Source organism: Onychostruthus taczanowskii, unplaced genomic scaffold (assembly GCF_017590055.1).
Source record: "Onychostruthus taczanowskii isolate IOZ18803 unplaced genomic scaffold, ASM1759005v1 scaffold72, whole genome shotgun sequence".
In the NCBI taxonomy this organism is placed as follows: Eukaryota; Metazoa; Chordata; class Aves; order Passeriformes; family Passeridae; genus Onychostruthus; species Onychostruthus taczanowskii.
Window position 1 is genome coordinate 1,660,790 of NW_024505008.1, and position 288,358 is coordinate 1,949,147.

Below are 288,358 nucleotides of genomic sequence, written 5' to 3' on the forward strand. Positions count from 1 at the left end.
TCTGTAAGCAAGAGTAAGAGAAGATGTGCTTCAGCTTTGTATATTGCAGTACTTGCCATGTCCTTCAAAATGCAATGGCAGGGCAAAATGACTTAAGTAAATGAGACACAATGAATGAACCTTTTAACTTGTTAATTTCCTGTGGTGATCAGAGCCCTTTGTCCTGTACATACATGTGTTTTGGCCAAGGATGTGAGGGAGAGACAGCCTTCAGAGCCTTCAGCCATATAGATGTGTCTAGGTCCTACATTAACCATATCATCACTGGAGGGCAGAAGTAAGGGATACTCACTTTTGAGAAAAAGGGGGTATGACTTTGGGTGGAGAAAAAAAAGGGGTTCAAAAGGGATCTGTGGGTATTTTACCCTTTTCTGGGGGACAGAATGGCAAATGGAACAGTTTGTCCCATCTTGTTTTTCATTGTCCGAGATTGGAAGGGAACCAACATGCATGTGGAAGGGGTGGGGGCCATTTTGTTCTTTGTCTCAGAGGGACACCTGCCACCAGACCAGGTCAGATGGTTTGGTGAGCATTTTTTGTACGTAAATCATTCTCTTTTTTACTTTTATTATTAATTTCTGTTACTTTGGGTTTTTGTCTTATTGCTATTTGCAGTAAATGGTTCTTATCTCTGGATCTCTGCCTTTTGTCTCTTCCACTGGACTGGGTGGGGTAGCTAAGCAGTTCCATGGGGCTTAGTTTCCATCTGGGCTTAAACCATGACAACAGTTTACATTTGTCTGTTAGACTTGATTGGAGGTAGTTGTAGCTGATTCTCTGCCTAGTTCTCGACTGCATAAGAAATGTTGCATAGAAATGAACATTGGTATATCTGCCTTCAGACAAAAAAATAACCTATTGTTTAAAGTGAGGCTGTATGTTTGATTACTTTGCATGTCAGCCACTTATTTAATTGCTGACAATGTATCAGTTAATACCAATCTTTTAGACAAACAGCAGTCCGTGTTCTGTAGCTGGATGTCACCTGTAAAGTATGAAGTAAAAAGCTTTGGCTAAAGTGCTCTCTGTATTTGTTTTAAAGCAGAAAAACTTATTCAACAAGTAAGATAACAGAAAGAAAACTGAAGTTATTGCTCTACCAGTTGAATATATCTGAGCACCATGGAATATTAAATAATTTTAAAATCATATCCAGAATTAAACAGTTACACTATTTTATGAGAATTTAAACCTCAATAACTACAATTTTACAGTAAATAACTCTCTTGCAGGGTACTTCTTCTTTCAGGGACACTTCAAAGCAGGAGACTAACCTGGTCACTCCAGGTAGTTTCCCTGAAGAAAGTCTTTTATCCCTTCAACACAGTGGAAGAGAAAGAGGAGGAAAATTGACACTTGTAGGTTCATGTTAGTCTTAACTACCCTTAAAGCTTCAAAAGATTTGCCTCTAAGACATGTCTAAGTAAGGTAGTTTTACGTGAAAGAAATAGTGAGTAAATAAACTGGGAAAATATTTTCTGTTATAAATGTGGTCAAAGAGACAACCAGAAAGACTGGTGAGATGAAAGCAGAAATTAAAACTGTTACTTATCTAGAGGAAGGATCCCTTCAGAGAAAAGAGCTTCAGAATACAAGAAGTATTCAATAACATAGATGCTTTCAAGCAGTATTGTTACCTAGCTGCGGAGCAATTGATTTCACCCAAACATGTTCCTGGCACCTAGAAGTCACTTAAGAAAGACATGTCAACAGCTCCTTCTCCACCTGAGATGTTTCTCATCGGAGAGTTCAGGAATTTTCAATTTATGGTTTCAAGCCCTTTTTAAAATACTTTCCCAAATGGTCCAGTTTCAATTTTCTAATTGAGTTTTTAATTTATAGACTGGGCTTTTTTCATTTTAATGAGCTTGACCTGTAAAGACTACAAACCAGGCAAATACTAGGATGAATATTTTGAAATGGCTTGGAGGACTTCTTTTCCCTCATTTAACTTCTTTTCTTAAGCAAGGTTTTAAGTCAATATTTAGCCATAAATCAAATGCTTGGTGGAACTATCAGCACAATATATCACTGAGTCCATTAGGAACTGATGAGATTTATTGAAAGTGTGACAGAATAAGTTCAGACTTACTTGCTGAGTTTTGGTCATGGTCATTTCTGATCTCAGATCTCTGGCAAAAAGAAATGTCTCTCCTAAGCTAAACTGGCAAAAAAAAAATGCAGGCTGCTAACACTTTGAAAACTTTGTTGCTTCAGCAGAAACACCAAAAACGTCCTCTCTGGATTAAAACAATGTTGAATATTGGTATTTGATTTGATGACATAGAATTAGTACAGTAAATGTATATATACAGACGTGTACTTTTGTCACTAGGGAATAGAGTGCATTAGACTTGCCTTTTCAGCATTGTAATGTAATGCTGTCAAATAGTCAAAAACACTGGCAACATTATGTTACATAAAACTGAGGTTCTTTAAGACTGGGCAAATAGCATGATCAGGTAAGAAGATGGTTATGTGCATTCCTCCTGTTATTTCTTTGTACAAACATTTATCACATGTCAGTTAATTCAACAGCCAATAGATAAAATAGGCTTGAAATTCACTTGAAGAGTAATGGTTCTTTTTTTTCTTTCTTTCTCTAAAGCCATTGACTCCCTGACTTCAGCTATGTGACCAAACAGATTTGAGAGAGCCATGCACATGAGAGAAATGTTTATTTCCTTTACTATACATCAGAAGAGAAGGTTGATGATGATTCCTTAAGAACTGAAGCATGTAAACATCAAACAGGATAGACAGTCAAGTTAGTTAGACAGTCAACTTAGGTTAAAAAGCCAATTGTTGTTTCATTGACATTTGGAACTGTATCAGACCAAAAGCAGTTATAAAATGGTTCCTAATCTATGCTATAAAAGTGGGCAATAAAATAGGTCATATAGTTTTCATTCATTTTCTTTTCCTGGGTAAGACATGAGATGTTCAGTGCTTATCAGGTTTCCGCACATCCATCAGTTCTCTTACCTTTTTGCTCTACTGTGTAATTTCAGTCAAACTTCACTGGTGTCAATGACAATTAATTTTCTCTGAATACAGACAAAATCACTGATTGGTTAAAAAGTTACACCCCTAGCTGAGGATAAGTTGGGTGAAAATCAGATATTGCATTCCCAATTTTCACCTTACTTTCTGGCTAGCCAGCCAAAACAAATATAGCACTGGCAATTCACCCAGCATGGCTAGTCACCTTGGTCATTGGCACTGTCAGAAAAGATAGGAGGTTGCTAAGAATTTAAATACTGTGATAGAGAAAGGGATATAAGGGTAAAAGGACACAAAATATGTGAAAGTTTAATTAACTAATGTTCTTTACTATGTGTCTTGGGTACAGAGACAAGGGCATTGAGGGTTTATGTGCTGTCTATTCAAGTACCATTCACGTTACAGCTGTTGTTGTTGTTCTGGCAGGGAAAAAGCCATGACCACAACTGGAAAGGGGTCCATTTGTTCTGGCTCACTGAAGTGAAGGGCAGACCCTGGCACCACACAACCAGCAGGTCTTTTCCCATTTCCAAGCCTTTCCAGGACACATCTGCAGGACAAGTCAGTGAGGAGAGGCAGCATGGCCATTCCCAAGCCAAACAGTGCTGAAGTGACAGCTTCGGAACTGCAGCTGGGACTATTGGGCAAGAGGCACTGGTCTTTGGTGACCAGTGAGTCCATTTCCTTCAGCCCCCTCAGACTCCTGGCAGTGGCCCAAGACTGCACTGACACCAACTGAGACCAGTGGGTGGCAGGAGGAGACAGCAAGCAGCAGCGCTGACCACACACACATAGATAATCACACACATGCCACCACGGCTGCTGAAAGGAAGAAGGACTGACAAAAATAAGGGCAGTAGAACTAGAACAGAACAGCAGAAATATTCTATTTTGGAGAAACAGATGAAATATGTAGCTCAGACAAATATGAGTGAGGTAAAATGCAAACAGGATGCCAGTTTAGCTCCACAAGCCTGACAAAACAGAAGTTATGCAAAACAATGATATTGCACTTACTCACAAGACGTAGTCAAGGAACAGCCACTTAAAAAGGACACCCAACACTGAAGATCCCAAAGAAATACATAAGGACTTTGATAAGCCATGTGACTATGTACAAAAAAGTAATACATATACATCAAGTAAGTGGGGATAGCTGATGAGTACCTAATCACTGTTTATGATAAAAGCTCAGTTTACCTCATGCTTGGAGTCCTCAATTAGAGGAAGGATCCTCTGAGTGATGAGTGTGCTTCAATAAAGAATGTTTGATTTCTAATACTCAAAACTGTGTTAGAAACTTTTTGTCTGGCAGATTTTTGTGCCAACATGGCAGGGCCAAAACTTCCCAGGTAATGACAGCAATTCCCATTTGCTCCCTGAAGACCTTTTTAAGCCACTGCCCTCCAGAATTTTTATTCCTGGGAAATGTTGAGCCAGGAGATGCTTCTCCACCATATTGTCTTTGTCTTTTGGTCTACATGGTCTGACAAGGTGGCCACCATCTTGGGGGAAGGGTCATCTGCTCCATCTTGTTTTCTTATTTCCCAGGGAACCAGGTGAGTGGGCACCTTTATATCTAGTGGCTAAAACTAAAGGGGACATATGAGACGTCTTTGCCTCTCATAGTTGTCTTAATCTAGACTAAGACACATGTAACACATTATTAAACTCCTATGGTAAGGAACAAGAGTTTAACTGATAACTAAAGCAGGATATCTTCATTTTACTTTTCTTGGATTGAAAAGAAGGAGGAAAGAAAGAAAATAAAACCAAGAAGTTGAGACACTTATTCCCATGGACCAATATTTTTAACTGCTTGGGATGGCTTCTTTTAATACTTTCAGGGAGACTTCTGGAGTTACTATACCTCTGGCTAGTAGGGCTATACTTTAAAGTTTATACTTTCAGTAAGTGCCTGTGTGTTAAAGGAGCATAAATGTCAGAGACCATACATGAATGAAATCTAAGGTAAGTTTGCTGGGATGAAGATAGACCATTGAAAGATTCACCATTTTTTCTGTAAGGATACCTTCATTTCCTGTCTCTTCAAAGAAATGAACAAAAACATATTTACAATATCATCAGGAAACACAATGCTTAAAAGCAAGAGGATTTTGAATTTGTGTGAATCTGTAAATTATGGTTATGAAACAATTACACCCATGCAAAAAGATATATTGTGGACATAAGAAAGAAAGGGTTGCTCATACCAGGTTCAAAGAACTGTGTATCTGAGCCAAACAACTTAATACTCCAACCCAAGTTTTCTTGATTGTAAAGTTCAGTTTTGGTTATAGTGAAGGAAAATCTCTCTCATTACTTACAAAAACTGAATTATGTGTATTATAATGATTAACATTATCAAAAGGGAGTACTGCTCATTGTTAATGCAGCTATCATTGCTTTTCATGAGAGTAACGGTGCATCCTTAACATAATAGAAGTACTGAGCACTATTCATATTTAAATTATGTCTGTGTCATTGAACTTAAGATAGATCAATATATGCCATTGAAGTTATTTCCTCAATCTTCATAATCTCCTTGTAGAAGCAATTAGTTTTAAGTTCCTAGTTCATTAGACTGCTGCTGAAAGACCAGAATATACATGAAATTTGTGTTTATGATGATACATGTGCAGACAGAAGATGTAATTAACTTGGTTCCATATTTGGTTTAAGGAATTCAAAAAGGAAAGTTCTATTATGAAGACTGTTATGCCCTACTGTGGAGTAGCCCTCCACGTGAGACAACACTTGGAATATATTTAGCTCTGTCTCTGAAGAGTGACTAGAGACCTAACAGGTTAGGACAGAAGGGGGGACTAGTGACACTGTTGTGAGTGTGTGCTACAGGCTCCCTGATTAAGAGAAGGAAGTGGATGAAGCTTTTTACAGGCAGCTCAAAGCAGCCTCTAAGTCAGAGACACTGGTTCTTAACTACCCTTATATCAGCTGGACTTAAGGGTGCACTTGCAAAACACAAGCAATCCAGGAGGCTTCTGGAAAGTATTAATGGCAACTTCCAGTTTCAGGTAAGAGAGAATCCCACCAGCAATTACTTGCTGCTTGACCTCATGCTAACAAGAAGGAAGGCCTTGTTGGAGAATCAGAGATTATCCTGAGTTGGAAGGAACCCACAAGGATCACCAAGTTCTACTTTTAAGTAAATAGTCTGTACAGGGATTGAACATTGGTGTTGATTTGATTTTGGTTTGATTTGAGCTTTGGTGTAATTAGCACTGTGCTCTAACCAGCTGAACTCGTCTCAGTGTTTAGTGACGGCTGGGGACAGACTGTTTAGTGATGGCTGAAGGAACTGTGAGAATGTGGAGTTCAGTATCAGATGAGAAGGAAGCAGGGCAGCAAGTAAGATTGTAACCATGGACCACAGGAGAGCTAACCTCTTCAGGAACCTTCTTGGAAGAATCCTGTGGACAGAGCAACCTGCAGCTGACTGGGGTCCATAAGAGTTGGTTGATATTCAAGGATCACTTCCTGCAGGCTCAAGAAAGATGTATCCTGATCGAACAAAGGGGCAAGAGACCTGTGTGGATGAACCCAGAACTGATATCATTACTCAAGCACAAAGAGAAAACACAGAAAATATGGAAGCAGGATCAGACCACTTGGCATTAATATAGAGGGGTTGTCAGAGTAAGTGGAAACTTGACAAGGAAGGTCAAGGCCCACCTGAAATTAAATCTAGCCAAGGATATCAAGGACAACAAGAAGTACTTTTGTACGGATGTACTTTTCCAAGTACATCAGTAATAAAAGGAAAACAAAGGATAATATGGGCACATTACTAGTGGAAGAAGCCTGGTAAGACAGGATGCAGAGAAGGCAGACTTACTGAATACTTTCTTTGCATCAACCTTCACTGACAAAATCATCCCTCAAAAAATTCTAACCCAGCAGACCAGGGTAAAGGAAACTTCTTGGAAGAGAGACAGACTCTTAACCCAATTCTCCTTAACTCATGGTGAAGGAGACTCAGGTTGGAATCATCTAGGCAAACTTGACATCCATGAGTCCACGAGCCCTGACAGGATGCATCCTTGAGTGCTGAGAGAGCTGATGGAAATCACAGCAAGCATGCTCACCATCATCTTTAAAATGTCATGGAGTTCAGGAGATGTGCCTGAGGACTGGAAGAAAGGAAATGTCACTGGTCTTCAAAAAGAGCAAGAAGGACTGCACAGAGAACAATCAGCCATCTCAGTTCCTGGAAAGGTGATGGAAAAACTCATTCTGGAGGCCATCTCTATCCATGTGGACAGGAGGTGATGGGGACCAGAATGGAGTCACAAAAGATAAATCATGCTTGACCAATCTGATAGCTACAACAACTACCTGTATGATGAGGAAACATCAATTGTCCACCTTTAGAAAAGATATTGTCTACAGGATATTGTTTACATTTCGAAAGGCTTTCAGCACTGTCTCTCACAAAATCCTCACAGACAAATTCAGGGCATGTGAATTGGATGAGTGGGCAGTGGAGGGAGAACTGGCAGGGTGTCAAATTCTGTAGTTTCCAAATCATTGTCACAGGGTCTATTTGGGAACTTGTCACTAGAGGTGTCCTTCAAGGTTCATACTGGGCCCAGTATTGTTTAACTTATTTGTTATTCACTTCAATGAAGGGTGTCATGGATAGGAGCACAGTGCCAGTGCTCCTATGAAAGGTGTATCTCCTAAAATGGTTGCTGTGAGATGTGACCCAGGAACAGAACAAAGCAGGCTTTAACTTGGGAATGGAGGGAAAAGACAACACTTTATTAATCTACACAGACACAAAAAGAAAGGGGAAAACTACACACACACAACAATCTACAATAGAACACTTTCAAAACACTCCTCCTCCCCTCCCTAGTCTTCTAACATTCAAATCTTCTCTAACACATTAATTCTCAACTCAATACCCTCCTTTTACGCAAGCACCTTCCAGTCCACTAGGAGAGAGGAGCTTCCCTCCTGCACCATGGGCCTCCCCAGGAAACACAGTAGAACTCCCACTCCAATCATCTCTTCTATCTCGGGTGCTCTATCTGCTGGCATTCTTTCACTTACTCAAACCTTCTTCATCTTTCCCATCCTCTATCCCTTCTCAATTTCCAGCTGAGGAGGATTAGTGTTTTTACAGCTTCTATTGTTTCAACACTAAAAGGGTTAAAAGCACAGCCTGTCTTGGCAGCAGCTGGGCACCTTGCCCACCCCTTCTCCTCCTGACTGTTTTATCCTTCTCTCCAGGGGGGCTGCCCAAACCATCCCAGAAACTCCTCCACCCCTGCATCTAGCAAGCGGCTCCGGCTTCCCTTTCTCAAGCTGCATGGCCTTCCCCCCTTCCCCACCCAGACACAGCTGGGGCGGGGGAGAAGATCCGATCTGCTCACCTGCTGGACTCCAAAGAAGAAGTCTCTCTCGGAGTGCTCTGCTTTTAACCCCTGTGTATTCTCAGAGGCGTATCCAAGTCCCCAGTGGCCACACCAGGTGCCAATCTAAAATTTGGCCACTGATTGGTTTGACCATAACTTCCTAAAATCTCACTTCCAGGTCAAATCATGACAAAGGGGGAGATGCCTTCTCAGCAAGTTCACTGATGATACAAAGCTGGGAGGACTGGTTGATACAAGAGTGTTGTGCAGCCCTTCAGAAGGACCTCAACAGATTGGAGAAATGGCAGAGAAGAACTCCCTGATGTTCTACAAAGGCAAATGTAGGCGCCTACAGCTGGGGAGGATAACCATAGGCACTACTATCAACGGGGGGCTGACCTGCTGGAGAGGAGCTCTGCAGAGAATGACCTGGGGGTCCTGGTGGACAACAAACTGTCCATGACAACTGTCCCTGCCCAGCAATGGGCCCCTGTGGCCAAGAAGGCCAGTGATATCCTGGGGTGCACTAGGAAGAGTATTGCCAGCAGGTTGAGGAAGGTAATCCTGCCCCTCTAGTCAACCTAGTAGAAGGGATTCTCCAGAAGTCACATCTGGAGTGCTGTGTCCAGTTCTGGGCTCTTCAGTACAAGAGAGACAGGGAGCTCCTTGAGGTCTAAAGGAGCGCTACAAAGATGATTAAGGGACTGGATCATCTCTCTTATGAAGAAAAGTTGAGAAAGTTTGGCTTATTCAGTGTCAAGAAGAGACGACTGAGAGGGGATCTCATCAAAGTAAGCATCTGAGGGGAGGATGCCAAGAAGATGGAGCCAGGCTCTGCTCAGTAGTGCCAAGCAATAGGATGAGAGGCAATGGGCAGAAAATTATGCTCAGGAAGTCCCATCTGAATATGAGGACAAACTTTTTCACTGTGCAGGTGGCTGTACACTGGAACAGATTGTCCAAAGAGAGTGTGGAGTCTTCCTCACTGGCAGCATTCAAGAGCCTGCTGTACACAATTTAATGCAATGTCCTCTAGGATGACCTTGCTTGAACAGGGAGGTTAGAGACAATGACTCTCTATGGCCCCTACCAACCTTACCCTTTCTGTGACACTATGATTCTGTGAAATGCTTAGTGTGATAAATATCTTGTACACAGCTGGAATTAGCAAGGATAACTCTATAAAAATTTTAGTAAAGGAACACAATCCTCCCCTGTGATATTCCTTTTTTTTAGAATCATCTCCAATTAACCACGGGATTCTTCTTCAAGATTAACTCTTCAAATTTTTTTAATTAAACATTTTACTTTGTTTAAATCACCTATACAGTAATGATGAAAGATAGTGAAGTTTGGTAGAATAATATGTGTTGAATGGGAAGGTCTAGAACTGTAGAAAGAACACAGTTAACTAGAAATCTAAAGCAAAAAGATGACTAGTAGGCCTGTAATTCAACAAAGAAAAATAAAAGTACCAAAAAAATAAGAACCAATACTGCTAATGAAGATTAGGAAGTGGGTAAGAGGAAAACCAGAACATTTATATAAAATATTCATACAGCAACATTCATATGAAACAGTAGCGAACACATATTTGAAGGGCCACTTATGTTTAGGAAGTTTTTGGTATAAAGTAGATAGCATGTACAGGTCCCTGAGGAGTCCATACTGTTCAGCTTAGACATAAGCCTTTTTAAAGTCAGACAAACAAACATAAGCAATTAAATTAAAATTTTGGTAGAAAAGCAGGCAGGACACAAGGCATGAATTTTTAAAAGCACTTTAGTAAAGGCTGAGTTTCAAGTCTGCTTATAATACCCTGATTTCAGCTTCCTTGAAAATAATATTTTTTCTCCATTTCAAAATCATAAACCTTCAATCACAAATGATCCTTTTTGTAAAGTTTGTTCAGATATTTTAGATGCAAGCATAAAAAATGCCTGTGAATATTCAGAATGCTTTTACAGTCTTCAGCATACAAAAAAACTCGTGCAAAAATGTTTTCCCAAAAGGTAAGGACTTTGAATATTACAGCTATAATTGCTGATTATGTTATTCAGAGAAAGAATGTTGTAGAAAATTGTTATTTTATGGCTGGAATAAGCAATGAAATAAAATACACCAAAATGTTTCCAAAAATCATATGATGGTGTGCTGGTTATAAATCCTGTTTAGAACATTAAACCCTCTCAAGCTGCTCCCTTCTTGCCCCTGCACCTTTTGAAAATGGAGCAACACTGGGAGAGATTATAAATTGGAGTGCCAGTTTACTGAAAATCACAATTATAATATTAATGATAAAAAGTGTATAAAATAGACAGGGTGTTTAACTTACACAAAAAAAAAAAAAAATCCCCACCAAACAAACAAAAGTTTAATGTCTCCTCACCCACCCCAGTGCAAAAACAGCAATGTCAAGCTAAGGCAAACAAAGCCTCTTGGAAGCTAGATCACCTGTGCTGCCCTCTCCGACTGCTCCATTTCAGTGGTTTAACTCCACACGGAGCTCCGTAGCATTAGTGCCACTCCACTCAGCTCTCCTGGGGCCTGGGCACGCACTGCTCTGCCCTCCCTGCTGCTGCCACTCTTGCTCCCTTTTCTTTTCCTCAGAGTGGTATCTTAGGCTCACCTAAGATACTGTCTTTCAGCTCACCTTTCAGCAATGTCTTAGGCTCACCTAAGATCACAGTCTTTCAGCCCCAAACCACAAAAACTGCAACTCAGAGGAATGGGAGAAGGAGCAGTTGGTGGCAGCAGTGGGATTAGCTCTGTCAGGCTGACCTGGACCTTCTTCCTGAAGAGCGACAGGTAAAAATGGCAAACTTTCTGTTTTCAGTGCCAGCTTTTTTCCTGCTGAAATCACACGCCCCGGCTCCTTGCCGTGATGTGAGTGGTGTTGAAAAAACAGCACTAAAAGCTTCACCACCTTGTCTCTGTACCCAGGAAACACAGGTACAAAAATAGGTAGAATATACATCAAATTATAAAAGACAGTGATTAAAATTTTAAAAATATAGGATCCAGAATATTGTACATGGCTTTGTGAACAACTGTGGCTATGGCTTTTAGTGGCAAATTTCAGAGTTTGAATTCCTTTAGGTTTCAGTTTGGTCAGAAATACTTCTTCATTTGGACCTGAAGCACATCTTTTTCTCTCTAAATATCAAGCAGCAAGGTTTGCGGTGTAGCTTAAGAGATGCAACAAGCAGGACTGATATTCCTAAAATCCCCATTTATGAGCCAAATTGCTTCCAGATCCCTGATGCACGATTACTTAAGAAACAATTAATGTGGTGGATGCTCTTGTGCTCTGGGTGTGTAGAGGTGGATGCTGCAATTCTGATGAGGTCACATGCAAATTGACTGCGTGGGCTTTATATTTCCATTAATGTACTTGAGTTGGTTTCCTTAAATCAAACCTGAAACTGGATGATTTTGTCCTGAAGTGAGTTAGGACAGAGAAATGGAAGCTGCTTGTTGTCTTACTTCAGCTGAACACTAAATATTCCTGCTACAATTACTGCATGTATTTTCATTGTCTTCTGGCATGAAAGCAATGAATCTCATATCTATCCTCCAGAGTGGGACAAGGTTTCTACACTTTCTTCTCTCCCATCATCTGTATTTCTGTATTCCAAGCACTGGCAAGTCCACACCAAAAAAAGGATCAAATCAAATGAGAATCAGCAACATGTAAATATTGCCTCCTAATTACTGCTTGTCTTCATTTTGTTTTAGGAAGGCAAGACAAATTTTTCCTTTAGAAGAATTTTCATGCTCCTATTGCAGTGTAAAATAAAGCATGCAGAGAACTAAGATCAAAGTAGACAAAATAAATTTAGATGACATGAAATTAAATACCTTTTTAGCAATTAATGTTTACCGTCTTTAGTTTTGACATGTAATACATATCAACAGTGTCAGAGGAATTAAGCTGGCATCAGTGAGAGCTAGGGAAATGTATTTCACTTCAAACTTACAGTTATGCTGTTTGAAGCTGGGTTAGGGAAGAAAGATCGTAAACAACAGGCCATGTTGATGGCTGGTATAAACCAGATCTTTTGAAGCCTGTTGAGAATGCTGATTTCAAATTTTTGGTGATTCTGCCACAATATTCCTAAACCGCAGTTTATATATTGCTTCAGATGGGAATGTATTTGTTCAATGTGGCAAAAAATTCAAAACTTCTTAATAATTTTCTTAGCATGTTGTGCATCCTCTCTTATTTGTGCTTTTCTGTTTCTTTTTCTTTAATATATCTTCTTTTTCATTAGGTGATGCAAATAACAATTACTTGCATTTTGTGATTGTTCATATGCCAACTACACCTGTTCTTTCCCTTGTATAGTCTGTTCCCTCATGGATTTTGTCCTGGTTCTAGCCAGGACAGGGTTAACTCTTGCAGTATCTAGAAGGGACCATGGTTAGAATCCAGACGTTATTCTATACCATCTCATATCATTGCTGGGGGTACAGGGAAGGGACTCTCTTCTGGGGAGAAAGGATTCCAGTCTGATCAAGTAAACATGACAGAGGAAGTTGTCTCGTATGTCAACAGGTTCCAAGTGAATCTTTTCTTTCTTGTATCCTCTGTCAGTAGTATTGGTGCTGTTACTGTTTGTTTTCCTATCTCATTGCTGTTTGGCAGTAAGGGGGAACAGGGACAGGCAAACAGAAGAGTGAGAGAGAAAGAGAGAGAATAACATGGTTTGGGGGGAACCATTCCTAAACCATGACACATTTCTTCTGTGATATGAAGATACATCTTAGTTAAGATGTTTGGTGAAAGAGTTGAATATGGTCCCCAGCTCTGCAAGGAAGGTGATTTAGCTGCAAAATTTTACACCGCTACCTAAGCACAGCGAACTCTGTTGAACTTCTAATTGGTGGAATTTTACATGCAGAGGTGTCAGTAACTTGGGGGCTTTGACAAGTCTCTGATTCTCTATACTCCATGTATAGTGTATTAATTATGTCATTTTTATTCTAAGGGAAAGCAAAGTCCTATGGATCTCAGAGAGATATCTTCCTTGAATGGCTACCTCCTAATATCTGCAGACAGACTCCAGAAATTCTCTGAAAGTGTGTAAAATCCTAGAAGTAATATCTCAGGTTCTCAGTCTTGCTGAACTGCTAAGTCTCAGATCACAAGTCTGCCAAGAAGATATATTATGTCAGGAAATTTTAAGGAAGCTGAATAAATTGAATCTTTACCATTTTTATGGTAAGGATTCTATTTATTTTGACCGTGTAAAGAAGTGGCAAATTAATTTCAATCTTCTCAACCAGTGAATGAATTTTCTGTGTTGTCTTCTTTGACAAAGTCAGTTGTGAAAGAAGAAAACACTAGAAGTCTGAGAACAGGAATAAGAAAAAAATTATTAATAATATATGTGCAAATAATAATGGTGTGTACACACCCATTATTATATACCCAGGTGTACACACACACACAGAAATACACAGAAACACATGTGAAAAAAAATAGTATATTCTTGTTTTGAATATTTGGTCTACATGGCACCAGTTGGTTATTTTTCCAAAGTTAGTCACTCCAACACTAAAAAGAGAAATCTTACAAGCTATGAAAAAATGTTATAACAAGAGAAGTAGAAATGTTACTCATACAATATGAAACAGAACTAGAAATGTGATATATATGATACATAGAAAAATCAGAATGCAGTTAGCATTTTCAGTAGGTTCAATCATACAAAACCCCAAAGACGATAAAATAATGAATAAAATGCCACCAGAGTTATTCATTGCACTGTGTCCTGAATTAAATGCAAAGGGTGTTTTCTGTTGAAATGATATCAGAGATTGGAAGAGGGTAATTTTCATTTTAAAGTCCTCCCTGCCTGCATGCAGTTAGAACCTCCACTAGAGCTTAATCTCTTCTATAATAGTATTAATTTCTTAATAAAGGGTGCACAATAGAATAGAGTACACATGTTTTTTATTTGCAAAAGTTATTAAAAATAGTATGTTATTATTACAAGGAGATAAATCAATTTTGTGTCTTGCATTTAGGACTACTATTCATTCACATTTGACTTTTCATATTTAATTATATATTTCTTAACTCATTAGCTAATAGCTAATTATGTTGAAACATAAGGGTCAAAGAACAAGATTCCAGGAGGGAATCTTGCCTGTTTTATAATCAGTCAATCTAATAAACTAAAAATCTTGGAGCTAGGACTTCAAGATGAGGCAGGTAAAAATCTCATGTCTTTTTAGAATACGCTGTGTGGCTGCAAATTTCAGGTCTTTGTGAATCTTGGATTTTCAAAAGAAGATCACTTCACAGTTCCTATTATTAATAATAGTTAATGATAACAATTTGAAGTTACAGGAGGAAAAGGAGACATGCATTTATAGCATATGAGACAGGTTTGAACCCATGCTGTCCCACAGAGCCATAACAATTTAGGTTTAGATTTTTAATCGGTGTAAAACTTAACTTTTGAGATGCTTTGAAGACTTGCCTTGTTGTCAGCTGATAATAATAAGATCAGGCTTGCAATCCAGATGCAAGACACAGTAAGGAATTTTCATGGCTCTTCATTTGTTAGATTGTTATTATTTCTTTTGTTTCTCTTGTGTTTTTCACTTGTCCAGTAAGCATATACTGACAATTCACAAGAGAAAAATGAAGTATCTGTCATTGCATGTTTGTGTGCCTCTGTCTACAGCTCTGATCTTCCCATGATTATTAATGATTTCTCTTTGAATGTATTTCTCTAGCATCCAAACTGGGTTAAATGCCATATGAAACAGGAGAAGGGCACTCTTCCAACCCTGCCTACTTCTAAAAAGAAATAAAATTATAAGTGATTCATGATAGAATCATCACTAAATATCAACAGCGCAAGCAAGAGTTTGGTCATACAAAGAACTTTTAAAATGTCTCTTTGGATGTTTTGGATATTTTTCTAGGAAATTTCCTTCTGTAATGTATAAATGCTGATAAAGTTAATGTTTGTGAAGTTATCAAAGGAAATTGAAGAGACCATTTCAATGGTTCTTTTAAACTATATAAACTGCTCAGTTTTTTTAGAGAAAAATGTATGTTCCCTGAGGAAATATGAGGCAATATAATGAATGAGTTGTTAAGAAGAAAATACACATTTATTTCATTAAAGAAAAAAATAATTCATGAGTAATTATAAAAGACATTATGGATCTCTGAATTCAGAATATCTGGCTTTTTTTGTAGCCGGGGGAAAAAAAGAGACAAAAACATGAAAGCCATCCTTTTTTTAAAAAAGTCTTTTTTTTTTCTTTTACCAGTAAATAATCATTTTTCTTCCCACTTTATAAAGATTCTGGTTTTATACTGTTTTATACTTTATACTTTTTTACTTTATAAGACCTCATATCAGCGATTAATGCTAGATCTTGCACTTGCAATCAAATTCAAGTGAAATACCCAACCTTAAGTTACAGAATAAGCATAACATACATACATTTTTCCTTTCACATTCTTCTCTGAGTAATATCTACCAAAAGCCTAATACTTAATATTTTGTTTGAATACAGTTTGCTATTCTAAAAAGCTACATTTTCATCTGGCAGATGCATTGGCAGATGCAAAGCTGAACCACATTTAAAATTATATTCTACTGTCTTAATTTGATTTTATTTGATTTAGGCACCTTTGAAATGTAACCAACAGGTGCTTAAAATAAAAACAAGAACAAAAACCAGCCAATCACAGCCCTTCACAGCTTATAGAATGGCTTGGGTTGGAAGGGGCCTTAAAGATCATCTGCTGCCAACCACCCACTGTCACGTGCTGGGACACCTTTCACTTGACAAGGGTACCCAAAGCCTGTCCAAGCTGGCCTTGAACACTTCCAGGCATGAGGTACCCAGAACACCTCGGAGCAGCCTGTTTTGGTGCCTTGCTATTTTCACAGTTAATGTCTGCAATAAAGGAAAATAATGCAAGGAAGACCAAGAGTAGCAAACCTAGGGTTGCCTTTGTCTTTTTAAAGAAACTTAGCCTATAATTTGAACATTTTCCCTAAATTGATAGTCCCCACGGAAAAGGTTTTATCGTTTATCTTTTGGTGGGTTTTGCTTCAGATGAATAGCTAAGTATGAGAAATACAGGTCAGCTCATCTTAGTCTATTATTGCACTGGGTTTGGCTGGGATGAAGTTAATTTTCTTCATAATTAAGCTATGTATAGTATAGTGCTATGTTAAAGACTGGTGGTCAAAACACTGGTGGATAGGATATCAACACTTCATTCAATGGATCCATGATGCATGAGGAGGGATTGCAGCACTGTGTTTGTAGGGTGAATATGACCAATTGAGATTGTTGCACAAGTTATCCTGGAATGCAAAACATGCCAGAATCCAAAGACCCAAACAGGCAAAGCTTGGCTTTCTGGCACAGAGAAAGGTGGCTGAGATACTAACATGGGGAGGCCTCCATTACCAGGAACATGCCACGATTATTGCCACTTGCTTACAATGATGGAAACTATTACCAGATGGTAATAACATGATGGTAATAAACATGTTTATGATGGTAATAAACATGAGATGTGACCAACTCCACTGCCAAAACAACCATCCTGAACCTTGGAAAATAAGCCTCAAGGCAAAAAAGCACTCCAGTATAAATCAAATCAGGCTATTGTACTCATAGACACCTTGACATCTCACACACCAAATTTTAGTTGAACAGTTGAAAACTATACTTAGAGTGATGGGCGCTGGGACCTTCAATCATGTGGGATACAAATCCAGCAGAGGTCACTAGGATGATTAAAACTAGAGGGTTTGCTAAACAGCCTGGTTCTGCCCAAATAAAATCCCTAGATATTGTAGAAGGACATACAATTACTATAGTGCACATTAGTGACTCTGAGAAAGTATGGATTAGGAAAAGGCAAACCCATTCACAAGATACACTTTGCTCAAGGACTTGGTGGATAACAAAAAACAATGAAGAAATCCAGTGTTACCCTGAGGAGGTTTTACTTTGGGTGAAAATCTTCTGTGGTCTGTTGTATGTTGTCATTGCTGTGTGATGTCGTAGTTCTAGGTCAGAAGTACCAAAGCAAGAGTCATGCAAAAAATTGAGATAGAACCTAATAAGGAATTGGGCAAATGCAGCAAGGACCTAACACAGCATCTCTCCTGTCCTGAATGACCATCAAAATTTGAGAAACCAAGTCAAGGACTAAATTACTGAACGGACATTTGAAATGGTATTTGAATGAGGGTGGTCCATGAAATGAATGAAGGGAATTATATCTGTAAATATGTCAAAAGGTAGGGCAGAGTATGGTGGTGTCTTAGGAAAATTGATTAAATAATGTAGTACCTGAGCACAATACAAATGGTATGGAATAAGATAAAATTGTAGTTGCTTGGAGTTCATTTTCTTCACAGTATCCCATGTGGTGCTGTGGCTTATGTGACAGAAACTGTGTTTATACTCACAGATGTTTTAGTTATTGATGTTTTAGCTATTGCTAAACAGTATCTACACAGCATCATGACCATCTCTAGTTACCTCTTTTTTCCCTCAGTGAGAACTGGGAGAAAGGCTGGCTAGAACAGGACACAGCCAAGGCAGCTGAACTGCCTTAATCAGAGATCTGCCCCATTCCCTAGAATGTCATGTTCAGCAATAAAGAATGGAGAGGTGTGGAAATTCTTCCAAAGTCTCTTTTGCATGGGAACTGGATGGGCATTGATATTCTGGTGGTGAGAGGTTGGGTTTTTGCAAAATTTGGAGGGGATTTTCCTCTTTTTTTCCTTCTTTAAGTGGCTTTACCCCAACCCACAAGCATTCTCGTTTTTGCCCTATGGACTCTCTCCCACATGCCACCAGCGGTAGAGTTAGTGAGTGTGCAGCTGTGTGGTCCTTTAGCAGTTTGTGACTGAAGGCACACATGTGAAGGAAGACTTGGACTCTCACTCCTTTTTGGCTTATTTTATGAAAGGATTTATGTTGGAAACTTATATCCTGTGGAGAAAGCTTGCATGCTCTGTGTAGCCATCTATGCATTGCTCAACACCTAATAGGATCTCCTTCATTGGAGAAGGTACAGAGTAGTGGGTTCTGTCACCTCAAGAGAGGAATTTTCAGCAATGAGATTTTTTAATTGTTCTCCTTTCTTGTAGTCCAACAAAAACCTAAACTTTTCATAAAAAGTAGAAGTTTTAGAAAGTTATTTATTGTTAGAAATACAACAAATCAGGTTCAAATCTTTGCCTTGGCAGAAGGGCTAAAATTTGTGTTCTGAACGTATTTTTTGTTAGGGCTGCAGGATTAATGTGTTGGGAGTTAGGTACAATAATAACAGTGGAAACATCTTCTCTTTACTTATGAAATGCTTTTTCCTTTACATTTGTGGGAATAATTCAGTTTTCACTTTAAAAAATTTTTAACTGTCAAAATAACAACTAATACAACAATAGAAGGTGCTGGTTAGGCATTAAGACAACTAATACAGCAACAACAGAAGGTGTTGGTTAGGCATTAAACCAAAAAGTCCACTATTTATGAAGTTTTCTTTTTGAAAGGAAAGGACTCAAAAAAAGAACTCTGTAATAAAGAAATTGTCTTTACTGGATAAAATAATGGCAAAATTATGGGAAGATAATAATTTATAGTGTGAGAAGTTAAAATTATATAGGAAATTGTTAAATAAAGACAATATTAAAAATCATATCACTCTTTAAAGGTAAATTAACACACAAAGACATATATGTATATGTTCATTTATACAAATTCAATTAAGACTGAAAATTCTCGCAAAGATATGCTGAGCTTGCAGTACTAGGGGTCATTTAAACCAACTTTTCTACCAAATACAGGTACAGATCAGACTGCTGGTATGAATAAATTAGCTAAATTAAAATCAATAGCTAAATGACTGCTGTCTCACTCTCTACATACACTGAAACTAATAGACAGCTCCTGAGAACCCAATATAGTGTTTGGGCTAACTAACAGCTATCTCAAATAAACAATTACCTCCATTTTTTGTATGCTGTGTAGCAACTGGAAAGGAAAATGAAAAACCCACCCTCTTCTCTAAAAAAGAGAAGCTGCTTATTCTTTTTGAGACTCCCATTTAAAACAGTTCCCACTTGAATTCTCAGCATAAATAAGTGTAGAAACAGCAAATTTCTTTACCTTCAAATCTGAAACTGGAAAATAACAGAGATTGTCTCTCAAAGACACTTCACTTGTGGGTTTTAAATACAAGAAGTGCAAAATTTATTTTTTAAAGATCAACTAGTGCAGCAATTATATTTGGTTATGCTAATTATGAGAAACCTGTGAGGTAAAAATATTCAATTTTATCATGAAGAAGATGCACAGTTTTATCTCACTGATATACTGCAATTATGATCGTCATAATTTAGTATTTGTATTATGTTTTAAATATAACACTGTCACTTATTGTACTACACAAAGCAAGAGGGCTGGGTCTCTGTGAAGTGGGCAAAAGACTCCTAGTAGCCGTCTAGAAACAGAAGACCAGACAGCTACTATGTAAAAAGAGAATGAATGTATTATTTCATTCAGCAGTTTTAGAAATACTTTAATGGAAAATAAGATACTGGAGCAAGCAAGAACCAGAGGCCTGACTGCTTGCAAATCTCCAGAGCTATGGAGGGAGGACCATTCCTATACCTAGGAGATGCTAGAGAAAAGAATGCCACCTTGAAAACAGTGCCATTTGAAATATCTTCCAAATTTCAAATATAATGGAGTATAGTATTTTTCACAGAAACTGACTGCGTAACACAAATATTTTGGTAGGAAAACTGGAATGAAATTTTTTTTCTGGTAAAGTCGGTCTTGAATTTGAGTTGATATGAACTTGTCAGAGAAGCTAGTGGTGGCCAACTACTTGAACTTTGTCTCATCCTTTCCACAAGCAGCTGTTGAGATCAGTGGACAGGCAAAAGACACTCAAATTTATTCTTTTTTCCCAGCTCCAGGGAGCACAGCTGCAGGCTATTAATGTGTTCCCAGTAGCAGAAGAAGGTGCAGCAAGGAATGGCCTTTGCTCTCCATAATGGGCTTTTGTAGTGGTTTTGGGTTTTTTAGGAGCATGTAGCCAGAACAATGGGGGGAAGGTATTTCCAGCTTATAAGACCTCTATGATCTATGAGTATCACACTTTTGGAAGGCAATATGGATGCAGGAGCATTTCTGAGATATTGAAAGTGAATGATTTCAGTGCAACAGCAGAATGTAAAAAAAGGTGTAGTGGTCTGACCCACCATCTGCTCTCTAGTGATAACATGACTAACAAGAGCCACTTCCCTTGCCCAAACAATCTAACGTTTACACTTAAGTGTTAATTATTTTAATACTTTTTCTTCCTTTACCCTAAAACCCAAACACTTTCACTCATATAGGGAAGTTAGATTAAGAAGAGGCTTGTGTGATTTTAGACCAAGGATATATAGATGTAAGACATCCTATCCTCACATTAGCCAAAATAATCAATACTATCTTTAACTGTGAGTTTAAATCATATTCCATCATGGATTCACATGGTCAGTGGGAGTCAAGTCCTTTAAAACTGAAAAATAAAAAGCTCTGATTAACTAGCTCTACCAAAACCAAAACAAACCATAAAATACGCTGCAGCCAGTAAAATATGTGTATCTCTCTGATTATTCATTTGTAATGAATAATGAGAGGGAGGTTGTCTGGGTTTTCTTTCTGTTCTACCTTTAGCAGAACATATTTTTTTTTTTTTACCTGGGAGCCTTTGAAGGATCTTAACATCATTTATAACATCATTTTTCTCTGATGAAAAGACTTGATGCCTTCCTCACTGACCCCTGTACTCCCCAAACAATACTTGCTTAGAAGCTTTGATTCTGGTTTAACACAGTAAAGGGACATCTTACTCTTAACTGACCTAGGTGTGATATTTCCAGCCCATTTATCTATAAAAAGTGAAGAAAAAGGCACTGCTTAAAATGAAAGATACATATTATCACCTCTTACTTAAGTATGGATCACTGATTTAGCAGTCTTTTTCTCTTCTCTTCTCATTTTTTCATTTCACATTTTCTTCTCATTCTATTTTTTTGACATGTTATGAGCATGGTGCATTTTCAAAGTATATGTTGTTTATTTATTGTGCTGAAAACAGACAGGCAGAATTCTTGTGTAATACAATACGAGTGCTCCAAAGCAGACTACTTGCATATCAGCATATACAAGCATATCAGATAGTATCTGGTGTTATAAGAGTACTGTATAATAAGAAAAATGTGCCAATAGAAGCTGTTTTCTTTTGGATGTATATTTAAGGAATCATTATCAAAGTGACTGGAGTTATTTGACAACTTAGTCAGGCCTGTGTGAGAACTGAATGTGCCAGTACTTTAATTAAGCTTTTCCTTCTTAAGTCAAAATGGACTACATTTCCTTCTTGCTATATTTCATTCTGGCAATAAATCTGTCATTGTATGTGTGGAATATGGAAAGCTACAATGAGAATTAGACAAAACCAGATAGAACTCCTGTAAAAAATTGAAGCCTGGTTTTGGAATGTAGCCTGTTCAAGAAAGGAGAATCACATGGATTTCAGAATAACAGAAGTTCATTTTGTTGCATTCTTCACCTATTATTTTTGTTTATGGTGGTGTGTCTCACTCTGAATTTTGCAGTTATACTAATCCAAGCCAGTAGGGATCCTGTACCAGCAATTTTAAGAGCCTCCTTACTCATGTAAGCAAGACAATTATCTTCACAAGTCTATCCAGAGGTTTACCATAACCAATCAAATTAATATCTTAAGGAAGTTTTTCCTTTAGAGAGAATAACTGGACGAATCTGCATTCAAGTTTGGGGAATAATATTCTCAAAAATAGTCATATGGCTCAAATTCTATTAAACTCCTTCTGATATCTATGAATTCAGAATACTTTTTTCTGTGCTGCAGTTCAGTGTTAAAAGGTACTGATCTTTACATATGATACTTACAGAAGTCAAGTTTTAAAAGCATAGTGAATTCCAGCTGTCTAACAGCTGTCTAACAGCAGAGAGGCTCTAGGACCTTGGAGATAATGGTGTATCTTCCACTTTCACTCACATCAGAAAGCTGGTCCTTTCACCACCTTTGTGCACGCCCTGCCATTTGCATCATCACAGTTCACAAAACAATATTCAAAAGTTTGAAATTCTTAATCATCTACCTGGAGCATATATTTACCACAAGCTTAAATATCACAGGGATTTAAGAATATGTTCAGTTGTCAGTTACACTGACCTAAACCCAGAATCATTTCTGTGGTCTCTGAAACTAACCCAAAAGTAAGTATGTGACAGCAAAACATTTAATATCACATCTAGTCTGTTAAACACTATCCCTCCCAGCTTGGAATTTTTCAGGGCAAACTTTAATGGAACATGAAGATATTCAGTGTTGAGGTTGCACAATTTAATTACCTGCTGACAGGAAAAACTTATTCCAAAACTTTGTAAGGCTGGCCCAATGGTCTGTTTTGGGAATTTATGGTCTTCATGATCTAGAGAATTCCCTGTTCTGAATCAATCCCTTTATCTTCTTTAAGATCACAGTTTTTCAAAACCCATGCAGATACCACAGCTGGATGAACAAAACAAGGATATTGTTGGAGAGTTTAAAGGTGCACAGTTAAATTCAGCTCTGGTGTGCAAGGGCTTATGTAGCCCTAGCCACACCCTATTTCACCTTTTTCCCTTCTAGATGTGCTGTTGATAGTGTGAGCAATTATTTTGGTTATGTGATAAGTGGCATGATATAGTACTTCAGAAGTAATAATAATTTTTATATTTATTTCCTCTTTTCCTTGGGGAAAATAGTGATTTTTAGAGGTCTTTCAAAACCCACCTTTGGACAGAAAATTAGGACTGGATAAGAATGAAGGTTCTGCTGATCAAGCTAATTTTGCTTTTTAGCACCTCTTGCTGATTAGTGTTATGAGGGGTGTTATGGTGAGTTATAAAAGTGGCATTTTTATCACATGTTTATTCTAACTGGATGAAAGAAGATGAAGGCTCTAAATACCTTCATAAGTAAATGACATTGTGTTTATCCAGATTCCTTTTTAGAAATCCCAGCCTATATGGAAATAGTACAGAAGTCCAGCAGAAGATGCTAACTTTGAAAGTTACAGAATGAAATGTGAACAATAAGCCTAATTTTTTTTTTCTCTGTCACAGAGAATTTTTAAATTATAACAAATTGGTTTGCATTGAACAAGAAAAGCTTAAAGGGGGATCAGATTTACATTCAAGTCAAAAAACTGCTGTTAAAACATTTTTGAAGATCAAAATAAGATTATATCTACCATGACTGGTAGGTATCTGCTGACTGAATTACTAGTGTTCTTTCGAATAGCATGTTATATTCTCCCCTGAACTGACACACCAGAATATTTCGGTTTTAAATGGTTACCTGAAAAAGTAAAAATAAAGGCTACTAGAACAGTGAGAAGCTATTGTTCAATTATAGGATGGAGTTAAAATAACCCACATAGTAATGTTGAAATTCAGCAGGCATAGGCTATCAATTGTGTCTTTTTAATACAAAATATGCAGCATGATGGTAAGCACACTGTGCAGGCCTATGTGTTTGTCTGGAAAGACATCTAATGCTGCATGCTGTAATTGCAAAAATGCAGTATGCTCTTCAGTGAAATTGGCAAATAAAGGTGAAAATCAAATAGAATTTTCTTCCACTTCTCTGTCTGGATCTTCTGGAAATCATTGTAATATTTTAAGCATTCATGGAAATGTGTTTAAAAAAAACACTCAGAGCTGGAAATCAGTGTGCTAGAAATTTAAGACTTATTTATTTAAATATAAATACTAATATTATCTTTGCCTAACAAAAAATTCACCATCTGAGTGAAATTTGGGTTTTGTGTATAAAAGTCTCATTATCTTTCTTGGTGAAATAGGAACACTGTTGCCATCCAAGTGCAGTTTTTTGTGCCTAGAATATGGTGAGAATTTAGCTGCTGCTGGGAAAACAGCTTTTAAACAGCATACAAGGTATAAGGGAAGAATATCCTAATCATGAATATAACACTTTCCACAACATTTTTATTCAGAAACACAGAGCAGAGAGGAACAATAAACCTGAAATAAGAAAAAAAATCTCTTTCATCTGACTATATAAAATCTAAAGCGTTATTATCTGTCCATATGCTTCTGTGATATACATGCAGAAAAGCATGCAGACATATTCTTTATAGAGTATCTTCTGTGCATAATCTGTAAATCTCTACTTGTATATTTTGTGTGTTTCAACATAAGAAATCTTGCAAAGAAAATCCATTAAAAAGGACTGCATAAAAGCAATTTTAAAAAGTGTTCTTCAGAGAGGAGGGGAAAACGAGAAAAAGCGTAGGTCAGGACATGCAAGATTACATTTTACCACTGTTGAAATAAATGCCAATATTGGACCTCACCTCACAAGAGGTTAAAAAAGTCATGTTGCCAGTTAGCAGTCTGTTTAACTAGAAAATATTTACAAAATAAGCTTCCTCAATTTTGTAGCTCATAGCAATACACAATGATAGTGGTAAAATTAATGAGACTTAACAATAAAATGTGTAACTCTCATGAAGAGCATTTAATATAAAGTCTGTTAACACCATATCTTAAACTCTATGTATACTCTTATTAGATTGTTATATCCTAGCAATCAGAAAAAAATAGACATATTTACTGCATTTACTATGACCAATACTGACTGCCATATATTTTATATGAGTACTCATCAATGATTAAATTGTCACAGCGTCCTTACACCCTTTTCTTACTAAGTCTGGATTCTAGTTCATATTGAAATATTTGCCTATTTCCTAGTGAAAGTAGCAGAACTTGATCTGTCCTCATTAGTAATGGCTTTTGGGATGTTAACAATTTAGCAAAATACTATATTCTTTAGTAATTATGTTCACTGAGTTGCAGCTTTTTAAGGGGGAAAAATTCAGAAGCCTAGCCTGTGCTGGAATACTGCGTTGCAAGGGAGTAATGACAAACCTGCCTATGGTGACAGGGAGGTGGCACAAAGACAACTACCTCCACATTGCTGTGGACAGCTGGAATTCGTAGGACAAGCGCATGCTGATTGGTTTTCTGTGCCTCAGAGGGAACAGAAACAGGATGGTGCAGCTGAGGGAGGAGGAAAGCTTGGTGCAGGGTTGCAGACCTCAGACAGAGTTATTGGAAAGTGGTTGTGGCTGCATCAGAGAATGATGGTGTTGCCTGCAGAGGTTTGTGATGCTGTGAATGTGGTGGGAAGCCATGGGGCATTCAGCTGTACCCCATGCAGCGCCATTTTCTATAGTTAATCTTTGTGTGTCTTTCTCTTCTCCCATGCAAAAGCACAAAAAAAATTCAGATGCCATGCTGACTAACATCTTCTCAGTCTTTTGGGAAAAAGATGTGCTTTTAAAGCCTGTGATTTTCTTCTTTCCCTCCTTTTAACTCTTAGTCTTAGTTGGGAGCCTTGATTTATGATCCTTTGGGTTTATAAGCAGAGCGCAGCACATCACTTATTGGAACAAAATCCAAGGGGAAAAAATAAAAACAAAGAAAATTCACCCAGATTTCTAGCATCCCAGTATTGAAATATGCTTGTCCTATGTGTAACCTTTTTTTCCTTTTTTGGTTAAATGCAATAAAAAATGCATTTGCTGTTGTATGCAGCTATCTATCACTATTATCATTCTTGCTGTCTTAAAACTCTCACTCTTTTTTTTCTTTTAACTGTACTCTACCATTACTTGTTATGAGCATTTTGCAATAGTTATATTATTTAGGGAATGGTGACAACATTGTGTAAATTTGTTATAATAATTGCTGAAAATAGCCATCCACCACTGTTCACAAATAATCCCTGTTGAAGTACCTTTCTTCATTCTTTCCTGTGTTCATTCCCCTGGGAACTCCTATAGCCATAGCTCTCCTGAAGGCAAGAATCTGCTGCCTGTAGTGAAGAGGTGGCAGTTATTTTCTGAGCTGTTGTTCCCATAAGAGGCCAGCTCACCAATGCTATGGTTTGTTAGTCACTCAAATATCTAGCTCTTCCAAATCAGACTCAGATAAATACAATATAGGCACTCCCTGCAAGCTGAGTTCAGCTTTTGAAGAGTAAACAAACATTTCATTAAAATGGTCCCACTAAAGACGGGCAGAGAGATCTGAACTGAGCTGTCACCTTGTATTAGTCACACTCATAAATTCTGCCATGTTACAGTGCTCACTTGCAGTATCCCAGAGAGCTTGGAAGAGGCGATTCCCTCTCTTTGTTTTGGAGTTTTGTCTGGGGGGAAGTTATCATCCTGCAAGGTCCAGTATGTTTGCATCAGAAATGGTTCACCCACTTTGTGAACATGTGCTCAAATACTGATCCTGACAGCAATAATTTCCATTAGGCTACTGCAAATATATATTTCTCTTAGGAAGACTGATTTTTTTTTTCAGCTTCTCTCAGGTCTGAGACACAGCACTTCTGATGTTAATGGCTTTCTGGGTTTTTGGATTCTTTTTCCTTCAATAGCAGTGACAGTGAATTCAGTCCTCACATTCCCATTGACATTCTGACAACTGATATCGCTATGGTACAGCTAGGAGTGGTTTATTACTTTTAGTAGGGTTTATTTAATTCAGCTTCACAACCTAAAGGAATAGGGAAAAATATTTAACTCTATATTCTTGCTTTAGTCCTTTTAGTATAAAAAAAAATTTTTAAGATGAATATGGAGACTGGACAGAAAAGCAGAAAAGGTTGAAAATATATGTAATGGGAACATAGTTATTAAATACAATGAGTCATAGAATTGGGCTTAGTAAAAAATTATGAAGCAAAAAATTAGAGGAAAAAGAATAGCAACAGGCCTTGTAATATATATGATAAGAAATGAATGAAACCTCTATGTGCAATATTTAATTAGAATACTGGCTGGATGTTTTCTTTCAAAGTACAGCATTCTACTGTATTGAGAGAGTCTAGATGAATAATTCTGGAAAATTGTCTTTCCAATAAAAAATCTACTAGAAACAGCTTTTTTTATTCAATAAAAATTACAGTGATTTCCATGCAAATGCTCCGTTATTTTTAAAATTAATAAGGGAAAAAAAACCCTTGCTTAAAAAAAGAAAAAAAAAAAAAAGACATAAAAGTAGGGAAGGATTCAAATGAGTTTTGAGTAGCTTATGTCTGTGAACACTTGTTAAAGAAGATTGTGTAAACAGTGAAATTATGAGAGCTGTCTATTATATTCCAGTATTCCAGAATCAGTTACCACTGCAAACCCAGTACCCCTGACTGATCAGGAATTTTCCTCTCCATCCTGAACCATCATCCATTTCTTTCACACAAACTCAAGTCCCAAACAAGGAAATTCTTTGATTCTGATTTTCACTGGTCATAGTAAAATTAATTTATTCATGAAAACAGAACACAGGAAAAACAAATGAAATGGAAATAGTTGAACATAATCATGAAATATGCTAATCTCCCCCTTTTACATAATTAGCTTTGGAGGACTTATGTTCTGTGTTTCTTACAAAGATTTTGTTGAACTGGTGAACCTGTCATGTCATGATACCACAGACTATCAACCTTCTTTGATATTTCATTTTGTTTTGGGCACATGGACCATCCAATCTGCTAAGAAAGTAAGTACTGCTTAGTAAAAACCCAGAGCAACTTCCTAGCCCACTTGGAAGTAGAATGTTCTTTCCCTGCAGGGCTGAAGACTGCTTCACATCTACAGATAAGACTATCATGTTTATGAAGCTGGTGGTTTTTTCTATTAATAAGCAACTTGAAGAACACAGCAAATAGTTACCTAAATGGGATATCCAGCATCTCCTTGAAGGTCGAATGTGATGGCAAGCAAGAACATCAAATAATAATTGTTGTAAGAAAATATTACTCCCATGACTGTCAGTCAAGGATGCTGAAAAAAAAGAATATGGGATTGCCAAAATATAGTCATTTTGATATTGTGCTCTTTCCAGTTAATATCTGCGCTGAACTTACCATCAGTCAGTGAGGAGACAGCAGTGGCAGCAGCAACGACTGAGGGAAACCTGGATGTAACTGTGGGATTGCACTGTACAGGGCAGTTCCTGGGCTCAGGGACACACCATCAGCAGCTCAGAGCCCCATTCCACAGATGTGGAAGCCCTCATGAGGCAATCAGATGAGCCAATCAGGGGGAGCTGCCAGGAGCATCTGTGGGAGATTTAAACAGCTCCAGGGAGCACGTGAATAGGGTGTAGCACCTCAGACAGGGTGTGACAGGGCAGTTTGCAAAGCAGTTCATAAGGGTGGGACACAGTCTCCCCAGCTGTACCTGAGGAGAATTTAATTTAGGGAGTGAGTAATCACCCTACCAACTAGAAGAGAATTAACTGTTGCTGCCACTCAATTGAAAGCCACTGTCATAATGTGGTGGTCCAGAAGGACCTCACACTTCAACATGTAGTTTGTCCAGGTTGTCAGCTGCAATGAGTGCATGAGCTCGTTCCTGATGCTGGAGGGCAGCAGAAATAACACCTCTCTGCGGTGTTAACACGTGGATGATCTACTTACCGGCAGTGTTGAAAGAGGAATAGGAGAAGTCAGGAAGTATCAGGGAATGTGAGAGGGATAGTTCACTGAACTCTAACAGGTATGGCCTGATGGAGGACCTCCAGCAGCAGGTGGTCAAGTAGCAGGAGACAGTCAAAAGACTGAGGGATATCAGGAAAGCTCATAGGGAGCTGGACAGCTGATCCAAGCCCTGATGGTGGGAGAAAACACAGCCCACTAAGGAGAGGCCAAAAATTCATCCACTGGCACTCATGGGAGAGAGGGAAGGCATTAACATAAGAAATTGGGAAGTAGTGAAGGAAAAAAATCTCAAACAAAAACAAACCGAAGAGGAAAGGAATTAATAAAAGGAAGGGGCTTTCTTCAAAACCAGATATTCCCACCCAGCTGACATCACCACCCAGAACCACTTTATAATCTGCAGATTAATGAGGCAACACCCAGCATATGGGAAGAACAGCCAGAAATAACTGGAGCAGCCCACTCTTCTCCACAAATCAAGAAATTAACAGCTAGCTCACCCAAGAAAAGGTGGCAGGTGATAGTAGCAGGTGAGTCTACTTTAAGGAGCATAGAGGCACATCTGACCCATTTTCAAGCCTGAATCAGGGATGTTACTGAGAAGATGCCAAGCCTAGCTAAACCCAAAGATTATTATTCATTATTAGTATTACTTGTGGGCACAGATGACATAGCCAGCAGCTGGCTGGGAATCATTAAGACAGATTAGAGAGCCCTGGGATAGGTGGTAAAGGACCCTGGAGGTCAACATTTTTTTTCATCAATTCTCCAGATGAAAGGAGAGGTGCTTGAAATGGCCAGATGAACTTGGCAGGTCAATAAATGGTTAGAACAATAGTGCCATAGCTGGGTCACTCAGACCATGGGACTTGCTTTGGCAAGCCTGGTCTGCAGGGGGCTGATAGGGTCCATCTGACAAAGAAGGGGAAAAGCATCTTTGGTCAGGGATTTGCCACACTGGTAAAGGGGCTTTAAACCAGACTTGTTAAGGGATGTGGGGCACCTATCCACCCCAATCCTGCCATTTGGCTGCAAGTACCTGTAATGGATATCTGGAAGCATGCAAAGGCATTCCAGACACTCCAGTCTGTGAGCTGGCTTTATCTGGGGTCTTCATCTGGTTCAGATGCCTATACACAAAAACACATAATATGGGGAACCAGCAAGACAAACTAGAGACATGCACACCTGCATCAGTGTGATATTGGTGAGAGATGTGGTGGGATGGCTCCCATGACTGGAGCATTGGAATGGAAGGTTTTAGGTTTTTTAGGGAAGACAGGCTAAGGAGACAAAGGTGGGGCACAGCCCCTATGTCAATGACCAGCTGGAGTGTGTGAAACTGCTTGGGGAAGGATGCAGAGCCAACCAAGAGCTTGTGGGTCAATTAAAGGGAGGGCAGGGATGGGGGACACTGTAGTGGGGGGTCTGATACAGGCCACCCAGCCATAAGCATGGTGCTGATGAAGCCCTCTACAGGCACACGGGAGCTCTGGTCCTCAACTACTACGATATCTGTTGGAGGGACAACACAGTAAGGCACAAGTAATCCCAGAGGGTTCCTTGAATGTGTCAGTGACAGCTTCCTTACACAATCACAGAGGAGACAACAAGACAGGTTGCCATGCTAGATTTTGTGCTCACCAGCAGGGAGGAGCTGATGGGCATTGCAGTGACAGCCTTGGCTGCAGCGGCCACAAGACAGTGGTGAGGTCCTCATAGTAGCAGGAGGGCATGCAGCAAGATCACTGCCCTGTACTCAGGACAGCACATTTTGGCTCTTCATGGACATACCTGGGATAGAGCCCTGGAGGGCAGAGGGGCACAAGAATGCTGCCTGGTATTTGAGAACCACCCCCTCCAAGCTCAGGAGCAATGCATCCGAACAAGAAGGACATTGGGCAAAAATGTCAGGAAGCCTCCATGGATGAATAAGGAGCTGATGAGCAAACTTGGAGCAAAAACAAAGACACTTTCAGAAGGTAGAAATGAGGACAGGTGGCCTGGGACGAATACAGTGACATTGTACAGGATGCTAGGAATAAGGTTAAGAAAGCCAAAGGCCAGTTAGAATTGAGTCCACCCAGGGATAACAAGTATAACAGAAAGAGCTTCTATAGGTGTGTTGCAAACAAAAGAAAGTCTAGGGATAATGAAGGCCCTCTGCTGCAGGAAAAAAGGAGACCTGACTGCCCTGAACAAAGAGAAGGGTGAGGTTCCCAATGAGTTCTGTATCTCAGTCTTCAACAGGAAGTGCTCTAGCCACACTACCCAAATTGAGAATAAACTCAAATTGGAGAGACATGGATTTGACTCAGTGGAAAAAGAATTGGCTGGATGGCCACACACTGACTTGTGGTCAATGTCTCATTGTACTTCTGGAGACCAGCAATGAATGGTGTCCCTCAGGGATCAGTTTTGGCACCAATAATGTTCAATGTCTTTGTGACCAGTGTGGATAGTGGGATTCAGTGCAGTATCAGCAAATTCACTGACAACAGCACACTGCATGGTGAAGACGTCATACTGGAGGAAGGGATGCCAAAGAGACCATGCCATGCTTTGGCTCACACAAACTTCATGAACCTCAAAAAAGTGAAGTGCAAGGTCCTACTTTCCATGGTTTAGCCATGTTATTCTCCACCTTAGTCCTTCCACTGAAGCACTTCAAATTGTAAGCCACTCAAACACTCACACCTTGCTCTTCCTCCCCTGCAGAAAGATGGAGAGCAGAATTGGAGGCACAAAAGGTAAAGAACACACTTTGAGGTAAGAACAGTTTACCGAAAGCAGAAACAAGATAAGAAAATCAAGAGTAACAACAACAGAGTCTACAAGATAGATGAATGACCCACACGCAAGCTCACCATGCAGAACCTGGTGCTGTCCTGACCGCTTGCTTTGTCACTGGCCTGACTGAAGGGGAACCTTTTCCTCTCCACCATCTCCTGCACGTGAGGTGATGTAGTGTAGAACAACCTCAAAATCCTGGCTACAGCAAAAATTAAAGCTGTCCTGGATGGCACCAGGACATTTTACCTGAGCTGGGACAATCCAGGACCTATACAGGTTGGGTGGAGAGGTGATGGAGAGTAGTCCTATGGAGAATAACTTGGAAGGGATGGTTGATTAAAAACTCAATATGAGGTGGCAGTGTGCACTTGCAGCCTAGAAAGCCATCCTGAGCTGCATCAAAAGGAGTGTGGCCAGCGGGTTGACGGAGATGATTCTGCCCTCTACTCTGCTCTTGTGAGATCCTAACTGGAGTGCTGCACACAGTCCTGGTGCCCCCAAGGTAAGGACATGGAACTGTTAGGGCAAGTCCAGAGGAGGACCATAAGATTGGTAAGAGAACTGCAGTATGTGTCCTACAAAGACAGGCTGAGAAAGTTGGGACTGTGCAGCCTGGAGAAGAGTAGGTTACATGGAGACCTCAGAGCAACTTTCCAGTATCTGAAGGGGGGCTGTAGGGAAGCTGGGGAAGGATTTTTTATCAGGAACTATATTGATAGTAGAAGAAGTAATGGGTACAAACTGAAAGAGAGAAAATCTTGGCTAGATATTTGTGGGAGACTGAAATATTTAGTTAATTACTCAAAATATCATCTATTTGCAAAATGGCAGGGCACTTTGCTAAGGCCAGCTTTGTATTTCCCAACAAAAGGGGAGGAGAGGATGGATGTGTGGATTGGGTGTGTGGTGGTGAAATGTCTTATCTGCATAAGAACAGCCCAGGTGCAGAGGGAGTGAGTACCCACCACCAGAGGATAACAAACCAACATTTATTTAGAAAGGAGCTGTTTGTTGAAGCAGATAAAGGAAAAGGCTGGTAAGAAAGATCTTGTGGAGAGGTATAATGCTTTTTATCATGCCAATTTCCTCCCTTACACAATTGTCTTAGGCAAAAACCTCTCTCTTGAAGGAGGCATTGGGACATCACATAGGCCTGAATGTATTTATCCCCTCTGACACGTGTAAGTGGCTTAACCATGCTGATGAGAGAAAGAGAAGTCATGTCTTAAAAGGGCTACAAACAATCTAAGACCACTCCTGACTGACTTCTAGGGCCTTCCACCGCAGGACTCTGAGCAACTCAGTGTTGGAACAGACAGTGTAAAACTCCCCCATTTTGAGGGTGGTGAGACACTGGAATAGATTTCCCAGGCAGGCTGGGGATGCCCCAACCTTGGCAGTGTTCAAGGCCAAGTTGGATAAGGCCTTGGGAAAGCCTGGTCTAGTGGGGTGTGTCTCTGCTCATAGGTGCAGTTGGGACTAGATGGCTTTTAAGGTCCCTTCCAACCCTTAATATTCCATGATTGTATGAATCAGAATAAAGTAATAGATAAAATAATGTAAGGATGATGACATATTGTGAGATATACACTTCATTCAGCTCTCTTCTCCATTTTTTTGCTCACTTTTGGCCTTCAGTAACTATATGGCTGGCTACAAGGGAATGAAGCTTTGGAACAGGACTAGTTTTTATGCACAAATGCTGCTTGCAAAGTAGAGGGTCAACAGAACAAATGCTTTAATCTTCTGCTCCTGTCTTCTGTAACTTTCTTGCCATGTGTTAGGAGAACATTCATCTTTGAATAAATGATCATGTGAAAAGGCAAACTAATCAGATGTTTTAAAGCTGGTGTTATATATTTCTTCAGTACACTGTGAACTAATAATGTGACCAATAATAGTGAAAAGACCAAAAGAATGAAGTACATTTCTGCCCCAGAGAAAATGCAGGAGTCTTTATGTCCTTTAAAATACTTAAAATACTGAATGTGCAGAAGAAGAAAGACAACATTTTTAGTGTTATAAGTTTACAGAAGGAGCTTAAAGCAAGTTTTTAAACAGCTGCTGGTGAAGTGGCAATGACAATGTGAATACCAATGATCTGGCCATACATCCTGATTTTTCTGTGTTGAGCTGGATCTGCCAAGGACTCAAGTGCTTGAAGAACCCTCATGGTTGCCTTCTTTATGAGTGAAACTTTATCCTTCTGCCTCTCCCCTTGAAAAGAAAAAGACCTGATAATGATCAATAAATACATCCAACAAGGGAAGGGAAGTTCTGGGAAGGGAAGGGATATATTTAAATAAATAAATAAATAATATAGTGTTTAGGGCTTATACTTCTTTTCAGAAAAGTAGTTGGTCCTTTTAGGGGGTAGAATTCAGTCTGCAAAATATGATTCTGATGCTGTTTGATTCTTTGGTGTTATCAAAGTCATAGCATGTGCTTATGTAACTTCAGTGTACCAGAGGAAGAGTTAAAACAGGTAATTATTGGATTGTGTGAATTACTTCAGACCAAATTACTTTGTTTGCTACAGTAACAAATGAGAAACTTCAAAGACTACAATTTTTCAATGTATATAGTTTTCATTTAATTGCACACATTTTAGAATAAGTGGCCTTCTTTAGCTTAGCCGGCACTTGGAATCTGTGTCTTCCCAACCACAATAATTTTAAAATCTACTGCTAGTATCAATCTCACTTGACAGATAGTACTTGAAAGTGATGATGATTAAAGTTGGTAGATGAAAAAGCAAAGCAGGGTATGAGGCCTAACTGAGGAAGAGGTCTACAGGGCAAGTAGGTCATAAAATAGAAAAGACTTTTGACAAATAAATTACATTTATGAAAGTCAGACCTTAAAAGCCAGATTGACTCACCACAAGAAACAACTTGGTAAAATTCAGTCTCCAGGTCTCAGAAAAGTGCTTGCAATTTTTTGTTTGTTATGCAAAATTAATGGGAGACAGTGACATGCACCAAAAAGAGTGAACCTTCAGGCTTACTAAAATTGTGTTCTCTGTTATATAACCGGTGTCTTCAGAGAGGAGGAGAAAAGCAAAACACTACCTGAAAACATTTTCTACTTTCATTTCACAAACAATTGACAGCTTTTTACCAAATCTGGCACAATAATTAAAGTGCTTATTCTCTGAAAGTACATGCTGATAACATGATTCCTTAATTAAAGCATTATGAAATCAACTGTCTGATATTACACAATATAACTACTGGAGCATTAACACAGATGCCTTATTCAAGGCTGTAGAAGAGTTTCACTGGATCCATGTTTCACAAAATGGACTAAGAGCTGTGAAAAATCCACCACTTGGGCAAAGATATTTTGTGCTGAGTCACTAGGTAAAGACCTTAATCGCTATATTTTAAGTTGGAGAAAAGTCACATACACTGCAGTTAAATACTGTGGTGTTGAAAATGGTCCATGGAATATACTAAAAAGACAGGACTTCTAAAATTCAAAAACAATAGAACTATTACACTGCCTAATTACATCAACTTTTCCTCGTCTAAGGAGGCTATATGACATCAGGAGAATCATCACATAAGCCCATATCTAGTGCTGTTTCTTACCCACTCTTCTTTACAGCTGAGGTACACGTGAACAAACACATGATATAACTGCTTCTATACTCCAGTTGTGACTTAATATAACACAAATAACAAATAAAAGTTGTCACACACATTGGAAAAATTAGTTTTTTCTAAATGCGTAGGAAACTTGTCCAAATAGATTTTCAGTGTGATCAAGACATTAAATTATTGCACTGGAATTCAAGAACGATGAGACAGAAGTTTGTGTCCGTTTCAAAGACAGGTGTCTACTAGGGAAGGCAGGTGCCTCCTTTGGAATGGAGAATGTAAACGCCCTCCTCAGGAATTATTATAATTTTGAACCTAAGAGGCTCTCAAGCAAAGACATTGGGAATAGGAATAACAGTTCTTTATTAGTAGGTGAAATGAGGCAAACAACCACCCACGAGTCTGGCACAAACCCCAGCAGGGCCCAAACCCGTGACAGGGCCCAAACCCATGACAGGGCCCGTCTCGGCCGCGCTGCTTTCCCCTTGGTGCAGTTCCGGGCACAGCCGGCAGGGGCGCTGGCGGCTCCCACTGGGCAGGGCAGGTGCGGTGATTCCCCCGGGGCTGCAGGGGGCGCTGTGCGAGCTCAGGGAGCACACTGCAATGGCGGGTTGGCCCAGACGGGAAGGGATGGAAGAGAGGCTTCGCCTTGCAAAGCCCTTGGGCAGCCGATCCCGGTGCGCCCTCAAGACTCTCAGAAGCAGCAAGCTGGAACAGCAGGGATGAGCAGAAATCCCAGGGTGGTGTATGAGACATATCAAAAACTTTGCGGCAATGGCTGGAACTGTGGGGTGTCGAGGCAGGGCAGGGGTGCAGGACCCAGCATCAGAAGGAAGGAGGGCAGCTCCCAGCGGCGTTGTAGCAGTGGAAGCGAAATTCCTTTCCTCAAGTAGCAGCTCGACCATCCTCTGAAAACCAAGAGCAAATGAGAGTCCCCAGCTCCCAAGCCCTTGTATTTTTTTCCCTGCTTCTATTGTCCTCGTATCTCTGTTCCCTCACCCCCCTCTTAGAGAAACTCTCAAAAACCAGAGGAGTTCCCCCTCCCGCTGTCTCAAGCACCCAGCCATCAGCAACTCAATAGGAAAAAAATTCCACAAGTAACAAGGAAAGAAAAGGAAAGAAAAAAACCCCAAACCCCAACAAAGTTTTTCTCTGGCTCACAGGCCTCCTTGGCTAATCATGCATGCGGCACTTGGCACTCGGGTCAGTATTTTAAAGGACATAAAGACTCCTGCATTTTCTGTGAGGCAGAAATGTACTTCATTCAAGCTCCTGGATTATATTTCTGGACTATAAGTCTTTTTTTGTTTTGGGTTTGCTTATACTTCGTCTAGTGTTTGTAGGTTTCTTAGTTGTTTGACATCTATCCCATTCTCTTCTGTTCTGTTTTCTTAACTATTCCTTTTACCTCTCAAAAAACAAAGTCAAAGGATATTTTGACTAGTGGAAATCCTGAGTTTAATGGTTTTCATTAATTTTATAGTGTTGGATACTGTAAACAGTTGTTACTTTCATTTGTTGTGCCTTTGGCATAGCTTTCTTCTCCTCAGCAGAGCTCCCCAGACGAGTGTGCTGGCAATCCGATGGTGCCATGTTGCTTCAATGAGGGAGCAGGATGTGCCCAGAAGCTCACCATGCACCACATCTGCTGCAGAAGGCAAAAAGGTCATTATTGTATTGATTTTTAGAGAGTGAAATGCCTGAGTCCCTGGAATTATTTATTTGTACCAGAAAGTGCTATAATTTGAAAATTAATTTAATTTGAAGATTTTTATCTCAATCAGGAATTGTACTTTTGAATAAGAAAGTCAGCTGCCTGCTCTTTGACAGGGAAGGCCTCCATACAATTTTTAATATGACTCTAGGTCCTGAAATCAGTGTGGATTAGCATAGGTCTCCTTAATTAAAAACAGGGATCAATGGAATAATTTTCCTGGAGGTTGCAGATGTGAAGTGTAGCAAAGAGTGATCAAGCCACATCCTAAGGAGGCAGGTTTTGGAGATTTTATTTACTAAACTCTTGCAAATATTTACTTAGCCAGGTGATAACTTCCACTTCAGAAAGATTCATATCTTCACTTACTAAGAGGAATTTTTATGAAGATGGCAATTGTTAACCCTTGGGAGTTAAGAGCTCCATAGAATTCTGACTTTTCCTAATTCTGAGGTTTCTCTGTATCTGAAAGGAAAAAAAAGATTGGCCTCTGTGTAAAATTTATTATAGGACAACTGAAGAATACAAAATCCCCAAACATTTGGCTAATAAGAGACAAGATAATAAATTTGGGGCTGTATTTACTAATTTTTGTCAGAATTAAAGTGCCTTGTACTCACAGTCTCAGTGCAGGCCAAAACTGGAGAAAAAGTAATTTGATGGTTTTCAGCTATAAATTTCTCTCCCAAGCAAGATTTATCTTTTCTCCTGATAAATTTGTAAATTTGTCAAAAACTGTCATGTCTTTCCTACAGCTGTGAGTACTGAAGCCATTTAAGAGAGATGACTCAAGCTAACCTGAAAGGCAGTGGCAAAGAAAAGAGACTAATTCAAAGCTTTGTGATTTTCAGATCCTTCCTAATTCACTAAATTATGATATTATGAGACCTTCCAGATTTCTTCATCTGTTTTGGCATTAGGAATGATAATCAAAATTTTTCATATCTGATCTAGATTAAACCAATACCATACAGCTTTAAAGATGCACTTACAAAGAAAAATGAACTGTTAAGGATTATTTAAGGTGCTTGCTCATTTTTGGTATTTGCTTTTTTTTCACATAATTTTTTTTCTCCTTCTCACTGACATCCCAGCCTAAAGCAAGTATTCTTTGGCTAAATCTGGGACAAAATTTGGGCAATAATCTCATCTTCCTGAGAAGATAAAAATAGCCAAAATATACCAAAAAATAATTCCCCCTAAAGAGTAGAAACACCCAGGTTGAAATCAACTCTGGTACCCCATGCCAACAAAGCTATCTTATTTTTTTTAGAAGGAAAGGAATTTTTGTCTTATTTTTATTGACACCTCTAATTTTATTAACAAAACCAAAGTTTTAAATTTCTCTTTTATATGGCACTTCAAGACATTTTCCCAACATCTTTTATACAGATTAGCATATGGGATGCTATAAGGAGCTTTCTACAGTACCCTTCTGAATTCACATATAAATAATCTGATCCATCTCTAATGCGTAGTTGGCAACATCACCCTGCATAACTTCATCTCTATCTGTTTTTCCATAATGCAGTGTCGTATGTACTATCTGAAAAAATGTGAAACATGATTTAGGGTGTTCTCTTAGACAAGACTGTATTTTCTCTTTATTCTTTGGCTCAACAGCTAAATGGAATAAATCTGTTTAGATTTATTGTTTCCTAGTGCTTTTCACTAGGAAGCCCCCCCCCCCCCCCCCCCCCCCCAAATATAACTGAAAAACCCTTAAAATGAAACAAATACCAAGGTAGTTTTTAATTCAAATATTTAATTTCTAGTATGTGGGAGGGTCATCAAGCTGCAAAACAACATTTAGTAGTTATGTCATCCTGAGCAGTAAACTTCAGGTGCTGTTCCCCCAGCTTGCTTGTGTGCCACCACAGTGAATGAGGGAACAAGTGTGGCTGGAAAATAACCATTTAAATCATCACTCCACATCATTCTGTTTTCCTGAGAACCGAGGGGATTCAGAGTTTTCCGTCTTTCAGGAAGGTATATTAGCCCTTGAAGTTCTACTGTCTGTGATTTTAATCCCAGCAGGGCAATTAAATTCCAAACAAGCCACTCTCTCCCCCAGTCTCTTTTGGTAAGTAAGGGACAATAAATTAAAAATTATGAGTTGCAATAAAAATTTACTAAAACCACAATAACAGCAGCAGCTTTAATAACAAGAGTACAAAAAAGAGAAGGTGGGTATTCCCAGAAGGTATTCCAGAAGGTGGGAATACCCTTTTGTGGGTATTCACCATGGGAATAAAGGGGGAAAAAAAGTTTCCCAAAAGTCGTGCTCATACACCAGGTATTTGGGAAACGAAGGTGATGTGGTGAGATCTCCCGCAGCTTGACATTCCCCCTCTAGCCCCCAGCCCAAAAACAATGGAAAGCCAGGACAAACAAACCCTGGAAGTTAGTTCATGCAAGCAGGGATCGTGCAGCCACTGGTTGAGCTCAGCTCTGTGCAGTTGCTTGTGCTGCCACCTCCACATCTCCGCAACACGATGTGATGTGCTTGTGTCTCTGTGTCCGTGTGCCTGTGTGTCCGTGGGTCAGCACTCTGCCAGGCTGCTGACCCCTCTGGCTCAGGCGTGCCTCAGAGCTGTCCCTTTCAGCACTGCCCTGCTCCAGAGAGATGGGACACTGGGCAGATGGTGGGCTGCAGAAGCAACCAAGTTCACCAGGGTTTTAAGGCAAGTCCACTCTGCTGGAGCAAGCCTGGTAAGAACTTTTGGTTTCTGGTTTTTCTTGTCCAGCTGAACGCAGTGAAGACGTTGGTGGTATGGAATGAACACCGTGGTCACGCCCGCGCAACGCTAAAAACCTCCACCCCCATCTCTGCAACCAGGCCACCACCACATTCAGTTTCCTCTGGTAGAAAAAATACTGGATTTGTGTGCCATAAAGTGGATCTGGAACAACTAAGAGAGTCTAAAAGTATATGTGAGCACCCATTATATGTTACATCTGTATTGGCCAAGTTTTCTGAGGCACCTGGCAAAGCAAGAGAGCAACTTTTAAGTTTCCTTACTGGGGAAAAAAAAAAAAAAAAAAAAAAAAAAGAAGAAGAAGAAGAAGAAGTTTTGTATTATTAATTATTCTTGTTAAGAGCAGTTCATGCTTTTTTGTATACCCAACCCAGAACCTTGATTACAATGGATTAAAGTTCTGTGAATAAATAATCTTCACTGCTTTTACATCACCTTGATTTAGATGTGATTAAGCTTCTGAGCTTTTATCCTTTGCAGTATAAGGATTCTTCAAACTTCCATCGCATTTACCAGCATAGCAAAATTTTACTGAAAAAAAATTTACTGAAAAAAAATCACATAAATATGATAAATGCTAATAGTCTGAATGGTGTTTTAACAAAAACATAGCCCAGATAATTTTTCTAGATATTTTAATGCAGGCAGTTCAGATGCTAAAAGTATCCTTTCAAGAAGATATATAAAAACTGCCAATTTAAAAAGACCCTCTGAATTTGTTTGAAATGCAGCCTTGAGATCCACTGTCAGTCTGTTTTGGCTTCTTTTTTTTTGGCTTTTTTTTTTTCTTTTTTAAGAATGACAACTCAGGTAATAAAGTAAAAGGACTTTATAACTTTATTTCAAATAAAAATGGATGAATGAATATATATCACACACCATAAGTCACAAAAACTGTTGTGTTCCAGTCAGATTTTGCCATCATGTCCGCATGAATGTCAAGCCATTTAATCACTTTGACTTTTAGTGCTTTTACAAAAAGCAATTTTTTGTTCCATAACAAGACTCATTTCTCATTTCTCATTTTTGTTTCGAGGGGTGAACTGTGGGAGAGCACTTCATTGGGGAGTACAAAATCAAAAAGGATCTGGGTGTAGCTTGCAGTTACAGCTTGCAGCTCCTGGCTCTTAGACCCACTGTGTGTTGATTAATGTGCAAGGAGCACAGAAGCCTCTCCTTGCAGCACAACTTTAGGAGGAGCATGGCCTGGTGACAGGACAGGGAGACAGTAGAGATGCTTATTGTATAAAAATTTGAGACTGGCCACTGATAAATAGCAGTGAACCATGATTCCTCTAAGGTCACAAAGTAGGTGAAACTGGAGGTGGAAAAAAACTAACTATACCTCCAATACAAGGAGAAACATGAAGCAAATATTTAAGTCAAGATGCTTACAATTATTACATTATTGGTTGTCACATTTTATAATATAGATTTAATGGTGTCAACTAATTAGGTAAACCAGCAAAATATTTTATCAAGAATGAAAGCCTTTATGTTTTTTGGTTTTGTTTCTTTTTTTTTCTCTTAGAAGCACATCATATACATTCCATTTTAAAACAGAGCTTACATACAAGAAAATACCTCATATCTTTTTGGGAATTTCAATATTTTCATTAAAATGTTGGTTTGAAAAATATCTTTAGTGTTGTACCGCTAAACCCAGGCAAATGAAGATGATCTTCACTGAACAGTGTTTTCCACTGGGGACTCCACTGGCATTCAGTTGTCTCATTTAATTATCACTTTCCTGATTCAACCATTATTCATGAGCTTCCTTGTGTTCTTAAAAAGCTCTGAGCTGTGCTTGCCAATGTTATGGCACATTATGAAGCACAGTTATGCAGCAAGAGGGAGGGGGTGATAATGCATTGGTCTATACTGCTGGCATATTTTCTGTTTGATCTCTTCAGCTGCCAGTGGAATGCAGAGCTCTTTATTCAAAATATACTGCTGCTTCTTAAGCATTGTGCTGGTAGTACAATCCTTCACATTACCTCAGTAAAATAGAGCAATACTGAAACTGTATAAATTGTTTGCATGGAGTTTATACCAGTTTCCATTTGACTGCATTTCTCTTTTGTAATAGTGGTAAAAGAAAAGCATGGAGAGAAAAGTTCCTAGCAGATGCAGGGAAAATACTCCTGGGTAGGTTGGAGATGAATTTTAATTGCCATCAGTTCTACCCATATTGAAGCTGGAATATATGTCATTTCAGAACTTCGTGCCTTCTCTGCCTAATTTTAATGTTCAGATTTTTAACTTAATTTTCTACTTTAGGATTTACTAATGCTGCCAATTTACTAGTTTAGGATTTTTGCTGAAAATCCATAGTCCAAGGTAGTTAGACTAAAGATAAAGACTGAAAGTCTAAATTACAAACAGCTGTTCTTCCAAATATGCCTCAAATCATGCTACAGCTTATTTAAAGGAGGGCAGACCAACTGAAATTATGTAATTTCTGTTCTAAACCACTGAATTTGCTTTCTAATAGCAATCTTGAGGAAATCAGTCATTAATGAAGTTAATAGCCAGTTTGCTAGAGTGTTATCTGTCCTTGGCTTCACCCTAGAATGTTATGTCAAACTCCATAACTTTATAATAAAGATGAATTTTTAATTTTTTTTTTATTATGCCTAAATAATGAATTGGCACATATGTAAATTTCAGAATACAGTTAAGGTGGAATACTTATTTATTGAGAGTACAGGAACACTGCTATCATTTCTTATTTTCAGATATGGAAAGCAAAAACTGGAAAAAAATCTCAGCATGTTTCTTAGCAGTCTTTCGTCAAGTATATATGAGAATAAAAGCTGATTCTCCTAAACTCATGCTAGGGTGAAGGGAAATACCTACTAACACTTTCTAAACAGCCTGGCTGAAATATTTATTATTCCAAATTCCTCTCTGGAGAATGCAGAGCTTTAAATAAAGCTACGAGGCAGTTTGAAACAAGATGCAGTTCCAATAAATTCAGCACAGTTGCTCCTACTTCAGCCTTAAACAAGTTTCAGTTTGGTAGCAAATTATACACTGCCTAATATTTACAAAGTTCTGAAGTCTTCTCTTAGTCATATCTTCCCATAATTTCAGTAGGGACAGTAATATTACATGAGTGGGAAGTTGCTTGAATGAACATTAATTTAATACCCACAGACATTGACACCGGTATGAGCCACGAATGAATAAAACAGGCCAGCATCTATTCAGAGTTGTATCCTTGTAACTAGAACAGAACTTGGCTTTGCAGGCTTGGCTGGGGCTACACTTGCTATGACTAGTCTGTGAATCAGAAGAGCTGCTGCAACCAGGATGTGCCAACGGAGCCAGCGCTGGAGTTGCTGCACCACCTTTGTTCCAAAGATTTCTGGACTCACGGACAAAGCCACTTGCGCAAAACCTGTATTTCGCTGAGTGAGGGCTTCAGGACTAACTTCCCTGTTACAGATCATTTCCAGCTCTATAACCTGTTTTATAGAGCAAGATACTCAGCAAGTCACACTAAGAAGGAAAAACAGCAATGAAAAGGGTAAGTTTTAAAGATAAAGTACCAGTAAGTTCACATGGCATGGGTTGAGTTTGGAGAAATTATCTTAGATTTCTAATAATATAAGAAAAAAACCTGTTGCTATGGCTGATTTAGAAGGACAAAGTAAATTATTCACTGCTGACAAATTTCAAATTAGTCTTGCTTTGTCTAAAAATTATGCCTTAATTTAAACAAGTCCCTGTGGAAACCGTATGGATTTCATTATGAGTGCAATGATCCTTTCTTTCAGTATACTTAATAAATATGTTTTCCTGCAGATTTTTTCATCACATCTACTGAATGCTGATTCCATTTTTTTTTCCCTAATTTTTGAATAGAAAAATGTTGGTGTCTTTGGCTTTACTTTTGTTGTCAACTAGTCAAATGTGGCTGACTCAGTGATTTCTTTTTTATTAGTATTCTCATTTTGATATTTAAAAGCTTTTGTTAGTGTTTAATGTGACTTTAGGATCTGTATTATATTCAAAAGTTGATCTCTAGGATCAGATTTTTTTTTTTTTTTTTTTTTTTTTTTTTTTTTTTTTTTTTTTTTTTTTTTTGCAGGATATGCAGTTAAATATAACCAGTACATGGCATTGCTTAAATTCAGGTTTGATATGTAAAATAAATTTTAGCAAGTACACCAAACCCCTACATCTTCTGTTCTCTAATTTTCATTTGATCACACTTACCAGGCAATACAAAGTATGAATGGTGCAGAAGAATAGAAGAATTACAGAAATTTTACACAAGTAACAGTTTCATAAGCTGCAAGTACCAAGGAAGAGAGAGGACTTATTTCCAAATTGCACACAATATTCTTTCCTCTAGGCATTGTACTTTTTTTCACTTATGAGTTTATGTCTTTTACAGCTTTTCTTCCTAAGACATTACATTTGAATTATTAACTCTCAGTTTCACCAATAATATTTTTTTCTCTGGGACCTTTATTTAAAATGCCATCAGAAGAAAATCTGGGATGACAGCTGTGTAAATCCTTAAATCTCACAAAGGCAACAAAAATTTCACTTTTCTCCAATATTGGTAATTCACAGTTTTTCTCTGCCAAGTATCAATACAAGTTTACTACGCATGTCACTTAACTGAGTGTTTAGCTTTGCCAGGATTTGTATGGCTTGACCATATCACATACAGTTTAATTTCATCCTGTTGCTTCCTTTTTCTTTCCCTTTCCCTTTCCCTCTCCCGAACTTCCCTTCCCTGCCTGGAACTTCCCTTCCCTATCATTCTGTCACTTCCTTTCATTCTGTCAAAGAACCACTGCTACATGCAGATGTGTCTCAGTGACATCACAGTCAGACTCTGCAAACGGAGTATACTGACTCAAATTTTTATTTCTATAGCATGTATAAAGAAAATTATGCTTCCTGAAATACACAATTTCACAGTATTTACTATGTATTTAGAAAACAGTGTTTTTCAGATCCTATACAATGAGCTAGGTGATGGACAAAACAATATACTTTACAGTGTAAAGAAATGGGGAAGTGAAAGGGGGAGGAGAAGCTGAATATAATACAGGTACAGGCATAGAAAAATTGAAAATTCAGAAAATGCAGTTTTCAAAAGAAAGAATTCTTTATGGTCCTCATTGATAAAGAAATTAATTTCAAGCTCCAGACCAGTCCATAGTCTTCATCATATAAAGTCCTTCTATGTAAAAGAACACATGCATCATTCCACAAATTTAAGCAGTCTCCTCAGTATCTGGGATCACCTAAAATATAAGGAAAGAGTCATTGAATCAAATTAAAAATTCTACATGAAACCAGTGGAAAGTCCCTCTGTTTGTGGTACCTGTGCCACTTACATGTGCCACAGCTGGCTAAGCTGGAGTTCCTTACTCATCACTGGTTTTACATCCAGCTCTGTTTTAGGTTATATTTCAGTCACAGGAAGTCATTCTTCTGGCAGAGCTGGAAGGAATTTCCTAGCTATAAAGACATTATTGACTACTATTTTAATTGATAATTTTTGGCTCGAGTTTAGCATCAGCAAGAACCCATCAATAGCCATACACTGCACACAAACCAATGTTCACTTTCAGAACACTGTCGCAGGACTGTCCATGAGAAATAATTTTCTCTGCTATTTCCAGATAGTATTGGACTTTGACTGGTTTTGACCAGTTCATTCCTTCCTGGCCAGGCTGGAGGTCATAGTAAGATGTAGGACAGCTAGAGCTGAATATCACGTTGTCTGCTGCCAGCACTTAGGTACTCCTCTGGTGGTTTACACAAATTATGTAGGGAGCTGAAGAGAAATAAAACTGCTCCTTGTGCAGGTTAAGCTTATAAGTCAGGCATCAACTAACAGAGATGTAGCTTAACCAGCAAGACAAAGGCATGAATGAATAGCTCTAAAATGTTGCAGAAAAACCTAACAGATTGAAAGGAGATTTAGTGGAGCAAGAGGGTAACGTCCATGGACAAAACAGTATTTATCAATGTTGACTTCTGATCTTACTCTGAAACAAAATAGCTGAAGACTGAAACTGAAATCTGGCGCTTGGCTTTCTCTGCACCAGTACATTTTGGAATGAAAGGTTTGATTTGGCATAGAAACTGTTCCAACTGTGACATATAATCTGGCTGGCCAGGGGAATGTGCACAGAGGAGTGATTTGATTTGTTTCTTTGGTGTTTGACTCTCTGTATTTGGAAAAGTGGCTGCTTCCTTAAAGATGCCTATTTTAATAGCATGGGTTTGTAATTCTGGAATTTTTGTGTGTATTTTTCTTTGGTTCTTTTTGTTTTTGTTATAGATTTTTTTTCATTTGTTTGTTTGCTTGTTTGTTTTGAATGAAAGAAAAAGAAACATAAACCTACTATGACTTTGAGAATTTGCAAGGAACAACCTGACATGACTGCAATTTGTATAATGTTTCTACAGTTGTCATTTGAATATTGTTTTCTTCATTCTTTTGACACTTTCTGCAATTTTGAAGAGGTTTAGAAGTGCTTGACATTAATTTCTTTTATTTCTTGTTAGTGGACTCTCTTGTTTTAGTATCTTCGCAATCTAAAAGAAACATTGAATATGACAGTCTAAAAATGTCATGTAATGTATAACAGTTACATAACTGATGCTGACAATACACTACTAAACTTTCTAACATAACACTTTTCCCCTAAAGATAAAGCTTTTTGAAATTATTTTGGTATATACAAAGTCATACATGCATAGTACTTGTACATGCTATTGAGCCTTTAGAAGTATAGGAATTATCATACTTTATCATACAATGATCTAAGACAATAGTTATTCTCCAAAAATTGCAAATATTGTACATTTTATTTGCAAATAAATAAAAATTTCAACAGTTTACAGACTTCTTCAACAGCTGAAAGGAAAGGATTTAAGTTCTTTTCCCAAATTTAGCATTTATTAGCCTTCAAAAATCACTATTTCTGTGGATTCCAAGCATTTTCAGTCTGGTCATTGCACAGAGTAGAAAGAACTTGTGTAACATATGCAAGTTCTTCTAAAACCCAAAAGATTTGCAAGAATAATGTAGCCTCCTACCCCCTCCTACCCCCTCAGTATTCCCTCTCTCTACTCTTATCTCATAATGTGTGCAGTGTCCTGGGCAGAGTTACAGAAAACATGTTATACAAAACATGATGTAATAAAGTACCAAGTAAGGCACAAGGGATCGTACAGTGGTTTTAAGGATATTTCTTCATTTCATTTGTTTTTAATTTCTGCTCCTGTGTCTGTTAGTACTTATCTTCCTCATTATTCTCTACTGTTTTTCTTATAAATAAGTGATTTTAATACTTATAATAGATAGCAGTGTGAGTCTCTATCCCACATAAGGTAAATCACTTACTTTGTGTAGCTAAAATGGCTGCATTTATAAATTGGCAGACATTTGGAAAGATAACAGGAGAATAAACATTACATTAATTTCAATTTGTTGTGGCTAACAAGGCAATTATTTTTGTACTTTTCTGTTTCCCTATGTAATTCTAATCTTTGCTTAAAATCCTTAATTTGTGAATATAGGAGGTTAAACCTATCCTTTATTTTTTAATTTTCTTTATTGAAAATTGTGTCCCTGCTGTTGTTACATGAACATTTTCCATATGTTTTTATATCCTTTCTGTAAATGAACTTACTATCACACTTTCATACTGCTTAATCACCTAATACCTCTTTGTACAGTCATTCCTTGCCGGCTTGCCAAGAAAATTAACGCGTTCTGACACATCAGATATCTCCCTGCAATGCAGTAGCAACCTACCATGGGCCTGGGGAGCCCAGGATCTTGTCACTGGCATTAACAGCAAAGAGAGAGACATTTCCTGGTTTTTCATTGTGTCCTATTAGCAGCAGCAGTCTTGAAGTTGTTAATTTCATCTGAGAATCTTGCAGTAACTGTAGGTGTTTGGAGATTTACTCTTCATTTGCACACATGTCCCACTACAAGTAGTGTTCCTTTAGAAATGCCTCATATCTTTCATGTGAATGTGTTTTCTTTCTAGAGAGCATACATCTCAAGACCAGCCACATTTTACACAGAAAAGTTCTGAGAAAGGGGGAAGTGGTATAATGAATAGGCAGAAATTATTAGAATAAACTATGCATTTATAGTTTTATAGTGTATAATATACCTTTGGTTACATGTTTAACGTGTATTACATATATTCTTGTACAGTGTAGTTCTAGCCCAGTTAAGTGTTTTTTGTCAGGTGCCTCTGCTGTACTGGATATATTTTGCATGGCAGGTATTATGCAAAATATCACATAGCAGCCACCTCACAATAGCGTGAAGTGCAGAACAGGCTGCTAAACATGCCCATGCAGCAGAATATACTTCCTGCACAGAGTAAGCTTTCACAGCTTGACTGTTGCCAGTACCCAAAATACTTCATTTAAAACTGGCTTACGTCTTTATGCTACACTGTGTCCTAGTGGGCTTTTATATTTTCCTGTTCCAGGGATTTAAACTGAAGACACCAGTGGACGACATTTGCAGTTTGTCAGGTGCAAGTGGCCATCCTGGAGAACTGAGATTTAAAGGAATATTAGCTGCTTGGTCTTGCTTGTTTGTGTCCAGCCTGTGCATTTATCAGCCCATGAGCCAGCTGGAGGTCCCAACATCTTTAATAGTTGGAACACCTTTAATAGTTGAGTTATTTAAGTATTTGCTACTCTCACGCTGTAGTGACACACAGTAACAATATAATGGTATAGTGTATGTGCCAAGAACTCAATTTATACCAGCATTTATTAATTTTAAATATATCTTAGGGGAACTCATCTGTGTGCATCTGTTCACAAGTATGAGTGGTTCAGAGTTTTTATATCACTATATCTTGAAGTTTTCTCTTGCTCTTAGTCATAGTCATATCTTATCACAATAGGCATCACAAAAATAATTTTGGAAATAAGATATAAAATGTTTATTAGCTAACCTATATCTGTCATACAAATATTTATATATTCAATGTATCTACCATAAATGTATAAAACTAGCATTCAAAACAATGCCACATTCTGTATCAGGTCAGCAACACAAGAAGATTTTCTTAATACCAGAATTGTAGCTAAATAAGCAATCTGACACAGATTCTAATTTAAAAAAAGCACATAACCACATGTTTAATCCTAAGCATTTTCATTACTACTTTCTCAGATCAAGACTTGTTAAATCTGCCTGCTTTATATAAGGGGCCATTTTTTTCCCTCTTGGGATTGGCCTATGAACTGGATGGAAAAATTAACTGCATAAATTAAAGTGGTGCTAATAGCTTTATAAGAGAAACAGCTCTTCTAAATGAAAGGGGAGCATCAACTGTAATTTCTGCTTTTGGAGATTATTTTGTTTTCTGTGGTAACTATCTTGTTTGCTTTGCACTGGCCTGTAAATGTATCATGCCAAAAATAGAGGTGAGCAATCTGTAATCTCTTTTATTCTCTTCAAAATTATACTTTAAGATTTTAAAAAGTCTGCTTTTTAGTATGTATATTTCCAAAAACCTGATTCTGTTCTCATCTGTTTCATAAACTAGGCCAACAATAGCACTTTGAATATTCCTGGCCTGATTGTTTGTATTTAAGCATATTTTTTCCAACTATCTGAAAATAAATATACTTTGGGATATCAATTTTAAAGCTAGCTATGCTGAAAGCAAATTTATTTTTCTGTTATAAAAATAGGAGGTAATTGATATATAAAATTTTCAAAGTATTTGAAAATTGTTGTTCCCTATGATGTTCATATTAATTTAGTGTAGTTATTCTTTACAAACATAGCAGGGGAAAAAAAGAAAAACTGTTTACACTGATGTATATACTACTGTCATGGAGTAGGTGCACACTCTGAACATTCTGAAGGTGAAGATTATTTTTCAAGAGGGAAGAAGGAAGGAAGGAAGGAAGGAAGGAAGGAAGGAAGGAAGGAAGGGTTAGAAAAAGTGAAAAGACACTTTTGAAGAGAAGCCCTTAAGCATCCTCAACTTCAGCCATTGCTATGAGCTACAGCTAAAGCTATGGTCTGTAGCAGTGGACACATGAGGTAAGTCTAAAACAGTACACCAGATATGAATGCCCCAAAAGCTGAAAGAAGGCCAATGTATTGAAACCTAAATATTTCTCCGTTTAGTGAAAAGTAGAAATAAATACATATTTTTCAATATGTGGAATACTGCCATTTTAAAATTGCTTAGTCCAAATTAGCCTTTTACCACCAGCCTTGTTCTGCAGGTACTATTAACTTATTGTGACATAATAATAAACACCTGAATGATCAAGAGAAGGTTATGGATTACTCAGTCAATGTGCTTCATAGCTCCTATAAAGTCCAAAATGTTAGGCCCTCTAAATTTTTCTGTTTCATTTTCTTGTTCTCCATTATATCCAGTATTCCAGTTTCAGTGATACTCTGTTTTGAAATGAATAGACAATATTTCTGTTTGCCTTTATTTTACCTCTTTTAGAAGAGAATTACTAACATGCATATGCTTTTATATGCTACTCATAGCAAAGGATCAGTTTTTAAAAACTGTGTAAACAGCTCTGATATACTAAATACTATGATTTTCTAAGCAGATATTAGCTCAGAAATAATAGTGATTGATTTTGCACACAATGAAAAAGAATTTAGAATAAAGGTTTTTAAATTCTTTGATTTTATAATGTAAAACTGTAGTGCATAAGTAAGAATAGGAACACTGAGATTCCACCAGAAAATTAATTAATTTGCTGTTGAATAAAATAACTGTATTCTGGGTTTGCAATTTTCCAGTAAAATAGTATTGAAAATTTTGAAAAATCAGACTGTTTTCATGAGGCCAAAAGAATAGTTAGCTGGAGGGTCAGTATCCATTTAAAGGCATTTTTTTTTGCTTGTAATACATGCTCACATTTAAACTTTAAACTACTTAATGAGAGCAACATACATTTCTAGATACTCAGAGTCTTATTCCCAGGCTATAGTGTCTAGTGCCTCACAGGCTGCCAGGAGGATTTGAAGCACCGATCTGAAGGCAGGTCTTCTGCCTCATGCTTCTTTTCTACAGCACTTTCTTTTGCTCACATATTCCTTCCAACTCCTATCTTTCTATCTCCTTCATCAAATCCTGTTCTTAGTCTTGGATTGCCTCAAAACGACTTAGGAACCCTTGGACCTTCCAAGGATGGAGAACGTGGACGCAAATCCTGGAAGGTCACTGCCTCTTGGCAGGCTTTTTGCTGAAGGAAGACAGTCTTTCACTGCTGCCTCCTCTCTCATCAATGTTCAAATATGCTGTAGTTTCTCCAGAGCAAACTTCAGGTTACTTGGGCATATGGACTGCTGTCAAATTTAGCACCTTCCTTGGCTAGGTTTTAGAATACAAAATATAATTTCAAAGTTTTGGTATTCTAGGTTTAATGCAGCAGTTATATCCTTACCAGACAGTTTTTTCAGGTGCTAAACATTTTGTCAGGGGGTGAGGTGGATCTAGCACCTCAGTCAGTGTCCATTTCTGTTCCAAGATATGTTCAGTTGGGACTTTTAATAACATGATCAGTGATTGACACTGCATGTAAAGCAAGGGAAGTCACAATACAATTTCTGCCATTAAGGCAGGGAAGAAGATGAATGAACTAGATGTCATGAAGTATTTACAGGAGTTGAGCTTCCTTATTTGTGGCTAGGTATTGCTTTTCATTTCACAAGACAGAGGAAAAAGTGAAGCATTGTTTTTCACTTAATTTTTGCAAGTTTCTGGTCATCCTGTCATGCATAATACTTAGCTTCTAAAACCAAATTGGCATAAATCAAGATTTTTCAATTGCTAAATGTTGTTCCTTATTGTGTCAGGATTTTCTAGGGATGCTTTTAAAATAATTTTACTGGTTTGGAAGAAAATTCAGAGTTTTGAATTTAATAATATTTTGTGGAAATGGTTTGAAATTGCATAATGGTTATAAGTCTTTATAAGAGACAAAGACAATATAGCGCATGTGCATGTTTTCAGATTTCAGGCAGAATAATGAGATAGGAAGAATTTCAGAAAGTTAATCTAAAGTGAAGAATGCATGAGAGAAGCTCATACTCCTGAGTCCGCCAATAACTTTTTGCAAAAGTCATAAAATGAAAAACTGGAAAATATTTATTACTTATGTAAAGTTAGGAATGTCTGGCAATGAAGTTGTAGACAAATAAAATTAAGAAAATTGTGACCAATGCTACTCCTATTGAATCGAAGAAATAAATTTTGACTATGGGGTGCATCTGGCTTCCTTTCATGCCAACAGAAATTAGCCATTGATGCCCAGGGGAATTAAATGGAACCTGCCTGATACAGTTTGTTTTGACTATTCATTCAGTACTTTTTAATGAAGCAACTAAACTAGGCATAACTTGCTACAGTTCCAATGAACATATTGCAAATTATTAAAATGATAAAAGTATGTAGCCTTAAATGCTGTCTTAGAAGACTGTGATCCAAAGAGCCTTGGAAAGTCCTAATGCAAGTGAATATTCTGAAAAGCAATTCCTCGCTGTTATTTTGCAGGGAAAATATAATAGTAATAATATAGCTCTTTAGCCATAAAATATTAGTTTATATTTTGAAGTAAAACAAATTGTTTGTTGTATTTAAGCTATATTTGTCTGATGTTTCCTAAACGTCTCTGAATCACTCACTTGAAATGAGAAAAACCTGAAAAGGCTGTCTTTGAAACCTAGGATAACTAACATCTTTGAAGAACAGTGGGCTAAATTGTACTACTCAGTTTATTTAACTTTTATTTAACTATTGAAAATATGTGTTCAGTTTTCAAATATTCTCTAAATTTCTGTATGACTTCAGATCATGTGGCTTTCTTGTGTTTACCTGCTTCAACATATGACAGTTTCAAGCAGCCTTGTATTTTTAAATACAATATTTGTAATTTGTCTGGCTCTCACTGAAGTTCACACATGTTTATAACATTTCACTGTGTTTCTTTCACCACCATTACTAGTAACTAGTATACAATATTTAATCATAACTATTAAAAAAATTGAAATTTAACAACTTGCTCTAGCTAGTGAAGAAGTTATCTCAGACATCATTGTACATATACTATATTGGAACAAGAACAATGAATGAACTAAAAGTTTACCAAGGCTTCTGAAAATGGATAAATAAAAATTGCCACTCAATATAGTAGTGAGAAATGTAAAGGAATTCCAGGGGCCAAATTATGTGGATTTTGTAAGGAAAAAAAAAAAAAAAAGAAAAAGAAAAAGAAAAAAAGCTTTTTATCAAAATCAAGCTAAGAATGAATAATGAGATTTTTTTCCCCATTGTCAAAAGCACCACACAAATCCCATATAAAGATGACTCAGAATCCCCTGTAATAGTGTAAGGTATTTTGAATGCACAGTATAGCAAGTAGATAGCTTGTTGTTTACCTAATAAAGTTTTGATTGGTGTTAAGATGCAGCTTGAAAACAATTAAATCTAAAAATCATATTGGCAGAACCAAGAACAAGGTGTCTTGACAATATGAAAAGAGAGTGCATGCCTCCTCTTGAAATTCACCTGTTTTTTGTTCCTGCTGCTGGTGAATCTCCAGTAGAGATTCATCTAGCAGCAGGAACAAAAAACAGGTGAATTTCAAGAGAGTGCATGCACTCACATGCAAGAGTAGATGGAATCTGCTATCTCTCCTAGTTGCTTTTGTAAAAGCCATAAGCACTATTCACTAGATGCCATATTAGATAACAGGTAAATTATACCTATTATGAGATAAGATTTCCTAACATGCTTTGCAGTGATGCGTAAGAGTTGTTTTATTGCAATTACCTCAGAAACTTTTGAACGTGAGGAACAGATTGAAGAGATGGTTTGTGGGAAAATCCATAGAAGAGAATCGTGGAGGCAAGCCTAACTGCCACCAACCATATCTGCTAAAATCTCAATCAAAAAGAAAACATGCCACTGTAATTTCCATGTCTTGTGAAAAGATGGAGAGCATGTAACTGTTACTGAAAGGTGTGCTGATATTAGCAGACTAAAAGCCAAGTAATTGCTAAAAGTTTCTGGATGAGATCCTACATGAGTATTAACAACTTTGCATGCAGTATATAAATTGCATAAATACAATGGTCAGGAATACAAACACCACATAGTATCTTAGGAATTAAGAATTTTCCTTTTTTTAAAAAACTGACCCTGTCTTCACTACAGTGATGCAGTTAAAATTCACCATGGTCAAGTAAATCTAGACTTTTGCAATATTAGCAGAATTGATTCTTTCATGTCTGTCAGTTGCAATTCAAACAGGTGTTTGAAAGAGGCTAACCACAAGAACTTGATTCCTCTAAACCCTGGAACCTTGTTCCCCAAGAATAAAGCTTTGCCAGTTTGCACTAACAGCGGGCACTTCACTTGTATCTTTCCTACAATGAATGCAAAAGATATCATACTTATGATCTCAGACCTAATAGAACTTAGTCTAACAATTCATATAGTAACAAATAAAACTATTTTGGTATGTCCGTATTAAATTAAACAGTATGAACTATGTATCCCATTTTGATTTATGAGGTCGATATAGTAACTTTGTATGGATACCTTTTAGTTAAAAATCAGAGGCTTTTTTATCATTTTAGGCTTGGAGCTAGGAACTGCAACCCTTGATAACAGGGACTTGTTTCTAAGATCTCTTACTGAGCTCCGATTATGTTCCATGATCTATCATACAGGAAAAAAAGAAAACAAAACAGTCATTGAAAAGATCCCCTAGAAGTTTTGTTTGTTTGGGTGGTTTTTCTTGGGGTTTGTTTTTTTTTTTTTTGTTTTTTTTTGTTTCTTTTGTTTGTTTTGGGGGGGGGTTGCTTGTTTGGATTTTTGTTTCTTTGGGGACAAACATCAGTTTGTCTATCAGTTAATCAGGGGGAGAGTTGTGAGTCGTGAAATCCTGCTGGCCGCAGAACACACCGGTTTCTGTAGAACCTTCTCCTAGTCTCACACCGGAAAACAAATTGCTTCCGACGTCCAGATTCACTCTTTAATGAGAAAATGACTCACCACCAAACTTTCCCATTCCCGTCGGAAATGAAGTTTTGGGAGGATGGTCACACCGTGGTGACCGAGCGCCTTCGCCCTTCTCCCCGGAGACGCAGCCTCCTCACTAACAACGCCACACAGGGTGATTCTCTGCGCCCGCTGCCTTTCTCCACACGCTCCAGAGCTCTGCAAGCCGGTCCCATCCTTGCACCACCACGCCCAGCCTCGCCCGCCGGGCAGGACCCGCCGGCGATCGCAGGGCGAGCACAAGTTGCGGCGCGGAGCCCACGGAGGCAGCGCGGCCGGGCTGGGCCGGGCTGGGCCGGGCGGCGGCGGCACCCGGGGCCACCCGCGGCGGCGGAGCCGGGCGAGCCGCGGCGATTGGCGGCGGCGCTGACAGCGGGCGGGGCGGCGGCGGCGGCACCGCCCACCCCCCGCTATAAGCCTCTTTGCCGCTTTCTCACTGGGTCTCATTTTCGCTTCGTGCGTTGCTGTGGCTGCGCAGTGGAAATCCGCACCGGGGAGCTGCTGAGGGGCGCCGTTGTCATGTGAAAGCGCACATGCTCTGCCATCCACGCGGCACCCCCCTCTCTTCTGCCTCCGCGTGTTTTTGCTGTTTTTTTCTAACGTAACTCCTTTCCTCCTCCTCCTGTGCTCAGCCCCTCGCCGCCGCTCGGCTGCCCAGGCGCCCCCCGCAGAGGCTCTGCCGCTGGCAGTCGCGGGGCGGCCGCCCCGGAGCAGCGCGCCCGGCGGCGGGGAGCCCGCGGAGCCGCGCCCCGCGGAGCCGCCCCGGAGGTATGGTTTTCCCGGCGGAGCAGAGCTGCGCCCGCTGCCACCTTCGCGGGTGTTGAGACGGGATTTGTGCGGTGCGGTTCCTGGGCTCCTAGCTTCATGACTGCGCGGAGCGGGGAACCAACACCATGCGAGGTAAGCGGGCCGGGGGGCGGCTCTCTTTTGGGAAACCCTTTGGGGAACGGGCTGGAAAAGAGCCTTCGTACTCGGGGAGAGGGTCCGGGGGAGAAAGTTGATGGGTCTTGCCCGCGCGCCGGCGTGGCTACTGACGGTGTGATTCCTGCACCAGCGGGGGCCTCGACCCAGACCGAGGAGCCTTCCGCGGCAGATGGTGGGAGGACACCCCTCGCGTACTGTCCCGGGGAGCCCAGCGCCGCGCTGGCCCGTGGCGGGCAGGCAGAAGGGAGGCGCAGGTTGTTGGCAGTGTCTGTGTTGTGAGGCCCCACCTGCAGCTGCCCGCGGGGCGCGGCAGGTGTCCCGTACGGCGGAACCCGCTGCCGCTTGGTCCCGGGTCGCTGCCAGCAGAGGGTCTCCCCCCTTTTCTCCCCAAAAGTTATCCGGACTTTGTTCCCCAACCGGCACCGTCGCCTGGAGGCCCCCGTTCCCCATGGGTTGCTAATTGGGCGGCAAGGCTTGCGCTCCCCGGGAGCCCTCTCCCCGTGCCCGCAGGTCACTTCAGGTCCCCGAGCCTGTGCTGCCTGCGCAGTCCGATCGTGGAGTACGGGGGAAATTCCTCCGGGGCTTGCAGCCGCACTCGGTGAGGGTCCCGCCAGAGCACAGAGTACCGTCACCGGCGGGACACTCTCAGGCATGGAGAGCTCTGTCTGTCCAGTTCGGCTGGAGAGAGGTTTTATGCTGGCACGCCGGGCACCCGAGTGGGGGGTGTGTAGGGTTGCGGAGCACATGGGAATGCGTTGTTTCCGTGTCTCCCAGGACCAGGTTCCCCTGGGCCCCATCCCCGAGCCAGGCGAGCACCGGCACCGGGGCAAGAACAATCCCTGTTAGCCTCGGGCGTCCGCGGGCTTTAACAGCTCCTCCGCCCCCCATCTTCCACCTTGCCCTTTGTCACCCAGTTTGGCAGAGAGGTTGCTTGCCTCACCCATGGCTTGGTAAAAGCCACAAAAAGTAGTCTCTACGGGGGTATTGGAACGGAGGAGAAGAGCTTATGGGGGTGGGACGCGCTCGGGGTTGACAGCGGCACTGCATGCAGATTCTTGATCATGCGTTTAAGGATAGGACACACACACGCGTACTATGAAGAACTTCTAGCTAGAATTTTAGCTTGTTTGATGTCATCTCCTGTAACAGCATGTGTTAACAGTGCTAACAAACCATACCTGTGTAATTGGCTTTAAAAGAATTGTAGCTATGATATTTGCACAGATCGATTTAAAAAAGACCTTTTCCCCCAGCCTTCTTTGTTAGGGTGTTGGTTGTGGGGCATCTGGCAAGAACTTGCTAAACGGTGTTTGTTTTTTCTTAAGAGCAACAGGCCACAAGGGAAAACACTCCATTCTGTAAAGTAGCCCCTGTTGCAGCTTTGCAGCTTGGTTGGAGGTTTCCTATTTGTTTGAGTATGGGGGTTTGTGGGTTTTAGTATTGTTTTTGGTTTTTGTTTGGGTTTTTTCGGTCTTTGTTTTTCTGCGCACCAGACCGCATCCAATTTGAGTAAAGCTGGTCATTGTCTCAAGGGGTTATTTTTCAAAACGTGCCCATCCAGTGACCTCTGGTCAGGAGCCCCAACTCCCCATTCTGTTCATCCTCACAACCCGTGGCTCCCACCTCTCCTCCCCTGCTCTGGGGTGGCCTGTGCAAAGGTGAGGAGTAATGTCCAGCCTCTCCTCAGAGGCTTTCCTTCTAAACAAGGCCCAGAGTGGTCTAGCTGTGCTGGGCAGGTAGAGGAAGGCAGATCTTGCTATACATGTTGTTGCATCTCCAGCAGGATCTGCCCCAGCTCCGTAGTCATCACTGCCACCCCTTTAGCTGTGCTGTCAGCCACTGTGAAGAGGTGCAGCTCTGCCCCTAGAATGCAAATTAGTATTTGCATTGTATTTATGCTTACCCAATAGGGAATTTACAGGTGTGGGAAAAAGGGCTGGGATGGATGGAAGAGAAAGACAAACAGGCAACTTTCGTTCTTGTTTGAAACTTACATGCAAGAGGTTGGTAAAATGAAGTTTCACAACAGGTGTGTGTCAAGGCAAGAGCATTGATTCATACCACCTCAATTAAAAAAGGAGCATTACGCATTGATTGAGCATCTTTGCAGCTTTCCAAATAATGGAAATAAACAAGTGTCACAGTTCAGATTGTGAGCTCCCATGAACTGGCACTTTTAGAGAGCTGTGAGCCTTCTTGTAAGGGTGTAGTTGTTTTCAACTGTATTTGCAGTTGGTTTGAAGGAGGAAGCACTCAGGCTTGAACATGTGAGCTGTTCCCCCAAACTTTCCCAGCTGAGCTGTGATCCTTCCAAGCTGCAGTTGGTGCAGTTAGCACAACATACATTGAATGTTCAGGGGCTGCTCCACGTTGGAATGGAGGCCAAAAAGTGCCTGAAAATACCCAACCTGTGTTACTACCTGCTGAATCCCAAAGCACTGGACAGTCACATAGACTGTCAGTTGTCCCATCCCGTGGAAGCCAAGCTAATGTTTTCAGCTGTTGTTACAGTCATTGGTGATCTTCTATCCAAAATAATAAGTTTCTGCACTTCAAACCTTGATTTCAATCCCATGAAGCATATGTAGCCATACTGAATTACAGCAGAAAAATATACAGGACACTGAGCATTTGTTGATATGGAAGGTCCAGATATTTCCCTCTGAATGGAAAATGGAATTTTTATGGAGTTGATGACTTTTATACCAGTATTTTATAGAAGTAAACATAGGTGTAAAAGAAGTTTACAGTGAGCATTCATCACAGTCTTCCTTCCATCTGTCCCACTCCTGGCAACATCCTGTGAAGGAGTTAAGAACATAGAATGTGTGCTTCAGTATATTTTTTAGAAAAAGAGAACAGAAAAAGCACTAAAATGATTGTGCTATTTAACTGAAAAAGAAGACTTACATTTTTCCTTGTAGTTTATTTCTTACTAAAATGATTTGTAAAGTTTAAGGCTAATAAAAGTTAGTCAATTCTGTGTATAATGCAGCTGTTACGCAAACATGGAAGGTTGACTGTGTCAAAAAAAAGGTCAAAATATCTACTTTTACTCTGGGAATATGCTACTCATGCACATACAAAAGTCAATTTTGTGATTGTATCTATTTGAGTTGTGAAAGTGGCATTAGTACACAAGTACTCCGCTTATTACAAAAGTAATATTTAAACTTTTAGTTGAAAATCTTACTAAAAGCTTTTTTTGTTACATTTTAAAGAAAGAAGCACCACAACCCCCTGAGACCAAGTTATTTGAGTTTTCTGTGTAGTTTTTTCTTGTTGGTGCCAGGATGAGCAATAACACATGTTGCGTGATGTTATGTAGTTACTCCATTCTCTTAGCATGACTGAAATATTTGTAAGAAATTAGAAAAGCGATCAGACAAATTCTATATGAAGTATTTCTAAGTGAGTTTATTATGTAACACATACAAAAAGACTGGCTGGCTTAGAAGTTCTCCTTAATTGAGTAGATGAGTGCGGGTAATCTTTATAGACTCATTAGCTTCAAAGGAAAATTATTTTGCAGTTTATTCCAGGAAAAGTTAATAAGTCTCTATTTGTAATATGTAACATTAATTTTCTAAAACACATTGATTGCATTGAGTATATAAAGAAAGGATTTGGGGCCTTACCCCACCATTGTAAAACCAATTTGTCCTCAAAGTGTAGTGCATCTAGCACCTCCTTAATTGAATCAGGTTATTTGACTTCTTTGGGACTCCTTGATATGTGGTAAAGCACAAGTTTCTGGTGTTAGGTGTTCACAGGTAAAATTTAATAAATTTAGTAAATGCTTTGAAAAGCATGAGTCAGTAGTACACTGTGTCGCACAGTAAAAAATACAGATGTATGTAGTCAATAAAGAGTGACACCCCTCTAGAATAAACAAAAATAAAAAGGAAAACATGAGTGCCCATTTGTACCTCAGCAATAATTTTACTTTGCATTAGATCGTACTTGCATTCCATACAGTATCTTCCATTTATCTCTAATTGTAATATGCTACAGTATTGGGGATCAAAGGAGAGTGCATAACGAAAGTTCATCAATAGATAACTGTATTATTTAATAGCATACAGATATTATATAAGAATTTTTTCATAATATAATTTTTTTAAAGTTACATTTGTTTTTCATAGATGGAAATCTGGTGACAGTTAATTTAAAAACTGCAAAAAAATACCGTGTGCACTGGCTGACAATGAATTCTCTTTTGTGTTATGGAAAATATCTGACTTCCACTGTTGGTCTTTTACAAATCCAGTAGCAAGCAGTAAGCTGGTATGATTTGTCTAATTTGACAGTGCAGTAGTAAAGGTCATTTAAATTGTGTATTATGGTTAAAAACTATTTATGGCATTTGAGGAGTGAATCTATCAGGAAAAAAAATTTCTGAGTGGACAAGAATTCTGGAAGTCATAATTCCTGTTTAAAATGAACTTGTGGTAATTTGCGGAAAGTCTTTAGGGCGCTATGGAAGGGATGGCTGTAAATCATAGTGATGTTTGCCTCCTCAAAAGAGTGTAGGTAAGGTATACCTTTAACAGTACTGAGTTTTATTAAACAATTTCACGACTCAGAGTCTGCTGTAGTGTGCACACTGGTTACCTGATACAGGAAAACCGTTCAAGGGGGTGAAAGATTCCCAAGTTATCCAAGAAATTCCTTCCTCACAAGTGGTGCAGTGAGTTTCCAGAAATTAAGGTCTGGACTGCAAAATAGAAGAATGTGTGCTTTGTAGCTGAGGATTCACGCAGGAATAAATATTGATTGAACTAATCATCTGGTGAATAGAAATGAGCTTTATCAGTACAGCTGTATAGTGGCTTACGTTAACTAGCTGTTTTGTAGTCCATACCCTGCCCTTTCAACCCATGACCCTGTCAATTTTTTCTTTTAATGAACAAAATCACAGGTGTTACATTTATGGTAAATTGTGCTAAATATATTAGTTGTTCCAGTTTCAAAACTGAAATAATTGAAAAAGATAAGAATGTGCAGCAATGCTCAGACTAGCATGAGATAACAGTAGTGTGTTAGTGGTCGTACATTTTTTTACAGTTCTAAGTTGCTGTCTTAGATCACTTGCTGGTGAGCTTAGTAATAAACCTGTTATATCAATTTAAATCAAAGCGAAAATTTTAGAAAACTGATACATTTGAATTTAAAATCAGTTTCTGTAAACAGTAATTTTAACAGCTTTGTGCATTTAGCACGGTTGGGGCTTTCCATTATGACTTTCATAGACTAGCTGTAGATGTCAAAATGTTGTTCTTTGTACTCTGTGTTTAAAAGAGTTCAATGTTGTTTTTTCTTCTGATTCTGTATTCAGTCTGCAGTGCAGCTTGGAGAATAAAACATCACACAGTGTCACTGGGGGTGGCAGACAGAAGGTGCCTTTTGGATTGTGCCATTTCCCTGTTTGTTTGTAATATTGGTTTCATGAGCATATTAAAAACTCAAATTTATTCACAGTACTGAGAATACAGTACAGCTGTAATGGCCTGGTCCTTGTTTGACTGAACAATGCTTACTCACTTGAGTGGTCCTATTAATGAGACATTTGGCCCTCTGCATTTTTTCAGTCTTGGAACTATTTTTTATGAAGCAGAAATGTTCGTGCTTAACTTTGCCAGACACATTCTGCTGGAAGTTTATGCAAACAGAATAACAGCTGTTTCTGCCTCTGCTACAAGTATATACACTAATTTAGCTTGACATAAATGTTGTTACTTTGCTGTTAATTGTGAATTATTTTGATGAATTGCCAATTAAAATGCATGTATACAAGTTTTATGGGGGATCTACACTTTTACTGCTGCTCAAAAATGCAATAATTTTTAAAAATGTAAATTTATGTTTATCTGGATCATGGGCATTTAAAACCACATACTTATTAAAGAGTAAGCATCAAATAATTATGTTTGCTTGACAGACAAACTCTTTTATGAAGAGTTGTCATGGGTCTTGTATATGTGAGTAGTTCAGTTAGGTTTTATGGGACTATTCACAGTAATAAGGCAAGCAGAATTTAAGACTGCTTGTTCTGTGTCCCTTGGAAACCCAATGATTTGCGATTGTAAGCAGCATGAATGATTATAAAGGCCACAGGGAATCAATATCATAAGAAGCATGCCAAATTAGAAAAAGTCTTCTTGCTCTGAAATTTCAGTAAAGTCACCTTCCAGTTGTCACTGTCTGCTGCTCTTTGGTGTTTGAATATAAGTGTTTGCTATATAAGCTGGAAAGAAGAGTTTGCAAATACGCTACATGTTTTCTCTGCTGAGGCTGACACATAAAAAGTATTTAAAAACATTGTTCTTCTGCCAATTACCAGTAAACTACTTTGTTTAATTATAATGCTTATGCTCATTGCGGTGTTGTTGCTATTAAATAGTGGCCAAGCAAAGATTGGAAAGATCTTTAAGTAAAGACTTGGAAAATACATATATTTGTATTGTGTTTATGCATGAATATGCTGCAGAGGGTAACAAATATTTTAGTATGGCTAAAAAGCAATATAATTTTAAGGGCAATTTCGATGACTATTGCAAAGTCAGTCTATAAAGCAGTCTGTCTACTTACAGATGTTCCTCAGGTGATTTCACATTTAACTGATTTGTTTTTGTTACCCATGGTCACTTAGGTTTCCTGAGCAAGCAAACTTCTTCCATAACAAAATTACTCTTTTTAGGAGTCTTATTTCTGGTTCATTAATCCATGGTATTCACAAGTGAAGTTATCCTTCAGAGCGACACTTCTAAACAAGACACGCATTCCCATTACATTTAATCTTTTTTCCCCCTCTGAAGGGAGGAAAAACATTTCCTTTAGAGGAAAAGCATCTTTACAAGCAATCGATTTGTTGCAAGTTTCAGTTGTTGGTGGTTTTTTGTTTTTATTTCTTCTCTTTGTTTTGTGGGGGTTTTTTTGTGTTATTTTTTTTTTTGTTTGTTTTTTTTTTTTTTTTTTATGAAGACATTCATGGGGGAAAACAGATCAAAAGAAGGCAAAAGAATTAAATTGCAGTTTGGTCTACTGTCGAAATAATGAGCTGTCAAGTGGGTAGCATATTACATTTTGTTGGTCTCAGGTGAAATCATGGTTCTCCTAAAATATACTTCAAATGTAAAAAGTAAAGACAAAGCTGCTTATAAATAAGCAAGCCTTAAGTTATTATTCCCACTACAACAGGAGGTAAAGTGTGATAGGCTTTATGCACCTGCGTAGTTTTCAGAGGTTAGATTATTTAGTGTGCAAACACATTGAATATGTACCACTTGTTTCAGAGATATTTGGAAGCTATAGTCTCAGTCTAAAGTTGGTGGCATAGATCTCTTAGCTAGAAGACTGAGAACTGTTCAACAAGTGTTTTTCCAGAGATTTATTGGAAATAAGGATCTTTTGGAGAAGGATAGTTTAGGGATTTTACTATATGTGAACTGTATAAAACTCAGTTTAACAAAATTCAGCGCCTTATTTTCATTAAAAGTGCTGTTTAGAGACATTGATGTGTGTTGTCTCCTCTTTCCTTCTTGGAAAATACATCTAGTTTTACTAGGTGAGGGTAAATTTCTGCCAGTTAGCTTTTTGATTTGAGAGCCTGCCACAGAAGTGCATTTTGGAAATCCTAAGACTTCCCTGCTAGCACATTTTAACTTGATCATTTGTGCATGTCAGCAGTGCAGCACTGATTTTGCTTTTCTAAACAAGTTGGAAAATGAAAATAAATATTACATTTCAGGTCCTGGCTGAGTAGTGAAACAGGTGCTCTGTTGTTTCTTTTCATATTTTTCAGTCTGGAAGAAGAATGAAGCATTAGCTGGCTATGAAAAGCATTGCTTACTTCAGTGCGCATTGTTTGGGGGATTTTGTACAATATTTGTACAATGAACTGTATCTGGTAATTAATTGGAATGAACTGAAAGTAACTGGAATAAACTGAAAGGAGAGACCGTGCACCAGAATTGAGGCCAGATACTCAAATGCAGTGGCAGCACAAATATAAACAAATGCAGCACAGTCTAGTGGCGCAGAGAAGTAATGGCATTAGAGAAGACATGCATTATAAGGCACAATGCCATGCATAGATATCATCTTTGTGAAGACAAAACACTTAACTTTTGGAAAGTGTTCCACTGGTGGCCAAGGAGAAATTAATTTAGTTTGCTCAGGAAGTCATATTAAACCTGTTATTGTTTTCTTTCAGTGTGTTATATAAGCTGTACATGTACTGTCATTGGAAGTGGCTGTCAGCAAGCTAGACTTCTTTTAATTGCACAGACCACTCTCTCTGTAAGAATACATATGGAAATGGAGAGGTGATACAAGAAATACCGGCTTAACTGTTTCATTTAATGTATGCAAACCTCTAATAAAATTATACTATAGGTAGTATGTACGCAGTATTGCACTAGAAATATTTTTTTTTATCTACCCACTAGAATACTGGGATAATAGCACTTAAAATTAATATTACATTGAAAAATGTAAAGTATTAGCAGCACTTTCACAAACTTTCTCATTAAGAAATCTATGTATTTTATTTAGAATACTAGTTTCCTTGTAGCTATAGCCAATTTTTGAAAATTCGGTTTATATTAATCTCTCACATGAGTACCTGGAACAAGGAGGAAGATTAAAACAATGATGTCAGTGGAGGCAAAAGATGGTTGATGAACATCCACTGTACAGATTATTCCATGGCTTGAAGAATGTCAACATCATGTTTCACTACAATTTGTAAAGCAATTCTACGTGCTTATGAAAATAAACTCTTGATTCAGAACTGGTTGATAAAAAAGGCATTACCAGTGCTGTAGCAGCTGCTACAGTATTAAAAATAAAACTTAAAAAATATCTAGTAATCTCTGTAATTTAGGCATAATTTAATTAGCAATTAATATATTATTAAAATAACAAATATATTGCATGCAATATTTGCTCTATCATTTAGAGAAGCAATGATAACCACACAATGATTTCTTTTTTGAGAAACTGTTTATATGTGATAATATTTCAAGCAAACATATACTACAGTAAATTGCATCAACTGAATTAAATCTATCTGCAGAGCTGTATGTCTTTGAAATAGAATTCCCTATAGACTTTGCTGGGATGTCTTATGTAAAAATCACGGTACAGTATGTTCTCATTGGTTGTTTACAGCCCACTGATTTTTAGAAAATGGAAGAGCTAATCAGTTCAGTGGATAAGAAGGGAGAGAACTTACGCCATCCTAATTCAGGTGCCTATGCAAAAGTCACTTTCTTCATACATCATTGATTTGCATTTGCCAAAATTCCAATATTTATTTTTAAAAATATGATTGGCCAAGATGTATTCTAAATCAGCATTCCTAAGAACTCTAATGGAAGTGCCATGAAAAAAGAGCACTAAATAAGACCTTTTGCAGCAAGCTATTTTCAGGCTTTAACAGAACTGGGGAGAAAAAGATTGTACCAGCTGCATCGTAAAACTGACGGAGAGAAATGTATGCTTTCAAGAGGGAATTTGATCAGGAGCAAGAGAAAATGGGAAGAAATAAAGGATGGTGAATTCATATAAACAACAAACTGAATAGAAAGAGTGCTGTTTTGAAATAGGGTTACATTCAAGAAGTAAGTGGAAATGTAAAGGAAAAGAACAATATAAAACAGAAGAGTGAGGAGATGGAAGGGGTTTTGATGCCCTGTACAAGAAAGTGCTGGACTTTTCAATTTCCACTCATTGCAGGTGGAGTTAACTACAGTGGGCTTACTGTTGGAAATGAGAAAGAAAGAGAGAAGTGTAAGTAACAGAAAAAGAGAAGAAAAATAAAGAAAAGAACAAATATACAATGTGAATGTATTCATTGTACTACTTTCTATTACTTGGTGTTGCTTGTAAATTTGTTGCAATGGAACTTCAAACTAAAGTATTCAGATAAATGCTAACATTAGACATCCTCTTCCATTCATTTCATTCTGTATATCCAGAGCTCCGCTACTCAGGAATGCTGCAAGTTGGGGCATCACATATATAGTTATGTAAGCTGTCTGTCCAAGCTTGGCATTCACTGCACTTCAACCAAGTTACTTATTTGTGAAATTGAAATGTCATTTGCAAAATACTTCCAAAACAGGTCTCTTTAAACCCTGGATCACATCAAATTAGCTTTGGTTAGATATTTCCCCCTATCTTTCTATTACTTTTTCTGTTCCTCTTTCTTTTTCTGAATTTTTTCAGTCACTTTTGCTGAAAAGCTGTACACTCAGAAAGGTATTTGCGATTGAAATTCATTCAGTTATTAGAAAATGTGTAATTGATTCCCTAAACTATGCATCATAGATCCCTTTGTGTTACAGAGAGTTATTTTGTTCCTTCTAACCTTTTTTTTTTCATTTGGTTTGCTTTGCTTGGGATATGCTGCTACAAAGAAATAAGCAGTTTGTTAAATCTTGGCCGGGTTACATCTCCATGAGGTACCTCTATGACATTTTTATGCTTGTAGCCTTGGAAATAGATGAGGTGCTTGAGAGTTGACTCTCTGCTTCCTTATTGCTTCTTGCTTGACAGCACCTGCTCTTTCTCCTTTCTAGTAAAAGAATATGCCGCTATCTTTCAATTTGTTTGTTGGATTTGTTTGTTTGTTTGTTTTGTTTGTGTAGGGTTCTTGGGAATGGGGTGTTGGGGATTTTTTTGGTTGGTTTTTGTTGTTGTTGTTATTTGTTTGGGGGGGTTGTTTGGTTGGTAGTTTTGATTGTTTTGTGGGGTTTTGGGTGATTGGTTTGGTTGGCTTTTTGTTGTTATTTTTAAAAAAAACCCACAGATTTTTACATAGATTTTAGCTTTTTGAGATGCTGGAAATACATGGCAATAAAGGAATAGCATCCTATCAGATTGCAGCATAATATTTTTTTGTAAGACAGAAAAAAGCATCTTCAGATTTTCTCTCCATGCTCAGAAGAAAAAGAGAAATGGGGAAAGCTCTTAAAATGCTCTCAATTTCTCTGAGACCAGGGTAATTTTTAAGTATATACCCTTGACTAGCTTTTCTTTCTATAGCAGCCCCACAAAGCTTATTACAGAACCCAATAATTGCAGAGCTCTCCATGACCAAAAAGAAAAAGATCTCAATTTTCAGAAAACTACACTGAAAGTGTAAGAGGTACATTTAAATGAAATCTCTTGATTTCCCACATCCCTCCTGGAATTTTCTGTAAGTCCTAAGCATAAAACAGGCAGAGTGCCAAGCTGTCATCCATTAACATCTATTTCATCCTCTTACAGGATCACTTGAGCTAGAGGAGGGTATATGTCTTAGAGTCTTTATGCTATTACTGAATTGTTTAGGAATGCATCCAATTTTGAGCCAGTCTTAAGCTCCATTGTCTTTTGGGCACAAATGAGCAGCAGTAGAAAATAATTCCAGGAAACAATGCTATTAAATGCATATTGTGATTTTTCATAATGTCCAAAATAGCAGTTTTTTAATGGGTTTCGCTGTGGAACTAAGACAAAGGATGAACTCTTAGTTAACTGTCAGGAATAATATGAGTTGTTTAGGAGTTACATTTCACTTAAGGATTAAGGCTATTTTTGTGTGTGTGCCTAGAGCCTGACTGTTTATATTTTAAAGAGCACTAAACAATTAATATTTTACATGCTGCTCATGTTAATTGAAGTTAATTGAAAAGGCTTTGGATTTTAGATGTGTGTATAGAAATGTTTCATATTTTGTGAGGGTATAGGTGATATTTTGATACATTTATGTGTCAATTAATCTCTTAAAAATTATGTGATGTTATTTTCCCATGATGTGAATTCAGCAAAACATTTACAGAAGGGGATAGATGCACATCCAAGTATGCAATTTTTCCTTCAATAGCTACATATTTTTTTAGTTTCTAATGAAGATAAAAAGTGAAAATAAAATGCCATGTTCCATGTATTTGTTTGTATATCAGATTTTTTCTCTTACAGCTAACCAGTTGTTACAGTGTATGTTTATTGGTTTGGGGTTTTATTGCAGTTAACCTTTTTAGTTTTTTGTGTTGCATTCATTTAAGTTCCCATTTCCACTGCTCTCTGATTACTGGCTGATTCTCAGTACATTTCATATTCTTCTGGTCTTTGTGATTGTTTATTTTGTGACCTGCTTCTGTAACAGGCATACTAACAGACTCAATAGAATAAGGGGTGTTGAACTGCTGAGGTGTTACAGGTGAGCTTGGAACATGATCCTTCCACATCATGCGTTAGAGTCATTAGAAAGGCAGATTGAAGATGAGTTTCCATACTGGAGCACTCCATAACTACACATATTCATTAATGCTTTCTGTATTGGCATTTAGCAACTATTCAAATACAAGAAAACCAAGAAAGAAGACTGAGTTATGTTGTTTAATTTGCTTTCTTCTGCATGATGGTTTCTACCGATGTGACAGATGATAGTTCCCCTTCTGCTGCAGATACAGTCAGCATCTTGTACATTAAGGAAAACAAGCAGAAGCCTTTTGTACAATGAAATTTTGTCAGTCAGTTCAATTGGAACTTTCCTAGGTATTATTTTGCTCTTAAGTGCCTTCACTCATGCTTTATTCTTTAACTGAAAAAGGTGCCAGGTCTGTACCCTACAGAGGTTTGGGATCTATTCCTGAAGGGGTTTGTGCCACGCAGATATTTGCATGGGTGGGGTGGCTGGTGTGCAAAGTCCCTGTCAGGCTGATGTTGTTTGGTGCAGACCCAGTGGATCTCAGGGAGCTGAACTGCCCATGGCACTGGACCACGCTGTCTCCCATGCCGCTTCCCTATTGTGCCTCCACAGTGACCTTGAAGGACCCTTTTCCTGAGGCTGTTGTAACCTTGGCCTAGCCGCTGACAGTGACAACAGGGGTGCCAATTAGTACTATGTGGCTGTGGGGTTTGTTTTTCCTTTCTAATGAACAAAGTCCATTGAGGACTGGACTGACACCACCAGCTTGCTTCATGCAGGCCACCAAGTGCCTTGGCATTTTTATTTTGCTCAGTCACTACTGACCTGGTGTTGAACCTTCATGTGTAATCTGTACACAGTTTCTGTGTCTACCATTAATTTTAAATGTCTGTACTTGGTAGGAGAGGTTTGCTTCTGAAGTAAGATATGTGAATAAAGTATAGTATTAAGTAACAAATACATAAAATATCTCAATTTACTTCTTGTGGTTAGATGCTGAATTTGACGCTGCTCTTACAAAATGCACAGATTTTAGGAAAAACTGAAGAACTAACCAGACATACTAAAAGGGAACAGCAGGAACGACAGGAGAATTAGAATTTTTGCAAAAAGTAAAGAGAATCCTGTGTGTTACAATAAGCTTTGTAAACTAATACAGAAACATGAGAGCCTCTATTATATTATGTACATCTCATAAGTGATCTTAGAACATCATTAGTTTACCAGGACTTTCTGTCAAAAGTATTTAAACACATAGACATACCACAGACTTCTAAGGTTTCATAGATAGAAAACTGAGCTGAAAAATGAAGTTTTTCTTTAGTATTATGTGGAGCCCAGGGTTAAATTAATTCTGAAACAGTTTTCATTTTTCTGTTGGATGAGAAGTTACTTTACTTTTCATTTTTATTTTTATTATTCTTTTAAATGTGCATGAAGAAGCTTTTCTTAGTGTCCAATACAAGTGGTGTCCACTTTTTTATTAAAATCATTAATGCCAAATTTCATGTGACATATGAAGGTGTGTAGACTTGTCAGCTCAGTGCAACAGTCTTGGCTTTTTACTTTTGCAGTACTTTGATATCTTAAAATTTTTAATTATTTGTTTGTTTTCATAGCTGAGGAGGAAATAGATTATAGAGTTCAGGTTTTGGTTGGGTTTTGTTTTGTTTTTCTTTTCCCACCCAGTGCAAGCTAGGATCCTTTACAGCATGGTATATTACAAACATGTCTGCAATTTAAGAATGTGCGGTAGTGAAGCTGAAGTTGAAGAAGTATTAGAATTTTGTTATTACTAACAGTAGCAGTCAGGACAGCACTGGGAGAGCTGAACTGGGTTGTTATTAAATCATAATAGGCCTGAGATTTGATTGTGGATGTGTCCTCTTCAAATAGCTGTCTCAGTTCTGAAAAGAGTAAGTATTAGAAAAGTTATTTTCAATACATATATAAAAAGAATCGTGTAAATGTTGAAATAGCTTAGCAAAGTCTGCAAAAAAAAAATTTACTCCAGTTCAGTACATTCATGTGGCTACATATCTGAGGAAGAGATTAAAACTAGAAGCAGGAGGGGCAAGTTTGTGACTTGGTGGTAGTAATATTGTGAAGTGGGATAAAGAGTTCCATGCAAAAATGAGAGAATTTGGGGAAGACTCTTTAGCCTCTCAGTACATCTCCCTCCTGAGAACATTTACTTCCATCACAATGGGCTACAAGAGACCTTTGTTTAGTAGTGCAGTGCCCCTGAGACCTAATTTAGCTTTTATAGCAAATTCAAAAAGAGAGTCGGCAAGAGAGAGCAGAACAAAGATGCAAGTTTGCACCACAAATATTGGCATTGTAGTTGCTTCTGTAAATCCTTTAAAAGAAATTCTCCTGATTTGGGCTTACTGCTAAAGGAGGGCTGAACTTTAGAGATGTTATTGTTTTATTTTAGATACTGTTCCATTATCTTTTTGTGATAATGAGGAGATGGTATAAATGTGTATTGTAGGGGAGCAGTGTTTTTATTATTCTTAAATGACAAATAGAAAACTGTTAAAGACGAGTGTATCAAATAATTTTGCTTCTGAAAATATTATTTTTTTACTAAGTCGTACTGTTAGAAGCATATCTAATTCTTTGAACACTACAGAATTTCATTCTCAGGAGTCTCAGAACTTCAAAGTATGACATTTCTTACTCCTTTATTTGAGCAACTTCTCTGTGTTTGAGAGTTCAGAATGGTTTTACCTTAATTTAGCACATGATTTTGCAAAGTTCATCTTTGGTGCTCTAGATTTAGGGCTATGTTTTTGCATAAATTTTTCCTGTAGTTTGCAAGTATGTTCTCATCATGAAAGAAGTTGTATTGTGTGTTCATGTACCCCCATGAATCTTACCCAGCATGACCCTCTACCCCCTGAGTGCCTTGTGGCTATTTCAGAAGTAGAATATGAAAAATTCAGATATGGGCGAAGTTTGCTTTGGAGTAATGTAGCATTCAGCTATCAACACAGAAATACTGCTTTGATGTTCAGAGTTACAGACAGATGCGATGATACAATTTTGGTTAAAATTAGATTAATTAAATCTCTCATTTGTTGATTTAGCTTGAGGTTTTATTGGTACTTTTATGGCTGATCCAGCTGTCCTGCAGATTCATTTCTTACATTAACATTTCTGTCAAAGTGCATTTGATAAATAAAACAAAGGTTTGTCAACAAGATATGGAAAGCTGATTTGAGTCAGCTCAAAACCAGGCATTTAAAAATGCATGTTACTAATATAGTCATATTTATACTTTATTTATAATCTGATTTTGACTTCTTATTACTTGTGCCTTGTCTAAAGAGGTCTCACTAGTAAATACACTTCTTCAACAAACTTATGCCCACAAAGGTGGTCATGGCTTGTGTCATCCCGCCTTGCTGAAACTTGTTTCTGCAGTTGCTAGGCAGCCCCATTTGAACCAGCTGAAAGTGCAGAGCAATTCCCTTCAGCAGCAGATTTCAATTAAAGATCTGGACATACAACTGGTTTCTCTGGCTAGTCAGCTCTAGGAGTAAAAGGAAAGGCTTCAAGAGCTGTGCTGTGCAGCAGCTTGATTCCATAGGGTTTTCTGTAGTAAATTCACTCTGGGTATCTTCAAAATATATTTAAGCAAATAATTGAGTTGTTTCTGTTTTCTCTTGTATACATCAGCTTGCAGGGGAAACTAGTGTTTGCCTTATTTCCTTAATTTTCAAAATAGATTTTATCCCCTCTGTGGTGGGTTGAGGAGAAAAACAACCGAACGTGAACCAACAGAAAATCCCATCTTTATCTACACTATGATTAGGAATCCCATGAAGACACTGTGCCTCAAAGACAATGCTCTGTTCTGCCAAAGAAGGAAGCGTATTTGACATTTTCAAAAACATTTTGGGATCTGGTTGGAAGTATTACATCTTAAGCAAAAACTGAGAATAATCAAGAAGACTTGGGATTAACCTACTGCTTTGCCATTCTAAAATAATTTTTTAAGTCTATTTTTTAGTTTTTAGGAGTTAGCAGCGAACTCAAAATCTGTGAAAAGGAAATTGAATTAGAACTACATGTGCTATGTTATGGCTGGAAAAAATTAAGTGACAAAAGCAGGTTTTGGTTTGGTGTCACTTGATAAAAGTCTGGTTAGTTGTGTTGTCTTAACCAAGTTAAATTAGTTACACAATCTGAAGCAGAGATTGAAGGAGCGCTTTTGTCAACATGCAGCTATCTTGCACTATCAAAATGTAAGTACTTCACTATTGCACGTCATGTTTGTGGGCAGGTAAGCCAGAATTTAGCCATTTATTTTGTGTTTAGAAATGTGTCTCTAGTTCTATTCCTCAGCATTCTTTTAACATACATTTTTCAAAGGTGATGCAGAATTCTGCTTGTCAGAATTACTCTGCACTAGTGTTTTCATCCAAATTCTGATAATGGATAGGCCTAACCTATTATTTAGTCTTTCTATGGAGAAACATTACTGAAGAAAGAAGCAGTAAGATCATACAGAGTGAGCAAGTTTTGCAGGTTTTCCATAGCGGTGTAGTAAAATTTATTACAATTTGTATTCTGATCCCTGTTGCCATAATTCAATTCTGTAGTTTCCCTTAATTTGCCAATGTTACTGTAGAGATTTTCTGTAGAGTATTATGTTTTATTATTTTTTATTATTTTTTTATTATTATATTGTGTCCAAGAGCTTGCTTTTTCACCAAGTTCTCTCCAAATGCAAAGAATGTTCTTTCACTCAGCAGAGAAAGACATGGATGCTGTGTGTCCATTTTTAAGTAACCATGTCTAAACAGTTTCAGTTCTCCTAAAGAATTCCTGAGGTTTGTTGTCTTTCACTCCTTCTAGTTGCCAGAGATGGTCTCTGGGACACCATCAGGCTGGACCCTTAATTGGTGATCTTTCCAAGCATCTGCACTGAGATCATCACAACGCTGTGCAAAGCTGGTGCTCTGTACAAACCCCCACGATCCGCTCGGTATTGCGTCTTTGCTGTCTCATTTAATACCATGGTCCATTCATTAGGAGGTTTCTCCATTGTCTTCTTGGCCCTCCCACGTGGACATGGTGTAACCCTTTGGATGTCAGCAAAACTAAGTAGCACCAAAGGGGTTTGTCATAGAGCAGTATGAGGAATTTTAAGCCAAATTACCAGGTCATTAAATCTGGAGAGAGGATAATGTATTTGCTTCACACTCAGCCAGGGCCAATAAAGCTTAATATTGACAAGGATCAAGTACTTTGTTTCTCCTTGTTCAGGCTGTAGGTAAAGATGTTGCGGTGCGTTTTGAGGTGGGGGCACCCCGGGGAGGTGACTCACTACAACTCCTCTCAATGTCAAAAAAGGAAAATCTAAACAAAAAACTGCTTTTCCGTAAACGTCTATTTTGGTTTTGCTGTTTTGGGTTTGTTTTTTGTTTTTTTTCTGAAAGCTGCTCAAAGTATTGGAGAAGGGATATATTCATGGCACATTGTGTAGTGCTATGATATTCAACACCTGAAAAATGAGGCTGAAGCCACCAAGACCATAAGGTGAGAAATGGACAATAGCAGAAAATGGACAATTGCAAAATAAGCATCTTCCACTATGGTCTTCTGCAGGAAGACTGTTAAATTAATTATACCTCTGTGTCCACAACAGTTAATACTAAAAAACCCTGTTAGTAAATACTAGCAAATACTAAAAAAACCCCATTAGTAAATACTAGGAAACCCCATTATCATCAAAGAAAGATGTATCTCACTTCAGTTTAATAATAATGGTTTCTTTTCCAGACACTAAGTGTGGATGAAAAAAATCACTGGACAGGTGAAAAAACACCAGGACGATTCCCTGCCAAAAAAGCATTACATGCGAACTCTTCTAAGGACTTAAGCATTGTTGCAGTGTTCCCAACCTACATGTTTATTGTCTATCTCATCACCAGACTAGTTGTACTAGGGAAATATTTTCAAAGGTTGTTTGGTTATGTCTTAGGATGATCCTTGTCTGGAATGCCACATACCACATTTCATCTATTTACACACAGACAGGAGGAAGGAATAGACATCTTTTTCCTTCTGTGATGGCAGGCCAAATTATTATGAACTTAACAAACACTAGACTAGTACAGGCTTGATGTAATGGTCAAACCTATAAAGTCTTGTGAATTGGCTATTTGCTTATTCAGAAAAGATAGAAGAAGAGAGGAGAGATAGCAGGGTGGAGAAGAAGGTCAGGAGCGGGGTCAGATCATGTGCTGTAGCTACAAATGTTGCACAGAATTTTTCTGTGTATCTGTTCAGCCTGTTGTTAATATTCTGTGATGTGCTCTGACAGACCCTAAAAGTAAGAAGGCTTTAAAATATGTTGCGAAGTCACTTTCTCTTCTTGTCTTACAAGTGAAATATTCTCTATCATCTCTCTTGCTGAATAGTCCATAACTTTTTTGTGGCTATCCAGCGTCTTTCCATCTGTGAGGTTAAGAACCCCACTAAAAAATTGTTGCTATCTTTTTTTGTAGAAATGGTATGATATCATCTGGTCTGTGTTTCGTAGCAATTGTGATGTGAAGATCAGCAAATGGATGCTGCTGACCTGATGTTTCGGCATACAGTAATCATCTTGGAGGGAGGAAATCATATGAAGTCAGTGTTGCTCTTGCCCTTGCCCGGCTTTCAGCTTTCTCCTTGTGACACATTTCAGTCTCTAGCAAGTCTGTCTGAATGATCCTCCTCTGGAAACTGTGTCCAGTTTTGCAAGAAGCCAGCTGTAGACAGGGCAGGAAAGACTGACTGTGGTAGAAATAGAGATGTTCTTGGGCATTGCTCTGGGGTGTCTCTATGGAGCAGCTGTCTGGGGCCAGCACTTTGGAAGACTGCTCCTTGGCAGGCTTAGGGATGCTGAGAAAGTGGTGTTTTCAGGAGTGGCCCAAAGGCAAGGATAGTATATGCAGTAAATTTTGCCCAGAGCAAGTTTCGCAGCTGTGTTCTCTCAGGACAATGTAGATGCAGGTTAGAAATGTTATTGGTGATTTAGCTTTTTCATCACAGTGCTATATAATACCTTAGATTCTCTTAAATTTGTAGACTGAGTAGGACTTGGTAGGAGAGCTGTGGGACACTTGTAGAATAAACTGTGATTGACAGAGATGCTCTGGCCATCTAAGGACAAATAGGCAGTGTGAAAGCAGTGTATGTCAGAACCCTACTAACATTAGTAGGTATTATTTTAATGCTGGACTTCACATAGCTGCATGGTGTAAATTCTGCTCCATTTTTCATGTGTGTAGATCAGTCAAGCACTTACCAAGTTGAAGAAGCAAAATTAGCATTCATACAGAAAGCACCTGCACTGACAAACATTATATTCACCTGCTCAATAAAATACAAAGAACAAACTGGGAGACTGGGAGGTAATTCTATGAGTCTACTGTCTGTAAGAAATATTCAATTATTGTTTTTCAGAAGTTCAGATTCAAGACAGAGTCATTCTGGCAACAATGAGTAAGTGTCATTAGGAGGCTTCTCACCATCTCATGATGATTTTGTGATACCTACTCTAAGCAGAAAAAGTTAAGAGGAACAGGTATGTTAAAGGTTTCTGGAATGTACATTTGTAAGGCATAGTCTGAAGTCAGGTAGGACGTCCTTGTTTCCCGTTTTCAGTCTCTTCTGTGACTCTGCTGAGAATATTACTGTTTCTGCTGAAGCTGGGTCATTAACTTGTGTGTCTGAGGACTCCTTCCCAACCATCACTTTGTAGGTAAAAGGTGAAGAGGATAACTTAGAGGCAAAATGTTTTCTTGCCAGCCTCTGATAAAGCATTTCAGCCATCTGTTCCAGATTACTTCTACTTTGACTTGCATTTCTCTTTTACTAGTCTCATTCTTTCATCTGATGTTTCTGCATTCTTCTCTACTTTCAGTTACTTTTTCCTCTTCAATCTCCAGATGTCAGCTTTTCTCCTTGTGCATGGATTATTCCTCCTCTATACCTCTAGCCCTTAAAAATATGGCTTTTCACTAGGCTCAGCTTTTATGGTCATGTTCTCTAAACACACAGAATCACACACACACAGTATCACTAGTTTGGAAGAGACCTTCAAGATCATTGAATTCAACCCATGCCGTAACACCTCAACTAAACCATGGCACCGAGTGCCATCTCCAGTCTTTTTTTAAACACATCCAGTGATGGTGACTCCACTGGGCAGGCCACTCAGGTGCTTTATCACCCTCTCTGTAATAAACTTTTTCCTAATATCCAACCTGTATTTCCCTTGGTGCAGCTTAGACCCCTGAATCTCCAAAGGTCATGCATGCAGTTCAGGCTTTCTAATGAGATTAAGTTAGTTTCTTTAATGTTTTCATCATTGAGGGTGTGTCTGCAAAATTAGTCAGTGGTTATCCTGGACATACATAGCTCTTTGGTGGGTTTACACTCATATTGTCTCATATTGAGCTCATTTGAGCTCATATTGTCTCCAAAAAGGTGAAATATGTTAAAAGAAATTACTGATTTCACTAATGCTACTGATTTTGAAGGTAAGTTTGTGCTGGTGCAAATTCACCAATATTTTTCTGATGCCATAAAAACTAAGATTATTCTCCACCAAATCATTATAAATCCAGTTTTGCACCTATGATAGGTGGTGAACTACAAAATTATGACTCTAAAAGCCTCTTTGTGGCTGCAGAATCCTTAAGCTCCGTGAGGACATTTGCTTTCCAAATTTAGCTTCTGCAGAAAATAAAAGTTCCTATTTTCTGCTGCCTTTGTTTGTATCTCTTAGCATAGTCCATACAGTGCATTGTGCTCTTTGTAGGGTCAAATCCGTAAATATGCAAAGATATGCCTTACAGAGCAAGCTATATACTTGCACTGATACTTCTCATTTGTAATACTTTTAAAGATTCACTGAGTCAGAAATAGGGGCAAGCATGATCCTTTAACCCTAGAGAGCAAGACTGAACATCCTGATTACATACTCAAGTCTTGGGTCTATTTTCCAGATTGGAAACTAACTGGATAAAGTAGCTACTGAATCTGGAACTGAAACAAGATCTTCCTCCTAAGGAGACTTGGTGACCATGCTAAAGAACCATGCTCTCTCTCATTGTCCCTTGACCTTCACCTTGCCTCCCCCTTTTGCTAAATAACAGGGAGTCCAAAATTAAACAATGACATGAGGAAAAACTAAGAATACTAATGACCCCTCATAACATTTTTGAAACCTCTTTGAGCTCATAAAGGTGAATATTATGGTGTCTTCATTCCTCAACATATATAGGCTTTAGCTGCCATACTATGCAGCAGTAAAAATAATTGTCTGGATTTTCAACTTGTATTAAATAACACTATTCTGTTGAAAATGCTGAAGTTGTGATAATTTTCTCCAGCTGAAAATTTGCAAGAATGTGTGAGTTTTATTAATGTTTTTAAAAATAATAATTAAGAGATCTGTGTCAAAATAAAAAGTTATCTTTCGCTTTTAATAGAATAATGAGAGTGCCTTCTAAATATATTGCTTCAAATGCCAAACATTAAACTGGGATGTTAACATCCCCAAAAATGAAGCTGGATAAGGATGGCTTGTTTTGTTTGGAGTGTTTTGTTACCACAATTTTTTTTTTCTGTGCACTGTAACAAGGCAAAGCATCTTATTTCCCAGTTTTGTAGGGTATATGCATCCACAGTGATCACGGAGTTCACAAACTCTTGGTACAGGCTTGGTACAGGTGTCCTGCTGAGGGTGTGGATCAGCAGCAGCTTCAGTGCTGTCCCCAGCAGGTAGCTCTGGCACTGGCAGCAGGCCTAGCTGTGGGCACTGGGTCAGCAGAAGAGCAGCAGGATTGGGTTCTCAGTAATTTCTTTTCCTTCCACATCGCCAAGGTGCTGTTGAGCATAATGAAGTTAATTCACCTTAATTTATGGGCCATCCTGTGTAGCAGGTTGTTCTTCATATAGTCCCCGTCGAATTCATTGGAGACAATAGAGCAAGTATTACTGAATATACTGAGGTTTATTTTCCTCTCAAAGTATCTCTTATTTCTGTCCCTCAGTTTGTTGCCTGTGTACAATAAAGGTATTTCACAAAATTTCAAGGGGGTTTATTGTGATTTCTCCTAAATATTAAGTAGCCAGTGGAATAATTTGTTCTTTTATGTTAGCTAAACTTGATTGTCCTGGCTTACTTCTGACTAAATTCACTCAGTCTTTTTCAATTTGCTAATTGTAAGACAAAGACAGAGGCTATCCAAAGATACACTGGTCATTCGATCTGTGTAGCTGACTTCAACACAGATAACTGAAGATTGGTTTTTTTTGTTTAAAATTCTGCTTCTGAAAGAAATAAGGCCTGGCTTCCTGCAATCAATTTGTATTGTTGTTGTTGTTGTTGTTTTCTCCTCTTTTTCGTTTAATACTCAGACCAATGTCTGCATGCAGGAGTGAGCAATGCAGTATAGAATTCTGCTTGTGTACTCCTTACCTTTTCTCTGAATATGTCTCTAAACACTTTTCCTTGCATTACCAAGTTATTTCAGTGAGTCACTATTTTAGGTCCTTTCCCTTCAGCAATCTTCTTGTCTTTTCTGCTGTTATTTGGGTGTTCCTGGTTGTTTCTGACATTGGACTTTGTTGAGGTTTGAAATAAACTTGAATCCAAGCCTTTTTCCTCTGCCAGTGATATCTCTTTCTTGGGAGCTATTTACAGTGTATGCAGCACAACCTGTGTTTAGTCATCACTTCTCTGCTGTTACTTAGGTAATGTTTGAGGAAAACTATTTTCCATTGCTTAGGACTGTTGTTCAGATTGCGCATAGCTGTGGTAACGCTGAGGTAATCTGTGCAAACCTGGCCCTGTGTTTTGTGTTGCCCCCAGCCCTTCAGTACAGCGCTGCCAGTGCAAGTCTGTAGCTGTTCTCTTAACTTCCCTTTCCGCAGTGCGCTTCACCTACCATTTCAGACAACAGGACTGTGCTTAACCATGTAGTACATACTTTGCTGTGTGTAAAGCTTGTATGCAATGTGTCCCACTAGGCCTGTAGTCTGTTTCTTTTGATCTTTTCTCTAGGTTAGCAGTTACCTCCGTTTCTTCTCTTGCACTTCTTGTGATGGACCTATTGGAAGCTGTGTCCTAATTGTCTCTCTCCAGCTATGATGATACATGGTCTAACAGATAACATCTCTTTTTGTGTGTTGGCAACATTTACTAAATAAATCACAAGAAATTTATTGAACTGCATACCCAGCTAGCTCTGCTCTTTGTTACTTTTTGAAAGATATTCTGTAGTGTTGGTTTCCTCTTGGGGAAATTCAGGTAAACAATCAAAACACAATCAGACATATAACAGTAAGAATACAGACTTTGTGCCTAAAAGAGATTTATTAAATGTCCCAAATTCTGGAGTCACTACATGAAATAGTAATATCATGTTGTCTCTATTAGCCTGAAGTATTTGAATGATAAAATTTTCTATTCAGTATCCTTTGTAAGAACCTCCAGTGTGGAAAACATCAATTTTCTGTAGGTTTTTGTAATAGTAGTGTATTAGTGATTCTATTACCTCTTCGCCCTTGCTTTTGTTTTTAAATTTTCTTTTGCTGTTTTGTTTTAATGGATATTTTGCCACTACTTAAGTTTGCTGTATTCACTTGTATGCCTGAACTGCACTTGGTAAGAAGGCTATCTTTGCTGTTAATTCCCCACAAGGAAAAGTCAATTTCCCAATACCTTTTGATGTACATTAACCCCTATGATATTTTTTATAATGTCTTATTTAGGATTGCTGGATCATATCATGGTCACTTCGCCAATTCCTGTCATATGTCAGTGAGTGACTGGTGACTGAGCTGCTGGTGACTGAGTTCAGCTGATAAAATCTTTTTATCTTTTGGAGTCTTTTCCTGTGTTCTCCCTCATACTTGTATTTAATTTATGAACTCTTGTCCAAATTTTCTCATGAAATTGGAAGTGCTAGGCAGGATGTTCAGAAGATGCACAGGAATCAACTTTCTAATGTTCTTTACCCTGCAACATTTCAGCTTCATTCCTTTGTAAAGTTGGAGTAACCATTTCTGTACTCCTGGGACATTTGGTTGTTAACTTGCTGAGATATGCATGTTGTTATATCAAGGTCAAGGTATTTTTAAAATTTCTTTCTGTAGGTAGGAGATTTTCCCTTGGGACATTCTAACATCAATAGCTGAAATTAAATGCAGTCACCACTTTACCTCCACACCATATTACCCACTGGTACAAATGAAGAGTGATTACAAAAAGAAGAGGGGAAGTTATGGGAAGGAGAGAAGGTTCCTACTGAAATGGGGAGGGTGGCAATAAGAATTTGCCAAATTAAAAAGTTGTAATTTTTCTGAAACAAACCGCACAATTAAGCCATCTGATACCTGATTGCCTTTACTAGATGTTAGTGTACTGCCCTAAATAAACTGTTGGGACTTTTCCCAGAATCATGTCTCAAACATTTTGCTTATTTGACATAAAAAGGCTCTGGAGTCTTTCCCTTCATTTTTGGCTCATTTACTCTTTTTGCCTTCACTGCAGCACAGAGTAAGAGCTTTTTTCAGTCCATTAATATTTTGAAAGAGAACCATGTAGAAAAGCTATCAAAATGTTTGTGTTTTCACCACAGTAGATTGGTGGGGGTTTTTAAAATTTACTTTTATTTTAATCAAAAATGTGTATAATTGTAATTATCAGAGTTTTAATACTAAAAACCTTGAAGTTCAGTTGCACAGACATTCAGTTTCTCATTGCTTTCCTTAATTGGCCACCAGGTGTTTGGGAATTCTCAGAATTTTCATTAAAATCTGTGGGGTTTGGCTAATAGCTTTGGAGTATTTACTCTGGTACAGGAAAATCTGTGTTTTGATAATTGTTGCCATCATCAAGAGAGCTATGCAGATATCTTCTACGTTTCTTGCATGTTTTATTTGATTTCAAAAATTATTTTAGGGAGGAATAGGTTCAGGCTGGTAATTCATATAAGTTTATATATTTTCTACCACTGTTCCTCTCGTTGTGCACAAGAGTTCCCATTGCAGTGATTTTGTTGTGCCAAAATAAAGCTTTAGACACTTGGTGTAAAGAGATCAAGTTGTTCAACTCAGGGTGTGGGAATATGGAAAGATTATCCTCTTAGTTGCTTCTCATTCTGACCAAATACTGTTTTTCTCTATGTGAAATCATTTACATTAGCTTTTCAACAGAGACACTATTTTTCATATGATGAGGAGACTGGAATTTTCCCTTTTCCATTTCAACTGCAATACTAGAAATAACTCATAAATTTACTTGTCTCAAGTTAGAAACTTGGTTGAAATTTGAAAAAATAGATTTCCAAGTTCCATGAATGTATGTAGAACATATAAGTTAAGATAGGGGTTTAGAGTCTGTCAAAGCTTACTTAATGTTCTCTCTTAGATTAGAGACAACATAAGTGAGCCTTGACAGACTCTAAACTAGACAGATTCTAAAGCTAAGGTAGGCAATGCAGTTTTCAATACCCAGTAACCATGAATATTAAACAAGCAACAGATTTTTTTCTTCTGTAATTTTGTAAATAAAAAAAAATTGTATGTAACTTAACTGACAATGATCAGTTCAGTGCATTGTAATTACAGAACCATCATCATGTAGTTCACATAGTTGGAAAAAATAATGAAAAAAACCCAAATTTCTGCATTGCACGTATTGTTAAAAACTCAGTGAAATGGAAGACAAGCATTATAAAAATTGTGTGACTTACTGATTTTTCATTTTTGGACAAAGGTTTGCTTACAGCTGAAAAACTGGGAGGAAATAGTAATGGCTGTGAAATCCTTTTGAGGAAAAGAACAGAAGCAGGAACACTCATCTGCCTTCCTTCTCTGGTTTGTGTGGTGTATACAGATAGTGGTGCAAGACACTTTCACTTCTGATGTTCAGGACATGGGTGGGAAATATTTGGTTTGTTTTGTGTATGTTTGTAATTAAGTCTACAGAATCCAGTCAAACTAACCTTTTTTATGAAATTTCTTCTCTATTTTCAAGCATGCAAAATGGAACTGCAGTTTCCTTCAATTATTCACGTTTAGTTGTCAAATTTCCTCCATAAATAATCTAAAGTCTCTAGAGTGTGCATTATGGGTTTTTATACCAATATTTGATATTCAAAATTCCAGGTGGCCTCATTCTCTTTCTAAAATCTGACATGTTCTTTAACTAATGAAGGTTATTCTAACACATGACGTCCTGGTGTATGTATTCATAAATTCAAAATTCCTTAACATTTTTTAATATTTATTTAAATATCAGTTTTTTATGGAAGTTAGTTGGCTGTTTTTTCCTAAAATAGTTTTGGAAAGTGCATGTGAAAGATACATGAAGAAACTTAAATATGTCCTGTTTTTCCTGAAATGATTTCTGAAAGTATTTCTAGGTATTTTTCTATATTGTATCTATGTAAAACTCACTCACAAAGCTGCACATAGACGAAGAAAAGAAAAAACTTTCAAGTAATAACTCCAAAGTCCCAATCTTGTACCATAGTGGTACATGGTGGTCATGGGGAGCTGTTATTGTAACCTGCTACTGTGGTACATGAGCTTGCTCGGTGCCTCTAAGGGGATTATCAGCACCTTTCATTATTAGACCCCCTAAATTTAATTCTGGACTAGTAACCTTTTTCTTAATTGAAAAGCTGTTTATTTAATTTTTCAGTTATGATCAAAGGGGCTGTATCAGACTATTTCTGGTACCGCCAGTGGTTGCTGGGTTGCTGGTTTTATAACAGAAATAAAATCAATAAATGAATAGACAAACAAACAAAACAAAACTGTTCTTATCTTGATGCACAGACTTCATGCCATGCTCATTGTAAGCATATACAAAATTGCTGTTCTGGAGAGCTTGAGGGTAGTAGTAGGAAAGGAAGCTGCTTCAAATCTTGTTTGTTTCGCTAGGAGAGATTACTTACTGCCCAAATACCTATTCCAGTCATTTACAATTTAGTGTGAATTTTGCAAAACCATCTGTGTTGCTGTATAGTTTTACTCTAAGTGATCAGAGTGTGGGCTTCTAATTTCCATAGAGGTATAGAGGTGTACCCGCAGAATTCTCAAAGGGCATAAGTACCCACTGTGCTGTCTTATGCATATTTTTATTTAGAAAACTTCCTGGTCTATACAGATGCCTAATTTTTAAGAAAAAAAAAGACCATTCCCAAGCTTCCATCGGAATTTCCATTAATTTAACTGTGCAGCTTTCAGCCTCACAGATTACAAAGCCACTGCTGTGGATGGCAATCAAACCTCGTGAAACATCATTTGAAAATATGTCTTGTACGTCATAGGGTTCTGATTGCCAGTGCTCTGTTTCCAGAACATTGTGACTATATGTTGTTTTTTCTGGTTTGTAAGTAATTTCTGACACTTGCATATTCCCAAGAGCATTTTTTCTGGTGGCTTTATTATCTAAATGAGATTATTATTAAAAATTGAACAAACAATGTTTGGCTTCCCTTTGAACAAAGGAACAGCTCTCTTGAGACAGTTATTAAACTTTACTCCAGGCATTGTATTTCAAATAACAGGAAATCTGTCAGTTATGAGAAACAAACAAAGAAACCAACAACAAAAACCCAGATGAAAGCCACAAATGCTTTTGATTGATTTACAATATGCAGGGGCAAATGAAGACACAAAAGCCTTCTGCCAATAGGTTAGATGCAGACTGCCTGGGTGTCCAGACATCCCACCCCGAGCAAGGCTGGGCAAATCCATTCTTGAGCTTGCTGTCCCAGATCCTCAACTTCCCTACCAGTGAGGGGCAGGCCTTACATTTTATGCAGAAAGGATTTTCTTGAGTAGCTTATTTATGTACAAAAGACTTTTAACCTGCATGGCACCCAGTTCTGCCAACTGTGTCTCAAACTGTGTGGGGTGTGGTGTTTCATGTAGCACCTTTCCCTTACTGGTCCCCTTGGGTGAGATGTAGGGCCTGACTTTCTCCTCTTTGAGTCCAAGACTGTGGCATGAGGGGAAAATTAGGTGTCAATCAGATAGCCATTTGTCTTTTTCTCCTGCATCTGAAGACTGCACTTGAGTTGTGTTGAGCTACTGAGGCATCGATTGTCAGATGAATTTTGCTGAGAAGCTAAAGGGAAAAAAAAATCAAAGGTAAAACCCTAAATTCAAGCAACCTTGCTGACATCTACATGTATTTAGTAAGTTTTCCTACTTAGATGCTCCCAGCTAAATTTTAATTCTACACTGGGAGAACCAAAGGGAGATTTTACACTGGGATTATGCTTGGTATTCTCAAGTATTACTGTTCTCAGACAAGTGCTATTCTTTAGGTTACTGAGGTACATTTTGTCCTGTAGAATCTAATTCTATTACTCTGTAACTGAATTGGCCAATAAAGGACAGTTTGGTTTTCTCTATCTCATGTTAAGCATTGTGTTTTACCCTTCAAAAGTATTGTCAGTGACCTGAAAAATGTAGTGTAGAATACAACCTTTATCATATACAAAGACCATGCACAATCAGTATTAAAAGAATCACAATGAAGATTATATTTTGCCGTGACTCTGCGGGGTCTACATATGTAATGCTAGGATGCAAAGTTATTATATCCACATTAAAAAGTTACTTTAAAATGCAGAACATGGCCATTTTCCAAAGGGAGTATTGCAATATTAACTATTTCTAATACTGAATACACTATTGTAATGCTGTAATGTGTGACAATATTTTAATACTGTCTGTGCTCAAAGACCTGCCAATTTGCAATTAGACAACTTACCTGAGTTGTTTCAGTATTATCATTGCTTCCTTACTCTTGTTACAGGGAAAACATGGAATAACTAAAATAATGCTCTATAATTACCTCTGACATTATTATTCAGTAAGACTATACTGTTTTTTTTATTATAATGCACATTTTGTGACTGAATAACCAAATGACTAAAAATGTGGCTCTTAGTGCTCAGTTCTGTGGTCCAGAATCATGTAGTTTTATGTTCCCATACAAGTAGACTTTAAGTGCAAAGGATCCAGAGTGATGTGGCAGTAGGGAGGACAGACATCTAAAGGAAGTATTTTGACAGCTTGTTGGTATTTTGAAAGGAAGACTACTCCAGGCAGGATAGAACTCAAAAAAGTGGGAGGAGAATTAATAAGAAACTGTTCATGTTAAAATTAGTTCAAAAGATGGAAGTTGCTGAAAGAAGGAGAAAAAACCCAGAACAACAACAAAGTAAGTGCTAGAGGGAGAGGAAAAAGATTAATTTGGAAAACTTGCTTCCCAAAATTAGTCATGATAGTAATGCTTTATAAGGGGTTTAAATAAGCACTATGATTATTTCTTGAATACAAACAAAATTCTTGCCTTTGCCAGACTGATAGTATTTCATTGATACAAGAAAATATTTTTGTAAGGAATTAAGAATTACTGATTCATGGAGCTAAATAAAACTGGGGAGATCTGGGTAGAATAGGTCTATTTTGATTTGGTAACCTAGGAGCTGTCTGTGAGGTCTTTGCTTGCATTTACAGACATTTACCCAAAGTTCCTACAACTTTTCAGGCAACATTTAAAGTGAATTCTTTACACAGTGTCTGCACAGTGCTTTTGTATTACAGTAATGCTTCTAGCACTAATGCAGAGCCTGGCTATAGAGAAGCCCTGAACAACTTGGTAAAAAAAGCAAGATGGCTGATTCACCCCAGTGATCATCAACAGCAGCTAGATAAGGTGGCCCTGAGAAGCAAGAAAGGGAAGGAAAGAGGTTTGCCTATATGTAAAGATGGGAAAAGTTTTTGCCATATTAAAAGGGAAATCATAAAGCTTCTTATTGATTGTGTTGAAGGTAAACCAAACATTGGCCGTTCCTTGTTTAACAGATTGCGTGGGCACTCATTCCTGGATATGAGTATCCTCTTGTTTCCAGACTGCTTATAGTGAAATATTTCCCAGCTGTTGCACGGACTCTAGGTTTCAAATTCACACCTGCTACGTGAATCTGTCACATTTAAGTGGAGGAGGATGAACCACTGAATTTCAGTGTCTGGGTGTGTAAACCCAGATCCTAGGTCTCCATTTTTTTCATGCACAAACACAGTTGCATGGTGTGTATCATGCAGGCTAAACCACCGAAACTAATGTTTGCTTCTAAATCAGACTTCTGCATGGCAGAACAGTATCACAGAAGTATGACAGAAGTTCACAGTAGTAATTATTTTCAACCCTAAAATAAGTGTGGTGTTGCATTCTTTTTTGTCTGTTAGGACCGAGGCAATCCACTAACCAGAGGCTGAAACACTCCTCACAGAAAAATCTGTGAGAAAGTGTTTGGGCAGGTTTCTTCTCCATATTTCTTACAGCCTTACATAAAGTAGGGGAATTTTCCTGTTCTTAATTGATATGGGGATGTATTAGAAAAGAAGTTTTAGTTGATACACACATTATTTTTGTAAATAATTGTATTGTTTCACGTAGCACATCAGCATTGATGAATGTGATATGGCTGTTACCAGCTAGCATTGAAACTTGTTGTTTTGTGGGGTTGGTTTGTTTGGTTGGTTTTTTTTATAATGGCAAATTGGGCTGGCATGGAATAAGTAAAAAGAATAAATTTTTCAAGTTGGGTCCTTTGGCATCATTATTTCATTTTTCTGCATTGTCCTTCTTTAGAGAGTTTTTAATCTTTCTTTTCAGAAAATAAGATGGAAGTGATTGCAGGAATATATTATGACTCTTTTTTTATAGGAAGCTTTGTCATAAACAAGACTTAGATATTAGATATGAAATAATATGTTTTTTAAAGGAACACATTAACAAATACATCTGTATTAAAAATGCATTACAGCGTTGCGGCAAATAATTTCTTTTGCATGGCATTAGGAACTTCGTGGTGGTGATGTCAGTAATCTCAATCCCTCTCATAGTGGTCCCTAAAAGCTCTAAGATCCCATCATTTAAATAGATAAACCTTACATGAGTTAGATCAGGCATGAAACTGAACCCTCTGCAGGTTCCTGGTACACATAGTGGCTGTATTATGAGAAGTCTGACTCATAAAGGGTGTTTTACGTAAAGCATGCTATATAAAGTAGCTCTTGACCTGATGGCATGCATTCAGGACTTGAGAAGTTTCTGGAGATCTCCTGAAATTTGGATGTGTCACCATGTTTGAGTCTGCCTGTGCATGTAAACATGTGATTTTATAAGCATGTATGCACTGATCAGACCTCCTAGTGCAGTTGAAGAAGCAGTCAGTAAGGAAAGAGGAGCCAGCCTGTTGCAAAATTTGGCAAATACTGGCTTTTGCCAAAAATATCAGTGCAGCTTTAGTGTCTGCACAGAGCAAGTAAGAATTTAGCCTGAGCATGAAAGATTTTTTTGTAGTGAATTCTCTGAAATGGAACAGGAGGCTCCCTCTGTATGCTGGTACAAAACAGTTAATTTCTATATACGATGATTAATAATTATTAATTTTTTTTTTTTTTTTAAATTGCCAATGTGCTGAAATGTGCCATAGGAATTACATTTCAGCCTGCACGCACATCTTGCTCAGCTCAGCTTTGCTTTATAGCTCACAGGCTCTCAGCCCATTAATCACAAGGTGACACTACTAAGTGGTAAACCTGATGATACATATTAATATTTATGGGTTTGCTATAGTGTACTCTTGCATTTGCTGTACTGGGAAAGAGCAGCTCTCTCTATCAGTATGAGCTAACACCTCTTTAAAGCTGTAAACTGACAAGCAGCACACTGGCATTTTTTCTAATTATTTTACTGAGCTGATGACAACTAATCAAACTGAACTGCCTAGTGGCTGCACTAGTTGCTTCAGTACCTGCTTTGGGATTTTAGGAGTTATCTTTCCCACCATATATAGAATAAAAATATAGATGTGGAATATAGCATACTTCTTGAATGCAGATTGGTTTACTAATCTTCAAAGAATAACTGTAAGGTCAGCCCCAAATGTTCCTGGCTTCGGATTCTCTTTTATTTAATCTAAAACATTTTCAGTGGAAGGTACGGGGTCATTTGGAAATTAGGCCAAGCTCCCAGGTATATGAATAAATACATATATATAGAAAGATTGTATACATATATCTAATACTTCCAGTGTAATAGTACTTTTCAATATAATATTTCAGTGTAGTAGTACTTTCCTTATAGTTAGGTGTCAATCCTGCAAGTGTTCTGAAGAGAAATCTCTCCAACTATGCATTGAATTATTTTGAAAGATGGAGGGTTTTTTTCTGTATAGAGGTTTTTGGTTTGGGTATTTTTAAAATAAATTTTACATTTTAGGAAATGGACTGATTATCTATGGCTTTCTGCTATTTCTCTGCAAAACGTAACTGTTAGAAATTACAAATTTCTGTAACTGTTAGAAATTACAATTTTCCACATCAAAAGTTATTACACCATTTGACCTTGAAAAGCAGTGGTCTTTTTAGGTGTCTGAGTGTTGCGACAAACTCTCTGTGTGTGGAGACACGAGGCTTGACTCCATGTTTCTCAGAAGGCTGATTTATTATGTTAAATATTATACTAAAATACTACATTAAAACTATACTAAAAGAACAGACAGATCAGAGAGATCAGAAGGCTACAAAGAACAGGAAAATAATATAAATCATAACAAAATCTTATGACTGCTCACAGCCTTGACACAGGTGGCTGTGACTGGTCATCAGTCAAAAACAGTCCACATGGACCAATGGAAGACGCACCTGTTGCATTCCACAGCAGCAGATAGTGATTGTTTACATTTCTCTCATGAGGCTCCTCAGCTTCTTAGGAGCGGAAAACTCCTAAGAAAGGATTTTTAATAAAATATCATAACTACATCTGAGGATCTCCCACTCCCCTCATACACACAGTCCTTGAGACTCAATCTGTAAGTCACATGGATAGAGCAAGCCACTTGTATGTTGAAACAGTCTACCTTGAGAGTGCTGGCTCAACTCGTGTTGGAGCTCATGGGTTTAGAGATTTTTGGTAACTCTTCAATTTTTCTAAAGCTAGCACTACATAAAGAAATCCCTGTGAGCTTTCTTACCCAAGATGACATGTTGTTTCTTTAGCTGAAAATAAACTGATCAGTGTGCTGAAACTAAATTCTGGGGTGTGCTTTCTGTCAAGGTTACTTTTCTTTAGGCAGCTCTCCAATCCTTTGTCAAGTCTTAGAAAAAACCATACAGTGCAGTAGATTAATATGCATCTACTAATGTTAATTTGTACAAATGCTAAAAAGTGAAGTGGGAATATTCTCTATTGCTAATATCTAGTCACTGGTAAATTATAGGTTCAGAGAAAATCTGCCACCATACTAGAAAGGCCTACTTGAAATTATCTGTGTGTGTGTGTATCTAACTACATATATGTATACAGTTATAAATACGATATATAATACCTATTCAGATATGTACACAGAGAGGTGTTCATACAGCCATCTCTGAGGTCATGTTTTAGTCATGTTCCCTCACCTTTTGCTCTGGTTGAATCATTGATCAAAAGCAAAAAAATGGAAGTTTTTCATTAATCTAAAAATACTCTAGATTTGACAGTGGTGTTCTTTTTAAAGTTGTGTGATCATATATACACAGCGATTGTGGAAATTAGCGTCATGTTCCCTTAGGGTTCATACATATATTTGTACACAAATCCTTTTGCTGAACCTGTTTTTTTGTGTTGACTCAATAAGCTCTGTTTAAATGTGACACTGCATGTCAGTTGTAATATTCAGGAAGAATAAGTTTCTGTGACAGCTATTTTATATGGCAAGCGCAGTGTTCAGTGCTATGTGAAAGAAAAGTGAGAAAGTACTGCAAGAGCACCAATAGGGTAACTCGGTCTCCTTGGTGTACTCTCTCCTCCTGCCACCTTGGTTTTTATCATACTGCAGTACACAGAAAGATTATGCCTGCACTGTGTGTGAAGTTTGCCCTTGATGAATCCAATTATTTGAGCTTTCACAAAGAACAAGCCTCTCTAAAACCAGAGTGGATTTGTAAAGTATTTACTAAGCTTTAAAACCCAGCATAACAGGCATGATTAAATAGACACCAGTGACAAACAAACATTTCTGTAAGGAACAGCACAACACATAACAGTAATTGTTCAGAAGTTTACTGCTTGTTGGTGCTGCTTCTTCTTTCAGGGGAACTGAAAATGTGCAGTATTTTTTATTTCAGGATTTGTTGGAGGAATAGAAGAGCCCTGTTCATTGTTTGTTTTGGGGGTTTTGCTAATATTATTACAAACCAGTGTTCCCTTTGCTTCCAGTGGAACTCCACATAAAAAGCCTCTTTTGAGCAATACAGTGTTTGTAACACTATTATGCTTCAGGTGTGGAGGCAGTGATTATTTCACTCTGTATCAGCAGAGAGTTATGTTGCTTTTCAGCTATATTGTGATGGTGAGCCACTGGCCCATTTTGTGGTCCTCCAGTGATGTACAAACTATCTAGCAAACCGATGACCAAGTTTGTGCACTGTGTTTACATCAAGGTGTCTCCTCTGAAGACTAGCAGGGACATTCAGGCAGTGGGAAGCATCCCAGCTTCCCAGTTGAATTTGCTCCCAGAGCCCTAGCAGAGTTATCCACGTGGATGATGTGGTAAATGCCAAGCCACAAGTCAGAGTCAAGTCTGGAAATATCATTGAGGAACAACGGTTCTTTGTCCCATCACTACAAATTGCTACATAAAAGTTACATTAATTCCTAGAAATGAAAATTAGTACAGCTACTATAGTGGGGAAAAAAGGTGAAATACATTCTACTGCTATTCCTTTGGTAAGTGGTAAGGAGCATGTTGTTCTGAATGGAGTGTTCTGTCCATAAGCAGCCTTTAAGCAGCATGATTAAATACACTTGATAGAGTGGATACTATTTTTCTAAAGATATTCCTTTATTTTTAGCTTAAAAAATAATAACTGAGACTATAAAGAACCACCACAAATAGGAGACCAGCAGCCAAATTTTACAGAAAGGCATAGACAACATTGTCTAAAAGTGCTGAAGAGGGTCAGACATTGACCTACATTAGACCTGCTGGTCTCAGGTGTGTCTTCTGGAAGAAGCACAGAGAAGGCCTGGGAATTACTTCTGTAAATCTTGGGTGCCTTTCACCTCACTTTATCAATTTTATTGCCAGAACAGTTCTATTGAAATATATTTCTAGCTGCAAGGAAATTGTGGTTTTGGTGTGCTTTTTTATTTAAGTATTTAAGTTTACTTTTCAGTGTTTGGGTCTAATTGGCCTATGGGCAAGAGTTCTGACAAAGCACAATATGTTGGAAAGATTGCAGTGGAGGGAGTCACAGGACCAGTTGCAAAAGAGAGATCAGATACGAGGATACAGGCCAGGAATAGAGCATTATGTATTCAGGCACCCAGCATATCCCTCTTCATACTGTTATCCCTTCTTTCACTCCTGCGTGTTTTTATTTTTGACTTTGATTGGATGATGTATGTGGCTTTCTGTAAACTGTAACCCTCATCCTTAGTAGGGACATCACAGCATCTCCTCAGGGTAGGGTAGATTTGGAAAGACAAGAAGGGCTCTTCTTCTTGCAGGTCACATGAGGTCCTACCTGGGGAGTCAAATTTGAGCAGAGACTGTGATTTTCTTTCATTCCCACTGTTACCTGAACTCCTTACTGGAGTAGGCGTAAACTATCTCAGTCCACTGAGTAATGTTGGTATATAGCAAGGCTTGCACTTAAAAAGTCAGTGTCATCCAGACACAGGATTGCAGGTTGAACGCCCCACTAACAGTGCTTCTAGACAGGCATGGTTTTGTCTGAGTAGCCTACTCAGGGCATACTTTTTTTGCAGCAACTGCTCTGCAGTTTTAAGTCAAGCCTTAGAAAAATCAAGTAGACTATTGTTCTCTAGTTCAAACACAGCATGAAAGCTCTCCATCTCTGGGTTCTCCTTTACAGTGTTATCTACTGTTTTGTGTGCTTTGGTAGTGACAGATTTAGCTGTAGAAAATATCTTCATTACTGACAGCCCCAGGAGAGGTAGATACCTTCCGCATTGTGCGGTGCTGGACTGTGTAGTGAGTGAACTGCAGGGAGAGGAGAAGATTATTGAATAACTCCAGGATCACTGTGGCTGCCCTGGAAGACAGAGAACAACTCTACAGAGGTTCTAAGAGGTTTTTTCTACAGAAAGTGTTTGTGTCAGGACATCCAAATCTCTTTTCCTGTTTTTTCAACCATGGAACTAGGCTCAGAATTTGATTTGGCAGCCACTGAGCCCCCATAATGTAGCAGTATACTAACCTAGGCAAAGAGCAGATCTATCACTATATCTGACTGATCTCTCTGCTTGTGCACAGTGACAAATTCTCACCTCTCTGTATAGAGAGCAAGCTCTCTAACCAGTCAGTCACACATAAGTTGTGACAGCGCATCACAAGCTTGGCAATTTGGAAGCCCAGAGTACAAGGTAAAACATTCCATTTTTTTACAAGAAAACAGCAGCCTTTTCCATTCCAATACTTTATACCTAATTCCTTTAATACCCCCAAAACATTCTTTCTCCAGAAGACATCATATACTTCTATATGTCCCAGTAGATAGAAGCCAAACAAGGAAGTAATGAAAACAAACCTTTCAATATAAATTTCCTGTAATGTTTATTTATTTTTCTGTTGCATATTTTTGTTCTCTCAGCTCAGGACTATTTAAAAAAATAAATTCTTTCTTACTACATTAACTTTAAAATATAAATCTGAAAACCACAGTCTTGAGATAAAGATTTAGGCTTGTGGATTGATAGATAGTCATGAGAAGAATAGTATAGATATGATAAGTGCCATCACCTGTCATTGACATGGAAATACATGGTTTAGTTGGAAACTAGCGATATGGATAAGAGATATTTTTAAAGTGGCTTTAAAGGTTACGTTGCTTGTCTGTAGAAATTGAATTATTAAGATGTTTGAACATGCCAGAAAACCCATCCCAGTTAGAGGCAGTGGCTGTCATTTAGAGGCAGTTGACTGGACACGCTAGAGAGAAGATATGTCAAAGAGCTGTTGAAGAACATATGAATTTTGTATGTTTTGGTGTTGAATTAAGCCATTAGTAACCATAGAAATATAGGGATATGGAGTTGAAATGTTTAAAACTTCAGTTAAAATAAATAAATATAAGAATTGAGTGGATTTTTAAGCATTTTTATTGTTGATGAAAGCTATAGGGCACAAATGAAATGTGCTTATTCTCTCTAATGTGAGACTATGGAAAATATTGAAGACTGGTTTTGTCAGTCTTCGGGCCTCTTCTAAAAGTGTTAGTTAAAATAAATCAATTGTCAGTTCAGAAATCTGAGAGATGTATAGAAAGACAAATTAGTAAATAAGGTTATACAACTTTATGTTGTTTAAGTTTAACTTCCATGTTAGACTTGTTGTGTTTTCTGTTTTTCCTGTGGCATTGCAGTATGGGACTGTCAGGTATGTTAATGACATTGCTTTTCATATGATAGTTCTCAGACTTTCTCTGATCACTGTTCCCAAATGGTATCCAGATTTTTGTATGTCTCACTATTCAGCCCTAGCCTTAAACTTTTAATTTAAAACTCTATTTAAATGAAAATAAAGTACTGGTGTCTTTGGAACAGCTGAAGGCTATTGAGCATGAACTTAGAGACCAGCCACTAATCTGGATATGTCAGTCTTGAAACTGCACTTGAGGGGCTTATCTGAAGATTTTTTTTTTTTTATTTTTACAGTTTGTATATCATTATCTAGCTAATTTCCTACAGTGTCATTCAATGTCTGAAAATGTTGTTTCATTGTTAGTGGAGATCACAGACTCCAGGTTGGACATGAAACAACTCTATCTGCTCAACAGGCAGTTGCTGCTTTCTGGAGTGCCAGCATGCAGGATTTCAGAAATGACGCTGTGCTGTAGCAGCCTGTGTAGTGAGTGACTCATAAAAGAACAGATCACAGTCTTGGTCACTGAGACTGGCACGGAAGCCAGGCAGACCTTTGGCATTAGAAAATTCAGGTTCAAATAACAACTTTGAAACCATCCAATGTTGTAATTATGCAGGGTGTATTGTTCTGGATCCCTGGTTTGTTAGGCCTGATATGACATTGGTTGTAATGATGGTCTAGGCTATCAGTGAAGCAGGGACAGCATACATTTACAATGGCTTGCTTTCTTCAAGAGGGGGTAAAGCCTCAAAGATTTCATACTTTTAGTGAACATAACAGATGGAAATACCTATTTCATCAACATGCTTTGATATATACCTAATTCTGGAGTCTTGACAAAAATGAAAAAATCTTTTAAATTTATATGAAATAGGACATAAACTCAGGAATTGTTGCTGATCTTTCTGTTGTGAGAAAAAATACATTTTTGCAGCGCTGTAAATTCTGAAGTGATATGGCCATGTTCAAAATGTGGGGACATTGCCCCATGCCAGGGGTTCCAGGAGGCAGATCATAAGAGATAACTCTGAAGGCAGTCAAATTTAAACTGTGGTTTCCAGCCACTTGTGAGGGTAGCAGTTAAAAGTAAATAAGCAAGTTCCAGCTTCCAGAGGTGTTACAGGGTATGTGAATATTTCTAGAATTACCCATCCTATTTTCCTCAGTCCATGAGGATGAACTGCTTTGAGCAGATGGAGGAATAAAATAAGTCCAAAGTGAAGGAAAAGGTACAGGACTTTAAATACTTCTTCATAAGACAAAGAAACCATCTTTTGAGGAGAGACCTAGGGATGGATGTTTGTTGCATGCCAGTGCTTTCAGAAAACATGGGGCAGCATGTGAGAGAATGGAGGGACTCCTAATGACCACATAGTTTCTTCCTTTCAAAGACACAATGATATTTCTGGTGTAGTTCACAGTAAAGCCATTTTTCATATACACTTATTTAAATAAGCATAATCTGCTATGCAGATTCTCAGGAACTCCATTTTAATCTTAACTACCTGTTAATCAGCAAGCTTCCCTGTCCAAGGTCTGTTTTACTTGCCCTTCCTACAGGCATGCTATAATGAAAGACTTGAAAAAGCAGTTGTGTATTAATAGTGTTCAGCTGGTAGGTACCCACATGCCCTGCTCTTTTCACATTTTGTGGGGCAAAGTAGACCCAAGTCAGCAAAAGCAAAATTCAGAATCATAAAGTTGTTGTACAGTCAAAACTATGTCTTGTTCTTTCATATCACAATAGTGAGGTAAACAAAATTGTATTTTCTTAGTCTGCAAGTGTTTCCTTCCAAAAGATGGAGGTAAATCCTTGAGATAATTTTCTTCCAGTTACTCTTTACCCAAAAGGTAAGTATGTATTAAAAATGTTCTTATCTTCATGTGTTCAGGTGGATAAAACCCCTTCTTTAACTGCTTCACCTCTAACTGCTGAAGGATATTCTATGGTATTGTAAGTTCCTACATTTCACGCTATGAGCTTTTTGATTCACTGGGATTTTTGCAGCTTCTTATACATACCTTTGCAACTTCCACATCTATTCTTTACTTGAGGGAGGGGGAAAATTCTGTCACAGTGCTGTCTGTTGCACTGAAGCAGTACCAAGACTAGAGAAACACAGAGCACTTCCAAGATCTCTGTGCCAGATGGATTATTTACTGTGTACAGTGTTTGTGATTCACAGCCACCCAAGCAGTGTTCAGGGAAGAAGAGCACCAGTCCTGCCTGGCATCCAGAGTCAGCTGTGAGAGGTATGATAACCAATGCTAGAGTCCACAGTAGGGTTCTGGTCAGGATTTAAAACTTCAGTAGTTGCTCCAGCACTATCCAAAAAACAATCATCTCAGCAAGATGCCTGGGCAAGATCTGAGTCTTGAAGAGTGTGAAATTTGGGGGGAAGAGGCAGTGTTCCTGTATTTGCACTATAACTTACAACATCCAGTGATGTCTTAAGTTATAGTGCAAATCTGTGAGAACATTCTACAAAGATTTAGTTGAAGCTAGTGGCTACCCTCTGTAGTAGCAGGTACACAATCAAACAGTCATTGGATATGTGCTAGGCAGAACATAAACTGTTTATAAAAGATTTCTTTTTCTATTCAGTGTGAAACACCTCTTGTCCTTGATCCCTTGCTAAAGTATCCATTTCTTGTTAAGCTTTTTCAGGGAATAGAAAGCTTTGATTAGGAGAATATCTTCTGTTCCCTTTCATTTGAATAAGTCAATGAATAGTTGGTAATATAAGTTGGTAATACAATCCCTAAGTAAAAAAATAAAAAAAAAATAAAAAAAAAAAAATCAAGTTACTAGTGTGCTTAGAAATACTTTATATTTTGTGTTTGGGAAGAAGGGGAAGTCAAGGTCCTATGTTCTTCTTAATTTCATACTAATTCCACTGAAACCACAGGTGGAAGTGAATTTGTAAATGGATGCAACTGAAAATCTGATTTATATATGTGCTCCTAAAAACATGAATTAGGAAATCATTCCAGCTTTCTTTTTATGCATTAAGGGAATCAGTTTAGACTGGTGTAAGGTACAAGGGAATCAGGTCTTCTGTCTTTATTCTTCTGTAGTCATGCACATGTTAAATTAAGTTTTGGTGACCTTTAATGAGATAGGACCTCTCTTTAGCTCCTTTCTGTCTTGCAGATAACAATAATTTGGAGAAAAAGTAACAGGACCACAACTTCAGGGAATCATGTGGAGCTGAAATGCTTTCCAAGATGAAATAATAAAATTCAGTCATACCCAACCAATGAACTGATCTGTAGAAGCCTTTAAGTACATTATATTGTGCCAGGAGCTGGGGTATGCTGATGGAGATAAACTGTCCATCATTCATACAGCGGTCCAAACTCTCCATCATTCATAAAGAGAGAGGTCAGCCTAAACCAGTATTAAGATAGTGCTGCCTGATAGTGGGCCATTTGATGTCCAGAAATATTGATATATTGTATGTGTGCATTACAGGAGGCCATCAAAAAAGTTCTGTGTTCTTTTATCATCTCAGTGGTGCTGTGAGTCAGGAAGGCATTGCTAGCTTGCTCCTAAAGCAGGAGGTCAGACAAGATGATTCCAGAGCTCCCTTTCAGCTTGAATGATTCTGGGTTCTGCCAGCTCTGTAACTAAGGCTGAGATTTATGAAATTCTGGATGCTTTTACATTGCTCTAAAGAATTAGGGCTTTACTGTATGGAAGGAGGATATCAAACATGTTGAACTCTCGTCTCTGATCCTACATGACATATCCTGCTTTCCTAGTGTAATGCAGTTTAGTTGCTATCTGCACAACTTACTTTTAGACAATTTGCTATAATTCAACCAATGAAATGTGGCTTCAAAAAATGAAGTCCTTTTTATTGTCATGTAATGCAGGCACAGGGAAGGAGGCTTGGATATGACCAGAGGAAATCATGTACTATGAAAAGATGTGCGTACAGTGTCATTTGCAGGTGTATGTCTAGCTCTTTAAAATTTTTCCTTTTGCACCAGTGGATGCCTGTAATGAAGACATTCCATGCATCCAGATGTGCATCAAAAGGTTGCTCTAGTGAGATGAGAGAGAGAGAGAGAGAGAGAGAGAGAGAGAGAGAGAGAGAGATAGGGAATAAGGATTTTGCAAAATGTTATAGTCACAAAATCTGCATTCAGCTTCCCAAATAATTTGTTGAAGTCCAGGTATTTTTAAACTGGGATTTAGAGTGTGGTTCAACTTCATTTATAAATGCATTTAAACAAATACTATCATTTTATTTGGGGGCTGGAAATAAACTACTTCTGTTAACAGCCTAAGCTAATTTCTATGCTAGATACGTAACGTGGTCATGCTGGAATAAGCATTAACAACTCAAACTAGTAAAAAGTTGCCATTAGCTTTTTAAATGTCACCATTTTCGGAGGTAAATTAAGACCTTCAAGTGCCATTTTGGCCGTGTGATACTTTGACAGCACAGTGATATATCAGTGACCAGCTTCAATCTAGAATCATTTATGTGAGAGAAATTAATGCAAAATTGTAAAACTTAAAAACATTCCTTTTGAAAATCATACGTATTCTTAAGAACAGTCCATACATTCTCTCCCTCAAGCTCACTGAATATGCTTGTAGAATAAAAGACTATATGGGTCAGACTATATTCTGTATGATGGGTTTTTGTGATGCATATTGTGATGATGTTTATCTGATGCATACAGATTCAAATGGACATTTGAATCTGTATGCATCTAAACATTTTAATGTTTTTCTGCTGTTTGTCTTCTTTTTCTTGAATGTTTAGGGTAGTAGTCACAGTTTCACCTAGGTGGCATAATTTTGAATTCTTCCGTTCCAGAAATCCTTAGTAAATGTGAGGGCAAAACATGCTGCTACCTGACATTTAATTTATTTGAAAATTGCATTTGAATATCTTGAAGAAATAAGTGTCAGGCCATTATTCTTTTCACAGAAACCTTGTCTGATTGAAACTTGTAGATAAGTTCCCTTTTTGTTAAAGAATGAGTTAAAGCAGATAGTTCCAGAAGAAACAGAAAGTAGTTGAAAAACTAACCTGCCTGTTCTGATGATCCAAAGTACTTAAGCAACAAGAGATTGTGTGACGATTTCCCCAGACAGTTTGGATTAAATGGTGTTAAATAGAATCTTGTTTGTGGTTTCTCATTATGTTACCATGTTAAAAGCAAAAAAATTGCCATCTAATGCTCTGAAGAATACGTAAATTGAGAAATGCTGAAGCTGGGAATATTATGTAGGACAAAAACAAAACCAGGTTGAACCTTCCTTTCTTTCCCAGTTCCCCTTTTCCTCATTTCTTTGACTGTTTGATTTCCTGATGTGCTGAAGCTAGAACATGGTCTGCCTCCTGTGCAAGTCTGAAATCAGAACTGGCTTGTGGTTTCTTTCAGCCTGTCAAAGAGGCAGTATGCTATATTCTATTCAACAATGCTGCTCAATACATCATATGACTGGCTGTCTTCTTTTTAACATACACTGCAATAGAGACCTTTGTCCCTTGTTGTTCACCAGGCTTTATTCAGCTGTAGAAGGGCTCATGTTCAGGAGCTATTTCGGGAGGAATTTAACTAGGCCAGGGAGAGTACAGAGAGAAGGTAAATTTCTGTCACTAAACAAAACTACCAAACAACAGCAACAACAAAACACAACTCCCTCTATGAGCAAACAAAAAACGCAAAGAAATAGAAAGACATGAAAATTTGTATTTATTTCATGATTACTTCAAAAATACTGAGCAGATGTCGCATAAAAAATTACAGGTCTGAAGATTATAACTGGAGAGATAACTATGACGGCCATTGTGGTCAAGAAGGCAGTATTTTCTTGAGTTACTATGCTTTTTAATTCCTGAAAGTTTTTTACTGTTTCTAGTTCTACAAAACTGAACCAGGATTTGGACTAATTTTTTAAGTAACTGTAAACAAGAGCCAATAATGTCATGTTTAGCTGCTTTGAATGTGGATTTGACATGGCAGCTTCTCCATGTCAGAAATAAAGAAGGAATAAGTATCTGTAAGCCTACCAGAAGTTTCTGTATAAGACATAAATCAAACCAGCAGTGCTGAATACACAGTTTAGGCACTTAAAAATATATATTTAAGCCTGAAAGTCCTGTCAGTTACTGTATTTGGATTGCCAAGATTTAGCTAGACTCCACTGAAATAATGTATTGTGTTGTTACTAAGTGTCATCCATCTTCTGCCTAAATGTCATTTTAACCTAGATTTCTGAAGAAAGTGTTTTGGAAGACTTAAACCATGGAGTTAACCAATTCTACACTGAATTTCTGGGCCATTAAGAAGCTTCATATAGAGTAGTTAGAAAATATTGTGCCAGGGTCTTTATCATTCTTAATGCCAAAATCTCCCTGGAAGGACAGGATAGATTTCCTGATCTCTGCAGACTGATAAGGCTTAGCTGGGCAGTGGAACATTTGCTCCTCCTTACAGTATAGTGTGTAAGTTGCAAACATATGGTTAAGAAACTGCTGATGTTGCTGTTGATCCATAGCATGCACAGGTCAATCAATTATTCTGCAGCCAACTAGGATAAACATGCAATTCAGTAAAGCTCCCATTTACACTCAGATAGTCTGAATATGGGTTTAGTTAGGAATATTAATAAAAGTTTTGTTCATTTGCACAGTGAAAAGAAAATAAAACCTTAGGATGTGTAAAGCCAAATTCAGAGAAGTCATAGGGACTAAGACAAACCCATTAGTTCTCTAAACACAATGCTCCAATAAGCAGAAAATGCAAATGAATGTGATGAAACAATAATGGATAAAGAGTTTTCTCTTGGTTGTTTATTAGTTATTCTGTGAAGCTGTGAAAATGCAGGCGAGTGTATTTTGCATAAACTTACATGTTTATATACAAGGAGAGGTTTGAGGGTTTTTTCCCTACTACAAATAAATATAAAAGAAAAATGGTGGGAAAACTGTAGGTAGTGGGTGAGAGGCTGTGAAAACAAAAATTACAAGGTTATTAAAATCAGTGCTGTTTGCTCAATACTTGGTTTAAAACACGTGCTGTTTTATAAATCATGAATAACATTTGCACAAGCTTAAATGAAATTATACATTAGAATGCAACATTTGGGAGATGTTGAAATTCCTACCACATTTTAGGGTTCTTTTCTTTATATAATCATCTGAAGTGAAGTTAATTTCAGATTATCCCTCTACAGTGCTTGAATTTATAAAAACATTCAGCTCTCCTCTGCCTACTCATTATTTATGTGGGCTTCATGCAAAGACAGGAATTACACTCATACTGGGATGATTGTATAAATTTTTCACAGGAAAATTTATTACAATGCATAACTGTATTTTATACTGGATATTTTTATTACTAATGTTAACTCACATTGACACTGTCTTTGGGGTATTCTAAGTTGAGGTGCATGTCCAAGACTTCAGGTGTTTAATTACAATTTACAAGCTTTAGGGTGAGTTGTTTTCACTCAGGGAACTTAATGTTAATCCATTTGTGACTACATGATGTCTCCGTCAAGAAGTAGAATTTAATTGATAGAAAGCACCACAAAGGAATGAGATGTTCGCACTGCAATATTGAATATAATGTTGCCCAAGAAGGTGGGAGCAAGAAAAAAAAAAAGGTTGCATGATTTTATTAGGTATGTCATGTTAAAAAAAGCCTGGTAGACAATGTCAGGATAATTAATACCTTGACCTACATTTGCATGTTTCAGTTTTTCCTACAGAACCTGAAATTTCTTCAGTATAAATCACTGGTTAAAGTCTGAACACCAGCCCACATTCCTGTGTATGTGTGTGTGCATGCATGTATATTAATAGAGAAAAAGCTAAAGTATCTACTGTATTCGTCTATTTCCTAATAGCACAATATTAATGGTCAGTGTTAGCTGGTCTGTACATTAAATTAGAAGCTCTGCAAAATTGCCCACTGTAATAAGCAGAAAAATATGAATTTGTTTTGAAGTAAGAAAAAACACAGAACAAATTTAATGACAAAAAAAAGTTTAGAAAACTTCTAAATACTTAAGTTGTGGTGTTTTTTTTAATGAAATGCTGGTTTTCCTCCTTCCTTTTTTTATTTTTCTTTAAAACAGTACTTGGCCTTGAATTTACCTTCTGCACACTACCTTGTTTTAATAGTCTAAAGTGTTTTACAGAATCTATGATAATTTTAAATTGCTAAAGATTCCTGCAGGTCTATTATTTCAGTTACTTTTGTGGTAATTATGTAATCAAATAGTTGTCATATAATTGAAGTCAAAATGTATAATCCCAGAAATGTTAGGGCCATATAAAATTTGCTGAACTTATTAAAACAGTTAGAAGGTTAGGAATTATATTTTAAAGGAGTGATTGAGAAATTCTATTAAATTCTCTTTAATAGAGAATTTAAGATACACTTGTACATTTTTGTATTTAGCTGTACTGTTAATCAATTTTAGATGTTATGATTATCAAGAAAAAAAAATTAAGCAGACGCCAAAAAATAGGGCATGCAAAAATACAACATAATTTCAAAGCTGCATCTTGATTCTTCAATGGATTCTGTAGAACTACAAAGTGCAAAATCCTTATTTCTTTTTCCTCCCACAAAATTTTGTCTGGGAGCAAGCCTTAGGAAATACCTGGTATTTCAGGTCCTTAGTTTTAACTAAACCAAGCCATTTGAAGACCTTAAACTTGAAAGTTAGTGCTAAAATCATACACAATGGAGCACGCACACAATTTTATATAATGTCCAAGTCACTCTTGCTACAGAAATGCAGAAATTGTTATTACTTCCTGGTGTGACAGTAGAAGATATCCAGAGGAAGTGTTGCATATGGTAACAGGCTTTGAACTCTTAGCAGATCTATCTATAGAGGGTTTTTTGTACTGCAGGAACAATTTTTGCAGTTCACAGAATGCAAAAATTAAAAAGACATCTTGTACAACTGTCCTCAAATCCCTAATGGCATGCTTGTTGCTTCTGTAAAAGTCTTTTATTGTGGTTAAGGTTGCCAGATTAGTATCAGCCAACAATTCTCCCTCCCACTTCAATCTGATGTGTTTGATTATCTGGATTTCTCTTTGGTTTTGGTTTTTTTTTCCTCACTCCCCCATTTTGACCAGGTCATCTAACATTCCAGCTACCTGTTAAAATATCCTGAAGGCTAGGGAATTGCAGGTCATTGGTATTTCTTGTACAATAGGTTTATGCATGGGGACTGAAAGCAGTCTTTTAGCTGATCTGCTGTAGAGGATACCTGATAATAAAAGGCTTTCAGAAGTTTCTTAACTAGTGATTCTCATTTTGGCTGTTAAAACTTCTGTAGCTGCACCCTACGTGGTGAATTGGAAAACAGTTTATGATGTTTCAGTAGCAAAAACCCCTAATCCTTTTGATAAATGTCAGTTGCTTCATCGTCCTCCCATCTCTGCCTGCAGAAACACATATCAAAATTCAGTCTGCAGTTATGTTGAATATGTATAACATGGTAGAATGCAAAATTAAGTACAGTTCAGCACATAGAGCATTTTTTGAAAAATGAATTAATCAGATAAAAACTGCTTCATTTCTATTTGTGACTGCAACATTAATTTACATTAATTTTACAGAAATTAAAGTAAATATGATTATTATGATGATGATTGTATTTCTTATTTTATCTAGCGATACAAGAAAGTGACAGAATGAATGTATCTATAAACACAACTCTCTCTTGTTCTCCCAAGAAGATCCAATTAGAACATAACAGATTTCTTTTCATAATAAGTAACCTGTAGCTTTCAATCTTCTGTTCATAATTTAAAACAAAACCAAAAAAAGGCAAATTAGAAATGTTGTGCTATTCAACGTTCTGGAACTTTTTAAATACAAAATACTACTTTGAGTCATCAAGAAAAGTAAATATATTACAAGCATTTCTAAACCTCTGATGTTCTGGAATTCATGCTGTGGATCCAAACAGTGAAATTCATTAATCTCAGCATTAGAGAGATTACACACATCTCTCTGTGTATTTGCAACTGAAAAATTAAAAAAAAAAAAAAAAAAAAAAAAAAAGCAAATGTTGCTCTTTACATGCAAGCTGTCATGGTCATATTCTGAACCCTGGGAAGCTGCTTTATGGTGAATGCTTGCAGGGAAGGTGAGGTGGTCGTCAGAGATGTTTTAAAAATTTATCCTTGTACAGCTGGTGTGCTTTACAAGTGGGACTGTGTTCATAAATAATCTAGCCTATATATAAAGTGGAACTCACAACTATTCTAACAAATCACACAAGATTTTGTTAATACCTTCTACAGCAGTTTAAAAAAAATTACAAATAACATTTTTAATCTTGTAATTCTCAAATCTAAAATCATAGAAGCAAACTTGGCCAGGCTCTGAGCTGAATTAGTTGCTCCATTAAGGTCACTGTAATATTAATCTGAAGTACAAGTACAAATCTGAAGTATGGAGTTTTACTTGGCACAGATTTTGCAGGTTGGGCACCTGTGGGATACACACAGCTGGGTGGTGACAGGCCTCACTGTCACAGGCCAGTATTGGAAGGTACTCCACATGCAGGGAATGCTTACAAACAGTACAGTGTACACCTGAGAAGGCCAAGACCACCCCTCACTCCTCTCACCCACAGCAGTGATTTATGTCTCTTGCAATTGAGCAGGGAAGAAAGCACATGTAAGAGTATACACAGGTACATACACACCTCTTACCTAATGTAAACACACAGATTTGCATTGTCTAATTAATATGGTAAGTCTTCTTTTCTTAAATTACCATAGTCTTTCAATATTACAATGCAAGCACAACACGTCTTAAAAAGGGACCTTTAGGAAAATGTTCCTCTTGTTTCCTGCTAATGGTGTGCTTGTCATTTGAGAAGTATTCATTAGTCTCAGACTGTCACTAGAGTGGGGTGGGGAACCCAGTTCTGCAAAGATTAATTATTATGGATCTAAGCTTGCTCTCCAGAGATCTTAAGTAATTTCTTTCTTTCTCATATGCTGTTGTGGGTTATTTAGCCTACGTTTGGATACATTTAGCATTTGTTAACGATTTATTCAGTTATGACAAGATATATAAATTGGTGTATGGTTGGTAATGTTTTATAAACATACAAATTACAAGCAAGTCAAGTAACTTCCACTAGATGGAACCAGATTGGCTCTGGCATGCTTCTGTATCAATATAAAGCATTTAAGCTACTGTAGTAACCATGTCAAGTGAACCTTGTTGGACATTTATGAAGCTATTCATTAATAATAGATGAGCTATCTTTCCCTGGTTTTCATCTTCTGCAAAAGTAATTGTAGAAAATAAATTTTAAGTTAGTTTAATTAGTTTCAAGCTGCAGCCAGACAGATTAATAAATTAATAATACGTGGTAGAATCAGCAAATCAATAATCACACTGAGCTGTAATCTTAGAGCAGCCAAGGTTTTTTTGGCTAGTACACAGGTACTAGTGTTATTACTTGGATGGAGACAGTCTTCCCATTGGGTAGGTTCAATGGATGGTATATGCTTTGTGTTATAACACCTGCAAGCGTCTTGGTGATGTCTGGGTGCTAAAGTATAAGAGAAAGAACATCCCACAACTTCAGGTCAGAAAGACTGCAAAACAAATAAAAAACAGAAATACCCAAAACAAAATCATCTTCCACCAAGAGAATCAGCAAAAATCAACAAATGCAGTGCCTTTGTATATGGGAAGACATAGCCTTTGGACCAAGCTCATCCTTGTTATAATTAGACTTGACCTATTTCCAGTGAATTAGACTGTAAATAAAGGAATTATATCCAGTTTATCTTTTACATGCTATTTTGTAAATTTCACATTTAGGATTGTGTAAATACCAATGACACCATACAGCTGATAGTGATTCAGTGATTCATCTTACAGCTGATAGCCTCATCCAGCTGGTGTAATAAATTTATGATTTCATTAAAATGGGGACATTCTTGGTACCCAATCTGTGAAAAAATAATTCTGACTGAGCCATACCATTGTAAGTTTCTAATCAGAGCCTGATTTTCCTAACTTAATTTTTTTAAGGATTTGCCCCAGAGTTTTCTTGCTTTTAACATCAGAAGAAAGACATAGAGTGCATTTTTGTGTTGTCATTACATTAAGATAGAATGTGTGAAAGATCTACACTCTTCTTAAGGCTTATGGTGCATGATAGTTTATTAGACAATTAACAGAAACACGATAGCCTAAAGAAATCAGAGATGTTTTCTGAAATAACTGTGATGTATTATTAATTAAGTAACTGGATATGCCTGGGCTTGTCTCCAAACTCTGAGAGTGCCCAAGGAAAGAGGGATAGTGTCAGTGCTGGAATTAAGCTGGGACCCACAACAAAAGCATTCTGGTCACTCAGAGAGCTTAGTTTTAAAGCAGGAAATTAGAGCAAATAGAAAACTGCAAACTGCGTTTTCTACAGTATGAGTCACACAGTAACTTGTGGGGGTCAGACAGAACCACCACACACTGATGAGAAACTATTCTGATAAACACTGAATTGGGAGCCAAAACTGATTGAGTGGGCAAATCTAGCTGTAGTACTATTCACTATCATTATTGAAATGATATTAAACCAAATAGAAAAAGTACTTTAAAGTCTGAGGAAGTAAAGGAACCTTTGCCTTATGCTCCTCTAAATTAGTTTAATGCACCTAATTGTCCTCAATTTTGCCCCAGATTTGGTTATAAAATATAACCAAATATATATCTGGGGCATGAAATAAGGTAGTATTTCAGTGGGATGTACTGTATTGAAATCACTTCTTCTGCACCAGTGTCAATATTGGTGAAGTAAATTTGACAGCTGTAATTTTGAAAAGCAGTTGATTTTGGTTAGGTTGAGATTCCTAAATTTTTGAGTTGATGACACATATCATGTGATTTTTGGGGTTTTTTTTCAGTCTGAAAATGTTTAATATTCAAAATCAAAATTGTCTGTGGCAGCAGGCATGCCACATTTACAAGGAGAAAATACTTGGATTAGAGCAAAAGCCATGAAGACAGAAAGTGAGAATGAGCAAAACCTTCTCCTGTGGCAAACAGTGTTTGCTGAAGGGTAAACTAGCCAAATGGACTTCTGGTGTAAAGTAGTTAGAGTCTTTACTGCAAGAAGTATTTCAATATTAGTTCAAGGTAGCATAACCCTAAGTGGGACAGAATCACCAATGGATGAGTAGTGAGGAGATCATCTTGATTACAAGAGGGCAAGTCTTATCTTTTATTGGAGAAAGCAGGACAGAGAATTAAATTTTGTTACATTCATGTAAGTGATTTACCCAAGTCCTGATCTGTTCTAAAGCTGATATATCTGACATATTTTTCATAAACTACATCTAAAGAGAGATTGAATTTAAGCCGCAGAGGTTAGCTCCTTTGTTTGGAGCACAGTGCTGATTGACACCAGTGTTGCAGATTTGATCCCTGCTTGGGTCATTCACTGGAGAGCTGGACTTGATTTTCCCTGTGGGTCCTTTTCAGCTCAGATGATTCTGTGAGATAATTTCCTATTACAGAATGAGAAGACCTGTGAAATGCCCAAAATTTCCATAGGGTAGAAAAATACCTTCCTACCACATCTAGAACAACTTCAGCAATCCTTTGCAGTCAGTGGATTACAGTAGCTGAAGCCAGGTATCTGGCCAGGCATGACTGAGATCATCTTCTTCTTTGGCTTGAGTTCTCAGTTCAATTGGCAGTTTCAAAATTCTGTACATGGGTTTGGGTGTCTGTTCCCTGCTTTTGAACAGATATATTTATATGATGCTTGCCAGATCTAGAGAGATGAAGCCATACGTTTTTATTTGCATTTTTGGAGGTTTTTTGAATCTAAGCAGGTATTCCTGTAAATCAATCTGTCATTCCAGGCTCTTTCACCTTTTTCCAAACTTTGCAAGCTGTATACCACAACTTCCAGCTGTGCTGAAAAGTTTGTCATGCTGAGCCGAAGTAGTAGCTACCTGAGAACTATGTTGTGAACTGTTCACCATATAAAGTTTCAGGAATATTTTTAATATGAAGTTCCCTATGGCAGTGCCAAAACTGTTGATGTGCAAAGTTTGAAAATTGACCACATCCCTAAAAAGTATGCAACTTGAGAGGCAACAATGTAGAACTTCATACTGCAGTTCTCTTGAAATTTCTGCACCATTTGGTAACTCTAGACTTAAGTGTTTTCCATGGTGCTATCTGATTCTTAGACCTGAATGCCAAAATATATCTTCATTGTTTTGTATGATACTTAGACCATGCAGTACAATTCATTAACTTGTTTCTTGAACATTAATACCACAACCAAAAGATTTCAGGTCTGAAGTTACTTACCCTTTGTTAAGAATTGCTGTTTTATTTGCTGATGAGACATATGACTTTATAGGAATTGTCTTAGAAACATCAGTTTCAGTTTTAAGGGCATAATACCATTGTCACTTACTGCACTTGTGACTTTGTCTTGACTTCTTGTCATGTTGAACTATCAAGGTCTTATTGAGACAATAACTAAAATGTATGTGTAAATGCCTGATCTTCTTTACTTATGAAAAAAGTTTTGGTGCAGTAAACATTTAATGCAGAATCTTTTCAGGTCAGGAGAGGTATATTGAATAGTCCCAGTATGGTGTTTTCATCATCTTCCTTTTGAAAATAGGGATAACTTAGCTCAGTCAGTTGGAGCATGGTGCTTGTAGCATCAGGGTTGTGGGTTCAATCCCCATATGAGCCATTTACTTAAGAGTTGGACTTGGTCCTTTTGGCTCAGAATCTTCTGTGATCCTTCCTGGCCCTTTATAAAGTATCAAGGCATGCATGTTTAGTAAGAACAGAAGAAAAGGATGTTTATTTTCCCTCACAATTTATTTCCATTTCAGTTCTTTGAAAGCCATTTCTAGTGAAAAAATCTGGGCTGTGTACCATGTGTGAATGTAATGGAAGGTATTTTCTACTTATAAACTATAGTGCCATACTAGCAGTTGTAATCCCCCAGCATAAAGATAATTGAGTCATTACATGTAAAAATCTTAGAAACATCAGCAAACATCAAACCAAAATAAGGACGAACAGCAGCCTTTTTTCTGATGATTTTGTTGATCTTAACCAAAGTCTCTGTATCCCTGCATTGCCAGTCAGGCAATTGGCAATTAGGTCTTCTGGCCAGATGATGGGGAGAATGGTGCAGAGCTTAAAACAGCAAAATTGTACTGTGGAAGTTTGGTTTCCTCTTGGTAATTAGTCATGTCTTATGTAAGTGGTTGGATTTTGGCAGCTTAAAAATGGACATATTTTTATACTTCATGTAGTTGTTGCAAACTGGAATGACACAAAGTTGCACAATTTAAAAATAGATACTAGACAACTGAGACGTCTGGTCTGTTTCTTTTACATAAGGACTAGATTTTTTCACAGAATAGTCTAGACGGTGGCAAGAATGAAGTGAAGCAGCAGCCCACACACAATTTGGGGAGCAAATGCTTAAAACAGGTTTCTGAGTTCTTCTCCCACCCAGAGATTTGGATGTGGAAAAGAGAAAAAAAATCAGAAGCATCTCGAGTCTCTCTACGCACAGGGTAGGATCAGGACAAAAGATAGCAAGTGATCAGTCATGTTATTCTGACCATGGATAGTAAGGGCACACTTCTGTGGACTCAAGGTGGATTATAGGGAAGAGGGAACACAAAGAGGGCTGGTTGGTAAGTTTCTACAAGCCAGTTCTGGAGAGGTGACAGGAATTTGTCGTGAAAACCCTGATAGGGAAGGATTTTCTCAAAGACACAGAATAAGAGTCCATAGAATTCATGAAAAGAGAAGGGAAATGGTCAGCCTGGGTGAAAGCAATCTGTAAGCAGCACAATATTGCTTCTTATCAAAGCTGAATAATTTCCAGCCCAGCAGGGAAGAAAGAAATTCGGAATCTGATAGACGAGACAAAGAACTGTCCAACAGAAAAGTTATTGTACTCATTGCCTATCTGGAAAGGACAGACTGCAGGATCATTGAAATATGTGTTTTAGACTGAAGAAGAAGACTAACAAGTTCCTAGGATATGGGGGGAGGGGGGGTGGGGCAGAGGGGAGTGGTTCTGCATTATAAAAATAAAAAACAATAGCATTTTAGCATTAACAAATCGAAAAAAACCATTGAGCTAACCCCAAAGATTTTGATTTGTGAGACAGAAGAGCATGCAGATTGCTCGGATGTTGTTTTACTTTATTTTTCTGCATGATGAAGTATATATGTATACTATGTTAGACCAGCAGTAAGTATTTTAGACACACTTATGTAATGCAGCTTTTGAGTGGACTGTCCTCTGAATATCAAAATGCTTCTCAATATTTTAGTGCACTATTCTTAAGACCAAAGCTTTTGAAAAAGTGAGGCTGTAACTTGCCAGAGGAAATTCTACACGATTGAAAATTATTCAGTGTGTGACACCAATGAACAGTGATGTTAGAAAGGAAACTTGCAAAAATCAGTCCGTTACCTTTCCATAGTGGAGACCCTTAGGCTATGTCCAGGCTGCACAGAACAGGGGTGGGTTAGAGCTCCACAAGAGCTCAGCTTAAGGCCAAGGTTCACGTGTTGCAAAGTACGTCTTTGGGGAGACCTGGTTTGCCTCCACCTCTTCACAGAAAGCTTTTGATAACTCCTGAGAGTGTATTCTTGTGAGATAAACATTTTCCTGAAATCATTTGGGATTTTTTAAGTTAATTTTCAGTGTATGATAAGTATCGTTCAAAATGCAGGTAGACAATAAATAGGCAGTTGTCAGTGGAAGAACTGGATTAATCTAGAATGTGAGATTGTGTTTATTTCATCTCAGGGTTTTGGGATTCCAGGTAAGACAAAGTGACATCTTACTGACAGGGACATACAGTAATGGACTGAATTGAATAATTTTTCTGGGGGAGTTCCTTGGGCATCTGTTTCTGTGCTGACCTTATTGAACATTTTCATTAATGACTATGGCATGATTATTAGGGATGTACAGAATTTGGGGTCTACTATAGGGAAAACAGACATGGCCATAATAGGAATAAAAATGGTGTGAAATTCTGTAATACAAATTTTATAGTCTGTAATTGAGGATATACTGACTGAGCTGCTGTAACACAGGAACTTAGCTGTGGAAGATGACGAAGAGCAGGATCAACATAAGGTGGTAAATCGTCAGATCACAGTATTTCCACTGTGGCTTTGGGGAGTCTTTTGATTGTTTTTTTTTATTTGTTTGGTTTGGATTTTTGGATTGATTGTTTATTTTGTTTGTTTGGGGTTTTTTTAAGTTTTCAGGTGAGATTCCAGAGGAGATTTAAATAGATTTACAGTTATTGCCTGGTGCTGAGTACAACTTAATAGTTTTCTAGTATTTCAGTATTTATGTCGCTTGCTTGTGATCTTTGAAATAGAGATTTAATGACACTGCTGCTGAAGTAGGGAAGCCCCAAGCACACACATTGGTGAGGGATAGATTTGTGCCTGCTTGTAAAATACTAAAATAAAAAGATGTGATGGAGTATCATGAAACTCCAGTGGTTCATGAACTTCTCCCTCGGGAGGGAGTAGAAACTCTGCCTTATGTACGTAATTAAATACTCACTAGTCTTAAAAAGGAAGAGTGTGTTTCCTTAGGCCAGTGATGGGCCAAAGTGGAAAGTCAGCTTGGACAGTCAGTCCCATGAATGATTCTTTACAATTCTGAATAGAACCTTCAGACAAGATATTCAGACTTTGAATATCTTCCTTTAAGTTTCATTAAGGGTCAGAATCTTGACAATATTTGTTCTTAGGATTTAGTTTTCTTTTGTTTCATTTTATTAGCAGTAATGGTATTACTGTTTACCAAAAACCTCTAGACAGAGTATTTGAAACATTTGCTTGCTTCGTATCTGTTTGATTTGGACAAAGAGCCAAAAAAAAAAATCTAGCCTAAATCTTCCAGCAAGCCCAGTGTATTAAAAACTGTAGTTATCAATTATGTACTTAAAATCTACCTTTTCCTTCCATATTTTTGTTTTGTTTATTGAAAGGAGATTTATATGTGAAAAAAAAAAAATCCAGTCATTTTCCTAGCATGCTCATTCTTTCAAATCTCTGTTGGTCTACACGGTTTTGTGTTTTGAAGAGGATAACTGAGATCAGAAATTGAAGAAGCAGCAACCAGCAGCATTTATTAATGTAATTTGAACTAATTAATTTCTCTATTAATCTTACATGTTAGGTGGTAGCTTTGCCACTTTTTATGTATTTCAAATAGCAACTGAAATGTAGAGCCCCTGTGAGTCTGATCTGACAACCTTTGCCACAAAGGCAGAGCTTCTGTTTGACAATGGGACTTAATGATCACAGCAAGCAGGATTGAAATTTTAGTGGTGTGCTTCTGTGTGATTGTGACAGTGTTGACACTAAATCAAATTCAATTAGCAGGGCTTGTTAATGAGTTATAATGCTTTGCAAAGTAGAAAGGACAAAGCATTTTGCAATCTCCAGCCTGCAGACTAGTTACTCCCAATGTTAATGGAGCAACAGCTTAAGGAACCACTGCTGGATTTTTTCTCTAGATTTATGTTAAAGAATGCTTTGCTAATGAATCCCTGAACAAATGTGTTGTGTGTTACTGGAAGCGGGGTGAGAAAATACAAGCTTCTTTGTCCTCAAGTGCTCTTGAAGTGGTTTGTAAAACCACTGTGGAGCATAGCAAGCAGTGGAAAGTGCAGCAAGTGCTGAACAAAGTACTGTGTCGGTACTTTTCGAAGTCCTGTGAGCCCCCAGACATAGTGGCACTGCCCCTGGTGCTGAGCTCGCAGGTGTTGCACATCCCAGGAGTGTGCAGCTGACAGCTGCCCGTTTGCCTGGTCTGGCAGTGGATGCATAGCTGGCCACACAGCTGGGGTAGCCTGAAGGCTGAGGGCACAGGCCATGGAGCCTTGGGAGCCAGGAGCCTTAGCCAGGCTGCAGTACTCATCGTCTGCTAGGGCTGGGCTCTGTCAAGTGGGCAGGTAAATAAACGCAGCAGCTCTGCTCATGAAGCGCCCACCAGGACAAGGTGGAAAGTGTGTGATGTCTGCTTCAGCTGCCTCTGGAACCTGTGCTCCAACTACTCCTCACTTTGTCTGTATAGGTGAGGTCTTTTGGGGGGAGAGCATGTTAAAATTTACTTCGTAATGTATTAATGAAGTGGTCCCCACTTAAATTGTAGAATAACAATGACAGTAATCATTTCCCCTTTAATGTAGGCTGACAAGTCCAACAGTAATTCCAACAGCAAATTATATATGTGTCATTCAAACTGAATTGTTTCCTTGTAATCCTCTACCAATGTATCAATATTAACTTACAGTGATAATTTAATGTTTTAAAATACTTGTATTCTTAGTGGATGTAACACCTCTCATTTGTTTGCACAAACATATCTGACATCAATGTGTATGTATAAAATCAGTGTTTTGTCCTGATTATCCTGGTTTATCATAGGACTCCAATTACAACTGATGATAGCTTTTTAAAATTTGAATAATTTGGACCAGTTTTTTTCCCCAAAACTCAATATTTACTTATCAATAACTGCTTCTGAAAAATTTTAGTAAAGAATTTCACTCACAGAATGAAAGTTTGAGGGTAGTAAACCATATTGTCCAACCTGAAGTCATGACCAAAACTCAACTCTGTTGCTACTAATCCCAGCAACTAAGCTCTTCAGATCTGCTGTGCTTTGTCCCTGAGTGTAGAAATGCCTGTCGTGTTAGCAAGTGCATGTAACACATTGTTTATGGCAGCTTAGAAGGGATTCCAAAGTAAATCTGGAACCAAATGTAGTAATTTACATTTTCAGTTTTCCCAGCTGACATTTTCTTCTAAATCAGAGCTGATCAAGGCATTCATGCATCCATGCTGCAATTCACCACATCCTGACTTGCTTTGTAAGAACTGTGCTGTACACCAAGTTGTCCAAATCATCAGGCATACTAATATTCTAGGGGCAAGAGGGGGAAATGCCCTTTAACCCTTAGCTAATCATCTTTTGGAGCAAACTACACTGCTCTGGTGCAGTCCCTCTGAGGACCAGTGATTCGTCACTAGGCAAAGGAATGAAACTGAGTCAGGGGAAGTTCAGATGCGATGTGAATGAATGGTTTTTCCCTGAGACCATGACCAGTCACTGGAACAGGGTCACCAAGACTGCCAGAGTTCGTGGAGTTTCTGAACTACTCTTAGCTGTTGGTTTAGTTTTTTATAGTCCTTCCAGAAGCAGGCTGTTGGATCTGATGATCATTACGGATCATTCCAACTTGAGATACTCTGTAAAACACTGATGGTTTGGTAAGAGTTCCCTGATTCACAGACATACATATCCTTCCATGATCATGGAGGTTCACCCCAAGGGCACTATAATTTTGCACATATGCTGTGGAGACAACTGCTTCATGGCTAGTAGGATGCCTAGTTGCTTGGAATTTTTGATCAGCAGTTGGTGTTGCCTGACTGAGGTCTGTGAGAGTCTTGGAACATCCACTTCTTTTGTTGTAGCTGTGTAATCTTCCCTGGTAGTGAGCTTTTCTGTAGTTTTTGATGGTCAGGAAATGGCAGACATCTTAAAATTAGCATATCCTTTAGGTTTCATCAAAATTGTTTTGATGAAACAACTGACAAATCAGCATCTTAGAAGGTAAATCATCTGATTAAGGAAACTTCTGAAGAGATTTAATTCTTTTACTTCAGTCTCCCTGTTCCTCAGCTGCTGCTTTCTAAAATTGACATACGCTTATCCAATTAATATACTATAAAAACAGGTATACTCATAATTTTAAATATTATAATACCAGCAAATTATTTAAAAAAAAAAAAAGGCTAATGAGAAAATTAAGAGATCTCTTTTTAGAGCAGTTTCATGTAGTATGTGTAGTAAATAAGACTCCAGGCCAAACATTGAACAACCAGCAGAAAACAAGCTATTGATTCATTGTTTTTCAATGAACACCACTCACCCTGTGTATTATGTGAGGTAGAGTTCTGTGGAGAAAAATAATTGAGTCTTGTAATTCACAGCTGTATCATAATGCATGCACACCAGAGGGGAAAATTGTTTCTAGTATTTCATATCTTCAGACAGCTTGAACCTTCTTCTTGTGTGCTATGCACATTTTGTAGCATGAATGATGACCATGAAATGGTTCAGTGTGGTCCAAATGTTAAGTCAAGAGCACTTTAAAAATACAGTATTTTGCTTCATCAGTGAATCAGATAGTATTCTGCATTTCTCATTAATCACAACAAATGTAAGAGGAGACTGGTCCTGAAAAGAGTTGATTCCTTCTCTGGTGCTTTGTATTCATGATTCCCTTTGGGAGAGCCACTTTGTCAGCCTCTGATCTTGGTTATGTTGGTAAATCTGAAGTAATTCAATCCAAAACAAAGGAGTTTAACTCAATTTCTATGACTACAGCAGAACAAAAATCTGTCTCTGAAAGTGCAGTGTAAGAGCTAGAGGAGGTATAAATACTATTTTTTGTTTTATTGAAAATATAAATTTTTTACTGTCCTCACACAATTTCTCTAATTATTTTTAAGTTTTAATGTGTATTTGTTTCCTACACCTTCTACAAGATAGCAAAATGAATAATTTTGGAGGAGAAGGGAGTATTTTCCTTCATCTTGGAACAATTTTTCAAAGTTAAAATGATCTTTCAAATATCATCTGTTCCACTGAGAGAATGATTTGCAGTATGTGAAATTGCTGTATTGAAAACAATTCTATCATAGCATCCTGCCGTCCTTGAACATACTGCATTGGAGCCCAAGTTCTGCACTTTGTTTTCATGTAGTGATTACTTTAGACTTTGTGGAAAAATGTGCATTGTAAACTGGGATTATGCTCTGCGTACAGTGGAGCCTTCCATCTGTGAAAGGGCTGCAACAAGCCTTCCTGAAGGAGTAAAATACATCAGGTGATAATTAACACTTAAAATTATGTAACCATTCAAGTGGCAAAGCATTCCATGTTTTGGCTTTCTGCTTCCAGATCCAGCTACATCACTGCCCCAATGGAGATAAATGGTCCAGAGAATAAATTCATTAAATGATGAGTTATGATCCTTTTTTAGCCACTCTGTTTAGAACAGCAGCAGGTATGTACAAAGTAGATGGCCCTGCAGAAAGGTTTAATTGCAGTAGAAAGACTTTGAGTGAATCTAAAGCTCCAACAATGTGAGAAAAGGCAGAAAGAAGGTGGAGCAATTAATGTGATTGCAAGCATACCCATGGTTAAGAAGCTCCTCCTTTGGTAAGTGTATTGGAGCCATTGATAGAGGTAAGAGAATTGGAGATAATTTTTCTCACTGTTAAATCCTCTTACCTTGAAGGTTTTAGTAGTAGTAGTTAACCTGATCATAGGTAGGCAGCAGTGTGAATACCAGTAATAAAGCAATTTTTCTTTCCTTACCTGAAACGGACATGGAAGTGAAACTGGAGTTCCGTACAAGCCATGTAATTCTTTCTCCTTATCTACTTTGCTTCTCTTTACCTAAAATGCTAGTTACAAGTAGACACCTATTGTGAAACAAAATCAAGGTAACAGGTTTGTTCATAATGAGGTAGGATTGACAAACTGAGAAAGTGTAGTTTCTTGATTAAATGAAAACACTTTTGAAGTTTTTCTTCATGACCAGTCCCTGAGGAAAATCACTAATTCAGACTTTGTTCATATTCCAAAATGGAATTTTAACTTGTTGACTTCACTGTTAATTATCTTCAGATGTTAATCTGTTTCTATTAGCTAGCTGACCTACTTTTCTAGGGAAGAAAGGTTGCATCTATAAATAAAGGCCTTGGTATGTGAACACTGTGAGTGGGGATCTGTTGAAGTATTTAAAATGTATTGGTCAATAGATTTGTTTTATTAGTACTGCTGACGACAGGCATAGGTTGAATCCACACAAGACTGCAAAAGGGAAGGGGATACTTCCCACTTCCTGCTGAGACTGCATGCCTGAATACCAGTGTAGCATGGAGTCTGGAGAGAAGATAGGGCAGGAGGCTCTCTCCAAGCAGGTGAAGCTGAAGCAATCTACTGAGGTGTAGTAAAAACAGGTAGGTAAATTACGATTGGATCACGGTTGTCAGAGGAAAGATGCAGGAGCAGATCTCCTAGGCTGCGTCTTGCGCGACAGCTGTGCCAGGCCTGAGGCGTGGACCAGATGAGACCTTTCCACTCAGTTACCAAGCTCTGCCATGTGCTTTAGACACTTCAAATGTTACTCTGTATTCAAAATCAATACTGGAATGACAAGAGAGCTTTTAGGTGCTGCCAGTTCTGCAGTGTTTACATCCACTTGTTTAGTTGACATTGGAAAGACTGCTATGACTCCAGTGCCACCTACGGATCTAGAAAACCTGATGCACCAGATTCCTGGACACTTAGCAAAAAAATTGCCTAAAGTGATTGGGAGTGCTCCTAGAGCTAGGGATGAATCTAAAGTGTCCTCTCCTTTCTGTAAAGGAGACCAATGTTATGAAAGAGATGTTTAGGTGAACATGGCTATCAAATTAATTTACTGGCCTTTTCAAATTCAGAGTGTTCCTCCTTAGCTAGGAAAAAAAGCAAGCTAAGCAGCATCTTGAGGTGCATTAAAACTGAATCTGAATTGAGGAAGTCAAATGTGTTGAAATGTGAAATGGCAGCTTGACCCCATTTGTCTACTATTGTAGGCGTGACTGAGCCCACCCTCTGATGCCATCATGTCTCTGGGAGTTATTAAAATTTATCACCTATAAAATATTAATTGTACAAATACTATAAATCCTCAAAGTTCACTCTGTCTTAGAGCGTGGGTTTGGTGTTACAGGAAGCCCTGGATGTTGTGAACTCAAAATTAAATCACTGAGTTGTTCCTAAATCTTTTTTTTTAAGATAGTGAAAATATGGTAAGAACTGTTCAAAAGTGAGCTCTATGGAAGTCTGTTCTTTATAATTTTTTTTTTTTTTTTTTTTTTTTTTACTGAATGATACGAGAGAGAAGTACTGTTAAGCAATATTGGATGGGTTGAAATATCACCAAGAATCTGTAATATACTATATCATTATCATGCTTTTCTTCTACTCCTTTCTCTCCTTTCTTAAACCTTTTTCTTCCTGGGTTAGCTTTTATTTATGTAACTATTAGTATGTGATAAACCCTCAAAGCAATTCATTTATTAAATTGTTGTGCTTGGTCACTATGTCAGTTCAAAATAAGTAGGTACAATGTTTGGATTTTTATTTTGTTTGTATTACCTGATAGTACCTCAATGAATTTCAAAAATAAACAGATGTATTTATCTGTTTTACATGTGAAACTGTTGTTCAGAAAGTGAAATGTGTACTTGAGGGTCCACAGATCAGGGAGATAAAGATCCTTTTTGCATCCCACTATGCTTTCATATGATTTAATTGAAACAGGACTCCTTTTCATGGTGTTTTAATAAAAACTTCTCAGAACTTGGCCAATAGACGTGTAATGAATCTAATATGAATCAAGCATGTCACCTAATTTCATTTTGCATATTCATTCTGTATGGTAGCATAATTACCAACCATGCAAAGAAATAATCATTGTATTATTGACCAATAATCATTGGTTGCTGGAATTGAATTTGTGGTCACAGACAAATCACTGTGTATTCACACTTTTATGTGTACAAATGTACCCTGAGAAAGGGAGGGAACATGGGTACAAGTGGAAATCCAACACTTGTATCATTGGGGATGGCTTCTGCATCACTGGGGTTCAATATACAACTCGTGACGCCTGTTAGCTACTCACCAACAAGTCTATGATAAGTTGTCATGGCTTGAAGATTTTGCAGTAATAATAATGTAAAAATAATGAAAATATTATAATCTTTTACAGTACATCTAACTGCTTACAAGAAATAAAAAAGCATGCATCCTTGTACAGCTGGTGCTACCATTTAGTGGATGATTCTGCTTTTAACATTTAATTAGCTGTTTTTCTGTGATGGGTGTAAGGTTTTGGGGTTTTTTTGTTTTTTGTTTGTTTGTTTGGTTGGTTGGTTTGGTTTGGTTTGGTTTTTTGTTTTGTTTTGGTTTTTTTTTTCCATATGTGAATTGGCCTCATTTTAGAAGAAAGCAAATAAAAAATGATCTGTGATTGAAAAGCTGAGCCTACAAACATCTTGTGTTTTTAAAATTCTCCACAGGACATAACACTGCATGAAAGAAAAAAATCCAAATTTTATCTTTTAGTGCTTTAAGTACTCATTGTGACGTATTTTTTACAAAAACCAGATTATGCCCACCAAGCTGGAGACTTCTGCTATGCACTGTGAGCTTTAATGAGGTCTCTGCTTATTGTAGACCTAGGGACAAACTGGTAAAAAAGCAACCATCTAGTGAGGACTGAGGAGATGTAGAAAAGGCTATTCTAGTTGCCACTGCTGTTGCTGAATTTCAGAATCCCAGCATTTATTTTTGTCACTGCTCAGATGCAAGGCATTTTGTTAGCAAATGCTACAGCTACAATTTATGAAGAAAAAAAAATTCTTCCCAGAGATAAAAGCAGAATTGCTTATATAGTTCTAGCCACATTTCACCTGCCTGAGAGAAAAGTGTGTCACATTTTGCAACTGATACTTAAAATTCTTTTGTTAAAAACTGCACTGACGGTCAAGCCTGCAGTTGCTATCAAGAAAAATGTGAGAGCTAGATATTGAGTGGCTAATTCCATTAACTGGAGGACAGTTTCTTATCTCTGTGTGTCACCCACTGACATAAGTATTGAGAATTCCATGCCAAGGGCTGGACACAATGAGATGAGGGAGGGCATGGGACACATGATATGACTGTAATAGACCAGGGCTTTAAAAGCTCCCGTTTTGTAGGAACTATCCAGGTGCCAGTATACCATACAAAAAGGACTTGTTGGGACACTGTGGGTGTTTGTGTGTACAAAGCTAAAAGTGACAAACAAACTCACTTTTACTTTAAACTGACTGCATCTAGAATGGTGATTATTGTGAAAAAAAGTGCATGTGGACCTTTACAGTGCTATCTTTAATGAGCTTTTGCAGGGAAAAGCTGAACTTCAAGAACTTTTATATATGAACCCTGGCAAGTGTAGCCAATGCTACTGAGGTTTGTTGTGAACAGAAGCTTAAGGGTGGCAGGAGCTACCCAGTGGCAAAGAAAGCCATGCTAAATAGTAGAGTATCTACAGATTGCTTGTTTTATAGCACAGGTTTGTGTGTGGAAGGGAGGATAAGGCTCGCCGTTAATGTTTCACAGAACCAAATTATTCCACCCACCTGTCATGAACCAGCAAAACAATAGACAATAAAGATGGTTGCATTTTGCTCTCCGAGTGATTCTTGTACCCGCTGTTGTGCAGTCTAAGGCAGTCAGTTAAAATTATTTAATAAGCTGTTTTAGCTATTCCAGCAAAGTTCTGGTCTCTTAAATTGGGCCTTGCTTTAAAACAGTGACCTACAATATGGGCCTCTTATAAAAATTTATATTTTAACAATCAGAACTGCTCCTTTGCTACCCAGTGTGAAGGCAATAATTAGTTACTAGTTACTAGTACTAGGGAAACAAGTTACTGCATTAGGGAAACACGATCTCTGTCATTGCTAAGCGGAATTTCATTGACACAATGATTAAAACCAGCTTCAGTTTCACGCTGTAGTTATAAAGAAAATATTTACATCCTGTGAAGAAGCAATGATTATTTTCTTTGGAAGAAAATATAAAGGAGAAAGTGTTACTTAAAATATATGGGGATGACATTTATCCATAAATGAATATCATAGCTGAGAGCTAAATTTCTAACAGAAAAATATTGTAGGAAAATATGCCATGCAGAGCAGAGAAAAAAGAAAATTGCATTCTAAAAGGCCTTGGTGTGACTAAGATTTGTGTTTATTCTTGACTGGTGCTTAACGTTGCCTAAAACATTGTAGGGAATCAATATACTGTCTGAAAGGATCTCATAAAGGTCACCTTGAATGTGACTACAACCATGAAAGAATAGACGTTATCAAAGACTGAACAAAAATGAAGGTGCTATTTTGTAATTTAACAGAGAGCAGTTGATCAGTACAGTTCTGTAAGGTTATATAAAACTGTCCAAGTATAAAGCTAGTCAAGAATATATTCTGTTGTCATTATCATTTTATTCTCATTTGCTGTATTTCTCTCCCTGAAGTACTGACACTTGGAAGAAAATTTTAAAATGCATAAGACTGTTCAGCCAAGCTCACTTGTGACCTGTGTTTGACTTCATTGCCCCTTTGGTTTTGCACTGGGGTAAATAAATCGTGTGGGCAATTAACGTGTTTCCATGTGGTATTGTCAGTAGACTAGATTTTTCTTTACAATATACTCTTAAACATAGCTATATATTTTTAATACATTTGAACAATAAAATCAGACCACAGCTTTGACTCTGAATTATAAGGCTGAAAGGAAATTAAATTGGTTGAGCAGGACTTTCCATTATGAACTCATGCTGAATATGACCAATGTGTCTCAAGTGAATTCATAGAATCACAAAGTGCTAAAGATCATCTCGTTCCAACCCCACACCTCCACAGGCAGGAACACCTTTCACCAGACCAGGAGTCTCCAGACCCCATCCAGCCTGGCCTTGAACAGGGATGGGACATCCACAACTGCTCTGGACAACTTTTTTTAGCAGGCACTGGTAGTACATAATATTATTTAATAAGCTGTTTATTCTCAGGTCATACATACATACTGTAAAATATCTATATTGAAATGCATATTTTTGTCTGTTTGCTATAGAAATATGTCTGCTTTAGAGAAATATGTCTCTTTGAGAGTAAGTGGGACAGAATTTTATTGTTAAGATAGCTTTGAATATAAATAGCTGCATTTGTTCTTAAATAGCATTTTAATACCAACTTGCAATTTTTGCAAAGGACCCATTTTTCTCAGAAGTCTTTGGAATAAGCAGCGTAAATATATTTGTGGATTATATCAAACTAGGGTAAATTGTTTACCAGAGTAAATTGTTTGAGTCTTCTCTCGAATCTTTTCTTGATCTGTTTCTGTTTCATTCAAAGAAAGTTTCTAGTAGTTAGAACTTATTTCCTTAGGACTGAAATCTCACAGACCGTTGGTATTGTGTTTTTTAAATTATAGGGTCTTTTTAGTTCATTTTTGTGTGGATTATGGGTCATATTTTTTTTAAGATTGTTCTTTATCATATTTAACCCCTGCAGAGGATTTTGGAGCATTTCTTCCTCATCTACTAGATTAGTCTTCAAAACTTTTAAGCTTCTTTTCACAAGAATATTTCTTTATGAAATGTCTGTTTTATTCAAAATAAAATTGATAAAAAATCACAGAAAACTAAATTATTTGATTATTTAGATAGTATTGCAAAGCATCTTACAATTGACTGCTTATGCTAGGAGAAGCATCCACTGTCAATGAAGCCTTGTAAGAGGTTCTTTGAAAAAAAATAATTCAAAAAGACATTTAATGTGTTTTCTCTACTGTTCAGCTGTGGTGAACTTTCTAATTTTTTCAAAGTTTCTAAGTAGAGTGGCTAAACACTACCAGGAAGGCTTTTCTTGCCATTTGTTCAGCTATAGCATAAATGAAAATTTTTATATATAATTAATATAATTTATAATAGATTTCACTTGAGCCTTTTCTTAAGGCAGAATCAGTAAACTGCAGTCCATTTTCAGGTCATCATTAGCATGTACTTTTCAATCTCTCCCTGAAAAGCTGATTTTATGCAGTGGTGATTTTAATTACCATTTTTTCCCTTCTGCTCCTTCAGATCAATCTGCTTCCCTTTGGGCTAGGTTCTGCTTGTGAATATTTTGGAATCTGTGCAGTTGCTGTTACTACTCTGTATAACTCTAATTTGGGCTTTTTTGGTTTAGTTTCCTTTGGTTTTTGTAATGAATAGTACCATTGTTGCTTTTGTTGTTTTTGCAACAAAATGGCAAAGCAAAGTAAAGCAGATTATTTTTGAATACCTGAGGGGTAAAGATAAAATATACCCACTCATGTGGGTTCTACTGAGGTATCTTATTGAAGCTGGATAACTTATTACTTTATCCATGTTCCCTGCAAATCAGGTTTTGTCACTAGTCACTTGTTCTTTGGGAAGATAGTTTATTTGTAAAGTTTGTCTTTAAGAGTGGAGATTGAAAAAAGCCATGCAGGACCAGTTAAGTAGATGACTCTGCATGATATTGCAGAAAACATTCATGCTAGGTACATTTTATTGGTAGCTATTCATGCATATTTCTAAAACCTTGACTTGCCAGCTTTGTGTAGCACCAATCCCAGTCACACAATGCTGTCTCAGATAAAGAAGAGCATCTCTGTGTACTTGTTGTTCCCTCAGGGTCAATTTTCCATGTTGGTCTAATGCCAGGTTGCCATGGTAAACAGCGGGCACATATTCCTTATGAAAATGTTGTTCATTTGCACTCCATCAAAGTACCCTGGTGTTGAGCAGACCACCCCAGCACAATTTTTTTTTGGAAATTGCTATTAGTAATTCCCTTTGCTCTGTTATTTTGCCTAACAGCTGAAACATTTACATAGTGCTGTTCCTCCTGTTTTTGTCCTGCCCACTGCTCCCCAACAAATTTATGTCACAGTCTTTGCTTAAAGAAAAAAGTGAATTAGCTGGGTCATAGCTATTTCTTGGCATAGGATGCATATATTTATAATACAGTATACTGTGTTGGGTGATGAATTCACCTCATCCCTTAACAATACCTATGAAAAGTTTTCCTGGTTCTGGCCAGGACAGAATTGATTTTTGCGGTAGCCAGGAGAGGGCATGGCTTGGACATGGAGGTTATTCTGAACTACTTCACAACATTTCCAGGCGCTGAGGAAAGGTTCTGTCTCCCAGGTAGAAGGAGCTTCTTCCAAACAAATAAACATGGCAAAGAACCATCCACTGTTGCCTATTGTTGGGTAGGGGGATTCTTGTGAAAAGTTACTTTTCTTGTATCCAACAATATCCACTGGTATTGTTGCAGCTGCTGTTTGTTTTCTTATGTCACTGCTATTTCCAGTAAATTGTTCTTACCTCAACCCACAGTCGTTACCTTCTGTACCCCAATTCCTTGCTTTGGTGCATTTGGGGTGGAGGGGAGGAGAGAAGGGAGCAGCATGTGATTTGAGTGGGTTTACTAAATTGGAGAACACCATTTCAAAAGTGCAACACAAGTTATTGTCCAAATGCACTAGGTGTTTATTTCAAAGTGCTTGGAAGAAAAACATAACTGTTCAGATACATAGAGATGAAAGATTATCCTCTGAATATAGTTATTATTTGTCAACCTGTGCAAACAGTCCTTGAGCTGTATGTTATTTCAGTTCATCTTATACAGGGCTGATAAATTTTAGCAAAGTGAATACGTAATTCAAGTGGAAGTACATTATTTTAATGTGACACCACAACCTTCAAATCATATAATACTTGTTTCACCTTCATTGCTTGTGTGCATGAGTTGTGTACTCAAAAATTGCAGTGTGTAAGCTTGATGTTCTGTCTAATTGAGAATTTTACACTTAGGATGTCCACGTGGACCTGTTGATGCAGAATAAGGATGCATCAGAAGCTGAAATTTTCCATGTGTAATGTTTCTAATTTATATAAGTTACCTACCTTGAACACTAGTTGAATTACTTCTTTAAAGTTGTCCGTCTGTATGTCAAGGATGATAAAATGCGTACAGATGTGAACATATGGCATTAATCCATTTATGGCTTCAAAGAACTTTACATACTCACAACATTATATCTTGGAGTGGTGAATTTTGTATTTGGGTCTCCTCAATGAATGAAAAATGCATATGGTCTGATGTATCAGCCACTCTACTGGGAGTGCTGCTACACCTGATGGCTGTGCTGCCATTAAGCAGGACCTCAATAGGCTGGAAAATTGCCTGGAGGAAAACCTAATGAGCTCAAACAAGGGCAAGTGAGGATAAACAAGGGCAAGTGCTGCACATGGGAGCAATACCCCAAGTACCTGTACAGATCAGGGGCTGGCCTATTAGAGAGCAGCTCTGCAGAGAAAGACCTGGGAGTTTTGATGGATGACAACTTGACTTGGATGACAAGGTGTCCATGAGCCAGCAGTGTGCCTTGTGGCCAGGAGGGCCAATGGTATCTTGGGGTGCATTGGGAGGAGTGTGGCCAGCAGGTAAAGGGAGGTGATCCTCCTCCTCAGCCCTAGTGAAGCCACATCTGGACTGCTCCACACCTGGAGTCCAGTTCTGGGCTCCTCACTAGGGAGACAAGGAGACAAGGAGCCATTGGATAGGGTCCAGCAGAGGGCTACAAAGATGATGAGAGGTCTATCTCCTATCGACTATCTCCTGTGAAGAGGGACTGCAACAGCTGGGCCTATTTTGGCTAGAGAATCATAGGATCATAGAATATTAGAGGTTTGGAAAGGACCTTAAAGACCTAGTCTCAGTGCCCTCTGCTACGGACAGCAGCACTAGAACTAGAACTAGAACTTTAGAAACCAGAGAAGAGGAAACAGCAGTGAAAAACTTACCTGTCACAAGGAGTGTCCAGCCTTGCACATCATTAGTGTCTGACTGGCATTAGCCAGCTTTCAGTTGTGTTGCCTGAAGTGACCCTGTATAAACTGTTACCAGGGTTCTATTACTCAAATGAAACTTGGGTTTGATGTGTGACTCAAGAACTTAAACAGATCTTAGATCCTTCTCAAGGTTAAGGGACAGTGCAATAAAACTGCAGTAAAGCCCACTGGTGGACTGATGTCAGCCACTAGTGATCAGAATAATCATCAGTGCTTTTGAGCACTGTTAATCAGAGTTGTGAGAGGGATGTATTTTAAGAAAATGAAGACATTAACCTGGGATTTGCTACTTCTAGACATTGTGTTTTAGAAAGATCAACTTGCTCCTGAAACAGAAAGCACATTTTTAAATTGTGGTATAAGTATTTCATAGTTGTATCAAGGTTAATGCAGACGATTGGTGTAGTCAGCAGGCTAAATCTAGAGAAAACTTACTTTTGGTTCATTGTAGATAAAAAGAGAATAGCATAGATCTAGGTAATGTATGAAGCTAGGTAAACTTCTTACAGTCTTGAGAGCGTTGTGTTGCAAAGTTTCATTTCTCTTTTTTGAAATAAATTCTTCATTGTAATCTTTTTGTTTGTTCATAGTGCCATTATACTGGGGCCTCTGTAATGACAACTTTGGACTGAAATTTGTGTATTCAAAATTTTTAGTAACTTTAGTCCAAAATGAATGTTTAGTTTAAAATGTTTTAAGCTTTTACACTTTTGCTGGACTTGTAACTTTCAAACCAACTGAGAGGGGGTTAACTGTCTTCTGCTTGTTTTTGTATTTCAGCAGGTTGATTGTTAATAGTTAGGGCCACTTAGGTAAGGAGTCTATGTCAACAAGACAGTGGAACCAGAATTAAAGGTTATTTTTCTAGGTAAACTGTTTACTGTTTCTGAAATAAAGAAGAATCTGCTGGATTCTCAGGTGCTGCGATTTCAGGACCTACAATTAGAAAAAATGGAAACAAAAGTCCTCTTGCAATGAAAAAGGAAAGAGGGAATTTTTAATGCAGGGTTTGAGGGCTTTTCTACAGTTTTGTAAAGCCCTTTTTAACTGGTATACAAAGTATGAAATCTAAATATTCCCAACATCCTACAACTAGTTCTCCTTCCTACCTTGGGATATTACACTATTTCTGGTTTCCTGTTCATTTATAGTTCACAAATCTGTTGTCTTTCTGAAGTCATCCTCAGAGGTAAAATAAATAGAAATACCAGCAACAGATTTAAGGAGTTATCTATCTCACTGGGACCTGTACACATATGTACCATAGATTTGAAGCCACAAATAAGACTTTTCCATTAATCCCACAGAAGGATTTCTCATGGTTCTTGCTACTTGCTGTGCTAAGCTTCCCAGTGATCCACAGCCACTAAAGGAGAGACAGAGCTCACACAGAGTTATAGCACCTGATAAGCTTACCTGTAAATCAGGCAGTTCACAGAGGCCTCTGCTAATGGAGTCCCTGTTAAAGAAAAAGCAGAACCTATGGCTTCATGTGGAGATTAATGGCAGTGTAATCCAGGATTAAATAGAAAAGTATGCTTGAATAAGACATTTTCTCAGGAGAGATGTTTATTCTTGTGTACTAGCATTATCCCTAAAATAAAAACTGGTCCTTCCTCTACCAACTACCACTCTCCAGGGGCCTTAGCACTCTTAACTTCATTCTGAATACTCATGTCAGAAAGAGCTGAGATCCTCATTGCCTTTCTCTAACTCCCTGTTTAATGACAACAGTAACAATTTGGACTGATTTTCTAAGATCTCTAAATGAGCTGGTTCTTTGTTAACATCAGAATGGCTAAACTTAGCAATGTCATTTTCAAAAAAAAAAAAAAAAGGTTCTTTCCCTACATGTTCAAAACTGAAGCATTATCTGAACTCCGATTGCAGCAACTTCTCTTTTTGCATATGGAGTGCAGGTAGGAGTGACTCAGGCACATGATTCCTCTGTACCACACTGACTGACTTTTTAAAGGCACTCTGCACTCAAGGGCAGTCATACTAGAGCCTGTACTTGCATCTTCTGTACCAAAATTTCCTTACAGAAAATATAAGTTGGTTCCTGCACTTGGTATTTTTGGTCATGTGAAACCTCTCATATACTGTAAAATTCCCAGGTCCTGGAATAGAAGAAAGCTTTTTCAGCTCCAGAATTTGCACACTTCAGTTCTGAGAGAGATAGAAATCCCATTTTAGACTTTGCTGAGGCATTTTAAGTAGTTTATGAAAGAGATGTGACTGCAAATCCCTTAGGCAACAAGAGATACTTAGCCTGCCACAGTCATTAACTGATCTGTTGGATAAAAGGAAGTGTCAGCATCTCCATTTCCTTGCCAATTCTGCGTTCAGATCCATAAACAGTTTGTCCTAAGAGAGAATAATTGTTTATGGTTCCAAAATGTGTTTCCTACAGTAAACACCTCGTAAACAAGAATGCTGGAGTAGAAGAGATAGTATTTTGTTCATTTAATGAAAGGCTAGTACTGCTAATAATATGGTTTTGATTATGTACCAGGGAAAGTAGTCTAAATTGCAAACTCCTTAGACCTCAATACTCTCCTATCTGTAGCAGGTTTGCTTTTCTACAATCCAAATGTCTTTATCAGAAGAAACATGCATGTCTTACATTACGTCAACACACTTCAGAAACACTGGACACACAAAAAGTTGAATTAATTAGAATGATTACATGACAGTTTCAGGCACTCATGAGTCAGGATATTTTTCTTGAATATGTCAGTAACTACTACTTAAATCCCACATTAACATAATTCTGCTCTAAAAGGGTTATTCATTTGATTGATTTGCATTGTTTTGAAGTTTCTATAAAGAAAAGCTATAACTAATGTCTTAGCTTTAGACAAGAAATCCTTTTAGGTACTTGTGGTCAACAAAAACACAATTATAAAATGTTACATGATTGCTGCTTCAAAATCCCTAGTTCACTCTTCATTTGAGTCTGTGTAACAAGGTACTCTGTTCCAGGTGATTGGTAAAAATTGTCTTTCACAACACATGACATCGATGCCTTTTTTGCACTTTATGTGATTTTTATCAGCAGTTTTGATTCAAAATGAATTGTGTTTGAAGTCTGAAGCAATTCTCTTATAGAGGGTTTTATTACAAGCATCTTTAATACATTTTGACTACTAAAGCACCATGAGTGGATGCTAATAATTTTGCCGTTCTGACATCTTCCAGTAGTCTGTTGTTTTCCTTTGAACTGGCTCTGGCTGGGTAATTTTCATTTGAAAATATTTACCAAGAACTCTTTCTGTTGCAGTTCCACATGGCAAGGTCTGGGCCCTGATACTGCAGTTATTTGCTGCGCACAAATAAATATCGCAGCTTACAGAACTTCTTCAAACACTTTAAAAAAGGACAGAAGAAATCCCAGTGTGCGATGCAGCATAAGTGCAGTGAGTGATCAGTGCGTAGGGCAGGTGAGCCACTCATTGGCACAGTGGTGGGTGGGCAGTCAGGTTTTGCCCTGAAAACCCACCATCCACTTTCTAAACTGCACATTGCACGTGGAGCCAGAGGTGGCAGTGGCAAGGCAAACGTCCTTGTTCATGCTGGCTCTAGGAAAGAAAGAGGAAATTGGAAGAAAGAATACATGCATGCAACTTCTACTGTAAAGCAGAGGGGAACTATGTTATTTTAAAAAATGTATATAAAAATCCATGAGTACTTTCAGGAAAGAAGTTAGCAAGTAGGATTTGAGCATAAGATGTGTAGTTAAAGTGTTGGGACACTAGCAGGAAGATACCTTAACCCAGTTTTTGGGAAAGGAGACTGAACACCTAGCAACAGTGCTGATTTCACTTCTTCTGAAGAGGAGAAAGAAAAAGCAAAAGAAGCAAATACTGTTTTCCAGATGCTTGTAGGCACTCTGTCAGAAGAAAATATTAAAATTCACGTCAGCCTAAATTGGAGAAACATGTAATCCATGCCTTTTTGGTAAAGTTAAGTTGTCAAAGGTTATCATCTTTTGTAATACCCATACATTGTAACTTAAATGCATGTACCCTGCTAGTAGTAAGAGTGGAGGCCTGTAACAAAAGATAATAATGCTCATAATAGTTGTTCTCAAGTAATTGTTTTATGAGCTCAGTGTCTGTGATCCTACCAAGAATGTACTTAGCTGCATTACTTATACAAAGGACTTGGCTGCTATATCTTCACAGATAATCTGAGTTACTCAAGTAAATCTACCACTGTGGACCAGGATCATCTGCCTTTCCAACACCAGAGATGAGTGTTTGCTGTTGGGTGATTTTTACACCTGGGATGATATAAGATAAAAGTTTATAAGTGCAAATTAGTCAAAGTTAAATTAATAGGTAATGTTTCCTAGAATTCATACAGTATCACATGACTATCTTGCTTAGGAAAATTAGCTGTTATCTGACAGTGAGCTACAGAATTACTTAGATTTTGAAATACCTCTGAGGTCACTGTGTCCAGTCCTTAAATGATCACCACCTTGTCAACTAGACCACAGCACTAAGTGCCATGCAGTCATTTCTTGAACATTTCCAGGGATGGTGACTCCACCCACTCCCAGGAGCATCTTTTCTAATGTTTAACAACCCTTTGCATGAAGAAATTCCTCCAGGTGTCCAGCACGAGTGCACCTTGTCCTCTCATCCTTTCAGTGGCTGCCTGGGGAAGAGGCTGGCTTGCACCTGACCACAATGTCCTGTCAGGCAGGCATAGAGAGAAAGTTCTGGCCTCCCATCTTGCTCTCTCTATAGAAGCCTTCCCTGATGTTGAGTCTGTTAGGTGATATCCAGCTGAAGCAGTGTGCATGTCATAAGGACAAGTGATGCCACAAAAACAGCAGATGTGGGAAATTAGGAAATTATACCAGTCGGGAACTGTGACACAAGTAATTTAAAACTCCTTTTTTTGGTTTGTTTTTTTTTTTTTTTTTTTTTTTTCGTTTTTTTTTGGTTTTTTTTTTTTTTTTTTTTTTTTCTTTCCAGTGATCTAGTTGCATTTCAGCAGAATATTTAATGTATCAGTGAAAATACGCAGCTGCATAGTACATCATGTTGAGATTTCAATCAGATTTTTATGTCTCTTTGGGGGGGTGTTTTCTCAGAGATGATAGAAATTCTTTCTGCAGAAAAGATAATTTTGAAATTTGGCCTGTGAAGACTTGTTTTCTCATAGCTAGTTATTGATATTTGGATTTGACGAGACGAAGAGGAAATTGTACATAGTTGCATATTAACTGTTGGCATCATCCACATGTTAGAAACCCTTAAGCAGAGAGCCTGCTGTTACTTGTAATAGCCCTGAATACTTTTTGGGAAAAGAGCATGAGTCACTTGAAGAAAGGAGATTTGTATTTTCTCCTAGATGTATTGTTTAAAGACTGAACTGTGTAAAACAGGATTGGCATTGTATAATTACTTGTACCTTACACTGTGATAACTCAATTTGCTTTTCATTCCTAGGTGTTTAGAACACTGTTATTTTCCCATCAGACTTTAAAGTTTGCCAATTAAAGTTTTAGACCTGTGATGTGGAGAGAGAAATTCGTTACAGAATGTTTCATGTAGGCATATTGAAAACATCTTGTCTGAATTGCTTTTCTTACATTTTTTTAATGTTTATGAATTTTACCAGATAAAACAATCTTCATGAGACTTTTAGTAATGTTTTTTCAGCATTTTTCTGCAGAGCAAAACATTTTTGTTTGAATGCCAGATTTGCTTAGTAATGCTTGCTAAGACAGTATGAGAAAAACCTCCAAATACTGCAGAATGTTGTTTCTTTTGCCCTCTTGGCTCTTCACAACTAAAGCTACAGTGAGCACGATGATAACATGGGCTGCACTTATGGCTCATATCCCTGGCTTATTGTTTCCCCCATTACCTAGGTAAGTAGTTCTCAGTGGGACCAGTATTACAGTTTTGCTCAGATTTCCTGAGTCACATGACCAGAAGTAATTAGTGTCCAAGGGAACATGAGGAAGGGTTGGTTAATAATGGAGTGTAGAACAACCTGAATTGAAAATACTAATGCTATCCATAGTTATTCAATGTATGATAAGTAACTAGTAAGGACTGTCTCTTGTACAGTAATTTCAGTTAGGGTAATTTTCTTTCTCTGTGTATTTGTGGGAAACCGTTGCACTTCTGAGGTGCAGAAAATCACAGGAATTACATTATGCATGACACCTGTGTGAAGGAGTAGATGATACACGCTTTTCTTTCCCAATAAATAGTATTTGTGGGGAGAAGAAAAATAGGTAGAAAGGTGATTATAGGCAGACCTGAGCATATGGTACCATTAAGGCATTTTTAATAGCAATTCTATTTTTGGCATCTGTAACACAACTGTACTTCTATTTTTAAGAATGCAGCAAACAATATTGTAGTATGTAACATCGATAAATATGATTGTTCTGTTGTACCATTCATTTAACTTTTTAAAGCAAATTAAGTTCTCCATCTAAGCACAGAGTGGGAAGTCTTTCACTTTCAAGTATATATGTCTTCTCTGGAGACATATCAGAATAAAAAATGGCAATAAAATATTGTTATTGTACTTTCTTTTTTTTTTACTGGATGCTTAGATTTCATCAGCTAGTCTACCTCATTAGGAAGTTTTATATTGTGTTCTTTCCAAGAACAATCAATATAAACCAGTGAAAATTGTTATATTTCATGGCCTAGGAAACCATGAATCAGAATCCTTTTGCTGTACATGTCTGTGTTTTATGAAGATGACTAACACTGCTAGTCAACTAGATTTTGTCCTTAGCTTTGGTTTTGAGGGTTTTTTTTTTAATCTAAGAGGTAAATTTTAAAAGTTTATATTTCACTTCTCTAAATTCATTGGCAGCCCCTGGACGGGGAAGCCAGAAATGTGTGCCGAACATAATGAGGGAGTATTGTGATAGCGACAAAAAGTTACAGTAACACCACTGTTCTCCTAGTGGTCTCTTCTCTTCTTACGGCTAGTTCTCATTTCTTTTAAAATGACTAAATGAAAGGCTTCTGACAAGAATGTATTATTTCACTAGCATGGCAGGAAGCTTTATTTGTGATTCATTTGATATTGCTGCTTCCCTTTGTTCCATAGCTAGTGATAGGCTTTATCAGCTGATGAAAGGGAGGTTCTCACTGAGGCCTCTCACCATAACTTGTGAAAGTGTTCTGATACATTGCTCCTAGTACACCAATACACATTTGCCTAATTACCTAAATGTACCTGAAATTCTGTGTGGCTCCAACATTTTGCTCTACTTGTTCTGCATCGATGTTTGGAGCCTACAAGCCATAGTGCTTTGCCTCAGATGTGGCAGCATCCCAGAAGCTGCTAGGTATGGGCTTACAAACAGGTTATTCTTTGCCCTGTAGCAGTAACAAAACAAATAAACAAAAACCCACCCACTATGTTTTACACAGCTAGGATGACAAAGCTCTGTTCCATGTAGCCCTAATGAAGTTACAGCTATGCTCATTAAAGTTTTGTGAGAAAAAAAATATCAGGTACTTTGGGCAGAGGGGCAGAAATATCACTGTAAGCAAATGCTTACATTTGGTTTATCTAATGTTTGTATAAAAATAGGTTTTTCACTCCTTCCCCTGTATTCTAATGTCACTAGTACAGCTTTACTAATTAGCTGCTGTTGAAAAGGAAATAAGGCAAATTTTCAAAATTAAGTACATCCCTAGATATGTTGACCAAAGCATCTAAGATATTCTTTTCGTCTCCAGCATTGGTATTAGCAATTCACAAACTCAGACCCAGTGGCACATCACTGGACTGCCTATACCCTGAAGAAACATTTAAGCACATAGAGGTTTACTAATCCCACTTTAAGTGTCTCAAGCGACAGACATCCGAGTACCAAATTCTTAGGTGTCTCTATTCTTTGGTGTTTTGTTTTTTTTTGTTCTAACCCTAATGTATCTCAGTGTGGATGAATATCTTTTTCATGTGATCAGTCTGAATAAGCTGTCATACCGATTAGAGTTTCTCTCCATTTCATGCCTCCATGGAGGACTTTGAAGGACAATGCCACAAGCTTTGCCATACGCTTAAAGATTCTGTGGAACACAATAAATAAAATAGTAGCACAGTACATTGAGTGGCTCATGCTCACTCTGTCACCTTTCTTCTGCTTGCAAAGATGATCTTTAGTTAATAATTTTTTTCCACTATTTTTAAATTTGTTATATTTTGCATCTATTATTCACATGCTGTGCTTGGAAACAGGCCTGTTGTAGTATCTAGAAGAGTGACTTAAAAGCACTCACTCTTTCTGTCAAAAGCACAATATGTGTCTTCAGGAGTGCAGAGAAGTGCTGGCAGAGGTATTACAGCAAAGCTCTGGGCTTGTTGTTTTAGAAGGGCTTGATGTTCTTTTGTGTATTATTAATGAGCATGAGATTCATTATTAGAAACACAGCAGTGATGCTTTCTTTGTGACTGATCTTATAATGTGGCAGGCAGTATTCTTATTCATGAAAACTACCTGAGTTTTACATAAGACACAAGGTCCCTATTCTCCTTCCAGCTGGATGGAACACAAATTCGTTAGGTTCAGGATGCCCACTGAAATATTTCTGACATTTGTCATTTCACTGCTTGGTTTCCAGTGTTTGGGCTTGGCAGACTGAAGGGACATGATAGAAGTACAGTTCAGAAGCAGCATTGCTGCCAATCAAATACCATTTACTAATGCATATAATGGAGAGGTCCCAGTGAGAATTTACTGTTTCCTTACAGTAAAGTGGAAATACAGAGGTCTCACACTGAATTACGCATAGTGATTGTCATCATTGACAGATAAATTGTCCCACTTTATTAAGTTTCGAACAAGATATTATGGTTACAAGGAGTCTAGAATTTAAATTGAAACACATTATAGGAAGCAGGGTGTGGTTACAGCAGTTTATAGGAATAAAACCAAGAAGTTTCATTTTATACTTGGATTAAAGTACAAATGAGTAAGGCTTACATTTAGATACTAGAAAACTCTCGAAAAAGCTTTAATTTAATATAGTTTATTTAATTACCTAACTTATATAAATTCTTCTAGTTTGGTTTTTATTTTCAATGTTCAGTCACTACCCTTCTTGACAGATCACTTCAGTAACTACAGAAAAGTATTCAGGCTGCTGATTTTTCTGGTTTTTAAAAATCTAGAGAATGCCACTTACTCTTGCTTAAAGAAAAAAAAATTGCCACCTTAGATTTATCTCTGCTTCTCTTGTGAGACTAAGTCTGTGTAAAGGACAGCTTTCCCTGACAGTTCAGACCAAGTACTCAGGAGACAATGGTTCTGTTGCTGCAGAAAGCTGGGATTTATTGTTGACAGACAAAGAAAAGGTCTATATCAAAATAATTTCCCTTAACGCTCAATTTCCCTTAACGCTCAAAATTTGGGGCATGTAGCTATTTATCCTGTGCAGGCAAATAAATGAACTTCTACATGTTCAAACTATAGCATTCATATTCAGACTATCAAGTAGAAAGCGTGGAATATAGATCAGTGCTTTCAACTTGGAAGCAGCTATCTTAGTATTTCTTCTCAGAAGGTGACTCACAATTTAAAAATTTACTGGTTTTTGAATTGTAGTAAAAATATCAATAAATTGGGCAACCAGTGAATATTGGACCAAATTGTATTGGCCACTAGAAAAACTAAACTGACCTACAGAAATAATCAATAGCTTCCCAATGGCCGATTACAAATTGTAATCCGGACTGTAGGAGTGTAAAATACCTGATTTACTCCTGAATGTATTTAGCTGTGAATTTCTCTTTACACATGTCGGGGACACATGTCATCCCTTTAAGGGAAGAGACTCTTTTATCAAGAGCGGTCAATCATTTCTTGGGAGGTAAAACAGTAAATAACTAGTGAGACAAAGAGTCAGGCAAAGCAAGTCCCACAGACCTTGCAAGTTTAAATGGGGAACTATAATATTAGACCACCCTATTGTTAGCTCACCATTTCCAGTGCAGTTCAAAGATATGATTTTGTACATGTTCATAATTTCTTTTCCAGTTTTTCCATGGGTGATATTCTGGTCCCTGGTTCTTAGCACTCATTCAGTGTTTTTCAAAGACCTAAAGAGTTCATACCAACAGAGGAAGCCTGTCACCTCAGTGTTATAAGGACAAAGACACTTACTTTCTGAACATAGAGGTATGGCCTCTCTTATCATTTCTGAAGTCTTTTAACTTAAAATGTACTGCAGAGTGGACTGATAGACCCTTTAGAGCATGCTCTCTTTCATTAATAGCTCTCCTTCATGCAGTCCACTGGGATCACTTTTCACCAGAAAAAATAAAATAGAGTAAAAAAAGAACTGACAGAAAATCCTGCTACCATTTTCTTGTGCTAATCCTTTTGCTGAGATTAGGGGAGTCATATATATATTATGCCATCCATATTCTATCATACATAGCAGCTCTGATTAAAGCACTAGCATTCTTTTAAAGTTTCTATTGATTTTTCTTTAAACTAGAAAGTAGCATCACCATTTTTCTGTCTTTAGCTTGCAAGTGAAATAGAACTTGATTCACATTGTTGAAATGTCCCTAGGGCTGCAGAGACTTAGATTTACAGATAACAAGGATTTCAGGATACAGTAAGACTTTTCTTTCTGTTCTGTATCTGCAAAGGAGGAAGGCCAACATCCGAAAGGGCACTTGAAAGGTTGATCAGAGCTTGCATGGCTGAAGAATATACAAAGCAAAAGACAGAGCGAGGTTCATCTGATCACATTCCCCAAGGACAATACCTACTTCCTAAAATAAATGAGCAGAAGCACCTTCTTCATAATAGTGAGGGCCACAATCTAGAAGCTGCTGCTCAATTTTCTACAGTTCTGGCAGTTAAGACCGGGGGATATATCATAGGCAGCCTTCAGAGGGAGAATCATACAATTACTTACAGCCTTTTTATAACACTCTACTTTATTTTCTAACTGTTGTGTGACATCAGAATAAATGAAAAGAGGAGCTGACCCACAGTCAATATAATTAATATCGTTTGGCACAGCTTCACTGACTTTGGCCACCCTGCATGCCAGTAGTCTTCCCTGTGCACAGATAAACACACTTTTTTTTTTTTTCCATTTCTTTCAGTCCCCAGACAAGTATCCAGACGGCTGGATACTTTGATAAAGTTTGATAAAACTCCCAGGAGCAGCAGCAGAAAAATAGTTCTGTCTATGGGTGTGGCATTCTTTAGGAATGGTACTTCGCAGTTTAGTGCTCCCACTGAGATTCTGCATGTGCCACTCACTCTCTCCCCTCCCCCGTTATGGGAGGATGGAGAGGGGAATTGAAGGCACAAAAAGTAAAGATAACAGGTTGAGATAAGAACAATTTACTGGAAACAGCAACATGGTAAGACAATTAGCAGTAACAGCAACAATAATAACAACAACGTGTAAAAGGCAAAAAATTCACACGTGGTTGCTCAGAATGCATGTTACCCAACCACTCTCAGCCTCAGAACCACAGCTACAGGACCACTCTGTCTACCCCATTTACCTGACTGGAAGGAACACATTCTTCCCAGAAGAGACCCTTACTCATGCCCCTGGCAATGATTTGAGGTGGTATAGAATAATTTCTGGATCCTAGCCATGTCGTCTCCTGGCTACTGCAAATCATGAACCCTGTCCTGACCATAACTAAGACATTATCCAGACTGTATCCTATACCATCAATATCATACCTTGATCCTACACCTTCCAACTATATACATATATAGACAGATATATACACAAGCATAATTTCTGTAGTCAATATCTGTCCTTCCAAGGTATCTGTTGAGCTCATTGAGCCCATGGCTGTGGTTTCTGTCTGTCTTCCAGAGCAGGAGGGCTGGGGTGCTGCCAGGTGGTTGCAAGCTGCATCACGAGCTCATGAGCCGTGTGTCTGGAGCAGCCCATACTCACTGTCCATGCTACCATGGCATTCAGCTACTAACATTATACAACGAAACATTACAGACTGCTCTCACCTAAAAATCAAATTCCCCATCCAACTGCATTAAATACCAAGTGCACCAAGGTCATTGAGCAAAAACAGTCCCACGGACAGGTTTGTCTTAGCTTAAAGCTGGACTAATCCAAACTGTCTCCCCTAGCACATTCATCAGATGCACCACACAGGGACATTATCCCATCTGTGATCTGTGAAGATTTTGATTGGGCAGGGCCAGCTCAGCTCAATTGGTGGAGCCTCTAGTGGTAGCTAACGAGGTGGCCTTGGCTAAATGAAAGTCCCAGTGTGTGAAGGTCGTCCCCACCCATTGCTTTTAACGTAGTTTTAAGCTGTCCGTTGTTTTTTTCAGCTTTCCCAGGGGCTGGTGTATGATAAGGAATAGGATATACCCATTCAATACTGTGCTCTTTTCCTTATATCTAACCTAAACCTCGTCTGACTTGGCTTCGCGCTGTTTCCTGAGTGCTCTCCCTGGCCACAAGAGTGAAGAGATCATAAGTGCCTGCTCCTCCGCTTCCTCCCAGCCTGAACAAACCAAAGCACCTCAGCCACTCCTCATCCAGCTTCCCCTCAAAGCCCTTCCCCATCCTGGTCCCCTTCTTTGGGTGCTCTCTAACAGCTTAATCCCAAAACTGCACACAGTACTTAGAGTGAGGCTGCCTTGGTGCAGAGCAGAGCGGGATGAGAGCAATTTACTGGAAAGAGCAATGAGATCAATATAAATAACTATGTGTATAAGATAGGCAAAGGATTCACACGTGAGTGCTTGGAAACAGCATTTCCCAATTGCACACTCCAGTTTAGAGCCAGCTTTACCTGACTACTCCTTCTGCCACACTCACTCAACCAGAAGGAGCCCCTTCTTCCCAGACAAGACTCCCTTTCCTCCTCCCCCAACAACAACATGAGGTGGTAGAGAATAGGTGGTAGAGAATAACCTCCATATCCTACCCGTGGCCCCTCTTGTCTATTGAAAAAAATAACAATCTGACCAGAACCAAGACAGGGTGCATCTTGTGTCTGCTTTTCACAAGAGTAAGGTTGCTAGGTGGAAGTAAATTCCACTGCACCTTCGTCCTGCTCTCCACATTTATTATCTCTAAGGTGATGGCCTATTAATAAAAGATTTTCTTTGCTTTATCTAAATAATTTTTACCTCAGCTATCAACCAAGCCAGACTTTATCTACCATAAGCTGAAGGACTCCCTGAGCTACAGAATTGCACAGGGTGGCTTCAGCAGACCATGTTGTTGAGTATTAGTAGTTTTTACCAAGAAAAAAGTAATACTCAGTTTTTGAATTTTAATATATTTGTCTTTCAGGAGAATGCTATTAGTTTTCTGGGAGCTTTTTACTATACTTTAGTAATCGGTTTCTGTGCAAAAGTTTCAATAGTTTATTTGCTTTCTAAATTACAGGGATAAATTGTTTACATTCCTCATTTCCATAGTTCATTCTGTGATTGTGGATGTTATAAGATGCAATTAACTGCTCCACAAATTAGACTGAAAGAACTAACTCATGTAGGAATAAGGCTATATTGCAAAGTATTCAGTGGTGTCAAATTCCTTCCTTTCTTAATGTGGTAGTTTAAAACACAGGAGGAAAATTAAACCCACTCAAGCTACTCCATTTCCCCCACCCTTTTCTGATAGTGGAGGAAAGATTATAAGCTGGAGTCACACTCCAGTGAAAAATCACAATAACCACAAAAATATTAATAAAAGAGCATAGAAAAGAGAGAGTGTTTTGCACAAAAGAGTGTTTATCACTGAACAAACAAAAGCACTTCCCAAAAACAGTGCCCAATGTGGCTTTCCCAGACAAAGGTAAAAATGGTGACTGGTCTTGTGCGGGCCACTTGGTTTTTGGGAAAACAAAGGCAGTATAATGTCGGGGAGAGTCACAGCTCAACTTCCCCCCCCCCCCAAAAACCACCTCAAGAACAGAGAGAAGACAAAACTTGGTGGGACCTGAGAGGCCTCTGAAGCAGGTCAGTGGACCTTCTCCTGGGCCTTGCTCTGTTAGAGCAGGAGTGGAGACATGGCAGTTCTGGCTGCAGCTGTGGTTGCTGCAGCTGCAGCTCAGCCCCGCGCAGCTGGGCTGGGCTCCGGTCCACACCGCTGCTGCTCTCTTTCTTCTGTGTCTTGTAGCACCAAACCAAAAAAGACGCAGCTCAGAGGAATGGAGAAAAGACTGCCAGTGGCAGAGAGGGGCTGGATGTGCCAGGCTGATCCCAAAACTTGCATACCTCCTACCTAGAGCCCATAAAAAAATGGCAACCCTGCCGCTGCTGGCCCTGCCTCCCTCCTGAAAACATATCCCCACCTCAATATGGGTAGTAAAGAATTAAAAAGCCCTAGAAACTCCACCCCATTTCTCTATAACCCCTTACCTCAAAAATATTTATCATACAAAAAAAGAAATCTTTTTCCTTTTGAACACAATCCGGTAATATTTTGTCATGAATGTGCAAATATGACTTTTCTATGCTCGTTGCAGGAAGGCTGGAACTAGATGACCTTTGAAGATCCCTTCCAACCCAAACTATTCTATGATTCTATGATCTCTTTGTGTTCAAACAGTTAAAAAGAACACTAGGTGCATGGTGATGCCTTTTATTGAGTTTGTCTGTTCGTTCAGGCTATTAGACCAGCTCATGGAATAGCTTCATGGTCAAAAGGAAGCTTATAATGTATGGATTTCAGAGCTGGCTTTAGCCTGTACTGTAGATGAGTGGAGTATTCATTTTGTATTTTTTGCCTCTTGAAATCATTTTTCAACATAGGGCTTTTTCCAGCTGAGAGTCGGTGGAGTATATTTCTAGAAGTACAAACTGAAAATTACATTGTATCATTATATTTCTGTAAGAGTTAAAATACTTCCATTTTCTTCCTGAATTCAGGTCTCATTTCAAAAAGTAAATATTGCATAGATTTCCACATCCAAGTTCTGCCTGCTCTGTGTAAGGATCCAGTTGTTAAGAGATGCCTTTGACTAAATTAAGGTGCAAACAAGACCAAAATCAATAGTACAGATTATATTTAATTGTTAGTGTGAGGTGGAGGCAGAAATGGTAATAGGAGGAAGAGGGGGAAGACAAAGAGTGAGAGAATCAGCAAGAGATCCCACCACATGGATTCCTCTGGCATCCTGCTTGTTCTTCTGCACACTGCTTCGGTCAGTGCTGGGGGTCCCAAAGTGTTCTTCTGGAGGTACCCTTCATTTGCAGGACCAGGTCCCCACTATCCATGAGGCAGAGATACTGTTCCCACAATTTGGAATGGCATATGTGTAAGCAGCTGTTTCCTTTCTCACAGTTTGCCATGGTAGGACTTTTTGTCTGGATAGGTTACCCAGATCTGCCTCACCAGGCCTGGCATCTTCCTGTTGTTGCTATCTGCTCTCTTCCCACTGTCTGCACAGTGGAATTTGTCCAATGTGCCAATTCCAAACCTTCACCTCCATTTAGGTCTGGTATTAATGCCTCCCTATTTGCCATCTGTGATTTTCTTAAGTTCCTGTTGTGGTGGTTTATTTTACAAGAACTTCCTGTTTCCACGATGTTAGAGGCAGTTCATTGTGCTCTTCAAGTCCTTACACCCTGATCCCTGTAGAGGCAGAGCATTCCCAGCAGGACATACAGTGGGGTTTATTAAGCTACCAGTCAATGGCAGTTCTGGATTTGAAAGCTGGAGTCATCTGGAGTACCAGTTTGATACTAAATCGTGCATCAGAAGGATACACAGTATTTGGCAGCAATCTATGATTTCTTTCTGACTCATGCAGAACTAATTTTCAGTTACACAAATTACAGAGGGAAAAGAGGGGGAAAAAAACCCACTTAAATATTGTTCATTTCTTTTGGCCATTTCTTTGATCCATGTTTTTTATCTGAGAGGAAAGTGGTGTGCCTAATGGGAAACTCTAATATTTTATGAAACAGTGAGACTTAAAGATCTTCTTAGGCAATCAGTACTTCAGCAGAATGAAACACCGTTGCAACAGAAGGAAAATTATACACCAATTATTTACCCAGTCAGGAAAAGTTATGCTCCATAACATCAAAGGGCTTCAATTAATGAAATAATAGAGAGTGAACTGTTTTTTACCAAGCCAGAAAATGTTTATTCATCAAAATGCCACAGGCCAAGAGTTGGAGACTGTATTTAAGGTTATAAACCCAGACCAACACATGTATGTGACTATATGTGACTGATTCTAGGAACAGACATGAAAAAAATAGCAGTGTAATGCTTATGCAAATTTAAGTGAGTTGTTGCAAGTAATTAACTCATCCTTACTATCCTTCAAATAATGTTTTCTGTATTATTATGAAAATTTTTTTTTCAGCCTGACTATTATCAGCTGATGTATTTGTTTTCTGTACTTCTCCCAATCTCCAATAATTCTGCTTATTTTCATAAACTTCAGAACTCTCCCCTAATATTTCCTCTTGCGTGCATTTCTTTATTTGAAAATCCTTCAACTGTTTTATCTAAACTAAGCAAGCATTCAAAGCAAAGATGGCTGAGATGGCAATTTTTAACTTTTTTTTTTCCCCAGTAGTATGTATGATTAACAGTCTTCTGTATGTATCAGGCTAGCTGAATCTTGAAAATTAAGTTCTCTCAGTTTTATCTTTGGCATGAATTCCAAGGAAATTGATATGCAAAGTTAGCAATACAGAACTGTTAGAATCTGAATCATCCCTTATTCCGACAACTCCTTTATGCAAAAGATTAGGGCATGAGAAAATGGATTAAAAAGGAAAGGTTACCTGGAAGTGGGGTAACAGTGCCACAGAATAGCCTGGGAATATGTAACAAGGAGGCAAGAGGAATTCTTTCAAAGCACAGGAAGTCCACAAAGACTCAAAAGGGAAAAGTGAATTAGTAGGAGGCAGTGCATGTAATGTATTAGTTGTCTTGTAGAAATGCTCTCTTCTTACGTACTGTTTTGCTTTGTCTTATTCTTGACAGAAAGCCTGTGTAAATCTTGCTTTGTGTTCAGCTGCACCACACTGGCTGCATATCAGCCACTGCATGCCTTTGCACATGTAACCTATGAAACAAAATGCAGTTCTAACCATTATAGAAGGCTAGGGGGAAAAAAAATGTAGTAGTTCCAGGCTCTGAGCAGCTCTGTTAAGAGATTCATACTGAGAGATTACCCTTAAGATCCCCTTTTCTGTACAACCTAAGAGTAACTGGGATTCAAGAGGGGCAATTCAGACAGGTCTGTCACATGACATCTAAAAACACTGAAAGAAAACTTACTTTTTAACTCTGGCTGAAAGTAGGCAAGATGTAGGTTCATGACGTTTCACAACATGGGGATTTTATCTGTAATAATTTGGCATCTTATATCTGCCACTCTAATCCTCCATGGTTTTATATATATGTGGAACAAAAACTGATGACAAAGGAAAGCTGAGATTTATTCAGAATTTCAAGGGAAAAAAAAATTAAAATCATTGCAATGAAATAGGAAATGCATACATGAATAGAGTATCAAAAGGAAATATTTTTTCATTACTTAGTGCCTCCAGCAGCCTTCTTCCCTGCTTTAATGACATGGAACAATCTGTACCTTATTACTTCTTCCATTTAATCTTGTTAATACAGTCTGTTAAGACTCCACTTTTGCAATAGCACAGGTGTAACTCTGAGTAAGTGGACTAGTAGAAAGACTACTGTTCTGCTCCTGGAAGTCTTATTTATTTGCAACAAAATGTGTGATATTCAAACCAATATAAAAACTAATGCAACTGGTGAGTTGACATATTTTTATTCTCCACTTCCTTAACATTATGGGACATTACAGTGAAAAATAAAGAGGGAGCTATTAAACATGTTGTACAAGTCTACCCTTGAGACAACTGTACTTGGAGTTTTACTAAGATTAATTCTTCCTACTGTCTTTAAAAGATGGCAGATTAAATTGGTAAGTAGACAGCTGGTAAGTACAACATTTTTTTGAAACAGCAACAGATGCAAATCCAAGAATATCTCCAGCTGATTTAAATGCTTTTCAAAAGATGGAGCAAAGATTTAAATAGGAATGTGCAAAAGTGAAAATCCATAGTGATAATCAAAAAATATGAGGAAATATGAAGAAGTTCAGGAAGTTTTAAGAAGGCAACATCAGAACGATTTCAGAGTAATTTCAAGTTGAAATCACTATTATTTATTTTTTATTGCTTGTGTCTCTCACAATTTTGCCTTGTAGGAGTTATATTGTGTCTAAAGTAAGGTTTAATTATAATTGCAAGAAAAGTGGTGCAGAAAAGTGGATAGGAAACTCTTCCTTTGACTGTGATGGCAGCCACACAAAGTGCCAGATAAAGCCATTTAGACCCTCATTTTGCTGCAGTGCTCTAATCTAACAACGCAACAGTCCTCATTTCCCTTGAAGATGTTGCATGGTGTAGACTTCTATGTTTGAGTGTTACTGAAAGTGTAGGAATTTGTGGACATTCAAATGAATCTGGGCAGGTAAAGGGGGGAGGAGAGGAGGGATGCAAAGATTGTCAGTGTGCTGCAGCTGCAGTCCGATAGCAAAAAGCTGGAGAAGAGGGTGCTGCTACAGACAGAGCTAAAAATAACCACTACACCCTCCTTCCACTATGAGATGAATTAACTTTTAAGTTCATTTCCATCCCACTCCAGCAAGCATTAACACTTGGCTGGGTGTGAGGAAAGATAAGGTTGTATGTGATCCCACAGCCTGGAAAACAGGTCTTCACAATATGTTCCTGCAGCATCTTTCTCTGTGCTGCTCGGCTTTGTAACTGTACAGCAGAGATCTGTGCATATCTGACACAAAAAATTAAGGTCCTGACTACTGTATGACCATTTCAGCCAACTTCGACATGCAAAATAGACAGTAAGTATTTATCATGGAATCTGAACTCTTGCTTTGCAGAGTTCATTAGTCCATTTATACAGAAGGGAAAAGAATGCAGACATGGATTGTTGTATTCAGGAAACAATAGGTCAGAAATCCTGGCACAATCTAAGTAGCTTTCTGAGTAAAGAGAAGTAGAGAGGGAAGATAATATGTCCTGCTAAATGCCCGATATATTATAAAATATTTTAAGTGAAATTGTGACAAACATTTTGGCAGAGTAAATACTAAATATAATTCTTATAGGAAAGAACTTTGCTATGTATTTTCTGTGTAGACAGTATTTTTTGGCCAAGTGCACTTCCAATGTTTTAGAGTGCTGCACAGAAAACATGGTCACCAATACTCAGTCATCCTGACCCGCTTATATAAACACTAGCTAAAGCTGCTAGAGATTATTTGCAGAACACTGGATATGATGAAGTCAAATATAGGATAGCTTGGGTAGTATAATATTTGGGATTAACATAATAATCTCTTTAGGGAAAGTGTGCAGGATCAGCAGAACCATTGCTTGAGTCTTTGAGGGAAACAGAAACTGTACCATAATAATTCAGCATATATTATGTACTTAAATCTTTCCCTATGAATAGGGCAAGTTTCTGAGCTCTTTAGGGGGCCCAGGATAAGGCCTTGATAATTTAGTTAAATAACTTTGATTTAACTTACATGTGGAGCCCAAATCATCAGTTTGTCAACATGTTTGTGTTGTGTAATGATTTGTGTTACTGTAGTACCATCCTTTGAAGTTACACACATAATTTCCATTAATTTGAGTTACTGGGGAAAAGAGTTCATGGATTAATATAGCGACGTTCACATTGAGAGGCAACGAAAATGCTTCTATACAGATATACAGAGTGTTAGGTGAGCCATCAGAGTTTACTGGTCCTTTGGCTCTTCTGACCTCTATGAGCACAGACTTTCAGGGATCACGTTTTGAGCCATAGCTTCTGGCAAGGCACCTGAGTTCTGTCTTTTGGGATCTGGACAATGGGCTGTACTTTGTGTTAGTCATCACTGCCCAGCAGAGGATACAGGCAGTTCTGCTTCTCTTCTGCTGTCATCCTTGCCTGTGAACCATTCAAAAAAATCTGGGAAAGCTCTGAACACTTGTGCTTGTTATGCACTTCAGCTACTCTGTTTTGTCCAAATTAAAGAAAAAACAAGCTTCTAGGTAGCAATTTGCTTACCTTTGTCAGATTCCTAATCTCTTAGTGTTTCACTGAGTGCTGGGCTGGCATTCATGGCAACAAAGTGTACAGTATTTTTCTGGCATCCAGGAAATTGCATCACGAATCTTGTAATAACCCAGTGAAAATCCAGGGGTTTTGTTAATTTACAAATTTACCATTTTTTTACAATAATTTTGTAATTTTTCAATTGTTTTAATTAATTGAAATAATCAGGTCTGCAGAAAATAAAATATCTTGTGATCTAAAATATATCATTATCTCCAACATTACATCACTGCTCTTAAAATTGTTACCTTTTTTAGCTCACAACTGCCTTTGCTTCACAGAGAAACATCCAGCCTTGCAGAGGCTTGAAGTCCTTTGCTCCTATCTAAGTTTTGATAAAAAGTTAAGGGTCCAAAAGCATTTCTTTTAAAAATAATCTATCTCTTGCTCTAATAAAAGACATTAAACCCATCTGAAAATCTCATCTCCTCTGTAACCCTGAATCATCACAAATGTAACAACTTTCTGGTATTCATAAATTGTTAAATTATAGTACTAGATCCAATGTACTTATTACACTTAGGAAAGGAGAGTAAAAATGGATAAGAAGACAAGTGGAAAGACTTTCAAAGTAGTTTTGCTCTAATTCCTTCTTCAAGTTTGCCACATGGGATTTTTCCCAGTGTAAGTTCTGTTCCTGTGCTGTTACCGTTGTGTCAACTCCACTGTTGTTTGTTCATTCAATTTTTGCCCTCAATATTTAGGAAGTGGCACTTGGTCAATGCATTTTATATTTTTAAGGAGTTCAGAAGAAAGCTGCTTATTTTATAATGGCTGTAAAGAGAGTCAGATATACAGTTCCCTGAACTGTTTGTTGGTTTAATAGGTGAAGGGAGTAAGAAAAATAACATAGGATCATAGGTGGGCAAATAAAACCAGAATGTGCAAAAAGTGTAGTACCCTGTGTCCACTACTAATACCAAGGTGGTGTGTTCAATCCCCATACAGACCACCCACTTAAGAGTAGAACTTGCAGATTCTTGTGTGTCCCTTTCAACTCAGAATATTCTGCAGTCTGTGACCTGCAAAAGAAACATGGTATGCTCTATGTTCATTACAGTATCTCAAGACCCTTCTGGGAATACAGTGGTTTCTTTTTTATCTGGCCTGTACAATCAAGATTTCTGTTAGGAATCCTGAAATTGTTCGGCTGTTTTATGAAAGAAATGTCGGGGACCATAGCAAAACACACTTTTCCAAATTTATTTAAATGCCTTGTGTGTCCTAAGGATGTATTTTCTGTGTGAGTTCTCTTAATGAGAAATGATAGAAATTTCCTAGACAAACCTGAATTTACTAATTTATAGAATGGTTATTTTCAAATAAAGGTTTGAATTAACTGAAAGGTTTGAGTTAACGCAAGTCTAAAATATTTTTTACATATTAATTGAAACCCAAAGCTTTAGCATTTAGGGGCTTGATCCACAAATACCACGAATGTAGAGCTTATAATTGAGACTCATGCATGGAATTATTGTTTGCTAAATGCAAACTGTGCTAAAAGTACTGTGCTAAAATGCAATCAGCATAACAGGATCAATTCTTTCTCTGTTCCTATCAAAGTTACAAATGGTATATGCAAGTCACATTAAATTTACCTTGATATTTTTATGGTGGCTTTTTTTCTCTGTCTTGTCTGCAGATTTCCTGCAGATTTCTTTCTCTTCTCATTGTAGTTCCTGCCTCTGACATTGACATATGTCAATGAAACATAAAGCAACACATGGTCCCAGAGCTGAGTTCTTCTCCATCCATATGACTCTCAAGCAGAGACCTGTGAGCAGTTACTCAAAGTAGCCTCACAAACAGCAGTGCCTGGAGGCGCATATTTAAGTGGCTTTTTTATCCCAGTGGGCATAAGGCAAAGGAATTTTTGAGAAGAACCAACCTGGAAAAATTTCCAAAGAACTGCAAGTTCTTCTTTGTTAAGGAGTTCCCTCCGTACAGCATGGATTAGGTGCAGTTTTAAAACTGGTTTACTTGCCTGAGCCTAAAATTATGCTAGATCAGAAAGAGTATGTCAGGAAAATAAGCTCACAGTGGGGAGCAAAAGTATCTTCAGCCATCCATATAAGTTCCTCTTGCCTGGATCCCTTGGAATATGCTATCCCGAGGGAATAGTTAATTGACTTCCCAAAGTAAAGGACCTGCTAGTGTTCCCCCCGTGCAGTTTACCCCTTAAGCCTCTACACTAAATAGCAGGATAAAGGAGTAGGGTATGCAATGCAACTTTCAGTGGGAAGTGTGGTGGTGGCTCACTGGGACACAATGCTGAGTTTTGGTGGTTTAGCTACAAGGTGGTGGGAGGAAGGAAGTGGTAGGAAGGAAACTTCCAGCTTCTGCTAAAAGAGACAAATTATAATCATAAGTAGAAACAGGGCATAATCCAGGATATATGATTATATTTTCACAGTATCCACTGTGCAAGCATACTTAGAGCTTAGCTTACAATATGCAGAAAGTTTTAAGCATGGGTTTTTTTCCAGTTTTTTTAATCTTTTCAACAGCCCACAAGTTTGAAATGGGATGCTCTTTTTAGGATCAGCATCTGGACAATAATTTTGTTTCCCTGTCTCAATCCATTTTAGAGTTAAATGTGTCTTGTTAACAGTACTAACACTTGCCTATCCTTGTGCTTTGGCTAGCTGTACTAAAAAAGCTTTTCTACTCAAGGATTTGATGGGTGACGTGAGCTGCAGAGAACTGCTGCTGTTCCTGCCCTGGGCATGGAGAAACAGCATCTGCCAGGAGTACTTTGCAAGTGTGCTGCTGCTTCCACATAGGAGGAGAATACAGGGAGGCATGCATCCTAAGCAGAAGAAAATGAAAGGGAGAGAAAATAAGTTTAACATTTCTTCTCAGTTCATCTGACTTAAATAAAGGCACAGTTTTTCCTTACGTGTCTAAGTATGTGCTCTTAGAGCATCATCAAAGGAAAGACACAGGACTGAAAGTAATTGAGAGAATCAAAGAGTTGTGTTAGCAAAAAAAAAAAAAAATCTGAAAGATAATGAAATCAGATGACCATATGTTTATAAAAGGATCTGGAGCACATCCATATTTAAACATTTTTCAGACTGTACCTGACTGTCCCAGCACACAGCCACTGGCTACCTAAACTCCATCTGTGGGCCTTGCCTGCCAATAACCCAGTGTTAAAGCAAGTAGTTTGAAGAGAGGAAGATTAAGCAAGCTTTTACCTGCCTGTCTCTGACAGTGGTATTAGTATCTTCATGTCTTGAACATAATTTGAAGAGAGTGAAAACTTCATCATCTCTACTCTGTTTTCAAAAGGGCATCAAAATACACCCTGTATTTCTACCTCAGAAAAATGGAATGTCACAAATATTTGAAGTATGTAGGAAAGGACAATCCAGATTGTTGTTTAGAACCTCTAATGACTGTCATTAGTAATAATAATTATAAAATTAACAAGTAAAAAAAAATTTAAAAAAGGAATATGAGAAAAAACTTACTAGTAGTGAGACATTTTAAAATGTTGAGTTTTGTGGGATGTGGCAGAAACTACATGATGTGAAGCATTTAAAATTTGCCAAATTAAAACATTCAGAAAGAGACATACAATACAAAGCATTTGTGTATTGTTGGGGTTCATCTGGTTATCTACTCTCTATTTCTAAAGATCTCATTTTGAGGAAAAAAAGAAATTAAGTACAATTATATACCTAAAATATCTGTGTTGTTTTCTCTTTCAGCACAAATTGAAGTGATACCATGCAAAATTTGTGGTGATAAATCCTCTGGAATACACTATGGAGTCATCACATGTGAAGGCTGCAAGGTACGAGATTTTAATACAGCATAGTCATCATCATTTGCATTAGCCTCAAGAACCTCTGAACAATGATACACTCTTACAAGCTTTCAAACAAGTGGTGCCAAAGGCTGTAAAGCCCACTGATGATAAAGATGTATTTCATGGCTAATTTTTCTAGTTGCTTTCCATTTTATCAAATAGTCTTTAGAGCTACCTCCTTGTTTGAAGCATGAATTAATTACATCTGGTGCAGAGTAAGTGCTGACACCAACAGAGGCTGGCAACTGTAAGTCACACCTATTCTACCTTAAATCAGCTTTGAAAGAGGTGGATTTCTTATCTTGCTTCCTATAGAACCCATGTAGCATTACAGTTGGCATGTTACTTCTGGTCAGCCTTTTTTAAGAGCTTACAGATGTGACTTGGGTCCTTTTTTATCTCTTTTTGCACAATCCGCAGGTCAAATTGTAATCTGAAAATGAAAGAATGCCTTACATTATGAGCAGTGTAAAAGGATTCTTTGTCTTCTTCCTTAAAGGCATTAGTGCAGAATGAAATTGCAGTTGCTGGGAGTTGGAGGTTAAAAAAGGGGCGGAGGGGGGGAAATGCACAGACCTGCTGCTTAGACATATCAACATATTATTCCAGACATTAGTTCAAATAACACAAATCAGACCCAAGCAGAGAGAAGAAAGGCTTCGATTCTCAATTTTAAAAATTGTCTGTGATTTTATTATCTAAGTAATTACATTATTACTCATGATAAACTAAGAGTTTCATACTACATGTTGGTATTTCAATTTTAATTGTAAATGGGAAATTGCAAAGATTTCAGCATCTCTGATTTCTTGTACATGGAAACACGCAAGCTAGGATGTTTGCAAATGAGTGCCTATTTGCAGTGTGAAATCACAAGTCTGTACCTAACGCTTTACAAAGTATTAGAACAGCTGAAAAATCTGAAAATTTGGATGCACCCATTTACAAAAGAAATACTTTCATGCCAGTACATTGAGAACCAATATACTGGTATGTTTGGTAAAGATCAAGGGTTTTTTTCAGGAACATTGACAATTGTAAGCAGAACAATTTGCAGCGTGTCTTTGTCTTACAGTGTCACTGGACTAGAAATAAGCATCTTCTTATGACAATCACATGAAAAAACACGATTAAACTAATTGATCTCATAATTCAAAATTGGCACAAAAGCTATGGAAGGAAATTACTTTAAGCAGAAAAAGAGCATCTTCTCTCAGTACTCAGAGCCCACAGACTGTCTAGGGGTATAGTCTTCCGTAGAAGTAATTAGGGTTAATGCTGGCCCTTGCGTGTGCCTCAAGAGGAGATGATACCACTGTGCTGAGTACTCACTGTGTGAGTAGACTGCTCATTGAGATAAAGAGATTCTCTTCCACTTAGAAGTTTTAACCTGCTGGGTTTGTGCCAGTTTTGCTGTATCAGATCAATTTGCCTAATCTTGTTTTGTGAGCCTGTGTGAAAAAAAGGTGTGGGTTTTTCATGTCAGTTCCACTGGGAGGCATCCCAGTCTGTCAGAGCTCCCTGTTAAGGTAAGCACTGTTTCTGGCAGCTCTGCTATCCATTTAAGTGCCCAGCATTTACATAGCTACTCACTCTGCCTGCATACTCGTCATTTCTGGCTCTTTTTGTCTCGGTTTGTTGGAAACCTGAAATTATTTAGAATAGAGGCCATGAGTGGAAGAAAGAGGGTGGAATCACCCCACAAGCATGCACACATGTTGAGCCAGGCACCAAGCAGCCACAGCACTTCAGGATACTGCATCCAAGAATTACAGTGCCAGTGGCGGTGCTGCAAACTTCAAGGAACAGAAAACCCTTTAACTCAGTGTTGCTACATTAGCTGTGCTGTGGTGGCAGATCCATATTCTAAGTGCTTAAGGGTCATCTGAAATACTGCTGTTGGTTTGTATGCATGCCTGCCTTATGCTGGACGTGCATATGCGGTGGACCTGCTGGACCCACTGAGTGAGTTTACAGCTCTGACACTATTCTTACAAAAGGGGTGAAACCTGAAGATGAGTTTGCATCACATCTATCTCTGCGGCTACTTCTTCACTAAGAAGGATTTTATCATTTCTTGTGCCTTCCCCTAAAGCAAAGTACTTTCCACCACTGTTTTGTCATGAATTAAAAAGTAGCTCATTCAGCAATTTCCTTTTTCAGACTGGCTGTGGGTGGCGGGTGAAGTGATCTGTTCAAAGACTTGTCGTCCATGTTGGAAGTACTGGGAAATCCGTCTTTAACTCTTTAGTGCCTCAGTTATGAAATACATCTTCCTTCATACAAAATGGAATTATTTCGATATAAAACGATGTAGCCAAATCTGTATAAAGATACCACAAAAATAAAATGAAAGGATTATCTCTATTTTATAAGACAACATTTAGATCTTATGCAGGAGTATGAGAACATAAAATTCTCCTCAGAAAAATTAATTGCCCGCTCTAAATTAATTCTCTTATGCAACCCTTGATACATAATATGATCATTTTTTCCTAAGGAGGGCAAAGATGAAACAAATTCCTCTGAGATGAAATCAGCCTTAAAGGGAACAAAAAGTTATGCAGGAGAAAGCACTGTCAATGCTAAATGGTTGAGTGTGGTTTTTTAACACTACTGAATTAATTTTTTCTCTGAAATACATAGATGCTGCTAAAATCTAAAACTGAAAATAGACAACCCTTCACAAGTCAAAAGCAAGACTGATTTTATAAAGTTCAGCAAAGACATCTACAATTAGCATCCATTTGGTCTTAAATTAAAGGCAGCTCTACCATATCAGGAAAGTTTTGGTCAGCTAAGAACAGTTAAGTTTCCACCAGAATTTTTCTGAGAGTTCTCCCAAAGGACATCTATTTTCTGAAAAGTATGAGTCATAAAATTTATTTTATATTTTAGATACACTGTGTAATCACTGATGGAGCAAACTCAGCCCAGTTCAAGTGGGTCTCTATGCTCAACTTCAAGACCTAGCACTGGCAGTGTCTTTGGTGGAACACGGTGCCTGTTGCTATTACTGACACCACACCACCCTCATTCAGCTCGTCAGGACCTGAGAGAGAATTCATGTATAAGCTGTAGCAAGTGAGCTGAGGCCTGTAGCACTGTCACCTTGTGGCTTTGTCCATTGCTCAGTATTAACATCCATCAACCTATGCAGAGATATACTATTTTTTTCCTGATAAATGAAGTCAGCTGTTGTTTTGTGGCTTTATTCCAAGGTGTTTTCAAGCCACCCCAGAAAGACACAATACTTTGGTGTCACTTCTGGTGACTGGTGTAACTGCAGTAATGGTATTTCTGCTGTTTTACTACTCATAGCCAGTGGCCAGGCTATCCTTCAGCTTTCCCACCACAACATGCACTGCTTTCATTTAAAGTTGCCAAACAGGTTAGGGGAGTTCTCTACATTTTTATCCCCTCTGGACTTGCAGATATTCCTGATCTTTTTATTTATTTAGTTAGTTAGTTATTTGATATAGATTATTTATTTTCGTTTCTCTTCACCCTCTGGTTTCATTCCTCTTGTCACCTCAGCTACTTCATGTCACTTCTACCATAACAGTAGAAGCGCCTTTCAGTGCTGCTCTTGGCGTCACCTCATAGCAGCTTGAAGTTCCTAAGGTCTTAGTGTGTATACTTCTCCTCTAGCCTGCAGATCTCTAGACAAACAGCCCGTGGAAAATGCCATTACATTCTCATGGTAGTACCTAAAGGGGTTGCTTTCTCTTTTGTGTACTTGATACAGTCATTATATCCTAGTGCTTTTGTGAAGACTGAATTTTAATTACTTCACTCCTGAATCATATGCCTCTCCAGATCAAATCAACATTTGGCAAGTTAAAGTGAACAGTAGACTTCAGCTTATCATGCTATGTGTACCCAGTAACAATTACCTCTACATTTACAGTTAGTTTCTTCATTAAAGGGAGAAATGTCAAAACAAGTACTTTGAAGTCATCTCTTACAAATGCTGAGAAGTTTTTCCTCTATCAGGAGCGAGTATTAGATGATACACAGTGGTTATTGCACTGTAAAAATGAATTCTGTAACATAATTTAGGTTTTAAGAAAGCAGAATTATATTCTTTACAGAATAATACACAGTTCTGCTTATTATAATTAAACGTTCTTTAATACAATACCACCATATCTGCAGAGTCACAGCATAAGTAGCGGTGCACTAAACAGGGGTTTGCTGTAGTTGTTTGCATGCTTCTCTGTGTGTGCGTGTGTCTCTGCATGCATGCTCATGCACATAAATACACTCGTGGTAATATACTTGGTCTTTCCTGCTCTCTTTCCCCAAGGGATTCTTTCGGAGGAGTCAGCAGAACAATGCATCCTATTCCTGTCCAAGACAGAGAAACTGTTTAATTGACAGAACCAACAGAAATCGTTGCCAACACTGCCGACTGCAGAAATGTCTTGCCCTGGGAATGTCTCGAGATGGTAAGGAGTCAAATCTGTGCTTCACATCTAAGCTCTTTGAAACTTTTCTTCACTGCTGACTTACTCAAACTCCCTGTAGATTTCTGCAAAAAGAGAGAGGAGAAGCTCATTGCTTTGTAACGCGTGTGCTGTGAGACGATCTTTGCCATCCGGTTAACAAAGAAGGCTATTTTCATGGACAGGGGTGGGGAAAATCACAAAATGGAGAGCAGTATCAGTTTAGAGCAAAAAGAGTCAGAATTGAAATATGTTACTCTAATCAAAAGCACAGAGTGCAAAAAAGTCACCTCTGGACAGATGGGTTTATATTAAATATTACATTAAACATGAACAGTTATCTTAACATTTAATAATGATGTGTGAAAGCATCCATTTCCCTGAGACTGGTGGTAAGGAGGCACAGCCCTACACAAATTTACACCTTGATATCATTAGGGGTTTCTGTTTGTTTTATTCGGTGCACTTGACCAAATATTTTGCATTGGAAGAAACCCCATTTCTTTTACTTGCACATTGCCTCCTGTCCCTATCTGGGTCTGTAGAAGAATGTTTCCTAATCTAGCACTGAAAGTGTATCCTATGCCAGAAGAAAGCTCCACAGTCTATGCCATCTCAGGATCCTGTGCTCCTTGTAGAGCTCTGGTCCACCTTCCAGTTTGTGGTGTGATCAGCTAATATCAACAGGTGGAGAACATGCATCACACCAAAGCTGCAGGCAATAGGAGGCTGAGCCAAGGTTGCCCACAGCTGACATGCCCTGGACACCGCTCCTCGTGCAGAGGGTTTCCAGCTCAAAAACATGTTCTATACGGTGAGAAAGTATTAGAGGAAAATTTTTTAAAGCAGTAATTTTTTAAAGCAGTTTATATTAATTTCATTTTCCTGGAAGCAATTTTCTCTCTTAAAAGGTTGACACAAAATGTGTATTTTTAAATTGAATTATTGATGGAGAAGTTATGTAAGGAGCTATTTATTTAGATGGTCCAAAGACTATAAACTTGTTCAAAATTTGGACCATAATAGGTCTTCTTCTACCTCAGTGTGTCTTATGTCTCACTGAAGTTACTCATTTACCAGTCTCACCTGGGAAGAGCCTTTAATCCATTAATTACTTGATACCTTAGCTCCTAATTCTCTATGGTGATTAAAGAAGTAACATTTCAACAATTTAGCAGCACAGGTTTTCCTCCTAACAGTAGCATCTTCCAGTGATTTAAGGTAAATCACAGGGGCATTTTAATGTGACTGACAGTGCCGTCTTCCCAACCAGTAATTCAGAGACTACTGCAGAGAGACAAAATGAGTGATTCTTCCGCAGCATCACTTTGTTCTCTCATAGTTGATGTAAGGGTATTTATGATTGTTTAGGATTAAGTATATTAAGAGCCCTTGCAAATTTAAAATTGGCTGTGTGAATTTTTTGACAGAAAATTTAATTTGATTTTTACTTCTCAGCCACGTAATAAATGCATTTTTATCATGCAGAGGCAGGATGCTAATTGACAGCAGCTGGAGAATCCAATTAATGAATATATAATGAGGATAAACATTGATTTTACTGCTGAGGGCCTAAATTTGAAGAAAATACACAGTTGCAATATTCAAAATTATTTAAAATACAGTCGTTGTATATTGACCATAAGGGTATGCAGCATACCATGCACTGATTCCAGGGGCAGGCTGAGTTCATGTGAGGTAGCTTGTAGCCTGAGTGTAGGGCTGCAACTAAACTGAGGTTGGCAATAAGAAAAAAACCCTCTTGATGTAAAAAAAAAAGTGAAAATAAATCAAAGCAGCTGTCACCTTGTTGTTCTGGCACTGTATTTTCATATTATGCTCTACTTTTTCTGTTCTTTTTCCTGATTGAAGAATTTCACATTTATCCACATATAGGTTCAAACTCTTCTCAAGGGCTTAATGAGAATCATGTGCTAATAAATATGATTCTGAGTTGATCCAAATTTCAGGTGGACTGGAAATACACAATATAGAAAATACACCTCATAATATGTAGAAGTCTGTATTTCTGGTGCTATGTCCCCTTACCTGTTCTGATGAATTCTGCTGAATGTATCTCTCATTTGTTTTGGAGCACAATCAACAACTGTCTCTGCTCTAAGATCCCAAGAGTTACCCCAGTAAAAGACCAGAATTTATGGAGAGATGGGGGTGGAGAGTGATAATCAGCTGTGATCTACTGTATATACAGGCTGTGAATTTACTCCTCCTAGTTCCACAGCAATCAGCCTGTCACCTTTGAAAATTTCAATCTTGCTGTGATGAACCCTGTTTCTGGGAAAAATGGTTTGCCCTCTTATATTTTCCTCTGTTTCTTATCAGAAGGAGTGCATGGATTTGTGCATGAAGACTATTGAAATGGAGATTGCATAAATCCCTAAGACTTTGCTCAATGGAAAAGATGACATTCATTTGTGCTGTTTACCTTCAAATCTGTTATTTTCCACTAGGTTCTAACCTGTAAGATTTTTTTTTTTTAAAGTAGGAAGATAACACCCCATTGAAAGGATGGGATAATAAGTCTTTAGGGCTTGTTTTCACACAGAATACTAATCTTTTTAGTGTATTGTGTAATGGTTTGTGGAAAATTAGTAAATGGATATGAATTGAATTCACAGACTGTACATTTCATACAGCTCTGGGTGGTTGTTCAGTGAATACAGAGATATAAAAGGATGCATGGTCTTTTTAACATTCATAGTGGGAAGTGTATTACTTGACTGAGGCCCTCTTGTCAAATAGGAGTTGTTGTCACCTGGTAAATTCAAGTACGCAATATTTTTTCCTTTATGAGATGTATGTGATGTAAAGCTTTTCATCCTTAATCATTTCCATAGAAAAAGGTGTTTCCACAGCAAAATTAACCCTGAAAGGTAATACCAGAAGAGTGGTGAGGTTGACGGGAATCAGGAGAAATTTAAAGATGACAATGGTTTGCACTGTGCTTTGCTTTTCAGCTGTGAAATTTGGAAGAATGTCCAAAAAGCAGAGGGATAGTTTGTATGCTGAAGTGCAGAAGCACCAGCAGCGACTGCAGGAGCAGCGGCAGCAGCAGAGTGGTGAGGCAGAAGCTCTCGCCAGGGTTTACAGCAGCAGCATCAGCAATGGCTTGAACAATCTGAATAACGAAACTGGCAGCACCTACTCCAACGGGCACGTCATCGACCTGCCGAAGTCTGAGGGCTATTACAACGTGGATTCTGCCCAGCCCTCCCCAGACCAGTCTGGGTTAGACATGACTGGAATCAAACAGATAAAGCAGGAACCTATCTATGACCTCACCTCTGTACCAAACTTGTTTACCTATAGCTCTTTCAACAGCGGGCAATTAGCTCCAGGGATATCCATGAGCGAAATCGGTAAGAAAAAAACTCTTATTCCTGTAGCGCAATGTGTATATATAAGCTACGCTTCAGTACTGTCTTCATTAGAATGTCACACAGGCATTCCATACACAGGTACACAATAGTTACGTGTTCACACTTGTGTGCACACACACACGGAGAGTGTGGAGGGAGAAAATAAGTCTGGAACTAATTGACGTAACATTAAGGCAGCTCTGTTTTTACTAAAAATTATGCAGTTCTTAAACCCAGCAGTTCATTTCTGTTTATTAAATAGGAGCATCAAAGCAGGTGATGAATCAATCATAACCAAGTGATAATTAGGAAGGGGCTTGTTTCAAATGAGCTCATTACTGGCAGGGTTAAATGATCTCTTCAGCCAACCATCCGTATTCTTGTCAACACCCAGAATCACCACAGCAGCTAATTCTAGGGTACTTACTGTGAAAAAGTACCAGTTCCTACTTCAACTGCACAGATGTGAGCAAGCTCACTAAATTCATAAGGTGCACAAACTGTGAATGTATTTCTGTGGATATCCCTGCTTCTCTGCCTGAAGGCCTTGGAGAACCTGTCCCTTGCTTTCATCTTTGACAACTGACAGAGACCTCTCTGTGATGTGAGGCTGTTAGAAACTCAATGACTAATGGAAAATTTCTGTTCATCTAATTCTTCTAGTTGTATTTTACCAAAGCCACTGAAAGTACTACTTCTGTTACAAAGAAATAACATGAACAAAGATTCGCATCCTAATTAGGTACCTGAAGAACTGAAATATGCTGAATCAGTTGTGGCTGAGGACTTAATCAAAGGGTAACGCTTTGATAATGGAATTTAATTTTAAAAAAAGAAGGTGGTAAAAAGTCATCTTCAAGAGCACTCTTAACAAATTAATTCATTTCAAATCATGGAAAAAACCCTATAGTTCTGGCCTAACTTTTCTGTCTCGTGTACATGGATGAACACTGAGATCTGTAAATGTGTGCTTGTGCTCAGACGTACTGAGGACTGGAGATGTGGCCTCCCCTCAATATAGATTACAGTAGTGGGATATGTAGTAGTTACTGTCTGGTAGAAAAATGAAGTTGCAGCTAAAATTGATAGCATGTTTTCTGTCCTTGTGTGATTATTTGTAGGGAGCTCTATAACACGTTGTGTGCTTTAGCTGCAAATTGTCCAGGAGAAAGTTAAAACATTTTTGGCACTCTGTTTATTAAGACCTGTACAGTGTAGAACTGGAGATGAACATTTGCTCCCTCAGCTGTCATGGCCATATGTATATTACTCACATGTGGCTTGTGCATACCTCAGTCCTGCCACAGTGGATTACACTGCTGCAAACCAGCTGAGAGGCAATTTGTACAGTCCTTAAGAGCTGTTTCTCTGCTGACCCAGCACCAAAGGGAAGTGTTTCCAGAGAGACCCAGGGGAGGTCCAGACATGCAGGAGTTCTGATAGTCCATGAGTTCGGGTTGGTGCTCGTTACAGAAATGAGTGCAAAGACAGAATATGGCCATAGGCCATATCATAGGCCATATCCTTAGTGGCCACAGAATCCCCCTGAAGTCAATGGGACCTTTTGACTTCAGACAATCAAAGTTTTATCTTTTTAACTTAAATCAAGATAACATTTATCTCTTGCAGGTTCACTTAGACATAATGCAACATTCTTAGTTTTTAATCCATTTTTTTCCCTCCTAGCTCTAAAACAGCCTGCCCTAAATCAACCCCACATTTCCAAGTTTTTCATCCTCTTCTGAAGTACACAAAGCAGGGAAAAACCCAGAGCAGAGGGAGTGCTACAAGCAAATGGCCTGTCTCTGAGCTGACAGCAAAATGCAGAGGCTCTGGGATTTACCTCTTTTCCTTTTGAAATTGAAACTATGGCTCCTAAATTGCTATGATTTTACACAAGTACTGCTGTCTGTCATTTGTGGCACTTACAGCAGAGCGAGACAGTGAGTAAGGGAGACAGTGAGAGATAATGTAGTATAACAAATCAGCTGACAACTGGAAGAGATGCACCATAAAATATTTGGATTAGCGCAGGCAGATGATATTTTCAATGTTTAAAAAGAAGTAGAAAATGTCTCTTAATGCTGCAGCGGATTGTTGGACCATCTGTAGAGCTGCAGTCTTGCAGTCCTGGGATATGCTTTTTTCGTATTATAGTGTGCTTAAATTTCACTGCAGGATTGCATCTCACTGCAGTGACATTTAGGAATAAACTCAACTTATGCTAAGTTTTACTGCTTTGAACTGTGAGATGAAATCATGAAGAATATATAGGAGATAGAAAAGCTATGCTGCATTGATTCTTGAGGCTGATAGAAATTTCTTCGTACCACCATGTCTAGTGATCTAGCAAAACACTAAGTATCCCAGATCATGATAGTTCTTTTCTACACTGATGATTTTCTACCAGGTAGAAATTTCCAGTCTTAGCTTGTTTCTGATCCTTACACTCTTCAAATAAATGTATGTATATAAGCACAACCTCAACTGCCACTTGCCTGATCTTGAGTGCAACCATTGTATTTTTTTTCCTCATGAATGAATGTGTGGGAACTTCTTTCATCCTTGGGTTCCTGTAAATTTCTGTAAGCTCTCCAAGAGCAGACTTCTTCACAAGCACTCAGAACAAAAATAGTCTATGCAGTTTCTGCATTACATGTCAAACAAAATCGAATTCACTGACTCCTTTGGTGTTAATGCTTTGTTTGTTTCAAACTCACTTCTCTCCTGTGTGGGGCATTTTTAAATTAAAATATAGTTGACTATACTTTTCCAAGTTTGAATCTCATTTTCTCTTTCTTATTTTTCTAATTCTTTCAATCCTGTCACATTATATCTCAGTCTTCATTGATGCTTTGTGACTTCCTTCAGTTCAGAATTGTCTCTTAACTTAATTAGCATGCTATGAAACTCCTCTTTCAGATTATTATGAAAATGTTAAATGCTTGCAAAACAAATCCTAATAATGGTCCCTGCACCTGACTAAAATACTTGCTGCAATTACATATATTACTTTAGGATTTATATTTGGCTTGCTATCCAACACTAAGTTCTCTGTAAAATCCAAGTCTTCCTTTCCCTGTCAGTTTGATTCAGTTATAAAAAATAATATTTTCTAAGTTACTCTATGACATAATTTACACATCATTTACATGCTCTTCTTCACATGTTAATTTTCTAGTTCCACCAAAAAGTAATCTAAATGGTTAGAGCTACTTTGATCTTCAACAGTTCTATGCTTTAATTTGAATGTGAAAGTTCTTTTTCATGAACATGCATTCATCTACAGAAGACTTTGTAGTGGAAATAAAAATTGTTCAATTTAACAGTTTTGAAATGCAAAATTTTTTATATAGCAACTGTTTTGACACATAGTATTAGAATGGAATGGCAAGGAAAATACAGCCTGTCTTGTATTGCATGCTTACTGGTATCTGTCTACTGTGCTAGCAAATAGGTGTAGGAGAAAGACATGCTGACAGATTAAAGTTATATAGGGCTCTGTCGCATGTACTTGGTATTATTATATTTCTCAAAATTAGTTAAGTAGGCCTAGATACCACTGCACATTATCTGATCCCTATTAGAAGCAGGATAGAGAATGCCTCCTATGGAAGATAGGGTTAAGTGTAGCAAAAACCATTTTCAGATACAGTCACAAATTTCTCATGTAACTGTCAGAGCTTATGATATAGACAAGTTGTACAAAATCAGGTAGTTCCCCATTAGGCAGAGCCCTCATCAATATTCCACTTCTGTTACAAAAATCCCTCAAAGCACAAAGACATCACTCCAAACCTCGTAAATACACATACGGGAGCAGAACCTCAACTTGTCATCAAGTGCATTTCCAGTTCAGATCCCTTTTCTTTAAAGGGCTGTATTTTTGTCCTTAACTCAAAGCATCTTGTTGGACACTTGATACAGATTTGGGTGGGCAAAACACAAAATAGGTGAGGTGACCATCTGGCAGTGACCAGGTGAGTTAGCCAGGCTCTGTCACTGCACTGCCTGCCCTTCTGTTCATGGGTGGCATGATCCAGGTGTGTTCCATCAGCCACTGATGCTGCCAGTGTGGGAGACACCCACATCTCAAGGACTCATGCTGCCAGGGACTTGGCAGCATCATCCTCTTTCTCCATGACCACTGTGCCACCTATACATCTGGGGAGGCAGAAATGATGCAGTGGGAGCTCAAACCATAGGGTGAAATTCTGCTTGCCACGTCAAAAGCAAGAATTTGGTCATTTGCAGAATGGTTTTCTCCTCACACAGCAAATCACAGAGGTCAGCTGGTGGATGGAAAATTCTGAAGTGAGAAGGGAACTCCAGTTCCTGATGGCAGTGCTTGCTCCCAAGTGTGGTTTTAAATTAGGAAGCATTAAAGCCTTATTTTCAGACTTGGTGAAATTAAAAGACTATCTTGTTTAAATATATGTGCATAATATTATCTGCCACTGAGCTGAATATTGTGTTTTCCTCCCTAAATATGTGCCTCCAATCTTGGTCTGTAAAAGTTAATGGAAAAGTTTCCCTGCTTTAACTGCAGTTGAGATTGCCAGCCTATGATTTCTTAAGGACAAGATGAAAATATTAGCCAACTGTTATGGAGAAAACAGATTGCTTAAGCATTCTGCAAGCCAAACTAAAGGGTGCCCTGTAGCTGTGTATATGTAAGTAGTCAGTAAGACACCTCTAGGGTGTACAGGAGATCACATAGCCCAGCTTTTATAATCATAGATGAAAGTGTTGTTTACATATATTTACAAGACGTTTCTTCAACATCAGGCCTGTTTGTACCCAATGGCTTGGAGAGCTTACATTTCTACCAAAATTAAAGTAAGGCTGGTGAGCTTTGGTTTAACCTTTCCTTTCCCCAATCCTTCTAAGTCTGCCCTGCTATGTGTATCTTAGGGTGGGCAATAACTCCCTAAGACACATGCCTATTGTGGTTTGGAGGAGGCATCATCTGCCTTATAATGTAAGGCACAGTTCTTTTGACCTGGACACATAGACTGAAAAGTGATAGTAGAGGAAAACAATTTTTTTTTTACTTGCTTAGGATAGGTATGTTTAAAAAAAGTCCTCTTGGTAACCACAAATGACATTCTGTGCATTTGTAATTTAGTTGTAATTTAGCTGGAGTAATACATTCATCTCAAGACCACAGTGAACAGTTTACACCCTGTGAAGTTACTTAATTTCCATTGCTGCATTATACAAGCAGGAGCATATCGTCTATATCTTCTTGAAGGGAGATCTTTACTTGTAAACATTCTGAAGTCCTCTGCTGAAGATCTATTTGAAATCTCAGCAGAAATCTCCTCATTAACTAAGAATTTAGTTTATTCCTCTATGTCTGTAATCTTCATGAATGTCCACAAGACTCAATGTTGGATATGCAATATATAAATACATATCAGCATCAGACTGATATCTTTAAAAGTCCGCTGTGCTTTGGTTTTGAAAGCACTTCTCCATGTGATAAGCATTTCTCATTCTTTAACACTCTTCATCTCCAGGATTTGTTCCCTGTGCCCGATGAAGTGTTAACAGATAGCTTACTGAACATTAGTCAATTAGATGCTATTTCAAGGGACACTCCGAACCACATTCAAAATGCAGTGATCTCACTAATTAAAGCCCATACCTAAAGTGACAATAGCATCTATGTTTATGTTCCCTTTACAAAGCCACCACCCCCCCTACAGTGAAACAGAAATTATGTTTTTTAGTCCTGTGTAATGTTCTTCTTCTTCTTTTTCCAGGCCATGGTTTAATATTCCTTCTACCAAGGTGACAGTCAAAATTTTACAGGGCTGCTGTCTACATCCTGGCAGCTGTATTTTAGAGAAGCAATGTTGCCATCTAGTGAGCATTTAAAAATGCAACGTGCATTTTATGCACATGCTGTCAGGGCACTGTATCTTACCATCATTACCTAATTAAAGGTGACAATCAGAATATGTTCATATTTCAATTCTGTACTCCTTTCAGTTCATGTGACAACACTTAGAACTTCAGCTTGTTTCACAAATGAGCTAAAAATATGCATAAAATGGTATTAAAAACAATCTTACCTATATCCTACATTTTTAAGCACCATAATATGATGCTTTAAAGAGATTAAATTTCTAATCCTTTAAAGTATATAAAATTACTCCTTTTCTCCAAAGACAAGAATGTTTTCTTCCATGACCAAACTTGGCAAAATATGTTCATTCTACTGAGAGTCCAAAAAAAGTTGTTAGAAATCAACCATTTGTATCAGTCAAAATATGTAAAATACCATATCATATATCCCATATATTACCATATATCATGGCAGTCTTTTCAGGAATAACATTGTGATGTGAATGTTGTCAGATTACAAATCACACAGGAGGATCAGTGTAAACCCAATGGTGTGGTAAGTACTGAGGCATGCTTTTGCTGCCAGTTGTAAGACCAGGCTTCTGGCTGGTTCCATATGCTTTGGACTAGCAATGTCAGTAGCAGAGAAGATAGCTTTCTGCAAGTAATGCTCAAAAAAATATGTCTGGAGCAGGTGCCAGAACACTGAGGGGCTGGGATGTGTGAAAGAAGTATGTTGTCTTCTGGGGTTGTGACACACACAGAGCCCGCAAAGAGGCGAAGTGCAGATGAGAATCGAGAGGTCAGTGGCACTTTAGGAGTCACTGCAGTACATGGAAGCAGCATGCTATCTGCCAGAATTGCTATGGTTCAAATTAATGGTTGCTTGTTGCTTTCATCCTCCTCTGTGTAACACTTTCGTGGATTTAGTGTCAACTTTCCCATCAGTGTTTTTGTCTGGTGTTTCTGGGCAGTCAGCCTCAGTAATTACAAGGTGATTGTACTTTCTGAGAGCTTAACCTGGGGTCCCTGTTGTATTTCTTTGTCATGCTGGATGGCACTGGTTGATCATTCCTTAATCCTAAGGCACAAGGAAGACATCAGAAGTTTGGGTTTACAATTTTTTTCTTTCCCATTACACATGCAATATCCTAAGTTTGCCTTTCCAGGCTATAGCCCAGTTTTTCACACTGTGTGCTAGCTTTCTTCCTGCTAGCTTTCAACACATTTCATGCACTTCACTACTTCCCACTTTATTCCTTAGAATAAGGTAATTCTGCTTGTTTTGCATTTTGTGATGCTGTTTCCAGCTTCATAGGTAATGATGTCTTTCATCAGGCCATTCAGCTTTCGATACTTTATTTCACAGAACAGCAACAATTCCTTTATACAAGACTAAAAAGATATGAGAAAGAATTTGAGTGAAATGCACGAGAGAAGAACATACATGTCCATAGTGGAAAAATTCAATATGACAAGACACAGGACTCAGAGACAAATGCTAAAACTGAATATCAGAATGCAGGTTTTTATAGTGCAGTAATCTTCGAGGAATGAAAGTCACACATAAATGGGAATAGTTAATACAAGATATTGTGGTGTGGAGCCCTGTCTTTTTTACTGCATGGATGGCTTTTCTTTTGATCAGTGAAGATTCTGTCATTGTTTATGATAACCAAGCTATTCCACTTTCTGACACTATACACTGACATCACTTTCATCCAGCTCATTTGCCACACTACAGGAAAATAGAACCATTGTAGAATGTTTTGCCGTTACTTTTTAACATGGTTCTGTTGATAGATTGCTTAAAATCTTTATAGAGAGCTAATTTGAGGACTGTGACAGTGAAACAAGTGCTAAAAGATATATTAACCTCTCCCAGCTTTTTTCAGGCTATGACAGGGCAAACCCTCACAAACATGCTTTAAAACCAGTAATATTCTAGTTATTCCATATTGTCATGGTTTGAGGCTGGTACAATGCCAGTGCTCCCATGAAAATACACTTTCCCTAGTGGCTGCTGTGAGATGTGATCAGGAACAGAGCAAAACAGGCTCCAACTTAGGTGAAAAGGAAACAAACTTTATTAACTACAACATCCAGAAAGGAACAGACACACACCTAAGAATAAAATCCTTCCAAATACATTCCTCCTCCTCCCCCGATTTCCTCCACAGCATGAAATAACACCTTAGATTTCCACCCCATCACAATTCATCACCACCCCTTAGATAATTGACTCTCAATTCCATCAGGGAAAGAGAAGTCTCTCCTTGCACCATAGGCTTCCCCCAGAAACACAGTTGAAACCTCTTGTGTTTCCATGTCACTCATGGCGCTGCCTGGAGAACATCTGCCCTCGTGACTTCTTCCCTCCATGTCCAGTGCTCTCACCACTGCACATGGACCAGAACTGCTTTTAGGGTTCCCCTTTTAAGGGTGCCCTGCCCACTTCCAAAAAAAGCAGCAGTCTCTCACTTTTGGGACACCAGTCCCCCCCAAATTTACCCCCTGGGGCCGAGGGGCCTCATGAACAGAGATCTTCCTCTCCACTGAAGACAGAGGGCATCACCACACCCTCCTCAGACGTCTCTGTTCTCACCACTGCTTCACTGCACTCTCTTGGCTCCAAGGCATTGCCTCCCCCTAAATGCAGTCTCTGTGTCACAGGAAAAACATGGGTCTGTCCATGGCCATACAAGAAAAGAGTCCAGCCCAAGGCCACGCCATCATCTCCTAACCTAGGATTCTTCTTAGCTCTTCTGACATTTCTTATGTGCATCAACTTTCTTCGCACTTGCTCATTTCCTCCTGCTTCATCTCTCTCTCCTCATTCAGACTCAGGAGGACCAGTATTTGTAAGGTTTCCATTATTCTAGAAAGGGGTTAAAATCTTTGCTTCTGTCTGCCCAGAACTCCCACGGAGGGTGCCGCATGCCTCACTTCTGGCCGGCCGTGCTGCCAGCACGGTATCAAACCTCAAGGCAGCACAGGCACAGCTCTCTCTGTCTCCATCTCTCCCAGGGGTAGGGGGCCCGATGCCTCTCAGGCTCCTCCACCCTTCCATCTTGCAGAGCCTTCACCCCCTCCTCTGCCCAGGCTCGGGACAAAGTGAGAGTTCTCCTGGGAGTTCTTGCTTTTAACCCCTGTGTTCTCAGAGGCGGTCTGTACCTTCAGTGGCCAAACCAGGTGCCAATATTCAAATCCAAGCACTGTTTGGTTCGACCACAATCTTCCAAAAAACTCACTTCCTTCTTAACCTACAAGACATATATATTTCTCCATTTAATAGAGAACAAGGTCCCCTTCAGATCATGTAAGCTTTACTGCAAAAAACAAAACCACTTTCTTGTTTCAGAACAGTCTCATTTTCATATAAAGCTGTATTTGTGCAACCTATGCTGGCAGAAGCTAAGAAATAGCTCATCTCAATAAATTTGTGGTAATTATACGGTACCTTTAAAGTTCATTTGAACTCCAGCTATTTCCTTGGCTAGTGATTTTGCTGCCAGTTAAATGTCTTCTAATTTTTGCTAAATTGGCTGAGTCCCAGGAGAAGTATTACTAAGTAGAGACCATTAAGCATTTATAAAAATCCTCTAGTATCTAACAGAATTCTGGGTCCATCCCCTAGGTTCCTTAAGATAAGGACTTCATTCCATTGTATTGTCATTTCTATTAATTTATTAGTATTTTTTAGAAAGGCAAATAAAGCACTGATTTATTTTGAAGGAGAGAGACAAAATAGAGAATTTACACACATAATTTTTATTCTTTGTGGACTCCATTTGTGATGTTAAGCATTCAATAACCAAACCATAAAGGAAGGTTATTCCTGAACTAAATTCTAGCACTTCTAGTCTCAAATGAGTGTTTTTATGTTTCATACTATCTTTCTAGCCTGCATATTGTGTAGTGTTGCACATTATTAAGCAAATAAGGGTTATGAAACTAGCTTGTTTTTTAAAGGAAAATACTTTCTTGCATTATGGCATTGAGAATGCCACAGACAGATGAAAACTGGAATGAGCTATTTGCAACCACTTTCAGGAAAAAATGTTCCTGTTTTTCTGAAAAAAAAAATCAATCTTTTCATCTAGTGCATGTAAAAAAACCGAGACCTATTATTCATGTTTTACAGCAACCACAGAAGTATTTTTACTTTATTAGTTGTGTCACTCTCTCTGCAACTTTCAAAGAATTTAAGAATAATCTGAATTCAATGATTCATTTTTCAAAAATTTTCATTTTGTAGTCATAATACTCTTGAATTAGCATACAAAAAAAAGTGTTGGTCCAATGCTATCTTGGCAAGTTTTTGGGTGCTAGAACAGAGACTTTATTTAGAATGCCTGGCTGGAGTTTTGTTACGTATGCTTACAGCAGCCAGCCAAAGCTGTGATGTTACTGCAGCATTAATTCAAAGTGGATCCCTGCAAGAGCTCAACTTAGGATATAAGCTGAGATAAGCTCTTAGCTACCCAACTGGTTCCTACGGGTGAGTGGCAAATTAAAGATTCGTTATTCATTTTAATTGAAGAAGATTATCAGTGTTTTAGAAGGCACACTTCAAAGTTTTTCAGTTCCCTGTGCAAAAGATGGGATTGCTGAGAAAAACTAGAGTGTCTCCTGAGAAAAGAGAGGCAAATGAAAGAACTAAGGGGCCTAAGGAGCCACTTAGCAGGCCAAATTCACAGCTGGTGAATGTTGTGTGCGCTCCGTGGATTACATCCATCCCCACCGGCATTGTGCTGGACCACATGTTGGAGTTTTTCTTCACTGTTGTAGTTGGAGATCTCTGAATATTGCAAGAAAGTGCCTGAAAAAGGAAGTACTGATTTATCAGCTGATGGTAGAACCCCTGTGGGTCTGTGATATGCTGATTTTGATTGCTATCTAGTTTGCAGTGTTCAGTTTTCTCTATGTACTTGTATTTAAGCAATTCCTACTCTAGAGATGCAATAAGTGTTTGAGCAATTTTAGTCTTTAGAGAGTGCCTTTTGTGAGGTAACTCCTGAAATCTAAAATAAGAAAGTACAGTAGGAGAAAAAGAAAAAGGAGGGCATTGCAGGGGAGGGGGGGCAGGGGGCGAAGCCTGCCAGAGCAAACAAGTCTGGAAACAGAAAGTCCGAAGTTTATGTGCTGTTGTTCTCTTGCAGCATATGCTTTTGGCCTGTTTTGTTGGTCAAATAGGACTTTTATGGTCTTTCTGTCTCCCCAGTCCTTCTGTCAGGACTGTGCAGTGATTCTTTAGCTACTCTCCAGCTCCACTGAAGTGAAGCAGTAGTCTCAGACACTTGAGTTCCTACAAGTTTTGGAGAAGTGACTACTCAGTAGGCAAAGGAGACAACTTTAGGGAAAAGAGGAACCCAGTCCCATGTTTCCCCCCCCCGAAGGCAGTGGCTGATGAGCAGTGAAACTGAGCATACTGGTCCCTCATGCACATACGTGATGCCTGTTACCCACCCAGACACTAGGGATGGAAGGTCACAGGGGAAGGGTTAGGTGATGTTTGATGCATCTCTAGGCATCAGGTTTGTTGCAGTAACTTCACTGCATAGCCTACTTCGCTAGGCAATCTCACAGAATCAATTCTCTTGATTCTGTCTTCAGTTTTAGGTAGGCCAGGACAAATGTAAAAAACATTTCTTTCCAGCATGGATCTCTCGTGGTCCTCTTCAGCTTCATGATGTACAATTTTCAGCTTCTTCTGGACATCTCCTCCTATACATAGAACTTTTCTATGTTTTTAACTGCTGTATTATAAATTCCAGTTAAATTATCTACCCATTGGTCTGGCACCTCTCAAGGCCTCACCAGGCCCTGCTACAGGAAGGGCAACACACCCTGTGCTGTGTGGAGTGGGGACCAGCCTGACCTCTCAGGTTTCTGCTCTCTAGCCCTGCCAACAAACACCATCTGGATTTCCTTCTCCTCTAAGAGCAAATGAGGCTCTACAGCTAGAATAGTGGGCCATTATAGAAAACCAGAGACATGCAGGACAGTAATGAAATATAAGTGGACACCCCATTATGTGTTTTGTTTGAGCACTTCTGGTTTTTGAAAGTGTTGATTACAATTATTGACAGTTTCCTTGATTTAGTAAGTTTTATCTCTCTGAAAGCAAGTACTTCTTTCTAGATTTTTTTTTAATGAAGCAGAGTATTTTTAGAAAAAGTGTCCACTTTTCAAGAAAAAAATTCAAGTTACCAGTGCTAAGAAAACCTCAAATATAGATCAAGATGTCTAATGCAAATGCTTCCACATCCCAGTGTATACCAGAGTTTGGATACTTGGGAACATTATTTTCTGTGGACCATGTTTCCCAGACAGAGTAAATCTGCCAGGATATGCTGTGATTTTCATGTATTAAGTGATCAATACAGGAGATTTAGCCCTAATGTAATAAACCCAGTATATAGGCAAAAGGGGAGGAGTAAAGCATCTAGTCTACATTTGTGTTTACATACTGTAGCAGATAGATAAGCTTCACAAATCCTGCCATTTACAGGCTGGTGGTGTACTGTCATCCAGTTTCGGGGATCCTCTCCTTTAGAGTTGTTAATTTTCACTCAATAGTTGGAGCAGTTGGTCCGTAGAAAATAAAATGTTGCAGACTGATTCTCACACCCATGTGGCCAGAATAATCTTTTTGTTTTCCTTTTCATACAGCAAACCTGCTGTAACTTACGTAAAATGGGAGCTGACAATATTTCAGTAGAAATGCAGTTCACATTGAAGTCACAAGGTCAGAGTTGTCTTTTGTAGTCCTTGGAGTTCATCCAAACAGGATTTCTAGTTGTGTACATGCAAGTTACCCAGTGATAGGGGACACTTGAAATCTATGGCCCAAGATTTTTGAAAACAAAATCTACTGAAAGTCAAGACTTGATATGTGAAGTAATTGTAATGGACTCTTCTAGCCTGGAGAGCATAGCTATTTATTAGATTATCACCCCTGCACGGTACCTCCACAGGTTTTGGGCCTCTGCATCAGGGCAGTATTTTTCTTCCTGTTGTGTGTAGATGTTCTCTTGCTTTCCCCATTGTCCATTTCTTTCTAGTACTGCTAAAGAACTAACTTGCTGAACTTGGTGGTCAGCTTATTTCAGAGCTGCCAGGTCTCCCAGAAATTAATGTATTTTGGGTACAGGACTGTACCTGTGATAGGACAGGTTTACATCAGATGTCATTTATATTGTTACCAGTGGTTTAGGAATGTCATTCTCCCTGGGATTTGCGAAGATGTGCACTAATTCCAACTTCTTTAGCAAAAAGATGCTAAAATCTGAAAATGTCAGGGTTAAAAACAAACGCCATGGTCTGTGGAAACCCTTAAGAGTGACATTCTTTGCTCTGCCTGTGCTGGATCTTCTGTTCCTGGACCATCTGAGAAGCCAAGACGGGTGTATACTTCTTTTACTTTTTACATCATGTCAGCTCTGCCACCCAGCTGTAGGCTATATTTGCATAAAGGTCCTTCCAGGGACTTAGCACAAAATGTAAGCAAGCAGCCTCCTCTGCTGAATGAGCAGTTCCCTTCTCCTCAGAGACCCAGTGTACCCTTTCCGTCACACACTCAGCCTTGCCTAGCCTGCGGCACAAGATTTTCAAGTCTGTCTTGCACCTGATTCCTCTTTGGATGTCAGCATTCAGAGCTGCTGCTTGCTGCAATTGCCCCGGGCCTTTGCACATCTAAATGGGTTTTAATGCCAGCTCAACATAAGCGTAAGGAAAAGGTGCACGGGGTAAAACACAGGATGCCATCCCTAGAAAGCCCTGCAGAGCATCTCAGCTCTTCGTTTCTCAGGTAAATACATAGATGCTGAGAAAAAGGAGGGGGAGCTGAGGATCTTTGCAGTGGTGTAGAACTGCTAATGGAATATATTTTGAACTCAGTCAAATCAAAAGGTCTTGTTTTCAGATTGTTGACATCAGGTCATTTTATCTGATTAGAAATCTGTCATGCAGTAATATGAAATTATATGAGACATTTATTGTAAGAGAAATGCCTATTTATCTTCCAGATTTTTATTATAAAATGCAACGTCTTACCATCAAAGGTTAAGACTTCCATCTAACCTTCCATAAAAGAACAGTGAGTAGATCACTCTGTTAATATGCATTCTTAGTTACCTATGGGCTGGAGTCAGTTCTTCCATTAGGAAGCCTAAAGATAATGTTGACCTATAAAAGGGTACCTGCACAAATTCAATTAAGCATGTTTTATTTTTCCTGTGTTAACCTGCAACTTTTTTATCTTCAGCACCTTTCTGCTGAGTCTCAGTTTATTAACTGTGAGTAGCACAGGCATCTGTCCTTCAAATAGCACTCTTCTAGCAGTGTTTACAGGGAGCATGCACTTCTGCATTCTTTTTTCAGCTTCCCTTCTTGCTGGTGTTTCTAAGTTCAGTCAGTAGTTGGACAAAGAAGCAGATTTATTTTGGAACCACACTCTATGCAAATTGTTGAGGAGCTGAACAAGTGAACAGTGGTGTACCTAGTTCTTTCTATTTCCCATGCTCAGGTTTGGCTAATGCATTTTCAATGTCCTTTTCCCTTTTTTGACAAATGTTTTCTGTGCAACGCTGGTTCTGCTGTAAGTGCTTCAGTTCACTTCTGTGGCTTCAACATTGTTCCTTTGTTTGGCTTAAGCAAAGTTTCCAGGCTGAAGCAATGAGTTTCATTAGATGTGTAGGTCCCAAAGTTGCAAAATAGGAAATGATCAGTTTTCAGTAACATGTTTTATCACAACATTTCAACTTCTAATGAATTCATGCTGGAAGTTTTTGTGAAATTTTTTTTTAATCCACTCAAGTGGCTTTAAGGGCAAAGGTCTGCTTTAAAATACTTGTCTAAGAAGTTTACTCATAGTTTGAGTGGGTTTCCAGGGCAACATTGAATGCTTTCTTTTCTGCTTGTATCCTACATTCCATGTTGTGAAGTAGTTTCTAAGGCTGCATTTTCAGAAAAACTTTAAGGTAGCTTAGTGCTGTGTGTGAGATTTATGTCCTCCATCTCTCCTTCTAAACCCCAGGATACTAGTTTTAGCTTTTACCCCTTGCTAAAACCAGTCTCCATGTTCTTGCTCATCAAATTCATTCAGAAAATGATGCAGCTTAAAATTAACTTGAGAAAAGAGAGACCTGTTTACTCTTTTATGAGTCACACCAAGGTAATGCAAATGTTGATGGCAAATGCAAGCAGTCAGTCAATTTGAGAGACCTGGCAGCTCTGAAACATGCTGACCAGTGAGTTCAGCAGATTAGTTCTTTTTAGTAGAACTAGAAAGAAATGGACAATGAGGAATGAAAGCAAACACCTACACACAGCAGGAGGGGAGATACTGCCTTCATGCAGAGGTTGTGGCCTAAAACCTGAAGAGGTACCCTGCTGGGTTCGTAATCAACAACAGTCTTCCTTCTCTTCTGCAGGCTAGAAGAGTCCACCAGTTACTGCATAGGTTTGGGGCAGACAAAAGCGATTGGGTAAACAGGGTCTCCAAATGAAATTTATTTAAACATATTAAATCACTTTCAGAATGAAGATTCTGTATAGTTTCACAAAAATCATTGTTATTTTCGTCTGCAGATCCACTGTTTATCAACATTTGGCTTTGGGTTGAATATTGAAACATTTTGCAATAATCAACTTCCAAATTAAAAACAAATGATAAAGGTAGCATTGAAAAGAAAAGATTAATTTTCCTAAATGTGCATTTTCCAACAACTTCATTGTTTTCAACATTTTGCTGTTGCAGATCACTGTTCACTGTTTCATGCAATTTATTTTTCATTCTCTTTTTCACAGATCGAATTGCACAGAATATCATTAAATCTCATTTGGAGACATGTCAATATACAATGGAGGAATTACATCAGCTAGCGTGGCAGACCCACACATATGAAGAAATAAAAGTTTACCAGAGCAAGGTACAATCCTGTAATATGCTTTATCTTCTGCTCGAAATTGTTAACAGAGTAATTTATTTGGCAAAAATACACTGTTGAGATTCGTACAGGTGAAAATAAACTTTTCACTATCTTTAGGGAATTGGTTACTAGAAGCAAAGGAGTGACACTTCATAAAAAGAAGCAACAGCTTTCCAGCATATTGGGGGTCTTTGTAATGTTAAAGCTTAGATATGGTCATGGAATCCAGTTTTCTGTGTTGGTTGTTACAGATCTAAGCCTCATGCAGAAATTCTATTAACTTCAATGTGATTATTATTGGATCCTCTGTTGTAAAGATTTTAAGAAAATTAGACAACATAACCTTGTTTCCTTAATTTTGAAAACAAATCTGCTTTTTATGTGAATAACAAACACCTGTTTGTTACAACACTGTTACCTGTCACTTACAACAGCAGATAATAACAAACTGAAAGTACCTTTTAAACTGAAGCTTTCTAATGTTGGGTGGAAAAACTATCTCATTGCCCTACCTTTTTGTTCTGCTCCTGCAATTCTCAGATCAAGCTCAGTCTGTCTTCCCCAGGCACGTCCTCAGATGTAGTTTTGTCAGCAGAAATCTCTGTGCCTCTTGCACTGACTTCATTAGTGATCATTCTTCGGTCAGTTGGCACATTAGCTGGTCCTGTAAGACACAGGAGAGACTTCAGCTTGTTCTTTGAAATCCGAGGGGCTATGCAGTATTAGCAGGAATAAAAACACACTATAGTTTGCAGAGCTGTGGCATGAAACCAGGAACATCCGTTTATATTTGCATACATGTGTGTGCAAGGAACATTATTATCAGGAAGTCCAAATTTTTATGTAATCTGTATTCAGATACTTAAATTATATATTTTAAGTTTCTAACTAGGAAAAATATTCTGTTGAGTAAATTAATAGCATTGTTCCACTTCTTGCCTAAGACTGCTGTGGAATGTGCACATTTTTTGTGCCACTATTAGTCTGTCCTTCACAAAAGCCAACATCATAACCACATCTTAACACTGGGCAGTACATTCTGCTCCTTTGAAGGGGCAATGCCAGAGTTCAGATGAGTGGGGCCATGGCTTGTGAAAACAGCCTTCTAATGAGAAGTGTTGGGTACCTAGAGAAAAAGAGATGCTGCTAGCTCTGCCTGGGCATGGGGTGGAGTGTGGGGAGTGCTGCTGTCTTCAAGGCCACCTGAAGAACTTAATGCACTGATATACCTGCTTGCTCACCGCTTTGCTTTTCCATGTGTGTTTTCCTGGAAGACAAGAGAAGCTCTGTGGCAGCAGTGTGCCATTCAGATCACCCATGCTATCCAGTATGTGGTGGAGTTTGCAAAGCGCATAACAGGCTTCATGGAGCTCTGCCAGAATGACCAAATTCTCCTTCTTAAGTCAGGTGGGTAAACACCAGAGGCTTGAGACTAGTTTTGTACCCAGCACCCTAGAAATGTGCTCTCCTGTCTTTCCCTGCAAATCATTTTAATTTTGAACGAGCCCTAATTTCTGTCTGTTGCATTAAGTACATTAACCTTGCTGTATTTTTCCACCATGATGATGTTACTGCCTTCTGATCCCCTTCCTTTTACAGTCAGTTGTGGTTATTAAGTACACACACACACACACACACACACACGCACACAACCATTGCAAAAACTGCAGTCTCCAACATGACATGTGGTAGAAGGAGCCTGAAAATTGAGGTGGTTGAATCAGTCATCTTCCACCCTGTAAAATCTCCACTTGTCATTAATGAAGTGAAGGCAAGCTCACTGGGGCCTGCCTCTGTGGTCATCTTTAATCTTTTTAATGAGACTACAGAAATACTCTACAGCCAATGCACAGGAGGGAAAATTCCTGCTGGTGCCGGTTGGTTTCAGAATAAATGAGAGCAGATTACGGCAGTGTGCTCAAGCCATGCTCTCTCTGCATGCCATGTTTGCATGTGTGTGCATAAGGGCAAGGGGAAAAAGGCTTTCCTTTCATATCAAGGGACTCAGTAATTTCTGTCCTCCGAAAGAATCCTGACAAGATTTATCGTGACTGTGCAGTAGCACTGCCAAGCCCAGAAGGACAAAATGGCATGACTAAGTGAACCACAAGAACCATGGCTGATAATTAACTACATTTACCCTGTCATATCAGTTTCTTGCTCTGTCCATGTGTGAAAGCTAGGATGCTGTGTGAGGCAGCTTGTTAAAACTTAAGTGCTTCTGTTTGAAGAGAGATCTCTTCACTAAGCCTGTGTGATTCAGCACTCCATACACAGAAATCACAGGCTATTCTGAGTTGGAAGGGACCCACAGTGATCGTTGATGCCAGATTTTGGAGATTAAAATGGAGATCAAGCTCACAACCCTGGCATTATTAACACCATACTCCAATCATCTGAGCTAACCTCAGTGGCAAAATCAGAAACGCAGACTATTCTAAGGTGGAAGGGACGCAACAAGGATCATTGAGTCCAGCTCTTAAGTGACCCATAGGGGAATCAAACCCACAAGCTTGGTGTTATGAGCACCATGACTGTGTCTTGGTAAAGGACTGGGCTCTGATCATGGGAACAGCTGCAAAGGGAAGTGATACAGAGACACAGGAAACACAGAGGCAACCTCCTAGAAAAAGGGAGTTATAGCATAAAAACTTTTTTTTTTTTTGTCTCATACTAATTTTGAAAATTCTGCAAATACCAGTGGGCCCCCAGGAAATTTCATTTGACTGGCAAAGCTAACAACACAACTGCACCTTCAGGAAGAAAAAATGTTTTCTACTGTTGGAAAACATTGTTAAGCTATAGCATATAAAAATATGTCAAGTTTTATTTTCTCTTCTGCTGTTAATGCTGACCAGGAGTTAGAAAATGAGGATGTTTCTCTCAAAAGCATGCCTGCAGAAGTATCCTCAGATTCAGGGTTCATCTTACAGATCTGGATTTAGTTAAGGGATCTTAAAATTCTTCCTTCCACTTTCCCGACTGCATATTTTTGCAGTTAGGAAATAAGGAGTGAAAAAAAAGAAGTGTTTCTCTCTCTATTCAACAACTGGTAAAAAAGAAAAAGAAAAACAAACAAGAAGTAAAACCTATTTTAAGGGTGCTCTTGGCAGCGCTTCAACTTGTACATTCTTTCTAAAAATGCTTTGTGGTGTTCTCCCTCTCCAACCAAAACAAGCTGGGATTTTTTTATGGGGCCTCAAACGAATCTACTTTTTGCTATTTAAAAAAAAAGTTTAACTATTAAAAAGGAGTTTCAATAAATGCCTATTTTTCAGGATAAAGTATTCCAAGCTGAAATTATTTGTCCAAGATCTAACTTCAGATTCAGTTCAGGCTGCTAATATTCTGCAAAAGGTGAAAAAGTCAACCTATAGAAAAGGTGGTTAGACTGGACCAGAAATGACCCCTTCCTGTACTCAAAGCAGACAGAAATATTTTTTCTCACATTCATAGATGTATAATCTAGATGTCTTCAAAGGGTGTCTGTCCCTTCTGGTGTTTTTAATGACTGGTGGCTTCATAAATATCTTTTTGAGATTTTTGTGCTCTGATGTTAGGCAATAATACCTGGTACCTTTGCTCTTTTTTCTGTCTGCTAGGCTGCTTGGAAGTGGTTTTGGTGAGAATGTGCCGTGCCTTCAACCCACTTAACAATACTGTTCTGTTTGAAGGAAAGTATGGAGGGATGCAAATGTTTAAAGCTTTGGGTATGTTGCTCTTCTTTTTTTCAACCAGTTGCAATGAGCCACATAGCAAGAAATTTGTCTTTATAAGAGTTGTGATCCACAGTGGAAATCTCCAGTAAATGTTGAATCCCCAAGTCTCCAAATGCCCAGGTTGGAACAGAAAAAGAAAAAAAAAAGGTGACTCCATTAGCTGCTAGCAATGATAGGTGTTTTTCTCTAATAAAAAAGAACAGCAAGGAGGTTTTTCCAAATAGATTTCTTGCCTTCTGAAGTTTTGATGAGTCATGCATTTATGGCAGGAGCCAAGCTGTTTATCTTTACTGTTCAGTTACGCTTGATGTATTAAATCCCTCCCACTAATGGTGTCCTGCAGAAGGCAGTTTTAACCCCAGGAATGAGGAGACTAAAATAATGAGCCTTTACAACTTGCTGAAAATATGGTTCTGCCTAAAACTTTTAAGTAAACTCATTTAAATTCATGTACTGAAAAAATTACTTGGTTTCTGAACATGATATTTAGTGCTACCTGAAATGTTAATAGTGAAATGTTTGTGTTTTGTGCATCCATCGGACTGATATTATCAGAAATTGGTACAGGACCAAACTCAAAGAGAGATACTGCCTTCAAATGTATATATTTATCATATATATTTTTTTCTTTGTGTGTATCATAAACATACTACTAGTTTACAAGTTCAAAGCATCTATGAATATGTATTGGTTGATTTATTTTTACCTTTATGATACTTTTGCAAATTTTCATAAACATTTGTACTGTTAGTGAAATTATATATGAATATTATTTAGGGTTGGTCTTTCCTCCTCCTTAGGTTTGATACCTGTTTAGAAATACCAATTTTTGCCTCAGAGCAAGGGAAAAGAGTACTCTCTTCTAAGATATCTGTGCAATTTTTGTCCTTCATCCTAATTCTTGGTTTGTTTTTTTTTTTTTTGCCTCAGTGTACATTTTAGTGCCATTTTCAGGTTCGGTGGAATGTCAGTAGTTAATAAAAAGCACTTGCTTTAACAGTACAGAAATTCAGGAACAACTTTTTCTGACACCAAAACAATCCCTGCAGGTTGAAAAGCTGATTTCTAGCATTGGTTTTGTTCTCTTTGGTCTGCAGGTTCTGACGATCTGGTAAATGAAGCATTTGACTTCGCAAAGAATTTATGTTCCTTACAGCTGACTGAGGAGGAGATTGCCTTGTTTTCGTCTGCTGTTCTGATATCACCAGGTAATTTTTCATTCCAAACACTGATTTTTTTCCCTCTTTATTCACCTCTATTTTTACATACTTAAATAGCTGTTTAAGCTGCATCAAATAATGTTAAGCAACATATTAGGCAGTGGAAGAATGCCTGAATTACGCAAATATAGCATCAGGAATTACATATACTGGAGGTAGATCCTAAGTGTAACAAACATGGAGCAGGATTGTACAGACAAGAAATGCAGGCTGGCCTTCCTCCAGGCCATGTGAAAAGAAGCATGTTACTCAAGAGGTGCATATTCTCTCAGCTTTTTCAGGGAGCAAAAAATCACCACCCTGAGTAGGTTATATAGTCCATAACTGTGATGGGCTCTTTTCTTGGGAATGAGAATGCAAACAGTAAACATTGGTGAGCAGTCCTGTCTGAACTTAGTTCCAGGTGAGAGGTAGTGACTAGAAGTGCAACATGCTCTTTTTCATGTTTTCATATATCATAACTCTACATAGGCAAGTATGCATTTAAGGGAGTGATGGCTGGCTGACCACAGAGGAGGTCTGTTTTGTGATTTAAGTTGACTCAGAAGGTGGATCTAGTATACAAGCTCACAGTTTAGTATGTAATTTTTAAATATGCTTCAGAGAATGTAGACACACATTTTCATCTAAGGCTAACCTCTTACATAGCCTTACAAAAAAAAAAAAATCATTTTTCAAACTTTTTCTGCTGAAGACTTCTAGGTCACCTTGCGCTTTTGCACATCTGTGTTTGAGATTATTTTAGTCAGAATTAGACTATCACAGATGGTGTCAACATATTTTTCTCATCATTAACAACACCTACTGAAAGGACTTTACTCCTTTTTTTTTCCATTTGAACAGTTCTTGCCACTGTCTGCTCAGAAGTGAAATAGTTGAGCCAGTGACTCTTCATAGGATTACACCAAAATATTGCACCTACAACCCTCCAAACATTGACGATTTCCACCTCAAAGGTGTCCCCACTGTGTGTAGGTGTGAGAGCTGCCTCTGCACTACCCCCCCAGATGTCCTGACTTTCTCTGGGACAGCAATGTCCCGATGGGTCTCTGCCCATCATTACTCTCTCAGTCTGAAAAGATCAAAGCTGGGTGGGTGGCAGAGGGTGCTAGCTGTTGGAAAAATTAGGTGGAACCAAAATTCTGATTAATTTCTGCAGTTCTGCATATGTCCCTTTAGTTTGCAAGCCAGAGGATACATGCAACATCTCCTATTGCTTTAGCTAAAATAAAATAAAATTAAATGGAACAAAAGTGTTTGGTGTATGCAGACTGTAGTGTGTGAGCATGTGTAATTAGTCCTAAGACACAGCAAGAAGGAAATTATGGGCTGCAGGAGCATGTGCATGAGTGAAAGCAATCTTTCTTCCATAAGCAATAGAGAAAGAAATATTTCCTTCCACACTTGATGTTCTGGTTCCTTCACAATAAAGAGTTTCATCATGGGAACAAATTTAAAAATTTAAAAATAAAGCACTGCTTCACAGAAGTTCCTGCACCAGTCCTTTCATTAACTAATACAAGCGTACAAAGATTCTGCATAGGAAGTACTCTTATTCAGGTTTCTTTTCTGAAGTTCTTGCAGCCTCATCTCTGTGTTTAGGCCCCTTACAGAAACCAGAGCAGTCCACTGGGAATAGGGCACCTGAGAAGGGCATCCATGAGTAACATCCATCAGTAGTTTTGCAAATCTTGCAAAGGACATTGTCTCATCCATTTTCCATCTAATTTAGAGCACAAATCCAGATTTTCCATTTCATGATGAACACAACCACACTGCTTGAAGGTGATTCTCTAGCTTGATTTGTGATTTCAAAAGCTGAAATGTTGTACAAATCCAGTAAGTGCTGCAGAGGCATTTCCACCTTTAAACATACAAAAGAGGCATGTGGTAAGGCAGGAACATGGCTGCTCCCTTGTGCCAGTCCCTCTCCTGAGACTTTGACTTGGCATTTTCCTTCTTCCCATCTTCCTTTTGGCAAAAGCAGATCTTGTCTGTTTCTGAGCTGTCTCTCATCTTCTTTCCTACACTGTTCTCTAGTCTAGTGGACAGCATACTCTTTGAAGATGGACAAGTTCAAAACCCAGGAGAAAAAGTACACTATTAAATCGCTGCTTCTTGTGTCCTTTAAAGGTGGTCACTGATCTACTGACTTTTTCCTGCACTTCTGTGAATATAGCTAGAGTTACCTCTGAAATTCCAGGCAAATTTACAGATGGTGTTCAGGTGGCAGGAACCACATTTGGGAGATAAACTTAGCATCCATTAAAAAGGTTTAACTAGCTCTTGTCATGAATTCAAGAACTCTTGTGTAATATACAGCATGCTTCATGACAGGTGAGTGATGAACCTGTCTTTCAACCACCTCTGTCTATTTTTAACCTTATTCTTGAGAAGAAAGGTAAACCTTTAGGGATTGGTCTCTATGGTAAATATCTCTAGCTCCAGTCTGCCACAATAAGCATTAATTTAACACTATTTAAAGACCAGGTTTTGCAATAGCATAAAGTTTGGCACCTAACCTGTTAAGTCTAATCATAATTGTGTGCTTATTGTGTAGAAAGTGCATGTGTTCTCAGCTAATTCTATTTCTATGGCCACTGATAGCACAGGATCCGTTGGCTTACTTTCAGGGAACACAGTTCTCTAATGTTTACAAAATACTATTTTATTTTCCTGATCATCTGTTAAGTAGTTGAGGTTTGGTTTTTTCCTTTTCACAGTACTTGACAACCAACTCTTTTCCATATATCCCTCCCCAGGGACAGTCAGACAAATGGCAGAATTGTTCTACTCCTAGGATGAGATGTTGCTCAGTTCCAGCCTGTGTGGCATGTGTGTTCATTGAAGTGGTTAACTAAATTCATTTGTGTGACTTATTTAATGATGGGTAGTGTGTGAAAGAAAAGTGAAAGGGGTGTTTCCTGAATTTTTCAATGTGTACATGAAGATTCATGCCTGTGATAAAAGAAGTTTTCCTATTTCCCATATGAAAGCTAAAATCTATGCCAAGAATTGGTCTGGATTGAGGGAGAATAAAATACTTTGCATCGTAGGAAAACAGAAGGTTCTGTGATGCTGCAAGCACACTGCATGAATGGGTTTGGATTGTCTTGGGGTCTGCTGCTTCTCTTTCTGTGTGTTTTCTCCAGAACCTATGACTTGTGAAAATACAGATCGTAAGGACAGTCTCCTGCGAGTGGGATTTGAGTCCAGTAGAACCATATGGGTTTTAAAACAACTGTGTTGCTGTTATTCTTCCAGATTATCTTGTATTTTGGGTTGTTTAAGAAGAGAACATTTTTAAATAATGAGGAACTTGCACTTTACAATTCTTTTGAATTATTGAAAAATTATATTGAAGAAAGCCTTTTATTTTTATTTAGAATATATTTTTTCTCAAAATATTAGCCTAGTAATTAATGAGATATATTAATGTTTGAATAATTATCTTATTTTCAAAGAACTGTTTTGATCAGCAAGTTTATTATTTATGTATCAAGACATTGAGATAACATGACATGTTTATCACCTAGCCAGTATGAAATTAGAACACTGACTGTACCAACAGAGAATAATAAAATGTTGAGCCATGTTTCATTTCTGTTCCTATCTTTATGCCTAGCATCCTGTTTTGAACAAGTAGATGCAGAGCCAACACTAGGTTCCTGTATGTTTTGTATGTGTTAATTAAGTGCTCAGGTGATCCTTTAATGGGTTAAGACATTTTACCTCTGAAACCATGTCTTTAATTACGATGCAGTCCTCCCTTGTGAGATTTACAATTCCTGTGGATATTTGCCTGCACAGTACCCAGTGTGCAGCATGAGAATGCACATGTTTAACTTTCTTTAACTTTTGCTTTTCCCTTTTCTCAGATCGAGCCTGGTTAATAGAGCCAAGGAAGGTCCAGAAGCTTCAGGAAAAGATTTACTTTGCACTTCAACATGTTATTCAGAAGAACCACCTCGACGAGGAGACATTGACAAAGGTAAGTTCTTTAAACAAAATACCAAGCAGTCCTCAAGCATGACTCCTCTCTTTCTGCAGCCATTTCTGTATTGCCACATTAATGTAAGCTAAAAGAAATGCACTGTGTTTCTGCCATGTGTAGAGGCTTGTCTGACTCTTGTCCCTGTTGCCTCTTACTCCATTTTTTGTTCAGTATACCAATAATTTTAATTCATACCCGTTAAAGAATGTGACTCTCTTAAAAATGTTCTCGTTGAGACTGTTCCTTGTTAGATGCCCTTGGCTAAAACTTTGGGGGCAGCTGTTTCTAGGCTCTTACAGTAAGAACAATGTCTAGTCCTGTGGGTGGGTTTTGATGGAGCTTAGAGTATCGCTTTCAGTTACTCAGCAAAAAGCTAACATAGTTTGTTTTGGAAAGTGTAATTTATACAAAATATGCTTCCACCTTCTTCCTTTTTTTTGTTTCATGTCTTACAGTTAATAGCCAAGATACCAACGATTACTGCACTTTGCAACTTGCACGGAGAGAAACTGCAGGTATTTAAGCAATCTCATCCAGACATAGTGAACACACTGTTTCCTCCATTATACAAGGAGCTTTTCAATCCAGACTCAACCACTGGCTGCAAGTGAAGGGGATAATAGAATTTTCACGTAGTCATGGAATGCATCACTAGTAAGACAAAGAGAAATGTTTTCATGAAGAAATTATTAAAAATGTCACTACTGCAACACTAGGAATGTCCTGCACTTAATAGAATTATTTTTCACCGCTACAGTTTGAAGAATGTAAATATGCAACTCTGAGTGGGGATGTCTTTTTTCTCTTTTGTTTACTTTTCTTTTTTCTTTTTTTTTTTAATTTTTGAACTGACAATGAATATACAAATATAGGACACTGGGTGTTACCTTTCTTTTTTAATTTACTTTTATTGGGGGATGTTTTGGGAGACAACTGTTCCTAGAACTTTATTGTGGATAAACATGATAATAGAGCAGTACTTTGCAGTATTACTCTTGCTGTTTATTGTTAAAATATAATTTAAGAAAATTCCACTTATTAGACTGCCTACTTCTATGTTTTTAGATAGTTTAATGCATGTGGAAATTTGTAGCTGTCCTGGAGATTATGGTGCATATATGGAAGACACACACACTCACATATATATGCATATATACGTGTATGTATGTATATACGTATGTATGCATTATCTGCATACATGCTGTAACTTAAAATAACATGCCTACATTTAAAGGATGCTCAACCCAGCCGTCATGTATTTCATACATTTCTCCAAATAATGTATTAGATTTACTTTGGGCAATCAAGATTTGCTTTGCCAGAGTTAAATTGTCAGCTGCCAATGTGTAATGACAGGATCACTTCTGAGATTTGTGTAATGTAGTGCATGTGTGCTGTGTGTAAATCAAACATCAGGAATGTATCAATGGTACAAAAGCCTTGTCTGGATGGTTTTAGTGAAAAGAGGAATAGGATTTTTTTTTTTTTTTAATTTTCTCACTGTTACAGGGATGGAACATATATAAAAGTGAACATAGTAGGACCTGATCTCAGTAAAGTATCTGAAACATTGAGTAAAAATGTAGACAATCCCATATGTACATTTTTGTGATTTCATACATGATTTTGTTTTATATATACTGCTTTGAAAAGTAGCTTCAAGTTTTGGTTTGTTTTTGTTGAACTCATTAGAAAGATAGGTAGTAAACTCAGTGAAAACCATGGCAAGCCTAAAATGTGTCTCTGAAGAGGAAGGAAAGGAGGGAAGGAGGAAGTAAGAAGTGAGTGAAGTCCGTGGTTACTACAGACAACAGTGTAATTGTCACTGTTTCTGACAGTCATCATCTAGATGGGACTGATGGTTTCCATTACACTCATACATCTGTGTATGTTTTAAACACATGCAGATATGTATGTATAAATCTGTATGTATATAACTGTATATATACATGCACATATAGGATTTATTTTAGATGCATTTCAGGAGTGGAGCAAAGGATTGGAGCTTTCTATTTGTCTGTCTCTGAATTGACTGTATGTGCATTTGCTTGCAAAACCAAAGGCAAACACAGAGGGGAGTGGAAGGCTGCCATGGAATTAATCTTGTGGATTAATTAAGTTTAATCAGCAGTCATTATTAATGTATCTGCATTCTACCAGTAGTACAAAACACAGACGGTTTAGCTTTGAAAGAGGGATTCAGTTTCTGCTGCATCTCTCTAACACCCTTTTACTCATTGTGCAGTAGAGAAGAAAGGAAGTGAAGGCAGGATCACAAGTAGATATGTTTCTTTATTTCAAACCACGCAGAAGCTAGTGCAATCTGAGGCAAGGCAAGGGGAAGCATAAAGGACCTGCCTGTTTGCCAGGCTCATGGAGGGGCAGTGTCACAGGGAGCCCACAGGGACACAGATGGGCCCAGGGGTGGGTGAAGAAAATCAGTCTGTTGTAGTGATAACTTAATGCCTTGTGTGACTCTGGTCTCAGGCTTCTCTTTTCTGCATGAGCAGATAATTCACAGGCTATTTCAAGTACTTTGCGGAGTTCTCCCTTGCCTTCCATCAGTCAGTTTGCAAGTTTGTATATGTATTTTGTGGCAGAATCAAGTCTAGAGAATATCACAATTTGTTTGTTCTGCTTTAGCAATGCTAGAACAGGTACAAGAGTAGCTACAAACTCTCAGCTAATAAATGTTTCTGTGCAGGTCCATTACAACTTAGAAAAAAAAAAATCTGTCCAGCAAATTTAGTTGTATTTCATGGCAAATGACATAATCTTCAAAATTGCTTAATGCTATAGAACAGCAGTTACTAAAGTTGCCTTTTTTACTCCAAATTCAGAGCACATTTCTCTAGTGACTACCTTAAAATGTCTTCAATTAACATAATAAAACACTTCTCTTGATGCTTCTTTATACCAGTCTAACTGGAAGACTGACATTCCTTTATATGGTGATTTACCTGTTTGCAGCCCATTTTGTATGGGAAATCCAAGAAAGGGATCCCAAATTTCAAGTATGTGTCTATCAAAACTTAATGTCTACATAATATTTCTGTAGATTTATCAGGGGAAAAATTGAGTCATATTGAACTCTAGAAGTGCTCAATTTTAATTGCAGGGGATTCATGTTTTTCTTGATTTCCCAACACAAGAACACATGTTGTTTGAAATATTTTATAAATTCATTTACAGTATATCAAAAGTATATATTTAGCAAACCCATAGAAATATATAATAAGTGATAAATACTATTGTTCGTAGTGCTGCTTAATAAAGAGGTTTGTCATGTTTATAAATAGTCCTTCACAATTGTGTGTTACATCTTGAAAATGTTGTTTTCTTCTCTAATAAGCTAATCACTTCTTGGGATTTTTGAATTACTTCTCAGGCAAGATAACTAAACGGAAGTCACCAGTGAAAATGACACTAATCATTATCTGCAGGGCCTTTAATCTTTAAAGCACTATTCTTATATCACTACAATGTCATGATCTTTCCAATCAGTAGTGATTATGATCACATTTTAAAGATGTGGCAATGGAAGAAAAAAGGTTAAGTAACTTGTGAGAGACCACAAAGGTAGAAATATCCTGTTTAGAAATAAAAATGGATTCTTGGCTTTTGTCCTAAAACTTCTAATACTCTGCCATACAAGATCTTCATTGTTGTTGGTAGGCAATAACCTCTACCAAGATTTTCATGTATTGCCAAACAAATTTTTGTTACTATTAATACAGGATTTGAGCAAATAGTGTTGTGGTTTACTTGGAAAATGAAAAGTCATTTTCAAACACTGTTTATGGAACTGTGCTGTGGCAACTACAGTTAGGTTTTGTTTAATTTTCTGTCACTTGGCCACATAGGTATAGTACCTCTTTTGTCCTTCATTGACTGAGTGTAGAACAACACATGATGATCATATGCCACAGGCTGGATTTTTGTGATTGGTGTTGCTGACACAGTCCCTTACCCTCAAAATTTCAATTTCTTGATATTGGACTTCAAGTTGTATTCAAGTTGTCCATGGACTTTTAAGGATAAAATAACACGAATTTTAGTAAATAACTCAACAATTTACAATATTAGTTCTTCATTTTAGTTTTTTTTTTGGCCTTGCATATTTCACGGTAAAACCTGAAACTTTTCAAATAAGTGTCTAAAACTAAAATTTGTCACATCTTTTTTCTGTAGTAACTGGATATGTTTGTTGATTTTTTTAGTGACAAACTTTTCAAACGAGACACATTTTTAATATTGATTAACCTGGGACCTGTAACAAAAGCATATTTAAAGCATATATTTAAAGCATGTATTGAATCTACTACTTCTAGCATTGCTCTCCAGTAATTCAGTCATATTATGCTAAATTACCCTTGGCATTGAGGAAGCGGATGTACAGTGTTCATTATACTACCACAAAGACTTAATTTTGCTGTAAATATCTCTCTTGCCTGCTCTTTTTATAAAGAATTAATTTTAAGATTCATATTTCCTTCTAATGGAAATTGCTAGAACAGAAACATGGTAGTAGAAGACACCTCAGTTGAGAAAACCTGTTTCTGAAAGCAACATACAGTTTTTGATTGGGTTGTGAATGAACAGCTTTAATGAACTGATTCTGCAAGTTGTCAGACACTTAGCTCTAAGTAAAGTCAATAAAAATTGGGGCATTTCTCAACGGATAGCAAGACTGGGGGCCCTTGGCATTAAGAGGTCCCTCTTGAGCTCTGTTGAGCAGAAGAGCAGAAGGCTCTCCTGAATGCCTTGACTTCATGCTCCATGTTGTCCATTTCAGCCCAGTTTCACAGGGGTCACTTTATTCTCCTGCTGCACCTTGGACACCTGTGCTGTTTCAGTACCTGTTCCAGGTTATGGTGCTGAGGTGGAGCAGCTACCAGAGCTGCCCATGAAGGTGAGCTTTGTTATGTGATTTTCTTTGTTCGGTTTCACCGTGCCAGATTGCGTAGGGGTGTGTTTCCCTTTGGGACAGTTTGCAGGGTTTCTGATGTAACAACTTCTACACAAAAAGGCTGCAAAGCTGCTCCCGTGTGTGAGCCTCTTGGCCTCCCTCTACCAGGCTGTACGAGCTTCTTTAAGATTGCAGCAGTCTCACAAACTGGTCCGGCAGCTTAGCTAGAGATGTGCAGCTGATGGCTCCTTTCCCTGTTGACTTTTTGACCCCTCTGAAGCTGAGTTTCAAACATCATTTGGAAGATGTTCAGGCTCCCCCAATCCTCCTCCTCCCTCCTGACTCTGCATTGGTTCTGCTGTTTCCAGAAGAGCTAAGGTCCAGCCTGGAAGGTGATTCCTATTTTCAGTCATTGTCTTTTGGACATCCCAGGAATATAGCACATAAGATCAAACTGAAACACAAAATATTTTTTTTTGTCCAATTCATTATGTCTAAGGATGTGTGAAACGGAATTCTGAGACAGAGCAGCTTGCTTTTCCCTGGCCGTAAAATCATAGTCTATTTACACCTACCAGCTTGTCCCAGCACCTTCTGCCTACACTCTAGAAACTAAATCCTGTCTCTGACATCCATTAGGAACAGCATACTGGAGGCCCCGTCCTCATCTTTACTCTTTAAGTTTCACGCTTCGTAAATGACAATCACTGCTTGATGCGAACGTTGCACTCTATGCCACTCAGGGATGTTTCATTACTGAAAATAACTGTAAATAACAGTGATAATACAGAAGAGAATGTTAGAGGCTTCGAAGGGCATGGGTTGAGCTGCCCAAGTGAACATGACCCAGACAAGGCTTTGAAGCCAATGATTAGAGGTAACACTGGTATAAATTGAATTCACTGTCAGTATTTCCTCAGCTTGATCTGTTAGACTTCGCCTGTTGTTTCACAGTCAGCAGTCCTACTGACCCATCTGCTCATGATGTTAAGGTCCTTTTAAGAACAAAGTGTAAGCAAGCTTTGTATGAATTACTGAATTTAGACAACTGACAAAGTTTCAAAGTACTGAGTTTATGTGTCATTAATGTGAGCTCATATTCAGGCTTCCTGCAGGCATGTAAGAAGAAAGGTTAAGACATGGAATAAGTATGTCAGCAATGACAAGAGCACAGAGCTAGGACATGGAGAAGTGACTGTGAAGAACAAGTAGACATGAGCAAGTGGCTAACAGCTACCATTTTCTCTCAGGGATGCACAAAATCATAGCTAGCCCACGACTCTGTAGCAATGCTTCTCCATGGTATGATTAGTTCCTTTCTCACATCAAGAAAACATTATTCCATTTTATACTGTGCTAGTGAAAAGTAGTCCCACTTCCTATAGTTTTGAAATGTGCTTATCCCTAGCTTTACACCACAGGTTTTCTGTCATTACAAGAACACATACAGAAGGATAAATTGAGGTGGATTACATTGCCAGTCATTAAGTTAATTCCATGTCTTCAACCAAGAGTTTTTCTCAGCTCTGAATATGATCATTGCTCCTGTTATCACAGTGAGTATGTGTGGTTTTTGACTCCTTCAATCCTCTGAACTCCCTCCACCTAGAAGACTGATGGACAACTTCAGGAGGTGAAGAGGCCAGCGTTGCTATGCATCAGGATCTTCACTATCATATTCTTTGCCAAGCATCCCATTGCAATTTTTATTTTAATCCTTCAGGTGGCTAGGAGCCATGTCCAAGTGACTGAAGTTCTTGTTAGCATGATAGCTTCCGGTTAAAAGGTTCAGTCTTATGATCAGAGGACCTAGCCTCTCTTTCCTTTTCCTTTTACTCCTAGCTCCTAGTGAATGAGGCTTGGAGTAGTAAATGACTCACCTTCATTCTTTCTCAAAGTTGATCAGTACTTGCAAACTGCAAGGGAAGCTCCACCCAGATGGTAGAAAGGAAGGTCCTTCCTCCTCTTCCCTCATGCTCCCACTTATCTGTGTTGTGCCTGCATGCATCCTCCTTGCATGAGTTGTTCCTGCATGACTGTGTGACAATGAGCCCAACACCCCAATAAGTTATCCCTGTTGTTTGCAGCTCTAAAAGCCACTTACATATGCAGTCTGCAGACAAGAGTCATTGTGAAAAGAAGAGGCCTAAAACTTCCGCAGTGGTAGCTCACAGGTAACTCTCCTAAAAAGGCAGGCTGAACATCCAGGGGCAGCTTGTCTGTGTCCTCCAAATGACCCTTGCATTGCATTTCTCTTGAGAGGATAAGGCAATGAACAAAATGCTCTGGGAAAGGAGAAGTATTTCCTGGGTGTTACTGCAGGCAGCGAGGATAATACTGCTCACAGTGAGTTCAGTAACATGATGTACTACTACATTTGCATAATTTCATCATCCTCACAATTCAAGCACAGCACACAGGGAAAGTGAAAGAAAACAGCATTGGATATAGCAGCAATAAGTAAATTGTAATTGTTTCTCTGTAACTGTACTTGCAGAAATTGTTTGCTTTGCACGTGGTCTTCTGTACAATAACATAAAGGAAAAAAATTCAACTAATGTAGATATCATGGTGATTTTGCATATTTTTTGATTTGTTGGATATAGCTGCTAATTTATGAATGAAGATACTGCTGTTGAGAAAATTTTTTGTGCTTCAAGAAAATGCTGAGGTCCTTGTTTATGACTATACATGGACAGCAGTAAAGTATGTTCAATATAAGACTGTCTGGAGAGAACTTAAAAAATGGCTCCTAGTTTTCAATGTTAGGAACACCCTGGGCCCTTATTTGGGCAACAGGAATGCAACTGAATTGAAACGCAAGCAGGAGCAGATGGTTAACCACCAAGAACAGGAAAGAACAGGCTTTACCTTGACAACTGTTTTGGATAAAACCAGCTTATTTGCAAAAAAAAAGAAAAAAAAAAAAAAAAGCACTTATACTTGTCTTGATTAGACACGCAGCTTAATTAAGTCAAAGTAACTACATTAGGCTGTTGACTTTGGGGATTCAGATTCAGATGCACTACATTTGTGGTTTTTTTAATGTGTCACTTCAATGTCAGAATCAGGCAAAAAAGGTGTTTTGTTGTTAGTAAAAAAAAAGCTAATAATCATTTAACCCTACAGAGTGTGGATCACACATTCTCCTGCAGTATATGGGGATTTATGCGTGCACTTATTTTTAAAAAGCCACTGAGTAGCATAGCCAGTGAACTAGCCATGATAGTCTTTGCCTCTTGTGTGACTGCCATGTGACCTCTAGTACACTTTCGGGAGCAGCTCTGTGATTGTACTTGTGGCAACAAATAAAGCACAACTGAACTCTAAGCTGTTATCAACCCTCAGCTACATCAAATACATTGGGTATTTTGAGATTTATGCTAATCACTATAATTCCCATGTCAAACTAATTGCTTCAGTTGTAATGAATGGATGATATAAAGAATATAGGAATATTAACAGCAACAAAATCCCTTATTTTACAGCTGCACTCTCTGCCTCATTTGATTAACACTAAAGAAGTTACTTAAAAACTAAACAAAACAAGAAGAAAGAAACCTGAGTATGTATTGTAGAAATGTAGAAGACAAATAAAATATTTTTTCATATGTAATTACTTTTAATATATGGTTGTGGAAGGTCCAATACTATGTATGCTGTCTCTGTAATTTTTGCTGTAAATAACTTGGGACAGTGAATACACTGATTTTTTCTATGTCTCTGTTTAAACATAAGACTTTGTAATGTTGGCTTTTTTTTAAAGAGGACAAACATCAAAGATCAAATTATGTACTTGCTTCCTGTAAGTGTAATTACTCTTCAGTTTTTATGGAAACTGATTGTAATAGATAAAGCCTTTTGATCAGCCGTTGATATTTAGTGTATGCTTCTGTTCATAATTCAGAAAAAAATGTGGGATTGTCATCGAAATGGGATCCCAGCAAGTCTGTACAGTGAGTATTATAATAATTCCTGCAGACTGCATTTGACTGATTTGAAGAAAAGTTGTTCAAGCAAATAATGCTTCCTTATAGCATATGGCTTTTATGAATCCTTCTCACATGACTTATATTAATAGAAACATTTCTGTCTTTCCAATGAGCAAAATATTTTTGTATGCCTTTAATTTCTTATTCAGATTTGAGGTCAGGTCACTCATTAGCTGTAATCTGAAGCCATAACTGATCTTCACCAAATGTACATTTTAAAGATCATAATGGAGAAAAGAAACTACGTCCAGTTTATCAACAGCTGTAATGTAATACAGGCAGGAGCATAAATAATTAGCAAAGTACTTAGATGCTATTCTGGCATCCAAATGTGACTTTAATGGCTAGTATTTTGTGATTACCAATTTATAAAAAAATAAAAACATAATTAAGATAGATATTTAGATTTAAATGAAGCTTTCTAATATTTTTGGAATATTCCTGAAAATGCTTTTAGGATTATGAGAATAAATGATTTTTCATATACTTCCCACTTTCAAATATCTAATGTTTTTATCCTATTTCCAGTTCATTTTGTTAGACTGAAATGTTAAGAATCCAGGATCCAAGCCCTGAGCTATTTGGTGCTTGGCTGTAGTTATATTGTTGTAAATCAATTTAATTTTAATTTTAGGGGTGTGTTGTTTTTTATTTGGTAAGCATGTTTACCACTGTTGGTAACACACAAGAGTTGCATTGCCTGTCAAGTATGATAATAAACAATCTAATAAAATAATGAGTAACACTCAAAATTAATCACTCAAAAGACAAATAAAAGTTCCTTTCTAAAATAAAATGCCTCATAGAGTCAACAGTGATTTTTTTTATTTTTTAATAAGCTTAATTGTGTAATAACTGTTATGTATCTTAACTGGCTTGTAGATGCAAATAGCAGAACTGTAAATGAATCATGATGTACTGGGTAAAAATCTGGCTCCATTGAAACCAGTGGCAAGCCCTTCACTGATTTCAGTGGTGCCCAGGAGTTCATCCAGCATTTTTACATCTGCAAATCTTTTCTGACCTTTCTCCCTTGTTTAATATAATTGACCTAATTTATGTGTCTGTGAGTAAAAAGGCAGCCTGATTCATTTAGAAAGTGACCATTGAGGGTTTTTTTATCATGAATCTTGTAGGACGAGCATCCGTGTCAAATGAAAAGGTTCTATATTACTTTAGAATGTAATAGATCTTTGTCTTATTTTATGAACTGTAAATTATTAGTTAAACACTGTTAGCATTTCATAATAATGCACACATGATTTTTGAATGTTTTCTGTAAATGACAATCAATGTTGATGAAGTTCCTTTCTTTAATGCAAAATTAAAAAAAATAAGAAAATAAATTCTGTTGTGGGTTTTGGTTTGGGATTTTTTTTTTCCTGTCCCTTTAAATTACCTGTATCAGGAAAAGGTACAGTGTGTGCATTTTCAAAAGAGAAAATAATCCTTAATATCATGTGTCCCTACCCACAGCAGAGGAGTTTTAACTATACCAACTTCTCCTTCCAGCCGTAGCCATTCTAAGATTCTATGATCAGGTGCCTGTACTTTCAAAGGTTTTCCTAACCAATAAAATTAGTTATATAGCGTGTTGCGACATCAACTGATAGTAAAGTGGCTTTGTTTTGCATTTTAAGTTACAGCTGTGACTTTTGAATATAGAAATTGCTGTACTTACTAATTTATTTCTCTGTTTATTTGGGGGAAAGCTTCAGCTAGTAGAAAAGTGAAACAACATAGAAACAATTGGGTGACAGCAAACTACGAAGTAGTGTAACAGAAGGTTACTTTATTTAAAAGAAGATCCTGTATTTAAAATGGTCAATTTGTCAAATATTTTTAAACTCTGTGTATGTTTAGCTGACAAGGCTGTAAGCAATGCCTTTCAATGATACTAACTTTAAATTTTTAGGACCCTAAATTTAAATCAGAAGTAAGTTTAAAAACAACAATATCAAAAAACCTCATTTTGCAAACTGTTAGGCACATGTTTATTAGTGTATTGACCTCAGAAGGCTTAAAGCACTGAATTTAACACCGATGTTAAATATTTTTAACATCTGTGGGAAAGTGAGTGAGACTATAAAGATAACAGTACAGAAATTATAGGGGAAAATACGCTTGCTGCTCCTGGGTGGAAGGCAGTCAGCATACCTGACCTTCCAGCCGCAACGCAATCTATGGGGTGCAAATGCAGAGTGGAGTGGAGACACCCTGGCCAGGCTCTGTCAAAACTCTTGAGAGGAGGGAGCTCAGTGTCCTCTCCAGCTGAAAGCCCTCCCAGCAGCTTAAGAGCAGGAGAGAGAAAGGGAGATGTCCTTCTCTGGAGTCAGCAGCTGTGGGGCAGGTCACTGACACAGGTCCCATTCGGGCTTATCTCAGGCACTGCCCTGGGATATCTGCCCTCAGGTACAACCTCTCCTCACTGAGCAAGGTGTTGGACAGCCAGCAGTGGGTACAGATGTGCCGGTGCAGGAGGGGAGTGACCCTGACCCAGCCCTGACCCCCTGAGCTGCTCAGTGAAGGGTCCCCACAGCAGGATGCTGGCAGGCTGGTCAGGCACAAGGACCAAGGCTTTCCTGGGGCACTGACGGACCGTCACATACTGAGTGAGGGGTTGAGCCAATCTCCCCTTTACTCGTGACAGTGCCACAATACAGATAAGCGAGTTTGGGTTATGAGATGATGCAAGTGCAGCTTAGCTTTATTCGATTTTCAAGTCCCAGATATTTAAGTCTCATTTCGAGGTTTCATATCAATTTTAAAAAAATTCAGACAAGTGTAATGGGGATTTCATATAGAAGCATTTATATTTCAGATATGATGAAGCTGAAGACTTTACTAGCCATATGAAATAAATGCAGTGCTGTTTTTACACACATTATTTTGAGACACAGTTATATAAAAGTCTTACAGGGCATAACTTACTACACTATTGTGCTGGTTAAACGTCATTTAATATTTCAGTGTGTGCAGGCCCACAACAGATCTCCTTCTACAAGAATGAACTATTTTATACATTTTTCTCCTTGCAGGTTTCTTGAAGATAGATGGATGAATATAGGCTTTCTAAAAACACAATGGTGAAATGCATTACACAAAATAACATTTAATATAATTATAGTTGTCAGTCCCACGTACTTACAGGTGTTCAGTTAGTTACAAATCCATGCAAATGCAGCCTCCTGGATCCTGATGCATTCAATCATAACTAACCATGCACTTCAGGCAACATCTTTGTAACAGAAACTGTCTCGTATAGTGTGATCAACATCCTAAAAACAGTCCAGCATTTGTATTCAGTTAATCAAAATCTGACTAAACAATTTTTCTGCCTCTCTTCCTTTACTCCTTTATTGTTAACCCCACTTCCCATCCTCATACCCAGTACATCTTGAAAAAATTCTTTGGATTGCAGATTGCTTTGGGAGGAGAAACTCTGACTTGTTTTGGTGCAGGTGTAGCTGTAGTGTTGGTGTTAAAGGTCATGCTTCCATTTCTGAAAAATGTCTGTTTACCCTCCTATGCCTGCAGGAGTTTAATTGTGGCTGTAATGGTCTGCATATAGGACAGAAGTGAAATTTATAGGAGATGTAGGAGTTTCAGTTAGTCCCAGTGAAGGGACTGATCCCAGAAGGCTTCTATTCCAATTATAGTGGACAGTCTAATGAAAATATTACCTCCCCCTACAGATCTGCTTTAAAAGTATGATCTTGGCAAGTCCTTCACCTGCACATTCTATGTGTAAGGGCTCAATTCACTTGGCCAGAGAGTTGCACTGGTCATGTTTGCCCTGCTCTTGGGTGCCTCACATGGCATTTTCCTGCTGTTCCTCATGGCTTTCTCCAGTACATGGACATTTGGAATAACCTATGGCAGCTCCAGTGTAGGTGTGTGCTGGTGTTCAGATGTCCATAGAAAATTTTGGTGCACAACATTCTTATTTAATATGAATGCCTGGAATTTTGGGTGTACAAAAGTAAACAGATTGGACACTATAAGTGATTTAGAAATAATTGCTGTGATTTTCTTTCAAAATCTTCACAACAGTAACTGCATTACAGAGCTTAAGAGAGCACTTCCATGATCAGTAGATTCAGCTCAGTCCTAATAAAGTGTCATGTAATGTGTTTCCAGTTCCACTAACTAATCAATAGCAGATTTGAGCAAATGCTGAATTAGTCTGGATTTTCCTCAGATTAATAAAAGAAGCCTTATCAGAGGGCTTTAAAAATTGCATCATCTATCTTGGTGGGTTTTTTGTATTTTGGCATTCAAAAATGCATTCAATTATAAAGACAGCATTACTAAAACTGCAGTTGTAGTTGATCAGCTTTGTGTGGTTCCTCTGGATGACTCAGTGATTGACACAGACAAGATTTAGTATATCCTTTGCTGCTTTGTGACAGCATGTCACACATGTAACACTATAAAGTTTTAGCAAATACATGGTATTTGCTAAATATTGATATTCCTCTACCAATAAAAATTTACTGTTGGCTTGGAAGTTAGGTCAGTCATTTATTCTAGGCTTGTAATTTCCACCCCTCACCCAATTTTTCTTGCAGCAATGCATTCAGGAGCATTGTTACATCCAATGGAAGGTCATCAAATGACGTCCTGGAAAGTTAGTGGTATTAGCATGTGTGTGCTTTTTAAACTCATGCCGTATAAAAAGAAATCACTACCTCCTCCATGAAAACAAAGATGTGTGCTTAAGTAACTGAGTGTAGCTGCACATGCACCTTCATCATGTACAGAATATTTTAGCAGCCAAACATAGTGTGGAAAAAATGCTGCCTTAAGGAATTTATATTTATGTTCAGAAACTAAATCAAAATACCTTTCTATAGATAATTGAGAGGCATACTAGGAAATGACAACGCCACCAAGTTTAAACACTGTATTTTAGAGATGCTGACTCTGATCATGGATTACTCATTTCTAGGCAAACACATAATTTGACATCTGTATATATATTTAGCTATTTCTTGCCAGCTTTGCAGAATAAGCACTGATTTCATCTTTATTTCAAGATTTTCAGATAATATCACATAAACACCTATTGTCTTGGCAATTACTACCTCATTCTCTTGCTTTCATCTGGATTATTAATGAAATCCACTCTTCTCCCTGAGAGCAGTGATTGTTCCAATGTCTCAGAGTGACTCGTTCTGTGCAGTTTAGTCAGAACTGTAACAACCTTTACATTATTAAGGGAAAATTCAGCAGTCCTGTGATTTCACTGTAACAATATGCTGAGAAGCTGTGGCTGTTCACCAATCAGGATTTAGAGTCCTCGCTCCTGACCTTCAATGCTGCATGCTAAAGGATACCCAGCTTTTCTAAAACATTCACCATTGACACCTTCTCCAAATGCTAGCAAAGCAGAGGTATCACACCTTTTGCACACTAGTGAACTGAATCAATAGATTTAAAAATCTTTGTCTGAAATAGGGTATCTAAATTTGTTAATTTTCTTTTAATGTGACAACATTCAGTGAGTGCAATAGAAATGTGCTTTGCACTTTTAGAGGTGTTGGACATTAAGACCCCCAAGCAAGAGCTCCTGAGAGTATTTGTGACTGATTAAAAAAATGCAATTAGTATTGAATCTAGTAATCAAAATTCTATGGCCACAGTTTTCCTATGAGCAATTTTCCTTGGAAAGTAAAAGAAAATTATATCAGTATGATGCATTATTTCATGAAGTTTAAAAGAAAACAGTATGTCTTTTATGGAAGGTATCAGCACACATCACAGAAGAGAAATAAAAGAAGTTCTGTTTAAACTTCTTCAGTCATTTGATGACTGTATACAACTCATTATTTACCACTCAGTGTGAACCAAAATGTGCCTATCAAGTGCCTGCTCCAAAGCACAGACAGCAACTCTGATTCTGTTTTCAATTTACATAAAGTTGAACCACTTGAACTAATTACTAGTTTCTGTTAGCTGAGTTTGGGACATTCAAAGCTTTTGCCAGTATATTTTAAGTCTGTTTTCCAAGAGATTCTGTTTCTAGTACTGTGTTCAACTGGGATCTCTGAGCTGCTGTTCCTTTCAATATGGAGCAGCATTGCAATGCAGACACATTACTCTCAACTCATAGTAAAAATGTGTATTTCATCCTGTGTCCAGCAAAGCAGTGAAGGTAGAAGTGCTTCACACTGAACAGATCCATTCTATTCCATGACAAATTGTGGTTTTCCAGTATTCACGTGTAGCCTGAAGACATTCATCCCTGCTAATGAGCCATAATTTACTCAACTTTGCTGATGCAAGAGGCAGCTGTAACATCTTTGAAGATGTCATAAACCATCCAATGTTCCAGAAGTGTCCCATGATCCAAAGCATTAACATCGTCTAGTGTAAAACTAACTCTCTGCCCCAGTCCAGGAGGTACCTAGACTTTTTCACCTGACTGTGAACAAACATAAATCTGGTGGACTCTGTGCTTCTTGGGCTTCTCCCACCTCAGATGGATCGGGACTGATACCATCAGGATCCACGTAGTGGTGACTTACTTGGTCACTCTGCTTCTCTCTCCCTGCCCTCTCTTTTTCTTTCTAAGTCTCCCTCTCTTACCTCATATTTATTGCTAAGTATAAATCCTGTTGACTTTGGCATATTTGGTCTCATTTGCACTTTTATTCAGGCAGAGAAATCTCTCTAATAATTTTAATACCTGCATGTTTCGCAGGCTGACAAATAAAACAAAGCCCTCATCATCTCTCACACTGGGATTTTCTAGGAAAGACCAGAGGTTTTAGGTTGTGCTGTGTCAAGGGAGGCCCCTCCCAGAGTGTGTAATGTCCTTGCAGGTGCCCCAATGAGCCAATGAGCAGTAGTTCCACTGAAAAGCAGGCCATAATAACTGGTTCCTGTGGTCCAAGCAATGGCCTCTTCAGACCACAACATCTGTGGAGGAAGCTGATGCCTCTGTTAAAAGCCTTCAATCTGAGAATGGCCAAGTCATAATAATGACTCTCAAACTGCTATTCTGCTTCATGTTCATCGCATTTCCTAGATTCTTTCCAAGTCAGAGCCAGAAGCCGGTAACATGAGAGGGCACTGGAAAACATCTAGGAAATAAGGTAGGCAACACAGTATCTGGAAAGCTGAGGACTAATTTGTCCTCCCAGTTGTGGTATGGACAGTTTCACTGACCAACTCTAATTTCTTTGCCTTTCACTGCTAGGAAAAGACAACTCTCCTCCCACTGCACCTTCATTAGAGGGGAACAATTGCCCCCAAATTTAATACAGTCCATATTCAAGTCTGCCTGGAGAAAGGAGGGAGTAGGGGCTTTAGGCTGATGTTATTGGGGGAGAGGATGTGTGAAAGCCCAGCCTTTTTTAAGCATAAGCTTACAATTAATAAAGAAATAAATATCTCTGGAGGAATACCACCTTTAAAAGCCTTGCAAGAAAATAGGTTGCATTCACAGTGATATTAATCATGCTCAATCTATTTCCCCTCTCACTGCAAATGAGTGCAGTTTTCAGCTAAGAAGAATGGGTGCCCTACTTGAGCAGATAAACCCAGGTAGGAGAGGCACTTAGCATGGCATTACCATCATTACATCCCAAGGTTAAAAGCAATGAAACTCCAGGAGCAGCAAAGTCAAATCAGTTCAATTGTATGACTGTTCATACTCATGAAGTGGTGAGGCTGGCAGGGGATCCAGCATAAAACTTAGGACTTTCCAGAGGAGCTCCTTTAAGGTAATTCATTGCCCTCTACAGCAGCTTAAATCAGAAGGACTAGAATGGTCACAGTAAATGTGGCTCCTGACATTTCTAAAGAGCAGTATTAGTGATAGCCAGCTGCTAGGCCAGATGTCAAAGACGCATTATGAGCACTTGATTTTAATCTAACTCATTCCCAAGAAATAGAATGGATTTGGCTTTGAGCAATGTGATAAAAGATAGATTGTGATTAATGAAGCAGTACAACTTAACCACATAAGTTAACTCCCACTTCTTTCTCTCCAGTATTTTCACTGTCCAAAAGCAATTCTTTTGCTTACCAGTCTTACAAGGGACATATAAATTGTTAACTATCAATCTGTGAGCCATTAATGAAGTTGCTTTTGCTTTCTCAGCTTGAAAACCAAGGGGGAAGGATAATAGGTTTGGTAAACAGAGCTGTTCAGATAATGAAGAAATTCAAGGAAAAGCTGTCATAGACTCAGCATGGAAGCTCAGTGTCATAATACTTTTACTAACCTGACTTCAACATATAGGTGGGGACTGGAATTCAGGAAAACTGAGATAAACAAAAAGCAGAGGGGATGTTTCATTGGATGCTCCAGTTCAACATGGCCTAGAACAGCAAGAGATGGAAGTATATTTCTCCTTTTGCCTAATCATTTGAACAGAGGGCACAGTGCTGGAAATAACTAGTTAGTGTCTGCATTTTTAGACTTCACACTAGGTAATGAAGTAGAGTGCATGAAACTGCAAATTCAAGATAGAAAAATAAATAGAATCCAGTATCTAATAAATGGTGCATCTTTAAAACCAGAAGTCATCATCTCGAGTTCTTTCCTCATTACATGGATTCAAAGAGCATGGGCATAGGAGCCATTTTTGCCTAAGCTTGAACTTGGAAAATTGAAGAGACTAACAATATTTAGAAAAGGCTTCTTGCAATTCCATAAGCCATTTTGCAATTGGAGGGAAGCTCTGATCTTCCAAGGAAAGGGAAGGAGTGTAATAATTCCAAACATCAATTACTGAGAGGTGGTTGCTAAGCTGTGACAGTCAGAGGCTTTGGAGAGTACTACCAAAATCAAAAAGGCTGTCAAAATCTCAGTTCTTTGGGGACCTCAGGCTGGATTCAAACTGCAGGCATGTCCTCACAGGGCAGCTAAACTTCCCTTAACTATTGTGTCTGAATCCTCAGCTTCAGACATGCTCTAATAACAGATGCAGTTCTGAAAAAAGAAAAGAAAATTGACTTTTCACACCTATGAGCTGCTCTTTAAAGGGGATTTATTTTGTGTATTATACATCACATTACAGAGCTCACTAGCCAAGCAATAAACTTCAGCTGCTCCAAAAAAACCACACCTCCCTAGCCCTATTTGAAGGCTGCTGCAGTAAGTTTAATGAAACTATGAATACTTGATTCTTTAATCCATTACAGAAATTTTGTCACCACATCATAATACTTATTTTAGCATGTCCCTGTATGAAGCAGCAGACTTACAGGATGAGAAGGGTTTGGATTCACATAGAGTTAGTTGTGCTTCCTAATATTGCAGGGTTGGAAATAAAAGATCTTCACCTTTCTCCTCCCCACACATTTTGTTTTCTTAATATTTCCTCTTTTTTTTTTTGGTCTTTTCCGCAATTGGATAGTAAACATCTATAAGGACTTTTGGGGTTGTCCTGGTTTTGAGGCTTGGGCACTTGTGGGGAGTTTTGTTTGGTTTTTCTTCTTCTTTTTTTTTTTTTTTTTTTTTTTTTTTTTTTTTTAATTAACATATACCGTCATTAAAAGTAGCTGATTTTACAATATCTTAATTGGAAAGCTGGCACAAGCTCAGTCTGTAATTTCTTCTTCTTCTTCATGGACCCTGCAGGATGCAATTGGATGTCTCTTCTGTAGTCTTGATCTACATTTTCTGAGGAGAAGAGGGTCAGGATAGTCTGTGTAAACTCATATTTCCCTTTCCATAGTTTCTCTTTACACAAGCCCTTGGGCCACAGGCTTTCTTGCTCTGCATGGAAAGGTAGGTGGATTAATCTGTGAAAAATGGCTTTGTACTCAAATGTAGCAAAACAGAGGTGCCAAATTTGCAGTTGATAATCTAATTTTCTAATCTAGCCTAACATAGGCATATGAGTCTCCAAAAATAATTGTGACAGGATTTTTTTCTGGTTTTTTGTTTCTTTTTTTCTGTGCCATTGAGTCTGCTTATTCCTAAGAAAAGAAAAAATAGTCTAAACTCATGTTATTTCAGTAGCTGATTTTTTAAGTAGTGCTGGGTGGATGTGGTGGCAAGAAACTATAGGATATGAGATTTGAAAAAAAAGTAATCCAGTTTTCTCATAGTTCATATCCAGCCTCACATATTTGGAAACCAAGTGCAACTACTGTGGAAGCCATGTGCCTGATCCTGAAAAAAAAAAAAAACACTACAAAAAGGCTTAGCACTCACATAGAAGTCAAATGAAGAAGTTAAGCTTTGCCAGATGCTAGTAATATCAATATCAGTATCATTTTCTGACTGAAAATGTGGTTTTACTGTCTCTATTTTTTCAATATTGAGGTGTCTGTTTAGCTTGTCTACCTTCCCAAACACAAATACCAGCAGAAGACAATCTAATCACTTTGTTCTGCCATAAATGTATGAGTAGCAGCTGCCTCCCTCAGCATTGAAATGCAACCTGTGATGAAGTGCACTTCAGATTTTTAGTATTTTTCAGCAGCAAACAGAGGGCACTATTCATTATTCCTTTTAGCAGATATTGATGGGAAGATAGCAATCCCAGTGAAAGAGCTGAAAGAAATTTCAAGAGAGAGCTCAGGAGAGACAAAGGAAATCATGCCTGCTCCTGCTGAGACCTGGACACTAAGAATACCGAATTTCTAAACTACAAAGACATGTTACAGAAACCAGAGATGAAGAAGCCAACAATTACTGAGACTGTCCCCATCCAAGAAAAAGATAATAAGACTGAAGAAGTGGACTAATGACCATTAGTATCATGAGAAGTGAGAAATCAATAAGCAATAGAAGACAGAATACTAATTAATGAAGACAACCACATAACCTATAAGACAATGAACACAAATTCCTCTATTTGCTAAAAAGTATAAACAGTTAAATGTTTTGGTGACTGATGTATGAGTTTTGTGGAGTGATTCCCACATATGCCAGCTTTGAATAAAGTCTACTTTCTAACCTAACAAAATGGTCAGGGAGTTTATTTTGCCAGTTTTGGTGACAAGATTCATGATGTCATGGTCTAAACCAGCAACTGAGCCCCACATAATCATTCATTCATTCCCCTAACAATGGAATGAGGGAGAGAATCAGAAGAGTAAGTTAGAAAACTCGTGGCTTGAAATAGAGACAGCTTAATAGGGAAAGCATAAGCCACGCATTTAAGCAAAGCAAAACAAGGAATTCATTTGCTACTTCCCATGGACAGGCAAGTCACACTCAGGAAAGCAGGGCTCTATCACAAGTAACAGTGACTTGGGAAGACAAATGTCATAGCTCCGAACATTGCTACCTGCTTTTTTTCCCCCTCCACTTTACATACTAAGACTAATGTCATATCGGATGGAATATCCCTATGGCCAATAGAGGTCACTTGTCCCAGCTGTGTCTTATCCCAGATTCTCGTGCATCTCACTAGCCAGTACAACAGTACAAGAAGCAGAAAAGTCTGCGCATAAGCCCTGCTTAGCAATGACAAAAAACATCTCCATATTATCATTTGGATATGCGTTCAGCACATATCCAAAACAAAACCCCATACAAGCCACTGTGAAGAAAATTGAGCTAAATAGGGCCAAAATCAGCACATATGCCCAGCAGGAAAGCTCTCTTTCTACTTTCTTCTTAAATGCAGTATAGGAAAGAATGCTACAGCAATTTACCACTCAGGCATTCTCTTGGTTTAAATGCTGTCCATGTTTAGCTGGCCCAAAGTAAATTGTCCTCAATTTGTCGCACCATAGACCTTTGCAGAAAACCACTTCCCTTTTTTGTCACTCAGGGGTTGTTTGGATTCAGCTGAAGCCCCAGGCCTAGCCACATGGCCTCAGCTGACATCCCTGGGGAAGTACATAAGTTGGGATCTAGAGCTTTTAGGAAATGTGTCAAAAATAAAGTGATATTAGAAATACACAACTATAATGGTTGGGCAAGAGTGTGCTCTTACCCAATTAATGAAGGATAGCAAATCAGGATAAGCAGATGATGCATCAGCTATTTGACAGACACAGGATGGAAAAGGATGAGTAGGAGCAATGCTAAGTGAGACAAAAGCAAAGTCCTGTGCATGGGACAGATGGACTCAACTCCATGCAGCTGTACAGGCTGGAGGCAGTTTTGCAAGAAATTACCTGATGTTTTAAGTGAAAAAAAAGGATTTGTGATTCTACTTTTTAGTCAAAAAGCCAAGGATAGTCCTGGGTGTCATTTGCTCTACAAGGACCATCTGAGGTCATTGAGAAATGTAATTAGTAGTAGCACAAAGTCCATCAAAGGTCAGCTCATTCCCAGTGCCTCACCAGGGGTCATCTCAGGTTAAACTCAGAGGCAAGGAGTCATGTAAGGTCAATCACAGTCCCTATTTTTTTTACTGAGCATCTAAAGTCTAGTCAATCCAGTGAATTTCACTGGGGTAGTCTGAGGTCCATCAGATTATCAGTGCAATGTGAAAACATCCCATATATTTTCTCCAGGGTCATCTGACATTAATTTGATAGACAAACAGTAGACAAGGGGATCATTTGAAATTAACAAGATCCTTGTGTGGTGCACAGGAGTCAACTGAAGTGAACCTGAGATCCACTCAGATCATCAGAGGTAATTTCAGGCTTTTGCAACCTGAGGCAACTGATATCAACATGAGAACCACTTACCTTTTTGGAGGTGTTATGATGCAATTAGTGAGAGATGACTTTGCTCAAATTAAGGTGCAAACTAGACCAAATGCTGTTTTAACACCGACCTTATTTTGTAATATTAAGTGATAGGGGAAAGAGCAAAAGGGAAAGAGAGGGAAGGAGAAAGATAGTGCAAGCAGGATACAGTCACCACCTTTGGATCCAGCAGTGCCCCACTGGTCCATCTTCACCCTCAACTTCTCAGTGGTAGACCAGGGCACACGGCTTGTCCTTCTGTTGGTACGTTCTGTGCAGGAAGGCACACTGTGTATACAAGGTCTGCCAAGGATTGTCAAATCTTTTCACTCTATGCATTTTAGCAAACAAAGGAATTAATCCTTATTGACTGCAAGCTCATATTAAATAGTATTCTGTCTTCTAGTGATTAAATTATTCCTTTGTTTCTTATGCTAATTAGTCCACATGCTCAGTCATTCTCTTCTTCTTTCTCTATTTTTGAGCCAGTGGGTTTCTTGGTTTTGTGTTCTGTGAGCCAGTGGTTGCAGATCCCCCTGCAGGAATTACCTACCACCCACTTGGAGTTGATTCAGCACAGCAGCTGAGTTGGCTTTATTAGTTTCTTCTTTATCTTGGGAGTTCTGGCAAATGCCTTGTGATCCATTAATTCTGTATTTTTTGTACCCACTGTCAGTGATACATCCTTGTTCTGAAGCTGTTTTGACCTCCCCCTAGGACTAACACCCAGACAACAGTGCAACCTTTATACTGCCCAGGTTCCAGGATCCACAGAGGCATATTTGGGGAGCTTTGTGGATGGTTGCAAATGGCATCTGTCCGATAACCTGTCCCAAACATGGTCTTTGTTTGATCAGTGACATGATCAGGTATGAACAATTGCTTTTTTTTCACAGTCTATCACTCCGAGGAAAATTTGTCTGGATGTGTTAACCAGGATGTGCTACTGCCAGCACATCCTGGAAGTAGCACCTTTCTGTCACAAATTACTTCTTTCTGTGGCCTTGACAGTGTTTGAGAGAGGTAACTGTGCTCTTTAACTTCCAAGAGGAGGTCACTTGGACCACTTATCAGCCCCATTTTCACCTAAGAGGTTGCTGGAAGTCAACTTGTAGTACAGTCAGAGACTCTAAATATCATTTGAGATGAGCACGGGATCCAAGTAACTGCTTGGGGTCAGTGGAGGTTAAGTGAGATTCAATTACCTGGCCTATGATCACGATCAACTTGTGGGCTAAATAACTTCTGCAGGGTCATCTGAGGTGAACCTGAGGGGTCAGTTTACCTGTCAAATGGGGCTTATCTGGCACCATCATGAAGCCCAGGTGTAAGCAAGGTGCTGTTTGAGGTCAGCTAGGCTCTTGTTTGGAGCCTAGGATCACCTGAGGTCAAGCTGATATACAGAGACCTCAAGTCTGACAAACTTGACATACTTCTGACTTTCACAGAGATCCTTTAAAGCCACCACTCGTCTCCTTTAAAGGTGGAGCAAATATTTAAAGTCTGTTTGGTATCCAATTAAGAAATCAGAATTAATTTGAGGTCATCAGAGGGCCTGTTAGGCTTCATGTGAGGTCATTGCAGCCTTTGCTCAGGGCCCAGAAGTCATTCAGGTGAACCTCAGATCCAATTAACTGTTTGGTTTGTCGTTTGACATCAACCTGCCCCTCATTTGGTGCCAATAGGTCAGTGACAGTCCTTGACTCCTATCTGAAGTCATCTGAGTTCAATTGAAGATGCAACTCTTACTCCAGGGTCATCTAAAGTCAACTCTCAGAAGTCAATTCAAGAAAACATGAGTTTAAGTAACTTATGAGAGTCACTGTAAGGTCCAATTTGGCTTCATTTTTGAGCCAAATGTTGACCTCATCTGAGGTCAAGATCTAGCAAATTAGATAAAAGAGGTCACCTTGGGACAATATGATAGATGGTTATCTGCTTGGGGCCATCCAAAGTCAATGCCTGAGGTCAGCTTTACACTCAGTAAATTTCCTGGCATCACACTGGTCCTTGTGTTTATTCAACAAGTTTTTTGGAGTCCTATTCAGAACAAATTAACCTGCAGATTTGTGATATCAACCAATTAGCTACACCAAGTAATCATTGAGGGTCAGCCTGGGCTCCTTTAATGTACAGGGGACACCTGAAATTAATCCCGACCACATTTCCTTATGGTCGCTTCAGGCCAGCCTTGTATCCATTTGGTAGAACAGGAGGAATATGTGGCCATTCCTAGCTGACCACCCTGCACCTTCTTGCTCACCTTAGCAGCTGCTGACCTGACTGTTTCCTGCTCAGATGTTTTCAGAGGGCACATTAACACTTCAACTGTCATAGCAGAGGAGAAGCATCTCTTTCTTCATCATCAGGTGAGACACCTGAGAAACCAGGCCACCTCGGCTATACTGTGTAAATGTGTTTTAGTTCATATTGCTGCCTCATGCTACAGACCACAGAAACAAGATGACTTTGGCAGTATCTCTGTGGGATAAGAGTTGAGTGAGAAAATACAGCAGGAGAAGTGCTCAGAAGTCAGACTGCTCTCTGTGCCTCAGCCTCCCCTCCTCTTCCTCGTCTCTCTCTCTCTCCTCCTCTTTCATCTCCTCCTCCCTTCTGCCAGCCTTGCATAGGTTGGGCTACCTGCAAAGTGCCAAACTTATATTGTATTATTTTCAGTGGCAACCTGAGAAATGAAAGGTTTTAGACATTTACCTTAATCATTGACTCAAAGAACACAGATAGACTTCCTTTAGGTAACAAAGTTACTCCTTTTCTGCAGAACTTTTCTCTGATTTTATTTCTTGAACCTTAAGTGCATTATCATGACTGAATATTAACATCTAAATGTACCTGGGGTATTTTAAAGCACTGTTTTGTTTTCTGTTCTGCAAACAGAACCAGTGCTGTGGAGGCAAATGGGCAGAGCACTATAACTGTTGACACGCTCTTCAGTATCAAACAAGAAAAGAGTTTCTGCCTAGTTTTAGTTTGAAATTTTTTACCCCAGGAGTAGTTACTATGAACTGGGAGATCGAATTGTCTTCCAGGATAAGTCAAGATATGACAAAGACAGTAAAAAACAGCTGAAAAGGACAACATATCCTGCAAATGATCTAGCCATAAGGGAAGCACTGACTACTCTGGTGTGACCACAGTTGATGAGAAGGCCCAAGTCAATCCAGACAGGTTTTTCTTTATCCCTGGGAACAATTTTTCAGCAAAAAGTAACTGACTTCAGCATCCTAAGGACAAAAAACAGATATAAAATGTAGCAGATTTGATAACTGAGTGCCAGTCATTTATGTCAGCTCCTTGTTTATACTTGTGGTTATACAGGCTTTTTACATCAGACTACTAAAATTGCAGTAAAAAATAAGACCATCCTATTAAAACAGTGATATCTATATTTCTCAAACCTGCAGCACTGATTGGATTTACCAAGTTTTCTAAGAGCTGAGTACACATCTCAACTAAAAAAAAAAAAATAAATCCAGACTTTACTGGATGAGTAATAAGTAAATTAAAATATCTACATTCTTCTTCTGTAAATTAAATTTTAGCTTATGAGACAGGTGTAGAAGTATTCTTGTTGTAAGTATATTGGCTACAAGAATAGAAACTAATACTACTGCTGAACTAAAACAAAAGAGGAGCTGGAAACCACATGATAAATATAGATGTTTATTACTTTGAGATTAAAGATAAAAATAACTGCATTATTCTCTGTATGTTACTTTCACCAGTTCCCCTTAGTGCTCAGAAATGTTGTTTCATTTTACACCTATCAAGAACAGAAACATTATGAAAGTGTTCTTTTATTCTTTAGAAATAATATGAAATATAGTGACAAAACTACAACAAATACGTTTCTAGAAAATACATGCGAAATATCCCTTTTTAATTTTATTTCACTAACAATAAATTAATAACCCCAAATACACCAAAAAAAAAAAAAAAAAAAAAACAAAACAAAACAAAAAAAAAAAAAAAACCAAAAAAAAAAAAAAAAAAAAAACACCTTCCAGAGTATGAGGTTTTCAATTTCTGAATATTTTTCATATATTCAAGCTACATCTCCAATGCAGCAGATGCCAAAAAACCACTTTGCTGTGGATAATCCCAACTGAATTGCTAAGTAAGCTTCTTTTATTAAAGAAGCTTACTTAAGCTCATATTAAAAAGTGAGTTTATAAATACTCTGGTGGATTTTTTGTTTTGTTTTGTTCTTTCAAAACTTTACTGCCTGACTTATTTGAACAGAGTAAACAGGGCTTTTTTTTCCTGAACCCACCAGTATTGTAAAAGAAATCCCTGTATATGCTTTTCAGCATAAACAAATATTGATGCTAATAATCAGAAATTCCTGTGGTTTGGTTTGACACACATGATTTCCTCTTCCACTCCAGCTGTCAAGCAGTTGGAGAAAGAACCTGACTTCCACATCTTTCATTTCACATGAACCCAAATTTTAGTGTGAGTGGGGCTTACTGCCATCCCCTTAAAAAGCTGTTGGGGTTTTTTTTAATGTCTTCAGTAGGCATGTGTTTCAATCCAATGTCAGTATTTAGAAATCAAAAGACAATTTAAAGAATGTACAGAATTTGTAATAAGAAAGATCTCAAAAGAAATAATTTTTTTTTAATTTTAAAGATAATTTATTACTGAACTATAAAAGGGAGGGTAGGAAGGTCTTCAATCATATACTTAAATTTACAGTTTAGTGAAATGTGAATCAGCACTCCAAAAAAATTCAAAAAGAAAGGTGAGGCACAATTTATCAGCCAGCAGAATTACTGGACTTCAACTTAGTGTCTCCATGTTTGGAAAAATTAGTGCAAGGATAAAAATATACAGTGAAACAATTTGAAATGCCTCTTTTTCTTGTTTCATCCACTTAATATTTCACACTGAACAAAATTAAATAGCTATAAAACTAAATAAACTACATTTTAACAGAGATTAGTATCTTGCAAGGATCCCCACTATCATACTGCAATGTAGTATTTACCTTGACAGATACTGACAAGGAGGAATAAGAACTAATCTACACTGAGCTAGCTCTACATCATAAGAATTCTCACAAATGTTGCTATGAATGCAGGAGCCACCCACTCTTGCAGGCAATATGACTATTGCCAAGAAAAGGTCATCTGAAGAATGATTTGTGCATACCTTCAAAACTTGTAAGAAATATAAAGTGCTTAGGCCCAGCCTGGCCTAGAATTTATTTTAGGTGCATAATATATATGTGTTCTAAATTTATGGCAACATTTCAAGAAAACAACACTATCAGGGCAGGAGTTACATTGTCTTTGACTTTCAAGACATATGTATGTGTCATTTAATTGAATTCAAAGGCAGACAAATAGTTAGAGATGCTTGAGAGAAAGATCTTTCTTTAAAGTACATGTGTATTCATATCTCCCTAAAGTCAGATTTTAAAATGACAACGACAGGAAGCAGAATTACTACCTTACAGGCATATGGACAAAAGTTCACCCTTAGTCTGCAGAGATGTAACCAAACTACCTCTTTCTCAGACAAACTAAGTTTTCTGATATATTGGCTTGCTTCCAGAAAGAAGTGCCAAAGGAAACTATATATTTTACAAAATGAGTAGTATAATCTGATGGGGAAAAAATATGGGGGAGTTCTATAAAATTATGTTAAAAAGAAAAAAAACCAATAGGAACCTCTTCTAAATGTTCTCAGAAACTGAAAGCATCTGAGCTAAACATTGTGTAGATGATTACCACAATGACTGTTTACAATGCTGATAACTTCAATATCAATATAATTATCAATATAAAAACTGGGGACACATAACGTCCAAATCCTATGTATATATTGACACTTGTGAAATATACCAAATAAATCACAAATCACAATAAAAAGCCCCCTTACACCTTAAAATTTACTGTCAGCTGTAGTGTAAATATGATTTTTTTTTTAATTCAAGTATAAATTCAAGTATAAAGTTTTCTAATGACTGACATTTGAACAATCGCTTTTTTTACTCAACACCAAAGTACAAAGTTGGTTTTAATGGTTTAACCTGTATTAGAACACCAGTTGTGTTACAAATACTTCTGCTGAAAATTTCTTTTCAGTCTTTACAAAAATCATATTGCACAGATTGATTTTTCTGTTTTATGAACTTCAGCTGTAACCAGAGGACATCAACAGAAACAAATGTGGATGCTGCCTAACATAAATTTCATCACTGTTAGACAACAGTCCTACATTCAGCCTGACATTGACAACAAGTTAAATACCAAATGGAACATACTATCCTTTCTGACTTCTAAAATCTTTCTTCCAGTTGCAACTTTAAAACATTCAGAAGCTAAAATATTATAAAGAAAACCAAGTCCTAAAAGTCAAATAATATTCAAGATGTTTGTATTAAATACCACAGAATAGTCAACTACTTCAACTCAAAATCAGAAAAATCAATGTTTGTGGGTCCAATAATCTGCCACTTTGTTGTGCAACTTTTTCTTGGCGTCGTAGGTTAAGAAGGAAGTGAGTTTTTTGGGAGGTTGTGGTCAAACCAATCAGTGCTTGGATTTGAATATTGGCACCTGGTTTGGCCACTGAAGGTACGGACCGCCTCTGAGAACACAGGGGTTAAAAGCAAGAACTCCCAGGAGAACTGTCTCTTGGACCCAGTCAGGGAAGGAGGTCAGAGCTGCCCTGCCCGGCCGGGGCTGGCTGGGGGAGGGAAGCCATGCGGCAGCGTGAGGTAGGCCGGAGCCTGGGCAGAAAAGGGGGGTGAAGGCTTTGTAGGAAAAGTGGAGGAGCCCTGAGAAGCATTGGGCCCCTTCTCTACTCCCCATGAGAGAGATAGAGAGAGAGAGAGAGCCGTGCCTGTGCTGCCTTGAGGTTTGATATGATGGACTGGCAGCACAGCTGGCCAGAAGTGGGGGATGCGGCACCCTCCGTGGGAGTTCTGGGCAGACAGGGGAAGATTTTAACCCCTTTCTAGAATAATGGAAACCTTACAAATACTGGTCCTCCTGAGTCTGAATGAGGAGAGAGAGAGAGATGAAGACGGAGGAAATAGGCAAGTGTGAGGAAGGCTAGTGTAAGTGAGAGATGTCTGAAAAAGTAGGAGGAGATGATGGAGTGGCCTGGGGCTAAACTCTTTTCTTGTACAGCCAGAGACAAACCCATGTTTTTTCCTGTGACGCAGAGACTGCATTTAGGGGGAGGCAATGCCATGGAGCCAAGAGAGTGCAGTGAAGCAGTGGCATGAACAGAGACAGCTGAGGAGGGTGTGGTGATGCCCTCTGTCTTCAGTGGAGAGGAAGATCTCTGTTCACGAGGCCCCTTGGCCCCAGGGGGTAAATATGGGGGGACTGGTGTCCCGAAGCTAAGAGACTGTCACTTTTTTGGAACTGAGCAAAGTGTCCTTAAAAGGAGAACCCTAAAGCTAATCCTGGTCCATGTGCAGTGGTGAGAGCACTGGACATGGAGGGAAGAAGTCACGAGCGCAGATGTTCTCCGGGCAGGCCACAAGTGACATGGAAACAAAAGAGATTTCAATTGTGTTTCTCAGGGAAACCTATAGTGCAAGAGGGAACTCCTCTCTCCCTAATAAACTTAAGAGTTAATTATTTGAAAGGTAGTGATAAAATGAAAGTTGATTATCTAAGAGATGGTGACTGAGTAGAAATCTAAAGTGTTATTTCATGTTGTAGATGAAATGCAGAGAGGACGAAGAATGTATTTGGAGGGTTTTCATTCTTAGTTCTGTGTCTGTTCCTTTTTAGATATTGTAGTTAATAAAGTTTTTTTTCCTTTATTCCTAAGTTGGAGCCTGCTTTGCTCTGTTTCTGACCACATCTCACAGCAGCCACTAAAAAAAGTATATTTTCATAAGGACACTGGCATTGTGCCAGCCTCAAACCATAACACTTGGTATGTGAAAAGAATTGAAGACAAAGTTCCTACAAAATTTTTCAGTCTGTTATGTTTAAACCAAAACTTCTACTGCTTAAACCAAAACTTCATTACTTGGTTTATTTATTCCTGGTTTATCTCTGCATCAAAATCAATAATAAAGAGAAAGTAGTATTTCTGCAATTTCCTGAAGAGCCTTTTATGCTCCAGAAAAGTGAGCATGGGCTTGAGTGGGCTGTGACTGAAAATTAATTATTTGCATTTGTATACATGTGCAAATTGCATTTATTTACTAAAAAGCAGAAAGAGAAACAGAAATTACTACCACTTGGAAATAAACATGTTACAGTCATCTTCCTAAGAAAGTATAACTTGGAACCATGACCCACATTATCAAAAATGGCACTGATGGGAGAGTTCATCCAGGTAAGGGGTGACCTGCTCCTGGTGATTCATTAATCTGTACAAGAAAGGCTGCACAACAGCATGCAAGTAAATAAAGGAGTAAATAAAGCTAATTTTTTTCATTCCTTGTCTATAGGGTCTAGCTAGGGCAGACAGATGCTGCACTCAGTCACCTGTATTTTGTGATTTTGGACAAACCCTTGGCAGTGATAAAGGACAAGTTTTGAAATATGCAAACACATGGGATTTCTGCTTCACAGCTGTGTATCACACTCAGAAGTCTCATTTGCATCATCAGCTTCTTCAGTGCTTGTTTCCACTTCTGCTCCAAAGGCTGGACCAGCAGTTTCCAATGTGTACTTACTTTTTCTCAAATCTATGGCAGGAAAACAAATTCAATAATGCAGCCAAGTAAATGTTTGAAAAGCACAAACATCTCAAGTAGTGTTCAACCCAATAACTCATGGCAGTTTATTTGATGTTTCTAGGAGGAAGAAAATCTGGAGCAAGGCAAATAAGAACCAGAGGGTTGAGAGCCCTGGGGAACTCAGTGGTGTGAGCCCGTATGAATGAACCTTCCCTGATTGTATTCATTCACCTGATTTTCCCCTCTATTATCCCCTGCTGCCACAGACAAAGATAATCAAACCAATAACAACGCAGTTTCTGTTTCAGAATCAAATAGCAATTGTTACTCCATGGAGGCAATGAAGGGAAGGAGCTTCCTCTACAGTAGAAAAATCAGTGGCTGAAAAGTCATACAGAAAGCAATCTATTTTGGCTTTCGGTCTTTAAAACTTGCCACACATCACACACAAGCACATTCGACCAAATGTAATGTGAACAACAGGCAATCCAACTAAGCCTAAGTAGGGGCTGCAGCAAGCCCAGAAAACCTCCAGGTTTTCCCCAGCTAATGCATTGTAAATTTTCTATTGTTACTCTTTCTTTTCTAATTCTAGAAATTATTGCAGATATTAGATGTAGTGATGACCCTGGAAAAATGGGCTCCCATTTAGCAAAGAAAGGCAAAAAATTCAGTGGGAAGAAACTTTCATGCTGAATGCCAACATCAGGTCAATGAGCTCCCACTCTTACATGGACATTAGGCAAAAGAGCAATATTCTCCTATCTGCCTTTGCACAGGAAGACTCAGCCTACCAGAGTCTTTCAGCTCAAGAGAATTTCAGTTCTTGTCTTTATAGCACATTGAGGCCTTTGCTTTGTTGCAGTTATAAAGTTATACATAGACTAAAAATTAATCTTTACTTTGCATACCAGGAAGTTTCAACATTCTGCAGCAGGAATTACAACGATGCTTTGCAATGAAGTTTCTTATTGCATCTTCTCCTAGGTTTGCTGGTCCAAATACCATCTTCCCAGACCTAAAAGAAATATTCTTTAAAAATCAGTGAATCTAAAATGAAGCAATTATAGCAGAGGGAGGTGATACCATTTTTAAATTTTTTAATCAGTTAGCCCTCTTTATCAAGACAATCAAAGGTTAATACACATTACAAATTTCATATAAATAAGAAAACTGACTGTTCCAGTAAAATATTAGCCTACATATATTCCACACTACTTTTCTTTTTCTCTGAAGGCAGACAGGACAGACCCATCAGCCCCTACTAAAAAGGAAGTCTGGGCACAGTGACATTTTGATGATACGTGCCATAAACGGTGTGATTGTGCTGCAGCCACCACTTGTTCCCAAGCAAGAAGTCTGGTTCCAGTTTTGATGGTGGGCATGTGAGAACAAAACAGAGCTAACAAGGACTCATTTTCTCTTCAATTAAAGCAGAAATGCAAAGTCTAGCAGAACCCTAGCCACAAAAACATACAGCATAGAAAAATGAAAAAAATTATTTAAACCTCAAAACCCACAGTATGCTGCTGACAAGCAAAGTTTTAAAATTTATTGTCTTCATCCTGTGCTCATTTCCATGTGTCAGTTCTTTGACCAATTCATCAGTGCTACTAGGGGATCCATTTGTGGAAGTATGTTGCATATTCTGAAAGAAACTGCCACAATTACAAAAAGAAACCACCTGTATCCACACACAGAAGTGCCACACAGTTACCACAGTTTCTTAAGGTAATCTGAAAGCTACACTGTATTTCAGTATAACTGCACTTTTGCTCTCAAGAATTTGACAGTCTAGACACTATGGAACACAGCACACAAGAAACACTTCCAACTTTAAAGAAACTTTACAAATGCTAGTATTTTATTTTAATGACATGCAGAGTGGAAACAGCGTATTTCCAAATCTGAAATCAATTACAGCTCTGAGAAGCTATAGAAAAATATTTTAATTCTATCAAATCTACCAGTAATTCACACTAACAAAACTATATTCTCTCTAAGGAAAGCAGTGTTCAAACACGAAACTTCCTTTTCACACAAGAAAAGCAATGGTTAGCTGAAACTACTATACAAAATTTAGTATCTTTGTTGCAGACCCTGGAGAATATGTGTCTCCTGGATCCTGTGAAGCATCCATCTAATCATCTTATAATGCAAATTAATACATCAAACAAGGGAAGAAGTGAATTATCAATCAAGGGCCATATTTAAATAACATGATGCAGTATAGCCATTTCTATCCTTTTCTGGAATCTGATGAAATGCCATAGAAATAGGATGTATCTAAGTATTTGCTTGAGCATATATAGGAAATTAGGAAGACTTTGCTAATTTCAAGGCCACACAACCACTCTGATACTTCCTCTAATCTAACCATTACTCCAAGCAAGATGGAACAAGTAAGAATGATCTCTTCTCATACTGTTTTGAGATTAAAAGGTATACTCTCTGTAATCTATGTGAAGTAACCCTTCCTATCTACTCAGTTTGGATAATGTTTCATGAGACATTTAAGTCAGGAAAACTATTTCAAGGAATCTGGGGATAAATTGGAAATTATCATCAGCCTAGAAACCATAGCATATAAAGATTAGGAGGTAGTGTAACATGAAAAAAAAAAAAAAAAAAAGATTGAAGGAGAAGACTGCTGATTTTTTTTCTCTCTCTGTGTTGTCAGTAGGTAGCACCAGAAAGAAATATTTCAACTTCTACAAAAAAAAAAAAAAAAAAAAAAAAAAAAAAAAAAACACAAAAAATTTTATTTTGAGGAAAAAAAAAAGGAGAAATCTTTCAGGTAGTGATAAGATCAAACAATTGGAAACAGATGCTCTGTGAATGTATCAGTTCTTTTCAGTCTGAAACTCAGAACACTCTTTTCCTTGTCTCTGAATGTGATCCGAAAACTTTACTTTTACTCATTAACTTTGTTTTGGCCTTGCAAAGTAGTCCATGTTACAAAAAGCACCCAGAATATCTCTTTTGAGGCAGCTCTTCTCAGTGTTTGGGCAGGGCAGAAGTCTGCAGGGACTGTGTTAAACCCTGCTGCTGTGCCTCAATTACATCTGTTTTAAGGGAAACCTTCTTGTGAATGTCATACCTGTACCATTTTATCACTTCATACATTCTCTGCAGTGCATGTGGCCAGCTCTTACACTGATTTGCACCAGCTCAGGATCTGTCTGAGCTGTCACAACATTAGGCATACTTTCCAAACAGATCTATTATATTTGTCTTGATCTGGATATAAAACCAAGACATAAAGCACTATCACAGACCTGGAGGTCACATTTTGCTGTTGCAAACACCTTTCCAAAACACAATATGGGATGCATGAAATAAAGGACTTAGATAACACATGACAGGATAACGACATGAGCCAATAAACCGATGGAGTTAAAAGAGCAAAACATAAATTATGTAACTATAAGTAAAGCTAAAATTTCAATCAGCCCCATAAGTCAGGTGCCATCTATTTTATCCTAGATTTTCAAGAGAACATGAACTCAAAGCATCTTCTGAGGCAGGTTTTGATCTTATCTAAGTATCTTACTTACAAAAAAAAAACTTAAAAAACACCTTGACTCCGTCAGAAATGTTTCTCCTGTGAACAAATGAAGGTTAGAGCAAAGACAGTGCTTTTACATTGTAATAGTTATTACTCTTTTAGAAAACATTTCTTAGAATTAGATATCTGCTTACAGAAAACACCACAGTTTCACTGCCTTTAGACCCCTAAATCAAACAATATAGTTTCACTAATTGCTGTTCTAAAATTTCCCTGAATATAAGAAAATCAAGTTGGGTTTGATTAATTAACCAACACTTGCTCTCTAACTAGGACTAACTATTTTGCAGATGATAAACAACAAAAAGTCCTAAAAATAAGATCTGTATAATCAAATTTTATTAATCAATTAAACTAAATTATTTAATAGCAAAAACAATAGAGAAGAACACTAACAAAAATAAACTTTATTGTAATAATGTAGATAAGTGTTATCCTTATTTTAAAGATGATAATCTGACTTGTCTTGTGAGCTATTTTGGTCAGTGCCTCTCCACTGTTTACAGCAATAACTGTTACTGTTTATGTGACTGCTGATATAAAAAATCTACTTGAACAGTAGCAAATCAGAATTTCATACATCTGTACCTTAAAATTGTTTGCTAAAATATTGAGAACAACTACATATTTGATCTCTCTGCATAGCTAGCTTCATCTATCTGTGTGCTTCTGTCATGATCCTATGGTCTACTTAGGGCAAAGACTTTGACATTGAGAAGTGCTCAGCATATCATTGCTCTCATGTATTTGTTGTTTCCAAAATAAATTTTATATGTACAATACACCTACAGTCATAATTAAACATTAAGACAGTAATTTATTACTCATCTTTTTGAAATACTCATTATGGTCCCAGAACTAAGAACTTGCTTACAAAATTAACTTGGATTTCCAAGTTGTAGGCAAGTCATCTGATATTTCTATAGTTAATTGCCCTTTTTATTAAATTAGACTATTTATATTTCTATCTTCCTACCTTCCAAACACGAGGATTCCCTTTAATCAAATGGCATGAGTTGAGCAAGGGGTAGTCAAGATGAACACCAGAAAGGGGAGAGGCAGGGATGTCAGGGTAGATCTGGAGAGGTGTGGGGTTTAGGAAGAGTAGAAGAGCTGTAGGAGAGCAGCCATCAACACCACTGCTTCTGTTCTTACTACAGGAAATACCATTGAAGCAGAAGGTCACAGAACAGAAGAACAGCCATGACTCTGATTCTGAAATTTGATTTGTGAAGGCAGACTGTTATTTCTGTATGTCTAATCTATCCAGTTTTTGTAAGTTTCCACTCATGATTTACCATCTTCACATCACGTCTGTGAAATCATGCTGCATGCTTAAGTGCAGCAGTAAAACCTGTTGGAGAGGTTAAAGAACCAGGGGCCTCTCTTCATCCTCTTAAGCTCTTGTGGCCCTGTATACCCCTAGAAAAGGTCAGGGGAAACTGGGCTGCCACATTCATATCCTTTATACAGCTGCGTAAAGAGATTGCTCCCAGCACAGCAGTGCAGACTCTCCCACCTTTCATATACCTCTACCACATGGTGAGAGCTGGGACACTCAGAGTCCTCCAAAGCACAGGAGAAGACGCAGTCTCTCCAGTGGCATCATACTATCGTTTAACCCAAACACCATGTGTAAAAAAAATTAAAACCTCCCCCACAAAATATAGAAAACCATCCTAAATATACAGACTGCTGGCAGAATGTCTGAAATTAATGATAATTTCCAGAGAAAGAAACCTACTTTTTATCTTCAGGTTTAATCACAGATGGATCTGTAAGGTTTTCCCCAACACCTACAACAAATAAACATTATGTGTGTTACAAGGAAGGTAGTCATGATTTCATAATCTGGCAATTAACAAAATATGTAATTGACCTTTTTCTTTTCTTACATCATAAAGCATCATAGTTAAAGTGTTCATGAGCTAGAATGAAAATGCTATAAGAATTTGTAAAGTACTGGCATTTACAGTTACAGTTGTTACTACATTCTGTCTTCAGCTGCTTTGAGGTTAATTTATATGTAGATTGAAAGTGTATGAAAGTACAATAAATGTTATATTGAAGCTCAAGTACTAAATGTGACCAACCAAAACATTGTTATTTTACTTGGAGTAAAGGCACTAATCAGACATGGATCTTACCAATATCAATGTTTCAGACACACATTCTCTTCAAGGTAACAAACACAAGCCACAGCTTCATGATGTGCAAACATTTGCATCTGTTATTCCTTTCTCCATTTGGGTGGCCAAGGAAGCATATTAAAGAAATAATTACATTATGATACCTGAATACTGATACCTATGCTGCAGTTTTCACCAAAGAGATTAAAGTATGCTACCTTTACGAAAACCACCTTTTCTTTGGTTTTCGTAAAGGTAGCATACTTTAATCTCTTTGGTGAAAACACAATATGACAAAAATCACTGTGCTTTTACACTAATGAAAAATCTATGGTCATACGACCATGTGATATGCAATTATTTTTATTTCAACATGGTAAATTTGTGTTTTGCAACAAAAATAAAGACTCTGGAGACAGCATAATGTGGCTAAAATACCCCTAGATTGCAATATAGGCCATTTCAGTTGATGTAAATTAGGCAAAACGTGCATATATATATGTGTATGTGGAGATGGCCATGGTATTAAATAGTAAATTGTTGTCTAGATTCATCCTAGTAGAACTCCAAGAAGAGCAGCCCTTGCACTTTTCTTCAGTTCCAGATTTAGAGAATTAAACATGAGGCAAAAACCAGAGCTGATCTCAGTTTGTTTAAGATGAAAACTGAGATTTACATAGATGTTTATATTCTCCATTTTTGAGCCAACACTGTTGCTATGGAATTGTGAGAGTTATGTAATAAACCTGAGCAAATTTCACACAAATTCTCATAGGCTATGGCAGAGACACACTTATTCTTTCTGTATAATTTCTTTTTTTCATACATAGCTAAAGCAAATCAGGGCAAGGATGGAATTATAAGCTTATTTTGCATAATAACTATGTCTTTTTTGCAACTTACAGCTTCTGGATGCCGTAAAATATAAATATGTTAAGTCTCTGGCTACCCATAGACTCTTCCCTTGACAGAAATGAAAAGTGATAATGTTTGTACTGTTTGATGGTGATGTTCATCTGAACATTGTCAACTGTTTCATCTCCTCAAAAAATGCTATCTTCCCTTCTTACATATGTATAGTAAAATGATCACATGCTCTTTGAAGGAGTCACCTGACTTTGTGAATAGCATTCAGGTTTACAGCGTATTTAAACTGCATACAGATTTATTAATATGAAAAATTAAAAAATGAAGATAGTTCACATATTTTTGACAGATTGACATACACATTGTGTGCGTATACAGGATCTCTGTATTATTTATACATCTTATGAAAAATAAAAATACCTTAACTGTGGAGTGGCTTTTTTGGAGCTTGATGAAATGTTCCTGCAGTTTATCTAGCTGCTCTTTCAGTTTTACAGCCTGGAGGCATTTGAAGCAATATTATTTTCCCATTACACCTACATTAACTTAGACTGTTTCTGTGGATTCTCATTTATCGGCATCACCCAACAGATATACAGAGGTTTTTTGAGCTTTGTATTTTCTCATCTAAGTGAGAATTTGGCCCTCAGTACTAAATTCTCTTTTGAGGTAATTACTTTTCACCTGGTTTCAAATAGAAATCCTGTGCTAGCAGTCACCTTGCATGTCCAGGACCAGGAGCTCCCCACAGGTGTAGACGTAGGTCCAGTGAGAGAAGGCCAGCATTAGCTCTTCCAGCAAGCTGATGGGAGTAATCTCATCTCCGTTGTTGTTGTTGTATTTCCGAAATTCACCAGTCATGTACTTCTCGATAGTCAACCACTGCTTTGCTGAATGGCAGTAGATGAGGAAAACTTCCAGGAACCTGTAGATGTAAATACTGTCTGTCAGCAGCTGGCAAGGTCATGAGCATCCTCACAGTCAGCAGCCATCAAGATGCAGAGCAAGCATACCAAAAAGGAGGACATGTCTTCTTTGGCTGGAACATTTTCAACAACAGTAGGTAGGTATAAATAATAGAGAGAACAAAGACTTTCTTGGTCTGACAAGTCTCAAAAAAATGTATCTGATCAGAAGGTATAGTTTATGAACAAACAACATAACCTGACTTACCCTAGTGCACTGTAAATGAGCTTCATAAAATTAATTTATTTAATTATGTAAAAGGCTTAAGTCTATAGAACAGAATGTTTATTTTTCCACTACATGTAACTATAAAGACAAACTTCAAAGCTGCCTATCTTTCCTCTTAAAAATGCTTTAGCTATCCTTAGACATTATCATTACCACTGCATTATCATTACAACCCACAACGGTAAAGGAGGCTGAAAAGAGAAACCTCTTTCACCTAGTACCTAAAGGCATTGAATTTACCTTGGAGTATAGGGAATAGTATGAGGCTTCACTTGGTTGAAGGTATAGATTAACTTCTGGGCAACCCTTTGCTGTTGAATCTCCTGAAAAAAAGACAATGTTATAAACACCACTTCATTTTCATGAAGAAAGGTGTCATGAATTTTTCAAAAAAACTAATCACACATACATACCCTGCTTATCTATTTTTTACAAATGGGAGATACAACTTCCTCAAAACCTTTTTTCTTTCCAAAAGATAACATCAAAACACATGACAACCTTGTTGAAGACATTAACAAGTAAGCAGACTAACATCAGGCTAGTCCTGATGTGTTGTTCCTTCAGGTCTGAACTCACCCTCAGACAGAGATGTAATACTGTGCCATGGTGAAAGATCTTTTGCCAAGCTTGAACCACCTCTGGCAGGAAAGACTTCACAATAAATACTTGTCCCAGCTTTAATACATCGCTCTCAGACCAAGTGCAAATGACCTTCATGGCCCTCCGCAGACCCCCATCCATCTCCTCCTGTGACAGGACTTGGATCATTGCAGTTGTGCCACACTGGGACCAGGAAGACATGCTTTTATCAAGATTCATAGGTGAACTCTCTTCTAGCTGATAGACTGTCACTTCCTCTCCAGCTTAAACAAAAAGTTTTGTTAGCAAAAGTCATTGGAAGAAACAGGAGAGAACAGCATTTTCATTTCATGTCTTTAAATAACATACCTCTTTACACACCTTTCTAAGCCACACTTCTTTAAAAAGGGAGCCTTTTATCATAACTTTTCATCTGTCTGAAAACTTCCCCAGCCCAAACTTACATTATTTATTCTTCTACACATTAATTCTTCTACTATGATAATAGGTGGTCCAAACAGCTTGCATTAAGCCTCTGAACAAAGATAAATTCAAGACCTCCTGGATTCTTCCACACAAAGAGCTCACTGATACTCTAGTCTACAGCAGTCATTTAAAAGAACATATTTTTAAAGGGTCACAATTTTTATCTCCAGTGCATGAATTCTAAATATCCCGTGTGTAATTCCCTCTCTTTATGCACTTATGTGGAAGGAGAATTTTTAGTAAGACTTTTAAGTTAATCATATCTGTGGAACACTTCCTGAATTTTTCTTTTAACTCTATGTTTCACAAAGTAAATCCCAAAAAGCAATAAACAGCCAAAGAAACCTGCAGGAGCAGAACACCTGAATTCAAATCTTAGTTTAAGAACAGTTTAAATAATAGTTTAAAATAATAGTTTTAAATAAATATAGGGCAAAAATCATAACAACAAGGCAAACAGTTTGTAATAGTTATTGAGTATTAAAGGGCTTTAATTTTGTAGTTGATACAATATTGATGGTAGTTGAGAGTGACACCTTTTGCTGCAGAGAGCTGAGTTTGTTTTAAAAGTTGTTACTTGGCCATGATGTGATGAATCAGGGAAATTAGATTGAAAAGGACATTCCCAGGAGAAAAAGCTAAAGCAAATTACTATGAGGCTTACAGTTTTGGTATTTTAAACTAATATTTTGAGGTTTTTTTCTAGAAATTCCAAAGTTATATGCAATGATGAAATGTTTGAGGTGTTCTGCTCCTGCTAGTAACATTTTTTTCTGCAAGCAGAACCTAGTGAGCTTTAACTCAGTTGCACTCTCTTTGCCCCTGGAAAATTGTGGTGACTAGTAGATTTCCTCCCCACTCTTGAGCTTGCCTTTCACCAATAAGCACAAATGCAGATGCCGTTGAATCCAGCAATTTATGCACGTTTTAATTTAAAATAAAGCAACTGGAAAAGTCAGTTGCTTTATTTTAAAAGACATACACTTAAAAGACATACACTTGAATCAAGATAGTATAACTAGACACATTTTTTAATCTTACATTAACTCTTTATTTTATTATCTTTTAATAGTTTAATACCCAGAAAGCTCTCCTAGGAGCTTCAAAGATTAGAATGCCCAATATCACCATGGCTATATTAATTATATACAGCAATCTGGTCCCAAGAAGTCCTATGATACTGCAAGTATCAGCAGTTAGTTGCTGTGAGACAAAATATTCTACCTATTGAGAAGGCAGCACCTAGGTAGCAAGAGTCTAGAGGCAGACCTTCTGCTGCCGTAAGCCAATCCAGCACACTACTTTCAGAACTCTTCCCAAAAATTTATGGAATATGCTTTACCATTCTTCAGTTACAGCAAAGATTTTTCCTTGACACTAAAGACATTAAAAGTTTTCTGTGCCAGATAAAAGGATAATGCTCTTTAAATCACTACCTTGTTTTCTTCTTGATGGCATATCCTATACATAGATTTACATCTGTATGTGTGTTTGTGTCAGTGTGTGTGAGAGAGAAATAGAGAGAAATAGAAAGAATGAAGTTATCAAGGTTAAGGGGAAACATCTGGCTGTCTTCAGCTATCCTAAGGATGGATACATAAAAGATGGAGTTAGACTTATCTCTGAGGTTGACAGCAGTTACGTGAATACTAACTTGTAGATACAAGCTACAGCAAGGGAAACCCAAATAAATACAGACAGAAACCCTGGATTCATTATTAAGTCAAACAATGGAAGAGGCTGCCCAGTGAAAATGAGGAGTCACCATTTATAGATAATCAAAATGCAACTTGACAGTGCCTCAGCAATCTGATCTGAATTGACCATGGAAGGAGTTGGACAAGGTGGCCTCCAAAAGTCCCTAAACTACTGCACAACTACAATTCTATCTTGTTTTGTCTCTTTCAGAAAATAAGAACTGTTGAAATAAATCCAAGACAATTTCTCAAACACAGTTTTTAAAGGATAATGCACCAACTATGTATAAAGCAAAGCATAAGCAAGAAGTCAGTACTCACCAAAGAGCTGGACTGGTGTAAATGGTATGGTCTGAGCAAGTCTCATTAAGTTGTTTCTTTCGACAGCTGCAAAGAACAAAGATTTCATTGCTAGATTGAATAAAGAAGCTGGCTAAGTTTCAAAAACACTTGGCTGGTCTTTACTGTAGTGTATAAAGCCAAGGAGGACGCAGCAGTGTGATACTGTGTAAACATCTGATCACCACTTGTTTTACTCAGACAGCAACTCCCCTTTGCACACTGCCATGTTTCAGGAATGATATTCCCCAGTTTGGTGTTCCCACTGAAACATGTCAAACCACACACCATTCTCCCACTCCTCCTCCTCCTCCTCCCCCTGTCCTTCCCTCTGCTGGGGCTGGAAAGGAGAACTGGAGGCACAAAAGGTAAAGATCATGGGTTGAGATACAGACAGTTTGCTGGAAACAGCAGCAAGATAAGGAAATGAACAGCAACAACAAACTGATGACAAGGGGCACAAAAAATTAACAATTCACAGGGAATACCTCTGACAATAGACAAGACAGCATTACCTCGATCCAGAAGGGATCCCTCCTCCCCAGAAAAGATTCCCTTCTCCCCAAGCCTTGACAATCACCTGACATGGTAGAACAACCCCTGGGTCCTAGACAGGCCCCTGGTTGGCTTCTGCAAGTAATTGACCCTGTCCTAGTCAGAAACAGCACAGAAAGATACCAGAAACTCAGCTAGCATTAAAGATTTGCATCTGGAATAATAACCCAGATGCCAAATTCAGTCATTACTCTCACACAGGCTTCAACAGGCTTCAGTCTCATCTACAGGATTAACTTCAGTCTAATTTATAGTGACAGGTGACAGTCCAGCTCTCCTTTAGACATTTCAGAAGTTAATATACCCTAGGAAATGGAGATAAATTCTCCACTTTTCCTCTTTTAAGAAATCAAACATCCTTCAACGACCCAAATGCAACTGCCTCAGGCCTCAGCTGCACTATTTGTCCATTCAGGGGCAGGTTAGATGCAAACATCTGCAAGACTCTGCAGATGTGCATTCTAAAAGAGAGAGTCTTCAGTGGAGATGAGTGAGCGCTAACTGGTGACAAAGAAACAGATTTTTAAACCCAACCAACTAACAAACCAACCAAACCCAAAACAACTGGAAGGAAATGCAGGAGGCGAGCTGCTTTAGTAAGTTACTTCTTGATACGCAGAAGCCATTAAATTAGTTTGGCACTCCATTTTTCAACCCAGGCAAATTACTCTTGTTTGATTCAATGCTCTGACAAAGCAAACTGGAGAAGGAAGTCTTCTACAGTCTTGGGGAACAAATAATGGAACTATTTTAGTCCCTGTAGAATTAAAGAGTTGTGCAGACTGACACTGTAGAAAGGACTTCAGTTCTATTCTCGTATGATGATGGTTAGCTAAAAGTCAGAAAGCACTCAAGATAACCAAAAGTGCCCAATTTTTTGTCAAGATAATTCAACACAGATTAGCTAATCAGCTACACCTTTTCCCTAGTTGAGACAAATAATAGGATTCCACAGAACTCCATGCACTTGCCAAAAAGAAGTCAGATACACCCTTCCTCTGTACCATGTCCTTCATGACCAAGTCATACACCTTCCAACTGTATGCATAGATAGAGATGTATACGTACATAAGCACTGCTATCATGTCCATCATCAATAGCCATCCCTCCAAGATATCTGTAGAATTCATTGAGTCCATGTGGGTTCTCTGTCCTAGATGTCTTCCAGAGCAGGAGGGCTGGGGTGCTGCCAGGTGGTTGCAAGCTGCATCACGAGCTCATGAGCCGTGTGTCTGGAGCAGCCCATACTCACTGTGAATTTGCCTGGTAGCCCATCAAGTAAGCTAAAGAGGAATTTTTCCATGCCTTACCAGTATGGACCAGAGTCTCTGATATTGGGAGCAAGTACCCCCATACCAAGAGAAGGTACACACCATGAGGCAACCTGGTTTTTTGGTGTGTGTGACCATGAAGAGGGCATGAGGACGTGGGATGGAAAACCCACCTCTGCCCTAGCAGCAGAGTTGAAAGGAAGAACAGCCACCAAATGTCACTCTGGTTTCCAATAAGCAAGTCCTCAGACAGAATAGGAGGGCTGGTATTAGTTTGAATTCTCTTGAAAGGACCTTAATCTTGTATTTACAAGAAGTGAACAGTTCTCTGACCAGAATTAGAGTGGTCCTTCCTCCAGCCAGGTCCTTCCTCATCCAAGGGAAAGGGACAATCTGATCTATTGGACTGTGTGGATCTCATGGCCTGGGTCATCAGACTCACAAGAGTATTGGGCTTTAGTTGACCCCAGAGCACAATGTACCCTGATGCCATCAAGATATGCAGGGGCAGAATTCATCTCTATTTCTGGGGTGACAGGGGGATCCCAACACGTGACTGTACTGGAAGCTGAAGTGACCCTGACTGGGAACGAATGGCAAACACACCCCATTGTGACTGGCCCAGAGGCCCTGTGCTTCCTTGGCAGAGATTGCCTCAGGAGAGGGTATTTCAAAGACCCAAAAATTAGGCTTTTGGGAGAGCTGTAGAGGCAGAGGAAGTTAGGCCACCGAACACCTTGCCTGGTCTCTCAGAGGACCCCTCTGCTATGAGGTAGCTGAGGATTGAAGAAGAACAGGTACTGATAGCTACCACAATAGTGCAGTATCAATAATATCACACCAACTGGGACTCTGTGCACCCCCATCCATGAGGTGATTCTTGAACTGGAGAGTCAGGGAGTAGCCAGCAAGACTTGCTCACACTTTAAGAGCCTTCTGTGGCCACTGTGTAAGTCCAGTGGACAGTGGAGAATGTCAGTGAGCTACTACGGCCTGAAGGAAGTCACATCACCACTGAGCGCTGCTGTGCCAGACATGCTGGAACTTCAGTATGGAGTCCAAGGCAGCAGCAGAGTGGTGCCACCATCAATAATGCAAATGTGTTTTTTCTCTATTCCTTTAGCAGCAAAGTGCAGGTCACAGTTTGCTTTCACTTGGAGGGATGTCCAGTACACCTGGATCCAACTGCCCAAGAGCTGGAAATACAGCCACAGTATTTGCATTGGACTGATCCAGACAGCTCTGAAAAGGGGAGAGACTCCAGAACATTTGCAATACATTAATGTCATCAACTTGTGAAACAACACAGCAGAGGAAGCTTTTGAGAAAGGGGAGAAGATAATTCAAATCATCCCGAAGGCCAGTCCTACCTGATAAAGCTTCTACTCCAGACCTCATGGCCCTCTTTTGGATGCTCTGTAACAGCTTAATGTCTGTTTTATGTTGTGGTGCCCAAACTCACACAGTACCTAAGGTGAGACCACACCAGTGCAGAGAAGAGCAGTACAATCATGTCCATTGACCAGCTGGAAATGCTGTGCCTGATACAGCCCAGGACATGGTTAATGGTTTCCTAAAGGCAGTGCCTGAGGTAAGGGTAGAAGACCAGCACTGAAAACACACCACAAATGACCCTCACTGCTCTGGAGGTTGTAATTTTGTAAGTTGATATCACACAGTTCAGCAACAAAACAATCCTGATCCCTCTCCCTGCTCTGAAAAGGAGCACCTCAACAGGCACATAGTGCCCATACTGAAACACACAGGTTTAGGTTACAGCATTGTGACATACCTAATACAAGAAGTACTTGTTTCCCACCCACTCTTACCAGATCTGTTGTTATCTCACCTTGTCACATTTCACATGAAATACCAAATAAGGTTGCTGTGGTTTAGGAGTGGTGGTCCCCACATCAGTGTTCCCACTGAAACATTCCAGACCAAACACTGCTCATTCATTTCCCTCCTTCTCCTCCCATTTGTGGAATGGAGAGGATTGGAGACACAGCAGTTAAAGACCATAGGTTTATATAAGGTCAATTTACTGGAATTGACCAATGGAAACAGCAATGAAATAGGAAAATTAAAGTAACAGCAGCAGTATTAATAACAGAGGATACAAAAGAGGCAAACAATTCACACGTGAATACTCACTACATGGAAATCGGCAACACGGGAACCTCCACTACCCCAACATGAAGGGACCCCCCATCACCAGAAAATTGTGTGAAAATAACCTCCAGGACCTAGCCATGTCCCCATCCATCATATCTCACCCTGTTCGTGAATTCCCTCCGTCCAAAGAAGCAGGCTCTCTGGGAAAACTCCTAGCACCCTGCCTAGAAGTACTTCTGCTGTCTCCTCATCCTCCTCCTTTCACAAAGGGCTTCTGCATCCTGCCCTTGCCAACAACACACACTCACACTGTGCTGATGAAATGCCTGGATCCCAACTGCCTTCATTGTCTGTCTGGTCAGGGTTAGAAGCACCTGGAGATTTAGCAAGGTATGACAGGAAAACCCAGACTTCCCTGCACAGAGTACTCTTTCTTCATTCAGACTTCTTGCCAAAAAACATCAGTAATGTTATTATATCTCCCTAACTTGCATCATATTTCTCAGGCAAACACCTTCAAAACTTCAGAGAGCCAACCAAATATTTATGGATTTGTCTTCACAATGACTGAGTTATCAGGAAGGGGAAGAGAGATGCAAAACAAGGCACTCCTAGAACTAGGAGGCAACTTGGACACTACTGTTCTGTCTAATTTCCCTATTCAGTGAATGAATGCAAAAGCATCATCCCAAGCAAAGAGTGAACCAAAGCAGAGAGTCAGACAGAGCAGACCTGTGTTTCTTTGCCGAGTAACAAAAAAGCCAAGGTAACCAACTCCAGAGCTTATGGAACTTATGGGGTTTGGACAGCAGCTATGCTTCTTTTAAGATTACCTCTTTAAGCAACATGTAATCGGAGGTTATTGAGTCCAGAAGGGCAGAGCAAAGGGCACCCGTGACACATCCTCCCCATGAACTGTGGTCCTCCTTTGAAAAGATTTGCACTTCATACTCCAGGTCAAGGTTGTTTACACATACCAAATTCAGCCAAATTCATACCAAATTTAGGAGTTGGTTACTGTGTCTGAACTGTGTTGGAGCATGGACTCCAACATGAGTCCACAAAAACAAGATCTTCCTTTGGTGCAGCACCCTCATGATCATGAAAGCAGAGCATAGCAGGAAGAAGGATGTGAACAGAGGAGCTGCTAAAATCTATGCCGTCTGTCAGACCATGCCAGCATCTCTCTAGAACTTTGAGAAGCCATGTGACATGGACTTGCAGCAGCTGCCAAACTTGGGACAACAATTTAGTTCTTTTGGGTATGCAGAGAGGTGGGATTAAATATGCTTTCTCAAATTGATAGCAAGAATAACACAAAAGCAGTATATGGTACAGAATTCTAGTGCAGGATTTTTGGGCCTTGTTGGCCAAATTCTGTCCTAATCTTCCTGGGGAAAGAAAACCTACACTGAAAACCTCTGAAGACATCTGTCAGTTCATAAGGGAAGCCACTTCCTTCTGTGCTTAAAAAGTCCAACATCATCTCAAATAGCGTGCCTGAAAAACAATAAATTGGTACCTGCAACAATGCCACCATGCCAGAGGAACTACGTCGGTACAGTTGATTGCAAGCCAGGAGGTGTTATTCCCAGTGAAAACTCTGAACATTTTGAATTTTAGAGGGCTGCTAACAGTTTTGATTTATTCCAGCCCGGCCTGTACCGGAGGCCAAGTCCTGTGGACAATAGTGACATCTACCGGCAATTTCTGCTCCCTTCTCCTCCTGGGAAAACACATCCAGGCCTCGGGGGAAAATCTGTGCGAACCCAGCTCGGGGAAAGGCAGGACTGCAGGAAATTAACATTCACAGGATTTATTCCCTGCCAGATTTTCGGGAGTTCATATATATATAAAGACAGATTAAGTAGTACAGGACCAATTATCTGAAGAAAAGAACTCCAGAAAGTACAAAGGAAGGTCTGGGAGGTGGGAGGGGATTGGCAGCTATAAACAAACTAGTTAGTGCCTCTTCTGCCTGCTCAGGAAGCTGACCTGTATTCATGATTTCCACTGATATTTTGAAAGAGATTATCTACATTCTGCTCTGGATTTGCCATAAATACCCAGAATGAAGCAATAATCAACAGAAAAAAAAAAAAAATCAATAATCCTTTCATTCGAGTGTAAGATGTGAATTAACACACAATCTTCTTAGCAGTGGGCAATTGTGCAAGTCCTCAAAATGAAAATCACAGTGGATGACAAAGGCACAACTAATGTTTGTTTTAATTTCTTAAATTCCTCAGCTGTCATTCTTGTGCCTCCTGCTTACCTGAGTAGTGAAGATGCAAATCTTGAGATGTTTTCAAGCAGGAGAAGATCTCTGAAATAATGTTTAAAGGATTGTTGTATTAATTATTATAGCAGACACAAATGCATAATTTTTTAATTTCTTCCATCCCAGAGTTTGTCACAAAACACATTAATCAGAATTGCTGGCTCAACATTCTAAAGAGGAATTAACCCACAGCATCCAAATTGCTGTTAAAATATAAGCAGACAAACATTTTTGGTGGTTACATATGCTCAGACAGATCAAATTTGGTCCAAAAATATTAGCTTTATTAAAAAAGCCTTTTTAATACAACCAAGAAAAATGAACACATTTTCATTAATTAGATTAAATCATTTTGTTCTCCTGGAAAACCATCCTTCAAAATTCCAGATTTCAGTTTCTATATATACTGTACTACTTTTAATTTTCAAAAAATGACATAATCAAAACAATGTTGACCACAATTTTTTGAACTTTACACTTTTCTTTTTGGTGTATTCCATTTGCTTTTAGTCCCTTTATAGTGAAAGAGATCTTACATGAAAACACCTATAGATGTTGGGGGAAGGGTCAGCATTTTTCACTCCCCTTAGTGATTCAAAGTCCCTTGTAATTTTTTCTTGCTGGACTCATCTACTTTTGCAGCATTTTGCATGTTGCAAAAAAACAAAGCATGAAAAGGGACCTTTTGAGAATGGGAAAAGTGGATTTTAATCAAAACAATGATGTGCTCTAGAGAGCAACCTTACAACTCAGTGTGCTTGCAGCAGAATGCTTCAGCACTGCAATGTTTTGTGCACAGATGGACCAGCAAAGAGCATCACTTGAAGTGGAGATAAGACTAGGAGCAAGCCATTCCTGCACCACAGCTAATCTCAAAAAGAGATAGATGCCCAGCTGCTCAGCCACTTACAGCTAAGTGTCATGCCAGGAAAACTGGGAGATGGACTAAAACACAACAAATACCACACTAACACTCTGCTTTTGGGGAACAAACTGATTCCTCACTAAAACCTTGAACTTCTTCATTGGACATTTCGTAATAAATTTAGTCCTTCACAGATTTCAGAATTCCAGGTAAACAACCCAAACAGAGATATTACACATAATTTGAATTTGAAAAATCCAGCATACATTAGAATCTTAGAACTTCAGACATACACCCTGGTTTGACCCAGGAGGTCACTTGGACTGCCAGGGATCAAAGAAGCAGCATCTTAAAGAGTTTCTTCCTGCTGAAAAGACAACATTACTGGGCAGACTAGAGTGAAAATAAAACCTTTTCTTTTAAGATTATGCAGTTGTTACGAGAAAAACACGTTTCCCATTTAAAAAATCTTTCACTTTAAAGTAAAAAATAATAATTAACACATGAAACAATATCTGTGCTATAATCCTCAACTACAGTAAATCAGCTTCTTTTTGGATTTTGTACTTCAGAATTGTCAGCATGAGAATTGCAGATGGGAGTTAAAATGAGTGACAAGCAATGAAAAACTTACTGTCAGTTTCCTCTGGAGCTCTCAATCTGTTTAAAAGCAAGTATTTGATATTTTAATCCAACATTTCTGTCATTAATCTAAAACTGGTACACATAGATCACATGTAAAGATACATGACTCAGCGATCTTAAGGTAAAATAACCCTCAGCCCAATTTTGTTCAACAAAGCCACGAGCAAACAATCTTCAGGCACTGAAGAACTGACACATTTTCCTATATGTTTCTTTCTCTCCTTTATGTTGAACTGCTATTCGCATCTTTTACACTGTAATAACAACATCAGGTGCAGAGCTTTCAATCGCATACACAACTGTTCATTTTTTAGTCAATGCTGAGATGTATTAACAGTTACTTTTGTCATTACCATCCTGTACAAGAATATACTTTTAAAATATGTGGTTCTTTGGATTAACAAGTCTGATTGCAAAAAGACTGCTGCATTTAAGCAGTCTTTGTTACAGAACACAGAAGATAGGATTCATCTCATAGATGAGAGGTATCCCACTGAAGACTACAAACTAAGCAAAAGATTCAGGGCACTCAACAGCCCCTAAATCCTGCTGGGAAGTGTGCAGTTTTCCTACTCTCTGTAAATGATTTTTTCAAAAAGAAAAAGGAAAAAAACACTCTAAAAACCCCAAACCCACAACAGCAGCAGAACATCCAACCCCGCGCCCACAGCCCCCACACACACACACAGAGTATGCATAAAACGCCCAGTAACTTTTTTCCTCCCCTCCCCATGGTGAAATCACATGGGATGTGACAGCTTTCTAGTATCTTCTACTTCTATCTTCTACCAGCACAGTGCTGAGAAGAAGAAAAGGAAAAAAAAAAACAAAACAAAACATAAATCTAGAAGAAATTGATGGAAATAGGAAGGAAAGGGAACATAAAGATGGCACTGCACATAGCAAAAATACTACTAATATTATAATAATTAATCAATCTGGGAAAAATATTTAAAACCTCACAAGAAAATGGAAACCACTTGTGAAACCAGTATATTTCCACTGAATGTAATTAAAGCTTAATAAGTTCTGAAAATGCATGAAGAAAACTGAACTAAATATTTAGTAAATGTGCAAAAGAGATGAATTGGTCAATGAGAGAAGTTTTCAGGAGATGCTAGCATTGCAATTATTAAAAAATAAAACGTGCAATAGCACAGCAAAGCAAATACAACTTTTCATCTGACTAGATTGGAAAAAGGGTTAATTAAAGAGGCTATGCTCATAGAACCATGGAATCACCAGAGAATCACAGAATCATTAAGGCTGGAAAATACCTTGTAAATCATCAGCTGTCATCTTAGTGACTGAATTAGAAAATTCAGTTATTGTTTGAATTAGAAAGGGTGTCTATTCCGCCTAAAATCGTACATTTTGTTTAAATTGATCTCTTTGATCTCCATTAGTAAGATTTCCTTTAAATAAACTTAAATACACTGAATGGTCTTAACTCTTCGTATCTCAGGAATTTGTCATTCTAAGTATATTGCAGAACTGAAATGGAAACCTGCAGACACTATAGACATCTCTTTCTGAGAACCTGTGATGAGTGTCTTAACATACTAATGATACATACGAGGAGTTCCTGTTCAGATTACTTTTCTTGGTGTTTCCAGATACGCTATTACTGAAATCCTAAAAAAAGAAAGATACTCTTACCAGTAAAATATGCACATCTTTATCATATACACAGTGCACAGCTCAAGAAGGTACAATCTTGAGAACTGTTGTTGCTATGATTTTTGTTAACATGAATAATGACCCTGACAGGCAGGTGAATCATAGCACCACTATACCTACACTAAAATGGAAATAATTTGCTCACATTGCCGTATTACATGTTGTCTCCAGACATTTTAATTAAATACTCAGGTCACCACCTATACCTCCATACACTCACAAAGCTGGTTAAAGGTCTTCTAATAAGCACAGTATTAGAGAACTTTCTTTATGTTGGAAAATTCCAGTGTACATATAACCTTTACTGTTGTTGAAAATAAGCCCTGGAACAGAAGACCGTAACACACTGAGCAGCTTTCCAAGGATATTTAGATCTCATTATTTTCCAGATCTTATATTTAAATAAATACTCAAATAATCTTTTAAACTTCAAGCCATTTTAGGAAAAAATGGGCCAGCCAGGTCCTCCTAATGTGACAGTAAGAAATGGATTTTTTCTTCTCAATAGTATTCAGACCAATTTCAACCCTCAAAACACACACATACACAAATGTTTTATGACAGCTAAGTTTAAAGAAGAATCAACTAAAATTCAACTTTTAATTTAAACTGAAACTTAAATAAACTTTAATTTTTTTTTTTTAATTTCTCTCATATTTTGCACATGTACCTTGCTCTGAAGATGAAAAAGTCTTTAACAAAAGCTTCCTACACAGCTCTCTGCTTCCTATCAAGAAGGATTTCTGAGCCCCTGATATGCCATGAGCGGGAAACTTCACTTTCGGGAAGATACAGATCTTTAAAATACATCACTCTCCAAGTGGAACAGTTGGATGCAGCAACTTTGTTATATCTCAGTGATAAATATAAGCTTTCATAGTCCAGAGAGAGACGCAACAATTCAGTGGATACTGAAAGCTGAACCTTGGAAGAATAAATAATTTGAAGTTGGTGTTTCAGAAACAACTGGTTTCAGCATAACTCCAATACTGCTATTAATCAGCAGAATAGGGGTTTTTACCATTTAAAAAATATTACACTTGAGTTTTATCTGAATATATCTTAATATAAGCTATGAAACACCAGATTACTTGATTACCGCGCACAATTTTCCTGACTTTATTTTGCCTGGCTCATCCTGTGATTCACAATTCAAAGATGTATTGATTTTGAGTCCAAGTTTCAGTTTTACAGAATACAAAATCAGTAAATTTATTTCTATTTCTCTCTCTCATCACTTTTTAATACAAAACCCCACCATTTTTTTAAATTGAAACATTAAATCTCTCATCCCTGGTATATGGGATTCAAGTTCTACAACACTCAGAGCAGCATAACTGAAATTACCTGTTTCATTTTTATTCCCAAAAAAAGGAAAAATGATAACATTTTCAGTGAAAAATAAGCTAGTCTTTGAAAGATCTCCATTTTAATAACCAAAAGTCCTATAAGTGAAATCAACAAGGATGGATGCTTTGGTGCTCTTGAAAAGAAAGAGGAAAGGATTTGCTCACATTTCCTTTTCTTAATTTATTCTTTGGAAAGTTCCTTTCATTTCTCTGAGATATAAAATTAATGAATGGTACATTTTCTTCTATTAGCTATTCCATTTCTTCTATTAGCTACATAATTTTAAAACAGGTAGTAGTTTCCACAATCCAGATTCCTGCTCAAGTCTTCAGGAAATATAAATTGGTCTAACTCCATCAAACTCAAGGAGCCTATATTAATTTTCATACAGGAAGAGAAACTTTAGATTACAGAGCTGCATATTAATTCTGGTAAATAATAAAATACAATGTTTATAAGACAATGGTTAAAAAATCCATGCTTTGCAATTATTATCAATATTTATCTACCCTTTTGCAAGAAATGACTGTGTGAAAAAGTGAGTGCTATGTAGCTAACTCTTCGAAATTGTCTTCTAATCCATTCTGCCCACAAGTTTAAGATCAAGTTGTGTGCTTACTCATTGCCTGATTAAACATCAAAGTGTGTTATTTGTGACTAAGCTCATACTCAGAACCACTCAAAGATTCAGTAATTTAATGTCCTATTTCAATAATCTTAGTAGAGTGTTAGCAGCTGTTAAATCCCTCATTTACTGCCACACGTACGCTGTTTCAGCAGACAACAAAGTTTCTCATCTCTCAAAGAGGAATGTCGTGACAAAGAAACTCTATTGGCAAATCCAGGGATGACTCTGGATCATCAGCTAGTAGAGCTACTCTGGGCTCATCCCAGCCAAAATTATGGACTAGGATGTAATGCTTGGTCTTACCTCTCGAGAATGTCTCAGGTAATCACAGAATGGTATGGTATGCCTACCAAAGTCTGGATTTTTAATTTTCTGGTGCTTGTAATGGAGACGTTCCAAACCTAGTCAAAAGAGAAGCTGTCAGCTATTTCTAGAGGGTAAATGAACAACTCTATTGCTATAAACTAAATAACTACACAGGGTTATAAAATAAACACCTATACACCATATTGTCCCAGTAAATGTAACCCAGTAATGGGTTAAAAAAACAGTAACCCAGTAATGGGTTAAAAAAACAATGACAGAATTTCATAGGGCTAAACAGACTATTTCCACATTTTTCAGCAGACTTTGGAGAACAGCCCTCCTCTGAGGGCTGAGTACTGAGTGGTACTGAGCCGCAGCACTGTCCAGTACTTCACCCAGCAGCTCACAGGATGAAACCAGTGAGCCACATCAGAGCAAAGTTGAAAGATGAGATGAATGATGCATAGAATTTCTGAGAATGAATGAGATGGAGAAATACTAAACAAAGAGTCAGAATGCCATTCCTTTTCACTTCAAAAGAGACAATACAGAATTAGTTTCTTCCCTTTGGAAAATGTGTTTCTGAGCAATGAGAAATGAATAATGCAGGCAGAGGATCTGCCAACAAATACAGTGTCACAGCACTGCCTGTAAGGGTAAATGTCCTGAAAAATAATGAGTTTATTTTTTTTGCAATTAGCCAGGGTGCCACTTTAGATGGCACTTCAGGAGAGGAGACAAATACATCATTCTTCCTACTTATTCCTGAGGATTAGCACTCAGCTATCTCCTATGGAAGACAGGCAGTGGTCCCAAAAAGATTCCCCTGATCTTCTATCCATCCAATGAATCTTCTGCCTCTTCAATGTTGCATCAAATAACCAAGACAAACTAAGTCTAATTCTATAAAAATTATGCCATAAGGTGAAAATGGTGGATGACACTTGGATTTTCTGAATTATATTTACTAGTTCTTTTTAAAAGCTGTTCTGAAATTCACTTTTTGTAACATGTAGCATACTTAGCTGGCTGAAATTAGACACGGTGAGCCAATTCTTGCTGTGTTTCTCTTGCTCATCCCAGACATTGATTTCTGCAGGCTCTGAGTTCACTTGAGTGTTCTGGGGACAACCATCCACTCTAATCACCTACCAAGACACAGACAAAGCAATACTGGATTTACAGTATGACTAGCATCTCCACAGTTCCTCTGACAGCATTATGATGTGACCTCTCAGAGCCTCTCTGAAATGCCAGTGGATTAATGAATGCACCCCAACTGAGAAAGATTTTCCCAGTTTTGTTACAAACTGCAGAAGAGGTTGCTTTTGTCTAGCAAGTACTGCAGTTGCACACTATCTGAAGGTATTCGAACTTTGAGACCTAATACCTTGAGAGATACTAGATTTCAAAGTTCAAGTCCGAGACCCTTCGCTGACCTGTGTATCTTACGTAAACAAACCAGCCTTCAGTATTTATCTCATTAAACAGTGATAATTCTTTCCAGATAATAAACACCCCAGAAATTTTTATAGGCACTAGAAATAGATTTTAATTTATGAACACACAGACACAGTTGCAAAAGTTGCCCCATACCTATACCTGATCAATATACTTTCTGCAATGTGCTAAATGTTTGATGGGTTCAGAGAAAAGTCTATGGGACTCTTGCAGGCAGGAGACAACATTATGAGACCTATCTTGCCTGAATACACTTGTAAACCCCCTGGATATGGTCACTGCTTCAGTCTAGTCTAGATTACATGAAGCCTCCACAAGTTCTCCTGAAAGCTGAAATGCAACAACTGATTTATGGTTCTGAATCACCACAAAATCAGTATCAACATGGTATACCAAAGTCCCTGGATGGCAGCAAATTCAAAACAGAAACCCTACAGATCCAGAAAAAAGTAAAAATGGAACCAAAACCAGACACACAGAGGAGATGCTGCAGTTTGTGTGCAACATTTTATATGTTTGCATTTTCAATGAAACCACACTGCAGAAATGCTCTTAAGGAATGAAGAAGAAAATTTTGAGATACACAATTCTCTTGCATCTGCCCATACCGGCACCTGAAGAGGTTTTGGATTCCTCTTTCCTCTCCCAGACTTTCTGTCTCTGTTTTGCTGTTTTGCTTTTGTTGCCTCACTGTGGTGTAGCTCACAGGATCCTAAAGATTCTGCAGGAAAGAGTCAAAAAACACCTTTAAGCTACAAAGTTTCTGTTTACTAAGGGAAAATCTGTTAGGACTGAGAACTGGCAAATGTCTAAAGCAATCTGAGAAAGAGTTGTGGTATCCAAACTCAGCACTCAAGCAGTTCCATGCAAAGATGAGCAGCATCACAGGACATAAAAAACTAATGTCATCCATCACGTCAGACTATTCATAATTGAAACTGGAATCAGATGTATTTTAACACTTGGTAAGTAAACTTGATGGTGGACAGAGAGGTGTTTAAACTGACTTTTATGAAAAAGAAAATATGCCTTTTCATTCTCCATGCACCCATCTCTGATACTGCTGATGTGTCTCTACAGAATCATGTAATGTATTTTGGTTCCTGCAACTCTGCAAGAGTTCCTGCAAGAGACTTCCACAGAGTAAGCACAATCCTTCTGCCACCTGCCTGTGTAGCCACAGACATGGAGATTCCATGACATGGGGCAGATCCGGGTGGCTGACACACAGGTGTGTTGCAGCTTGGATAGCAGGCATACTTCAGGTATTCCCAACAGACCCACACAAAAAAAGTGAGAGAGGAACTCTGGACTCTCAGTTATTACCCACCACTACATCTAATATCTTCTGGGTGCAAAAGAAACATTTTTTGATGTCTTAGACTCTCCAGTAGCAGATACTGTACATGCTTAATGTTTTATAATTACCGCCTACAGCCTTGCAGACTTTCCCTGATCTCTCTTTCTTAGGAGACGGTAAGCTGTTGCTTCTGCAGAAACTCCAGTCCCTCCAGGGAGGGCTGATCCAGAAGGAGATGCTTTGCTTCAGCCTCTTCTGAGAGAGGCTGCTGCTGTGACATGACTTGACAGAGCTGTAGGAGAAGGACTTTGAATCCCTTAAGTGGACATGCCTGGTGGGATTATTCTGGCAATTGTTAGCCTTGTCATAGGAGGAATGGAGGTACAGGGCTTTCTTCTTTGAATCTGAGATGAAAACTCCTTTTTCATCACCTTCAGAGAATCCCCAGTTGACATAACCACCTTCAGTTTCTTCCTTGCCATCACAGGGGGATGCTGCACTTTCTTCAATATCCAGCGGTAGCTGGAGATCAAGGGGATGAGCAGCTTCTGCAGCATTAATCTTTTCTGATGGCAAACGAATAACGAAATCTCTCTGGCTCCATTGGTAACCTTCTGTCTCTTTGCCAAGGAAGCTGATACCTGGCAAGTTGTGCGGAACCACAATGCTGCTTTGCAGGTCATCTCTGAATGCTTCATCCTTGTACTTGGCAGCAGCATCCAAAAAGGAGAAATTTAAGGTGACATCATCACAAAAAGACCCTCCCTGATGGTCAGGAGGCACCAGCAAAAACTGCCCGTACCTAGGAGTCGACTTAGTCTCAGAGGATACTCCTGAAGTGATTGTGTCTGTTTCTATTTCTGCCTTTGGAGAGCTGTCTTCTACCACCTTGTTACTCTCAGACTTCAAGAGTTTGCACTCTGATGGAGACTGAGTCCCTACCAAGCTCCGTAAGAGGGAGGGTGGCATGCTGTAATAGTGGTATTTCTTGTCATACAAGCTCTCCAGGCTGCTCAAAGTCTTGGAATAGAATGCATTGCTCCAGCTATGGGGCAGCTTCCTACAGCTTTGGTGTTTTGTGTCAGCCAGTAAGGCTTCTTCCACCTTCAAGGTGTCTACAGCTGAAAGCACTTTCAGGATGTCCACTGTCAGGGCAGACAGGTCTTGCAAATGTCCTAGCTGGCTGTCCAGGGAAAGTAAAGACTCCTTGATATAAAATACCTTCTCATGAACTTCTTTAAGTTGTTGAAACATCTCTTCCACTCTAGGTAGAAAAAGAAAACATAACTAAAAAGCCAAAACATAGATCTTTACATCTGTTTGAGAGATGATGAAAGAAACCTAATACATTTCAATAATACATTTCATAATACATTTCAAAAAGTCAGTGTTTTAAACAGGCTTTTTTTTTTTAATGGTGAGTTTCATTGCCATTAATATCTGTATTTGACAAAACCCAGCCAAACTGCCAGTGGGTTTTTTAAGGAAATAGTCATTTTGCTCAAGGAATACCTATTTTTAAAATAGCTGTTTTCCTACTAATACCTATTCATTGACATAGAACTACTAAAACATTGATGGCAGGTTACATTGGGTATGGCTGCAAATGAAGTATACTTCCTGTCAGCTGGACATCCTGCATTTTACATTTCTTGTGCAAGCATGAAAAGCATACGGCTCACACAAACTCTTTAATCTTGCATTTTTCAAATACTAAAGACTGCTGAGAAACAGGTTTCCCAAGGACATATTTGGCCTCTGGAAGCAGATTCTATGCATCTTATGGCATTGGTTATCTTCAGGTGAAATTCAACTGCCTAAAAAACCAAAGCTTTATTTATTTATTATCCTCAAATCCCCAGTAAAAAGTGCAGGAACTTCTTGGCCTGGAATTGAATAATTTTAACCAAATCAGTACCTTCATATTTCTTCTCTGTTACTTTATCACTAAGACAATGATAAGTTAGCTGCAGGCAATATGCAGTAGTAATTTCTTTCCTTTGTCACAGAGTAACTAATATATTTATCCAGTAAATGAGACCTTATTGAAGTAATCAATTCTGCAGTTTCTGAACAAAACTAGTTATTTAATTTCTTTTAGAGAGGATGTTTCTTTTGCTTCTGTGTTTAATTTTAACATGCAGGAAATAATGTTATTCTTTCTCTAGGCAAAACAAATTTGTTAGATTAAACCACTGTTGGCACTCAGTAAGAGTTTTTATAGTGTTCATTTTTTTAACTGTTCCCATTCAACTTAATGGTAGATTTACCATTGATTTCAATAAAAAGCTTAATTAGGCCAATACTGACTGTTTTGAAACCCAGCTGGTGGCTGTGTATTGGCATTGATAAACCCAGACACTACATTGCAAATAATGCTACAGTGGTTTTCAGGCTGTTTCTGCAAACAGCAATTTTACCAGTCACAAGCAATACTCTCAGAGTCCCTACACTACTAAGCTTTTAAATAAAATTACATATTTTATGCTGTTGTCTGGCTTGCTTTTGTAGTGCTACCTGGTCTGCACAAGTGAAACTGAGCAGCACCTTGCTGTACCCCCTTAACCATGTGCACACTGCACGGGTCTGGGGACGCAATTCTGTCAGCAAGGCTTCCCAGACACACCTGACATATGTCCCAAAGAGATGCAGATACAGAAACAGACACAATTCCATCAAATTAACAAGGCCTATACCTGTTCAAAGTGGCCATAACCAGCTTCAAAAACATTAATTTATCCAAGTCTTTTTATACGACAAATTTATACAAAGAATACAAATATGCATCAAAACACACCTTTCTGTGGTCAAACGTATCCTTTCACTGCCACTGGAACTCAGGTTTTCATTCTTTTCAAGAAAATATTCTTCTACACACTGCTCCTCGAAGTCATGGAGTTTCTTTAACTCCTCATCACTCAGGTAGAGCTCTGAATAAAGGAGGTAGGAATCAGTATGAAGCAGGTTAATAATTGTAATCATTTATAAGTACACATGAGGGAAAAAAAGAAAAAAATCCAGTCAAAAAACTTGTTTACACTCCCTCCCTTGACAAGAATGAATCAGGCCTAAGTGCATGAATTTGACTTGAGTATAAAGACTCAAATACATAAAAATGTGGGATTTTGCCTTTCTTTACATAGGGAACAAAAGCACACAGACAAAAAATCCAGTACACTCCTCTTTAAAGCCTCAAAAATACGTATCTGAATGGCTGCTCACAAAGACTAATTTTCTCACAATTTTTTTTCCTGTACTTTGTTATACATGCGTCATTTACAAGATTTAGATATGAACATGTAAACCTTACAAAAATTTCACTCCATTTTAGCCCAGACACTCACTTAGAGCTAGTTACCTACAACAACTACAGTCCATTTAGGTGCTCAAAGCTGCAAAGTTTGGGGGGTTTTTCACCTGACTGGTTAATATGCTCATATCTATAAAGCATTCAAATATGCTTAATAAAAGTTCATATGTACAAAACATTAAGACCCTCCACCCCAAGATTAATGAGGGGAAAAAAGCATTCAGAAGTTTAAAATTCCATAACTTGGGCAGCTCACGGTGCTATTCTTCTAGCACACCAAGACTTCTGAGATAACAGCTCCATTACAAGGAAGTACAAAGAAATGCATATGGTGGAAAGCTGCTTCTTTGGCTCAAACGCCACATTTTCCAAGCTACTCTTTTCTGTCCTTTTTTATGTACCAAAGTCCTCCCGGTACTTGCTAGAGAGGTGCCTGTTCCAAGCAACAAGGCAGGGTTTGCTGCAAGGATGTAGTACTCAGTTGCAACACACAGCTAAGCAGTGAAGACCCCTCTCACTCCATATGAGATTTCATCACCTTCCAGACACTTTTCTCCCCTATTTGACCTGTGTTTTTCCCTCCAAAATTTTGCGCTGTGTCTTGGTATTGATTTTCCACAGGGTGGACCTGGGTACTCGTTGTGCAAACCAGTTAATCATAGCAACACCAAAACTAAAGAGAAAGCTATCAAGCAAAACTGTATCGAAAACATGCCCAGAGGTGCCTAAACAGAAAAAAATGCTCCTTCTGAGAGAAAGGTAAGGAAAGCACCAGCCTTCTGTGCAAGGATTTTCAGACATGCTAAGCAGTTTTCCTTCAGCCTAATGCTCCTTACAAGACACCCTCTATGCTATGCCACTGACTTTCGCTGTGCTTCAAACAAGCAATGGCCCTTCAAAGGCAGGCTGGTGCATCCAATCATGATGGGGGAGCTGAACCAGGGAGCAGCAGTACAGTAGTTCAGCACTGATTAGCTACGCCTGTTTTTGAGCTCTGTAACCACCTGTGAGCATGCCAGGTATCTTCAGAGATTCATGTTCAGCAGAGAAAATTCTAAGTGAGGCATAACCCACACAGGTCTGCCCACCTCTATTATAAGGCATCAAGGATGTACAATGCATCAAAAAGGCTGAGGCTGTATAATACTAGATACCAATGCTTCCCAATTTTATTTAGATATGTTACAGTCACCCCTTCCCCTGCCTCAGACCCAGCACCAAGCCCCACGACTATTTCCATCCCAGTATCTTGAGGTCCCTTTTCCACAACAGGTCAGGCTACTCCTGGCAGAGCTAGTGACAGTAGGACAGGGAACTGGCATCACCTTAAGGAGGCATTAGGAAAGACCTGGCATAAAGAATTCCAGGCTGGGAAAAGTGAAGGTAAGGTGCAGTGATAAGCCAGTGCACAAAGGGACAAAAGCAGCAAGGAGGTGGGAAGCCTCTCTGCATCTGCAATCACTGGATCACCTCTACTCTTGGGCTCTGCAGCTACTTTCCCCAGGTAATGATAAAGGAATTATTGGTCTTTTCATAACAAACATACAGAAATTTATACTTTTGGCACTACTTAATTTCTTTTAAAATAAGAAATTATTTAGTTCCTATGGAATAAGTTGCTGTCCCTTTATTTCAGCTCAGAGTTGTGAGGCCTTGTGACTGAACTGATGCACAGTATGCAGCACAACAACAGCCAAACACAAAGCAAAGCATTACCCCCTTTTTTTCTTTTTTTTTTTTTTGCAACTCATCTCCACAGTGATGGGAGTGAAGATGAGCTATTTCTTTTGGTTCCCAGCTTACTTAGTCCAACATCGCCTTCCTCTTGGTCCGACTCATTTGGGGGCTGGTGGTGGAAGATGCACTTTATCAGAAGCCCAATGTGACTCAGGAGGATGAATGGTGGAGGCAGCCATGGCTTCTCATGGTAGGTCATGATGTAGCGGTAACGGTTGTACTTCCAGAGCTTGTTCGAGATGGATTTCAAATCAAAATAAACATTACTGAGGGGAGAATCACAGAGGGAGAGAAGAAGGAGGGTAAAACATTCATGTGAGGAATACTCCCAATACAGCACAAGACACTTCTCCACAGATCTAATATAACACTGGTCTCATTCCTCCAGTGAGGTAAATCAGCTTAGCAACTGACGTGCCTGCAGCTAGTGCCTTAGAATGAGATCTTCAAAGCTGCCTAACAGATTTGGAGATCCAATTCCCATTCACATTAATGGGAGCTGGGCAAAAGATGCCACTTACGTGGCTTTGAAATCCCAGTCATACTATTTAAATTTTAATACATACCCTAACTGAGAATTCAGCATTGTTCGCCTCTTTGGATTGGATTAAAAGTAGGTGTCAGGCTTAGGAAAAACTCTAACAAAATAGTTTTCAGCTAGGTGAGCCATTCTTCTGCAGAATACTCATTGGAGCTGTGAAGTTAAATGTGATTGCACTGAATAATTTTCTGTGTCTACTATGATAGACCCAAACTCAGGAAAGAAATGTTGTGGTTTCCAACATTCCATTTCTGGTCATTTCAGATGCACTGTCATTCTACACAGCCAGTATATAATCACGAAAACATCAACTTTCCTTCTGAGAACATAATTAAATGTATTTCTCACACCCACCCATTTCTGGTCCCACTTCTGGAACAATCAAATCACTACACAGAAGATTTACCATATCATCATTACTAAAGCTTTAGTTCCAGAAATCATTCAGATAACAATTTCACACATGTAAAATTATACATAATGTATAAAATAATAGCTTGATTCCTTGACAGGAAAGGGATTTCTTATTGGAAGAGGAAATAGAATGACTTTTGATAATTCAGGTTTTTTTACATATGAATGAGTTATTGTATTTATTTGATTTTTTTTAACCTGCAGCTGACTTTTTCTTCCCCAGAAATGCTAGAACTATAAGAAAAAATAAATAACTGCTTGGGTTAGGCTGCTCTTTAGTAATATTTTACAGAACTTGCTCCACTACAATGGGTTCATGTTAAAACATGAAGGGTTAGAATTACTATAAAGACACTGACAAAGTACTATGAATTACTATAGAATTACTATAAAGACCCTTTCTACTATGGCAGCACACATTAACAGGCAAATTGTTGGAAACTCTGCTGTTAGATTTCAGACTAGAACATACGAAATTGCTTAAAGTAAGTAAGAATTTTCAAATTATTACCTAAAGGAAAAGCATACTCTTACTTTATCCTCTTCACTTGAACACCTTCTGCTTATCTGCCAGTTTAAAACTTGGCCTACCCTATGATGAATGTTATGGAGGCTCTTAGCACAACAAATACAACTTTTAGGAAGGGAAAATTACTTTAGGGATGAAATAATTCTGTGCTTTTTGCCACCTGCAATTGTCCGCTCTTACAGAGTCACATTCTTTTTAAGTGGCAAAAGAGTTTAGCTGTCTTCTCACTATCTCTTTCCTTGCACCATATGGCTACCACTGTTCTTTCCTTTATTTGACTTACCCCCATGGCTGATGGGGTACAACCACAACCATCAACGTGGCCTTGCTAGGGCAGTTTTGGTGAAAACCTTTCCAGAATTGCAGGCACAATATATGTTAAAGTAAGTATATTGCTTTTACAGCAATATACCAAGGTACCTACTTAAAGAATGCAATGAGCAAGTTGACCATGATGATGTACTGCACAAAGAGGTAGACAGCTTGCAGAAATGGTGTGAGAAAGGAGCCGGGAGGACAGTCTTCGTTGGCTTCACAAACTGGAAATGAAAGACATACAGAACACGGGTAGCACGGAAACCAGAAGGGAGCACAGGAATGGCCTGTGATTCTCATTTGTCCCAACAAGAAACAGAATAGTCCTCACTAATTTCACAGAGATACATCACTAAATTTCCAAATTAAAGATCAGCCTCCAGCGAAAGGAGAGCTGAGACCTCTTCGTGCTATTACCACCCTAGTTACCACCTGTTCAGAAGATGCAGACACCACTTCATACAAATCAGTTCTTATGCCAGTCATTCCACTTTTTGTTAAGGGGAAATACACAGCTGAAATATGTTTGGGGGATGGTATTTACCCAAGTAAGCTGAAATCCAGATCTTTGATCCTTAAGACAGGAGCGCCACAGGCGTAAAGCAACAAATAGTGGACATTAGGGGATCCCTTCGGATGTTTTCAAATCATCAAAATAAATACCTCCCAATCTTTTTAATTTCTAAGAAAATTTAACCCTTTTGAGGAAATTTTGAAAGATACTTATAAAGAAGGACCCCTAAATTCAGGACATATTCTGCTGGATAAAGAGTCACTAGATAAATCATAGCTTTATTTGGGAAGTGTCAAATTTCTAAAGGTTTAGAATTATTAAGTGATTAAATGGATTAAACTGGGAAACTTAACAGTGTGCTTTCATTAAAAGAATTTTGATTTATATAACCAAAATACGTGTGACTGTTTTAGCAGTAATAATGGATGCAACATGGTAGATTATTTTAATGAATTAGGTCTATGCTGAACTATGTACCTTAAATAGTTATATCTCTCTGCATAACTACTTTTCTATTTTAGGGACTGTTTTACTTACACCTTCAGTCAGTAGCATGAGAGTGCCTTACATCTGTAATGCTTAAATATCTCTGGAGTGCCTGGTTCCTCTCTCTTACTGAAACAGGTCAAAGCCATAATCAAGCTACACAATTCTTCCTATTTATATTGATTGGTTTTATTTCTCCTATGTGCATATGGTTTATCTATTTTAAAATGGTGCCAGGTAACTTATTTCTCCCTTTCTTTTCCTCCTTTATTCTTTCTTCCTTAAAGTCAGCTTCTCACTTTTCTCCAAGAGATCAGCATCTTTGTGTTCACTTAATTGGAAATTTGTTTCACTGGCAGATCCCCTTACCAGGAAGTAGCTTAGTATTAGTTCCTATGTGCTATGCCCTGATATTTGCAGTATATTTAATTTGAAACACTAAGTTTGAAGGGTTTATCATTTAAACCTATTTATTTTCAACTTCATTCATGCAGTATTACTCATTATGGACATAGATATGCTGGAATCAGAACTGTTTAAGGAAGAACAGACTCAGTAGGTAGTCAAAACTCAGGAGACCAAAGTGGACATGCTTCTGCACATATTTAATTTAAGCTGTTGAGCTACAGTCTCAAAATTACCTACCATCTATTTCTCCAGCATAGACCTCACCAAACATCATCCAGTAGGGCTGAAATACAATATCTCGTGCCAGTGTCCAAGAAGGGGGCTCCTCTGGTGAAAGAATTGCTTTCCGTGACACCCCAAAACTCAGCAGGACTATGGCCATCATGATCACAATATAGAACATGTTTCCTGTCTGGAAGACATGTTTGTGTAAAAGAATTAGTTGTGTTAATTATATGTAAAAGAGACATTCATTTTAGGGAAGAGTATCAATCACTGTTTTTACAAATCAGAATATAAAACCGGGGGTAATAGTCTAATATGCTGGAGGAAATAAAAATATTTTGTTCCTATAACCTGGACTACATGAGAATTTTGTAGATGTTAAAGTCATCCTAGACCAAAAAAGCCACAAGTCCTACTTGCTTCACATGTTCCTCTTATATATTAAGCAAGATCTAAAAAATGCAGAGATCTTACAATGGTAAGATTTTGCTCAGCGGTGCTTCTTTCAAACTGAGAGCAAGGAACAGCAGTGAAAATTATTTTGCCTCCTAAGCAATTGCCATGAAAGACAATATAAAAGTATTAAGACAGTTCTCAGTAACGGAGACCAATTACAGTAGGAATCTTCACATTTCCCCAGGACTAGACAGTTGTTCAGCAACAGTTCTTACAACAAAAGAGAAACAAGATTAACTTTGGTTTCACAGAAATTATGACAGATAAACAGGGATATAGTTGTTTGAATCAACAAGTAAAACAATAATGAAATGGTTTCCAAGAGTTAAGGGAATAACCTGTCACAGTGAGCCCATCTCCAAGAGGCAGTGACTTTTCTTTCTCCTGTTACCAAGCTAGATTGGCAAACTAACTCAAATGCAACCCTTCTCTAAGGAACTAAGTAAAAATGGCTTTTGTGAATAAATTAAAGTGTAGTCTGATTGTAGTCAACCCACAAACAAAAAAAATCATGGTATTTTCAAGTTAAAACATTCACTGTGAATTATTACACCACTTCTCCTTTTCTGTCACTTCTGAGCTTTACATATTCCTGAAGGCAGATGCCTTAGCTACAGAAATACTGCTCCAAAGCACAGTACTTACCATTTTCCCAATCATTGTCAGGTATGGGCCAGCATGCTGATTCACAGCAAAAAGATCAAGAAGCCGAGTATACCAAAATATGATATCCAAGCAGTAAAGCAGCCTCCCTGCAGTTTGAACAGGGGGGTTGGACCACCGCAAACCAAAACCAATCATAAACAGGATGATAGCTACAGAATCAGTAAAATTCCAGTATTCATAAATCCACACCTTCACCTTTTGGCAGAATTTTCCAGGTTCTGAGATAAATACCTGGGTAGAATTGGGAGAAAAACACCATAAAATGCCATTAAAATCACATATACATTATTTAACCTTTTCTGTCTGCATTATCTCATGATATTTGGGAATGTATCACTTCGCCCCCCTTCTTTTTTTTTTTTCTTTTGTCTTGGACCCATTTACTATATATTGCCATTCACCATCAATACAAGTTTTTACTTAATCTACCATGTCATACTGCTCAAGTAAGCCACATCAAATGGAATAGCTCTTCCTGCAAAAAAAAAAAAAAAAAAAAGGATCCTGATCCCGAATCCATTCACTAAAGGGCACATAGCTCAGCAGAAGAGAGCAGCCAGTAAGGAATGGTTATGCACATGTTTTATTAGAAATTAACAAGCATTTTCTAGAGGGATGGTCACGACCTGCAATGACCTTTTCATTAACCCCTAAGTCATGGAAAGTACCAGCCTAACCTTGCCACTGGGAAAATAACTAATGTCCTTTATTTCAGACGAAAAATATAAAGAAAGATCCTTGTATTCTGCCAAGGACAGGTTAAAAAAAGAAGTGCTGGTGACTAGCAAGGTAAAGAATGAAATGTTTACTCCTTGAACTGTAAGGTGCCCCAAAGGGATTTTAAGCTTCACTGAGCAAGCACGTGAAGTGGAATCCTTGGGAGAAGGCAAATAAAATGTTTGCACATTGCCACAAGTGAGGCAAATTACACAGTGCTATGTGAGATCACACTGATAAGTACCAAGCAAAGGAGAGATTTTGAAATGTTATGCCCTGGTCCTGCAAGAATTTATGCATACGAACACATTAATGTAGACAAGTGATCTAGACTAACTCACATGAGTAACTAGTGCAGGGCCTAAGGCTTCAACAATTATTTGATACAATCTAGAGAAAGAGAGGTTTGCAGCTATATATAACAAGGCCCTCAGCAGCTAAGCAGCTGCATGGCTAAAACAGAGTGTCCTACAAAGTCTTTGCCAACAGACCAGAACTAGAATATGGATAAAGAAAATCAAGCAAAGACATCAATTTCAAAGTGTCCAGCCAATGATTCTAGAAAGAAGAACTGTTCTTTCTGCTGTCCCAGCATCAAGATAGTACAAGAGAACAACAATTATTTCAAAAGTGCTTGCTATTTTACGTTTAATATTTTTCTCAGTTAGGAAATCCTGGTGTAGATTTTTTCAGTCCTATCTCATGTTGACACAGAACTTGAAGTCCATCCAAGCTCTGATATATTCCCAGTATTTTTACTGTCCCTTGGAATCCTTCACCTCTCTCATGGTGATTTCACAGTCTTCTGAGTGACCTGTATTTACCGTATCCTTTGCTCAGAACTGTGGCTGGCTTTATTCCTCTTAAAGTACAGCATTTCAAAAGTCATAAAAAAGACTCTTCACATTACTGTTATTTACTATGTGCTGATTCTGCAGTGAAGGCATGTCAGAGCAGATACAATAATTGAGGAAATACGTAGCTGCATTTGTCCCTAGACACAGACAGGTTTGGAACTCAAGTTGCAGTCAGAAGCTTAGTTAGGTCTAATCAACTGCAAATAATTACAATAATTTTGATTGGAATATCTTTTTTTTTTTTTTTTTTTGTGCTCAATAAATCCAGCATTAAAAGTTGATTGTGTTTTTTTCCAAGTGCATTTATGGAAGGCTGGCTAGACTTGAGGGAGAGCCATAGATTATTCTATGCAAAACTTCTATTAATTCATAACAACTTCTCACTCAGATTAAATATCTAAAGACAACTTTTATTACTAGAAGTCTAATGGTCAGCTCCAGAAAATTAAGTACCAGGTGTCTACATCAATATTCTAAATCTCAATTCAGCAGTCACCTACACCTTACCAATCAGCTCTACACAGAAAAGTAGAGAATCAAGGCCAAAATTTAAGATGCTTTTTGACGGCCCAAGAACTGGTCTTCTAATAAAAGATTTCCAATAAATAAATTCTCTGTATAGTTCACCATAAAAAATAAAGCAGGATTTAGCATTCTTCAGAGAGGTATTCCCTGGTTTTTAAGAAAGATGGGAAACATCAATGGAAAACTTACCTCCCTGACTTTTTCAATAGCAGTAGTGAAAATATAAATGATAACAAGCCATTCTTGCACACTTGGTCTTGGTTCCATCTTCACCAACACAGTGTAAGTAAAGAGCATGAGGAATGCCAAGTATGACATCTGCAAAACAGTGTATAATCCATACACAAAAAAACCTCTAATAAATTTCTGCAAATAAATCAGCGTATTGGCTTCACTATAGGTACTCAAACTACTGGGTCACTGCCACATTTTTGAGCCCTAAAATTTGAGTTCTCAAAAATTTTGGTTTTTTTGCTTTGGTTTTATGGGAATGTCCCTAAACATCATTGGAAATTTGTACTTTAATGCTGTAAAAACTGGTAGGAGCGGAAGGTAAACAATTGCAGCATATGCTCATCCCCATAAAAGAGACAGATTTTTTTATCTTGGATGTTGGACTAGATGGCCTCCAGAGGTCCCTTCCAACAGTAACTATTCTGTGATTTTATTCTGTGATCTGCACACCATTCCTTGAATGTGAAGGCAGTCTTATGCCTTTATCCTAGCCTTCTCTAGGGACGAGCAACAATTCTCAAAGTTAAATAAGTCACTGCTGGTTAATCTGTGCCTTCCAAAACACAGAAACAATATCAGGTGGAAAACACATATGATCACAGCCTGATCTTAAACATCCTGTGCTCTACTGACACAGGGTTACTGAAACTAATTTAATAAATGCACAATTCCTATAGCAAATGATCCCCTATAGATAAATATTTGCTTTTCCAGAGACAGTTCTTAAAGAAAGGAACATGAATATCAGTGAAGTATTAAAGGTACAGAAGACCACCTTCAAATCTGTGTCAGCTTTGCAACTAACCACTGTAAAAGGCTGTGCTTGAGTTTTTCTTTAATTCCTTATAATTGTTTTTCTGGGTTTTTGCATTTGGGTTTTTTTTTAGTTCAGTTGCATGATTGTAGCAGACAATCTTTACGTTTAACTGTTGGAGAATTGGCTTTCAAGCATTCAAATGGCTTCCCATCTATACCCATCACTAAGTGACTGCAAATCCATGCTAGAAAAAATAAAAGCAGGATTAAGTGGCATTTGAAGGACCAAAGGAGGGGTTTATCAGTCCAGATTCTAGAATGATGACTAACCGTGTGAAACCAGAACTTGACAATTGGTGCATTGTAGAACTCATAAATTTTTCTAGTTCCAGGCAAGTTTCCTTGTCCACCATCTCCTTGGCTTTCATCAGACTTCTGAACAGCTTTTTCTACATCATAACCCTTCTTTAAAAGAAAACAACATTTTCAAAGCAGAAAACAACGGTCTATAATTGCAAAGGTAGTGTTGTTTCGGAGGGAAGACAGACACAAATGTGTAAATACACCAACAATTACTGTAGCATGGTTTTGTCTGGTTACAAATATCTCATTTGCAATAATCAACATACACCCTGTGAAAGATGGTCTATATGGCACTGCTACACTGTCTGTATATTTTTTTAGTATTTTGTGTAAGAGTATTTAAGGAAAATCAGTAGCCTGGAATTTTGCTAGAGACTAATAGATAAAATCAAAAGCTAACATTAAGCAGAACTTGTGTGAGCACTTTTCCTAGCTGCCTCAGGTGGGGCTGCTCCCTTCCTGCACTAGCAATACATGTGAGGCTGGGAAGGACTTTCTCATTATGGTCAGCACAGAGGACATCAAGGGCAGATGAAGTAACTTGTACCAAGTTCATTTAAGTCCTTTTCCAAACTAGGGATCTAACCCATACTTCTGGAGAGAACTGGCCTCCAGCCATTTCATTCCACCTGATCAGCATCTTCTCACTCCTCAGAACTGCACCATGGTAAACAGACAGACTCTGGCACACAAATGACTGATCTGCACAGACTAACCAAAGTATCTTTAGAGATGACTGGGCTCTGTTCCCCGTGATACCATAACTGGTGGAAGTCTTGAGACTGAGGCACATGAGACATTTCTGCTTTGCTTTTGAACTCCAGCATCAGGATCGTGGGAGGCAGGAGAATACTCACAATGACCTAAAAGAGAGACACCAAAATAATTTAGCAGTGATAGCATAAACCTAAGGCCATGGTTAGCCATGCCTGGTGCCAGTACAATTCCACTGGCTGGGGAAGGAGTCATTGGTGCTGGGAATCTGTGTCACACAGTCTGACAACCTCTGAAGATTTGTGCTTCTCTTGCTGATTTCTGGTTTGAAGAGTGTCATTGTATCTGGGGATGCTTTCAATACAGTTCCCTGTGTCTGGAAAGCATCCTTCCCCCCAGCAGCTCTGCCAGGGAACAGGCAATGTGGGGAAGCAAGAGCAGGTGAGGAAGGACTGAAAAGTGCTGAGAGAATGGGAAAAGCAACAAAAAATCCTTCATCCTAATGTCATCCCACACATGCTTTTGCAAAGAAATTAAACAGGAGCAAGTACTGTTTTCCCTCCCTCCCCTGCTTTTTTTTCCCAGATGTTCACATTCATATTCCAACATATGCTTAAGCACAGCTGTCTGAAGCTGCATTAGCTGTGTCCATAACCAAAAAACCACATATATTAAGCACCTAAAAAGTACCTAAATTGTCATAAAAAAACAGACCAATGCTACCTTAAACCAGGAGTTCTTCCGCATCTTCAGGCGTCCCATCCACATGTCGGTCAGCAGCATCTGTGTGCACGTGTGGGACACAAAAGGCCGCAGCCCCACAGACACGGCCAGCTTCAAGCAAGTTGAGTTGCTCCAGTTTTTCAGTTCATAGGTCAGCAACTTCATGGCCATCTGCTCATTTTGTTTGAATGCTTTGTCCAGCACATCTAAGGCAAGCTGCCCAAATTCCCTAAAGCAGAAGGGAATTAACAGTCAATATAACAGGCATCAGTCCAAACTCAGAGTTACTGCTGAAAAGAGGTTGTTGTGAATACTCTGGTAACTAAAGTTCAGCTATCAATCTCAGTAAGCATGCCTCCTCCCATTTTTCTCATTGTTTTATCAATATATCTAGTTAAAAAATAATTTGCGTTGTAAACCTAACTGTTTAGTCCTAATCACAATGTTTATGGCCATCCTGTTTTGGCGTTTTTTATTTGTTTTGTTCTTAATCTCACTCGGTGACCAAAATGGACCCTACAAAGTTCTTTGTATTTGCTTCAACCGTCAGATTCATCACCACTGTGGACAAACATTGCAGCCAGTTGCAAAAGTCTCTTTTTGGACTGACTTTGAAACACTTCTGCAGAGAAGGCTCTTAAAGGAAGGTACATACCCTCCTTGAAATTAAGATTTGGAGCTGCACACAAAAGAACAAAGTACGTTTTATTGCACCTTAAGCATTTATTGAATCTCAAGCATGAAATATACAAAGCAGAAAGTACATTACCAACAAGAAAAACTACCAGAAAACACTAAATGGAAATTACAAACTCAAATAAAATTCTTGGTCTACTTCCCTTTTCATTCAATCAGGTATTTCACTTTCCATTTAGTCTTACACAGAGCAGGATTTAAGCACTGATTTTGGTTTGCTGGTTACTACTTGCTATAAATTTGAACAGTCCAGACCTATGTGCCATATGGCTTTTCAACAAATTGAACTGGAAGAGAAGATGCAGGGGAAATTTCAGCCTTTCACCTGACCATTTAGCAGATAATGAGATTTATGTTACTTACCCATGTTTTCAAATATGCATTTAGGTAATATGCCAATAGTTTTCCTTTAACTCTCCATATTACACACCAGTACATAGATCCATTATATAGTATCAATAGGGAATATCTGAAAGTACTTTTTTTTATACTCCTTAATCCATGGCATCACCAACTTTACTAACTCTTAGCAGATTAGGGCAGTCTCTAACCATTTTCAGCACCAGAGAACTTTAACTGAAATAAAGGGAGAAATCATACTTTGAATACTTCTTGAGTTCTTCTGAAGTGTCATCCACCATGTTGCTCTGTTTAGCTTCATGTGCCATTGCTCTGTAGAGTTTACAAGCAACAACAGCTTTGACCATGGCTTCCTCTCCATGCTGCCAGAAGAACATAGCCATCTTCTGTCTTTTCATCAATACTGCCCAAACCAGGAGGTCATTATAGGGGTAGATGAAGCCAGTTGACTCATAATTCTCTGAGCAGTTTATATCCTCTTTTGATTTCTTCTTATACTTTGGGAAAGGGCTGGATCTTTCCTGTAAAAAGATTTTTTTTTTGTTAAAAAAACAAAATAAGGGAAAAAAAAAAAAACCCCAGTGAATGATTGAGATTCATGAAAATAAAACTGCATGCAAATGTGAATTGCAAGTAGCAAACTATTTGATAGCTATATACATTAAAGTCATAAACCACAGCTAAGACCATGTTCAGATTAGCAATGCTAAGAAGCTGGTAACATTGACGAAGGAAAAACACACCTCGCTCTGCATCCATGTTTTTCATTAGTTCCCTTTCCTTAGTGTTGGGCACTCTCCAAACCCCATGATACCCCATGCTTTTACTCTTTTTTTTTTATATATGTCAGGATAGAAGTACATAGTAGACTGAATTAAACCTCTTAGATACTTAAAGATTATTTTCCCTGTCTGTCACACTTGTAATGTAAACTTGCTATACATTCATATCTGGGTATTTCTTGGAGAATGGTACAGGAAAAAGAGTCTTACTGATGTAAGTGAGGAAGTCTCAGTGCTTTAAATTCATTTTACTTTATGTTTTGTCAGATAGATAGATAGATAGATAGATAGATAGATAGATAGATAGATAGATATTAAAGCCAATCTTTGCTCTTCTATCATTCTTTCTCTGAATGTGCCTCTTAACAGTCTTGCTATAGCACTTCAATAAGCCATTCATGAGAAAGCATTAGGAAAGTCAGAGAACTCCTATGTTTCTTCAAAATTCAGAAGAGTTTTCACAGATGTTTGATACTCAGAAATTTGATGATACCACATGTCAGTGAATTAAAGCCCTCAACAACTAAAGGATGGAAGGTAAAAAAATTATCATAAAATCTGAGCTTGGCTTCACCAATAAAATTGCAAGATTTGTACTTTGTGAGCAGTAAAGTATTGTTTCCACTGCAATTTAAGTAGAATTATAAAAACTAAGAGCCTGACCAACATGCATAAAATCTGTCAATAAAATTATTATCAGCCTGATATGTTCTAAGCAAAGTCTAAATTATGCCATTATATTACCTTGTATTTGTAAGGCTGTGCAGTTCTGAAGAACTGAGAATGCAAAGTACTTTCAGTGGATCCCATTCCACTATCCATCTGATTACTCTGATGAAAAGCATGAGACAGGCTTTGAGGCAAGCTGGAGACTGCTCTCTAGATCCAAAAGCAAACCATAAAACATGAGGAGAGAAATACAAGTTAGAAATAAATTTTGCTGGTACATGTTGACTACAATAGTGCATGTAGAAATTGATGTTATTCAAAAACTAGTGAGTCAAAAATCACCATAACTACCACTGAAGCTTATGCCATCAAGGAAAAAAATGGCCTGTTTCACATCTCAGTTAACAAATAAATATTTTTCTGAGTCTCTGAATTCAAAATAATGATTTTCCACTCGTAGCATCCTCAAATTGCAACAAGCAGGGTTTCAAAAGATGGAATCATACAGTCTGGAAGATCTTCTGAGTGCCAACCTTTATAAAATGTGTCATAAGCTGTTTGAAAGACAGAACTCTGAACTTTTTGCTGATAATTTCCTCTGAAGGATGGCACATCCAGCATCTCTAAATTTTGTTTGGTGTTGGCTAAGAGGGCAGGATGAATCACTAATGCTTTTCCCAACAATTCCTAATTATATGTTTTCACGATCACTGTTAAGGTCACATTTCATTAGGAAAGAGCAAAAAGTGTTAGAACTGCTCACATCTTTTTAAAGCATTATGCTAAAAACTAATGGCACACAGAAAGCTTTGTCTCTCTAGTCACTCCAAGTTACAGGTTTCGTTATTTCTTCTCAATTTCCCTGATAGTTATGATAATTCTTCTCTTAGTCATGGAAACATTTCGTGGGGATGGGAGGGTTTTTTTGTTTGTTTTTAAAATATGGAAGTACTTAAATGTCCAGTTCTACTCCAAAAACTGGGGTTCATTTTTATGCAGTAAATTTATACTTTCTGCAATGTTGGGAATGACTTTCAATTAATTTATTGAGAATTTAGGCTGTTTTTAAGCTACTGACTTTGGGAAACCATAGGGAACATGCTGACATGCCCTAAGTCTACTCCAAGGCATGTGGAGTTTAGTATTTCCATGAGGTGGTTCAAGCTGCAAGAAGTAAATATGTAACTGTTTCAAAAAAGGGAAAATGGTGGTTGGCAGAGTCTTGTCATACTTTATTGATGAATGGTAGACAAAACACAACCAGGTACTGGACACAAAGGTAAATTTACTGAAATAATAAATAATATAACAAATAATTAATTTAACCAGTACTCTTGGGGATTTGTCTCTCTTATTTTCAACCTCCCTACAGTTCTCAAACAGACAAGCATGGCACATATTTAAATGATACTCCTCAGACAAACCAGGATGACAACATGAGCTATTTTCAGGTGTCACATTTTGGCTTTTCTTGGTGACCAGTGTTTTGGAAGAAGCTACCTTGTGTTTTCTGTAGAGATCGTTGTAGAGAATTCGGAAATGCTTCCTTGTGTAGCTGCTCCGATAAGCTTCACCAAGGAGGTACTCTATCACCAGTCCAATGTCAATCAGTGATATCTTGTAATCCAAAGAAAGGCTATTCTGAAATACCAAATGTCACAAACATTTCGTGTTGCTGTTATATGCAACATTCAACCATATCATAGTCCTCCTATTGTAAGGGAAAATCTGGAAAAATGTGCATCTGTCAAGAAAATGTACACATTTATTATGCATGTGGAACTCTTCTAGAAAAGAGGGGAAAATGTGATTCCTGAAGTTCACTGTACCCACATGGCATATTTTGCAATGTTCACAAGATCAGCTGCATCTAACAGTGAGAACAAGCACCAACAGCAGAGGTACGGATAAAAACCTTCTCACAAGGGAAAACTAGCATGGTACGATTAAGTACTTTGATTTACTCAAATTGAAGAAGTAGCTGAAGCATGCATTTAAGCAGAGTAATTCCTAGAGACTAGAAATATCCTGTTGAGGATCTAGACTGTCTTGACAACTAGGACAACAGCAGTACATGCACTAGATCTACCTTCTGAGTATCTCACCTGTTCTGCTTAAAGCACCAGTGCTCCACTGTCCTTCCAAGACCCAAGGTTTGTGACAAATTCTCTGAAGAATAGATTCTCTTCCATGCAGATTTTAAAAAATTATTGGTAAAACCTTAAACTGCAACTCTTTGAAGTGAAAAATGGGCCTGTATATAAATGGGATCAGAGAGGTTATGTATTCCTGGCAGTGTGAGCCTTTCAGACTGTAGAAAGTCTTTTTCTTTAATGTACTGAGGGTGTTTTTTCAATATACTGCAGTGGCAAACCTCAGTACAGTCAGCTAAGGCCACTCAGTCCCAGGTCACTGAGAGTTAGGCAAGTATTTTTGAATACTAAGCTTGTAGGTACTTCTCTCTGCACTAATCCCCATCTTTTACATCATCAGAGCAGACTGCAATGTATCTTCATTCAATCACAGCAGCAGCAAAGCATAGTAACAGAAAATATTCTGAAATCCATGGTCACATCACTGTTGACTGTCCCAGCTACAGTGTCACCATGTTTAATTAGACTGCAACTGCACAACCCATTCACAGAGCACTTATGTGACCTTACAGAAGCTCAGGTGAATAAGGCTTTTCAGCATTTAGACCTGTTTGCAGACCCCAAGATTAGCTTAGACAAAGGCAGTGAAAGTTTTGAAATTGTGCAGACATTTTTCACATTAATTCCATTACTGTATGTCAGGTGCCAAAAGCTTCTCTTTAGATCACTCACTGGACTTTCCCAAAGTGTTCTGAGATATATAAAGACAAATATATATGGGTTTTAGAGACGTGATCATATCAAATGCTTCAGTGAAGAAGAGAGTTTTCACAGCCTGGAGAAACTAAATGTTTTTTCAAGATTTAGACCTTTCAACATATAGATTCCAGATTTATAACATAAATTAGATCTTGAATATGTTCATCAGTATGGAAAAAACATGGAAAACAGTTTGTTTGGGAGACCAGGATACCCTACATCTATCTAAAGAATCATAAATGGGATTGACATGAAAGTCACACACAATAACAAAACGATAGCACAAATCCAACAGAACTCTGCAAACAGTCAGACTTGCCATTTCATTGTATCTTAGCAATCACACCCTGGAAAGAATTAGCCAATTAGTCTAGATTGGGATCTAAGAATCTCGTGTGTTGAAGTCTAGTCGCATAAAGAACAGCTCATCCCTTCCTGGCTTAGCAGTGCTGTGAGGAACAGATAACAGAACTGTGAAATAAATTAATGATGTACCTAAATAACAAGGCTGCTACTAAATGACTAATGGAACCAGTGCTCCATGCAGTAGTCATCCACTGCCACCTTCTGTTCTCCTAGGCAGTGCAGCACATCCAAATATTATCTCTTGTCACAATATCTTTTCATTACTGGTCTAACAAGGAAAGACTTTAACTTTGGGGAAAAAATAGAAAACCTTAAAGCAATGAGTATAGCCACTGCACTAATTCACTAAGTCTTTTGTACAATCACTTCAAAATGTCAGTTTAGTAATGTGAGAAAGAGAGTCTGATCTGGATGAACTACTCAGCTTTGAAATTAAGGTACAGGAGCCTTGGGAGCGTCAGCAGCAGTATGTTGATTAATTGCTTAGGGGGTCAGTGGAATTAAGATGAAATCCTTTAGCAGATATATAGGACTGCAGTAATGAAGCTGTTACTGCTATTACCAAAAATTCCCCTGTATTATCTAATAGCAGCTTGCCAGTGGGCACTGAAATATTAATCTAGTATTTTTGTCCTCAGCCTTTCCTATGTCTGTTACCTGTTTCACATCTCGAACTAGGTGGTGTAAAAGCAGATTTGATGGTCCTTGTTTCTGTAGTGTGAATAGAAAAGTAAAAAACATGTCACTCTACACTAGAAAATCAATACATGTAATATATATATAAGAAATATAAGAAAGCAGCTTAAAAAAATCTACAAAATAAACTACTGTGATACAAACTCTCTCCACTCTACCCACAAATCTTTTCAAAAAGATTTCAACACCCATGAGCAGCCCCTCTACTATCTTAAATCTTGACTTAATCTAGAAAGAAGCTGATATAGCTTTGGTCTAAACAACATATCATTTTCAACAAGGTAAGCATGAATTACATATCAGATTAAAATCTGAACATATTTCTTATCCACTTCCAATGAGTACTCAATCTAGTGACAGTGAATCAAATATAACAACCTGCTACACCATTACCCAACCCCGACATTACAGTCAAAAATAACCAAACCCATTAATTTTCCCTTTTTTTAATTCAAAAATTCTTCATAAAAATATGGCCTATTCATCATACCCCTTAAGCAAAACAACATTGTTTCCAGACTTTCGTGTCTAAAGTGGTACACTGGGATTTCAAATACCCACTGTATTGTAGAGTTCTTCCAAACGCGATATAGTAAGAAAGCGGTGCATGTTCACTCCATGTTCTATTAACAGTTTTACAAAATCCACACGATCCATGACTAAAGCATCCAGCATTGCCTGTTCCAAGGCACCAACCTCCAAATGGACAGAGTTGAAGGAAAATATTAGAAAATTACTTTTGGAAATAAATAAAACATTCCTGGAGCTAGTAATCTCTCCACCACACTGACTTGTCTCTATGTATATTTCAAGTGCAAGTACAGAAGGAAAAAATGCTGGAGGAAACATTTGTGTAAAAAGCCAGTAGAGGGGAAGGAAAACAGTTTCCATAAACCCATCATACATAGAGACTTCTACAAATGTAACTTCACAATCAGACTCTGATAATACATTCTCTACTCTGTAATTCAGTTCAGAAGATAAATTATGGTAATGCAGGGCACAGAGGGAAACCTTTTTTTTTTTTTTTTGACACATGACAAAAGCTATTTCAAAGTGCTACAGAGAGTCTCTATAGAACTGCAGGTTCTTAAAAGCAATTTTTTTTTTAATATGAGAGAGAATGTGTGTTAGAATAAACTCCCTCAGAGGAAGCATGAAGCAGAGGTCTATGTACAAGTAGTGCTCAAATAGTGGAAACTCTACTCGTGGCATTTGAGTAGAGCTCAGCAGGGCTTATACATGCAAAGTGGCAAAGGAGTTAGACACATGAGGTTCATATAAATCCATGTAAAGTTTTTCTACAGAACACATATGCACAGGAAATGCAATGGGATGAGCAGAATGAGGAGGCTGGAGCACTAACAGAGCAGGTGCTAGTGCTAACTTGAAAATAGTACATTCCTTGTCTATATTGAGGTTTGACAGAAATTATTTTAAAAGATGACCAATAAATGCTGCAGAATTCTTGCACATAAAAAGAAAACTTTTGCACTGATCCTGAATTATTGGGTTTTCTTCCAGAAATATCTGAGAATGACTGGCCATTCTTGCATTAAATTTCTTCTAACTGTCCTTGAGCTGGCAGTGTGTCTGAAGAGATCAGCAACCCTTTGTTAACTATTAGAATGGTATTCTTTGGTATTTGAGGTAGAGATGACATTTAAACAGAAACACAGCCACAACTGGTTATAACATTTACCTTCTGAACTTCTAGGACTAGACTTCTCAAAAGAAATTACCATGACACATGCACAATTGTACATGTTCCCTTGAAACACTTAAATAGACAGAAATATTATAGGAGTCCACAATCACCTAAAAACTGCACCTTAAATATGTAATTCAAAATTTGAACACACAACAGCAATAACTCTGCAGAAGCTGTAGCCCCCAAAAATTGCAGGTCTGGCAGTACCTGACAGTCAGAGGTACAATTGCTTCACTTTAATAAAGAAAGCAAATAAGTTAAAGGCAAGCTTTAAAACCACCCTTGTGTGAGCTTTTTTAATTATTATTTATTTGCTGGGTTTTTTGCCTTTCCATTGCAGGAAAAATTTGGGGTTTTTTCCCCTGATTAGAAAAGAAAAACATTCAGGAGTATATGTCATCCTAATTCTTGCTTGGAGAAGCAAGAGATGTGAGGCTTGTTTATTTTGAAATCTTTAAGTCTTACATGAATGGGAGAACACAATTATTATTTGACAATGGCTTTTCATTCAAAATAGTGCTGAACATTGCACTGAAATAGATATGAACAGATACATGGATTTTTTCCAAACATATCAGAAGAAGCGGAGTAAGAGTAGGGGGGTTGCCAGTGGACCTGTAAGGACAGAGGATGACCAGGCATAAAAGAAACACTTAAGGCTATTGTAGACATAGAAACTAATTTGTTGTCCTACTGCTTACTAGCAAACACTCTGGGAAAGTCCTCTATCAAAGCTGTTCTTTATGGCAGAAAAATCTGAGGAACTGTTTCAAATTGAAGTATCAGTAGAAAATATTATAGAAACCATCCATGTAAGTCATACTGGCAAATTGTCAGCAATACCACAGGACCCTGTGGTATTCAACTAAGAGTTTCCATAGAGCTGAAGTACAGCTGAAATCAGCCCCTTTAATATCAGAAACATAGACAGTAAATATGAAATCTGCATATTGTTAAAAAAACAAGTTCTCAAAGTATGGCATATCAATACAGTTAGGACTTTGTAAGGACAAATATTACAGAAGTACAATAATAACAGCATGAAAAAATGCAGCAGACTAAGTGGAAGCAAGGTAGTTTGTAGAGAGAAATCAGAATTTTGGCAGTGACAGTTCTAGTGGACCTGTCTTCTGCAATCATGAATATAAATGAGAAATAAGTTAAAAACATTTTAAATAGCATTTTAAAAAAGCATACAGACTATTAGGATTTTTCCTTCAGTTAATGTAGAACAATATTTAAAATAATAGTTTTTCCCTAAATATCTAAACGAGAATATTGAGTGCTGATCGACCTATCCCAAAAGGTGACTTTTACATCTGAAAAATTCAAGTACACAGAAGAGCAGGAAATATTGTCAAAAATATGGAAACACCAAACTGATATTCACCTTAGAAAAACCAGGAATAAAGAGGCTGAACTGGTCAGTAAGTCCCTAAACCCTTCCATGTTGAAGAGGTGGGGACAAGAAAAATGTTATTATTCCCCCCACACACAGAATCATAGAATAATTTAGTCAGGAAAAGTTCTTTAGATCATCAAGTCAATCAGCAAAGCTAACACTGACAAATCCACCACTAAACCCTGTCCCTAAGTACCACATCTACATCTTTTAAGCAGTTCTGTGGTTGATTACTCAACACATCCCTGAGGAGCCTGTTCCAACTGTTGATAACACTTCTCATCAACAAATTTTTTCCCATATCCTATCTTTAATTCGTGGTTGTTCAATTGTAGACACCCCAGGCATAGTCCTCCATATATTCAGCCTTATGCATCACAGAAAATGTGGTCTGGTGATTAAAAAATTCAAGTCTCTTGTTGGGGCAAACAACCACCTCTGGCCACTCAGATGTCTGTACACAACTGTCCATTATTCAAAATTTACATTTTAAAGAAGAAAACACGCTTGGGACTGAAAAAAATCAACCCTGTAATTCTTTACAGGGAATTAAAGAGTACTTCTGGGAAGTACTTCTTGGACCATTTTATTTCTTGAAGATAATATTAATTCATATAACAAATGGGAAAAATGCGTTGAGGCACATAGAGTTTTCTATTTGTCGTCTACAAAAATCTTCTTATGTACACAAAAAACTAATTTATGGAGGGTTATATTTAAATACTGGATTACATATGAAAATTTGAAAAACAATTTAAATTTAATTAATTAATGTAAATGCTACTGTGTGTTCTTTCACACACATGTAACTGGTGCAGGTCTAAATCATAGTTTGCCTTCTGTAAGGACCTAAAGAATGCACTTAGCTATCCTGAAACACTGTCCTGATAAGGTAAGCCACCACAACAGAACCTGAGATAAGCACAGATGGCACAGCAGGAAAGAATTAATCCCAGGCCTAAGGGAGGTAAAGGTTTGATTAGCATCTAGGTAAAAATTCACACTGTGGCAAACTGTGAGAAAGGAAACAAGTGCTTATCTGCGTGCCAACTCAAGTTATGGGAATGGGATTTCCCATATGGGAACAGCACATCTTGCGAGTACCTGGGACTTAGACTGTGTAAAAGTGGTACGTCCAGAAGGACAACTCAGGCACCTCACCTCTGAAGACAAGGGTGAAGAGTAACCAACAGGACACTGCAGGAATCTACGTGGTAGTATCTTTTGTTTAACCTCTCTCTCTCACCTCTTTCTCTGTCCCCTTCTCATACGTCACATTTACTGTTAAAAAAATCTCTGCTATTGAGTATGGTCTCTTCTACACCTTAAGTTCAGCAGAGACATCTCTTATAATCAGATCAAAACTCTCTCATTGCAACTATTCCTAAGAAACTATATCTAAAATAATGATGTTACTTTTTTTTAATCTAATGATTTACACTAGGATTTCTGTATTTCCATCTAGAGCTACAAAAACAGACGCAACCCCTTTGGGGTTTATATCTTTGGAGAAAAGAGTATTCCAAGCTACAATGAAATATCCCTAACCACCACTGATTGCCAACACAGGCTTGAAAAATACATATCCAGAAGTATCACTGAAACTACTTGGAAAACTCACAGCAAAACCAGCGTTAGGATATCATCTCTTCCCTGGAAAAACAAATGCCATCTGATGCACTGTGTAGTTGAATACTTCAGTATTTTAAGGATAATTCTCCTCCAATATCAAAGCAGACTACAGAAGACTGAGTCCAGTCTTCAAACTATTAATTAAATCTTGACAAATGCAAACAATGAAAAATTAGTCATAAAAAAAAAGTGTAAAGATACGGTGAGAAAGAACAGGTAATAGTACCTTCCAGTGTTGTCCATAAACAAGTATGTGTTTCTTGGCAATATCTAGCTGGTTCCAGGCCAATGCCAAATCTAGCTGATCTGAAGCCGATATATTCGTACCTAGGAGGCAGCAAGGATCTATCAGTTCTCACACATTTATGTTACTCCCTTATTTTGTAAAGGTAAGTCAGTGAGACTGCATGCCAGATAAAAACAGGCCATATTTTTCAATACCTTTCAAGAGTGCCGTCAGAATTGCCAAATCAATGTCCTGCTCGTCTTCTGACTCAGCATCAAATATGGTTATCTGTTAGAATTGCAGAAGTACATTGTTTGAGGTGAGGCACAAAAGTCTGTAGTTATTTCTTCTTTGTATGGGCTGTGGTAGATTAAATCATACACATTTCAACACAAACAATGGCAAGGGTCCAGACACAATTTTCCTTTGCTTCAGACAGAAAGTGCACCATTTTGGTTTTCAATCCAATGGCACCCCAGGAAAACTGGAATAAACCTACTGCAAGAGTCTACATGAGTTTGTTTCCTTTTGATTAACCTCTAAACATGAGAAATGTAAAAATGCAACATTGCTGATATTCACTCAGTTCTCAACTGGATAAGAGACACTCAAATAAAGTAATACAAAAAATACTAAAAATGTACTGTGTGGTGTCCATTTTAGTGATTATTAGTACAATTATCATTATTTGCCTAAATACAGGGAACTCCAGAACTCTCATATTTGAAATGTTGTGACAGAAAGCAAAGTAACTGGAACAGGGGAAACAAAATTACTGGTTTTTTAAAAGGCTGAAAAGAAAGACCTTGGAAACTACAGGCCAATCAGTTTCAGCACAAGCATGGAGCAGATCCTCCTGGAAACTGTGGTAAGGCACATGGAAAATAAGATGGTGATTGGTGGCAGCCAATATGGTTTACCCAAGTGCACAGCCAGCAGCTGGAGGGAGGGAGGGGATTTCCAGTTACTAGTGGTATTTCAGAGACAAGTTCTAGCACAATTCTGTTGTGAGAAGAAGAATGGAAGTAAACCTTTCTAAATTATAAATAAAACTCTAATAGAGAGTAAAAATATAGGAATTACTTGATCTTGCTTGTGAAAACAAAAATATTCGGTCTTTTACTAAAATCAGAAAGGCTCTCATTTTATTAACAATAGCTAAAACTGAAACTTGATAAGTTAACTAAACAGGCTCTGTAGAGCTACTCAATATAGCAATTGGCACAGACATATTTGTGTTATCTTTATATTAGATATAACACTTGAGCTCATGCCAACCCACCAGAGAAAGAGCAAAAAGAGTAACAGGAAAGGAAGACTTCCTAAACTCAGCACATGACCCCTACTCACAGACTCTCTGTGTTTCATGCATTCCATCAAAACATGAAATAGACGACTGGACTGTTTCTGTTCCAACCTAAATATGTTCTGAATCATCATTAAGATCTCCTCCTTCACCTGAGGGCACAGATCCCTGGAAAACAGACATGTAATCAGTGATGATTCTGTTTTAGATATTTCCTACCCACCCAAATGACTCATCAGAAAAGATGAAACATAGGAGAAATTTCTTTTTTTTCTCTACTTCTCTGTTAACTTAATCTGCCTTTCAACAAAATAATGTTATCCCACAACATAAATTATTAATCACATACACATTTGTTCTGACATACATATTTACTGTTGAAAATACAACACATGAGTAAATTAACAATTTTCAAAGGATTTTCTGTGAACATAGAGTTAAAATTTAATAAAAGGGATTTTTCTTTCTTTCAATAAAGAAAGAAAAATAGGCATAAAATGAAATCCCTTATCATTTTTTCATTAGACTTCATATCTCTCCCATTTTTTCTCATTTTTGTCTTTCTGTTAACCTTTCCATTAGTATTTTCTTTCTTTTTTTTTTTTTTTTTTTAATTGCAGGAATTTTTTTTGATGTCATAAATATAGGGAAAAAAGCAAGTGAAGAAAAAAGTTCACAAATAACACACTAGGGGCAAATACCACATATTCTAAAGTATATTCATAAAAGACAATAAGTAAACAATTAGGATATAAAGTTTATTAAATAGTTCATTTTCTTAAATGGGAGTGAAGACAGGGCACCTCTTTAAAAGGCTTTTTTTTATTTTTAAAAGCTCTTTGACTTTGAAAAACTTTTACCTATAATACTAATTTGCTATGCAAACATATATTTTTATGTACAGTTTAGATGCAAAATTTTCACCAGGGTACGTTCAATGGAGCCTGCAGCTGAGAGTGGACTGGTGGTGACATGGACACCTTAACAAGGATGACAAATCTGGGCTACCACTGAGTAACCCAAGACCAAAGATGAGGAAACTTATTCTTCCTTCTACTCCAGCCTGAGGCTTCTACAGCAGTGGCCCCCAGCTCTAGTCCCAAAGGTTTTGTACAATCAAAATCCAAGCCCACATACAGAATTTTGATAGCTGGAGACATGGCTGAGATGCAACAATAGCAAATACTCTGGGGGTAGTCCATGACTGTGTCTCACCAAAGGTGAGAAATTTCATAACTCAGAGTAACTACATGCAGTTTTCTCTCTTCAAAAAATCCATAGTAAATTTGGCAGAACAATTATCTCAGCACTAGTTTGAGGAAGGGAAGAAAGAAACTCCATTCTCCTACCACAAAAGTTAAAGCTGGCAAAAGACCGGACAGGCATCATCACTAGAAGCATTAGAAGTTATCTCAGGAGTTTTGAGAGCGGGGTTTGCAGGTGCCTGCCAGCATGGCAGACCAAGGAGGAGGGAGCATCGTGCCGCTACTCACCCCGTGTCACCCGTGTGCTTGTGGGCAAACGCCAGGATATCTGCAGCTCTGCCAGTGCCCTCGTAGATCACCACTGGCACAGCTGGGCTGGCCCTCACGTACTCCCACACCATCAGGATCACATTGGGGCCTCCTTCCAGCACCAGCCCAACTATGGGAACACCTTGGCCCATTCCTGTTTCAAGACACACCGAAGCAGTTACAAACAAATCTCAGTCACACACACAAAAGTCTAAACATCAGGGGAAAAATACTTATACATGGTTCAACATGGAGTGGAAATCATTTCTTCACCATCTGTAATGTCACTTACAGCTTTTAAGACTTTCAGAAAACTTCTTTGACCAGATCACAAAAGATCATGAAAACTGCTGAAAAAACTGAAAGCATCAGGAAGAAAGAACAGCCTTCTAAATATTCCTCTTCCCTTTGTAATAGTTGTCACATTCAAGGACATTTGAAACATGTTCAACAGCCACGTATTTACCTATTTACCTAGCAACCAGGTATTTCTTCAGAGACTCTTTCAAGTGTTACATCAGCAGGGCAGGTTTTTTAAAAAAACAGAAAATAATTTCAAGTACAATGCAATATAAATGAAAGTGATAGCATGACTTGCAAAAGTTCATACTAGGAGAACATAAGAGTCTGAGTAAAAAACCCTCTACATGAGCATGTTAAAAATTGGGTTGGTTTCTAAGTTTGTCAATTCTATTATGTGACCAGATAAAGGAAGCAGCATTCAACATCATAATACTAATGCCTTTTAACATACCTCAAGATTTGAATGACTAAGTAACAGTGAACTTCCACAAATAATTTGTACAATCTAGTGCATAAAAGGAAATAATTGTCTATGTAATAAATATTTACTTAATTATTTCTTTACTGTAACTTATTTACTCTTAAAAAAATAGTGGAAGCAATGCAATCTGTCAAACATTGACTAAAGGTTTTACTTCTGCAACCACTCTTCATTGCTGTACTTGAGGAGGTCATAGCCTTGCAATAGAGAGGAGTGATCAGGGCAAAAGTGGTTAGCATGGTAAAAAGGATTTGAATTCCACTGAATGTAACAATCTTTCCATCTCAAAAAATGCTGGGGGACTATCTAGTGGTGAAATAGTGACCACATAAAACTGTGAAGTGAGCAAAAGCTCAATATTTACCAAATAATCTGAGTCATTTAGATGTCTATTCAATTGAGAAACACATCTGTAAGTTAATCCATATGCATAACGCTTTATAAAAATGCTGTCCTTTTAATTTTCCTGAGTTTTAGAGTTCAAGACACATACAATTAATGACATTTAACCTCAGTGAAAGCTATGCCAAATCAAGATGTAGAATATGTAACATGAAATGTCAAGTACCTCCCCATCTTTTAGGGTAAGTTTTTCTATCGTAAAGCAGATATGCCACAGCAATACTCACTTGTGTGTATTTTTTGAAGTGATATGTACTTCTCCAAATTCCTCCTGAGCATCATTTCATTCCCATACTTGCCTACTGTCCCATCATCTACCATTAGAAAATGAGAATGCATGCTGTTGAGTGTACTCAGCTTGCTGAGTGGGTTACCAAGAGTCTGGTACAGGCAAACTACCTGAGAAAACCAAAAGAAAAATGTCTTCAAAAAAACCAACAAAATACCACAATTCATGTTCCCTCACTTGTATGTATTTCTTCATCATTGTGCAGCCGTTCAAAATTCTCCATCATGCTTTTTGAGCTACTCAGACCTTTGATTCTTAGCATTTGATTCTTAATAGCAACAAACCCATAATTAATACCTCAGAAAACACTTCTGATTAGGTTTGCAATCCTTAGAGTCACTACCTGACATTCTTTGCAACAGCTGGAACACCATGGCATAGTTTCCCTGGGTTGTATTCCCATTAAAAAACATAACCTAACATTTAACAGGAATGATTTCACCTTACTAGTTAAGTACTTTTAGACACTTAAGTAGATTATGCCCTCACATAAAGTCATAGTTTGTGAATATAAAATAGACTGGGAATAAAATAATACACATATTAATAGCTTATTTGTGTACACTACTACCATGACTGTTCATTCTGAATCTTAATTTAGAAAAACAATTTACAACTACAAGAGAGTTTCCTACATAATTATAAAATTTAAAAAAGGAATGGCAATTTCCTGTAAGAAGAGAAGAATTTTAAATCTGTTCATTTATACACTAAAAGAAAAATGCAGTGCCTCAACATGCACAAAATTCTGTGGCTGAGTAAAATCTAAGCCTCTATTATAATGAAAAAAAGATCAAACTAGTGAAATTAATCTAGAAGAAAATAAAGCATGCAAGAAAACTAACATCCCATGAACATGAAGGCTTTTGTTATTCAGATGCATCCAACTCACATCTTTTCCAATGAGATCCCTCTGATTCTCAATGATACCCCATGGAGGAATCCCAATAGCACAGATCTTTCTCAGGTGCGGTGAGGCACGGCCTTTGAGTGCATCCCCCACATGCCTGGACACTCCTAAACAGATAATCAAATGGTAATTTTTGTTCTATATTCAGAGACCTGCTACAGGACACCAAAAAAGTTTTCACACCACATAATTTGTATTGTAGCTATGTTTCAATCAAAACCAAAACATTGTACCCAACTTGTGTATTTGATGTACATTTCACTGGTCAGATGTAATGTACCACTGCTTCAAATTCAGTACATATTTCTAATAAATAATATTTTTACATGTTGCTAATGGTGCTCTTCACATCCATAAAACTTTATTAGTTACCTAAATGCCCAGGACAGTTCTCCTGTAAGATCACCAGGTTGAGTAACAGCTAAAGAAGTAAAACTTCCAGTTCTACAGTTTACTGACCCCTCTGAGTTTTTGAGAGTAGTCCAAAGGGATTTTCAGCTACTAGTAGGCTAATTAATGGATTATCCTGATTCAAAACTTTATAAATTATAAAACACAAGTTAAATTGAGCTTTGAAAATTGTTTAAGAAATACTAATCGTAGTCCACAGAACCCAAATATTTTAATGAAGCAGGTAAATTTATTGCAAATAAGTTCTAGCTATATGCAGTGTTTCTTATTACACGCACAATACTTTGCTCTTTAATTAAAATATGCAGAATGCATGTCAGCAGCAAACTAACATGATCCCACTCTTTGAATTATGCACAGCTCCTTGTATAAAAACTGCTTTATTTTGTATTGACATATCACCAATTTTCAGATTATTTCACTCTATTTTGACCTAAATGTACATGCTGTTATGCAGAGGAAAAACACCAAAAAGGAAAAGTGAGACAAAGAAAAATAATTACACTACCGCTGCTGATGCCTTCTGTAATTATCCATGCTCCTGTAGACTCAGCTGCCTTCACCAGCCCTTTGCTGAAAACCTGCTTGACCTTTGAAGGAAGCTTGAAATTTTGAATGCCTCCATGAACAGAGATCACTAGCTTTGGCAATTCCATCTGCCATTCTTTAACCATCAGGTGCAGCAGCTGATCCAAATTGCTGTCATAAGAAAGTCTAATATACTGGAAAGGAAAATAATGGGTGAAATAAACATCTTTTAAATACTTCAGGAGAAGAAACTGCAACACATTACAGAGTTCTAAGCATTAATGTCTGCATATTTATGAAGGATTAGAGCTGTCATACTACCCTAACATGATAGCACAAAAATGCATGTGAGCAATACAGACAGCATATCCCTACCCACAGTGAAGTTTAACATAAAAATATACACGCATTTTAAAATGGTTTACTCATAGATTCACCTGCCCTCTTAAGACAATCAATCCGACATGCACCCAGTCAAATTTTTGCCTCTGTTTTCCTTTCTTTTCTAATGCTGAAATTGCAAAAACAAGTCAGACATATAAATACAGCATCGATTACCTTGGCATGGTACGTGTGGTCTCCATCTTGAAAATTGATTGTACCAAACGCATCTGTTGGACTCATCTTCGTGTGTTTTTGCACTGACCATTCTCCACTATCGCTCTGTAAGCCAGGCTGACAAACAGGCCAGCTGCATTCTATTCCTGGGTGCTCTCCAATCAGCCGTCCACAGCAGCACCTCACATTAAAAATACAGAAATTATTTTATATAGAACTCGCTTGCATACGACTTTAGGATCTACGCATAAATAACTTCCTGCAAAGAAAAATACTGCAGTTGTCTCACATGGAATGCAGTAAAAATTAGCTGTGTTGAAAAAAATTGCAACAATAGCAAAGTGGCATTGAATTATATCATTATTAAGTTTAGTTGGGTATAGAATTTGTTCTCTACCTCAGGAACACCTGGGGGGTTTGGAGGGTTGAACTAGACAGTCTTCAGAAGTCCCTTCCAGTCCAAACCGTGCTGTGATTCTGTGTGGTCCTGTAACTGTGTGGCAGCCCCATAGAGAAATTCTAACCTGAGCAATGCAGGTTCTGACCTGTTGCAATTCAGAGGAATGTTGTAGGACACTGAGGTTTGCTATGAATATTACCACTGGTTATTCTAAGTACTAAAGAAAGATCTAGGAGTTATCCTCAACAATCAGGAGGAGAATTTCAGGGTGATCTTTATGTTAACCCTTGGAAGCCAGCAAAATGCATACACCAAATCCATGCATACATGGATTGAAGTGCAGTATTGAGAGAGATTGTCATGGTACTCTTCAGTTTAATGCTCCCACTGAGACTCTCCAAATCACACACTGCTCACTCACTCACCCCTTTCCTTTCCCTTCTCCCTGCAGTGCACTGGAGAGAAGAAATGGAGACACAGAAGGTAAAGAGTGCAGAATGAGATAAGAACAACTTACTGCCAACATCAACGAGACAAGAGATCAAACAGTACCAGCAACAATACTCATAACAAACAGCACAAGAAATCAGTATTTCACACAGAAACCCCTCAACAATAGACAACACCTAACCACTCCCTCTGTCACTCTATGCCAGCCCATACCTTTCAGCACATGGTATGACTTTTGGGAATTGCAGTGTCAGGGCTTAGTGCTCACTGTGGGTCCTTTCCAACTCAGCATATTCTGTGATACTCCCTGGAAGAGAGAATCCCTCACTTCCAGCAGTGATATGAGGTGGTGGAGAATAATCCCTAAAACCCTAACCATATCCCCCGCTGGCTCCTGCAGAAAATAACCCCGTCCTGGGAGGAATGAGGACATTTTTCACCCCTTATTCTATAACATCTATCTCATGACCAAATCATACTTCCAATTATATACATACAAACATACATATACACACATACACATGTGTGTCTATACATATATATACATATACACATATAGACACACAAGCTTAGGTATCATCGTAGGTATCATAGTCAATGGCCTTCCCTCCAAGGTATCTATAGAGTTCATTGAGTCCATGTGGGTTCTCTGTCCTAAATGTCTTCCAGAACAGGAGGGCTGGGGTGCTGCCAGGCGGTTTCAAGCTGCATCACGAGCTCATGAGCCGTGTGTCTGGAGCAGCCCATACTCACTGTCCATGGTAGTTATGGCACACAGTGCCAGTGTCATTTGGAAACCAACAATACACACACAGTTTGACACTACAGACTGTTCTCACTCAAAAATCAAATCCCTTTCAGGCACACATCACACATCAGGCATTCACAGTCCCTCTGCACTATACACCAAGCAGACCCAGGTCATTGAACAAAAACATTCCCGTGGGTGTGTTTGCCTTTGCTTGAGACAGTCTAATGCAAACTGACTTCCCAAACATATTCCTCATAAGCACCATGGAGACTTATCCTTTTCTCCCTTTCTGCAGTACATGAAGGTTTGATTGGGCAAGGCAAGTTCAATTGGCAGAGTCTCTGGTATTAGCCAACCAAATAACTTTCCTAAATGCAGATCCCAATGTTTGAAGGTCCTACAACCCATTGTTTCAATGTAGTTTTAACAGTCCATTGTTCCATTCAACTTTCCCAGAGGCTGGTGCATGACAGAGAACTTGATACCACTCAATATCAAGCTCTCTGGACCAGGAGTCTGTGGAATTAATCTGCCAGGCCTCTCCATATTTATATTTTAACCATCATCCCCCACACCACAGGGGCTTTACCCTCTTTTTATTTCAGCACATTTCACAGGTATAAATAATGTCCATGGTTAATAGTGCCCATGGTTAAGTCCACCCCTCACTCACAAGCCCATCTGTATTGCTGCATCTCTTCCCTGATGACCTGGGTGTCACAGGCCCAATGAGTCAGAAATAATTCACCCTTATGTTGCCAGTCCAGGTCCACCCAAGACACTTTAATCCTGGCAGCCCAATCCACCTGTCCATTGCTGTGATGCTCTTCAGCAGCCCTACTCCTGGGGATGTATGCATCTACACAACAATGTGCTCTTACAGCAGCTTCTCTGGATAGGCAATGGTGTCTTTCCAGAGCTCAGCAGCCCACATGGGTTTACCTCTGCACTGCCTATTTATTTTTCCACTGTTCAAGCCACACCTACACAGCATTTGCTACCATTCATGAATCAATATAGATGTGCAGCACGGGCCATTTTTCTCATTCAGCAATATCTAAAGCCAGCTGGATGGCTTTCAGCTCTGCAACCTGACTTGATCCATCTTGTCCCTCAATAGCTTCTCCAACTTGCCACACAGGACTCCAGTACAGCAGCTTCCTGTTTTTGATGTGTCCCTACAATATAGCAGGAAGCATCAGTGAAGAGAGTGTATTATTTTCCATTTTCTCATAGCTGACTATATGGTGAGACCTCCTCAGGATGCGTCACCTCCTCTTTGTCCTCTTCTGAGAAAAATACAAAATTTTTGTCTTTGGGCCACTTCCTGATTCCTGGGTAACTGGAGTTTCTTGTTCAAGCTCGCTGTGTCGTCAGCACACTCCACTTGCTCTATAAAGCATCAGTGCCATGATGTGTGGCAGGGACTTTCCCTTTGCACACCCAGCCCAGCACTGGCAGTCAGGGTGCCAGGAGGAGCTGTGCTTTGGTACCACAAAAAGCAGCTCAAAACCTTCATAAGCTGCCAGGGCCTCTCAGTTGGAGTGTGGCAGGTCTCAGTTCCTTTGTATCCCTGTCCTGATTTTGTCCAGGACAGGGTTAGTTTCTTGCAAGAGCTGCGATGGGGCATGGCTAGGGCCCAGATGTTACTCTTTAGAACCTCACATCATTGCTGGAGGCAGAGTTCAGGATGTCTCCCTGTCTTGTGGGGAGAAGGGATTATTTGTGGTTGAATATGTGTAGTGGAGGGAGTTGGTTTCAAGCCAGAGACAGGTTCAGGTGGTGCCAGTCCCAAGAGGGACAGAACAGTGAGGTTGGCCCTGCCAGGGTCATGAGCTCCACAGTGTGTTTTTTTGTACACTTTTTTATTAACATTGTTGCTGTTACTGATTGCTTTTTTCTTATCAAACTGCTGTTTCCAGCAAATTGTTTTTATCTCAAACCTTGATCTTTTGCCTTTTGTGTCTCCAATTCTCAGCTTCACCCCACTGCAGTGGAAAGGGGGAGAGGAAGATGGAGTGGGAGAGAGAAGCATGTGGTTTTGGAGAACCTTGGTGAGGGCACTGAACTGGGGAGTACCATTCCTCAACCAAGAATATCCCTGACTCCAGAACCCCAGGGGTCATCCTTGAGCCTCCCCAGGTACATTTTGCCAGAGACTCCAGAAAGAACCATTCTCCCCACCTGCAATGTAGACCACATTTTCACATCTTGTCCTGTCATGACAGCCCAAGGGCTGTTGCATGATCAGCCTCCAGTCTGATTTGTTCAAAAGCTTGTTGTTCAAGACCTCACATAAAATTATTCTCCTTCCAGGTCATTCAAACAAGAGGACTTTCTATCTGAGTGTAATCCTAAACACAGATCATTAAAAAGCCACACCACCTATGAAAGCCTATGCTTCTTTCTTGCTGGTTGGTTGGGATCGCAGCTGCTAACATGTTGACCACATCCGTGGGAATTTGATGACATCCATCCTGTCATTTTAGTCCTAAATTGAATTTTATTCCTAACTGAATTTCCTGGGCAGGTCTGTTGACCTTACTTTGGTTTATGGCAAAAGCATTCTTCAGGAGAATTTTCCATCCCACTTCCACATGTCATCTCCATGGTCACACAACAAAAACCACAGGTTACTTCATCATGGGTAACCTCTCTCTTGAAGGGATCCACTTGCTCCCAATAGCAGAGACATAAGTCCATACTGGTGGGGAAAGGGACATTTCCTCTCTACCTTACCCAAGCCTTTTGAATCTGTCTGCAGTCTTGGGAAGTCTTTCCACAGCCAAGGTTGGTCGGGAAACAAGAAAATCATCTTCATATTGCTGGAATCCTGTAGTTACCTGAAGCACTGTTTGTCCTCCTCCTATCACGGACATCAATGCCAATAGCTGGTGTACAATGATCATGTGCTCCATCCAAACTTCTGCCATGTGGATTGTGCACACTGGACCTCATCTGGATCTACAGGGGACTGCACATTATTTGAATCCCTAGAAATTACCTCCAGAATGCTCATTCTCCCAGGAACTGGATACCTTTCTCCATGGTGTCCCACCTGCCTGGGTGCACTACTGGATCACCCTTGAGAGAGTACCTTCCTCTCATGTTTGACAAGAGTCATCTTCAAAGGCTGGGTTGGAATCAATGATCTTGAAGGTCTCTTCCAACTTTGTGATTCTGTGATTCCCCAGTTTGGTGTTCCCAATGAAACATGTCAAACCGTGCACCATTCTCCCACTCCTCCTCCTCCTCCTCCCCCCACCCCCTGTCCTTCCCTCTGCTGGGGCTGGAAAGGAGAACTGGAGGCACAAAAGGTAAAGATCATGGGTTGAGATACAGACAGTTTGCTGGAAACAGCAGCAAGATAAGGAAATGAACAGCAACAACAAACTGATGACAAGGGGCACAAAAAATTAACAATTCACAGGGAATACCTCTGACAATAGACAAGACATACCTTGATCCAGAAGGGACCCCTCCTCCCCAGAAAAGATTCCCTTCTCCCCAAGCCTTGACAATCACCTGACATGGTAGAACAACCCCTGGGTCCTAGACAGGCCCCTGGTTGGCTTCTGCAAGTAATTGACCCTGTCCTAGTCAGAAACAGCACAGAAAGATACCAGAAACTCAGCTAGCATTAAAGATTTGCATCTGGAATAATAACCCAGATGCCAAATTCAGTCATTACTCTCACACAGGCTTCAACAGGCTTCAGTCTCATCTACAGGATTAACTTCAGTCTAATTTATAGTGACAGGTGACAGTCCAGCTCTCCTTTAGACATTTCAGAAGTTAATATACCCTAGGAAATGGAGATAAATTCTCCACTTTTCCTCTTTTAAGAAATCAAACATCCTTCAACGACCCAAATGCAACTGCCTCAGGCCTCAGCTGCACTATTTGTCCATTCAGGGGCAGGTTAGATGCAAACATCTGCAAGACTCTGCAGATGTGCATTCTAAAAGAGAGAGTCTTCAGTGGAGATGAGTGAGCGCTAACTGGTGACAAAGAAACAGATTTTTAAACCCAACCAACTAACAAACCAACCAAAACCAAACCCAAAACAACTGGAAGGAAATGCAGGAGGCGAGCTGCTTTAGTAAGGTACTTCTTGATACGCAGAAGCCATTAAATTAGGTTGGCACTCCATTTTTCAACCCAGGCAAATTACTCTTGTTTGATTCAATGCTCTGACACAGCAAACTGGAGAAGGAAGTCTCCTACACTCTGGAACACAGGGATCAAGGTGGAGTGGCACTAGCAGGCTGAGATGTTTAGCACAGGAGCACTTGTTTGACACACACATGTCAGGCTGCACCTCAGGGTGCTGAGGGAGCTGACTAATGCCCTTGTACTGCCAGATTCCAAGGCTGTGAAGATCAGGGGGTCCCCAGTAACTGGAGAAAGGTAAATGTCATGTATGCCTTCAAAAAGAGGCAAAAGCCACCCTGTGGAACAACAAGCCAGCCATCTGGCCATAAGTCTGAAGTAAAATCAAGGAGTGAGACCTCCTGGAGCCCACATCTGGCCACATGAAGGAGGAGACAGTGACAGGAAGCAGAAAGCAAGGATTTACCAAGGGTCAGTAATGCCTCACCCACCTCATCACCTTCCGCAACATAATTATGGGGATGAGAGGAGAGCACCTGCTTTTGCTCAAGCCAGGCTTCTGTAGCTGGGCTGTGACATTGCAGTGTGGGAGGGATGCCAGGCTGGCAGGTGAGGACATGGCTGGGTTGTGGGGCAGGGTTCCTCGGGGTCTGTACAGAGCCTCTCCTCTTCAGCCTGTCCACCTGCCACCTGGAAAAGGGGATGGAGGGAATGTGCAGCCCTAGGGGTGGGGCAGCTCTGGGACACGGTCCTGGGTGTCAGTGGGCTGAGCCAGGGTCATCCATGTGCCTGAGCAGCAATGAGGGCCACAGATGCTTGGGGTGGTGTGAGAGGGACATGGCCCCAGAGAACGGGAACAGCAGGTTCCGTCCCCTCTGCTGGGTGCTTGCCACCAAGCCCCTGCCTCAGTACCATGTCCTCTGTGCTCAGTCCACAACACAGAAGAGACACCAGCAAACTGGAGAGGCTTTGGGGTCAGAGTGACTATTCTGGTGACAGATGGTGGGGCTGGAGCCCTTGGTCTCCGAGAAGAGGCTTTTGGACAGGGGACAGCTCTGCTGGGATGAGACATGGCTTCAGGGCCTCCAACAACACACCCAGAACTGATGGGACAGGATGCAGAAGATGTAGATAGGCTCTTCAGTGGCATGGCAGAAGGGTGAGAGGCAGCAGCACAGCTGAAACATGGAGTCTGAGGCTGGAAATAAGAAGCAGCCTTTTTTACAGGAAGACAACCCAGTGGTGAAGTCAGGACCTGGGGAAGGTGGGTCGTCTCTATCCTTGGGGGTTTCACACAACTGAGTGAAGCATCCTTGTCAGATGCCCTGGCAGAGCATACTGGAGACCATGTCCCTGACAGTCTGAGTTACTCTGTGATCCTATGGATATGTGGATATGCATTGATACAAAGCATCTTTGCAATGACTTTGCCTTTTTTACCTCAAAAGCTCACCAAGCTAGCAGAGAAGACAGAGACTTCATCAGTAACATAAAAGCAGGCTGCTAGAAAAGTCACACTTTGAACAACAAGGGAAAACCCAAAGGGTTGACAATGAAGTAAAAGTAACTACAGGAGTCAGACCACAATACCCAGGAAGCAATTTAGAAGCTGTGTCTAAAATTTATGCCTTAAAGGTAAGATATATAGACAAGTTGCAAGAACATCTCAGATGCATAATGTTGCAGGAAATGGACACCTCACTTCTGAATAGTCATATAGTGAGTCCATTCTAACTGCTGTCTGGGATGTTTTTGTAAGTACTTTTGTAAGTACTGCACGTACAGAAGAGTAAATAGACACCCATTTCAGCTCACCAGGGAAGCATGGGCAAAGGTGCTGGTAAGTTACTTAAATTTGATTAGCAACTTCTAAATGGAGTAATTCTACTTAGAATTAAAAAATTAGTTGCATAACCCATTCACAAACTGCTTCCATTCACAAACTGCTTGCAAACCTTGGAAGTTCTCTACAAAAGAAATCATTAGGAGATTTTATTTGCCTAAAATATTAGGTCAAATTATTGTAGGCATCAAGTATATCCACATGATTTTTTGACTGTTGTGGAAAACTACAGAACTTAAGAGGCCCAAAACCTGTTTCATTGCTGATCTAACAAATACAATATAACCAGTCATAACAATTATATGGAAATTATTTCTCCTTGTTAAGAACAGAAAAATTCTCCTAGAACAAAGCTCTCTGTATACTTTTAGATACTCAAGAAGACAAGAACTGTTAATATTTGGAAAATGTACTTGCTAGATAAGGGCTGACTGAAATGTACATTAGACACCCACACACATTCTGCAAACATAGACCAACAAACTGGAATCCTATTAAACTAAGCAGCATGAAAATGCTCAGCAAAAACTGAGAGAAACAACTATAAGACAAAAGACACACAAAGATACAGGAAGTCTTGACAAAGAAGGTGAAAGAAAAAAACAAATCTGTGAAATAGAGTGCACACTTCCTGTTTCTCTTCCTCCCTCTCCTAGTGTTGTATTCACATTTATGCAGCTAAACTGTGTTTGACTAGGAGGCTGCTTTGGTGAAAGCTCATCTTTTGGTTTTCCACTTCTGTAGGTTAATTTTTGTTCTACTGATCCTCCCAGACTCATTAACAGCAGGGTCACTTTGAGCGAGGAGAGGGGGAGAACCACAGAACTGCTGTAGTCTTGACTGACATGAAATTAAACTACTGTATTTTGAAGGACAATGTAACTTTAGTTGTGATACACAGATGAGTATCTGCGGGTTAGCAGAAGCATTAAAACAACCCCTGCATTTCTTCTCTCAGAAAGACCTGCAAAAAATCTTTGAATATCTATTCTTCTGCTCTAAAGCAAGATATACATTCTCTTAGAAGGAGCTCACACTTTCTGAACAGAAACACAAATCTGTTGCCTTACAATGCCAGCACAATTCTGCATACCAGCACTTTACTGAAATCAGTAATCTGATTTCAGGAGTAATTTATTTACTCTTTGTAAAACATGACTCTTGTAAATCTCAGAAGCAAAATGAAATGTAAAGCATAATGAAAAGGCAGATAATCATGTTAACACAGATTACGGGACTACTTGACACCATCTTGCTAGTCACCAGTTTTTGCCTCAGCTATCAGATGCCTTTAACACAAAACAAATGAAAGTTGAACTTTTTGTTCCAATAACTGATAATGTATATCATAAATACACAGTACCAAAATGTGTTTGGTAATACCATCTGAATGACAAGTATTGGATTGAAAACAACTATTTAATACAGGTCACAAAATACAATTTCCCTAGAAAACAACACAATTTTAAAAGCACCAAAGTAATGAAATTTTTGTTGTTTGCCTTCCCGAAAGCAGGAACTCAGAATCCTCACTGCACAGAAGATGAAAAATCTTCAAAAAACCTATAATAGGGATATTTCTTTTAGCCTTTTTCTTCTCCCTTCATTTTATTTTTCTTTTCATAGTTGCCACTGTTCTCTATTGCTATAGACTCACTCTCCTTCATATAATCTGGGATATAGCTGGAATTGACTCTCATTTAAGAACACATTTCTGCCTTTCATTCCTCAGGAGGTGATTAAAACAAAATCATGTACACAAGGTATTTGGGTAGAATTTTCTATTGCAAATAAATCAAAGGTTACCACACCATTTATTCTACTTATACTTATGCCAAGCATTCTTCAGCACATCCCTAGAAATGCTGTTCTGATCATAAAACAAGAAGGATATTTCTCTTGTCATTGCTTCCTTGACAAGGATTGCCTATTACTAGGTCACTAGAAAAATAGTTCATATATTTTTATGCAGTCTTACCTGATTAAATTCTGGCACACCTGGCATCCTGCAGGACATCTGGGATGAAAGGTGGGTAATTAATATATGCTTGTGCAAAATAAGATAGCTTTAACATTCTTCTTTGAGTATTAATTCAACAGTGAAAGAATTCTTATGAAAAACAAAACAGGCTGTCATCTCCACCACTAACCCCTGGAAAATGCACTGGATAACTTCAGTGATTTGTTTGGCATTTTGCAACTCAGGCTATATGTCAGATCTGCATTTCATCGATGAGCTATCTATCTTACATATGCTACACTATCCATGTGTTCAAAACCATATGATCAAAATTACAAGTTTACATTCTCAGAGTGTGATCCCCAAATTTATGTAGGCCACACCATTCACTAGATACATAATACTGAATGCCAAGTTATGTTTGCTTCCTCAGGTCCCAAAGCACAGGTTGAGGTTGATCTCTTCCTTACTCTTCTCATACTCTACACCAGTATGATCAGAAATTTCTGTATCAGAAGATAGTGATCAGCAGCAGTAATTATTCTGAGGAAGCGGAAAAATGGTGCAGCAGTAACTCCATGTAATTTCGTCTCTTAATTGGATACCATACTTGTTTTTGTTACCACACTGACACACAACAAATCTAAGAAGCATAACAAGGTTAATTGTTGCCAATTTATAATTCAAATAAACAGTTTCATATAAAACAGACAGGGGATGGGATCCATGAAAACCTATAGACCAGCAATCATTGGCTGAGACACTAAAAAACATTGTCCAAGCCAAACACAATGCCCATAAAAATTATTCTGATTCCTTTTAAATGTAACAGGAAAAAAAAAAGAGAATATCCTCACTTTACCTGTGTGGTTCTTTTGAGCTGGGAATAATGTGGGCACATTCTCTTTTACTGAAGACTTCTTCTATCCAAGATTTGGGGGGCTAAAAAGAGATTTCAAATATAAATGCATTCCTGAACTTCAGAACATGATGTCAAAAATTACACTGTAATCACAATATGGCTGTGTATAGATAACTCAGAACTATTCCCATCATTTAATGTGATGACTAAGTTAAGACTACCTGCTGAAGCTACATCTCTGAACAGTCCTAGCCCTTCAACTCCCAGCTTTACAGAATTCCCCAAGAAGATCAATATTTCAATTTACTGCCACCATGAGAATTATTTAGATGTTCTGTCAAACACATGTACAATAGAGAAAGTGGCAAGGATTAATCAAAATTGCTTAAAGTGTTGCATTCTTCTTCTGCCAGAAGACTAGCAAACTGCAATCTTACTAAAGCTGTGTCAAAAAAGGCAAGATTTTCATTTTAACTGAAAGAGATGGTTGAGTCCTTCTTTTATTAATCTTCACACAGTCAAGAACAGATGCATTCTGGTTATATTTTGCTGAACTAGGTCTAGAAATGCAAAAGGAGGGACCCAGCACTCAGGGTGGATGACGGGTGGGCTTTCTCCCCTGCCTCCTGGAGTGCTGTGTCAGTGATGCCTGTTACAGCTCAACAAACTGAACAGCCACTATGGCACATACATTATTTTCAAAGAATCTCCCTGGAAATTTTTGAACCTTTCTCTTCAAGTTTATCAGGATCAAATTCCCTGAAAGGAGCAGTAACTGCTGGATGCTGAACTTTGAAATCTCTGGTACTTAATTAAGTAATTATTCTTAATTTATAGATAAAGTCTTCACTTAGTATGTACAATTTACAGCAGAACCTTAACATTAATTTCTTAATCTAAGGCTTTTCTTAGGCTTTTAGACTGATTATATCATTAGGAAAAGGTGTTTGAAACTTCGTGCTTTTTTACAGCCATCCATGACTTCAGGGCTGGGCAAATAAAAATGGAAAGAGGAGACTTCTGAACTGCAGACTTTTCTAGTCTAGCTCTTGATTCCTAGTTTTGTAAAAGACTTCTGTAGCATGCACACCTCCTTTCACAAAACTCTGACTAATATTCTGAAACTGTCATAATTAATTAAATTTCAACAACAAATAAAAATGTTCCCTGTCACTACAATGAGGTACATACATCTCAGGTGCATGCATGTCAATGACATGTATCCTTTTCACCACCAAACCCTAGAGGAGACAAAAATTCAACTACGCACTCCTTCTGAGTGGCAAACTTCTGCTCTGGCATACCAAAGACCTGAAGCAACGTTTATATTGCAGATTTCCTCCCGCTTTTTCCTCTAAGGAAGTCCTGAGACCTGGTTTTGGGACTTTTGGCTTCTCTTTTCTCACCAGTCTGAGGATTAGGTTTGCTGCTTATAATTCCATGCCACAGAAGAGGCTTTGGAGATTTCCAGACTGATTTAGTCAATGGAGTGGCAAGAGTTTGGCTCAGAAATTTAAGGCACATGAGTAGTTTTTAGAAAATTGCTTTTAATCACTTTTCCAATATCTTTAATGTCTGAGATCCTTGCATAATATGGTATTAAAGGGACATTGTTGGGTCAAAATGTTCAAAAATTAAGGTTTCCAGAAGTAAAGAAAGAGATCAGAGTGTAATATATAAGAAAACATATGCACCACCCATTTCTTTTAAATCCTTTCCAGAGAAAACCCAAAAAACCCAGCCTAGCACAGAGGTCCTTCAAAATGCAGGGGTGCTGTCAGCAAGGAGAGTGACTGTGCCACCATCCCTCTGGGGTGGCTGGGCAGAGCTTGGCTCACCAGCCTCCAGGGACAGGGCAATGCAGCCCTGTGATGCCCTGCTGTGCTGCTCCCCTCACTGATTTCACCACCGCCCATCCAGCCAAAATGCATGAATGCTTCAATTTTTGCTTCTGCTCTCTACTGCCTCAGCCCACACACCTGTCCACCACCATCCCTGCAAAGGCTTGCTGAAGTCAAAGCCTGTAGATGCATTGTGGCAAACACTGCCAAGCAAGGGGTTAATGTACGCTCTCCCTGCTCTGAAATTTGCTTTACTAAACCAAGAGCGGCAGGAAACATTCAGCTCCTTCAAGACCAGACAATAAACACTGTTCACTGGTCAAGTACCAAACTCAGGAAAACTAGGTTACACTGTCAATATGAAACAACAATCTTTTAGTATCCTTAACTGTACTTATGCCGACCTTAGGGTGAAAGGCCCAGATACACATATTTCCTAATGAAACACCATGCTGCTCTGGACACTGTTCAATTCCCTGCAAAAGAAAATTAGACAGGACACATCTCTGTGCAGAATAACATCATCCATTATTGAAACACGTTATTTTTGGACAAAACACCAGCAATTGCTTTTAATGACACACCGTAGCTCCAGACAGGTGCAGATAATTAGAAATCACACAATGACTAGCCAGTTTATGTAACAGGTTAGGTCATTTAGGCAAAGTACAGTTGTGCTGGAAACTAGGCAGAACAATCAAGTTGTAAGACGCTTACTGAAACTGCAACAAATTTGTACTGATAACAGCGAAACATAGTGCCTTAGCCAAAACAGTACCTCAAGAGCTGAAAAGTTCTGTCAAGCACCATACCTCAGCTCTGCAAACACTCTCTGATTAGTGAAACCACAAAAAAAAAAAAAAGCATAAAAAACTGCATCATATACAACACTTTCTTGCCCTGAAAATTATTAGATGAAAGCAAACACTCTTTTAAAAAAGCAACAGACAATCATGAGGCAAATAGAATTGCCTCCCTACTCAAGCATACCTGCAAAGAACCTTGCTAATGCTGTTAATAATCAGAAATACCTGAAGATTCAAACTGACTTTTAGCGCCTGTGAAGGAGGGAGGTACTATTTTCAGGTGTCTGTGAGAAGTCAGCATGGTGCAGTCTGTGGCAAATCTTTATTCAAATACATCAGAGGAGGGAAAGAACTTCCCCTTATTACAGGTAGTGCAAGAATCTACTGCAAGCATAGTGTCCTAAAATATCTTAAGCCCTTTCCATAATAACTTCACATGTAGCAAGTCACTTGCAGTAACATTAGATACCTGAAATGCAGCCAGAGTTCCTGTAAGCTAGTACTCAAGACTTATTTCACAAGAGCTTGGGGCTTAAGCATGCTGGTATATCTTGAACCCTTCCTTACCCCTGAAAACGCTACATGACTTCATTACCAACTGGTTAAATTACTGCCAGCATTAAAGAGATTTCCAACTTAACAGGCTGTCTCACACAAGCTTTTCAGAGCAGGAACTTTGTGGTTCAGCACCCACTCCATGCATGCTAATGGTGTGAAGTAATACAACAATTGATTGCTAAACAAAGAACACCACTCTGGATCCACTAGGGTAGAAAAGCATTGCAAAATTCCAGGGTCATGTGTAGTAAAATATGAACTCATGAGAGGTTTTCAATGGCCTCTCAGGTCTTCTAGAGTTTCTTTGTGTTCAGGCTACCCCGTCATAGGACAACCACCTGGCTCTGTAACACAGACATGCTATGGTTCCTCTGTTCTCCATCACTACAACACATTGATGCATCCATTATTAACTGTCAGCTTTTGCTTTTCCAGTCTTTCTTACCTACTTCTTTGCCCCAGTATTCAAGATTCTGCACATCTGTGGAAATACACAACTATAAGCAATAGAATTCATCAGAAAATTTTCATCACTAAAATTCACTAAGATTTGAAATATATTGTGCAAATAATTCCATTTGAATGCTTCCACTGTTCACCTGTCCACCATTAGCTAATCATAAAACAGCTATCAGCTAATCTCAAACTGCCTTTGAAGGCAGACTGCAGATTCAGTTGCACTGAGAAGATTTTCTATTTTTCCCTTTCAAAGACAATATGTAATTTCAGGTCACAGCAGAATTGCTGTGATTATTTCCTAGTAACCGATTCAAACTCATCCACTGGAAACATATTCTTAGGTGTTCACAAACACAGTACAAACACCAACAGAAGTCACCTGTGCTTGCAGGATAAATGCAGATCCAAGTCAGAGAAGGATAACAGAATTTCTTATAACTCATAAGTCATTCTGAAGAAATATTTTAGGGGTATTTTCATCAGAACAAAAGTAGTGTGTTAGCTTTTAAAAATACATTGATTCAAACTTCACAAAGTGCTGTAGCATTTTCTTTCACAGTTAATCAACTGTACTTAAAAGCTAAGTAGGTGTGTTTAAGTGATTTTCTGGATTAGGGTCTTGCATCAAAGGCCCATAAAACTGTTTCCACTATTTTGAACCCAAGCTTAGCCAAAAAAAACCAAAAACCCTTTGACTTTATTGGGCTTTCCAGTGTGGTGCTTCTGATCCAGAGTAGACCACACAACACAACAAATACAAACACGTGTACCAAAACACAACAAAATGTAGGCAATACTAAAACCAAAACCCTCCTTGTGAAAAAAGTTCATCTTGACTCCTGGGACACAGGGAACAAAGAACTGATGGAAATCTAATCTTAGTCTGCAATATTAGACCTTTAATTAGTTTATTACTGTCTACTTTTTAAGTTTATTAACTGATCAAGTAAGCCTTTCTGCTTAACATGCAATATCTTAGGAAAACACATCAAAGAGCACTGCTCCAAGAGCACACCCACCTCAGAATGTAGATGCTGGTGGAGGAACTCCTGGTTTGCAGAGGGAGGGGCTGAGCAGACCTGTCCCTCTGCACAGCCCATGGCACTGGGCGCAGTGGGGAAGGACTCACAAAACCTCACTTCAACACTGCTGCCAACATCCCAGGATTTTGCAAAAGAAGTAAACACAAGAAATCTCAAACCACAATTTATATTCTTCAGCTTTAGCCTTGAAACAAGCCTCAAAAATATTGATAGAAGTCTTCCTGGCAGGAGATATCTGTGAATTGCTTAAAAATAGGTTTCTCCAACTGGAAATGCAAAAAGTCTCTGTGACATGACACATAATTCAGCCTTCCACTGAAAGCAGGTCACTCCAAAACCCACTGTTTTAGAAACATGGTGATTGCTGGCAGTTTGGACCTGACTGCTTCGTAACTGTGGCCCAAACACATAATTAAAAAATCTGCCCACGGCTGAATGCAGCCACCTTGTTAAAAGCTAACATTTGGTTTATTTTGGCACTGTATATAATATAATACTGTATATCATCTCATATAAAACCAGTTCAATGGGCAGCATAAGATATGAACTATTGAACAAGTTAGTCATAAATAAAGATATAGAAATACATATTCTAAATATTTTAATTGACAAAACCAGCCCAAATTGCAGAATAAAATATAGGAGATGCCTAAAACTTGCAGCAAATAAAAGCAGGCACCAGTAATGGAGGAAGAAATGGCAAATTGATCCAAACTATATTTGAAAATTAGTATAGATCTTTAAAAATAACAACACCTTATTTTACTGTGTCTCTTCTGGAGACAAAATTTTCATCATTTTTTTAATGAACACTCCTACCAGTCTTACCAACAATATTTTGGAAGTCAGTCCCAAAGAAAGTCAGGCATTTTCTGGTTTTTATTAATTAATGCAATATAATCAGAAAATGATAAATATTCAAAGCAAGTTATGTGTCCCAAATTAAATTATTTTGTTGTAAGTAATTTTAAAGTAAAAATCCAAGAAGCCATAAGAAAATGATGTTTCAAATGTATTGTTTGGAGGGTCAATACAATGTTTCAAGTCTCATTCAGATTTCCACTTTGAAAGCCAGTCATAGAAGGCAGTTCCTGTTACTTGTTAAGCACTTGATCTTATCAAAAGCTAATCAACTTGCTCTTTTTAAAATTGGGTCTCACCTACCTAGCAGTGAGCAATCACAGAGGTCAACCACCCATTGCTGTGACAAATATGTTCCTTTATCAAAGGATTCAAAATCACGGAGCACAAAGGTCTATCTAATTTAAACCAGGAGGAGAAAGAGAAAAAACTTATCTGATAGTAAATATCAGAGGTTTCTTTTGCCTGTTCTAAGTTCTCCCAACACAGAGTTTAATGTTGACTACAGAGGTGACTCTCTAAAGGTCAGACATATGTGTAATATCTGATGTGAAAAGCAAAAGTAGCTGCAAAATTCAGCTGAAAGGAGCACAAACGGCCCCAGGAAGTCACACTTCATTAACAACCTGCTCTAGAGGAAGGTGCCAGGTAGGTTGGAACTAGATGATCTTTAGGGTCGTTGCCAACCCAAATTATTCTGTGCTTTTATGATTCCATGATGCAAGCAATCCACACAGCTCACCTCTGGAGCCATATGACTGTTCACTGTCATTTCTATCAGAATTCTTCTTTTTGCTGCATTGCTTATCTCGCACAGTAACAAAATCTTCTTGGTCTTGACAGCTGCATACAGCGGCTCTCACACACACTACAAGAGAGGCCACAGAACTGAAATTGCATTTTCCAAAGAAAGAGGAAACATATCTTGGGTGATTTCTAAAGAGGCTGAAGGTATGGTCAGCCCCACTTCTGCATTTCTCACCTAGATGTGTCTTATCTCTCTCCTCAACTCTGCCCTCCACACCACCTTCCAAAAACAAAAAGCTTTCCTTTTCCATGCTGGCTCACAGTTAATAATAAATTGTTATTAATGACAGACAAGTCACATCATCAACCCATCAAACATTGCAGACCCACAAACTTGCTGGAGGAAGAGTCACCCATGGCCTGAGAGCAGCCACTGAGGATTGTAGGGCCACTTTGTGCCTCTTTGCCCAGAGACCGCCTGGACACACCCCTAAGCTCTCCACCAGGTCTTTCTGCACCTTCAGCCTCATGTCCAAGCCACACCATATTTAACCCCTTGTTTATTCACTGGGGGTTGCAAAAGTGACTCCAAAAGGCTTAGGTTTCCTCTGGGTCAGGCAGAAAGGAGCAGCTGTGATTGCAGTTTAAGCCAGGCTGTACAGAAAGACTTGGAAGCCATCAGCACAGTCCTCCTGGCACAAAGGTGGGCTGTGGCTCCAGGCTTCCGGCAGGCAGCCTATGTTTCAAGGCATGCTCTCCTGTCTGCTCCACCATGATGACAACCCCTCTCCCTCAAGTGGCAGCTCCAAAGCCACCCAGCCTTCTGGCAGCACTCTCTGCTCACAAGGATGCCCGCATGCGTGTTGGGATGGTCTCATGAACTGCAGTGGCACAAGTGATGAGAGAAGGGCCAGAGCAGGGGCAAGGAGGATGCTGTAAGGAGAATGGACAGGACAAGCTCACTGTGAGGGCTGAGGTTGCACAGCACTGTCACACAGCCTTTCTGAAATAGTGGCTGAACAGCAGGCAGAGAGGTGGCCGTATTTCATAAGCACTTGGGATGTACTTGTAGAAGCTCTGCTATGCCTCTTTGGGGGCTAAATTGCACCAATATAAGGTAATCAAATGCACTGGTTTATAGGATTGATAAAACAAGAACTGACCAAATCTGGGATCATCCCACCCCAGCCAGGCTGGTAAAAAATTTATTTCCACCACCTGACCTCAACAATGCAGCCAAAAGTAGCCCTAGAGTCACAACAGCTGCCAACCCTTTAGATACAACTGAGTCCCAGTCACCCATGTGCAATTTCTGTGAGCTCACTAGGAAAACACTGCCATAGTGGAAACACTAATTTTCTTACATCACAGAGCTGACACCAAAGTGCAGCCATGATGCTTACCAAGTTCCAGACCACTATATCTGAAACCACTGAAGGCTGGGAGGCATGCATTTACCCCAACACTGTTCCTCTGCAGACATTTCCATTACTGATAACACTGAAGAGGGCTGACCTCCACTCTCGTCTCTAAGACTTAATCATTACAAAAAACCAGAAGCAACAATTTTATTATCAACCAAAGGACTTGAGATTTGGAAACTAAGACAACAATATGTCACATCACCAATGGGTTTTAAAAACCCCTTTGTCTGACTAGCATTTATCAAAGTAGATATGACAGCACCCAGCTTGATTCCTGGAAAAAAGAACACCAAGAAAGAAAATGTTTTTACATGCCTCACTCTGTTCCTATACGATGGACAGAGAGTACTGTACAGCTTAGAACAGGATGTACCAGCAACTGCACAATGACAGAGATGCAAAGGAATGGCAATCCTACAGAAAGGATGAAGACAAGTGCTT

The 288,358-nt window shown here is 38.4% G+C and overlaps 2 protein-coding genes across 3 annotated transcripts; one reads left to right on the forward strand and one right to left on the reverse strand.

The window, feature by feature from the left end:
- Positions 1–55,552: 55,552 nt before the first annotated feature.
- On the forward strand, positions 55,553–182,641 carry RORB (RAR related orphan receptor B). Of its 2 annotated transcripts, none has more exons than XM_041422199.1 (10): positions 55,553–55,855; positions 149,054–149,139; positions 153,464–153,605; positions 156,581–156,982; positions 172,649–172,770; positions 174,045–174,177; positions 176,373–176,480; positions 177,587–177,697; positions 181,588–181,700; positions 182,159–182,641. In XM_041422199.1, the coding sequence occupies exons 1-10, from the start codon at positions 55,849–55,851 to the stop codon at positions 182,312–182,314; spliced, it is 1,380 nt and encodes a 459-aa protein (XP_041278133.1). In that variant the 5' UTR covers positions 55,553–55,848; the 3' UTR covers positions 182,315–182,641. The 2 variants fall into 2 exon arrangements, with proteins under 2 accessions (XP_041278133.1, XP_041278132.1); XM_041422198.1 differs by lacking the exon at positions 55,553–55,855 and adding an exon at positions 142,921–142,960 and having other exon boundaries at positions 182,159–182,314.
- Positions 182,642–211,783: 29,142 nt separating this feature from the next.
- On the reverse strand, positions 211,784–287,039 carry TRPM6 (transient receptor potential cation channel subfamily M member 6). Its single transcript, XM_041422215.1, has 39 exons — positions 286,884–287,039; positions 280,179–280,258; positions 279,335–279,373; positions 269,800–269,980; positions 269,222–269,435; positions 268,285–268,409; positions 267,331–267,502; positions 265,897–266,071; positions 264,448–264,571; positions 263,313–263,385; positions 263,098–263,198; positions 258,688–258,822; positions 258,088–258,141; positions 255,713–255,853; positions 254,288–254,422; positions 253,002–253,282; positions 251,706–251,934; positions 250,985–251,131; positions 250,236–250,370; positions 249,105–249,233; positions 246,796–247,047; positions 245,707–245,881; positions 244,171–244,285; positions 242,329–242,528; positions 240,013–240,145; positions 237,344–238,479; positions 236,524–236,636; positions 235,476–235,602; positions 234,452–234,549; positions 232,067–232,125; positions 230,480–230,505; positions 228,975–229,025; positions 222,741–222,806; positions 220,234–220,520; positions 219,895–219,977; positions 219,180–219,385; positions 217,209–217,260; positions 212,808–212,914; positions 211,784–211,905 (listed from the first exon to the last, which is right to left on the reverse strand). Exons 1-39 carry the CDS (start codon positions 287,037–287,039, stop codon positions 211,784–211,786), a joined length of 6,234 nt encoding a protein of 2,077 aa, XP_041278149.1.
- Positions 287,040–288,358: the final 1,319 nt, after the last annotated feature.

Excerpts from the sequence above, each read along its gene's own strand:
- TRPM6 (XM_041422215.1), bottom strand. The coding sequence starts at position 287,039 with ATGGTGTGGCTTGGACATGAGGCTGAAGGTGCAGAAAGACCTGGTGGA. Across the intron at positions 263,386-264,447 it reads GCATGAAACACAGAGAGTCT|ATAACCATATTTGATGCTGA; the intron begins GTGAGTAGGGGT and ends CAATTCTAACAG. Across the intron at positions 230,506-232,066 it reads AATCTGAACAGGAACTCCTC|ATTGAGAGCTCCAGAGGAAA; the intron begins GTATGTATCATT and ends GCTTTTAAACAG.
- RORB (XM_041422198.1), top strand. The coding sequence starts at position 142,921 with ATGTGTGATATTCAAACCAATATAAAAACTAATGCAACTG. Across the intron at positions 149,140-153,463 it reads TCACATGTGAAGGCTGCAAG|GGATTCTTTCGGAGGAGTCA; the intron begins GTACGAGATTTT and ends TCTTTCCCCAAG. Across the intron at positions 181,701-182,158 it reads ACGAGGAGACATTGACAAAG|TTAATAGCCAAGATACCAAC; the intron begins GTAAGTTCTTTA and ends CATGTCTTACAG.